This window comes from Urocampus carinirostris, chromosome 5, assembly GCF_059441175.1.
Source record: "Urocampus carinirostris isolate Australia breed hairy pipefish chromosome 5, RoL_Ucar_1.0, whole genome shotgun sequence".
NCBI lineage: Eukaryota > Metazoa > Chordata > Actinopteri > Syngnathiformes > Syngnathidae > Urocampus > Urocampus carinirostris.
The window spans coordinates 43,157,256-43,440,000 of record NC_142353.1 but is presented as its reverse complement, the minus strand read 5'-3'; the positions used below and the strand labels follow the sequence as shown (position 1 = coordinate 43,440,000).

At 39.9% G+C, this 282,745-nt stretch overlaps 4 protein-coding genes across 9 annotated transcripts in view; 2 read left to right on the top strand and 2 right to left on the bottom strand.

Annotated features, from left to right (window-relative positions):
- Positions 1–2,498: 2,498 nt before the first annotated feature.
- On the top strand, positions 2,499–31,398 carry mtmr3 (myotubularin related protein 3). Of its 2 annotated transcripts, XM_088336924.1 has the most exons (21): positions 2,499–2,660; positions 9,282–9,352; positions 10,607–10,666; positions 11,721–11,810; positions 12,092–12,208; positions 17,665–17,747; positions 17,971–18,137; positions 18,206–18,302; positions 18,594–18,707; positions 20,530–20,720; positions 20,961–21,092; positions 22,363–22,474; positions 22,599–22,794; positions 22,875–23,060; positions 23,691–23,861; positions 24,044–24,189; positions 25,443–26,937; positions 27,007–27,114; positions 28,037–28,125; positions 28,488–28,514; positions 31,079–31,398. In XM_088336924.1, exons 3-21 carry the CDS (start codon positions 10,664–10,666, stop codon positions 31,236–31,238), a joined length of 3,684 nt encoding a protein of 1,227 aa, XP_088193050.1. In that variant the 5' UTR covers positions 2,499–2,660; positions 9,282–9,352; positions 10,607–10,663; the 3' UTR covers positions 31,239–31,398. The 2 variants fall into 2 exon arrangements, with proteins under 2 accessions (XP_088193050.1, XP_088193051.1); XM_088336925.1 differs by lacking the exon at positions 28,488–28,514.
- An 8,140-nt stretch (positions 31,399–39,538) lies between these two features.
- On the bottom strand, positions 39,539–211,542 carry citb (citron rho-interacting serine/threonine kinase b). Of its 4 annotated transcripts, XM_088336919.1 has the most exons (41): positions 211,500–211,517; positions 211,217–211,349; positions 196,584–196,678; positions 190,683–190,826; positions 189,492–189,611; positions 174,937–175,107; positions 174,749–174,802; positions 173,327–173,380; positions 169,493–169,633; positions 167,429–167,554; positions 167,248–167,343; positions 163,137–163,253; positions 162,073–162,182; positions 161,780–161,954; positions 160,744–160,941; positions 160,587–160,640; positions 158,122–158,319; positions 148,164–148,357; positions 143,052–143,187; positions 142,859–142,963; positions 140,998–141,138; positions 136,830–136,949; positions 134,632–134,857; positions 128,201–128,350; positions 127,178–127,201; positions 123,441–123,602; positions 119,735–119,900; positions 115,439–115,527; positions 111,967–112,071; positions 111,731–111,900; positions 107,737–107,817; positions 104,802–104,937; positions 104,589–104,728; positions 103,117–103,209; positions 98,632–98,740; positions 90,564–90,692; positions 89,330–89,410; positions 87,370–87,448; positions 84,040–84,213; positions 43,959–44,247; positions 39,539–41,115 (listed from the first exon to the last, which is right to left on the bottom strand). In XM_088336919.1, exons 3-41 carry the CDS (start codon positions 196,590–196,592, stop codon positions 41,092–41,094), a joined length of 4,890 nt encoding a protein of 1,629 aa, XP_088193045.1. In that variant the 5' UTR covers positions 196,593–196,678; positions 211,217–211,349; positions 211,500–211,517; the 3' UTR covers positions 39,539–41,091. The 4 variants fall into 4 exon arrangements, with proteins under 4 accessions (XP_088193045.1, XP_088193048.1, XP_088193044.1 ...); XM_088336922.1 differs by having other exon boundaries at positions 136,830–136,937; positions 211,217–211,542; XM_088336918.1 differs by having other exon boundaries at positions 211,217–211,541.
- Positions 211,543–224,048: 12,506 nt separating this feature from the next.
- Positions 224,049–266,554, top strand: bicdl1 (BICD family like cargo adaptor 1). 2 transcript variants are annotated; one of them, XR_015850584.1, is made up of 11 exons: positions 224,049–224,792; positions 231,585–231,800; positions 246,250–246,366; positions 250,256–250,402; positions 252,785–252,964; positions 253,041–253,259; positions 256,738–256,881; positions 261,063–261,193; positions 261,268–261,388; positions 263,299–263,416; positions 264,771–264,918. XR_015850584.1 is itself a non-coding variant. In XM_088336917.1 (10 exons), the coding sequence occupies exons 1-10, from the start codon at positions 224,421–224,423 to the stop codon at positions 264,945–264,947; spliced, it is 1,824 nt and encodes a 607-aa protein (XP_088193043.1). In that variant the 5' UTR covers positions 224,049–224,420; the 3' UTR covers positions 264,948–266,554. The 2 variants fall into 2 exon arrangements, 1 of the variants encoding a protein (XP_088193043.1); XM_088336917.1 differs by lacking the exon at positions 263,299–263,416 and having other exon boundaries at positions 264,771–266,554.
- Positions 266,555–272,303: 5,749 nt separating this feature from the next.
- The window catches only part of rab35b (RAB35, member RAS oncogene family b), a 16,207-nt gene continuing 5,765 nt past the window's right edge, over positions 272,304–282,745 (bottom strand). Inside the window, exons 3-6 of the mRNA XM_088336915.1 lie at positions 280,697–280,820; positions 276,993–277,117; positions 275,007–275,131; positions 272,304–273,553 (exon numbers count right to left, since the gene is read on the bottom strand). Of these exons, the coding sequence (XP_088193041.1) occupies positions 273,425–273,553; positions 275,007–275,131; positions 276,993–277,117; positions 280,697–280,820 (503 nt within the window). The 3' untranslated portion in view covers positions 272,304–273,424. The remainder of the gene's footprint in view (positions 273,554–275,006; positions 275,132–276,992; positions 277,118–280,696; positions 280,821–282,745) is intronic.

The following is a 282,745-nucleotide window of genomic DNA, read 5'->3' as shown; positions in this document are numbered from 1 at the left end:
ACTTCCAGCAGAATATTTAAATAGAAAACATATAAAATATTTAACTTTCATTTATTTAAGGCGACCTCAAACTCCGCACCCCACCATTAAAGTCAGCATATCTATAATTGAAAAAATCAAAGATGTAAACGCAATGCTGTTTTGATTCTGATAAGTTGAAACTTTCATAGACACTCAGAGTGAAGAGAGAAGACATCGATGGATTTTGAATTGCAAGGTGACAAACCCCCCAAACAACATAGCTCCCCAATATCATTTACATAATTTTCAAGTCATTATGCAAAATTGTATGTACATTGTATAATTATACATCAATATTATTTAAAAAAATAATATATTGAAGTTCCAAAGTCTTCTCCTGTCCCAAATTGGCTACTCTTCTTCCAATATACTGATTATTGAAAATGTATGTTTCAATGTTGGCCTAATTTGTGAGAACATTGAATATAAAAGACAAAAGGTAACAAGATTAGCATGAAAATTAACGTCAAAACTTAGTTCGAGGTAAAATTGTCAGGACCAGAACGGAAACAGGACCCAATTGCATTATGTTTCTCACAAGTTTTATTAAAGGAAAGAGGCAGGGTTGCGCCAGCGATCCGGTGTTCGCTGGACGCGGGAAGCAAGTCGCTCTCGAAGTGGATCTTCCGTGGCGAGCGATGGCGGGGTCAAGGACGGAAAAACAGGTCTGTGACCGGAACAGGAGAGCAAAAACGTGGTCGGGGTCGGAAACGGGTCGTAAGCCGGGACGGGAGAGCAGACGTGGTCAGAATCGAAACGGGTCGTAGCCGGAGACAGGCTGGAGCAAAAACAGGACAGGGGGGAGTCAGGGTCGAAAAAGGCTTGCCTAGTGTACACTGAGGTTCGCAGACGGACTGACCAAAGGGGACACATAGGCATGGGTTTAAATAGGGACAGGGAGCCAATCAGAGTCCTTTGGCGCCAAAGGATTTACATCGGTAATCATGACAAAAATAAGATTTAAAAATTAAAGAAAAAAAGTATAAATGGTAAAGAGGCAAAGTGCTGTCCAGAAATTTACGTTTGCTACAGTAGTAGTAGGTATTAAGTCAAAGTCAGCTTTATTCTGCAGCATTAAATTGTTGTTATTGTGGTGTCATCTGTTTAGAGCACAGGTGTCAAACAGGCGGCCCGCGGGCCAGATCAGGCCCACCAATGGTTTAAATCCGGCCCGCGAGACAACAGCGAGAGAAGCGCAAGAGGAAAATGAGCTGTAGTTTGAAATATTTCCACCGGATGTCACCAAAGCCAGTTAACACTTTCAAAACAATTGTGGTAGTATTTCTCCATTTCTCTCTCACTCACTTCTTTTTTATTTATTCCTCCCTCTTTTTCTTTCTCTTGTTCACTCTCTCTTTCTCTTTTTCTCTATTTCTCTCTCACTCTCTAACTCTTTTTTTCTCTGTCTTGCTCTCTTTCTATTTTTTCTCTCTAATTTGCACTTTGATTCTCTTTCTTTCTATTTGTCCCTTTCTTTCTCTCCCTCTATCTTTCCCTTTATCGACCTCCTCTCTCTCTCTTTCTCTCTTTCTCACTTCACTTTGTCTCTTTTTCTTTCTGTTGTTTCACTTCTCTTATTCTTTTTCTCTTTCTCTTTTTTCACTTTCTTTTTCTCTCAATATTCATTTCCCCCTTCTTCTCCATTCATATCTATTCTGCTCTCTCTTTTTATCTCACTGTTACTTTGTCTCCTTTGTTTTCCCTATCTGTTTATCGCTCTCTCTTTCCCTTCCTCTCTTTCCCCACCTCTCTTTCTCTGTCTTTTTCTCCCTCTCTCTTTTTCTTAAACTTACTATTCCGGCCCCCGTGAGATTTTTTTATAGCATTTGTGGCCCCCAGCTAAAACCAGTTGGACACCCCTGGTTTAGAGGGTCAGTGTGTAATATTTTGTGCCTACTTTTTATTCAGTAAAAAATAAAAAAATGATTTGAATACTAGGCAAAAATACATCAGGAAATACAACTATATTACCACTGTTATTTTTTGTAAAAAAAAAAAATCAAAGGTCGAGTAACGTCCTTTTCTTTTACATACTAAGTCGCTGCCATGTTCGTCCGGCATCTTGCTGCTACACTGTGCTTTTGGCATCAGTTTCCGTTCATATTAAACAATACAATGCCGTCAAGTGGTCAAATATTACACACTGGTGCTTCAACTATATAGAAAATGCTGAGAACATGATGTCAAAATGTGTATAAACCGCAGGGTTGGGTAGGGTTACTTTAACTTGATTACTTTCAATTACTTTTGGATTACTCCAATACCAAATATGCTTTTATTTTATTATTATTATTTTTAGACCCGCGAAGTTCTGAACCCGCGAACGTGGAACCGCAAAGTTGCGAGGTCCCACTGTACAATTTTTTCCGCCTTGTTTACATGTTGCACCACGTGGTTCGGAGAGCTCGCACAGCCCCGCCCCCCCGCCGTCGCTTTGGCGTGGTGACGTCACAAACACGTAAAGTTGGGCTAGGAGAATTCGCGATAATGGCGACGTCGGCTCCGTGCGGGGAAGCGCCAGTCAAGCTAGCTTCGCCTCGGACATGACTCGCCTTCACTCCCCGCAGCAGCTTTCTTTCCTGCTCGTCGGCTTTCGGATGACTCTGCGGCGTCCAACCGTCTCGTCGCTCGTTTGAGTGGTGAGTGTGCCGGTTTGTGGCGCTGTTTTGACGGGAGGCCTCGGCGTCGGGGTCCGCCCTCCATCTCACAACAACAAAAACAGTTGCACGGAGCTGCGTTAGCCCCGGAGAAGCTCCTTCGTCCGGGGGAAGCCCGCCGCCCGTGTCCCTTCGCTGCGTCTAACTTAGACTCAAAGCGCCATTTTGGACGTTTTTGTAAAGTTTTCTTTGCGGTTGAGTCGTTAAATTGAGGCAGCCAAATGGGCGTTAGCATTAGCCTGTTAGCATGAGCAGTTTTACGGTCATATTCTATCAACTGGGAGTTTTCCTTAATAATTGGACGTTAACTTCAGCTAACGAGGGCAAAGACGTGCAGTGATCGTAACCTGGTTGTTAAATTCACATATTTTGTTTTAATTGTACTGTGAGTACAACCTCAAGCACCGTGATCATCTCTTTTGCTAATACAGTAAATACTTTCCTTTTTCTGTGTTACTCTAATGTAACACCAAGGGTTAGTCAAGTCATGTTTATTTGTATAGCCCTTAATCTCAAAAGGTCTTAAAGGGCTGCACAGACCACAGATTATTGCAAACTACCGACTATTATGACACCATCCCCTGATCTAAAACCTACACGAGGGCAAGAAAAAACTCAAAAACCCTAAGTCAAGTCATGTTTATTTGTGACACCCTTAATCACAAGGAGTCTCGAAGGGCTGCAAAGACCACAGACTATGATTATTTGTATAGCCCTTCATCACAAAAGGTCTCAAAGGGCTGCACAGACTATGCAAACCACAGACTATTTTGACACTATCCCCTGATCTAAAACCTACATGAAAAACTCAAAAACCAAGTCATGTTTATTTGTGACACCCTTAATCACAAGCAGTGTCGAAGGGCTGCAAAGACCACAGACTACTGCAAACTACAGACTGTTATTACACCATCCCCTGATCTAAAACCTACATGAGGGCAAGGAAAAACTCAAAAACCTCAAGTCCAGTCATGATTATTTGTACAGCCCTTAATCACAAAAGGTCTCGAAGGGCTGCACAGATTATTGCTAACCACAGACTATTGATCTTTAACATACATGAGGGCAAGGAAAAACTCAAAACCTTAACATGAAAAATAAAGAAACCTTGATAATTAACTATTTTTCAAGTAGTCATGTTTATTTGTGACACCCTTAATCACAAGGAGTCTCAAAGGGCTGCACAGACTATAACAAACTACATACTATTATCACAGCATCCCCTCATCTAAAATCTACATGAGGGCAAGGGAAAACTCAAAAACCTCAACATGAGGAAAATGAAGAAACCTTGAGAAGGGACCGCACATGAGGTCATCCCCCTTCCAGGATGACCAGGCTGCAATGGATGTTGTAATAACAAATAATACACAGATGTTGTCAACATAAAATATAGGTTATTCACATGCTATAGAATAGAAGTGTGTTTTAAGCCTAGATTTAAACAGTTCCACTGAGGTTGCAGATGATCGAATCTCAGGGGGAAGAGCATTACACAGCACCGGGGCCCGAATGGAGAACGCTGTGGATTTTTTCTTGGCTCTTTGGATCTCTAGTAGACCAGCATTTTCAGAGCGAAGGCTCCGGACTGCAACATAGGGCGAAATTAAATCTGAAAGGTATGAGGGAGCAAGTCCATGCATGATTTTGTGTATTATCAACAGAACCTTAAAATCGCATCTTAAGCTAACAGGGAGCCAAGGCAGGTTAGCCAAAATCGGCGTGATGTGATCAGACTTTTTTGTCCTAGTTAAAAGCCTCGTTGCAGCATTTTGTACCAGCTCAAGGCTCTTGATTTCTGACTTGGGAAGACCGGAGAATAGTGCATTACAGTCATCGAAACGGCAAGCAACTATTGGGTTAAAAATGTGGCCGACCCTGGAGACCGATTCATTTTATTCATTCATGAATAAATATACATGTAGACACAGAGACAGGCAATTCACTCGCTCATTCACACCTTAGGACAATTTGGACCAGCCAATTGACCTAGCATGCATGGTTTTGGAATGTGGGAGGAAAACGGAGTGCCTGGAGGAAACCCACGCAAGCATGGGGAGACCATGCAAACTCCACACAGGAGGTTCGATCTCATGACCTGAGAACTGTGACGCACACGCGCTAACTACTGCGCTGTAATGTTTTCTGTAATAATATTTTTGAAGTATTTCTATAGTTGGAATTTAATAGTGCCTTCATTGTAGTATTTTTGTAGTATGTCTGCATATAGCCTTTAATCACAAGGGGCCTCAAAGGTCTGCACAGACCATAAGACTGTTGCAAACTACAAACCATTATTACACCATCCGATTTAATACCTACATAAGGGCAAGGAAAAACTCAAAAACCTCAGCATGAGGAGAATGAAGGAACCTTGAGATTCAGAGGCTGCTCGTCTTACGAACGCGATAGGTTTCGGACGAGCGTTCATAAGTTGAATTTGCTCTTAAGTGGTGTATTTTGTATGTTTAAGGTTTATATAAGTATGTTTTAAGGCTTGTATAAGTAACCTGTATTGTTTTGTACTAAAAAGTAAACATTTCATAAAATAATATGCTCTATAAAGATAAATAAAGTTAAGTGTAACTTACTTTTGGAAGATGTGCTTCGAAAGGCCCACCTCCGTGGTAAAAAGTGGCCCAAAAAAAGCGTTCTGACCATTTTTTCAACCGCATGAAGCTTTCTTATTTTAAAAGAAACCGATGCATGAGATATTAAACTATTATGTCAAAGTTCTTGGCGTGCTGGAGATAGAGTATAGTACTGTATGTTTACACACGAGCTAGGAAGAGGAAGCCAGATTTTTTTTTTACTTCCAGGTGGATGCTGGTGACCTCTCACAGCGCCACACGCCGGTAGCGGCGGAAAGAAGCACTACAATAATGTCCTGTTCTCGGAAAAAGGTTCACACAATAAGAGACCTAACTTACAGCAATATTTTTCGACATCCCTAAATAAAAAAATGTTCGTATCTATAGTTTTACGTAAGTCGAGTGGTCGTAAGTAGGGGAGCGTCTGTATGAGGTAATCCCCCTTCCAGGATCACCAGGGTACAGTCAAAATACAAGAGTCCCAAATATAGCGGTTTTCTGTGAGTTGTAGCACCAGGTCATTTGTTTCATGCGTAATAGATCTGGCGTTGGTGAAATACAGGCTCAGTGTGGCTTAAGAAAGTCGTTAGCCTAGCTGTAACAGTTACCTGGACCTGCAGCCTAGCTCGCACTTTCTCTCCCAACGTTGCCTCAGTTGATTCCGAACACGATTACAATCCATGAAGCAACTGCTGGTGATCTTCATTTCTTTCCGCTCTTTTTCCTCAGAGTCTGATTTCATTGATTAATTTCTTTTCGGGGCGGCAGTAGCTCAGGAGGTAGAGCGATCGTTTTAGGATTAAGGGATCCCAGTTCGAATCCCGGCTTGTCCGTGTTACATGCCGAAGTGTCCTTGGGTAAGACACTGAAACCCCAATACCCTCAATAAGCAGGTTAGCGCCTTACATGGCTGCACAGATCACGGCCGCTATTGGGAAATGTGAAGCACAATGTAAAGCGCTTTGGGAAGTCATTGACTTGAAAAGCGCTATATAAATGCAGATCATTTCATTTTCAATGTAACGAGCCGCTAAGGCGACTAGCTGTTGGGTTGTTTTGGTGGCCATCTGTTTGTATGACAGCATACACCAGCCTATCACGGTCGCGCACAGACACTAGCCACTAATTGGCTGTCACTGTTAAAACCCAAATTGTGGCAATTTTGGTTGTCCAAATACTCAATTAGTCAAATAACAAACTATAAATCCTTGAAAAAAATGCAGTGTCTTGCGATTACACAATTGCACTACGTCCTCTCGCAATATCGATAAGATTTCGGTTAATCGTGCAATTGAAAAGTGACTCTTCTCCAGTAATTGTCTGTCTAAGTCTGTCTGAACTGTACTTATCCGATTTATTTTCACACCAGACCCAGGTGTTTTCATACATATCTGATATTTTGGAACACGACTTCTGTTTGAACGCTCAAGGCGCATTCACGCAACCCGCACGTTATCAAAATGCCACAGATGTCACGATATCAGCTGTTGTGGCTCGATATTTTGTGCCTGTTTGCAGGCAAATGTTCCAGTCTGTGATGCACTGTGGCATGTCACGGGACAGCAAGAGCACCAGTAAGGCTCTAAGGGGCTTAGCCTGTGTGACTCTGAACTCCGGGCCGTTCTGAGCCTCAGCCACGGGTCATGAGCCCATGCTGTAAACAAAGTGCTGTGTGTTGGGACCGACAGATAGGCTTTATCAGGTAACGCCAGCAGCGCTGATCGGCCTGCTTTGGCCAGCTCACAGTACCAGGCCTCAAAGGTTATTGCTCCTCCTTCGCATTTATAAATACTTAGTTTACTTGCTCGTTCAAATAGGGCTGCACAAGTTTGGGGGAAAAAAAAACCTATTTAGGATTTTTAAGACCTATCTATCTACCTTGGTCATATCCCTCAAGAGGGTTGACTGACAGCAAGACGAACACATACAATAACAAAGAAAATAAAGGGGGAAAAAATGGCAAAAAACACACACAAACATTTTGGGACCATGGCCAACCCAAATGCCCAAACATCCACACAAGTTAGGCACCTCGGCATATAAGTTTGTCATGCTTTCGTCCCTCCAGATGAATAAGGACACGAGAAAGCGGCCGTGTCACTCTGGTCAGGGTGAAACAACACACTCTTTTGTTCAACTGCAGGGCAGGTTTACCCCTGCCGCATCATACAGGTGCCCTGCCCATCCCTTAGAACACGTCCAAACACCCCACTATCCATTTAAGACCATTATTGCAATTTTCGATTTTAAAAGAAAAGTGCATTTTCTGTGCTAATTATGTATTTTTTTGTGAGTACTTCACCCTCCTGTTGTCCTCTGGTGAAAATGTTCCGCCACTGTTGTTAAAAACCCAGAAAAATGCCCTTGAATTATATTTAATTTAACTTTAAATGTTATGACTTTTCCTTGACTGGTCCCAACAGTAGCAAAATGAAATGTTTTTTTCATTCACAATTCCATGTGAGCTGTAAAAAAAAAAGTACAAAAATATTTTAAGGAACAAAGACAACACGGGGCAGCACGGCAGCGCAGTGGTTAGCGTGTGTGCGGCACAGTTCTGAGGTCATGAGATCGAACCTCCTGTGTGGAGTTTGCATGTTCTCCCTGTCCTTGCGTGGGTTTTCTCCGGGCACTCCAGTTTCCTCCCACATACCAAAAACATGCATTTCAGTCAATCTCCTTTGAAGGTAATCCAAATTCTTAAAAATGCAAAATGTGGGGATATGAGGGTTTTTGCTTAAAATCTGTATTTCATCTGTATTTTGTTTTTATTATTATCCGAGATCATGCATTTTGAAGTCGGCATGTATTGTCTTTGTCATCCTGAACAGTGATGTCATAGAAGGAACATCTATCAAGCTATTCGCAATATTGTTTTATGTGTTAATTAGTTGAAAAGGTTCAGTGTTTTAGTCGAGATTTTGGGAGTTTCTGTGGAAAATGCTTAAGAGTTGTGTCACAGGTGGAAATGGTACAACAAAGGGCGAGCAGCCATAAAGAAGCTAACTGGGGAAAAAAAAAACATGGAAAGCCGCCAACAAAGGGCTAACCAGGACTGCTCAACAAAAGGCGGCCTCGGCAGAAAAACACGAGGGTAGCCAATCAAAAAACATGTAGTGAGCAACCAATGTAACCGGGAACAAAAATGTACATGTGAACTTCTGATCCTGGTTAATCTGGACTATTGGTTGTCCTTAGTTGATTGTGGTTAGTGCAAACTTTGTTACAACTTTGTATTTAGTTATAAATTGTTTTTTTAAGGGACAGTTTGCAATATTTAGTGACTCCTAGTGGTACAAAAAACCTTATTCAGTAAATTAAACCTTGATTTGGATGTTAGCAACAACCAAAAGCGGGAATGGCTTCAGTAATAAACATGAAGCCAGCTGACCCAGCAAAACTGTCGGTAAAGAACATATGGTGGACAGCCATCGAGCGCCAATCGGGAGCAAAAAAAAACAGGAAATCCCTCGGCAGCGCCAACCCTAAAGGAGAGCTAGCCAGACAAAATTTTACCAACAACAAGCGGTGAAAAACACAAACCAAAAGCTTTGATCACCTACATTCCAGCAGAAATGAGCAGTGGGCAATCGTTGCTCCCTGCAATCGCTGTCTGTTTTGGAGCTGGCCTCACATGTTGTTAATGGGATTCACCTTAGTGAAAATGTTGTGATCCTTTAATGATATTACAGCTCTACAACAAACAAGCCGGATGTGTCAACTTTGAGACTAAATTTCTCAAGTTCCCCAGCACGTTATATTCTGCAACATGTTTGCACAATTGTGGGGAAGAACATCGCATGTTCTGTGCCCAATTGGAAAAAAATATACGTTTCAGGAATTTCTTTAAAGATGTTTCCTTAAGTTAGCATGTCTTGTTGCATGTGTGTCAATCAAAACAGATTTATCCTTTACAAGGGACGTTAAAAAAATTTCGAAGAAAGAAAAGACAGAATTCATTCATCAAGCATTTTGTTATAACTCAATTTCATCTGTCCCTTTACTTCCATAGATTTCCATGTTTCAATTGTAAACCTTTGAACCGGATCATCTGGACTACTTGGGGTTCCTCAGTTGATTGTGGTAAGCGCAAACTTTGTTGCAACATTTTATTTCGTTATAAATTGTTTTTTAAAAGGGACAGTGTTTAATATTTAGTGCCTTTTAGTGGAACTAAAAAATAAAAATCGTTGATTTGAATGTGAAGGAAAAATTACATGAAATACCATTTTTTATAAATATTCATATGTCGAGAAATGTATTTCTTTTAAACTGGAATCCATACCTAGTAATCGCCGCCATGTTTCCCCTGGCATCTTGCTGCTCTGCTGTGCTCATTTGGCACCGTTTTTTTGATTGCATTAGACAATACAGTGCCATCTAGTGGTCAAATGTTACATAATGTACCTTTCAAGGCATCCTGACAAGAGTGGAATCATTTGGTAAAGTATTTGCTTTTGATTTTGTCCTTGATTTTTGTGATTGGAATTTAAAATGTGAATTCAGTGGCCTTCAAGCATTTGTGGACAAGGGTAAAAATAAAAGTTAAATGTCCGTCAATCTTTTAAAGGTCGGCATTACGCATGTTTGTACTTTTTCCGAATATAAGAACAATAGAAATGACAATAACATTTATAATAATAATATTAATTGAATAGAATATAAATAAAAAATAATGTTAATATAATATAAAAATATTTAAAGCCAACATTTTAAAAAAAGGTAAATTGCCACAGTTTGAAATGAGGGTAATAGTATATATGGTATAAAATAGTAAAATATTATAAAATAAGTAATATTAAGAAAAAAATATTAATACGCGTCATCCAACATTGTAATCATGTGCAATATCTTGAGTTTCCTATTAACATCTCCCCCACATCACATGACATGGGCAACTCTGCGCCAACTCACTGCAACACGCCCTGGTTGCTATAGTATCATCTTGTTTGTGAGCTGATTGTCTTTTTTGTGGCACTCATGATTATTAACTGAGCATATTTACCATGCATGTTTACCCCCAAAGTTAACAAACAGTTTTAAGTGACACTGTTTAGTTTGTTTGTTTGAAAGCAAATACTGCAAAATACTTGTCTTAAGCATGAGCTTTTCTCTTTCCATTGTACTGAGTTGTCATGCACCCTGACAATTTGTACTTGTTTTATTGTTGCCATGTTAAAAGTTAATTACTTTACATTTATTGTGTAAACATGCCTTAAATTTTAATACTCAATTCCGAATGAATACAAATCCTCCACTAATGAATTGTACTTGGCCAATGTAGTATTCCTTATTGTTTGTGCCTAATCTCATAATGGAAATGTCTGTTTTACACAGGGTGCTCAAGGTCAGGCTTCCTACAATTTGGCTCAGCCACACTCCTTCACAAGGGCCATGGTATGCATTTTTCCTCTTTGTTGTTTTGTGCTATATCGTGCTTGCAGTGTGTAGAATTGGAAATTCTCTTATCGATTTCAGATACATATCATCTGTTTACCAGGAAGCAGACAATTATGTCAGCCATGACTGTGTCAAAGGTTGCCACGGGCTGTTGTCAAAATAGGGCAGCTTTCAGTTTTGTTCTTGCTAGTATTTACTCTCCTATTCAGGATCGGAATTCTTTTATCAGTCACACACAAAGGTTTTCCTCTAGTAATTTGAGCAATTGTAAAAGCAGATACTAGAACAAAAGCAACACCCAGGATGTCTAATAGTGTGGAATGCGGTTCAAAAACGATAAACCAGATGGCTAAGAGCGTCAAAGCCACAATCATGAATATGGTAACACAATACAGTGATAACATTGATAATCAAATTGGCATTGAATTGCCTCAACTGACTAATGAATCACTGTTGAGGGCAAGCACAATGCAATTATTGGAAAGTTGGATATATTAATCTTCCGCATAGTTGTGTCACATCATTTTCACAAGAACACATCCGTGATCAATTTCGGGTGGCAGGTTCCTGTTTTCTCTGCAGTTACTCTAGTCTGCATGCTTGATCCGCCATCTGCAGTTTGGTTCGAGTTTGGCTGTATTGTTTCCTGAGACAGCAAATCGAGGCAGGAACATATCCCATTATCTGTCTGACTTTCACTACTTTAGTGTTTTTTTGCACACAAGATAAAAGACGCATAATTATTTTCAAATTCGGGAACGATAGGCAACAAAACTCTCATAAGTGGCTGTCTCTGGGAAAAAATTATGTCCTTGTTCTCTGTTTGAAATGAAGCTATAGCCAAAGTAGTTTTGAATAAGCCTTATGTCCGTGCACAAAAACTGTTGATGCAAACCATCTGTGAATGTATAAGGCAGCATGTCTGTCTAGCTTTCAGTGCGAATCCTTTCAAAAAACATTAGAATGCCATAATATTTCTGGAGAAAAAAAGGTTTGTTGCTGTGATCTTGCAGGCTGTTTTGTTAAAGTAACGTGTCATTTTTTTCTGCAGGAGGAGGAGGGGCAGAAGAGCCCTGAGTGTATCCAGGCCAATCAAATCTTCCCAAAGAAATCACCTGTCCTGGAAGAAGAAAACATGCAGGTGAGGTGTTTTCTTTTAAGGTCAGGTGTGCCCAAACTAATCTAACAGCTGGACAGGGAACTCTGTCCGTTTCGTATGTCCCCCTCCTCTAACACAGCTGACTCCAGTAAGCAGCACATCAGCAACCTTTGTCCAACCCTGATAACTGTCATGTTCATCGGATCAGATGTGTTTGCTGAGGGAGGCATAAAAAACAGGCTTCACAGTGGACAGTGTCATAGAGCAAGCAGTTTACCTGATAAATAAGAAATTATCTCAGCTGAACGTGCTTCTGTTTCTAGGTGCCCTTTCCTGAGCTGCATGGGGAGTTCACAGAATATGTGGGGAGGGCAGAGGACGCCATCATTGCAATGTCCAACTACCGCCTTCACATCAAGTTCAAGCAGTCTGTCGTCAATGTGAGTAGCAAGAGAAAAGTCATGAGGTCCATCTGTTAGGTTGATACCACTTCTGGAAAAAATGTTGGCTTTTATATATCGAACATTATCCAAATGCAGCCCCGCCAAACTCTTATGTGACGAGATGGAAGCATTGTGGAGGCATTGGGCTTCATTCAATCTCCTCGCATTCTAATGTGCCCTGAAGGTTCATATTTGACTTTATATACACATTGCATGTGTACAAACAAGTAATGCTGAATCAGTCTTTTAAATGGACGTATTTTTCCAAATAAGTCAGTCCAGGAAGTAACAATTTGTTAGCAATATCTTTTAATCTTTTGAATATGATTCCCATATTTTCTATATAATTACGTCGCATTCTATATCTGAGTGTGCGGTCAATTTTCAGAAATAGTGATAATGAATCCGTTGCAGATTTTTTCTGTAAATTCATGAAAAAGGTGTAATAATGCTGATTGTTTCCCAGGGTAAAATGTTATAAAAGTCTGATCTTGATAATTTTTTCAGATTGCGAGGTTGCCATATCGAGATTTGGGACTTTTTACGTTAAACAAGGTCTCTAAACTAAATGTGCAAACCCAAATAAGTTGAATTTTTCTTAGATTTTTCTTTTAAATTTATGTAATCAACTCGTGTGTTTTTCGAGGATTCCAATAGTACGAAAAATGCAGAAACAATTAGAAACTGTTAACTAATTGACTGTTTATTGTTATATTTTTATGTTTTTTTAAACTATATTTTTATATATAAACATTTTCTTTTTCCACAAGAAGATAAACTTGATGTAATGATCTGTTTTGAATGTATTTTAAAGAAAACATTTTGAAAAACTTGCCTCACAACATCCACTCTTGTTTTGAATTTAGAAATCAGCAACTTATCCAATGCACAGCATTAACAGGAGAATGGGCAGGTTTTCACATGTTAAAATATGTCTGTTATTTTTCCAACTCTACATAGTCAAACTGCAAAGGATTCTGATCATTCTTAATTATCTATAAGTTAACGAGGCCTTTTGTACATCTTTATTAGCCCCGAGTTTGTGCATGCCTGAATCAAAGTAGCAGCCTCACCTTTGTTCTCACTTGTTCATTTATTTTATACACGGCGTGAGCTGTTTCCATGGCTGAAGTCATGCTAGAGGGGATGTGCAACAGCCAGCTTTGTCAATCTCATTTCAACAGTTACATCGGAGGCTTGCTTTGTTAGCAAATCATGGCCACTTCATTACATCCTGTTGTGCCATTGTAAAAATCGATTTCGACATTATGAACAAAACTTTTCACGTTTCTTTGGCAATATGGCAGAAGTTTTCGTTTTAGTTCACTGCTTTTCTGCTGCTCAGATCTGCTTGATCATTATGGTTCAATAATTGGCCTATTATGCATCAGTGATTGTTTGTAATGCCATAATTTGCAAGATTCTTTTAATCATGTCATTGGATCCATGCAATAGTCAAGTCATGTTTATTTGCTCTTAATCACAAGGAGTCTCAAAGGGCTGCACAGATCAGATTATTGCAAACTAACAGACTATTCTTACACCATCCCCTGATCTAAAGCCCACATGCGAGGTATATTTATATATAATTATAGGACATCACTCCGGATTTATTCTATGCTATTCCACATGAGCCCCAAAGCACTTAAAAAATTCCAGTTGTATGCGAAAGTTTCCTCTTATCGCCCTTCAATATCATGTTACAAAGTAATACATTTTGTTGTTTTTTTTTGTTAGGAATGCGGAAAACATTTTATTTAAGCAAAAGATGAAATGAATCTGAAAAATATTTGATATAACTGGTTATTTCAAAATGGGTTACGTAACTTCTTTTAGCCAATCACAAATGCAATCCAGAGACGGGTGGACCTTTTTTAAACTCAAAAACAAAAATATATACCAACAAACCTTTGCTTAACAAGTATACAAGGGTTATTCACATGATAAAATAGTTTAAATAGATACGAAGTAAGGTTAGGTGGTAGTCAATTTATTTTCGCTTTTTTCCTCCAAACACCTGAGTCCACGGTTATACCGCCCCAATTCCCAGCATCCAAATTCCTCATTTTGTAAATGAAGTCTACATTTCCTACAATGCCTGTTGTAGTGCAAAGCAAGAGAACTTGCAAGATAAGCAAACATGAAACTTTCAGATAAGGCTCCTGCCTTCCGCCAACTTGTCACAGCTGGAAAGTTGCATGAGGGCGTCTCTGGTATTCTACTTTCACTTCTCCCTTTCTATTTCATGAAAATGCAACATCTTGAAATGGTGATTGACCTGTGTATTTGCTTCTGATGAAGCATGATAATGTCAACATTTGGATTTTCACATTAGGGTGGAACTTATTGATAGGGGTTCCATTGATATTTCAGACTCTCATTTGAAAACTTTGTTTTTCACATTAAGTTTCTCCTCCGTTGCTTCTATTAGTCAGCCTTAGAGGCAAGATCGGGCTTAGAAAATCTAGCCCGACCTGACGTGAGTCGCGGGTATATAAACCCGAACCCGCCTACACCCGACAAATTCACCTGATGTGATAAACGAGCCCGAAATAAACCTGAAGCTTTAATTTGCTGCCAAAGCTTTACTCCGGCCGTGCGTACTTAAGCAAAGAACTGTGAGTTTCGGCTGAACTGCGCAGCTAGGGGTTTACTTGGGGCAGGGTCAAGTGTGCACTGCAAGTGCAGCGCCTAAATGGACAATTTGGCGTTTAGTGTACATCTCGGCATCGTGCAGCGAATGAAAGTGGACCTCAACAAAATGGCACAGAAAATAATCAAATTATGCAGATTATTAACTGCAAATAGTGAAAGATTTGGCCAAAAAGGAGATATAAAGTTTGTAAAACTTGTAAGCTATTGGCAAGAAGCAGAAATGAGGTTTTACGTGAGAGAGGTGCAAGGAGGAATCCGCGCTACTTTTATCCCAACACAGAGGAGGGACATTTATTTGGATATATTGATTTTGAGCCAAACTGATAGTTTGGTAAGCATTGTCTTTGTCTAAATAATTACTTGAGTAAAATTAAGTGCATGCTGTGAAGGAAAAAAAAGAGAGACCAAAGAAAACCCGACCGGCCCGACTTAATGATTGACATTTCAAGTCCGAATTTTGGGCCAGGTTTGGGTCGGCTCGGGCCTGGGCCCAAGATCTTACCTATAGTCAGCCTGCTTGCACTTATTATTAAAACACACACTTATCTTTCCTGGGTACGGATAAAAGTGGGCTGTATGGCAAAAAATATGTGACCTGATCTATCAAAATCAGTCACAGTGAGGACAAATATCAAATTTATGTTTTTGGTATCAACGGAAAGTATAAGAAAGGAGCTTTAACATGATACAATACTCAAAGCTTTATGAGGAACTATTTTGAAGATATGGCCATTTGAGTTACGGCCTTCCAGCTACACTTTTTTTCTAATTAAAAACCTGAGAAAATCACGTTTAAAGTTGTCTCTGCTTTTTTGTGTGTTGTCATTCAAATGTTTTTACAGTTAGAGGGATCGTCTAATTCAAATGTTTTATTTCCACAAAGGCATTTGTACAGAAATAAAGAATTGGAACGGACTGAAAGATTTTTAGCAATTAAATACATAATTAAATAACTTTAATTCTGTTTTCTAAAATAGGAAATATTGAACTTTAATTGCTGTTTTTGTTACTTTCCCTATTTATGTAGATTGCGAAAGTGTTTTCGAAAGTAAATATTTCAAAGTAGCGAAAAAAGTGAAATTTTTTGAATGATTTTCGCCTGGGGTTTTTTCCAGTTATTGGCCTTTAGTTAAAAAAAAACCTGCTACTTGTGACTGATTTCGGCAGAGCATCTCACATCTCATGTTGCACTATTTCTATTCCTTTTTACATCCGCACTTTAGCACACACAGCTTAACGTAGCATGCCAGCAACACCCTCATGTTTGACTCTTGCTAGCAGTTGTGTCATGAATATCAATTGGGTAAAGTGACGTGTACGTCAACGGTACATTAGGAAAATCTGTTATGGTAAATAGTAAATGGACTACAGTTTACCCATTGACACACACACTCACACATGGATAGCAAGGTCAGTCATGTAAGACGCCTTCCTGCTTTTCGGGGACATTAGGGATTCAGTGTCTTGCCCAAGGACACTTACACAACATTTACTCTTAGAGCCAAAAATTGAACATCCGATTCTTTGGTCCTAAGACAACCGCTCTACATCCTGAGCTATGTTTGACCTCGCGAGCACCTCTGTCATGAATATTAATTAGAGATTGTGAATTGTATTCTGTGGCATTACACTAGGGAAATCTGTGGAATTATTAACCATCCATCAAAGCAAATGGAACTTTTTAGTTTTTTGCTGATTTTCTCAACTGGCATAAGCTGGCCATTTACAATGACCATTTGGGTGTTCTATGCTGTTTATTTTTATTTATCTCAAAGAGTGTTTGGACCATAAAGAGCTTCGGATTGCCGCTGCATCTCAATGTCCATATCAAACCGTGAAGGTTGTCACATATTTAGACTAGTTAAGAACGCACGTGCATAACAGCTGTGTCTTGAAGTGCGGGAAGTGTTGGAAGAGTGCAAGAAGCCAAGGAATCTTGCTGACGTCCGGATTAGCGATTTTAGATTAGAGAGCTGGAATTTTATTGTGGCTTCATGATGCAAGGACATCCGGAATGTGGTGTGATTAGTAGATGGGCAGACTAATGCATATTTGAATCAGTGAAGCCATGCTTATTTTCATTTTTTCTGTCTTTTTTTGGATCAGAGTTGTTGTTGTGAAGTGTCAGTAAGTATCAAACCAAGATGCATGGCGTGGGGTGTTTTTGTCATTTTTTTGTTTGTCTCCTATGAAATCAAGTGGCCACATAGAGGACTTCCAGACCGGCCTTGTTGTGCTCAAAGAGTTCAATTCATGTGTGGGAAGACTAACCATGCGAGTCCCAAACAATGCATTTATAGCCGCATCAGATTGAAAACCTGTCATCATAGAGTAGTGGCCAGAACATGGCCGAATGGTTGCTGCGCATCCATCATGCATGACTACAGACTGCATGAAAACAGCAGCCCGAACAAACCTTATTTCAATGCAGTTAACTATATCTGTTCAGTATGCACTAAAGTCTGTTCAACGATCATGTTTTTGGGTATTCTAATCCACTGTAATGTAGTATAAAACCAAAATCTGAAAGGAAAATCCAAATACAGGGTCGTCACTGTACATTATTTGATTGCCTCCATGTTTAAGTAGATTATGTGTTAACGCCACTTTGATAAATGCTAAATTAAACAAGAATGGAAATGTGTAGTGATGGCTAATCGTTTGGTTTTTATAATGCTCGTGGGTGAATTAGTGGCAGCTGATGGTTCGCATGAAGATGTTGCTCAATTCCAAGCCTTGCCAATGTTACTCATGTTATAGTTGTGAGCTTGTCAGTCTGACTGGACGTGTTTCTACAGGTGCCTCTGCAGCTTATTGAGAGTGTGGAGGTCCGTGATATGTTCCAGCTGCACGTCACCTGTAAGGACTGTAAAGTTGTAAGGTAAGAATGGAGGCGGCACACCCAATCCTAACCTAAAGCCAGTGTGAACTATTTTTTTAAGGTGTTCTTAGTGTCAAAGACTTCTATTTAACCGGTTACTGAAACAAGAGATGTGTTCTGTCTTTCTGTATGCAACTATTAAACACACTATTTACTACAGCGAAATGCTTTTGCAGTGTTTTTTCTAAAATTAAAGAGAATTTCCGAATGTTTTTATTTCCAGGTGTCAGTTCTCCTCTTTCGAGCAATGTCAAGAATGGTTGAAGCGACTTAATGCAGTTGTGCGCCCGCCTGCTCGTTTAGAGGATCTCTTCTCCTTCGCTTTTCACGCCTGGTGCATGGATGTGTACGCTGGTGAGAAGGAGCAGCACGGAGAGCTTTGCAGACCAGGTAGGCCTGAATAGTAAGAGTAACCCCTTTTAACAACTCTGCTCATATCAGATTTCACTGGTACTTAGGTGAACATGTGACTTCCTGGTTCAAAAACGAGATTGAGAGGATGGGCTTCGACACCCAAAACGCCTGGAGGATATCTGACATCAACAGCAAGTTCAGGTGAGTGCGGCTCACTTTCCAGATACCGTTCTGCTCCGATGATGCGCTCGGCATCCTGATTCGAGCCTTTGCTTTCATTGGCAAAAAACTCAGATCAGCCGGCGAGAGAAATGTTGTGCTTGTTGTTTTGTTCTCCACTGGAGCTGCGCCCGGGGCACAAAAATGCCCAACCCAGGATTAGATGTCTCTTGACACTTTTGTTGAGCTTTTACTAATACACTCAGTCAGGTTTGATGCATTATTTTGTATGGTATGCAATAACATCCTCTGTTTGCCGCTCTGTGTTGTCAGGCTTTGCCCCAGCTATCCTCAGCAGCTTTTGGTACCAGCCTGGATCACTGACAAGGAATTGGAAAATGTGGCAGCATTCCGTTCTTGGAAGAGATTTCCTTCCGTGATTTATAGGTTAGTTGGTTTGGTTGTCTATGATGTGAAAAGTCACACTCTATATTTTTGTAAAGTGTGCTGTAATGTACTTTCTTATGATGAGACATTGTCTTTGTGGCTCCCAACAAAAGTGTTTCACTACAAACACAAGTGCACATCTTTGATGTTTTCGCTCAATCTACTTAATTATTATGTTGCTTCCTCTTGTCAAATTAATAAAAAAACAATTAGTCTTTGAATGTCATTAAGCATTGATATTGGAAGCATTAAATTTCAAGGTGACAACATTATTTTATCACCAATGGCATTTGCAGTTAACTACCTTCAGTTCTCAGCAGAGATAATTGACAAGACTTAATTAATTGAAAGCAACATACTTTATCACGATGCCTTTGTTATACAATGTGCGTTCAGCAAAACTAATGTCAATGAATAATGCATTCACGTTGAAGACAGCTGATCCCTAATGCCATTGAAGGCACTTAACAAGTAATTGTCCATCAATGTCCCTTCTGGTATTTACAGCCTGATAAGCATTAAGAGATACTTTTACGACTGCCTTGGAAAAAGGACATGGATTGGCTCTTGCAGGCTGGAAATTCAGTCACTGTTTTAAGTTTTTGCAGTGAATTTGAAAAAATGTAGTTTTGTTATTATACTACACATTCCCTTGTTTTTCTATGAAAATAAGTAACACATATTTAAAATGCGTAAAGTGATCTGGTATGGCTAAGGAATGTAATTTTATCTCATTTTAAGTCTGTTTTCTTATTTTACTAAACATTCTTGTTAAAGTAACCAATCAGAGGGCAATCGTTACATTTAAAAGTGAAATGAAATTTGACTAGATGCGGTCACGAAACGTAAACATTTGATTTTACTGTTGAATTGTTAATCGTTGAATATTTTAAGTAAATATGTCAGCCTTCATTTTTGATCGTTTACACTATTTCGTTTGTTTTGCTCTCGACAACAAGAAAAAAATTGTCCTCCATTAATAATAGATAGAAATAATCCATTAAGGGTGGCCAACTCGGTCCTCAAAAGCCGCATGTCCTGCATGCTTTTGGAGTTTCTCTGCTCAATTACAGGTGAGTCCAATCATCTGGGTCATTATTAAGATCCGAAACCGCTTGCTAACAAGCTTTAAATTTGAATCACCTGAGTTGGGGAAGAGAAACCTTTAAAACATGTAGGACGTGCGGCTCTTGAGGACCAAGTTGGACAGGCTCAGAAACCGTTACCTTCCTGGAGCCATCACCACCCTAAACAAATACACAAAACTGAAGCATACAATATTTTGCCTTTGGTTCGAGAAATATATACTTATCTATTTTATTTATTTACTCTTATTTTTGCACAATATTACTGCTACGTGTCTTTGCATTATTGTTCTGATGCACTGAGAACTCGGGCCAGTCTAGAAGCATTATTTTGCAAGTATCTGTCCTAATATTCTTTTTATTTTATTTTTAACTTTTTTAACCTGGAGTGCCACGTCTAATCTTGTTGTAATCATTGCTCACTAAGTTGTTATCAATAACAGTAAAGACTATTCTTATTCTAAAAAAACAAGTTACAAAACAGTGTTATGTTCAGCTTCATGGTTTGTATCGTCTGAATGTAACATGTATTTAATCTTAATCTTGTTTAAAATCAAGTAATTGGTGGAATAATTACGTTCCAAGTTTTGAATGTGACTTTGAACAGTTGTTTTTAGTCTATTTAACCATGTACCAGTGTACCCCAAATCTTTGACTAAATACATTAAGACTATAGCGATCATGGAACAATATGCAACTTAGCTTATTTCTAAACCGGTCTTTATCCAAACATACAGGCATGTAAGCACAGGAGCTGTGATCGCCCGTTGCGGCCAACCAGAGGTCAGCTGGTGGGGATGGCGCAATGCTGATGATGAGCACTTAGTTCAGTCCATTGCCAAAGCTTGTGCAGTGGATAGCAGTTCTCATAAACACTTGTCCAACGGGACCTACATGAATGGCTCTGAACTGCCTGACACTGATTTTGGTGAGGATTCACTCACTCACTGCAACCTTTCATTGTTTCAATGTACACCAGACCAAAAACACACATCCAGGTTTTTACTACAAAGCCCTCTCAACAAGCTTAGTAATATTCAATTGGAATAAGAAGAATTTGCGTAAACCACTTATTTTAATTCGTATTATTAGTGGCCACCACCTTCTTTATTTTGTTTATCCTGAATTGTCAATTGATGTAACCCTTGTGCCTTTATGACGGTATCAGAGTCCTCAATGACCAACGGCTCCGAGGTGGAGACATTGGCCATCCAGCCTCACAAGTTGCTGATCCTTGACGCCAGGTCCTACGCAGCAGCTGTAGCCAACAGAGCAAAAGGGGGAGGCTGCGAATGTCCCGGTATGATTTTCTTTTTGTGGTATGAATCATGATATTTTCGGGCTGTCTTGTCAGTCAATGGATAAAAAACAGAAATCATGGCCAGGATAGCTTAAACTAGTCAGGTCAAATTTATTTGTATGAACTTGATAAGAAAATGTCTCAATTGCACCATGCTCTGATCTGAAACCGTTATGCAGGCATGGAAAAACTCAAAAACCCTAGCATGAGGGGCCCACGCAAGAGGTAATCCCCCTTCCAGGATGACCAGGCTGCAATGGATGTTGCATTGGGTAACAATACAAGAAACCCGGTCACCATCAATTAAAAACTAAATAAACAAAGGTAATATGTGAAATTATTCAAGAAACTCCAAGATGGCGACTATGCAGCTTCCCATCTCAGCCGGCTGGTCGATGCAGATGATTACATGCTTCAGGTCCAGGTGCTAGTCCTCTGACTCATCCGTTCATCCTTCTCTCTCATTTTGCCGCCAACCAGGCAGCCGATAAGGACAGGAAAATAAAAGTATGAGGTCGGCATCAATCATAAGCTTTAGAATAGAAGTGCCTCTTAATTCTAGATTGAGGTTGCATCTCAGGGGGCAGTACATTTCACAGCACCAGGGCTCGAAAACGCTCTCGGACCTGCAGATTTCTTTTTGGCTATAGGATTCACAGCCCCGCTTGCAGGACTTAAACCCATCTGGAGGGACAAGAACATAGCGGTGACGTCAAAGATCAGAATTAAGCAGGCACTGGTTACTTCCATTTTCTTCTATGCTTGTGAGACATGAACTTTCACAGAAAAGCTAGAAAGAAAAAAACAGATCATGGGAATGCGATGTTACAGGAAACTGCTAGGCATCAGCTACATAGCCCATGCGACAAACAAAACTGCTCAACGCCAAAAGAGCGCACATTTTACTCTAGGAAGATCTGTTGTGAATCGTGCCCGGATGAAAACTACAGTGATATGGTCACATCACAAAATCACCAGGACTGTGCAAGATAATTGTCCAGGTAACAGTCCAAGGGGGAAGATGAAAAGGAAAACAAACTGGGTACACAAAATCAAGGAATGGACTAGTACCAACTTTCCCACGACCCAAAAACAGGCCAAGAATTGTCAGCAGTGGAGAAAGCTGTCCAGAGTTTGGTCCTATGTGGTGCCCTGATGTCCCACACGTTAAGGGTTCCATGAACTATGAATTTAGTGGCTCACCATTAATACCAATTTTTTTTTTAAGTTTTGTATCTGCTTTCTGAATGTTCTTACCCCCTTGTTATAGAATACTATCCCAACTGCGAGGTGGTTTTCATGGGCATGGCCAACATCCACTCCATACGCAAGAGTTTCCAGTCCCTACGTTTCCTCTGCACTCAGATGCCAGATCCTGCAAAGTATGGTTGCCACATAACTCCTTTAAAAACTCGATTTTATTTGTCTATGATTGGAGTGTATGTTGTTGGTATCATCAATGAGCCATCTTGTAAGAGGACTTTGTATTTGTCTGTTTTCCTGCAGCTGGCTGTCTGCACTGGAGAGCACAAAGTGGTTGCAGCACCTTTCCCTGCTACTGAAGGCAGCCCTTTTGGTTGTCAATGCAGTGGACAGGGACAAAAGGCCCGTTTTGGTGCATTGCTCTGACGGCTGGGACCGTACACCTCAAATTGTCGCACTGTCCAAGTTGCTGCTTGACCCTTATTATCGTACCATAGAGGTACAAGTGGAATTTCCCCAGGAGTGACGAAAAAGTGCTTAAACTATGTTTGTATGTGCTAACCTTGTATCTGTGTTTAGGGCTTTCAAGTTTTGGTTGAGACGGATTGGTTGGACTTTGGGCACAAGTTTGCTGACCGATGCGGCCATGGCGAAAACTCAGAGGATGTGAATGAGCGCTGTCCTGTCTTCCTGCAATGGCTGGACTGTGTTCACCAGCTGCAGAGACAGTTCCCATGCTCCTTTGAGTTTAACGAGGCCTTCCTGGTGCGTACTGTAGAAGAATAAGTAGTTTTTAGTCTTTATTCCTCAGTCCGCTGACTCATGTTTGTATAGATTTAGTGAAGCCGTTTCCAAATTGGAGTTGCTTTTAGATACATTTCCATGGCTTTTTAGAATCAACTTGTACATTTGATTAAAATACATCACATTTGCAGTTCTGAGGTCATGAGGTCGAACCTTTCTGTGTGGAGTTCGCATGTTCTCCCCGTGCTTGCGTGGGTTGAGTGAGTCAGTCTCTGTGTGCCCTGCAACTGGCTGGCAACCAGTTCAGGGTGTCCCCTGTCCACTGCCCGAAGATGGCTGAGATGGGCTCCAGCACCCCCGCGACCCTACTAATTATAAGCCGTACAGATAATGGATGGATGGATAGATAACATTTACATCTCTAGTCACTAATCGTTTCAGTACTCATAACATAATTGCAAAATGGCACATTTCTTAGCTATTCAAATCAGTTTCACGTTGTTGTATCCTTAAGGTTTTTTGCAAAGAGTAAAAATGTGTAACCATAACCTCTGATATCTTGGACACTCGTCTGTTACGCCAGCTCTATTTATTCCTATATTATTCAATATGTTCACATGTGTGAATAAACATGTGTATCCGTGCACACAGGTGAAACTTGTGCAACACACATACTCCTGTCTGTTTGGCACCTTCCTGTGCAACAGCGGCAAAGAGAGAGAAGACCGGCATGTTCAGGAAAGGACCTGCTCAGTGTGGTCACTACTCAGACCCGCCAACCGCCCATTAAGGAACATGCTGTACTCGTCACACTCTGAGACTGTACGTATATTACTGCCATACCTCTTAAATATCTTGCTACGGCAAAAGTTTCATAATTGCTACTAAATTACTAGGATATTGACTTGAATAGCAAGCACCCCACTTTCGAATGCACTGTGTTTGTATTTGTTATTGTGGCTTTGTATTCTTTTACATCTCTAATAATTCATCGGTTATCGCAGGTTCTCCACCCGGTGTGTCACGTGCGCAATCTGATGTTGTGGACGGCAGTTTACCTACCCAGCTCCTCCCCTACAACCCCTTCCGATGATTCTTGTGCACCATATCCTTTGCCTGGCAGCAACCCTGAAGAGGCGCCTCTGGGCAGGTGAGCCTGGCGCGCTGGCACAGAATCCCCCCGTACCGCCTCTCTCATGTAAGACAAACTCCGGTCGAGGGCTCTCCAAGCCCAATTTTTCTTTCACCAAAATGCTGTCACATTGCGAGTTAATTTATCTCAGGGAAGAGAAACAGGGATTTATTTGTCGTGCTAAAAGCATGTGATGAAGCCCTCCCCAAACAGCTGTTTCAAAAGTACAATGCTTCACCCTTTACAGCCCTTGATTTTTACATGGGTGTTTCAAGCTGTTCAAAGTGTTAAACTTTATTGGTCTAATAATAGACAGTGCATGTCACCTAAAGCAACAATTTTTTCAATTGAATAATACACTAGTTTGGTTAAATCATTGGGATGCATACCTCATGGGTCTAAGGAAGTAAATGTTAACCCTTTACTGTTAAATCTTATGTACCTGAAGGTGATGATTTATGTTCAAATCCTTTTTTATTATTAGAGTTGTGGATTGCTTCAAACAATGGATGTTTTGTCCTGAGTTGTCACATGTTTAGATGTTAATACCATGAAATACAAGCTGAAATCCTGAGCTTGCTTTTGCGTCATATTTCACATTTATCTGATTTGTTTTGGTTTCTGTTTCAATACTTTGACTAAGTGTTTCATCAACACAAATCTCTATAAATGTTGGGCTTTCATGAAATCAGATATTTTTAGTTTCTTGCTTCCTAATTGTAGCCTGAGTGAGTGCTGAATGACATATTATCAGGCCTAAAAAATCTGACCCTGCACATATTGAAGCCCGATCCAGCCCGTGCCCAATAAATGAACTTTATTTAAGGGACTGAGCCCGAAGCAAGCCCAAATTTTCACATTTTATTCGGTTGGACTTTTTAAAAATGTATTTGTTTAATTAGCCCTGCGTCATTGTTCTTGCGTTTAGCGAGGACATGCGCTTTGCGACCGGGGGACAGACTCCTTTGCACGTGCTGATACTTCTCAAAAATAATTAAATTGAAGAACAATGAGTGATGACTGATTTAAAAAAGTCAGTGAGGGAAGGAAGCTCTCCTCCTCTTCAAAAATTAAAAAAGGCAGTGAGAGAGAATCCTGGCTGGCTGAAACTTGAACAAATGATTTAAATGTGAAGCCCCAAATTTTGCCTTGGGCTCGGGCTTAAGATCATACCTCCCATATTGAATTGTTTAAAACACTTTTGAAAGAAATCTGTCATCATGATATACAGTGATGCTAAAGTAGCTTCTCTTTGCATATTCACATTTTAGATGTACGAAGACACGCTCCTTCGACAATTTGCCTAGCGCTTGTGAGCTGGGAAGCTCTCTGGCTCCTAATCGCCGCTCCAGCGACCCAAGCCTCAATGAGAAGTGGCAGGACCATCGTCGCTCTCTGGACCTCAACATGGCAGTCGGGGCAAACGATGACGGCGGGGACCAGGAGGATCAAGTGGAGTGTAACGGCTTGGGGGTTTATCCAAGCAGTGTGGCTCCTGAGATAGATGCCTGCCTGCGTCCCGTGGACTCGCACTCTGAGATGGCAAAGGGAGCCGTCGAGCAATCTGCGATCACCAGGGAAGAAGCCAGAGAGGTGGAATTGTCTGTGGCAGTTGGGGTGGCTGAGGGCCAGATGGAGAACATTCTTCAAGAAGCCACAAAGGAGGACACAGCAGTTGAAGCACAGAAAGTTGAAAGTGCTGCTGTCAGCCACGTGGTTGACATAGCGGTGGTCGAGGAGACGAGCTCAACAACTGATGGTAACTATGTTGGTGATGAACAGTCTTTTGATAAAAACGAGGAAGAAGTGCTTTCTAATGGTCACCATTTAGAAAACGCTTATGTTGAGGCTGAAGGAACTAGCGAGTCTTCTCTGTCTGCAAAGACCGAAAGAAAGTTGGACCAACAAGGGAACGAGGAAGCACAAAATCCCAGCCAGATCCTGGAGAACTGTTCTAAAGAGCTACAATGCGATCAGGAATTTACTGACTCCAGTTCAAGCCAGCCCAAGCTGCCTGCAGCTCAAAGAATTCTAATGAATGGCTTTGCTCACAGCTCACCTGAGGAAAGTGGTGCAGATGTGAGAATCTCCGCTTGTGACCCTGACAGAGGTATGTCAGAGTCAAAGGAGCCGGCTGATAAGAGGGCATCCCTTTTGGAAAGTTCAACCGAGACCCTAACAGAGGAGGTCTGCAGCCGGCTTGAGCCCTCCGCACAGCTTACTGTCTGCCAGAGGCAGCAGGACTGCAGCAACGGGAAGGATGAAATGCAGGAGGCCGAAGAACACGGCCTAAGCGAGACTTTAAACGGGGGCAGCAAGCAGCCCTCCATCAGTGCCTTTCAGTATGCAAATGCTGACCAGACTCGCGACAAACTTTGTAATGGCGACGGTTCCGACGTGGAACTTTGCGGAGGGCCTCACTGGGCTCAAGCGAACGGCGATCGGGCGCCGCTGAGCCGTCAAGTTTCTCTGGCGAGCTGCAGCTCTTTAATCTTCCACCAGCGGGGAAGCTGCTCGCAACGTTTGTGCCACGCTCAACCGGGCAGGTCCGCCGTTAGCCCCGAGCAGCCGTTGCGCAGCCACCTGGACGACGACGGGCTGATGCTGCACACGGACGCCATCCAGCAAAGGTTGAGGCAGATCGAAGCAGGCCACCAGATGGAAGTGGAGAACCTGAAGAAGCAGGTACAGGAACTGTGGAGCCGGCTGGAAAGTCAGCAGCATGCCGGTTGCCATCACTTCAATGGAAACGGGGGAGATGAAACGGTGAGAAGCCCCCGGATCGGGTATCAACCAATTAATTCCGAACAGTTCATGATTATTTTTTTCTCAAAGACCTTGATGACGGATTCAGAATACATGGATCCCAACTGTTTGTCACGCTGCAGCACAGAGCTTTTCTCTGAAGCCAGCTGGGAACAAGTGGACAAGCAGGACACTGAGGTGGGTCTCATCATATTTTTCAGCGGGCTCACATGCCCGCGAACGTTCTCGAGTTTTATTTTTTATCATAACATTCGGTCAAATTGATGGATTCCCTTCCTAAAGTAGAATGACTTGACCAAACCAGAATGAGATAACAGTCCCCTTTGCTATTACAGATTATTTATTTTGAAGGAACATTTGAAACCGAAATGTGATATCATACCTCCATGTTTAAGTGTAACTTGGTTTTTGATCTCACACGCTGTCAACCACACCAAATCAAACAATACAGTTCTCGCCCTAATACATTCTTTGTGTGCTAAAAAACGATTTTGTATTACCACTGTATTTTTGTACTATAAATGATAAAGCTATAACTCACTACAGGCAAAAACATACATGCTTCATATTGGAAACAATCTTTGAGTATAAGTCAGTTTTTACAGTGATATGTAGCATGAAAAAAACACTTGTACTCAAAATCTAACATCACTTATTCCTGTCTGAAAACTTTGCACATGATGTGTTGGGTGCAGTCTTATTTTTTTGAATTGTAATCGTCCAAACTCACTGATAAAATCAATATTTCTTTTACTGTTGGCACGGATTCCCCATTCCAAGCATAACGTAGCCTGACATGCTAACACTTGTCTGAGTATATTAAATTTTCCTTTTTGAATAAATCATGGATTAAATGGGGCAAGAGCACACATTTTATGAAAAAAGAGTGACTCATTTTTCATATTTCCTTCTTGTCAACACATCCGACAACTCATCAGGTTTCCGTAAAGCTTTCTTGGTGTGTTAAGGGAGTTAACTGGAAATTCAACTGTTGACCATAAAGTGTTCCTGTTTTTGTAGATAAACTGCATCACTCTGTTTGCAATCAGCGGATTCATATTTATATTAATAAAGGCCAATTTGTTGTTGCCTATTTCAGGTTACTCGCTGGTATCCTGACCATTTGGCTGCCCAGTGTTACGGCTGCGAGAGCAGGTTCTGGCTGGCCACCAGGAAGCATCACTGCAGGTAAATAATAATGACAAATCGGCTTCTGCCTTGTTTGGATTATTGCTGCAATTATGGTCGCATCGCTGGATTTCCTTTGCAGCCTCGTCGTGTGTAATCATTGCAATGCGGATCGAAACTTAATTTAGCAGCGGGAGCTTTTAGTAGATGCGAGAATGATTCATTCAACTGGTGTTAGTTGCATATGAGTGTTTTGTAATGTATGGTGTTTTATCGTGTTTCAAAATCATGTCCCAAAACATTCCATGTTGTCTTGCGACGTCCGAGTAGTAAAACGCTGAATCAAGTTGTACTTTTAGTTTGTCTCGATGTCCTCCCTGTTCAGGCCGCTCTTCTCTATTGTCTCCCCTTCTCCTCTACAGTGGCAGGGAGCCCGTCCAGGAGGTCTGGTGAGATCCGGCTCCTCTGCCCCCAAATCCTTCCTCTCCCATCACTTCACCTAACTCTAGCTTGGCATTGCTGCATCTTCCCTTTTACAGTGAACCCTCGTTTATTGCGGGTAATTTATTACCGAGCCAAAAAAGTATATATGTGTATTGTTTAGCACCATTTAGTGGTAAAGGACTTCATTCATCAATAACAAACTTTTATTTTTCTTAAATACTTGAATTATCATATAAACTTGTAGATTTACTCGTAGGTCAAGTAATTGCTATTAATTTGGCACAAACTGAGGCTCAGCTAGAGCTGACATTTTGTAGTTTGTATTCTTTCACAATCCAACTACATTTGGTGGTCAAATATTACACAGTCCCCCTATTAAGGGGAGATTTACTACAGCATCATGGTTACCTTCATCCAGTGCTTCTCATTATTTTCTTTAACCCCCGCCAGTCCATTCAAGAAGTGTGTCGCCTCATCTGGATTAATTTTCATGGGGTTCACATGAGGGTCTGCTCCACTTTGTCTATACACTTTATACTCAATGCATAAGTATGTGATATATGCACGGGATGGAGGTCAAATGTAAAGAAAACACTGCCAAAGATAGTGCCACTGCTTCCTTGTGTAATGGAGGTGCAATTGCACTTAATTCTTTAAAAAGTTTAAAAACAAATATCTGAGGTTAAATACCCCTGTGCCACCCTTGAAGGAGCCTTGCGCACTCCCAGGGGGGTCCAACCCACTAATTGAGAATCACTGCCTTAATCCAACAAAAAAATGAGATTTACCGGCAATACTGCGGGGGTTCACTGTAGTCCCGACCTGTGCCTCACTCTTTTCCCACCACCTCTCCCTGCATCCATTTACCCATTTGTTCTGTCCTTGTGTGCTGTTCCTAAGATCTATTTTAAAGCTTAACTCGAATGTGATTGCCGCCGGGAAATCAAATTTGGTTTTGGTTTATTTCATTGGCTGTTTTACGTAAGGGCTTAAGCTGTCCATCACCTGCGATTGGCTTACCACCGTTCGCATCGCGGATATTCGACAGCATGCCGCCCCTCTCGACTCTCAGCCAGCAAGCAGTGCTGTGTGCCGTGATCACGAGAGCAAGAGAAAAGTTTTCTGTTTTGCCCAGGCTGATCGGTCAATAGACCCCACTGTGGACACTGTTTACCCTTGGGACCTCAGTATCTGAAACTTGTCCAGCGTACTGCTGTGTGTTTGATCAAACTCTATAATAACCTTTGGGAGGTATTTTATGTGAGCGTAGCTAAGGCCCCCTTTAAGTTTTGAGTGGGTTGAAGTGGACAAAAATGACAATTTTATAACACTGCAAAGGCGTGGACAGTGCAGGGTCAAATACCTTCAGTGTAGATAAAGTTACTTTTAACTGCAAGGGGTTAACCCTCATGTTGTGTTAGTAATTGGTACCACTAACCATCCTGACCACCAAAAACAACTCCTTCCTTTGTAAACATTTTAATATCGGTAATATAACATCCTACTAAACATTATATGCATCTAACACTATATATTGCCATTGTAATTTGATTTTATGACACCTGAGACACATTAGTTATTGCATTTTATAACCTTGAATCGGGTCACTGGAGACCTTAACTCAACATAAGGGTTAAATCCCTCAGTCTTATTACAATGATGACAGTCACATACAAATCTTGAATTACATGGCTCATATATAAGAGTTACACTCAAGCAACTAGTTCGAGGTACAGGCTTCAAAAAGGGGCATTTTTTTTTAACAAATATTTCCTATCAGGTATGAAAAATTATCCAATTCTGATTACACTTTCAAAAATGCTTTTGAGGTGAGGTAAAAGAGAGATCAAAAGTTCTTGATAGCTGCGATCTCTGCAGATATATTTATGGGTGCACTTTATATAGGTAGCTGTGTCCCCCCCAAAATTCCATTATTTGGCACAACAGGGCCAGGTTAAAGTTATCCACACAGGCCTAGAGCACCCTCTTGTGGTTTAATGTGAAAGTAACATGTGAAATGGCATACTGGTATGAAAATTTAAAACTTTATGATATAACAATGTGTTGATAATTTCACATAAGTCCCACCAGAGTATAAGTCGCACTCCCGGCCAAACCATGAAAAAAAAACTGTGGTACATTTTCTTCCCTATCCCAAGGGCTCTTTCGGGTGCTTGAAGTTCTTAAAATGATTGAATTTTATTATTGTCTTTCAAGGTTTGAAGAGTGCTTGAATTTTGGGTGAAGTGCATGCAAACGCTTGAAATGGTTGCCATGTTTCTTGATAGACTACGCATTGAATGAAAAAAAATTTAACTTTAGGAGAATTGACATTCTTTGGCTTGCACCCACCTTAAATAGTTAGTGTGGGTGGGATCAATAATGACAAATAATCAATGCTAATTATTATTACCCATATAATAGTGTATTATTTATCATTTCAATGGTACTGGAGAAATGGGAAACGTGTCTTTTTAAAAACCTTAAAAAGTTCTTGAATTTGGCCATGAAAAAGGTGTACTCATCCTGTATTTGAATTCAAGACTGTGCGTTTTTTCCCCCCGAACAGGAACTGCGGTAACGTGTTCTGCGCCAGCTGCTGCGACCAGAAGATCCCTGTGCCGAGCCAGCAGCTTTTCGAGCCCACGCGCGTATGCAAGACTTGCTACGGCAGCCTGCGGCTCGGCCCCGCGCCCCTCGACAAAGCCATCGCGGCGAGCTCCAATTGACCGGGCGGAGTTTGGGCTCCGGGAGGGCCCCACGACCGCAGAGAGTCCGCAGAACGCCCTCTTAGGCTTTGTGTGTGTTGGTGTGGTGGAAAGCGAGGGCCGCACCGAGGAGCCGTGCACAGAGGAGCGAGGATGGTCCCGAGCAAGAGGAAGAACCATGAACGTTTGTGAGAGTAAAAAAACATTTGATCTATTGCTGATTTTGTTGGTTTGCCCACTAATGAAGACATGCCTATTCTATTCTTTTAATGATACATGCATTCCAATAAGGATCGACGAAGAATTAGAAAATAATAATAGATTTTTGTTTATTTGTATATCATTGAGGGAAATAAGTATTTGATCCTGCTAAAAAGCACTTGAAACTTGGTGACAAAGCCTTCTGTTTGCAAGCACAGAAGTCAGACGTTTAAGGTAGTTAACCACAAGGTTGGCACACATGCGAGGGGTTATTTTTGCCTAATCTTCTTTTATTTGATCTTTGTTATTGGATTTACTTGAAGCAATGTCTGAAACTCATGAGAAAAAGTTAGCGGACACCAGGGCAGACAACTCTGAAAAGTTGCCTGCCCAGCCATTAAGTTGCCTGCCTTGTTTTTCACAACTTGAAACACGATAAGACGACTCATCGCAAAAAAAAAAAAAAACGTTGTTGCAAAGTATTAAGGATCAGTATATATGAGAGAACAATGCTTTAAAATTAAGTTTATTATAAATCTACTGATAACATTCACTGCATGTATATGACATCGATGTTTTCCATCTGCCATCAGTATGTACCTGTATTGACTCATCTTCATTCATGCAATGTTTGCGTTCCTCCTCTTTCCACAATGCTTTTAATGTACGTTTACATTTTGTTGCGTCTTTAATTTTGTTAGCTTCTTTTGAATATTTCTGGGGTTGAGGTTTTGGCTTGATTCCGAACCACTTCTCCATTTTTCTTGTGTTCTCCGGGCGTCTACTTTGGAAAAAAATATGCAAATGCGCGACAATATTACGCTGGGGAAAGTCCGGAAGCACGAAGTTGTTCGATGCAGGCTTCTGATTGGCTGCCGAGTATGCAAATTGCCAAACGAACCAAAATTCCAAAATTTCCAAAGCAAACAAAGATTTCGAAAACGGAATAAAGCAAGCATTTAATTTGAAAAGGAAAAAAAAAAGCAGAGACGTTTTGTAAGTTGTACGCCCGACGTAAAAGATGGACGTTATTTCAGACACTGCTTGAGTAAATTATTAAAAATATGGTTGAATAGAATGTCAACCAATAAAAAATAAAATCGTTTTGCTAGAAAACAACAATTACCCAACAACGGTGAGGTAATTTCAGAACAGGTCCACGGGCGCCTCAGCTGTCCTTGGGGGGCACCCTAAGAGATCAAATACTTATTTCCCCAAATGAAATTAGAATGAATTAAACTATATTCTTTAAAAAAAAAAAATCTTAGTTTTTAAATACTTTGTCTCTCGGTCTCAGAATACATCTATAGTTAAAAGTATAGCATCATCATGTCTTTTTTGGTGGGCAAATCAACAAGGGATCAAATACTTTTTACTCTCACTGCAGATGTTCCTTTTGAATCACATCCCCTTTGGTTCTTTGTCCCAGTTGAACTTTATTTTTCTTCCCTGCCAGCGGACGCTTTTTAATGCCTCCCCCCGCCCGAACAAGCACGGGGTTTAGGACAAAGGACGGCGTCCCATTCGGCCTTCCCCAAATCGAGCTGAAGACGCTTTTATTTCACCCAGCCAACGCTCACTCACAAGATCCTCGCTGCCCGTCTCACCGTTCGATGACCTCCCGGTGCACGCAATTATGTAAAATAGAAGAATAAAATAATATATTCAGATACAGCTATAGCATTTAAGTACAAAATGTATAGAATACGAGACTCGTTTCTCGCTTAGTCACCAAAAAGTTTTTGTTTTTTTTCACTTTGATTTCAATTGCGGAAATGTACCTATATTTGATGACTTTTTTTTTTTTCATATAAATTCTAGATGCGATAATATCCTGTTAGGGTGCTGTAGTATTTGATTTTCAGTTTTCTTTCTCCTTTTTTACCAGATGATTTATTTATTTCCTTTTAAAGGAGCGTTTTGGATTCTGACAATTAAGCTGCCACGCGATAATCAGTATTTTTTTGGACGAGCTTGCGGTGGTGGAGTGACGAATCTGCGCACACGTGCACACAAACGCACGACCCAGGTCAGAAACGAACAATACAAACACTACCTCCACTTTTTAGACGCCTGTAACCAGTGTTTAGCGCCTTACTGATTAACAGTAAGTAGTTATAGTTACGTTACTCTAGTCACAGGTAAGCAAATATACTTGCATAGAAACCGACTCCCTAAAACTGCTCTAAAATGGCCACGTAGAAAAAGAAAGAAAAAAGAACGTGTTGACCAACCTGTGTAAGCAATCAGCTGTTCATATTTCTTGGCTCGTGCAATCTTGAGATCATGCAGGCTGAGACGCCCCATATCCAATTTGTCTCCGGGCCTCAAATCACTCAGAGTTCCATTTTAGGATTCTGTCTAAGACTTGCACTTTTTTTCCCCACTAAAACACAAAAATTCAGCACCCTTTTACCATAGATTATGTTCTCCCATATACCTTTAGTTTATTGTTTTGGTATAAGCCACGCCCCCTTCCTCACATGCTGCCTACAATTCGCCACTGGCGACTCATAACAAATAATGTGCATACAATCTGACCCCCTGATTTGAGTATTTTATCATTGTAAATTCGGCTTAGATAAGAGTATATACGTTAGAGAGAATATCAGTAGGGAGAAAATCGGCACCCTCGTACACTGCTCGAGACAGCGCCACTATAATTATATTCAGTTGTACTTTGTAGGTATAGATAAACACTGAGGATTGAGAAATGCATATTACATCTTGAGCAAAGGAGGACCACTTAGCGATCAAAGGACGTTGTAGTTCATGCTGCTTTTAATAAGTAGTGGATTAAGGCGTCACGTTAGTTGAATAACAAAATTTGAATAGTAATGTTCTAGTACTCGAGAATATTGCGATCCAGGAGCGCGTTGCTTTGTAACACATCAGACCCAAGACTGCTCGTAACACACTTTAATATTTGGGCATTTTTCTCTCTTTTTTTTTTTTTTTAATTTTTTTTTTTTGCAGCAACATTGGTGGCATGAGTTTTTATGATTTTATTGGTTGGATCCCTGAACCATGAGGGTCGTCCCTCTCCAGGCCTACATATGTTTCGACCTACTAAAATGGTCAACACTAAGTAATACATAAGAAATATACAGTGTCCCTGAATATTTTCCACCCTGCTGTTTCCTAACAAACATTTTATCCCAAAAACATTATATTTAAATATTATATTTGTTCATAAATCTATACTATCCATTATCTGCACCGCTTATCCTCAGTAGGGTCACGGGGGTGCTGGAGCCCATCCCAGCTACCTGTGGGCAGGGGACACCCTGAACTGGTTGCCAGCCAATTGCAGGGGTAAATCTATACTATATGAAGTTAATATTATTCTAATACTATTGAACATTATTATCACTCCCCAACCTAGTCCCCCCCCTGATTAATCTCCACTCTAACCTGTTCACAGACCTAGCGGGGTGGATTTTTTTTCTAGCCGTAGCACTTTAGCTGATCAACTTTAAGATAACTTTCAACAGATAAACAAGACTAAGAACTAAATCTAATATTTTTTTAAAAAGATGTACTCAATAAACTCCCATAATTCATCACACCAGGATAGAACTTTAAAAGTGACTCCTACAAGTATATTATATACATATATACACACCAGAGTCATATCTCCCACTAGGGGTGGGGGCTAGAGTCAAGAACATATTCATGTGTCTGACTCTGGGAGATTGATACAGAGGAGGGGGTTCCCAGCCCCCTCGCTCAACCCAACTGATGCGTTGGGAGTCATTAGGTGACCAAACCCCCCAATTCCAACCCCTAATGCTGAGCGCCAAGCAGGGAGGCAATGAGAAAGTCTTAAGTATGACCTGGCCGAGGCTTGAACCAGTAACCTCCCAGTCTCGGAGCGGGCGCCCTACCCCCAAGGCCACCGAGCCTCCGGTCACAAGTATAACACATTTAAAATGAAATGTAGGGAGAGTAAAAGTTGAAGCTTACCTCGTTTTCCACAGTTGCACTCCCACCAATATCAAATGATGTCACTTCCTGTCAATGGCTTTTATGGAATTATAGTTCTTTGCGAGGCAATTGGGCACATTCTAATGGGGTGGATATTTACGAGTGGGACTTGTAAAATTTGAAGTAAAAATATCAATTAATTACATGAAGAGGGTTCAAATCCAGCTCCAGACTTCCTGTGCGGAGTTTGTATGTTCTCCCCATGCTTGCGTGGGTTTTCTCCGGGCACTCTGGTTTCCTTCCTCACACATTCCAAAAAACATGCATTTCAGGTGAATTGGCCGGTCCAAATTGTCCCTAGGTATGAATGAGCGAGTGAGTTGTCTGTCCCCGTGTGCCCTGCGATTGGCTGGCAACCAGTTCAGGGTGTCCCCTGCCCACTGCCCGATGATTGCTGGGATGGGCTCCAGCACCCCCGCGACCCTACTGAGGATAAGCGGTGTAGCTAATGAGATGAGAATTACATGAAGAAACTTAAGTTTGGATGCTGGTTCGCGCCTCGGCCGAGTCATACCTAATTGGTAAAATGCCGGCGCCCTCTGTTGGCTGCGGCTGCATCGGCTCGCTACAACGGGTCAGGTGTATCGACATTTCGTTCTGTGTACATTGTTACAAAGAATGACAATACAAAGGAAATTATTATTATTATTATTATTAAAATACTAATATAATACCGAAACGTTATCTAAAATACGAAATTGGAAGTGCATTTTATTGAGGGTTGAATGATTTCAAACATGTTGAATAATTAAAGTACTTTTTATAAACATTGTATAGATTTTAAGAGAAAAATCAGGGTAACAGAAAGATCTGGACATGAAACATTGCTCCAAACAGAGAATCGCCCATATTATATTTGCCTTGAGATTTTGGTTGCAGGTTTTTGTCAACTCTGCCTTTTTCTTATAGCTTCTGATAGAAACGAACGGACAAAACTCAAAACTTTCCCCTCAAGGTTTCTGTTCGCAACCTTTATGGTGTAAGAGTGGAACGTGTTTGATCTGACTTGACTGGCTTGCTCTTCTCTCATGAAATGTAGTTCTCGTTTTCATTCTAATGGATCGGCGAAACACAGCATGTGACACGCGTCTCACGAAGCATCGGTGGAAAGGATTCCAAACGGCGCGAGTCTGTCTCGCCTCCAGGAGGCCGAGATGCACACAATCAATCTTAAAGCTGTTGCCGGTACTCCGGTGGGACCAGTTAGCTTCCCCGTTTGAATCGCGTGTATTTCTCCAGCTCCCTCGGTGAGTTCACGGTAACAGCCCGACCATTGGGTTTTTTTATTTTTAGTTTTTCTGCTCGTTTGTGTGCACGTGTGCAATTTCCCCCCTCCCAGATAGAGATGGGTGCCAAGCTGTTTAATCCCAGCCCTCTCAGAAGGGGCTCTTTTGTTGGGTTTCCCCTTCTGTGGGAAAAGCACTTTGAAGCTGTTTTGTCAGGCAAATTGGTATCTGTACATAAAGCCGTTTCCTCTCGTGATAAATGCTCTTAGTTCGGTCAGATTTGTTTTCTGTTTTGAATTTCAAGAACGTTATGTTGTTGTAGAACCTAAGGAGAAATAAACTAGACAAAGCAGCTGTGTGGTGTAGAAATGCTTGAACGGATATTTCTGCAGATACCTAAAACATAACTCCGTTGCTTTAACATCAGTATTATTCTTTTTCAATACTCTCTTTGGGATGGTTTAGCCAATCAAAATAAAGAACACGGTGCGTGAAACGGTGAGACCTTGGATAGCAAAGGATTGCTGTAGTGTTTTCAGTTCATTTTATTATTTTAAGATTTGATTCATCTTATGACTTCTTGAATCTAAACTTGAACATGTAGTTTACAAGATTTCTACAACATTGACATTTGTAAAGCTTGAAAATTGGTCAGATGTTACACAGGTGAGAACGTACACTACGATTCGACAAAATATTGAGGTCAGTCCACCCGCACCGTGTTTGTGTGAACTACAGAAAGAACCACATAGACTTTGAGGGTTATTGCATGAAACCAACATCGGGAATTAAGCCTGGATATGTTTGTAGTTTTGGCTGGTTTTAATGGATATTTATTTTAAGTAATTAAAAATAACAATTCAGCTAGATCTAAAAGCAGTATTGATAGCTTCACTGCTAAGACAACTGTATTACAATTACAAGGTTCTGGATTTGTTCCCAGGTCAGGACAGTAGGGCAACCAAAATCCTAACCCTATCACCAACAAATAGTTGAGCAATTGAGTTAGTACTGACTTAACTTGTAATCGAACACACAAGCCCGTGAGTATAATTCAGGCATCTTTCCATTTGAGTTACCAGAACTGTTACAGATTCTAACCAAAACTCTAACTGTAATCCTAGCTCAAGTTGCAGCCTAACCCAAGTTCAAACCAAAACCCTAACCCTGTCTCAATGCTAACAGACTAATCATGGTTAAAGCCTAACTCAGACAAAAACCCGAATCCTAGTTCCAAACAAAAACCGAGCTCCAACTAAAACCCCAAATTCATATCAGCAAAACTTAGTTAGAATCCACAATCCTTTGAGTGTAATGCAGGCATTTTACCAGTTGAGCTACTAATGCCATTCCTGGATACTCTCTAATCCCAACCCCAGGTCAAACCAAAACCATACCACCAGCTCCTAATTTCAGACCAACCATGCCTCCAACACCAAGGCCTTAACTCTAAAATTGGGAATCAAACCCACAACACTCCTACAGAAATCATGCAGCTTACCAGTTGAGATACAGGTGATAGTGAAAGACCTATCTACAACAAAAACCATAACCCTCCAAAATGCTGACCTGAGCTCCAACCAAAAACCCTAACCCTAGGATTTGTACTGCCTTGACTGGGGATGAAACCAAGAAACGCTGTGGGTGTCTTAAAGGGATTGTACCGTTTTTGTAACCAGTGCTGTGTCTGATTGCAACTAAAACTCTAACCAATACCCTAACCCTAGCTTCGACACTAATCACGTAAAACTAGTATTGTACTGACTTGTGTGTGGATCAAAAACACAATCTGAACCCAAGCTCCAGCAAAGACCCTAATCTTTAATCCAAAACCTTAACTCGAACTCTCATACTTTTACTGCCTTGACTGAGGATAAACTCCACAACTTTGTGAGTGTCATTCAGGAATCTTACCAGTTGAGCTATCGGTGCCCAACTCTGATCCCATTCCAGACAAAACCCCAACTCTTGCTATAACACTAACCTCACCATGGCTCCAACACGAGATAAAGGATCGCAGAAACATGCGTACTGTTCATTTTAGACATAAAGAACAGGGGGGAACAAAGAGCGACACGCAGGACACAGATTTCCTCTCTCCGCTCCGGCTCTCAGCAATAGTTGACCGCGGATAATGGATCAAGGCCAGAGGGGTGCTGTTCATTTTAGGGTAAAGGAATGGGGAAAAAAAACACCACATATGACACGAATGTTCTCTATTAGCCCCCTGCTCTCTGCCAGGGTAGGGTAGGGTTACTTTAACTTGATTACTTTCAATTACTTTTGGATTACAGTACTCCAATACCAAATATGCTAATAAAAGACAAAAAAACCTAAATATGAATAAAATGACTCCATTTTGTGCAGGCTTGGGGAGTAACGGAATACATGGAACGGCAAAAATGATGTTGGCAAGCTGTTTGGATTTATTTTCATTTTGTCTGTCGCATTTTATGTTAGTTTTGCCGGAGATCAAAGCCAGGAGAGAAAGCTTACCACGTGTTGTGAGTCATCATTTCATTCATATTTAGTTTCTTTTGTCTTTTATTAGCATATTTGGTATTGGAGTAATCCAAAAGTCATTGAAAGTAATCCAGTTAAAGTAACCCTACCCAACCCTGCAATCTCTGCAATGGTCACCTGGAGATAATGGATCGCGGCCACTCGCGTGCTGTTCATTTCAGGCAAAACCCCAACTCTTGTTATAACACTCACCTAACCAACATGAGGCCCCCAACCCCAAAACTGGTACCTGCTCGACTGAGGTACTGGATTCGAGACTGTATCGGTAGCTACAGAAAATATTTTTTCCACTGGCCCTTTAGTCAAAGATTTTGCCCCAAGTTTGCCAACCAGTGATCGTCGTATATGGTATGTAGATGTTAATCAACTTCACACACAGGAGAAAACACTTCAATCATGTTTTAATGATGTGTAGATATCTAAAAATCTGTTGGCGTCAACAATAACATCTATTTATTGAAAAAAAAACAAGCAGGAGAAAGATTCAAGCTGCTCCTAACACATAAAAGGTCATGCTCACGGGACGAGGCGATGAACGGCCACTGGAGAAAACGACATCGACTTTCGATGTGCATCACGTCACCGCACGGACACTAAGATGCTGACGACGAGCTTCACCCGAGCGTGAGAAGAACACCAGGCCGCGTTATCCGTGAGCATCAAAAACAATTTTTACATCCGTTTACAATCCGTAAGAGGTCGACCGATTACCGGGCGGGACGATTATTCGGCACCGATATTTGGGAATTGGACGGATATCGGTATCGGCATTTTTATTCATTCCATGAGCCGAATACATATATTTAAAACTGGGTTATTCAGGCTCAGACACAGCCTTCCTCTCTTCCTCTTCTGATTGGATAAGCTATTGGGGGCGGAGACACTGAAGTAGGAAGAATAACATTAGGGCGGAGTAACCGACAGCAGCTCTGCTAACTCCTGAGTGCCCATGAGGCAAGATCGTGATAATATTAGGGTTTGGAAAAGTCTGTGATTGAAAAGCATGTGTGTGATTAGGAGATAGCGTAAAATGTGTAGTTAACTTGTTTTAAAGAGGCACGATTAGATGGCGACTAATATATTAGCTCTTATCGTAGCATTCGTTCGTCAATCAAGCGTATATGTGATTGAGAGAGAGCATAAAATGCACTCTTAAGTGGAAAGGTGAGCGATTAGCTTATACCATAACATTGGTCAAAATAGGGGTGCCCACACTTTTCAATTTGCAAGCGCCGTTGGAATTTTGATTTAGGTTAATTGAAGTCATGTTGGCTGTTTTGACATTTTTGTTTATGGTCCAAAAAAAAATCAGGAAGGTATTTCAGTTTTCATGTACGAGTTTGTGCTGAGCCTAATTTCTGCAGTTATTTTTGATTTAAGTGAAAGATTAGTCATGTTAGTTGTGTATAAAATTCACATTTATTTACTGTAATAGGTTTCACGGAGCTATTCAAGTTTTATTGGATTTTATAACAAATATTGTTTGTTTCATTTTGCATTATTATAAATTTCTCATGCCCATTTTTAAGCTTTTACAGCAAACGAATTCCGGTTATCGGCCTCCTCTTAACACTATAAATCGGTATCGTGTCGGCCCCAAAAAACCCTGATCGGTCGATCCTTATTTTGCACCCACCCATCCCTCACTTCCGTTACTGAAACGAGATTTGAGGCGCGATTCTCCCTGCGACATTTGTAGAAAGTCATTTTACATAAAAATAGACCTGGCTTTACCGGCCGCCTTTTCCCTTTATAAAAAGTCACTGCTCTATTTACACGGACGTTGCTCACTTATTTCAAAATAAGACTCTTGACGAGCGCTCCCCGGGACCGGTTTCCCCCGAAAAGCGCGACTCTGGTTTTGTCTTGTCGAATGAAGATGTGTGACCGTTGCAGGCAAGATGGCCGTCCGGTAGTCGAGTGAGAATGGCGGCCCCTCACACCGATGACTGATCCCAAACCTGTGAGAAAAAGTCAATGAATTGAGATAGTCTGGTAAGGTAGGTTGAAATCATCATTCCATCCTTAATACTCTTTCATAAAGGCTGTCGATTACTGTAATCTCTGTTTATCACTGTTAATGGGGACCAGAATATGTATAAATTTGCAAAGTAGCCTCCCTCCCATTTTCGATATACGCTCTGCCAGCCTCTGCTCACAGGAATAGTCGACCGGGGATAATGGATCACGGCCACAGGGGTGCTGTTCATTTTAAGGGAAAGAAACGGGAAAAGAATAACAACACGTAAGACTCAAATTCGCTCCATCAGCCCCTCTCTCAGCAACGGTCGACTGGAGATAATAGATCACAGCCATTCCCGTACTGTTAATTTTAGGTAGAAAGAACAGGTAAAAAAAGAGCTGCCACGTATGACACAAATATGCTCTCTTAGCTCAAGCTCTCACCAATAGTTGACCAGGCATAATGGATCACGGCCACAGGGGTGCTGTTCATTTTAAGGGAAAGAAACGGAAAGAAATAACACCACGTAAGACTCAAATTTGCTCCATCAGCCCCTCTCTCAGCAACGGTCGACTGGAGATAATAGATCACAGCCATTCCCGTACTGTTAATTTTAGGTAGAAAGAACAGGTAAAAAAAGAGCTGCCACGTATGACACAAATATGCTCTCTTAGCTCAAGCTCTCACCAATAGTTGACCAGGCATAATGGATCACGGCCACAGGGGTGCTGTTCATTTTAAGGGAAAGAAACGGAAAGAAATAACACCACGTAAGACTCAAATTTGCTCCATCAGCCCCTCTCTCAGCAACGGTCGACTGGAGATAATGGATCACAGCCATTCTCGTACTGTTAATTTTAGGTAGAAAGAACAGGTAAAAAAAGAGCTGCCACGCATGACACAAATATGCTCTCTTAGCTCAAGCTCTCACCAATAGTTGACCAGGCATAATGGATCACGGCCAAAGGGGTGCTGTTCATTTTAAGGGAAAGAAACGGGAAACAAATAACACCACGTAAGACTCAAATTTGCTCCATCAGCCCCTCTCTCAGCAACGGTCGACTGGAGATAATGGATCACAGCCATTCCCTTACTGTTAATTTTAGGTAGAAAGAACAGGTAAAAAGGAGCTGCCACGCATGACACAAATATGCTCTCTTAGCTCAAGCTCTCACCAATAGTTGACCAGGCATAATGGATCACTGCCACAGGGGTGCTGTTCATTTTAAGGGAAAGAAACTGGAAAAAAATAACACCACGTAAGACTCAAATTCACTCCATCAGCCCCTCTCTCATCAACGGTCGACTGGAGATAATGGATCACAGCCATTCCCGTACTGTTAATTTTAGGTAGAAAGTACAGGTAAAAAGGAGCTGCAACATTTTATTGTTGCCGCAGTGACATTTGGTAACTAGTGACATTATGACGTTGAGGGATGGGTATTACGAAGATTAGTGTATAAAATATGTGATTATTATTATTATTAAAATTATTTGTATCTAACCTATGTAATAAGTATATCTATGAGATTTTGTTATAATAGACATAAGAGGAAAGGGGGATTTGTAAAATGTATTTACCGTAAATTCCGGACTATAAGTCGCTACTTGGCCAATTTATGTCAATTTTCTAACGGCCGCATGTGGCGCTCGAGTACAAAAGGTAAGATTTAGACCGGTGGAATATATGCGCCGAGGAAGACTGCAACTTCTTGGCTTGTGCATAAATTAAATTAGCGTAAACATACCCTCATCATGCAAAATGCAAAAAGAAAGGCACATGACGCAGCTTTCAAGCTAAAAGCGATCGAGCAGTCCGATAAAGAAGGAAACAGACCAGACCCGTTTACTTTGTTACGAGCGTGTTGCTAGCGTGTTTTGAAATAAGGGAGCGTGGGACGACGTCTATATGACAAAGTTTCTTTCCGACACTGAGGAAGACGACTTTGATGGCTTCAGTTCTAAGGAGGAAGATGAGGACGGTTTACCGTGATTTTTACAAGTACGGTATGTTTTTTTAACAGACCCGTTTACTGTGTTGCGAGCGTGTTGCTACCATTAACTGCCTTGTCACAGGCACCGTTTGGAATGAAAGTTATATTATTATTATTAAAGCGTTGAAAACTCTCTCGGTGTACCGTCTTTCTTTGTAAATATGTGTAACCCATGTATAATATGTATTTGCGACTGTATATTTTTGTAATGTATTTATTTTAGAGACTTATTCTGATATGTTTTGCACAGGCGAATCAAAAAAGAAGGGGCGAAAAAAACGGGGGCTGACGGGAAGTGGAGTAAAGGTGAGACGTGTTTGTGGACACGGCGGACAATAGTGGATATATATTTTTCCCACCCTTACCTTTTGGAAATATACACGTTTTTCCTTAGATTACTTTCAACGGGACCCGGACTCTGCAGGTCTGCATCAAACCTTAAGTACCGGCATCCTTTTCCGTTCATTTTGCCAGCTGTGATTTTTGGACTGTGTACTTTAATGAAAGACATTTAGTTACAATCACGGGACTTCAAGTCGGGTTTGGGTTAATTTTGTGTTTGTGTTGCATTTTTTTAATATGGGCGCATGCGGCTTATATACAGGTGCGGCTTGTGTAAGTACAAAATCGGTTTTCCTCTTAAAATGTGTTGGGTGCGGCTTATAATCAGGTGCGCTCTATAGTCCGGAATTTACAGTAATAGGGAAGATGAAGGGGTAGGGAAAATAAGCATCTGCTTCTCACTACCCCTTTTCGAACATGTGACGTGACATTATTTTGTTGTTTTTGTCCTGTTTTTATTTTAATGTTCGAAAAAAAAAGTTGTCGTTCATTCATTCAAGCTAACCTTGTTAACGGGAGCCAACTGGGTTCGCACGGAGCCCGCCACCAGTCGGTTGTTGTCTCCGAAGCGTCCCGGAGACCTCTCCCTGCGGCTGTCCAGAACCCTACCGGGGGACTTCTCCCTCTCCAGTGGACGGACAGGAGACTTGTCCCGCCGGAATTCCGTGCGGCCTTCCCGGTAGCGGTGGGGCGTGCTGGGTTCCCGGTGCAGACCCTCGTGACTGCCGGGGCCCGACGTCAAACGCTTGGTGATGTGCTCCGAGTAGGTGGGGGGGCCTCGCTTGCTGGGACTCCTGCGGGGGACGAGGAAATGTCTTTTTCACCTGACAGGTGTACTGTCCCTCATTTGAGGTGTCCTTAGCTCATTCGGGGCTATATGGTACAAATATTGTCACTGAACGCCACAATTGGAATATATGTTTTTTTTGTATAAAAGCCTTGACGCAGCTTATCGATGGGTATCAAGCCTCTTGGAATGTTTTCAGTATGAAAAATCACCATTAGGAAAATGTCAAAAATTTACGTAAGGGGTTAGTATGTCAAATAAGTAAAAAAATGCGTAAGGGGGGTGTATGTCGAAAATGTTGAAAAAAACGTAAGGGGTTAGTTTGTCGAAATGTCCCAAAAATACGTAAGGGGGGTAGTATGTTGAAAAAATGCGTAAGGGGGGTAGTATGTTGAAAATGTTGAAAAAATGCGTAAGGGGGGTGTATGTCGAAAATGTTAAAAAAAAAAAACGTAAGGGGGGTAGTATGTTGAAAATATTGAAAAAAAAACATAAAGGGTTAGTATGTTGAAAATGTTGAAAAAAAACATAAGGGTAATGTCGAAAAAGTAAAAAAAATGCGTAAGGGGGGGTGTATGTTGAAAATGTTGATCAAAATGTAAGGGGTTAGTTTGTCGAAATGTCCCAAAAATACGTAAGGGGGGTAGTATGTCAAAAATTTTAAAAAATTATGTAAGGGGGGTAAGTATGTGGAAAATATTGAAAAAAACCCATAAAGGGTTAGTATGTCGAAAATGTTGAAAAAAACCCAAAGGGTTAGTGTGTCGAAAATGTTGAAAAAAACCCAAAGGGTTAGTGTGTCGAAAATGTAAAAAAAAACAAAAACGTAAGGGGGATAGTATGTCGAAAATGTTGAAAAAAATACGTAAGGGGGTAGTATGTTGAAAATATTGAAAAAAAACATAAAGGGTTAGTATGTCGAAAATGTTGAAAAAAACCCAAAGGGTTAGTGTGTCGAAAATGTAAAAAAAAAAAAAAAAACGTAAGGGGGATAGTATGTCGAAAATGTTGAAAAAAATACGTAAGGGGGTAGTATGTTGAAAATATTGAAAAAAAACATAAAGGGTTAGTATGTCGAAAATGTTGAAAAAAACCCAAAGGGTTAGTGTGTCGAAAATGTAAAAAAAAAAAAAAAAACGTAAGGGGGATAGTATGTCGAAAATGTTGAAAAATAACCAAAGGGTTAGTGTGTCGAAAATGTTGAAAAAAAAATACGTAAGGGGGATAGTATGTCAAAAATTTCAAAAAATTATGTAAGGGGGGTAGTATGTGGAAAATATTGAAAAAAAACCATAAAGGGTTAGTATGTCGAAAATGTTGAAAAAAAAACCAAAGGGTTAGTGTGTCGAAAATGTAAAAAAAAATACGTAAGGGGGGTAAGTATGTTGAAAATATTGAAAAAAAACATAAAGGGTTAGTATGTTGAAAATGTTGAAAAAAACCCATAAAGGGTTAGTATGTCGAAAATGTGGAAAAAAAAACTAAGGGTTAGTGTGTCGAAAATGTAAAAAAAAAAATACGTAAGGGGGATAGTATGTTGAAAATGTTGAAAAAAAAACATAAAGGGTTAGTATGTTGAAAATGTTGAAAAAAACCCATAAAGGGTTAGTATGTCGAAAATGTGGAAAAAAAAACTAAGGGTTAGTGTGTCGAAAATGTAAAAAAAAAAAATACGTAAGGGGGATAGTATGTTGAAAATATTGAAAAAAATACGTAAGGGGGTAGTATGTTGAAAATATTGAAAAAAAACATAAAGGGTTAGTATGTCGAAAATATTGAAAAAAAACATAAAGGGTTAGTTAGTATGTCGAAAATGTAAAAAAAAAAAACGTAAGGGGGATAGTATGTCAAAAATTTCAAAAAATTATGTAAGGGGGGTTGTATGTGGAAAATATTGAAAAAAACCCATAAAGGGTTAGTATGTCGAAAATGTTGAAAAAAAAACAAAGGGTTAGTGTGTCGAAAATGTAAAAAAAAATACGTAAGGGGGGTAAGTATGTTGAAAATATTGAAAAAAACATAAAGGGTTAGTATGTTGAAAATGTTGAAAAAAACCCATAAAGGGTTAGTATGTCGAAAATGTGGAAAAAAAAACTAAGGGTTAGTGTGTCGAAAATGTAAAAAAAAAAATACGTAAGGGGGATAGTATGTCAAAAATTTCAAAAAATTATGTAAGGGGGGTAGTATGTGGAAAATATTGAAAAAAAACCATAAAGGGTTAGTATGTCGAAAATGTTGAAAAAAAAACCAAAGGGTTAGTATGTCGAAAATGTTGAAAAAAAAAATACGTAAGGGGTTAGTATATCGAAAATGTCAAAAAAAAATACGTAAGGGGGGTAGTATGTTGAAAATATTGAAAAAAAACATAAAGGGTTAGTATGTCGAAAATATTGAAAAAAAACATAAAGGGTTAGTATGTCGAAAATGTAAAAAAAAAAAAAACGTAAGGGGGATAGTATGTCAAAAATTTCAAAAAATTATGTAAGGGGGGTTGTATGTGGAAAATATTGAAAAAAACATAAAGGGTTAGTATGTAGAAAATGTTGAAAAAAAACCATAAAGGGTTAGTATGTCGAAAATGTGGAAAAAAAAACTAAGGGTTAGTGTGTCGAAAATGTAAAAAAAAAAATACGTAAGGGGGATAGTATGTTGAAAATGTTGAAAAAAATACGTAAGGGGGTAGTATGTTGAAAATATTGAAAATAATACGTAAGTATGTTGAAAATATTGAAAAAAAACATAAAGGGTTAGTATATCGAAAATGTCAAAAAAAAATACGTAAGGGGGGTAGTATGTTGAAAATATTGAAAAAAAACATAAAGGGTTAGTATGTCGAAAATATTGAAAAAAAACATAAAGGGTTAGTATATCGAAAATGTCAAAAAAAATACGTAAGGGGGATAGTATGTTGAAAATGTTGAAAAAAAACCATAAAGGGTTAGTATGTCGAAAATGTGGAAAAAAAAACTAAGGGTTAGTGTGTCGAAAATGTAAAAAAAAAAATACGTAAGGGGGTAGTATGTTGAAAATATTGAAAAAAATACGTAAGTATGTTGAAAATATTGAAAAAAAACATAAAGGGTTAGTATGTCGAAAATGTAAAAAAAAAAAAAACGTAAGGGGGATAGTATGTCAAAAATTTCAAAAAATTATGTAAGGGGGGTTGTATGTGGAAAATATTGAAAAAAACATAAAGGGTTAGTATGTAGAAAATGTTGAAAAAAAACCATAAAGGGTTAGTATGTCGAAAATGTGGAAAAAAAAACTAAGGGTTAGTGTGTCGAAAATGTAAAAAAAAAAATACGTAAGGGGGTAGTATGTTGAAAATATTGAAAAAAATACGTAAGTATGTTGAAAATATTGAAAAAAAACATAAAGGGTTAGTATGTCGAAAATGTAAAAAAAAAAAAAACGTAAGGGGGATAGTATGTCAAAAATTTCAAAAAATTATGTAAGGGGGGTTGTATGTGGAAAATATTGAAAAAAACCCATAAAGGGTTAGTATGTCGAAAATGTTGAAAAAAAAAACAAAGGGTTAGTGTGTCGAAAATGTAAAAAAAAAATACGTAAGGGGGATAGTATGTTGAAAATGTTGAAAAAAATACGTAAGGGGGTAGTATGTTGAAAATATTGAAAAAAATACGTAAGGGGGTAGTATGTTGAAAATATTGAAAAAAAACATAAAGGGTTAGTATGTCGAAAATATTGAAAAAAAACATAAAGGGTTAGTATGTCGAAAATGTAAAAAAAAAAAAAACGTAAGGGGGATAGTATGTCAAAAATTTCAAAAAATTATGTAAGGGGGGTTGTATGTGGAAAATATTGAAAAAAACCGATAAAGGGTTAGTATGTCGAAAATGTTGAAAAAAAAAACAAAGGGTTAGTGTGTCGAAAATGTTGAAAAAAAAAACAAAGGGTTAGTGTGTCGAAAATGTAAAAAAAAAAAATACGTAAGGGGGATAGTATGTTGAAAATGTTGAAAAAAATACGTAAGGGGGATAGTATGTCGAAAATGTCAAAAAAAATACGTAAGGGGGTAGTATGTTGAAAATGTTGAAAACAACATAAAGGGTTAGTATGTCGAAAATGTAAAAAAAAAATACGTAAGGGGGATAGTATGTCGAAAATGTCAAAAAAAATACGTAAGGGGGGTAGTATGTTGAAAATATTGAAAAAAAACATAAAGGGTTAGTATGTCGAAAATGTTGAAAAAAAAACTAAGGGTTAGTGTGTCGAAAATGTAAAAAAAAAAAAAAATACGTAAGGGGGGTAGTATGTTGAAAATATTGAAAAAAACATAAGGGGATAGTATATCGAAAATGTCAAAAATAATACGTAAGGGGGGTAGTATGTCGAAAATGTCAAAAAAAATACGTAAGGGGGTAGTATGTTGAAAATAATAAAAAAAAACTAAGGGTTAGTATGTCGAAAATGTAAAAAAAAAATACGTAAGGGGGATAGTATGTCGAAAATGTCAAAAAAAATACGTAAGGGGGGTAGTATGTTGAAAATATTGAAAAAAAACAAAGGGTTAGTATGTCGAAAATGTTGAAAAAAAAACTAAGGGTTAGTGTGTCGAAAATGTAAAAAAAAAAAATACGTAAGGGGTTAGTATATCGAAAATGTCAAAAAAAAATACGTAAGGGGGGTAGTATGTTGAAAATATTGAAAAAAACATAAAGGGTTAGTATGTTGAAAATATTGAAAAAAAACATAAAGGGTTAGTATGTCGAAAATGTTGAAAAAAAAACTAAGGGTTAGTGTGTCGAAAATGTAAAAAAAAAAAAACGTAAGGGGGGTAGTATGTTGAAAATATTGAAAAAAAACATAAAGGGTTAGTATGTCGAAAATGTTGAAAAAAAAACAAAGGGTTAGTGTGTCGAAAATGTCAAAAAAAATACGTAAGGGGGATAGTATGTTGAAAATGTTGAAAAAAAACATAAAGGGTTAGTATGTTGAAAATGTTGAAAAAAACCCATAAAGGGTTAGTATGTCGAAAATGTTGAAAAAAAAACAAAGGGTTAGTGTGTCGAAAATGTCAAAAAAAATACGTAAGGGGGGTAAGTATGTTGAAAATGTTGAAAAAAAAACCAAAGGGTTAGTATGTCGAAAATGTTGAAAAAAAAAATACGTAAGGGGTTAGTATATCGAAAATGTCAAAAAAAAATACGTAAGGGGGGTAGTATGTTGAAAATATTGAAAAAAAACATAAAGGGTTAGTATGTCGAAAATATTGAAAAAAAACATAAAGGGTTAGTATGTCGAAAATGTAAAAAAAAAAAAAACGTAAGGGGGATAGTATGTCAAAAATTTCAAAAAATTATGTAAGGGGGGTCGTATGTGGAAAATATTGAAAAAAACATAAAGGGTTAGTATGTAGAAAATGTTGAAAAAAAACCATAAAGGGTTAGTATGTCGAAAATGTGGAAAAAAAAACTAAGGGTTAGTGTGTCGAAAATGTAAAAAAAAAAATACGTAAGGGGGTAGTATGTTGAAAATATTGAAAAAAATACGTAAGTATGTTGAAAATATTGAAAAAAAACATAAAGGGTTAGTATGTCGAAAATGTAAAAAAAAAAAAAACGTAAGGGGGATAGTATGTCAAAAATTTCAAAAAATTATGTAAGGGGGGTTGTATGTGGAAAATATTGAAAAAAACCCATAAAGGGTTAGTATGTCGAAAATGTTGAAAAAAAAAACAAAGGGTTAGTGTGTCGAAAATGTAAAAAAAAAATACGTAAGGGGGATAGTATGTTGAAAATGTTGAAAAAAATACGTAAGGGGGTAGTATGTTGAAAATATTGAAAAAAACATAAAGGGTTAGTATGTTGAAAATGTTGAAAAAAAACCATAAAGGGTTAGTATGTCGAAAATGTGGAAAAAATAACTAAGGGTTAGTGTGTCGAAAATGTAAAAAAAAAAATACGTAAGGGGGATAGTATGTCAAAAATTTCAAAAAATTATGTAAGGGGGGTTGTATGTGGAAAATATTGAAAAAAACCCATAAAGGGTTAGTATGTCGAAAATGTTGAAAAAAAAAACAAAGGGTTAGTGTGTCGAAAATGTAAAAAAAAATACGTAAGGGGGGTAAGTATGTTGAAAATATTGAAAAAAACAAAGGGTTAGTATGTTGAAAATGTTGAAAAAAAACCATAAAGGGTTAGTATGTCGAAAATGTGGAAAAAAAAACTAAGGGTTAGTGTGTCGAAAATGTAAAAAAAAAAAATACGTAAGGGGGATAGTATGTTGAAAATGTTGAAAAAAATACGTAAGGGGGTAGTATGTTGAAAATATTGAAAAAAAACATAAAGGGTTAGTATGTCGAAAATATTGAAAAAAAACATAAAGGGTTAGTATGTCGAAAATATTGAAAAAAAACATAAAGGGTTAGTATGTCGAAAATGTAAAAAAAAAAAAAACGTAAGGGGGATAGTATGTCAAAAATTTCAAAAAATTATGTAAGGGGGGTTGTATGTGGAAAATATTGAAAAAAACATAAAGGGTTAGTATGTAGAAAATGTTGAAAAAAAACCATAAAGGGTTAGTATGTCGGAAATGTGGAAAAAAAAACTAAGGGTTAGTGTGTCGAAAATGTAAAAAAAAAAATACGTAAGGGGGATAGTATGTTGAAAATGTTGAAAAAAATACGTAAGGGGGTAGTATGTTGAAAATATTGAAAAAAATACGTAAGTATGTTGAAAATATTGAAAAAAAACATAAAGGGTTAGTATGTCGAAAATGTAAAAAAAAAAAAACGTAAGGGGGATAGTATGTCAAAAATTTCAAAAAATTATGTAAGGGGGGTTGTATGTGGAAAATATTGAAAAAAACCCATAAAGGGTTAGTATGTCGAAAATGTTGAAAAAAAAAACAAAGGGTTAGTGTGTCGAAAATGTAAAAAAAAAATACGTAAGGGGGGTAAGTATGTTGAAAATATTGAAAAAAAACATAAAGGGTTAGTATGTCGAAAATGTAAAAAAAAAAAAAACGTAAGGGGGATAGTATGTCAAAAATTTCAAAAAATTATGTAAGGGGGGTTGTATGTAGAAAATATTGAAAAAAACCCATAAAGGGTTAGTATGTCGAAAATGTTGAAAAAAAAAACAAAGGGTGTGTCGAAAATGTAAAAAAAAATACGTAAGGGGGGTAAGTATGTTGAAAATATTGAAAAAAACATAAAGGGTTAGTATGTTGAAAATGTTGAAAAAAAACCATAAAGGGTTAGTATGTCGAAAATGTGGAAAAAAAAACTAAGGGTTAGTGTGTCGAAAATGTAAAAAAAAAAAATACGTAAGGGGGATAGTATGTTGAAAATGTTGAAAAAAATACGTAAGGGGGTAGTATGTTGAAAATATTGAAAAAAAACATAAAGGGTTAGTATGTCGAAAATATTGAAAAAAAACATAAAGGGTTAGTATGTCGAAAATGTAAAAAAAAAAAAAACGTAAGGGGGATAGTATGTCAAAAATTTCAAAAAATTATGTAAGGGGGGTTGTATGTGGAAAATATTGAAAAAAACCCATAAAGGGTTAGTATGTCGAAAATGTTGAAAAAAAAAACAAAGGGTTAGTGTGTCGAAAATGTAAAAAAAAATACGTAAGGGGGGTAAGTATGTTGAAAATATTGAAAAAAACATAAAGGGTTAGTATGTCGAAAATGTTGAAAAAAAAACTAAGGGTTAGTGTGTCGAAAATGTAAAAAAAAAAAAACGTAAGGGGGGTAGTATGTTGAAAATATTGAAAAAAAACATAAAGGGTTAGTATGTCGAAAATGTTGAAAAAAAAACAAAGGGTTAGTGTGTTGAAAATGTAAAAAAAAAATACGTAAGGGGGATAGTATGTCAAAAATTTCAAAAAATTATGTAAGGGGGGTTGTATGTGGAAAATATTGAAAAAAACCCATAAAGGGTTAGTATGTCGAAAATGTTGAAAAAAAAAACAAAGGGTTAGTGTGTCGAAAATGTAAAAAAAAAATACGTAAGGGGGATAGTATGTTGAAAATGTTGAAAAAAATACGTAAGGGGGTAGTATGTTGAAAATATTGAAAAAAACATAAAGGGTTAGTATGTTGAAAATGTTGAAAAAAAACCATAAAGGGTTAGTATGTCGAAAATGTGGAAAAAATAACTAAGGGTTAGTGTGTCGAAAATGTAAAAAAAAAAATACGTAAGGGGGATAGTATGTCAAAAATTTCAAAAAATTATGTAAGGGGGGTTGTATGTGGAAAATATTGAAAAAAATACGTAAGTATGTTGAAAATATTGAAAAAAAACATAAAGGGTTAGTATGTCGAAAATGTAAAAAAAAAAAAAACGTAAGGGGGATAGTATGTCAAAAATTTCAAAAAATTATGTAAGGGGGGTTGTATGTGGAAAATATTGAAAAAAACCCATAAAGGGTTAGTATGTCGAAAATGTTGAAAAAAAAAACAAAGGGTTAGTGTGTCGAAAATGTAAAAAAAAAATACGTAAGGGGGATAGTATGTTGAAAATGTTGAAAAAAATACGTAAGGGGGTAGTATGTTGAAAATATTGAAAAAAATACGTAAGGGGGTAGTATGTTGAAAATATTGAAAAAAAACATAAAGGGTTAGTATGTCGAAAATATTGAAAAAAAACATAAAGGGTTAGTATGTCGAAAATGTAAAAAAAAAAAAACGTAAGGGGGATAGTATGTCAAAAATTTCAAAAAATTATGTAAGGGGGGTTGTATGTGGAAAATATTGAAAAAAACCCATAAAGGGTTAGTATGTCGAAAATGTTGAAAAAAAAACAAAGGGTTAGTGTGTCGAAAATGTTGAAAAAAAAAACAAAGGGTTAGTGTGTCGAAAATGTAAAAAAAAATACGTAAGGGGGGTAAGTATGTTGAAAATATTGAAAAAAACATAAAGGGTTAGTATGTCGAAAATGTGGAAAAAAAAACTAAGGGTTAGTGTGTCGAAAATGTAAAAAAAAAAAATACGTAAGGGGGATAGTATGTTGAAAATGTTGAAAAAAATACGTAAGGGGGTAGTATATTGAAAAAAAACATAAAGGGTTAGTATGTCGAAAATATTGAAAAAAAACATAAAGGGTTAGTATGTCGAAAATATTGAAAAAAAACATAAAGGGTTAGTATGTCGAAAATGTAAAAAAAAATACGTAAGGGGGATAGTATGTTGAAAATGTTGAAAAAAATACGTAAGGGGGTAGTATGTTGAAAATATTGAAAAAAAAACAAAGGGTTAGTATGTCGAAAATATTGAAAAAAAACATAAAGGGTTAGTATGTCGAAAATGTAAAAAAAAAAAAAACGTAAGGGGGATAGTATGTCAAAAATTTCAAAAAGTTATGTAAGGGGGGTTGTATGTGGAAAATATTGAAAAAAACCCATAAAGGGTTAGTATGTCGAAAATGTTGAAAAAAAAAACAAAGGGTTAGTGTGTCGAAAATGTAAAAAAAAATACGTAAGGGGGGTAAGTATGTTGAAAATATTGAAAAAAACATAAAGGGTTAGTATGTTGAAAATATTGAAAAAAACCCATAAAGGGTTAGTATGTCGAAAATGTTGAAAAAAAAAACAAAGGGTTAGTGTGTCGAAAATGTAAAAAAAAATACGTAAGGGGGATAGTATGTTGAAAATGTTGAAAAAAATACGTAAGGGGGTAGTATGTTGAAAATATTGAAAAAAAACATAAAGGGTTAGTATGTCGAAAATATTGAAAAACAACATAAAGGGTTAGTATGTCGAAAATGTAAAAAAAAAAAAAACGTAAGGGGGATAGTATGTCAAAAATTTCAAAAAATTATGTAAGGGGGGTTGTATGTGGAAAATATTGAAAAAAACCCATAAAGGGTTAGTATGTCGAAAATGTTGAAAAAAAAAACAAAGGGTGTGTCGAAAATGTAAAAAAAAATACGTAAGGGGGGTAAGTATGTTGAAAATATTGAAAAAAACATAAAGGGTTAGTATGTTGAAAATGTTGAAAAAAAACCATAAAGGGTTAGTATGTCGAAAATGTGGAAAAAAAAACTAAGGGTTAGTGTGTCGAAAATGTAAAAAAAAAAATACGTAAGGGGGATAGTATGTTGAAAATGTTGAAAAAAATACGTAAGGGGGTAGTATGTTGAAAATATTGAAAAAAATACGTAAGTATGTTGAAAATATTGAAAAAAAACATAAAGGGTTAGTATGTCGAAAATATTGAAAAACAACATAAAGGGTTAGTATGTCGAAAATGTAAAAAAAAAAAAACGTAAGGGGGATAGTATGTCAAAAATTTCAAAAAATTATGTAAGGGGGGTTGTATGTGGAAAATATTGAAAAAAACCCATAAAGGGTTAGTATGTCGAAAATGTTGAAGAAAAAAAAACAAAGGGTTAGTGTGTCGAAAATGTAAAAAAAAAATACGTAAGGGGGATAGTATGTCAAAAATTTCAAAAAATTATGTAAGGGGGGTTGTATGTGGAAAATATTGAAAAAAACCCATAAAGGGTTAGTATGTCGAAAATGTTGAAAAAAAAAACAAAGGGTTAGTGTGTCGAAAATGTAAAAAAAAAATACGTAAGGGGGATAGTATGTTGAAAATGTTGAAAAAAATACGTAAGGGGGTAGTATGTTGAAAATATTGAAAAAAACATAAAGGGTTAGTATGTTGAAAATGTTGAAAAAAAACCATAAAGGGTTAGTATGTCGAAAATGTGGAAAAAATAACTAAGGGTTAGTGTGTCGAAAATGTAAAAAAAAAAATACGTAAGGGGGATAGTATGTCAAAAATTTCAAAAAATTATGTAAGGGGGGTTGTATGTGGAAAATATTGAAAAAAACCCATAAAGGGTTAGTATGTCGAAAATGTTGAAAAAAAAAACAAAGGGTTAGTGTGTCGAAAATGTAAAAAAAAATACGTAAGGGGGGTAAGTATGTTGAAAATATTGAAAAAAACAAAGGGTTAGTATGTTGAAAATGTTGAAAAAAAACCATAAAGGGTTAGTATGTCGAAAATGTGGAAAAAAAAACTAAGGGTTAGTGTGTCGAAAATGTAAAAAAAAAAAATACGTAAGGGGGATAGTATGTTGAAAATGTTGAAAAAAATACGTAAGGGGGTAGTATGTTGAAAATATTGAAAAAAAACATAAAGGGTTAGTATGTCGAAAATATTGAAAAAAAACATAAAGGGTTAGTATGTCGAAAATATTGAAAAAAAACATAAAGGGTTAGTATGTAGAAAATGTTGAAAAAAAACCATAAAGGGTTAGTATGTCGGAAATGTGGAAAAAAAAACTAAGGGTTAGTGTGTCGAAAATGTAAAAAAAAAAATACGTAAGGGGGATAGTATGTTGAAAATGTTGAAAAAAATACGTAAGGGGGTAGTATGTTGAAAATATTGAAAAAAATACGTAAGGGGGTAGTATGTTGAAAATATTGAAAAAAAACATAAAGGGTTAGTATGTCGAAAATATTGAAAAAAAACAAAGGGTTAGTATGTCGAAAATATTGAAAAAAAACATAAAGGGTTAGTATGTCGAAAATGTAAAAAAAAAAAAAACGTAAGGGGGATAGTATGTCAAAAATTTCAAAAAATTATGTAAGGGGGGTTGTATGTGGAAAATATTGAAAAAAACATAAAGGGTTAGTATGTAGAAAATGTTGAAAAAAAACCATAAAGGGTTAGTATGTCGGAAATGTGGAAAAAAAAACTAAGGGTTAGTGTGTCGAAAATGTAAAAAAAAAAATACGTAAGGGGGATAGTATGTTGAAAATGTTGAAAAAAATACGTAAGGGGGTAGTATGTTGAAAATATTGAAAAAAATACGTAAGTATGTTGAAAATATTGAAAAAAAACATAAAGGGTTAGTATGTCGAAAATGTAAAAAAAAAAAAACGTAAGGGGGATAGTATGTCAAAAATTTCAAAAAATTATGTAAGGGGGGTTGTATGTGGAAAATATTGAAAAAAAACCCATAAAGGGTTAGTATGTCGAAAATGTTGAAAAAAAAAACAAAGGGTTAGTGTGTCGAAAATGTAAAAAAAAAATACGTAAGGGGGATAGTATGTTGAAAATGTTGAAAAAAATACGTAAGGGGGTAGTATGTTGAAAATATTGAAAAAAATACGTAAGGGGGTAGTATGTTGAAAATATTGAAAAAAAACATAAAGGGTTAGTATGTCGAAAATATTGAAAAAAAACATAAAGGGTTAGTATGTCGAAAATGTAAAAAAAAAAAAAACGTAAGGGGGATAGTATGTCAAAAATTTCAAAAAATTATGTAAGGGGGGTTGTATGTGGAAAATATTGAAAAAAACCCATAAAGGGTTAGTATGTCGAAAATGTTGAAAAAAAAAACAAAGGGTTAGTGTGTCGAAAATGTAAAAAAAAATACGTAAGGGGGGTAAGTATGTTGAAAATATTGAAAAAAACATAAAGGGTTAGTATGTAGAAAATGTTGAAAAAAAACCATAAAGGGTTAGTATGTCGAAAATGTGGAAAAAAAAACTAAGGGTTAGTGTGTCGAAAATGTGGAAAAAAATACGTAAGGGGGTAGTATGTTGAAAATATTGAAAAAAATACGTAAGGGGGTAGTATGTTGAAATAAACCATAAAGGGTTAGTATGTCGAAAATATTGAAAAAAACATAAAGGGTTAGTATGTGGAAAATATTGAAAAAAACCCATAAAGGGTTAGTATGTCGAAAATGTTGAAAAAAAAAACAAAGGGTTAGTGTGTCGAAAATGTAAAAAAAAATACGTAAGGGGGGTAAGTATGTTGAAAATATTGAAAAAAACATAAAGGGTTAGTATGTAGAAAATGTTGAAAAAAAACCATAAAGGGTTAGTATGTCGAAAATGTGGAAAAAAAAACTAAGGGTTAGTGTGTCGAGAATGTAAAAAAAAAAATACGTAAGGGGGATAGTATGTTGAAAATGTTGAAAAAAATACGTAAGGGGGTAGTATGTTGAAAATATTGAAAAAAAACATAAAGGGTTAGTATGTCGAAAATATTGAAAAAAAACATAAAGGGTTAGTATGTCGAAAATGTAAAAAAAAAAAAAAACGTAAGGGGGATAGTATGTCAAAAATTTCAAAAAATTATGTAAGGGGGGTTGTATGTGGAAAATATTGAAAAAAACCCATAAAGGGTTAGTATGTCGAAAATGTTGAAAAAAAAAACAAAGGGTTAGTGTGTCGAAAATGTAAAAAAAAATACGTAAGGGGGGTAAGTATGTTGAAAATATTGAAAAAAACATAAAGGGTTAGTATGTAGAAAATGTAAAAAAAAAATACGTAAGGGGGATAGTATGTCAAAAATTTCAAAAAATTATGTAAGGGGGGTTGTATGTGGAAAATATTGAAAAAAACATAAAGGGTTAGTATGTTGAAAATGTTGAAAAAAAACCATAAAGGGTTAGTATGTCGAAAATGTGGAAAAAATAACTAAGGGTTAGTGTGTCGAAAATGTAAAAAAAAAAATACGTAAGGGGGATAGTATGTCAAAAATTTCAAAAAATTATGTAAGGGGGGTTGTATGTGGAAAATATTGAAAAAAACCCATAAAGGGTTAGTATGTCGAAAATGTTGAAAAAAAAAACAAAGGGTTAGTGTGTCGAAAATGTAAAAAAAAATACGTAAGGGGGGTAAGTATGTTGAAAATATTGAAAAAAACAAAGGGTTAGTATGTTGAAAATGTTGAAAAAAACCCATAAAGGGTTAGTATGTCGAAAATGTTGAAAAAAAAAACAAAGGGTTAGTGTGTCGAAAATGTAAAAAAAAAAAATACGTAAGGGGGATAGTATGTTGAAAATGTTGAAAAAAATACGTAAGGGGGTAGTATGTTGAAAATATTGAAAAAAAACATAAAGGGTTAGTATGTCGAAAATATTGAAAAAAAACATAAAGGGTTAGTATGTCGAAAATGTAAAAAAAAAAAAAACGTAAGGGGGATAGTATGTCAAAAATTTCAAAAAATTATGTAAGGGGGGTTGTATGTGGAAAATATTGAAAAAAACATAAAGGGTTAGTATGTAGAAAATGTTGAAAAAAAACCATAAAGGGTTAGTATGTCGAAAATGTGGAAAAAAAAACTAAGGGTTAGTGTGTCGAAAATGTAAAAAAAAAAATACGTAAGGGGGATAGTATGTTGAAAATGTTGAAAAAAATACGTAAGGGGGTAGTATGTTGAAAATATTGAAAAAAATACGTAAGTATGTTGAAAATATTGAAAAAAAACATAAAGGGTTAGTATGTCGAAAATGTAAAAAAAAAAAAAACGTAAGGGGGATAGTATGTCAAAAATTTCAAAAAATTATGTAAGGGGGGTTGTATGTGGAAAATATTGAAAAAAACCCATAAAGGGTTAGTATGTCGAAAATGTTGAAAAAAAAACAAAGGGTTAGTGTGTCGAAAATGTAAAAAAAAAATACGTAAGGGGGATAGTATGTTGAAAATGTTGAAAAAAATACGTAAGGGGGTAGTATGTTGAAAATATTGAAAAAAATACGTAAGGGGGTAGTATGTTGAAAATATTGAAAAAAAACATAAAGGGTTAGTATGTCGAAAATATTGAAAAAAAACATAAAGGGTTAGTATGTCGAAAATGTAAAAAAAAAAAAAACGTAAGGGGGATAGTATGTCAAAAATTTCAAAAAATTATGTAAGGGGGGTTGTATGTGGAAAATATTGAAAAAAACATAAAGGGTTAGTATGTAGAAAATGTTGAAAAAAAACCATAAAGGGTTAGTATGTCGAAAATGTGGAAAAAAAAACTAAGGGTTAGTGTGTCGAAAATGTAAAAAAAAAAATACGTAAGGGGGTAGTATGTTGAAAATATTGAAAATAATACGTAAGTATGTTGAAAATATTGAAAAAAAACATAAAGGGTTAGTATATCGAAAATGTCAAAAAAAAATACGTAAGGGGGGTAGTATGTTGAAAATATTGAAAAAAAACATAAAGGGTTAGTATGTTGAAAATATTGAAAAAAAACATAAAGGGTTAGTATATCGAAAATGTCAAAAATAATACGTAAGGGGGGTAGTATGTTGAAAATATTGAAAAAAAACATAAAGGGTTAGTATGTCGAAAATGTTGAAAAAAAAAACTAAGGGTTAGTGTGTCGAAAATGTAAAAAAAAAAAAACGTAAGGGGGGTAGTATGTTGAAAATATTGAAAAAAAACATAAAGGGTTAGTATGTCGAAAATGTTGAAAAAAAAACAAAGGGTTAGTGTGTCGAAAATGTAAAAAAAAAATACGTAAGGGGGATAGTATGTTGAAAATGTTGAAAAAAAACATAAAGGGTTAGTATGTCGAAAATGTTGAAAAAAAAACAAAGGGTTAGTGTGTCGAAAATGTCAAAAAAAATACGTAAGGGGGGTAAGTATGTTGAAAATATTGAAAAAAAAACAAAGGGTTAGTGTGTCGAAAATGTAAAAAAAAAAATACGTAAGGGTATGTCGAAAATGTCAAAAAAAATACGTAAGGGGGGTAGTATGTTGAAAATATTGAAAAAAAAAATAAAGGGTTAGTATGTTGAAAATGTTGAAAAAAAACCCATAAAGGGTTAGTGTGTCGAAAATGTAAAAAAAAAAAATACGTAAGGGGGATAGTATGTTGAAAATGTTGAAAAAAATACGTAAGGGGGGTAGTATGTTGAAAATATTGAAAAAAAACATAAGGGGTTAGTATATCGAAAATGTCAAAAAAAATACGTAAGGGGGGTAGTATGTTGAAAATATTGAAAAAAAACATAAGGGGTTAGTATATCGAAAATGTAAAAAAAAATACGTAAGGGGCGTAGTATGTTGAAAATATTGAAAACAAAACAAAGGGTTAGTATGTCGAAAATGTTGAAAAAAAACCATAAAGGGTTAGTATGTCGAAAATGTGGAAAAAAAAACTAAGGGTTAGTGTGTCGAAAATGTAAAAAAAAAAAATACGTAAGGGGGATAGTATGTTGAAAATGTTGAAAAAAATACGTAAGGGGGTAGTATGTTGAAAATATTGAAAAAAAACATAAAGGGTTAGTATGTCGAAAATATTGAAAAAAAACATAAAGGGTTAGTATGTCGAAAATGTAAAAAAAAAAAAAAACGTAAGGGGGATAGTATGTCAAAAATTTCAAAAAATTATGTAAGGGGGGTTGTATGTGGAAAATATTGAAAAAAACATAAAGGGTTAGTATGTAGAAAATGTTGAAAAAAAACCATAAAGGGTTAGTATGTCGAAAATGTGGAAAAAAAAACTAAGGGTTAGTGTGTCGAAAATGTAAAAAAAAAAATACGTAAGGGGGATAGTATGTTGAAAATGTTGAAAAAAATACGTAAGGGGGTAGTATGTTGAAAATATTGAAAATAATACGTAAGTATGTTGAAAATATTGAAAAAAAACATAAAGGGTTAGTATATCGAAAATGTCAAAAAAAAATACGTAAGGGGGGTAGTATGTTGAAAATATTGAAAAAAAACATAAAGGGTTAGTATGTCGAAAATATTGAAAAAAAACATAAAGGGTTAGTATATCGAAAATGTCAAAAAAAATACGTAAGGGGGATAGTATGTTGAAAATGTTGAAAAAAAACCATAAAGGGTTAGTATGTCGAAAATGTGGAAAAAAAATACGTAAGGGGGGTAGTATGTTGAAAATATTGAAAAAAAACATAAAGGGTTAGTATGTTGAAAATATTGAAAAAAAACATAAAGGGTTAGTATATCGAAAATGTCAAAAATAATACGTAAGGGGGGTAGTATGTTGAAAATATTGAAAAAAAACATAAAGGGTTAGTATGTCGAAAATGTTGAAAAAAAAACTAAGGGTTAGTGTGTCGAAAATGTAAAAAAAAAAAAACGTAAGGGGGGTAGTATGTTGAAAATATTGAAAAAAAACATAAAGGGTTAGTATGTCGAAAATGTTGAAAAAAAAACAAAGGGTTAGTGTGTCGAAAATGTAAAAAAAAAATACGTAAGGGGGATAGTATGTTGAAAATGTTGAAAAAAAACATAAAGGGTTAGTATGTTGAAAATGTTGAAAAAAACCCATAAAGGGTTAGTATGTCGAAAATGTTGAAAAAAAAACAAAGGGTTAGTGTGTCGAAAATGTCAAAAAAAATACGTAAGGGGGGTAAGTATGTTGAAAATATTGAAAAAAAAACAAAGGGTTAGTGTGTCGAAAATGTAAAAAAAAAAATACGTAAGGGTATGTCGAAAATGTCAAAAAAAATACGTAAGGGGGGTAGTATGTTGAAAATATTGAAAAAAAAAATAAAGGGTTAGTATGTTGAAAATGTTGAAAAAAAACCCATAAAGGGTTAGTGTGTCGAAAATGTAAAAAAAAAAAATACGTAAGGGGGATAGTATGTTGAAAATGTTGAAAAAAATACGTAAGGGGGTAGTATGTTGAAAATATTGAAAAAAAACATAAGGGGTTAGTATATCGAAAATGTCAAAAAAAATACGTAAGGGGGGTAGTATGTTGAAAATATTGAAAAAAAACATAAGGGGTTAGTATATCGAAAATGTAAAAAAAAATACGTAAGGGGCGTAGTATGTTGAAAATATTGAAAACAAAACAAAGGGTTAGTATGTCGAAAATGTTGAAAAAAAAATACGTAAGGGGGATAGTATGTTGAAAATGTTGAAAAAAAGCATAAGGGGTTAGTATGTCGAAAATGTCAAAAAAAAATACGTAAGGGGGGTAGTATGTTGAAAATATTGAAAAAAAACATAAAGGGTTAGTATGTCGAAAATGTAAAAAAAAAAAATACGTAAGGGGGATAGTATGTTGAAAATGTTGAAAAAAATACGTAAGGGGGTAGTATGTTGAAAATATTGAAAAAAAACATAAAGGGTTAGTATGTCGAAAATATTGAAAAAAAACATAAAGGGTTAGTATGTCGAAAATATTGAAAAAAAACATAAAGGGTTAGTATGTCGAAAATGTAAAAAAAAAAAAAAACGTAAGGGGGATAGTATGTCAAAAATTTCAAAAAATTATGTAAGGGGGGTTGTATGTGGAAAATATTGAAAAAAACATAAAGGGTTAGTATGTAGAAAATGTTGAAAAAAAACCATAAAGGGTTAGTATGTCGAAAATGTGGAAAAAAAAACTAAGGGTTAGTGTGTCGAAAATGTAAAAAAAAAAATACGTAAGGGGGATAGTATGTTGAAAATGTTGAAAAAAATACGTAAGGGGGATAGTATGTTGAAAATATTGAAAATAATACGTAAGTATGTTGAAAATATTGAAAAAAAACATAAAGGGTTAGTATATCGAAAATGTCAAAAAAAAATACGTAAGGGGGGTAGTATGTTGAAAATATTGAAAAAAAACATAAAGGGTTAGTATGTTGAAAATATTGAAAAAAAACATAAAGGGTTAGTATATCGAAAATGTCAAAAATAATACGTAAGGGGGGTAGTATGTTGAAAATATTGAAAAAAAACATAAAGGGTTAGTATGTCGAAAATGTTGAAAAAAAAACTAAGGGTTAGTGTGTCGAAAATGTAAAAAAAAAAAAACGTAAGGGGGGTAGTATGTTGAAAATATTGAAAAAAAACATAAAGGGTTAGTATGTCGAAAATGTTGAAAAAAAAACAAAGGGTTAGTGTGTCGAAAATGTAAAAAAAAATACGTAAGGGGGGTAAGTATGTTGAAAATATTGAAAAAAACAAAGGGTTAGTATGTTGAAAATGTTGAAAAAAATACGTAAGGGGGTAGTATGTTGAAAATATTGAAAAAAAACATAAGGGGTTAGTATATCGAAAATGTCAAAAAAAATACGTAAGGGGGGTAGTATGTTGAAAATATTGAAAAAAAACATAAGGGGTTAGTATATCGAAAATGTAAAAAAAAATACGTAAGGGGCGTAGTATGTTGAAAATATTGAAAACAAAACAAAGGGTTAGTATGTCGAAAATGTTGAAAAAAAAATACGTAAGGGGGATAGTATGTTGAAAATGTTGAAAAAAAGCATAAGGGGTTAGTATGTCGAAAATGTCAAAAAAAAATACGTAAGGGGGGTAGTATGTTGAAAATATTGAAAAAAAACATAAAGGGTTAGTATGTCGAAAATGTAAAAAAAAAAAATACGTAAGGGGGATAGTATGTTGAAAATGTTGAAAAAAATACGTAAGGGGGTAGTATGTTGAAAATATTGAAAAAAAACATAAAGGGTTAGTATGTCGAAAATATTGAAAAAAAACATAAAGGGTTAGTATGTCGAAAATATTGAAAAAAAACATAAAGGGTTAGTATGTCGAAAATGTAAAAAAAAAAAAAAACGTAAGGGGGATAGTATGTCAAAAATTTCAAAAAATTATGTAAGGGGGGTTGTATGTGGAAAATATTGAAAAAAACATAAAGGGTTAGTATGTAGAAAATGTTGAAAAAAAACCATAAAGGGTTAGTATGTCGAAAATGTGGAAAAAAAAACTAAGGGTTAGTGTGTCGAAAATGTAAAAAAAAAAATACGTAAGGGGGATAGTATGTTGAAAATGTTGAAAAAAATACGTAAGGGGGATAGTATGTTGAAAATATTGAAAATAATACGTAAGTATGTTGAAAATATTGAAAAAAAACATAAAGGGTTAGTATATCGAAAATGTCAAAAAAAAATACGTAAGGGGGGTAGTATGTTGAAAATATTGAAAAAAAACATAAAGGGTTAGTATGTTGAAAATATTGAAAAAAAACATAAAGGGTTAGTATATCGAAAATGTCAAAAATAATACGTAAGGGGGGTAGTATGTTGAAAATATTGAAAAAAAACATAAAGGGTTAGTATGTCGAAAATGTTGAAAAAAAAACTAAGGGTTAGTGTGTCGAAAATGTAAAAAAAAAAAAACGTAAGGGGGGTAGTATGTTGAAAATATTGAAAAAAAACATAAAGGGTTAGTATGTCGAAAATGTTGAAAAAAAAACAAAGGGTTAGTGTGTCGAAAATGTAAAAAAAAATACGTAAGGGGGGTAAGTATGTTGAAAATATTGAAAAAAACAAAGGGTTAGTATGTTGAAAATGTTGAAAAAAAACCATAAAGGGTTAGTATGTCGAAAATGTGGAAAAAAAAACTAAGGGTTAGTGTGTCGAAAATGTAAAAAAAAAAAATACGTAAGGGGGATAGTATGTTGAAAATGTTGAAAAAAATACGTAAGGGGGTAGTATGTTGAAAATATTGAAAAAAAACATAAAGGGTTAGTATGTCGAAAATATTGAAAAAAAACATAAAGGGTTAGTATGTCGAAAATATTGAAAAAAAACATAAAGGGTTAGTATGTCGAAAATGTCAAAAAAAAATACGTAAGGGGGGTAGTATGTTGAAAATATTGAAAAAAAACATAAAGGGTTAGTATGTTGAAAATATTGAAAAAAAACATAAAGGGTTAGTATATCGAAAATGTCAAAAAAAATACGTAAGGGGGATAGTATGTTGAAAATGTTGAAAAAAATACGTAAGGGGGTAGTATGTTGAAAATATTGAAAAAAATACGTAAGTATGTCGAAAATATTGAAAAAAAACATAAAGGGTTAGTATGTCGAAAATGTAAAAAAAAAAAAAACGTAAGGGGGATAGTATGTCAAAAATTTCAAAAAATTATGTAAGGGGGGTTGTATGTGGAAAATATTGAAAAAAACCCATAAAGGGTTAGTATGTCGAAAATGTTGAAAAAAAAAACAAAGGGTTAGTGTGTCGAAAATGTAAAAAAAAATACGTAAGGGGGGTAAGTATGTTGAAAATATTGAAAAAAACAAAGGGTTAGTATGTTGAAAATGTTGAAAAAAAACCATAAAGGGTTAGTATGTCGAAAATGTGGAAAAAAAAACTAAGGGTTAGTGTGTCGAAAATGTAAAAAAAAAAAATACGTAAGGGGGATAGTATGTTGAAAATGTTGAAAAAAATACGTAAGGGGGTAGTATGTTGAAAATATTGAAAAAAATACGTAAGGGGGTAGTATGTTGAAAATATTGAAAAAAAACATAAAGGGTTAGTATGTCGAAAATATTGAAAAAAAACATAAAGGGTTAGTATGTCGAAAATGTAAAAAAAAAAAAAAACGTAAGGGGGATAGTATGTCAAAAATTTCAAAAAATTATGTAAGGGGGGTTGTATGTGGAAAATATTGAAAAAAACATAAAGGGTTAGTATGTAGAAAATGTTGAAAAAAAACCATAAAGGGTTAGTATGTCGAAAATGTGGAAAAAAAAACTAAGGGTTAGTGTGTCGAAAATGTAAAAAAAAAAATACGTAAGGGGGATAGTATGTTGAAAATGTTGAAAAAAATACGTAAGGGGGTAGTATGTTGAAAATATTGAAAAAAATACGTAAGTATGTTGAAAATATTGAAAAAAAACATAAAGGGTTAGTATATCGAAAATGTCAAAAAAAAATACGTAAGGGGGGTAGTATGTTGAAAATATTGAAAAAAAACATAAAGGGTTAGTATGTTGAAAATATTGAAAAAAAACATAAAGGGTTAGTATATCGAAAATGTCAAAAATAATACGTAAGGGGGATAGTATGTTGAAAATGTTGAAAAAAATACGTAAGGGGATAGTATGTTGAAAATGTTGAAAAAAATACGTAAGGGGGTAGTATGTTGAAAATATTGAAAAAAATACGTAAGTATGTTGAAAATATTGAAAAAAAACATAAAGGGTTAGTATGTCGAAAATGTAAAAAAAAAAAAAACGTAAGGGGGATAGTATGTCAAAAATTTCAAAAAATTATGTAAGGGGGGTTGTATGTGGAAAATATTGAAAAAAACCCATAAAGGGTTAGTATGTCGAAAATGTTGAAAAAAAAACAAAGGGTTAGTGTGTCGAAAATGTAAAAAAAAAATACGTAAGGGGGATAGTATGTTGAAAATGTTGAAAAAAATACGTAAGGGGGTAGTATGTTGAAAATATTGAAAAAAATACGTAAGGGGGTAGTATGTTGAAAATATTGAAAAAAAACATAAAGGGTTAGTATGTCGAAAATATTGAAAAAAAACATAAAGGGTTAGTATGTCGAAAATGTAAAAAAAAAAAAAACGTAAGGGGGATAGTATGTCAAAAATTTCAAAAAATTATGTAAGGGGGGTTGTATGTGGAAAATATTGAAAAAAACCCATAAAGGGTTAGTATGTCGAAAATGTTGAAAAAAAAAACAAAGGGTTAGTGTGTCGAAAATGTAAAAAAAAATACGTAAGGGGGGTAAGTATGTTGAAAATATTGAAAAAAACAAAGGGTTAGTATGTTGAAAATGTTGAAAAAAAACCATAAAGGGTTAGTATGTCGAAAATGTGGAAAAAAAAACTAAGGGTTAGTGTGTCGAAAATGTAAAAAAAAAAAATACGTAAGGGGGATAGTATGTTGAAAATGTTGAAAAAAATACGTAAGGGGGTAGTATGTTGAAAATATTGAAAAAAAACATAAAGGGTTAGTATGTCGAAAATATTGAAAAAAAACATAAAGGGTTAGTATGTCGAAAATGTAAAAAAAAAAAAAAACGTAAGGGGGATAGTATGTCAAAAATTTCAAAAAATTATGTAAGGGGGGTTGTATGTGGAAAATATTGAAAAAAACATAAAGGGTTAGTATGTAGAAAATGTTGAAAAAAAACCATAAAGGGTTAGTATGTCGAAAATGTGGAAAAAAAAACTAAGGGTTAGTGTGTCGAAAATGTAAAAAAAAAAATACGTAAGGGGGATAGTATGTTGAAAATGTTGAAAAAAATACGTAAGGGGGTAGTATGTTGAAAATATTGAAAATAATACGTAAGTATGTTGAAAATATTGAAAAAAAACATAAAGGGTTAGTATGTTGAAAATATTGAAAAAAAACATAAAGGGTTAGTATATCGAAAATGTCAAAAATAATACGTAAGGGGGGTAGTATGTTGAAAATATTGAAAAAAAACATAAAGGGTTAGTATGTCGAAAATGTTGAAAAAAAAACTAAGGGTTAGTGTGTCGAAAATGTAAAAAAAAAAAAACGTAAGGGGGGTAGTATGTTGAAAATATTGAAAAAAAACATAAAGGGTTAGTATGTCGAAAATGTTGAAAAAAAAACAAAGGGTTAGTGTGTCGAAAATGTAAAAAAAAATACGTAAGGGGGGTAAGTATGTTGAAAATATTGAAAAAAACAAAGGGTTAGTATGTTGAAAATGTTGAAAAAAAACCATAAAGGGTTAGTATGTCGAAAATGTGGAAAAAAAAACTAAGGGTTAGTGTGTCGAAAATGTAAAAAAAAAAAATACGTAAGGGGGATAGTATGTTGAAAATGTTGAAAAAAATACGTAAGGGGGTAGTATGTTGAAAATATTGAAAAAAAACATAAAGGGTTAGTATGTCGAAAATATTGAAAAAAAACATAAAGGGTTAGTATGTCGAAAATATTGAAAAAAAACATAAAGGGTTAGTATGTCGAAAATGTCAAAAAAAAATACGTAAGGGGGGTAGTATGTTGAAAATATTGAAAAAAAACATAAAGGGTTAGTATGTTGAAAATATTGAAAAAAAACATAAAGGGTTAGTATATCGAAAATGTCAAAAAAAATACGTAAGGGGGATAGTATGTTGAAAATGTTGAAAAAAATACGTAAGGGGGTAGTATGTTGAAAATATTGAAAAAAATACGTAAGTATGTCGAAAATATTGAAAAAAAACATAAAGGGTTAGTATGTCGAAAATGTAAAAAAAAAAAAAACGTAAGGGGGATAGTATGTCAAAAATTTCAAAAAATTATGTAAGGGGGGTTGTATGTGGAAAATATTGAAAAAAACCCATAAAGGGTTAGTATGTCGAAAATGTTGAAAAAAAAAACAAAGGGTTAGTGTGTCGAAAATGTAAAAAAAAATACGTAAGGGGGGTAAGTATGTTGAAAATATTGAAAAAAACAAAGGGTTAGTATGTTGAAAATGTTGAAAAAAAACCATAAAGGGTTAGTATGTCGAAAATGTGGAAAAAAAAACTAAGGGTTAGTGTGTCGAAAATGTAAAAAAAAAAAATACGTAAGGGGGATAGTATGTTGAAAATGTTGAAAAAAATACGTAAGGGGGTAGTATGTTGAAAATATTGAAAAAAATACGTAAGGGGGTAGTATGTTGAAAATATTGAAAAAAAACATAAAGGGTTAGTATGTCGAAAATATTGAAAAAAAACATAAAGGGTTAGTATGTCGAAAATATTGAAAAAAAACATAAAGGGTTAGTATGTCGAAAATGTAAAAAAAAAAAAAAACGTAAGGGGGATAGTATGTCAAAAATTTCAAAAAATTATGTAAGGGGGGTTGTATGTGGAAAATATTGAAAAAAACATAAAGGGTTAGTATGTAGAAAATGTTGAAAAAAAACCATAAAGGGTTAGTATGTCGAAAATGTGGAAAAAAAAACTAAGGGTTAGTGTGTCGAAAATGTAAAAAAAAAAATACGTAAGGGGGATAGTATGTTGAAAATGTTGAAAAAAATACGTAAGGGGGTAGTATGTTGAAAATATTGAAAAAAAACATAAAGGGTTAGTATGTTGAAAATATTGAAAAAAAACATAAAGGGTTAGTATATCGAAAATGTCAAAAAAAAATACGTAAGGGGGGTAGTATGTTGAAAATATTGAAAAAAAACATAAAGGGTTAGTATGTTGAAAATATTGAAAAAAAACATAAAGGGTTAGTATATCGAAAATGTCAAAAAAAATACGTAAGGGGGATAGTATGTTGAAAATGTTGAAAAAAATACGTAAGGGGGTAGTATGTTGAAAATATTGAAAAAAATACGTAAGTATGTCGAAAATATTGAAAAAAAACATAAAGGGTTAGTATGTCGAAAATGTAAAAAAAAAAAAAACGTAAGGGGGATAGTATGTCAAAAATTTCAAAAAATTATGTAAGGGGGGTTGTATGTGGAAAATATTGAAAAAAACCCATAAAGGGTTAGTATGTCGAAAATGTTGAAAAAAAAAACAAAGGGTTAGTGTGTCGAAAATGTAAAAAAAAAATACGTAAGGGGGATAGTATGTTGAAAATGTTGAAAAAAATACGTAAGGGGATAGTATGTTGAAAATGTTGAAAAAAATACGTAAGGGGGTAGTATGTTGAAAATATTGAAAAAAATACGTAAGTATGTTGAAAATATTGAAAAAAAACATAAAGGGTTAGTATGTCGAAAATGTAAAAAAAAAAAAAACGTAAGGGGGATAGTATGTCAAAAATTTCAAAAAATTATGTAAGGGGGGTTGTATGTGGAAAATATTGAAAAAAACCCATAAAGGGTTAGTATGTCGAAAATGTTGAAAAAAAAAACAAAGGGTTAGTGTGTCGAAAATGTAAAAAAAAATACGTAAGGGGGGTAAGTATGTTGAAAATATTGAAAAAAACAAAGGGTTAGTATGTTGAAAATGTTGAAAAAAAACCATAAAGGGTTAGTATGTCGAAAATGTGGAAAAAAAAACTAAGGGTTAGTGTGTCGAAAATGTAAAAAAAAAAAATACGTAAGGGGGTAGTATGTTGAAAATATTGAAAAAAATACGTAAGTATGTCGAAAATATTGAAAAAAAACATAAAGGGTTAGTATGTCGAAAATGTAAAAAAAAAAAAAACGTAAGGGGGATAGTATGTCAAAAATTTCAAAAAATTATGTAAGGGGGGTTGTATGTGGAAAATATTGAAAAAAACCCATAAAGGGTTAGTATGTCGAAAATGTTGAAAAAAAAAACAAAGGGTTAGTGTGTCGAAAATGTAAAAAAAAAATACGTAAGGGGGATAGTATGTTGAAAATGTTGAAAAAAATACGTAAGGGGGTAGTATGTTGAAAATATTGAAAAAAAACATAAAGGGTTAGTATGTCGAAAATATTGAAAAAAAACATAAAGGGTTAGTATGTCGAAAATGTAAAAAAAAAAAAAAACGTAAGGGGGATAGTATGTCAAAAATTTCAAAAAATTATGTAAGGGGGGTTGTATGTGGAAAATATTGAAAAAAACCCATAAAGGGTTAGTATGTCGAAAATGTTGAAAAAAAAAACAAAGGGTTAGTGTGTCGAAAATGTAAAAAAAAAAATACGTAAGGGTATGTCGAAAATGTCAAAAAAAATACGTAAGGGGGGTAGTATGTTGAAAATATTGAAAAAAAAAATAAAGGGTTAGTATGTTGAAAATGTTGAAAAAAAACCCATAAAGGGTTAGTGTGTCGAAAATGTAAAAAAAAAAAATACGTAAGGGGGATAGTATGTTGAAAATGTTGAAAAAAATACGTAAGGGGGTAGTATGTTGAAAATATTGAAAAAAAACATAAGGGGTTAGTATATCGAAAATGTCAAAAAAAATACGTAAGGGGGGTAGTATGTTGAAAATATTGAAAAAAAACATAAGGGGTTAGTATATCGAAAATGTAAAAAAAAATACGTAAGGGGCGTAGTATGTTGAAAATATTGAAAACAAAACAAAGGGTTAGTATGTCGAAAATGTTGAAAAAAAAATACGTAAGGGGGATAGTATGTTGAAAATGTTGAAAAAAAGCATAAGGGGTTAGTATGTCGAAAATGTCAAAAAAAATACGTAACGGTGTATGTAGTATGTCGAAAATGTTGAAAAAAAGCATAAGGGGTTAGTATGTCGAAAATGTCAAAAAAAAATACGTAAGGGGGGTAGTATGTTGAAAATATTGAAAAAAAACATAAAGGGTTAGTATGTCGAAAATGTAAAAAAAAAAAAAACGTAAGGGGGATAGTATGTCAAAAATTTCAAAAAATTATGTAAGGGGGGTTGTATGTGGAAAATATTGAAAAAAACATAAAGGGTTAGTATGTAGAAAATGTTGAAAAAAAACCATAAAGGGTTAGTATGTCGAAAATGTGGAAAAAAAAACTAAGGGTTAGTGTGTCGAAAATGTAAAAAAAAAAATACGTAAGGGGGATAGTATGTTGAAAATGTTGAAAAAAATACGTAAGGGGGTAGTATGTTGAAAATATTGAAAATAATACGTAAGTATGTTGAAAATATTGAAAAAAAACATAAAGGGTTAGTATATCGAAAATGTCAAAAAAAAATACGTAAGGGGGGTAGTATGTTGAAAATATTGAAAAAAAACATAAAGGGTTAGTATGTTGAAAATATTGAAAAAAAACATAAAGGGTTAGTATATCGAAAATGTCAAAAATAATACGTAAGGGGGGTAGTATGTTGAAAATATTGAAAAAAAACATAAAGGGTTAGTATGTCGAAAATGTTGAAAAAAAAACTAAGGGTTAGTGTGTCGAAAATGTAAAAAAAAAAAAACGTAAGGGGGGTAGTATGTTGAAAATATTGAAAAAAAACATAAAGGGTTAGTATGTCGAAAATGTTGAAAAAAAAACAAAGGGTTAGTGTGTCGAAAATGTAAAAAAAAATACGTAAGGGGGATAGTATGTTGAAAATGTTGAAAAAAAACATAAAGGGTTAGTATGTTGAAAATGTTGAAAAAAACCCATAAAGGGTTAGTATGTCGAAAATGTTGAAAAAAAAACAAAGGGTTAGTGTGTCGAAAATGTCAAAAAAAATACGTAAGGGGGGTAAGTATGTTGAAAATATTGAAAAAAAAACAAAGGGTTAGTGTGTCGAAAATGTAAAAAAAAAAATACGTAAGGGTATGTCGAAAATGTCAAAAAAAATACGTAAGGGGGGTAGTATGTTGAAAATATTGAAAAAAAAAATAAAGGGTTAGTATGTTGAAAATGTTGAAAAAAAACCCATAAAGGGTTAGTGTGTCGAAAATGTAAAAAAAAAAAATACGTAAGGGGGATAGTATGTTGAAAATGTTGAAAAAAATACGTAAGGGGGTAGTATGTTGAAAATATTGAAAAAAAACATAAGGGGTTAGTATATCGAAAATGTCAAAAAAAATACGTAAGGGGGGTAGTATGTTGAAAATATTGAAAAAAAACATAAGGGGTTAGTATATCGAAAATGTAAAAAAAAATACGTAAGGGGCGTAGTATGTTGAAAATATTGAAAACAAAACAAAGGGTTAGTATGTCGAAAATGTTGAAAAAAAAATACGTAAGGGGGATAGTATGTTGAAAATGTTGAAAAAAAGCATAAGGGGTTAGTATGTCGAAAATGTCAAAAAAAATACGTAACGGTGTATGTAGTATGTCGAAAATGTTGAAAAAAAGCATAAGGGGTTAGTATGTCGAAAATGTCAAAAAAAAATACGTAAGGGGGGTAGTATGTTGAAAATATTGAAAAAAAACATAAAGGGTTAGTATGTCGAAAATGTAAAAAAAAAAAATACGTAAGGGGGATAGTATGTTGAAAATGTTGAAAAAAATACGTAAGGGGGGTAGTATGTTGAAAATATTGAAAAAAAACATAAGGGGTTAGTATATCGAAAATGTCAAAAAAAATACGTAAGGGGGGTAGTATGTTGAAAATATTGAAAAAAAACATAAAGGGTTAGTATGTCGAAAATGTTGAAAAAAAAACTAAGGGTTAGTGTGTCGAAAATGTAAAAAAAAAAAAACGTAAGGGGGGTAGTATGTTGAAAATATTGAAAAAAAACATAAAGGGTTAGTATGTCGAAAATGTTGAAAAAAAAACAAAGGGTTAGTGTGTCGAAAATGTAAAAAAAAATACGTAAGGGGGATAGTATGCTGAAAATGTTGAAAAAAAACATAAAGGGTTAGTATGTTGAAAATGTTGAAAAAAACCCATAAAGGGTTAGTATGTCGAAAATGTTGAAAAAAAAACAAAGGGTTAGTGTGTCGAAAATGTCAAAAAAAATACGTAAGGGGGGTAAGTATGTTGAAAATATTGAAAAAAAAACAAAGGGTTAGTGTGTCGAAAATGTAAAAAAAAAAATACGTAAGGGTATGTCGAAAATGTCAAAAAAAATACGTAAGGGGGGTAGTATGTTGAAAATATTGAAAAAAAAAATAAAGGGTTAGTATGTTGAAAATGTTGAAAAAAAACCCATAAAGGGTTAGTGTGTCGAAAATGTAAAAAAAAAAAATACGTAAGGGGGATAGTATGTTGAAAATGTTGAAAAAAATACGTAAGGGGGGTAGTATGTTGAAAATATTGAAAAAAAACATAAGGGGTTAGTATATCGAAAATGTCAAAAAAAATACGTAAGGGGGGTAGTATGTTGAAAATATTGAAAAAAAACATAAGGGGTTAGTATATCGAAAATGTAAAAAAAAATACGTAAGGGGCGTAGTATGTTGAAAATATTGAAAACAAAACAAAGGGTTAGTATGTCGAAAATGTTGAAAAAAAAATACGTAAGGGGGATAGTATGTTGAAAATGTTGAAAAAAAGCATAAGGGGTTAGTATGTCGAAAATGTCAAAAAAAATACGTAACGGTGTATGTAGTATGTCGAAAATGTTGAAAAAAAGCATAAGGGGTTAGTATGTCGAAAATGTCAAAAAAAAATACGTAAGGGGGGTAGTATGTTGAAAATATTGAAAAAAAACATAAAGGGTTAGTATGTCGAAAATGTAAAAAAAAAAAATACGTAAGGGGGATAGTATGTTGAAAATGTTGAAAAAAATACGTAAGGGGGGTAGTATGTTGAAAATATTGAAAAAAAACATAAGGGGTTAGTATATCGAAAATGTCAAAAAAAATACGTAAGGGGGGTAGTATGTTGAAAATATTGAAAAAAAACATAAAGGGTTAGTATGTCGAAAATGTTGAAAAAAAAACTAAGGGTTAGTGTGTCGAAAATGTAAAAAAAAAAAAACGTAAGGGGGGTAGTATGTTGAAAATATTGAAAAAAAACATAAAGGGTTAGTATGTCGAAAATGTTGAAAAAAAAACAAAGGGTTAGTGTGTCGAAAATGTAAAAAAAAATACGTAAGGGGGATAGTATGCTGAAAATGTTGAAAAAAAACATAAAGGGTTAGTATGTTGAAAATGTTGAAAAAAACCCATAAAGGGTTAGTATGTCGAAAATGTTGAAAAAAAAACAAAGGGTTAGTGTGTCGAAAATGTCAAAAAAAATACGTAAGGGGGGTAAGTATGTTGAAAATATTGAAAAAAAAACAAAGGGTTAGTGTGTCGAAAATGTAAAAAAAAAAATACGTAAGGGTATGTCGAAAATGTCAAAAAAAATACGTAAGGGGGGTAGTATGTTGAAAATATTGAAAAAAAAAATAAAGGGTTAGTATGTTGAAAATGTTGAAAAAAAACCCATAAAGGGTTAGTGTGTCGAAAATGTAAAAAAAAAAAATACGTAAGGGGGATAGTATGTTGAAAATGTTGAAAAAAATACGTAAGGGGGGTAGTATGTTGAAAATATTGAAAAAAAACATAAGGGGTTAGTATATCGAAAATGTAAAAAAAAATACGTAAGGGGCGTAGTATGTTGAAAATATTGAAAACAAAACAAAGGGTTAGTATGTCGAAAATGTTGAAAAAAAAATACGTAAGGGGGATAGTATGTTGAAAATGTTGAAAAAAAGCATAAGGGGTTAGTATGTCGAAAATGTCAAAAAAAATACGTAACGGTGTATGTAGTATGTCGAAAATGTTGAAAAAAAGCATAAGGGGTTAGTATGTCGAAAATGTCAAAAAAAAATACGTAAGGGGGGTAGTATGTTGAAAATATTGAAAAAAAACATAAAGGGTTAGTATGTCGAAAATGTAAAAAAAAAAAAAACGTAAGGGGGATAGTATGTCAAAAATTTCAAAAAATTATGTAAGGGGGGTTGTATGTGGAAAATATTGAAAAAAACATAAAGGGTTAGTATGTAGAAAATGTTGAAAAAAAACCATAAAGGGTTAGTATGTCGAAAATGTGGAAAAAAAAACTAAGGGTTAGTGTGTCGAAAATGTAAAAAAAAAAATACGTAAGGGGGATAGTATGTTGAAAATGTTGAAAAAAATACGTAAGGGGGTAGTATGTTGAAAATATTGAAAATAATACGTAAGTATGTTGAAAATATTGAAAAAAAACATAAGGGGTTAGTATATCGAAAATGTCAAAAAAAATACGTAAGGGGGGTAGTATGTTGAAAATATTGAAAAAAAACATAAAGGGTTAGTATGTCGAAAATGTTGAAAAAAAAACTAAGGGTTAGTGTGTCGAAAATGTAAAAAAAAAAAAACGTAAGGGGGGTAGTATGTTGAAAATATTGAAAAAAAACATAAAGGGTTAGTATGTCGAAAATGTTGAAAAAAAAACAAAGGGTTAGTGTGTCGAAAATGTAAAAAAAAATACGTAAGGGGGATAGTATGCTGAAAATGTTGAAAAAAAACATAAAGGGTTAGTATGTTGAAAATGTTGAAAAAAACCCATAAAGGGTTAGTATGTCGAAAATGTTGAAAAAAAAACAAAGGGTTAGTGTGTCGAAAATGTCAAAAAAAATACGTAAGGGGGGTAAGTATGTTGAAAATATTGAAAAAAAAACAAAGGGTTAGTGTGTCGAAAATGTAAAAAAAAAAATACGTAAGGGTATGTCGAAAATGTCAAAAAAAATACGTAAGGGGGGTAGTATGTTGAAAATATTGAAAAAAAAAATAAAGGGTTAGTATGTTGAAAATGTTGAAAAAAAACCCATAAAGGGTTAGTGTGTCGAAAATGTAAAAAAAAAAAATACGTAAGGGGGATAGTATGTTGAAAATGTTGAAAAAAATACGTAAGGGGGGTAGTATGTTGAAAATATTGAAAAAAAACATAAGGGGTTAGTATATCGAAAATGTAAAAAAAAATACGTAAGGGGCGTAGTATGTTGAAAATATTGAAAACAAAACAAAGGGTTAGTATGTCGAAAATGTTGAAAAAAAAATACGTAAGGGGGATAGTATGTTGAAAATGTTGAAAAAAAGCATAAGGGGTTAGTATGTCGAAAATGTCAAAAAAAATACGTAACGGTGTATGTAGTATGTCGAAAATGTTGAAAAAAAGCATAAGGGGTTAGTATGTCGAAAATGTCAAAAAAAAATACGTAAGGGGGGTAGTATGTTGAAAATATTGAAAAAAAACATAAAGGGTTAGGATTAGAGGGTTAGAGTTAAAGGGTTAGGGTTAGATGGTTAGGGTGAGAGGTTTAGGGTTAGAGTTAGGGTTAGAGGGTTAGGGTGAGAGGTTTAGGGTTAGAGTTAGGGTTAGTGGGTTTGGGGTTCGGGTTTAGGGTTAGGGCAGGAGTGGATTTGATCTTTGTCCACACATCGAGGGAGCTACTACCTAGTTTTGCTTCGAGTAGCCAGCAAGTGTCCATAGTAGGTACTCTATCTCCCCCCTCTCTCTCTCTCCCATCTTTCTGTATTTTTCTTTCTCCTTTTTCTATTTTCTCTCTCTCTCTTTCTCTCTCTCTCTCCCTCCCTCCCCACCTGTCTTTCTGTATTTTTCTTTCTCTCTTTTTATCTATTTTCTCACTCTTTCTTTATCTATTTCCCTCACTCTCTTTATCAATTTCTCTCTCTCTTACTCTATCTTTATCCATTTCCCTATCTCTCTCATAATACCTCCCTCTCTCTTTCGTTATTACTTTCCTTTCTCTCTCTCTTTCTCTCTCTCTCTCTGTATTTTTATTCCTCTTTTTTCTATTTATCTATTTTGTAATATGCTGTGCAGCCCTTTGAGACTTTTTGTGATAAAGGGCTATAAAAATAAGCATGACTTGACTTTAAAAATGATCGAGATCCCTTATCATTTTGTTCCCTGAAACGGCTTCGAAGATCTAATGTGTCAATTTGACCACTAGGTGGCACTGTTTTGTTTGGTGCGATTTCGGGCCAGTACGTGGCGATATCATGCCAGACAAACATGGCGCCTAATAAATGTAGATTCCGTTGTTTGAAAAAAACTACAAATTTCTCGATCTAAAACTTTTTTAGGGGATAAGAGTTCATGTATGAAAGTTTATGCATTGTTGCTTGGTTTTCAAATCAATTATTTTTTTAACTAAACGAGTTTCTCGTACCAATAGGAGGCACGACATATTACACACTGTCCCTTTAATAATAAAACAGAAAACTTAACATCAGAGAGCTGGACGGTGATTTTTATGTTCCTGATCAAGATCTAAATAATCTACACTAAAATGCATCCCACACAAGAACTTTGCGAGTACTTTAAGTTCAAAAACTTCCCTTTTTTGTTTGTTTTTGGTCCAAAATGCCGCTTACGAAATGTGAAATCTGGACACCGGAAACTTACATTTTGTAGGTTGCGCATAAAACCAGCAGGGGGCGGTGTTAGTCCGTCAGAAGCTCTCCAGAATTGATATACAGTACTTTCATTTTTTAATAGTTTTATCTCTTGATCTTACGCAGCAGGGCTTTTCCATTTTTCCAATTTTTCATCACAAACTATCGCAAAGGCCACCCTGTTTGATATACATTTCTCCAAATAACAACTGATCATGTTATTACTATGTTCTTATTATTGTTATTACCGGTTTATTATTGGTAGTAAGCAGGGTTGGGTAGGGTTACTTGAACTGGATTACTTTCAATGACTTTTGGATGACTCCAATACCAAATACGCTAATAAAAGAGTGTCTATCTCACTATATCTATCTATCTATCTCACTCTATCTATCTCACTCCATCTATCTCACTCCATCTATCTATTTATCTATCTATCTATCTATCTCACTCCATCTATCTATCTATCTCACTCCATCTAGCTATCTATCTATCACTCTCACTATATCTGTTTATCTATCTATCCATCTATCTATCTATCTCACTATATCTATCTCCAGGGTTGGGTAGGGTTACTTTAACTGGATTACTTTCAATGACTTTTGGATTACTCCAATACCAAATATGCTAATAAGAGACAAAAGAAACTAAATATGAATAACATGATGACTCACAACACGTGGTAAGCTTTCTCTCCTGGCTTTGATCTCCGGGAAAACTAACATAAAATGCGACAGAAACAAAATGAAAATAAATCCAAACATCTTATATTCCGTTACTCCCAAAGCCTGCACAAAATTGAGTCATTTTATTCATATTTAGTTTCTTTAGTCTTTTATTAGCATATTTGGTATTGGAGTCATCCAAAAGTAATCGAAAGTAATCAAGTTAAAGTAACCCTACCCAACCCTAGTAGTAAGGTAATATAGATTGTCAACCACGAAAAATGATTTTAACTAGAAGCTATTTTGAAAACAAGTCCGTGGGCACCTCAGCTGTCCTTAGGGGGAACCCTCGAGCACCACGTTGAAGACCCCTGGTACACGGTCTACATCAGGGGTGTCCAAACTACGACCAAGGGGACTTTTCTGGATCATTTTTTGACCCACAACTAAAATCCAATCCTTCCATTTTCTGCACCGCAGATCCTCAGTAGGGACGCGGGGGCGCTGGAGCCAATCCCAGCTGACTTCGGCCAATGGGCAGGGGGACAGCTTCAACTGTTTGCCAGCCAACCACAGTGACTTACAACCATTCACACGCTCATTCATACTTAGGGACAATTTCGAGTCACCCATCACATATGTTAGGAATGTGTGACGAAACCAGAGTGCTCAGAAGAAACCCACACAGGCATGGGGAGAATATGCAAACCCCGCACAAGGAGGCCGGAACCAGAAAGGAAACAGGACCCACTCGCGTAACGTTTACCAAAAAGTTTTTTTGAAGGAACGAGGGAGGGGTGCGCCCACGATCAGAAGCAGGTCGCTCTCGTACTCGGCTTGTGATCTGAACACGGAAGTTGATCCTGCAAAGGGGATTGGCTACCCTCCTATTTAAGCTCAGTGCTCTCACTCACCCTTTGTCAGTCCGTCAACGAACCTCTGCACCCATGAGACGTGGGGTTTGACTCTGTTCGGTATCCTGTTTGTGTATCCTGTCCTGTATCGTTTCCGTCTATCTCGTCCTGATTGATATCGGACTCCAGTCTCCAGTGTCTGGTATCGATCCCGTCTGTCTTGCCCTGTCTGATACCTTGCTACAATCTCCAGTATCAGGTATCGTCCCCGTCTTTCTCGTCCTGTCTGATATCTATCTCCAGTCTCCTTATCTGATATCAATCCTGTCTGTCCCGTCCTGTCCGGTATCGACCCCATCTGTCCAGTAACTGGTATCGAGCTCGTCGGTCTCTGGCTTCCTGTTGTTCCACGCCAGACTTCTGCATTACTCTGCCCACCGATCGCCGAATCACTGTTTGTGTTAACATGCATGACTGCCCCATTTCCCGTAAAATGACGCTTGTGTGAGAAACGTTACGCATTTGGGTCCTCCTCCTCTTCTGGTTCTGACACTTAACAGTTTTCAATATGATTTTTAGCAGATCAGAAGATTACTGTTTTGAATTGCTGGTTAATCGCAATAAGAGCAACTTTTTATCGATTGGTAAAAAAGATGGTATCATTTCGCCAAAATAAATCATTTTAGCTTGCTCACAAGTAATTTCTACACAAAGTGGAAAATGAAGTCATTTTGTGCCGTTTGCCCTAGTGACTTATGTTAAGGGGGGCATTTTTTGCAGGGGGGTATTTTTTGGCACACCACCGGCTGTCATGATTGCCTAAGTGAAGTCACCTGCGGCAATCGTTTGGCGCGCTGGAGCGCGCTCTCTGATTGGCTGACATTCTCTTCTTAAGTGTCCAGAGGAGGATGTCAGACCGTACTTCTGTATCCCTGTGTGTTTCGTACCCAAGTACCTAAGACTACTCTCGCTTGATTCCTGCCCGCCTTCTGTTTTTGACCCGTTTCCGTTCCTTGTTTTCCACCTGCTCTCCCGCCCTGGCCATCGACCTGCCCGCTAAGCTGTAGCGATCCCACCTATCTGTCACGGAATTCCGTCCAAAGCCAGCTCCGACAACTCTGTCTAATAAAGATTCATTTGAAACAAACGCGATTGGGGTCCCCGATTCCGTCCTGTTTCATGACACCGGCAATGTTAAAATCATCATCACAGATCTAGAGCACCCTCTTGTGGTTTAGTGTGAATATAACATGTGAAGTGATATATCCGGTACAAAGGTGTTCATAATATCACACCTAAGAGTAAAACCAGAGTTTTTTTTATAGTCCTGAACGATTTAATGTCCAAAAAATGGACAGGACAGGACAGACGAGTTCGATAAATAGAAAGTTAAATGTTATTTATTCTCTTACATCTTAGTTGTGGATTGCACGGTGGTTGGGTGGTTAGCGCACAGCCCCACTGTGCGAAAGTCCATTGTTCAATTCCAACTCCCCGTGCGGAGTTTGCGTGGTCTCCCTGGGGGGATTTTTCTCCAAGCACTCTGGTTTCCCCCCACATTTTCAAAAACGGGCATAGCAGGTTAAACGGTGACTCCAATTTGTCCCTAGCAAGGTTCTTGAAAAGTCTTGAAAAGTCTTAAAAGGCATTGAATTCATTCTTCCAAAAATAAGGCCTTGATTGTCCATAAAATGTTCAATCATTGGGTAGCACGGCAGCGCAGTGGTTAGCGCGTGTGCGGCACAGTTCTAAGGTCTTGGGAACCTCCTGTGTGAGTTCAAATCCAGCTACCGGACTGTGCGGAGTTTGTATGTTCTCCCCGTGCTTGCGTGGGTTTCCTCCAGGCACTCCGGTTTCCTCCCCACATTCCAAAGACATGCATTTCAGGTGGATTGGCCGGTCCAAATTGTCCCTAGGTGTGAATGAGCGAATGAGTTGTCTGTCCCCGTGTGCCCTGCGATTGGCTGGCAACCGGTTCAGGGTGTCCCCTGCCCACTGCCCGGAGATGGCTGGGACGGGCTCCAGCCCCCCGGCGACCCTAATGAGGATAAGCGGTGCAGCTAATGAGATGAGATGAGAGATGTTCAATCATCAATAAGATTCTTTTTTTTTTTTTTTTTTTTAACCGAAAAAGATTTCGTAACATTGATCTATCAAAACGGTGATGTGGTTTCAGTCGGGCCTTTTAGAGCAGACGCATATTTTAGATGTATCTGCAGATTTCTTATTCTATAAATCACACCGCCGGGCAAACTATGAAAAAAAACACGACTTATAATCTGAAAATAGAGTATTTTGTTTGGAGAAGAGAGACGCTAAACGTTAGCATTAGCATTTGATGAGCGTAGGGGTATCTTCATGCTTCGAGGCCGATATCTCCCACGCTATATTCACACACTGCAGCAGTTGGCAAGTGCGCCAAATTTCAAATCTTTACCCTACGAGTTCCTTTCCTTCTTTTTTTATAAACCCCGCACTCCGTGTGCAGCCGCTCTACGGTCTGCTGGTAGTTGTCATGGTAACGAAATCCATGCTGCCATTGCTAAACGGAGAACCGGCTTACTCCTCCGATGCTCGAATTTGAGGAAAACAAAAAACTGTCCATTTGTGGATTTGTCTGGTTTGAACCTTTGGATGCACGGCTTACCTGTAACAAAAAACGCATCAACTCATTTAAAATGCGCACTGGGTTTCAATTTTCTCTCTTTCTTTCTCTCTCTCTTTAATGGTCTCTTACCATCTCTCTCTCTCCTACTCTATCTCTCCCTCTCTCTCTTTAATGGTTTCTTACCATTTCTTTTTTCTCTCTTTCTCTCTTTAATGGTCTCTTACCATATCCCCTCTCTCTCTCTCTCTCTCTCTCTCTCTTTAATGGTCTCTTACCATCTCTCTCTCTTCTTTTCTCTCGCTCTCTCTCTTTAATGGTCTCTTACCATCTCTCTCTCCTTCTCTCTCGCTCTGTCTCTTTAATGGTCTCTTACCATCTCTCTCTCTCCTACTCTATCTCTCTCTCTCTCTCTTTAATGGTTTCTTACCATTTCTTTTTTCTCTCTCTCTCTCTCTTTAATGGTCTCTTACCATCTCCCTCTCCTTCTCTCCCTCTCTCTCTTTTTAATGGTCTCTTACCATCTCTCTCTCTCCTACTCTATCTCTCTCTCTCTCTCTTTAATGGTTTCTTACCATTTCTTTTTTCTCTCTCTCTCTCTCTTTAATGGTCTCTTACCATCTCCCTCTCCTTCTCTCCCTCTCTCTCTTTTTAATGGTCTCTTACCATCTCTCTCTCCTTCTCTCTCGCTCTCTCTCTTTAATGGTCTCTTACCATCTCTCTCTCGTACTCTATCCCTCTCTCTCTCTTTTATGGTTTCTTACCATTTCTCTCTCTCTCTCTCTCTTTAATGGTCTCTTACCATCTCCCTCTCTCTCTCTTTTATGGTTTCTTACCATTTCTCTCTCACTCTCTCTCTTTAATGGTCTCTTACCATCTCCCTCTCTCTCTATTGCTCTCTCTCTCTAATGGTCTCTTACCATCTCTCTCACCTTCTCTCTCGCTCTCTCTCTTTAATGGTCTCTTACCAGCTCTCTCCTACTCTATCCCTCTCTCTCTCTTTAATGGTTTCTTACCTTTTCTTTTTTTCTCTCTCTCTCTTTAATGGCCTCTTACCATATCCCTCTCTCGCTCTCTCTTTAATGGTCTCTCACCATTTATTTCTCCCACTCTCTCTCTCTCTCTCTCTCTCTCTTTAATGGTCTCTTACCCTCTCTCTCTCCCTTAAATGGCGTTTTACCATCTCCCTCTCTCTCTCTCTCTCTCTCTCTCTCTCTCTTTAATGGTCTCTTACATCTCCCTCTCCCTCTGTCTCCCTCTGTCCCCCCCTGTCTCCCTCCATCTCCCCCGTCTCCCTCTGTCTCTCCCTCCATCTCTCTCTCTCTCTCACTCTCTCTTTAATGGCCTCTTACCATCTCTCTCTCTCTCTCTCTCTCTCTTTCTCTCTCTCTCTCTACTGATCTATTACCATCTCCCTCTCCCTCTGTCTCCCTCTGTCCCCCCCTGTCTCCCTCCATCTCCCCCCGTCTCCCTCTGTCTCTCCCTCCATCTCTCTCTCTCTCACTCTCTCTTTAATGGCCTCTTACCATCTCCCTCTCTCTCTCTCTCTCTTTAATGGTCTCTTACCATCTCTCTCTCCTACTCTATCTCTCTCTCTCTCTTTAATGGTTTCTTACCATCTCTCTCTTCTTCTCCTTGGGCAAGACACTGAATCCCTAAGGCAACTAATAAGCAGGTCGGCGCCTTGCATGGCTGTATGGCCGCTATTTGATGTGTGAGTGTGTGTGTGTGAATGGGTAAGTGTGAAGCACATTGTAAAGCGCTTTGGGAGGTCTTCATTGACTTGAAAAGCGCCATAGAAATGCAGACCATTTACCACTTAGCATCTTGATTATCCTCAAAACGTTTAGAGGCTGACTCCCTATTGGTGTGTGGGTGTGTGTGTGAATGGGTAAGTGTGAAGCACATTGTAAAGCGCTTTGGGAGGTCTTCATTGACTTGAAAAGCGCTATAGAAAGGCAGACCATTTACCACTTAGCATCTTGATTATCCTCAAAATGTTTAGAGGCTGACTCCCTGTTGGTGTGTGGGTGTGTGTGTGAATGGGTAAGTGTGAAGCACATTGTAAAGCGCTTTGGGAGGTCTTCATTGACTTGAAAAGCGCTATAGAAATGCAGACCATTTACCATTTACCATCTTGATTATCCTCAAAATGTTTAGAGGCTGACTCCCTATTGGTGTGTGGGTGTGAGTGTGAATGGGTAAGTGTGAAGCACATTGTAAAGCGCTTTGGGAGGTCTTCATTGACTTGAAAAGCGCCATAGAAATGCAGACCATTTACCACTTAGCATCTTGATTATCCTCAAAGCGTTTAGAGGCTGACTCCCTATTGGTGTGTGGGTGTGGGTGTGAATGGGTAAGTGTGAAGCACATTGTAAAGCGCTTTGGGAGCTCTTCATTTACCATTTAAACAATGAATTCAATGCCTTTTAAGACTTTTGAAGGATTCGGGGGAACCTGCATGTACTCTACATAGTATTCCATGAATGTGGTAAAAAAATGATTGTGAAAAATATTGAAGGATAAAAACCCATGGCGTCATTTTTTGACCCCACTTGCGCATCTGAGGGTAAAGCAAAACTTGAAGAGGAGAAAAAAACTGACCCTCTGCTGGAGCCGGTCCTCTGAAGTTCTCCCGACTCTCGGATCAGGCTGCCCTTGCAGCAGATGACCCGCAGTTTGTTCTGGTAGGACGAAGCCAGGTAGATGGCTCCTGAGGAGATGGCTGGGCCCAGGTAGCGGGGGCTGGGGATGTCCAGGTGGGCCAGCACGCAAGCTCTGTTAACACCGGAAAAGAAGAAAAGGCAGCTCAAACATCGACTTTTACTGGCCAGTAATGCCAAGAGCCAAGAAGAAATCTGAAGATTGATTTGGTCCCCAGCGCTTTGGAATGCTACAATCTGCAACCTCAGTGTTTCAATCTCGTTAAATTAACCCAAATATTGCTTCATTAGAGGAACATTTTGCTAATTTTAAGTGTATTTTCTCTAGTTTTTAGATAATTGAATCTATTTTTCAAATACAATTTGTCATGGTCGCCGTGGCGACCGGTCTGCCCCGCCCCCTGGGCACCAGCTGAAGCAGATCAGCTAATTGCGTGGCTGCTATTTAAGGTTGGGTGGTGGGTATTGCGGGGGTTGGCTCATTATACCTTTTCTGTTCTGTTATGCCTTGTCCTGTTTAGTTTAAGTCGGAGGAAACCTGGACCTGACCATTCTGAGTGTAAGAATGTTTTTGTTTTGTTTTGTCCCGGAGTTTTTGGACAACTTTTATTTTGGTAAATAAAAGCTTTGATCGTAAGCAATTGAGTTCTCCCTTCCTGCCTCCTGCCTCCGTTCTGGTCCGGTCACCCCTTCCCACCTCGTGACACAATTTGAAAATCGACACTGTACTTTAATGAAGTACATACAAAAATATTTCTCAGAATAAGACGAATTTTCTACCATCAACAATAGTTTTTTTTAAAAGTACGATTATTCATTCACTTCATTCATTTATTTAAGAAACAAAATAACTTGAAATGAGAAAAATATACTTACCGTATTTTCCGCACTATAAGGCGCACCTAAAAGCCTTTATTTTTTTCAAAAGCTGACCATGCGCCTTATAATACAGTGCGCCTTATATAATATTATATGCAACTAAGGCGAGAAAACGCAGACTAGATTCATTTCCTAACCAATGTGTCAATCATCATTTGAATCAGTCACTATTGGCTAAAGTTATTCGGAGGTAAAGGGGGCGGATCCTTTTTATCATTTACAGGCTCGCATAGGCTAAAGGGGCGAAACAAAGCCCGCAATTGGCCGAAAAAGATGAATGTGAATCACACCTTGGGTTGCACTACGGCATAGAGAAAACATTTTTTACTATTCTGTATTTGTAAATATTTGACTCTCCTGGATTTACTACACTCACGGTTGTAGGAAGACCATGGTTACGTATCATTATTGAACGTGATGGCTGCAAGAGAACTTAGGTGAGCTTTGCGGCTTTATATTTTCGTGGTATCTTGTTTTAGAAAGTGTTTATTTTCATATGCACGGTAAAGAACCTCGTTTCCCTGCACAATAAAATTCTTACTTTGCTGTCCACACAGTTGCCAGCAAAAAATAAAATGGAAACTAAGGAATGGTTGGCATTTCTTAAATTCCAAGACTTTAACCTTCCGAATGATAATTGGAACGATGCATTTGAGTGACATCGTACAGACACCGCTTCCGTACAAGTCTGAGACACGTATTTGCTTCTTTGCAAGCTTTGGGAATGTTAAGGGGGTAATCAGTTGGACTGAACCATCTGACTGTTTTGTCCACGTTCCCATTGTAGCGCCTTATAATCCGGTGCGCCTTATGTATGGAAAATACAGGACCAAAAACGATTTTTTGGGGGTGCGCCCTATAACCCGGTGCGCCTTATAGTGCGGAAAATACGGTAATTATTTATTACGTGTGGAACAAGGTAAAATATCTTTAAATAAGAAAAAATATACTTAAATGGACAGTGTGTTATATTTAGCGCATCCTAGTGGTGAAAAAAAAATTTCATTCAAGTCGAGAAATTCGTTTTTCTCGATCTAAGGTTGCCGCCATGATTGTCGGCCATCTTGCGGCTTGCTGCGGCACTCGTTTTCCTTTGCATTACATAAGAGTGGCCTCTAGTGGTCAAATATTAAACAACAGGGCTTTAAAATGAGTATAATGCCATTTGGCTAGCAAAATACACACAGAATGGATATAATGAAAACAAAATGAATCATGAAACAAATGTAGTTATAAAATGAATACACTAATGGCAAGGCACAGGTTAACCATGTGAGGAAAGGTACCTGAGGGAGGCTCATCCACACTGATCGGGACGGCTGCAAAAGGCCTCAGGAAAACATTTCCAGCCATCATAGTACCGTATTTTCCGCACTATAAGGCGCACATAAAACCTGATTTTTTTTTTAAAAATGCTGACTATGCGCCTTATAATCCGGTGCGCCTTATATATGCATCAATATTGAATTACAAGGTCTCGCAACTCAGAGAAGCATCCACCGACTCCATTTTTCGGGTAGAAGAAGAAGTACGCTGTGCATACTGGGAAATATTAACGATTCTCTTTTATTTGTGCGTTTGTATAAAAACCCTGAAATGGTTCCTATTAAGAGACACGCTTACAACGCAGAGTTTCAACTCAAGGCGATCAGTCACGCAGTAGAACACGGGAATAGAGCAGCAGCGTGAGAGTCTAACATTAATGAATCGATGGTGCGGAAGTGGAGGAAGCATGAGGATGAGCTGTTTACCTTTTACAGTTATTATGTTATTGTTTTGTTATTGTTTTTGCACATTACAAGTGTCACTATATTGCGATTGCACGTTTCATTTACCATAACAGTATCAGACGTTTTTTTGCGTGTTGACTAAATGGAGGAAAAGTAAAATGTTATGCCTTGCTGTTGTTCAAAGATGTTAAAGATGTGTCACGAAAATGCTTTACCTCAGAGAAAATAATAAAACGGCTGTTTATTCATTTTGGGAGTGAATGAAGATTGTGGAAAGCTTGTTTGTTATCTATTAATAAAGTTTGACATTCCCTTTAGCGCGGCACCATCTAATGGTTACATAACGTAACTACGTCCTCTACTGTAGCCAAGTCAGGTCACATTTATTTATGACGCCCTTAATCACAAAAATGTCTCGAAGGACTGCACAAGATTACACTTACAAAATTGCACGATTACCTTATCTTAAACCAGCATGCACTTATAGCGCCTTATAATGCGGTGCGCCTTATGTATGGAAAAAGTTCAATCATCGAAGGTGCGCCTTATAACACGGTGCGCCTTATAGTGCGGAAAATACGGTATTCGGGGCATTTTCTTCCCTTGAAAGTGATTTCAGGTGAAATAGAATGAAATGCTGTTGACTATTCAGTCAGGCTCACCCCAAAGCGGCGTGACCCTGGACCTCGATGACGTCCAGTGAGTTGAAGTAGGTGACAAATAGGTAGGGCTCCCTGTAGGCTGCATCACAAAGCACAAACAAATAGAAACTCCTTCATGGGAAAAAAAAAATTAAATAAAAAAAAAAAGAATTGGAGATTTAAGTCGATTGGCCGGCCAAAATTCACCCCGATCAGGCAGCACCCCTTTGATTTGAGATCTCCGATTCCGATTGGCCAATTCATATCGTAAGATCTTTTATACTGTCTTGTGACTGGAAACCTGCTCTGCGCTCTTCTAAATCTCGCTGAGAAGAGTTTGTGTCCCGCTTTTTCGTCATTCCACCAAAGCGATACATCTGCTGAAATCTTTGTGCTCTCTCTCTCTCTCTCTCTCTCTACTTCTATTTGGATTTCGCTCTCTCTCTTTATTTCTCTTTGGATTTCTCTCTCTTTCTCTCTCCATCATGCTGTCTCTCTCTCTCTCTCCATCTTGCTGTCCCTCTCTCTCTCTGTCTCTCCCTCTCTATTTCTCTTTGGATTTCTCTCTCTCTCTCTGTCTTTCCCTCTCTCTCCCTCTCTCTCTCTCTCCATCTTGCTTGTTCTTTCCCTCTCTCTTTTTCTCTCTCTCTCCATCTTGCTTGCTCTCTCTCTCTCCATCATGCTGTCTCTCTCTCTCCATCATGCTGTCCCTCTCTCTCTCTGTCTCTGTCTTAAATTACGGGTTTATTTTCTCTCTCTCACTCTCTCTCATTGTCTCTTTCTATTTCTCTTTGGATTTCTCTCTCTCTCTATTTCTCTTTGGATTTCTCTCTCTCTATATATATTTCTCTTTGGAATTCTCTCTCTCTCTCCCTCTCTCCATCATGCTGTCTCTCTCTCTTTCTCTCTTTCTCTCTCTATCTCTCTCTCCATCATGCTCTCTCTCCATCATGCTGTCTCTCTCTCTCCATCATGCTCTCTCTCCATCATGCTGTCTCTCTCTCTCCATCATGCTGACCCTCTCTCTGTCTTTCCCTCTCTTTCTCTCTCTCTCTCTCTCCATCTTGCTTGTTCTTTCCCTCTCTTTTTCTCTCTCTCTCTCCATCTTGCTTGCTCTCTCTCTCTCCATCATGCTGTCTCTCTCTCTCTCCATCATGCTGTCCCTCTCTCTCTCTGTCTCTCCCTCTCTATCCCTCCCTCTCTCTCCATCTTGCTTGTTCTTCCCCTCTCTCTTTCGCTCTCTCTCTCTCTCCGACGGCAGGGTTTTGATCAAGGCGCACGCCCCAAAAAACATCAACTCATTTAAATTACGAGTTTATTTTCTCTCTCTCACTCTCTCTCATTCTCTCTTTTTATTTCTCTTTGGATTTCTCTCTCTCTATATTTCTCTTTGGATTTTTCTCTCTCTCTCTCTATTTATCTTTAGATTTCTCTCTCTCTCTCTCTATTTCTCTTTGGATTACTCTCTCTCTCTCTCTCTCCCTCCATCATGCTGTCTCTCTCTCTCTATTTCTCTTTAGATTTCTCTCTCTCTCTCTCTATTTCTCTTTGGATTACTCTCTCTCTCTCTCTCTCCCTCCATCATGCTGTCTCTCTCTCTCTCTCTGTGTCTCTTTCTCTCTTTCTCTCTCCATCATGCTCTCTCTCTCTCCATCATGCTGTCCCTCTCTCTCTCTCTCTCTCTGTCTCTCCCTCCCTCCCTCTCCCTCTCTCCATCTTGCTTGCTCTCTCTCTCTCTCTCTCCCTCTCTCTCCCCATCTCTCTCTCTCCCTCCATCTTTCTTGCTCTCTCTGTCTCTCTCTCTCTCCATCTTGCTCTCTCTTTCCATCTTGCTCTCTCTCTCTCTCTCCCCCTTTCTCCCTCTCTTTTTCTCGACTCGTCCGCTCTGTACTCTGTGGATTCTGCCCTTTCGCAGGTCCCCTTCATCCGCAAAAAGCGAGGGATGTCCGTAATAATGATGTGTCTGCAAAAGCATAGTCACCAAAGGACAAAGGCAGGCGACTCCACTTGATGTCCTCCGTGCGACTCTTTCTTCCGTAGGTGTCCACAAACACACCAAATTCTGCCAGACATAAGAAGACGATGCCAGAGCATCCACTCAGAGATCAATAAAGCCAGAGAAAATAAAAAAAGAATTTTACGACACAACATTTCACACTTTTGTTAGCTTACTTATTATACAGTTATTACCGTAAATTCCGGACTATAGAGCGCACCTGATTATAAGCCGCACCCACCACATTTTAAGAGGAAAACCGATTTTGTACGTACACAAGCCGCACCTGTATACAAGCCGCATGCGCCCACATTAAAACATGTAACACAATCACAAAATTAGCCCAAACCCGGTTTTGAGTCCCGCGATTGTAACTGAATATAAAGTACACAGTCCAAAAACCACAGCCGGCAAAATGAACAGAAAATAATACCGGTACTTAAGGTTTGATGCAGACCTGCAGAGTCCAGGTGCCCGTTGAAACTAATCCAAGGAAAAAAAGTCTATATTTCCAAAGATAAGGGTGGGAAAAATATATCAGGTGAACACATTTACTCACGCAACTCCTTTTTCTTTAACGTTGAAGTGTCCTTGGGTAAGACACTGAACCCCTAATGCCCCCAATAAGCAGGTTAGCGCCTTACATGGCTGCACGGTCGCTATTAAAACTTTTTTTGGGGCGGCAGTGGCTCAGGAGGTAGAGAGCTTGTCTTTGGATCAAGAGATCGCAGTTCGAATCCTGGCTCCTCCATGTTACATGACGAAGTGTCCTTGGGTAAGACACTGAACCCCTAATAAGCAGGTTAGCGCCTTACATGGCTGCACGGTCGCTATTAAAACTTTTTTGGGGGCGGCAGTGGCTCAGGAGGTAGAGAGCTTGTCTTGGGATCAAGAGATCGCAGTTCGAATCCCGGCTCCTCCGTGTTACATGACGAAGTGTCCTTGGGTAAGACACTGAACCCCTAATGCCCCCAATAAGCAGGTTAGCGCCTTACATGGCTGCACGGCCGCTATTGGGAAATGTGAAGCACATTGTAAAGCGCTTTGGGAAGTCTTGACTTGAAAAGCGCTATAGAAATGAAAGACTTTTTTAGGTTTTTAGGGGGAACCCTGAATTATTTTCGCTTGGGAAAGGAGTCAGTCATCATCAACCAGAAGCAAGAGAAGCAATACATGCTGAAATTGAAAAAAAATAAAGGTGTTTGCATCGTGTACCCACCGTGAAAACACAGCAGGTATTCCTCCTTCTGCATGCTGCCGGCCACTTGCATGATAGCGATTGGGAAGCTATGCGACGAGGCGGCAAACACCGCCGAAGCCAGTGACATGTCGTTCTTGTCCAGGAACTCTACAGGGGACACAAAAGCATTAGCTTCCTTAAGAAATTCCACATTTCTGTCTTATAATGCCGCTATTATGTAATCTGGTCCTTGAAATTCTCAGCGCACAAGAAAATCTAGCCAGCGCACAAAAATCAGGGCTCGAAATGACTCATTAAGAAGCAAATTCAGTCAAAGTTACAGTGCATGAAGGTCAAAATACACGGGTTCCCCTGAGGTTGTGTCCTAATTGCGGTATTTTGAAGTCGAGTCGAAGTCGAACGAAGTTGAGTAAAGTTAGTAGAGTTTGTCGAGAACCGGCTTCTTCGGCTCGGCTCACTAAAAGGCTCTTTCGGGTCCTAAACGGCTCTTCGGGTTGTTTTTGCTTCTTTAATCCCAACATGACCAAATATGATGTAAAATGATGCACAACATGACTTAAAGGAAGGAAGGAATAGAACAAAAAAGAAAAAATAATACCAAAATGAAAAAGTAGTGAAAAGCTGAGAAAAAAAGAAGAAACATTTTAGAAAAAAGCCAGAAAAAAAGAAAAGAAAGAAATGTGGGAAAAAAGTAAATAGAGAACAAAAAGAAAAAAGTAAAAAAAAAAAAAAAACACAATGAGATTTTTTTTAAAGGAATTTAAAAAAAAGTAGAAAAAAACACGTAAAAAAGAAGAAAAAGTTTGTGTTGCATTCAAATAATTTCCAATGATATCAAGTGAAACAAAAGGAAGAGAAAAACAGAAGGAAAAATTTAGAAAAAAGACAGAACAAAAGAAAAGAAAGAAATGTAGGAAAAAAGTAAATAGAGAACAAAAAGAAAAAAATAACAGCTTGGAAAAAATAAACACCATGAGATTATTTTTATAGGAATTTTAAAAAAAGTAGAAAAAAACACAGAAAAAAGAAGAAAAAGTTTGTGTTGGATTCAAATAATTTTAATACTTAATATTAACGTAGTTGTATTTTTATCGTATTTCTGTTGTAATATTTCTGTGGTAGTATTTTCCGATTTAGCACTGTACTAATGTAGTAATAGTTCTTTTGTAATATTTCTATGGTGATTTTTTTACTTTTCAGAATAAAAGTGAAAAAATGTTCTTAAAAGTACTAAATTTGATATTTAGTTTTGTAAGAATTTTGTAGTAGTAACGTTGTTAGAGACACACAAATGAAGAATAGGGACAAAGTCTGCACTAAAAACATTTTTTTATTATTCTATGTATTGACATTATGTTTTGATCTTTTTCGTTTGGCAAGCCTGATAAAAAAAAAAGAAAACCCCTCACATCACAAAAATACTACAAAAATACTACAATGGGTTTAATACTAATATACTACAGAAAAGGTCATATGGAAATACTTCAAAACTACTTTACACAAATACTGCAAAAATACCAGGACTATAAAAGTATTATAAAAAATAACATGACAAAAATATTGGGATATAGTTTTCCCACCTTTGCCCTAAACCAGGGGTGTCAAACTCATTTTACCTCGGGGGCCACACGATAGAACAAACATTCTCTCGGGGGCCGGACTAGTAGATTAGAGAGAAAGAAAAAGAGAGAAAGAAATAAGACAAAGCGAAGGAGAGAAAAGAGAGAGGGTGGGACAATGAAAGAGAGGGAGGGAGAAAGAGAGAGAGAGAGAAGAGAGAGGGAGAGAGAATGTGAGAAACAAAAAAGATATAAAGACAAATAGTGAGAGAGGGGGAAAGAAATAGAGAGAAAGAATGATATCCAAAGAGAAATAGAAAGAAAGGGGGAAGGAGAGAAAAGAGAAGGAGAGGAGAGAAGGAGAGAAGGGGAAAGCAGGAGAGAGCGAAAGAGAGAAAAGGAAAAATGGAAGAGAGAGCAAAAGAAGGTAAAAAGACACAGAGAGAGAAAGAGACAAAGAGAAACAAAGAAAGAGAGAGAGACACAGAAAGTGAAAGAGAGAGACACGGAGAGTGAGAGAAAAAGGGAGGAAGAGAGAGAGAGAGAGAGAGAGAGAGAGAGAGAGAGAGAGAGAAGAAATACAAGTACACCGTCTTTGTGAGAGGCACCTGGCTTTGGCAACATCAAGTGGACATATTTAGACCTGCAGCTCGTTTTTCTCTTGCGCTTCTCTGAGCGTTGTCTCGCGGGCCGGATTCAATCCCTTAGCGGGCCTGATCTGGCCCGCGGGCCGCATGTTTGACACCCCTGCCCTAAACCAATAAAGTTGATTTTCTCTGCCATCAACTTTGCTTCCATAGGAACGGAAAGGACCAAGCTATGGGAGTAGGATGAGTACATTTCAAAACAAAGTTCTTTTGTATTCATCAAAACAAAACACAAATTACCAGACATTACCAGTGGCCAGAGGTGGGCAGAGTAGCCAAAAGTTTTACTCGAGTAAACGTACCGTTACTTCAGAATAATATGACTCAAGTACGAGTAAAAATTATTCATCCAAATAATTATTTGAGTAAAAGAAAAAAAGTCAATTTAATCAACCATAAATTACAAGTCTGTGTACTCAGTAAGTAACGGCTTCAATGTAGCCTAATGTATTAAAGTAAGAGTACAGTTTCTTCTTCACGAATTGACTCAAGTAAAAGTAAAACGTATAAAAAAGTGATTTAAAAATACTCCTAGAGGTACAAAATGTCCAAAAACGTATTGAAGTAAATGTACTGTTACTTCAGAATAATATGACTCAAGTAGGAGTAAAAATTATTCATCCAAATAATTACTTGAGTAAAAGAAAAAAAGTCAATTTAATCAACCATAAATTACAAGTCCGTGTACTCAGTAAGTAACGGCTTCAATGTAGCCTAATGTATCAAAGTAAGAGTACAGTTTCTTCTTCACAAATTGACTCAAGTAAAAGCAAAACGTATAAAAAAGTGATTGAAAAATACTCCTAGAGGTACAAAATGTCCAAAAACGTATTGAAGTAAATGTACTGTTACTTCAGAATAATATGACTCAAGTAGGAGTAAAAATTATTCATCCAAATAATTACTTGAGTAAAAGAAAAAAAGTCCATTTAATCAACCATAAATTACAAGTCCGTGTACTCAGTAAGTAACGGCTTCAATGTAGCCTAATGTATTAAAGTAAGAGTACAGTTTCTTCTTCACAAATTGACTCAAGTAAAAGTAAAACGTATAAAAAAGTGATTTAAAAATATTCCTAGAGGTACAAAATGTCCAAAAACGTATTGAAGTAAATGTACTGTTACTTCAGAATAATGTGACTCAAGTAGGAGTAAAAATTATTCATCCAAATAATTACTTGAGTAAAAGAAAAAAAGTCCATTTAATCAACCATAAATTACAAGTCTGTGTACTCAGTAAGTAACGGCTTCAATGTAGCCTAATGTATTAAAGTAAGAGTACAGTTTCTTCTTCACAAATTGACTCAAGTAAAAGCAAAACGTATAAAAAAGTGATTTAAAAATACTCCTAGAGGTACAAAATGTCCAAAAACGTATTGAAGTAAATGTACTGTCACTTCAGAATAATATGACTCAAGTAGGAGTAAAAATTATTCATCCAAATAATTACTTGAGTAAAAGTAAAAAAAAACATCATCAACTCATCTAAGTCCATATAATCAACCATAAATTACAAGTCTGTGTACTCAGTAAGTAACGGTTTCAATGTAGCCTAATGTATTAAAGTAAGAGTACAGTTTCTTCTTCATAAATTGACTCAAGTAAAAGTAAAACGTATAAAAAAAGTGATTTAAAAATACTCCTTGAGGTACAAAATGTCCAAAAACGTATTGGAGTAAATGTACTGTTACTTCAGAATAATATGACTCAAGTAGGAGTAAAAATTATTCATCCAAATAATTACTTGAGTAAAAGAAAAAAAGTCCATTTAATCAACCATAAATTACAAGTCCGTGTACTCAGTAAGTAACGGCTTCAATGTAGCCTAATGTATTAAAGTAAGAGTACAGTTTCTTCTTCACAAATTGACTCAAGTAAAAGTAAAACGTATAAAAAAGTGATTTAAAAATATTCCTAGAGGTACAAAATGTCCAAAAACGTATTGAAGTAAATGTACTGTTACTTCAGAATAATGTGACTCAAGTAGGAGTAAAAATTATTCATCCAAATAATTACTTGAGTAAAAGAAAAAAAGTCCATTTAATCAACCATAAATTACAAGTCTGTGTACTCAGTAAGTAACGGCTTCAATGTAGCCTAATGTATTAAAGTAAGAGTACAGTTTCTTCTTCACAAATTGACTCAAGTAAAAGCAAAACGTATAAAAAAGTGATTTAAAAATACTCCTAGAGGTACAAAATGTCCAAAAACGTATTGAAGTAAATGTACTGTCACTTCAGAATAATATGACTCAAGTAGGAGTAAAAATTATTCATCCAAATAATTACTTGAGTAAAAGTAAAAAAAAACATCATCAACTCATCTAAGTCCATATAATCAACCATAAATTACAAGTCTGTGTACTCAGTAAGTAACGGTTTCAATGTAGCCTAATGTATTAAAGTAAGAGTACAGTTTCTTCTTCATAAATTGACTCAAGTAAAAGTAAAACGTATAAAAAAAGTGATTTAAAAATACTCCTTGAGGTACAAAATGTCCAAAAACGTATTGGAGTAAATGTACTGTTACTTCAGAATAATATGACTCAAGTAGGAGTAAAAATTATTCATCCAAATAATTACTTGAGTAAAAGAAAAAAAGTCCATTTAATCAACCATAAATTACAAGTCTGTGTACTCAGTAAGTAACGGCTTCAATGTAGCCTAATGTATTAAAGTAAGAGTACAGTTTCTTCTTCACGAATTGACTCAAGTAAAAGTAAAACGTATAAAAAAGTGATTTAAAAATACTCCTAGAGGTACAAAATGTCCAAAAACGTATTGAAGTAAATGTACTGTTACTTCAGAATAATATGACTCAAGTAGGAGTAAAAATTATTCATCCAAATAATTACTTGAGTAAAAGAAAAAAAGTCAATTTAATCAACCATAAATTACAAGTCCGTGTACTCAGTAAGTAACGGCTTCAATGTAGCCTAATGTATCAAAGTAAGAGTACAGTTTCTTCTTCACAAATTGACTCAAGTAAAAGCAAAACGTATAAAAAAGTGATTGAAAAATACTCCTAGAGGTACAAAATGTCCAAAAACGTATTGAAGTAAATGTACTGTTACTTCAGAATAATATGACTCAAGTAGGAGTAAAAATTATTCATCCAAATAATTACTTGAGTAAAAGAAAAAAAGTCCATTTAATCAACCATAAATTACAAGTCCGTGTACTCAGTAAGTAACGGCTTCAATGTAGCCTAATGTATTAAAGTAAGAGTACAGTTTCTTCTTCACAAATTGACTCAAGTAAAAGTAAAACGTATAAAAAAGTGATTTAAAAATATTCCTAGAGGTACAAAATGTCCAAAAACGTATTGAAGTAAATGTACTGTTACTTCAGAATAATGTGACTCAAGTAGGAGTAAAAATTATTCATCCAAATAATTACTTGAGTAAAAGAAAAAAAGTCCATTTAATCAACCATAAATTACAAGTCTGTGTACTCAGTAAGTAACGGCTTCAATGTAGCCTAATGTATTAAAGTAAGAGTACAGTTTCTTCTTCACAAATTGACTCAAGTAAAAGCAAAACGTATAAAAAAGTGATTTAAAAATACTCCTAGAGGTACAAAATGTCCAAAAACGTATTGAAGTAAATGTACTGTCACTTCAGAATAATATGACTCAAGTAGGAGTAAAAATTATTCATCCAAATAATTACTTGAGTAAAAGTAAAAAAAAACATCATCAACTCATCTAAGTCCATATAATCAACCATAAATTACAAGTCTGTGTACTCAGTAAGTAACGGTTTCAATGTAGCCTAATGTATTAAAGTAAGAGTACAGTTTCTTCTTCATAAATTGACTCAAGTAAAAGTAAAACGTATAAAAAAAGTGATTTAAAAATACTCCTTGAGGTACAAAATGTCCAAAAACGTATTGGAGTAAATGTACTGTTACTTCAGAATAATATGACTCAAGTAGGAGTAAAAATTATTCATCCAAATAATTACTTGAGTAAAAGTAAAAAAAACATCATCAACTCATCTAAGTCCATTTAATCAACCATAAATGACAAGTCTGTGTACTCAGTAAGTAACGGCTTCAATGTAGCCTAATGTATTAAAGTAAGAGTACAGTTTCTTCTTCACAAATCGACTCAAGTAAAAGCAAAACGTATAAAAAAGTGATTTAAAAATACTCCTAGAGGTACAAAATGTCCAAAAACGTATTGAAGTAAATGTACTGTTACTTCAGAATAATATGACTCAAGTAGGAGTAAACAATATTCATCCAAATAATTACTTGAGTAAAAGAAAAAAGTCAATTTAATCAACCATAAATTACAAGTCTGTTTACTCAGTAAGTAACGGCTTCAATGTAGCCTAATGTATTAAAGTAAGAGTACAGTTTCTTCTTCACGAATTGACTCAAGTAAAAGTAAAACGTTTAAAAAATTGATTGAAAAATACTCCTAGAGGTACAAAATGTCCAAAAACGTATGGAAGTAGCTCTTCCCCCTGAGATCCGATCTGCAACCTCAGTGGAAATGTTTAAATCTAAACTTAAAACTCACCTCTACTCTATTGCATACGAATAACCTATTCCTCTTGTCGGTTGACAATAGTCTGTGTAATATAGTGTAACAATCTGTGAAGCCCTTTGAGACTCTTCGTGATTTAGGGCTATACAAAAATAAATGACTTGACTTGACTTGACTACTGTTACTTCAGAATAATATGACTCAAGTAGGAGTAAAAATTATTCATCCAAATAATTACTTGAGTAAAAGAAAAAAAGTCCATTGAATCAACCATAAATTACAAGTCTGTGTACTCAGTAAGTAACGGCTTCAATGTAGCCTAATGTATTAAAGTAAGAGTACAGTTTCTTCTTCACAAATTGACTCAAGTAAAAATAAAACGTATAAAAAAGGGATTTAAAAATACTCCTAGAGGTCCAAAATGTCCAAAAACGTATTGAAGTAAATGTACTGTTACTTCAGAATAATATAACTCAAGTAGGAGTAAAAATTATTCATCCAAATAATTACTTGAGTAAAAGGTAAAAAAAAAAATCATCAACTCATCTAAGTCCATATAATCAACCATAAATTACAAGTCTGTGTACTCAGTAAGTAACGGCTTCAATGTAGCCTAATGTATTAAAGTAAGAGTACAGTTTCTTCTTCACAAATTGACTCAAGTAAAAGTAAAACGTATAAAAAAGTGATTTAAAAATACTCCTAGAGGTCCAAAATGTCCAAAAACGTATTGAAGTAAATGTACTGTTACTTCAGAATAATATGACTCAAGTAGGAGTAAAAATTATTCATCCAAATAATTACTTGAGTAAAAGAAAAAAAGTCCATTTAATCAACCATAAATTACAAGTCCGTGTACTCAGTAAGTAACGGCTTCAATGTAGCCTAATGTATTAAAGTAAGAGTACAGTTTCTTCTTCACAAATTGACTCAAGTAAAAGTAAAACGTATAAAAAAGTGATTTAAAAATACTCCTAGAGGTCCAAAATGTCCAAAAACGTATTGAAGTAAATGTACTGTTACTTCAGAATAATATGACTCAAGTAGGAGTAAAAATTATTCATTCAAATAATTACTTGAGTAAAAGAAAAAAAAGTCCATTTAATCAACCATAAATTACAAGTCTGTTTACTCAGTAAGTAACGGCTTCAATGTAGCCTAATGTATTAAAGTAAGAGTACAGTTTCTTCTTCACAAATTGACTCAAGTAAAAGTAAAACGTATAAAAAAGTGATTGAAAAATACTCCTAGAGGTACAAAATGTCCAAAAACGTATTGAAGTAAATGTCACGGAGCAAATATAACCCATTACTACCCACCTCTGCCAGTGGCATACTGTAATTGTAAAAGTGATTGATAATATAAGCATTTTTTTAAGATTCCACACCTTCAAGTACAAATTGCTTCATCTCGATCTCGTAGAACTTGTTGGTTCCGAGGATGATGCTGTAGCTCGTCAGGTGGATGCAGCTACAAGGCTCCAAGGTTTCAATTTCCTGTGAAATGATGACATTTGGGCTTTCAACTTTGTTGTTTTACTCTACTCATGAGATCTCTTCACTTCACAAATATTTATATATTACAAAAGCAAAAGGTACCGTATTTTCCGCACTATAAGGCGCACCGTGTTATAAGGCGCACCTTCGATGATTGAACTTTTTCCATACATAAGGCGCACCGCATCATAAGGCGCTACAGTAGAGGCTGTAGTTACGTTATGCAACCATTAGATGGTGCCGCGCTAAAGGGAATGTCAACAAAAAAGTCAGATAGATCAGTCAAACTTTATTAAGAGATAACAAACAAGCTTTCCACAACTCCATTCACTCCCAAAATGAATAAACAGCCGTTTTATTATTTTCTCTGAGGTAAAGCATTTTCGTGACCCATCTTTAACATCTTTGAACAACAGCAAGGCATAACATTTTACTTTTCCTCCATTTAGTCAACACGCAAAAAAACGTCTGCTACTGTTATGGTAAATTAGTGCAATCGCAATATAGTGACACTCGTAATGTGCAAAAACAATAACAATAAAGCAATAACATAATAAATGTAAAATGTAAAACTTAAACAGCTCATCCTCATGCTTCCTCCACTTCCGCACCATCGATTCGTGAATGTTAGACTCTCTCGCTGCTGCTCTATTCCTGTGTTCTACTGCGTGACTGATCGCCTTGAGTTGAAACTCTGCGTTGTAAGCGTGTCTCTTAATAGGAGCCATTTCAGGATCTTTATACAAACGCACAAATAAAAGACGATCGTTTAATATTTCCCAGTATGCACAGCGCACTTCTTCTTCTACGCGAAAAATGGAGTCGGTGGCTGCTTACCGTAAGTTGCGAGACCTGTCCCGGCTCAATATTGATCCATATATAAGGCGCACCGGATTATAAGGCGCATAGTCAGCTTTTTAAAAAAAAAACTGATTCTAGGTGTGCCTTATAGTGCGGAAAATACGGTAATTAAGAAATGAGAACGTGCAACTGAGGGCACAATCATTCATTTACGTTGAGATATCCATCCATCCATTATCTGCAACGCTTATCATCAGTAGGGTCGCGGGGGTTCTGGAGCCCATCCCAGCTAACTTCGGGCAGTGGGCAGGGGACACCCTGAACTGGTTGCCAGCCAGTAGAGATAGTTTTGATAAAACTGCTAAAGTAGTTAGGGGTTATTTAAAATATATGATCAAAATGTAGAATCAATTCGAAATTCGAATTAGATAAGTCATTTTGAAGTAAATTATATTTATTGTCATTTATATGCAGGGTTGGGTAGGGTTACTTTAACTGGATTACTTTCAATGACTTTTGGATTACTCCAATACCAAATATGCTAATAAAAGACAAAAATAACTAAATGTGAATAACATGATGACTCACAACACGTGGTAAGCTTTCTCTCCTGGCTTTGATCTCTTTGATCTCCGGCAAAACTAACATCAAATGCCCAGGGTTAGGTAGGGTTACTTGAACTGGATTACTTTCAATGACTTTTGGATTACTCCAATACCAAATATGCTAATAAAAGACAAAAATAACTAAATGTGAATAAAATGATGACTCACAACACGTGGTAAGCTTTCTCTCCTGGCTTTGATCTCTTTGATCTCCGGCAAAACGAACATCAAATGACCAGGGTTAGGTAGGGTTACTTTAACTGGATTACTTTCAATGACTTTTGGATTACTCCAATACCAAATATGCTAATAAAAGACAAGAGAAACTAAATATGAATCAAATGATGACTCACAACACGTGGTAAGCTTTCTCTCCTGGCTTTGAGCTCTTTGATCTCCGGCAAAACGAACATCAAATGCGACAGAAACAAAATGAAAATAAATCCAAACAGCTTGCCAACATCATTTTTGCCATTCAATGTATTCCGTTACTCCCCAAGCCTGCACAAAATGTAGTCATTTTTATTCATATTGAGTTTCTTTTGTCTTTTATTAGCATATTTGGTATTGGAGTAATCTAAAAGTCATTGAAAGTAATCCAGTTCAAGTAATCCTACCCAACCTTGTTTATATGTCAAGTCAAGTCACATTAATTTGTATAGCCCTTAATCACAAAATGTCTCAAAGGACTTTACAGGTCACTATTATATATATATATATATATAAATATATATAAAAAAAAAAAAAGCTGTTCATTTTGTTTCTGTTTTATGTTAGTTTTCCCAGAGATCAAAGAGATCAAAGCCAGGAGAGAAAGCTTACCACGTGTTGTGAGTCATCATTGGATTCCTATTTAGTTTATTTTGTCTTTTATTAGCATATTTGGTATTGGAGTCATCCAAAAGTAATGAAGTTAAAGCACAGGTGTCAAACGGGCGGCCCGCGGGCCGGATCAGGCCCGCTAAGGGATTGAATCCGGCCCGCGAGACAACACTCAGAGAAGCGCAAGAGAAAAACGAGCTGCAGGTTGAAATATGTCAACTTGATGTTGCCAAAGCCAGGTGCCTCGAACAAAGATACTGTACTTGTATTTCTTTCTCTCTCTCTCTCTCTCTCTCTCTCTCTCTCTCTCTCTCTCTCTCTCTCTCTCTCTCTCTCTCTCTCTCTCTCTCTCTCTTCCACCCCTTTTCTCCCACTGTCTGTGTCTCTTTCACTCTCCGTGTCTCTCTTTTTTTCTTCCTTTGTTGGTTTTTGTCTCTTTCTCTCTCTTTTAACCTATTTTGCTCTAACTTCCTTTTTTCCTTTTCTCTCTTTTCTTTTTCTCTCTCCATACCCTTCGTGCTTTCTTTTCTCTTTTCTCTCCTTCTATCTTTCTATTTCACTTTGGATTTATATCTTCCTCTCCTTTTCTTTTCCCCCTCTCTCACAACTTTTTATCTTTTGTTTCTTGTGCTCTCTCTCTCTCTCTCTCTCTTTCTTTTCCACCCCTTTTCTCCCACTCTGTCTGTGTCTCTTTCACTCTCTGTGTCTCTTTTTCTCTTCCTTTGTTGCTTTTTGTCTCTTTCTCTGTCTTTTAACCTCTTTTGCTCTTACTTCCTTTTTTCCTTTTCTCTCTTTTCTCCTTCTCTCTTCATACCCTTCGTGCTTCCTTTTCTCTTTTCTCTCCTTCTGTCTTTCTATTTCTCTTTGGATTTCTTTCTTCCTCTCCCTTTCTTTTCCCCCTCTCTCACGACTTTTTATCTTTTGTTTCTCGTGCTCTCTTCCTCGCTCTCTTTTTCTTTCTTTGTCCCGCCCTCTCTCCTTTTCCCTCCCTCTTTCTCTTATTTCTTTATCTCTTTTTCTTTCTCTTTAATCTACTAGTCCGGCCCCCGACAGAATGTTTGTTCTATCGTGTGGCCCCCCGAGTTCAAATGACTTTGACAACCCTGAGTTAAAGTAACCCTACCCAACCCTGAATTTATTTCACTACGGACTAGTTGGATTTTGAATAAACAAGGGGAAAAAAGAGTATTTTTGAGGATTGCTGTTCATTTACAGTGGAACCTGGGTTTTCAAACGCCTCTCAGTTCGAACAAATCGGAGTCCGACCAAAAATTTCGAGAAATTCTCGCTTCGCTGTTCGGTCAAAAAATCGGAGTTCGAACGCCGGTAATGCGTGAGTGCGTACACTAGGGTGCGATGCTGAGCGGCGTACGGGTGTTTTAGCCCCTTATTATGCCTCCGAAGAAAATCAGTGCAAGCGGCAAAGTTGCTACAGGTGAAAAAAGAAAAGTAGTGCGTACAACTATTGTATTTAAGAAAGAAATAATAGCAAAATATGTTGGAGGTGTGCGAGCGCCTTCTGCTGACCACCACAAAGGTAAGAAATCCTATTCATAATTCTTTTCTTGATCCTTTTTTTTATTTTTACACGTTCATGTTAGCGTAATCTTTCATACGGAAGATTACGATAACGCGAACGTACGATTATCCTTGGTTAGCTTTATGTTTACGTTAAACATTCAAGGTAAACATTCAGGGTGTTGGAACGGAGCCCAACATTGAGGGTGTTGGAACGGAGCCCCCTTTCCAATGAACCGCTCACCACTTGTTGTGGAGACCCGGGTGCTAAATGACTTGTAAACGACCTGATTATTTTATTTTTACACGTTCATGTTAGCGTAATCTTTCGTAGGGAAGATTACGATAACGCGAACGTACGATTAGCCTTGGTTAGCTTTATGTTTACGTTAAACATTCGAGGTAAACATTCAGGGTGTTGGAACGGATTAAAAGGATTTACATTATTTTTAATGGGAAAAATGATTTCGGCGATCGAACAAATCGGTTTTCGAACAGGGTTCTGGAACCGATTATGGTCGAGAACCGAGGTTCCCCTGTATTTATGAATGACAGTCATTCAAGCTCACGAATACGATGCATCAGAGTCATGTAAGGATATAATTGTACAGTTTGGTAATCATGTATCACCTTACGAATGCAGTATTTGCTGAGGTTGTCATTGTAACGTAGAATGGTGATCTTGTTGGGCATCGCAGCACAAATGCAGGAGCCGTTGTCTATCTGCAAAAAGCAATCAAAGGCCCGCGTCACAATCAATGTTCCCTGTCATTTTCCTTACGGGTCTGAGCGTTCACACAAAGTCGGTGAGCAACGCTTGAAACAACAGTGAGCAACGGCAATCCCAAGTGTGGCAACTGAGTCCAAAACTTGACATCAAGTTACATTTTGCTGAGTTTCCGGCAATGCAAAATCATTTTTCTCTTTTGAATGAATTGACTCATGTACGATTGCAAAGGCTGCAGGCTCACAAACGTCATTTGTTCTTACAATTCTTTTACAAGATATCAATTTCTTTTTTTTCCTGATATATTTTGTCGCATAATATTCACATTTTTGGGGGCTTATTTAGTCGGTTGCAAGATACAGAAATGTACTTAGTCACATTTTTTAGTGGAAGTACAATGTTGGCAACAAGATTCACTTAATATAAATGTCAGGATCAAAACAGGTTGTAGCGGGAGACAAACAGGAGCAAAAAACAGGACAGGTGTGAGTCAAAGTCGAAAAAGGGCTTGCCGTGTCAAAACAGAGATTCGCACACGGACTGACAAAAAGGGATTGACAGGACTGGGTTTAAATAGTGAGGAGGCCAATCCTCTTTAGTCACATAATGCTCACATTTTTGGGGGCTTATTTAGTCGGTTGCACGATACAGAACTGTACTTAATCACATTTTTGAGTGGAAGTACAATGTTGGCAACAAGATTCACTTGATATCATTGGAAATTATTTGAATGCAACGCAAACGTTTTCTTCTTTTTCCTTTTTTCTCCTTTTTTTTAATTCCTTTAAAAAAAATCTCATGGTGTTTATTTTTTCCGAGCTGTTCCTTTTTTTTTCTTTTTGTTCTCTATTTCCTTTTTTTCCTACATTTCTTTTTTTTCTGGCTTTTTTCTAAATGTTTCCTTCTTTTTTCCTCTTCCTTTTGTTTCTCAGCTTTTCACTACTTTTTCATTTTGGTATTTTTTTTCTTTTTTGTTCTAATTCCCCCCTTCCTTCAAGTCATTTTGTGCATAATTTTACATAATATTTGGTCATGTTGGGATTAAAGAAGCAAAAACCACCCGAAGAGCCGTTTAGGACCCGAAAGAGCCGGTTCCTTTTAGTGAGCCGAGCCGAAGAAGCCGGTTCTCGACAAACTCTACTAACTTGACTCAACTTCGACTCGACTTCAAAATACCGCATGTAGGACACAACGTCAGGGGAACCCGTGTATTTTAACCTTCATGCACTGCAACTTTGACTTAAGTCACTTCTTAATTAGTAATTTTGAGCCCTGATTTTTGTGCGCTGGCTAAATCTTCTTGTGCACTGAGACGCACGCAGCTTAGAGGGAACACTGGTCACAATAGTACAAATTTTTCCCAAAAAAGACTTACTCTGCCGGCTGCAAAGAGATGGCACCCCTTGACCGTCTCAAAGATGTACGGGGCCAGCTCGGACTGGCCGGGCAGGTGGCACTGGCTCAAAGACTGCTTCACCCTCTTGATCTCCACCAGGCACAAGGCCCTCTCGTCCCCTGCATCGCACATCTCCGGATGACGCGACGATCGATGAATTCATACAGCTGTCACCATAAACACGATTCTCACCGACAATCATGAGTAATTTTTCCATCTCCTTTATGATGTGGATCTGAAATACCGATCCCAGGCCGGGAATGTGAGTCAGCGAGTTCTTGATGACATTGAGCGCGTACAGACCCTCCTCAGAGCCCACCAGGACTATCTGTAAGTCATGAAATTGTGTGTTAAATTGCTGTTAAAAATGTCAGAAAAAAATTGTTAAAACGTCATATAACGAAATTGTGAATATGCTTAATTGCTGTTAAGATTGTCGAGAAAAATTGTTCAAACCTCACATTGTTTATTTGCTAAAAACCGAAAAAAAAAACAAACGAAGAGGTATTTAATTGCTGTTAAAAGTGTCGATAAAAACTCATATTGTTGGGATATGATATCATGAAATTGTGTGTTTAATTGCTGTTAAAAATGTCAGAAAAAATTGTTAAAACGTCACGAAATTGTGAATATGCTTAATTGCTGTCGAGATTGTCGAGAAAAATTGTTCAAACCTCACATTGTTTATTTGCTAAAAACCGAAAAAAACAAACAAAGAAGTATTTAATTGCTGTTAAAAGTGTCGATAAAAACTCATATTGTTGCGATAATGATATAATGAAATTGTGTGTTTAATTGCTGTTAAAAATGTCGGAAAAAAATTGTGAACATGCTTAATTGCTGTTGAGATTGTTGAAAAAAATTATTCAAACCTCACATTGTTTATTTGCTAAAAACAGAAAAAAACAAAAAAAGATGTATTTAGTTGCTGTTAAAAAAATTGTTAAAACGTCATATAAAGAAACTGTGAACATGCTTAGTTGCTGTTAAGATTGTCGAGAAAAATTGTTCAAACCTCACATTGTTTATTTGCTAAAAAACGAAAAACACAAACAAAGAAGTATTTAATTGCTGTTAAAAGTGTCGATAAAAACTCATATTTTTGGGATATGATATAATGAAATTGTGTGTTTAATTGCTGTTAAAAATGTCGGAAAAATTGTTAAAACTTCACAAAATTGTGAATATGCTTAATTGCTGTTGAGATTGTGGAGAAAAATTGTTCAAAACTCACATTGTTTATTTGCTAAAAACCGAAAAAAACAAACAAAGAAGTATTTAATTGCTGTTAAAAGTCGATAAAAACTCATGTTGTTGGGATATGATATAATGAAATTGTGTGTTTAATTGCTGTTAAAAATGTCAAAAAAATTGTTAAAACGTCACGAAATTGTGAATATGCTTAATTGCTGTTGAGATTGTCGAGAAAAATTGTTCAAACCTCACATTGTTTATTTGCTAAAAACCGAAAAAAACAAACAAAGAAGTATTTAATTGCTGTTAAAAGTGTCGATAAAAACTCATATTGTTGGGATATGATATAATGAAATTGTGTGTTCAATTGCTGTTAAAAATGTCGAAATTGTTAAAACGTCATATTGTCAGATATAACGTAATTGTTCAAACCTCACATTGTTTATTTGCTAAAAACCGAAAAACACAAACAAAGAAGTATTTAATTGCTGTTAAAAGTGTCGATAAAAACTCATATTTTTGGGATATGATATTATGAAATTGTGTGTTTAATTGCTGTTAAAAATGTCGGAAAAATTGTTAAAACTTCACGAAATTGTGAATATGTTTAATTGCTGTTGAGATTGTTGAAAAAAATAGTTCAAACCTCACATTGTTTTTTTGCTAAAAACCGAAAAAAAACAAACGAAGAAGTATTTAATTGCTGTTAAAAGTGTCGATAAAAACTCATATTGTTGGGATATGATATAATTAAATTGTGTGTTTAATTGCTGTTAAAAATGTCGGAAAACATTGTTAAAACGTCACGAAATTGTGAACACACTTAATTGCTGTCGAGATTGTGGAGAAAAATTGTTCAAACCTCACATTGTTTATTTGCTAAAAACCGAAAAAAACAAACGAAGAAGTATTTAATTGCTGTTAAAAAAAATTGTTAAAACGTCATATAAAGAAATTGTGAACATGCTTAATTGCTGTTAAGATTGTCGAGAAAAATTGTTCAAACCTCACATTGTTTATTTGCTAAAAAACGGAAAAAAGACAAACGAAGAAGTATTTAATTACTGTTAAAAGTGTCGATAAAAACTCATATTGTTGCGATAATGATATAATGAAATTGTGTGTTTAATTGCTGTTAAAAATGTCGGAAAACATTGTTAAAACGTCACGAAATTGTGAACACACTTAATTGCTGTCGAGATTGTGGAGAAAAATTGTTCAAACCTCACATTGTTTATTTGCTAAAAACCGAAAAAAACAAACGAAGAAGTATTTAATTGCTGTTAAAAAAAATTGTTAAAACGTCATATAAAGAAATTGTGAACATGCTTAATTGCTGTTAAGATTGTCGAGAAAAATTGTTCAAACCTCACATTGTTTATTTGCTAAAAAACGGAAAAAAGACAAACGAAGAAGTATTTAATTACTGTTAAAAGTGTCGATAAAAACTCATATTGTTGCGATAATGATATAATGAAATTGTGTGTTTAATTGCTGTTAAAAATGTCGGAAAACATTGTTAAAACGTCACGAAATTGTGAACACACTTAATTGCTGTTGAGATTGTCGAGAAAAATTGTTCAAACCTCACATTGTTTATTTGCTAAAAAACGGAAAAAAGACAAACGAAGAAGTATTTAATTACTGTTAAAAGTGTCGATAAAGATCATATTGTTGCGATAATGATATAATGAAATTGTGTGTTTAATTGCTGTTAAAAATGTCAGAAAAAAATTGTTAAAACGTCATATAACGAAATTGTGAACATGCTTAATTGCTGTTAAGATTGTCGAGAAAAATATTCAAACTTCATATTGTTTATTTGATGTTACTAGTGTCAATAAAATTGTTCAAACCAAAAAATCTGTAAGTACAGCCAGAGTTTTTTGGTTTTACCACACAACCTGTAACCACAAAATGGCTTGGAAGATACCTGATCTGTAAGTGGAAGGGTGCAGTTGATATCAAGCCTGTCGTCTCCTTCCAGCTTCAGTAGGGAGTTTCCCAGGAGCTTCTAGAGGAGCATTGAATGTCAACAGGCTTACTCAACAAGAGTGAGTGCAGCTTAGGAGACACATGAAATTTAACTTGGCTTTGTGGTAAAATATTGGCAGGAAACAACAATCCTAAACACATCTGAAAATCAGAAATCAAAAGTGCCATTTTCGTTCTTCCCCTCCCATGGTTCAAAGATCGAGGTAAAACTTAACTAACTCAATGAGAAACACAACAAGGTTCTCATTAAATTATGCCAGTATGAATGAATTACCGTAAATTCCGGACTATAAGCCGCTACTTTTCCCCCTAACTTTCAACCCTGCGGCTTATTCGGTGATGCGGCCAATTTATGTCATTTTTCTAACTGCCGCCAGCGGCGCTCGGGTGTTGCTACCGTTAACTGCCCTGTCAAAGCTATATTATGATTATTAAAGCTTTGAAAACTCTCTCGGTGTACCGTCTTTCTTTGTAAAAATGTGTAACCCATGTATAATATGTATTTGCAACTGTATATTTTTGTAATGTATTTATTTGTATTTATTTTAGACACTTATTCTAATATGTTTTGCACGGGTGAACGAAAAATGAGGGGCGGAACAAACGCGGGGTGCCGAGTTTAAGTGCGGACCGCTAAAGGTGAGGGAGAGACAAAAAAAGTGAAGAGGGCGTAAAAAGTTGGTTAAAGAAAAAGGAGTTGCGTGAGTAAATATGTTCATCTGATATATTTTTCTCACCCTTACCTTTGGAAATATACACTTTTTTCCTTGGATTACTTTCAACAGGACCTGGACTCTGCAGGTCTGCATCAAACCTTAAGTACCGGTATCATTTTCCGTTTATTTTGCCGGCTGTGATTTTTGGACTGTGGACTTTAATGAAGGACATTTAGTTTCAATCGCGGGACTTGAAGTCGGGTTTGGATTAATTTTGTGTTTGTGTTTCATGTTTAAATGTGGGCGCATGCGGCTTGTATGCAGGTGCGGCTTGTGTATGTACAAAATCGGTTTTCCTCTGTGGTGGGTGCGGCTTATAATCAGGTGCGCGCTATAGTCCGGAATTTACGGTACTTAAGTTCAAACTAATTCAAGTATGACCACCAATGAAAACTTTTGAGTAACCAATGCGAGCATCTGAACTATATTTAAGGAACTTGTCATGATTACTGATGTGAGTCACCTATGCCCACTTTTTTGGCGCCAAATGCCTCAGACTCTGATTGGCTCCCTGTCACTATTTAAATCCACTCCTATCTGTCCCCTGGTGCCAGTCCGTTTGCGAACCTCAGTTTACTCTAAGCAAGCTTTTCGACCCTGACTCACTCCTGTTTTTGCTCCCATCTGTTTCCCGGCTTCGACCAGTTTTTTTTATCTTGACCACGTCTCCTCTCCTCTCCTGGCTTTTGACTTGTTGCTGATCCTGACCACGTTTTTTGCTCTCCTGTCCCGGCTACTGACCCGTTTTTTCCGTTCCCGACACCGCCATCGCTTGCCACGGAAGGGCCACTTCCGCGTTCAGAGCGACCTGCTTCCCGCGACCAGCGATCACCGGATTGTGTGTGCAATCCTTTCCAATAAAACTGAGCGAAACATAACGCAAATGGGTCTTGTCTCCGTTCTGGTCCTGACAGAACTAACAGGATGAACCTGAAGTAAGAGCCCGCAACTATCCTTGAGCGGGGACCAATATAATTACTACAAGGTTCTCCAGTTGAACTAGCACACTGCAGAAAACTTTTGTCTTTCTCCATTGCCAGGAAATTGTCAATTAAAATTGTCACGGTTGCCATGGCGCCCAATTGGCCCCGCCCGTGTGGCGCCAGCTGCAGCTTGTTGACAGATTGGCTCCCCGTCATTATTTAAACTCTGTCCTGTCAGTCCCCTTTTGTCGGTCCGTCTGCGAATCTCCGTTTTTACACGGCAAGCCCTTTTTTGCCTGCCCGGTGTTTTTGCTCCTGTTTTTCTCCCATTACGATTTGTATTATGCTAGACCACGTCTGCTCTCCCGCCCCGAATAACGATCCGTTTTTTGATCTCGAACATGTCTACTCTCCTCTCTTGGCTTTCAACTTTTTTCCTTTCCTGACACTGCCATCGCTCGCCATGGAAGTCCCACGACTAGCGATCTCCGGATCGTGTGTGCGCGCTCCTTTCCCTTATAAAACGGTGAGTAACGTAACGCGAGTGGGTCCTGCCCCCGTTCGGGTCCTAACAAAAATAGCACAAATTATTCTCAAAATAAGCAAGATTATCATACCAAAGAGATTGAGAATACTTTTGTGAATTTTCAACAAAACTAGCATAGACATTGTGAAAATGATCAAATCAAAACACCATCTTCTAGATAATTTAAGTTTCATTATTTTATGTGAAAACGTTTTTATTTGACTGAATAAACAAATTCGAAAATAAAACTGGCAACCAGTTCAGGGTGTCCCCTGCCCACTGCCTGATGATTGCTGGGATGGGCTCCAGCACCCCCGCAACCCTACTGAGGATAAGCGGTGCAGATAATGAGATGAGAGAAGAAAAATAAAACTGAAAAGATTGCATGTATAATCAAAATCATCTCATCTCATCTCATCTCATTAGCCGTACCGCTTATCCTCATTAGGGTCGCGGTGGGCAAAATCATCATTATGATAAATCTGATGCCGCAAAGGGCATGATAGCATTTCTCACTGAAACTGTGATCAACAACATGCATCAGGAGTGTAAAAATGTGAAAATCAGGTACTCAAATTGGGATTTCATTCTTTTCTGAATAAAAATCACAATAGAGGTGTTTTAAAAGGATAGTGGGATGTTTGGACGCGTTCTAAGGGATGAGCAGGGCACCTGTATGATGTGGCAGGGGTAAACCAGCAAAAGCGGTCGGGCCCTGGCCCTGCTCTTGAACAAAAGAGTGAGTTGTGTCACCCTGACTGATGTCAGCAGTGATGCGGTAGGGGTAAACCAGTGTAAGCTGTCGGGCTCTGCTGTTGAACAGAAGAGTGTGTTGATTCCCGTTTCATCTGGAGGGACGAAAGCATGACCAACTTGGGTGCCGAGGTGCTTAACTTGTTTGGGTATTTGGGCATTCGGGTTGGCCATGGTCAATTTTTTCCAGTTTTTTTGCTACTTTTTCCATTTTTCTTTTCCTTTTTTTCTTTTCCTTGTTTTCGTATACGTGTTTGTCTTGCTGTCGGTCAGGCCTCTTGAGAAATATGACCAAGGTAGATAGATAGATAGATTTGTAGATTCTACTTGAGGTTGTTGCTCTGTTAAAATGTGAAACTGTGCCCCATTTTAAAGTCAGGAAAATTTGCCCGTTACACGAGCAACTCGGACTACAAACATGATCCTGGAATGAATTAAGATCAAATGAAAAGGTACCACTGTAGGCAGGGAAAGAAAAAATATCTAGGAAAAGATAGATATAAGGAAAAGAACAGGGTTGGGTAGGCTTACTTTAACTTGATTACTTTCAATTACTTTTGGATTACTCCAATACCAAATATGCTAATAAAAGACAAAAGAAACTAAATAGGAATAAAATGACTCCATTTTGTGCAGGCTTGGGGAGTAACGGAATACATTGAATGGCAAAAATGATGTTGGCAAGCTGTTTGGATTGATTTTCATTTTGTTTCTGTCGCATTTGATGTTCGTTTTGCCGGAGATCAAAGAGATCAAAGCCAGGAGAGAAAGCTTACCACGTGTTGTGAGTCATCATTTTACTCATATTTAGTTTCTTTTGTCTTTCATTAGCATCTTTGGTATTGGAGTCATCCAAAAGTCATTGAAAGTAATCAAGTTAAAGTAACCCTACCCAACCCTGGAAAAGAAGGTGACAATAATGAGTCATAGGAATAGACACAACATTAAAAACTACAGCAGGAAAACCCTGTTTTTTTTTTCCTTTTTTTTTCAGCATAAAGCCAAGATACTCACCGCATCCGCCTCCGCCTTCTCCCGAGAGACTCTCCCCCCAGCGACGACAGACTCCATCACCGCCACCCACCGCTGCTTGTCCGGGAAACTAGGAGCCATGAAGTAAACGGACTGGCCGGGCCAGCAAGGAGCGTGGCAACGAGACTCCAGCTTCAGCACGTACGGAACATCTGACGATAATCACAGTTTCAGTCCACTCCTCGCCGGTGTTAGTTCGGTCCTAGATGACATCACACCTGATTTGGCCGTGTTGGGCAACTCCGTGGCTCCGACCGCGCCGTGAACTTCCACCTCGCCCTCCGACGAGCACAAGTCGAACTCCTCCGACGGCTTCATTGATTCTGATTCAAAACAAGTTGGGCTCGATGAAAGAAAGATATCAGCTCTCAAAAGATTTTTCATTAAAAAAATCATTTTCTGGCACCAGTTTCCTGTTTTGTTTGCTTTTTTAGCCCCAGTGTGTAATATTTGACCACCAGATAGCGCTGTGTTGTCATGGGCGAGCGAGGGCCATTACCATAGTGACCAGCGTGGTGGCTGAATACCGGACAAACACGGTGGCGACCTAAGTAGGGATTGCACTGTGTAGAGCAGGGGTCAGCAACCGTTTCGGTATGGAGTGCCACTTTTAAATGTCCTTGTAAATCTGTGAGACACCAAGATTACTGACTTGCACAACAATTTTTTTTCTTATTTCAGAAACTATCAAAACTTGAAACACAAACACACTAATATATTCACCATCAGTAAATGGTTTTCCGTGCTTTGCCACGCAGTGAGCAATGTGATAGCTTGCTTCAGTGGTGGCTTTTGTAGCAGTGACAAATGTTTTCAGGGTCTGTGTTTGTTGGCCGTACCTGGACACAATGCGTTTTAATGTCTCCGCCTTTCCAGAATCGTCCTTGAATGTTCATGTTTCGTCTCGTAATGACGCTTAACACTTGACATGCGAGGTACAATGCTCTCGAGGCATCATGCACAAACAGCACAGTCATTTTTTGCACAAAGCCTCAGTCATCTGTCCACGCTGACTGAAAAGAACGAGATTTTTTGAGAGCTGTTGTGATTCGTTCATTTATCACGCACCGATGTTTCTGTGGGTGGGTTACACGCTCACACATGGAGCAGAGAAGGAGTGGCGCTACTGTAAATCCTCTAAATAACTCAAGGCGCAACTTAAAATATCTCAATTTCAGCTAAAAATGCACATGAAAAAAAATCATTATTATTTTGCTGTGCGCTCGCGTGCCACTGGTTAACCCCTCGCGTGCCGCTGTTGGCACGCGTGCCATAGGTTGCCGACCCCTGGTGCAAAGGAAATACAAATTTCTCGACCTATGATTTTTTTTATATCATAGTTCAGGTATTTTTGCGTTTTTTTTTTGGTTTTTTTTTACTGAATTCAAGTTGTTTTACCACTAGGAGGCACAAAATATTACACATTGTCCCTTTAAATTATTGAGTCGTCTAATTTACAGTATAACAATTTGGTGATCACCGTGGGTCAGGACTCAGGAGGTACTCCATTAAAAAAAAATATATTAAATTAAATATAGTTGGTAATTTTGGTGGATTTTGGGCTTTTACGACAAATTAAACCTCTTTTATGACTTACACTCTAGTTTCATCTGGTCTCATTTTAGAAAAGTAGCAAAAAATACTTACAAAGTTTAAACTTCTATCTGTTGGTTCTTTTAGTAAAAGAGAAAATAAATACTACAGGAAAACTATGTGCAAGATTCTTATTTTATCTGATTTAATCTAATATTTTTAGAGATAGTTTTGAGTTATCTGATATTTACTGTACAGTATTTTTTTTTCTGATCATTTTGGGTCAAAGTGGCTCTGGAGGTAAGACAGGTTATTTATTCTGGTCATAATTTTACTGGAATTTTGGATCTTATCAATTAAACTGAGCAAAAAATATTTGCGAGTAGAACAACATTTTATTGTACCACATTATAACTTGTTTTTTGGTAATATAAGAAAATATTTCTTAAAATGGGCAGCACGGCGCCGCAGTGGTTAGCGCTTGTGCGGCACAGTTCATGTCATGGGAACCTGTCGTGGGTTCAAATCCAGCTCCAGACATCCTGTGCGGAGTTTGTATGTTCTCCCCGTGCTTGCGTGGGTTTACTCCGGGCACTCCGGTTTCCTCCCACATTCCAAAAACATGCATGTCAGGTTGATTGGCCGGTCCAAATTGTCCCTAGGTGTGGATGATGAGCGAGTTGTCTGTCCCTGTGTCCCCTGCGATTGGCTGGCAACCAGTTCAGGGTGTCCCCTGCCCACTGCCCGGAGATGGCTGGGATGGGCTCCAGCCCCCCCCCGCGACCCTAATGAGGATAAGCGGTACGGCTGATGAGAGATTTCTTAAAATGAGAAATTATGAGCAATACTTTAACTTATTTTGATTTTTCATGTAGTGCCATAGTCAACACCATCATCAAACGAGATAGATTAAATAATCTATTTCCTTGTCCGTAGTGCAGTGGCTAGCACGTTTGCCTACCACACGAAAGGTCCCCGGTTAGAGACCGGGTGGAAATATATGTTGGCCTGGAGAGGGATGAGCGCCACCAGGCTGTACTTGCCCAAGACACACCACAGAAAATGGTGCCCCTACGATCCGTGTGGTTATAAGCGGAACAGAAAATGGATGGATGGACTATAAGTATAGTGTATAGAAATGGGGCGGCATTGGCTCAGGAGGTAGAGCACTTGTCTTGGGATCAAGAGGTCACAGGTTCAATTCCCAGCTCCTCCAAGTTATATGTCAAAGTGTCCTTGGGCAAGACACTGAATCCCTAATGTCCCCGATAGCAGGTAGTTGCCTTGCTATCGCTGCTATCGGCGAGTTAGTGTGTGTAAAAAGGGAAAGTGTGAAGCACATTGTAAAGCGCTTTGGGAGGTCTTCTTTGACTTGAAAAGCGCTATAGAAATGCAGACCAAATGCAGACCACTCACTGATATATGTCGATGAATGTTTCAGTAACTCGCTGATCTCTAGAGAAATCCAATATAATGCTTTTTTTCATGCAGTGAGCAATGTGATAGCTTGCTTCAGTGGTGGCATTTGTAGCAGTGACAAATGTTTTCAGGGTCTGCGTTTGTTGGCCGTACCTGGACACAATGCGTTTTAATGTCTCCGCCTTTCCAGAATCGTCCTTGAATGATCATGTTTCGTCTTGTAATGACGCTTAACACTTGACATGCGAGGTACAACGCTCTCGAGGCATCATGCACAAACAGCACAGTCATTTTTTGCACAAAGCATCAGTCATCTGTCCACGCTGACTGAAAAGAACGAGATTTTTTTCGCTGGAGGAGCTGTTGTGATTCGTCCATTTATCGCGCACCGGTGTTTCTGTGGGTGGGTTAAAACACAGATCTTTCCTCCTCTGCGAGGCGCGGTGCAGACACGCTCACACATGGAGCAGAGAAGGAGTGGCGCTACTGTAAAGCCTCTGAATAACACAAGGCACAACTTAAAATATCTAAATTTCAGCTAAAAATGCACATGAAAAAAAAATCATTATTATTTTTCGAGGCGACATCGGCTCAGGAGGTAGAGCACTTGTCTACAAAGATAAATGTGCGCAATTCCCTGTGCCATACTAGAACTAAGTCTCAAGACTCAATAGTGTGTCTATCCCTGCACACTAGTGTGTCCCGGCATATTGGTTTAAAAAAACAGTTTGAAGTAACCTTCTCTCGGTTCGATCTCGTAGATGGACACTTTAGTGCCGTCAAGCACCACGTATTTCCTCTCCCAGCCTTGCCCTCGCTTTCCATTTCTGCAAAAAAATCAGAAAAAGCAGCGCAAACCTGTTAAAGCGGGATTTAAACAATTTGCTCGATTTACCGTAAAATCAGGACTATTGAGCGCACATGATTATAAGCCGCACGCACTACATTTCGCGGACATTATTGGTTTTGTCCTTACACAAGCCGCACTCATATATAGGCCGCATGCGCCAACATTTAAACATGTAACACAGTCACAAGTTTATCCCAAACCTGACCTTAGGTGCCGCAATCGTAACTGCAAATATAGTACGCAATCCATCCACCACAGTCGGCAACATGAACGGAAAATGATACCGGTAGTTAGAATTTAATGCAAACCTTTAAAGTCCGGGTCCCGTTGAAAGTAATCCAACGAAAAAAATGTATATTTCCAAAGTTAAGGGTGGGAAAAATATATATCCACTATTGTCCGCTACGACAACAGACGGATCTACCGGTAACTCAGCTTTACCCCAATTCCCGTCAGCCCGTGTTTGCTCCGCCCCTTCTTTTTGATTCGCTCGTAGAAAACATATCACAATAAGTTTTTTAAATAAATACATTTCAAAAATATACAGTTGCAAGTACATATTATACATGGTTACACATATTTACAAAGAAAGACGGTACACCGAGAGAGTTTTCAAAGCTTTAAATTTTACCTTTTGTACTCGAGTGCCGCTGGCGGCCGTTAGAAAAATTACATAAATTGGCCGCTTCACTGAATAAGCCGCAGGGCTACACATTTGGGAAAAAAGTAGCGGCTTATAGTCGGGAATTTACGGTTGGCACCTTCCAGAAATGATTACAAGGAGGTCAGCGTGTGACTGTGTCATGAGTGATAGCACCAAATACTTAAAAGATAAATAGCATATTTTTTAACTTTAAGTAATAGTTTGCCAGGGGGTGCGACTTATACTCTGGTGCAATTTATGAGTGAAATTATTTAAATGAAATTTAAATAAAATTAAAATTATAAAAATTATGATATCATTTCACATGTTATTTAAAGACCTTACATGTGAAACTTTTAACACTTTATTATAATTATTTCACATGTTATTCTCATGCTAAACTGCAAGAAGGCGCTCTAGGTCACATTTTAAATTTTCAATGTCTTTTCTTCTCTGTTTTAACTGTAATTGTGTATTTTTCTCCTTGCCATTTCTGTAAAGCGCTTTGAATCTCCTTGTGTATGAATTGTGCTATACAAATAAACCTGCCTTGCCTTGCCTTGCCTAGGTCTATGTTAATAATTTCAACGTTGCTGGTAATTTATAAAAACAAATAAGAAAGGCTGAACAAAAAAGGAAATTATATTCTGCAGATTTAAAGCTGCAAATGGTGGAATATACAGCCAAAAACGGTAATCGAGCAACAAAAAGAAAGTTGAGTTAGCGAGAAGGGGAGGTGACGATGAATCTGACTCTAGCAACAAAGAAGAGGAAGCGGCGCATAGTCCCCCTCTCGAGTTGTGGGAGTTTAGCGGTGAAAGTGACACAGAGGATAAAGATTTGATTGGATTTAGATGTTTGGAGTTAAACTGTTTGGTTAGCATGATCTTTATGCGAGGGTTATGTGAATAACTCTTAATATGACATAGTTACTGACATAACCAGGCATATCAGTTGTATAACATATACAGTGGAACCTCGGTTTTCGAACGCATCTCAGTTCGAACAAATCGGAATCCGACCCAAAATTTCGAGAAATTCTTGCTTCGCTGTTCGGTCAAAAAAACGGAGTTCGAACGCGTGAGTGCGTACGCTAGGGTGCGATGCTGAACGGCGTACGGGTGTAGATGTCTCTTTTCGTGACCAACTGTTATCGCGTATTCGTTTTGCTTTCGCTTTTAATATAGGTGTACCAAGTGTTTTAGACCCTAATTATGCCTCCGAAGAAAGTCAGTGCAAGCAGCAAAGTTGCTACAAGTGAAAAAAGAAAAGTAGTGCTTACAACTATTGCATTTAAGAAAGAAATAATAGCTCCACCGTCCACCTGCGCCTTCTGCTGACCACCACAAAGGGTAAGAAATCCTATTCATAATTCCTATATTTATCCTTTTTTTTTTTTTTACACGTTCATGTTAGCGTAATCTTTCGTACGGAAGATTACGATAACGCGACGTACGATTAGCCTGGGTTAGCTTTATGTTTACATTAAACATTCGAGGTAAACATTCAGGGTGTTGGAACGGATTAAAACGATTTACATTATTTTTAATGGGAAAAATGATTTCGGTGATCGAACAAATCGGTTTTCGAACAGGGTTCCGGAACGGATTATGGTCGAGAACCGAGGTTCCACTGTACTTATTCAGCCGGCTGTTTACCATTTTATTTTTACCCCGAATTGCCATTCAAGAGGACATGTTTGTTTTTGGTGTTGGACCATACCCTCCAAAAAAAATCCCCCCACATTATGCGACTTATACACCAGGTGTGACCTATATATGTTTTTTCCTTCTTAATTTTGCATTTTTGGCCGGTGCGATGTGATGTTGGCGCCGTCGCGAGCGGCAGCCTTTCCAGCAGCTCCGTGTTATTTTGCTCTTTTTGTGATTTATTGTTTTTATTGTAGAGGAGATCAATTCTTCCTCATGCCATGAGGCTCTTTAACTCCACCCAGGGGAGTAAAAGCCCACATTAAACCTACCCCTACATTTGCATATTAACCTATATTTATTACAGAGTGTATTTTCCGTAGCGCTATTTAAATACTCTAAAGCAAAACGTTAGAGATAGATAGATAGATAGATAGATAGATAGATAGATAGATAGATAGATAGATAGATAGATAGATAGATAGATAGATAGATAGATAGATAGATAGATAGATAGATAGATAGATAGATAGATAGATAGATAGATAGATAGAGAAAGAGAGAGCGAGAGCGAGAGAGAAAGAGAGAGAGAAAGAGAGAGAGAGAGACAGAGAGAGAGACAGACAGACAGACAGACAGACAGACAGACAGACAGACAGACAGACAGACAGACAGACAGACAGACAGACAGACAGACAGATAGATAGATAGATAGATAGATAGATAGATAGAGGGAGAGCGAGAGAGATAGATAGATAGATAGATAGATAGATAGATAGATAGATAGATAGATAGATAGATAGATAGATAGATAGATAGATAGATAGATAGATAGATAGATAGATAGATAGAAAGAGACAGACAGACAGACAGACAGACAGACAGACAGACAGACAGACAGATAGATAGATAGATAGATAGATAGATAGATAGATAGATAGATAGACAGATAGACAGATAGATAGATAGATAGATAGATAGATAGATAGATAGACAGATAGATAGATAGATAGATAGATAGATAGATAGATAGACAGACAGACAGACAGACAGACAGACAGATAGATAGATGAGAGCGAGAGAGATAGATAGATAGATAGATAGATAGATAGATAGATAGAGGGAGAGCGAGAGAGATAGATAGATAGATAGATAGATAGATAGATAGATAGATAGATAGATAGATAGATAGATAGATAGATAGATAGATAGAGAAAGAGAGAGCGAGAGCGAGAGAGAAAGAGAGAGAGAGAGACAGAGAGAGAGAGAGAGACAGACAGACAGACAGACAGACAGACAGACAGACAGATAGATAGAGGGAGAGCGAGAGAGATAGATAGATAGATAGATAGATAGATAGATAGATAGATAGATAGATAGATAGATAGATAGATAGATAGATAGATAGATAGATAGATAGATAGATAGATAGATAGACAGACAGACAGACAGACAGACAGACAGACAGATAGATAGATGAGAGCGAGAGAGATAGATAGATAGATAGATAGATAGATAGATAGATAGATAGATAGAGGGAGAGCGAGAGAGATAGATAGATAGATAGATAGATAGATAGATAGATAGATAGATAGATAGATAGATAGATAGATAGATAGATAGATAGATAGATAGATAGATAGAGGGAGAGCGAGAGAGATAGATAGATAGATAGATAGATAGATAGATACTTCCACAGGGAAATTAACCTTTTTTTTTTTTTAGTTATATTGGGTATTTTTGTATATTCTATATCTTTTATTTTATTATTTAATTTTTCAACACAAGGATACCGCTGGAAGTGCGAATTTCCCTATGGGGGTGAATAAAGTATCTATCTATCTATCTGAATAATCCATAGTCAATCCAAAAACGATAGTTGTTTCATGAACCTGGGTTGCTTCATCCATCCCTCTAAGTGCATGTGGCCGCCGGCGTCTTTGAGCTGCTGGCCCGAGGAGCTTCCTTTCTCGGAGAGATGCAGAGAGCAGTCGCTCGACATGCCGCACGTCGCCGGGAGGCAAGGGGAGCATTTGGGGTGACACAGAGCGTGACATTCTGAGGTAGGGAAAACGGCACAAAAAACAGCAATGGAGTAGTATTGTCAAGTCAAAGCACAAGGAAGGATACTGACTTATACCAAATCATGCATGGACTTGCTCCCTCATATCTTTCAGATTTAATTTCCCCCTATGTTCCGGTCCGGAGCCTTCGCTCTAAAAATGCTGGTCTACTAGAGATCCCAAGAGCCAAGAAGAAATCCGCAGGTTCGAGAGCGTTCTCCATTCGGGCCCCGGTGCTGTGGAATGCTCTTACCCCTGAGATTCGATCCGCAACCTCAGTGGAACTGTTTAAATCTAGGTTTCAAACACACTTCTATTCCATAGCTTATGAATAACCTATATTTTATATTGACAATATCTGTGTATTATTTGTTATTGCAACATCCATTGCAGCCTGGTCATCCTGAAAGGGGATTATCTCATGTGCTGTCCCTTCTCAAGGTTTCTTCGTTTTCCTCATGTTGAGGTTTTGAGTTTTTCCTTGCCCTCATGTAGGTTTCGGATCAGGGGATGGTGTCATAATAGTCTGTAGTTTGCTATAGTCTGTGGTGTGTGCAGCCCTTTGAGACTGTCCCTTCTCAGGGTTTCTTCATTTTCCTTATGTTGAGGTTTTTGAGTTTTTCCTTACCCTCATGTAGGTTTCAGATCAGGGGATGGTGTCATAATAGTCTGTAGTTTGCTATAGTCTGTGGTGTGTGCAGCCCTTTGAGACTGTCCCTTCTCAGGGTTTCTTCATTTTCCTCATGTTGAGGTTTTGAGTTTTTCCTTAACCTCATGTAGGTTTCGGATCAGGGGATGGTGTCATAATAGTCTGTAGTTTGCTATAGTCTGTGGTGTGTGCAGCCCTTTGAGACTGTCCCTTCTCAGGGTTTCTTCATTTTCCTTATGTTGAGGTTTTTGAGTTTTTCCTTACCCTCATGTAGGTTTCAGATCAGGGGATGGTGTCATAATAGTCTGTAGTTTGCTATAGTCTGTGGTGTGTGCAGCCCTTTGAGACTGTCCCTTCTCAGGGTTTCTTCATTTTCCTCATGTTGAGGTTTTGAGTTTTTCCTTACCCTCATGTAGGTTTCGGATCAGGGGATGGTGTCATAATAGTCTGTAGTTTGCTATAGTCTGTGGTGTGTACAGCCCTTTGAGACTGTCCCTTCTCAGGGTTTCTTCATTTTCCTCATGTTGAGGTTTTGAGTTTTTCCTTGCCCTCATGTAGGTTGTAGATCAGGGGATGAAGTTACAATAGTCTGTAGTTTGCAATAGTCTTTGATCTGTGATCTCTTTGATCTTTGAGACTCCTTGTGATAAAGGGCGTCACAAATAAACATGACTTGAATTGAGTTATTTGAGTTTTTCCTTGCCCTCATGTCGGTTTTAGATTAGGGGGTCATAATAGTCTGTGGTTTGCATAGTTTGTGGTCTGTGCAGCCCTTTGAGACTCTTTGTGATTAAGGGCGTCACAAATAAACATGACTTGACTAATAATTTACGATGCACCGTATTCTTGATGATTCGACTTTTGTGTAAGTCAACACATGAAATCATGACAAAGCACACTATAAGAATAAATTATGAACAAATGGAATGATAGCTTTGGATCAAATGTATCTGAATTACCAAGCAAACAAAAAAATATCTGTGCTTTTGTCTTTCCAACAGGATCTCAATCATCATTTATTAGGATGGATATAGAATTTTACAAGATGTATTTCTTAATATGTTAAATGTCTCATCTCATCTCATTAGCTGCACCGCTTATCCTCAGTAGGGTCGCAGGGGTGCGGGAGCCCGTCCAAGCAATCATCGGGCAGTGGGCAGGGGACACCCTGAACTGGTTGCCAGCCAATCGCAGGGCACACGGGGACAGACAACTCGCTCGCTCATTCACACCTAGGGACAATTTGGACCGGCCAATCCACCTGAAATGCATGTCTTTGTTTTTTTATTTAGGAATATAAAAAAAAACACCATCACACACATACACATGGTCACGTTTCAAAGATCAGTCTACCGTATTTTCCAAACTATAAGGCGCACCTAAAAGCCTTTATTTTTTTCAAGAGCTGACCATGCGCCTTATAATACAGTGAACCTTATATATGGATCAACATTAAGTCGCAAAGTCTTCCAACTAATTTGCAGCGCCGACTAGATTTTCCCCCGAACGCCGAGTAGTCCGCGGTGTTTGCTGGGATTTATTTACCGGCGTTTCATTGGCTAACCAATGTGTCAATCATCAGTTGAATCGATCACTATTGGCTAAAATTATTCGGAGGTCAAGGGGCGGATCCTTTTTATCATTTACAGGCTGGCATAGGCTGAAGCGGCAAAACAAAGCCTGCAATTGGCCGAAAAAGATGAATGTGTATAGCACGTGGTTGACGGCATACAGAAAGCATTTTTTACTATACTGTATTTGTAAATATTTTATTCTCCTGGATTTACTACACTTACGGATATAAGAGGACATTGGCTGCACATTATTATGAACACAACGACTTCGGTGAGCTACTCCGGGTTTTATATTGTCCCTGTATCTTGTTTCAGACTGAACTCGATGTTTCTGTGATAAGCGGTGCAGATAATGGATGGAATGGAGTGTCTATTTTTAAATTAAACTCAATTGCAAGTGTTTATAGTCATATATACAGTAAAGTAGCGAGCGAAAAAGAAAATAGAAACTAAGGAATGGTTGGCATTTCTTGAATCCCAAGACTTTAACCATCTGAATGATGGAACGATGCATTTGAGTGACATCGTACGGACACCGCTTCCGCACGTGTTCTCGAGACGTATTTGCGTCTTTGCAAGCTTTCGGAATGTTAAGGGGATAATAAGTTGGACTGAACTATCTGACTGTTTTGTCCACGTTCCCATTGTAGCGCCTTATAATCCGGCGCGTCTTATGTATGTCAAAAATAGGACCAAAAACTATTTTTTTGGGGTGCGCCCTATAACCCGGTGCGCCTTATAGTGTGGAAAATACGGTAATATTGTTTTTAGTTGCAAAATACTGCAAAAAAAACAATCACCCAAACACGTGTAGATTTGTACTTAATGAGCACATACTGTGTGGAGAACATAATAGGGATTTTCAACCTCTAAAGGGATAGTGGGATGTTTCTATGCGTTCTAAGGGATGGGCAGGGCACCCGTATGATGCAGCAGGGGTAAACCAGCGAAAGCTGTCTGGCCCTGCTTTTGAACAGAAGAGTGTGTTGTGTCACCCTGACCCGAGTGACATGGCCGCTTTCTCGTGTCCCGTTTCATCTGGAGGGACAAAAGCATGACCAACTTAGGTGCCGAGGGACCTAACTTGTTTGGGTGTTTGGGCATTTGGGTTAGTCATGGTCCAAAATTGTGTGTGTGTTGTTTTTGCTATTTTTTTTCCCCTTTTTTCTTTTCTTTTTCTTTTCTTTTTATTTTATTATCTTTGTTATTGTTTGTCTTGCTGTTGGTCACCCCTCTTGAGCAAGATAGATGGATAAAACCTCTTATATGGAGGACAAACAGTTACCATTCACAGTCCACAAGTGGCACTCACCGAGACAAGTGGCGGCTTGCCGACCGAAGTGCACGGTATCCAGGCAAACGGTGCACTTGGCAGCGCGCATGTTGAGCCCGACTGTGAATCGGTGAGCGGTGTGGTGGTGCACTCGCTCCCTCTCTCTTTCCCTCTGGCTGTCTTTCATTCTCCGACTATATTCTGGAAAAGGGAAAGTTCACAGTGGGAGCAGGTTAGCTGACGTCCTTACATGCGGTTGTGTCAAAATGTCATGCCGTATGAAGTCGATTCAACAAAAAAGTGATGTCGAGGACATGAGGAGCTAAAAATTGCAATTAAATTGTGAAAAGGCTTAGCCTGTGAGCTTTGCTTTTAAAGGTATTACGCAGTCTAGAGTATAATTTCTACATTGGCAAAGCTTGGCGAGAACACGACTCCAACTAGTTTTCTGTACTTGCATCGATATTGCGTAAGAACGTTTTACACTACAGTAATAATAATAATAATAATAATTTCCTTGTATTGTCATTCTGTGTAACAATGTACACAGAACGAAATGTCGATTGCACCTGACCCGATTGTAGCGAGCCGATGCAGCCGCAGCCAACAGAGGGCGCCGCCGACCACTTTTTAAGTCTTAGGAATGACTCGGCCGGGGCGCGAACCACCGACCTCCCAGTCTCAAAGCGGGCGCCTTACCATCTAGGCTACTGAGCTGGTATCCTCCTATAGTCGAAATCCGCAGAGTAGAAAGCTTTATTCATTTATTAAATACTTATACAGTGTGTAAGGTTTTATCATTTAATAACTTAAATCTGACTCCGAAGACACTGCACGTGTCTGAACCCTTACAGTTGGAGCATATTCAAAAGTCAGGGAAATTTAATTGGACGAACGACGAGTATAGTCCACATATCAATTTATTTAGCCGAATCAAAGAGTTGAACAAATCCAATGCCAATATTCCAATCGTGTGCAGGAAAGACAACAGGGCCTTCCGGGTTGCCCCTTTTATGACACATGGGATGAACTGTCCACGCCCCATGATCAAGCCTCTGGCTGATTAGTCCGCGCCGTGTTGATGCAATTTCCCCAATCGTCCTTTGAAGCATTGGGAGAAGGGTGATAGGTCATCACCCTTGCCCCCAGGCGAGGTGATTAAGTCATTGTTATCTACACATACAGAAACCAAAGACACGTTCCAAAGGAAATGTGGTTTCGACACCCTTCTAAAGAAATGTACTCAAGGCTGAGGTGACACAAAGGATAAGTAATTTTGAGTATAAGTGGAATAAAACAGCAAATAAAATAGTATATAACTTCAAGTGAAACCAAAGAAAAAACCTTTTAATAATAATAATAATAATAATAATAATTTCCTTGTATTGTCATTCTGTGTAACAATGTACACAGAACGAAATGTCGATTGCACCTGACCCGTTGTAGCGAGCCGATGCAGCCGCAGCCAACAGAGGGCGCCGCCGACCACTTTTTAAGTCTTATGAATGACTCGGACGGGGCGCGAACCACCGACCTCCCAGTCTCAAAGCGGGCGCCTTACCATCTAGGCTTTTGTTCTTTGTACAGTTTTTACTTCTCCCCTGTCGAATTATAATATAAAAAAAATAAGTCTAGCTGAATGTATAGTACTAAGAGGCGGAAATAATTTCCAAACACTACATTTTGACCCCGTGAAAATATACTTATACTTTTGAAAACTGCTTTTCCTTTTCTTTAAGCAAGGGTCTGCCACTCAAAATGTTTAAAGAGTCATATTGGACCCCCTGAAAAAATGTATGGAACAGCAAACAATTAAAAGCCTTATATAAGCCTTATAAGGAAGGCAACAAATACTGTATCTTTCTATATTCATTGGAAAACATGAACCTCCTAAAACCTGGCATCAACATGCTAGGCATAAATGCACATCAAACAAGAAGCTCGGGTTTTAGGAGGTGAGGAATCTTCGTGACTTGTATAATTTTACATTATCAAACATTTTTGAAAAACATCAGGGAGCCACCAGGGTGCGCCAAAGTGCCACATGCAGTTCCAGAGCAAGCTTAGAGGGCCGATAAGTCCAATTTTGTTGGCGATAGAACGCATCTTCCACTGCAAATAAAAAAGGATTTGCGCAACGTCATTGATGGAGAGGCAGAAAAGGGGCGGAGCGACTGTTGCACCGTAAAAATCCGCAAAGTAGCCAAAACGAGATAAGTAAACCGGAATACAGCGAGGGGTTACTGTACTTTGATCCCGTAATTTCGCTAAAAATACGACTGAATAATACCTTTAGACAGTATTCCATGATGTCAAACAACTTCTAGTGCCTTACAGTGTGTATCCCTCCTGTGAAGTGTGATTACCGTAAATTCCGGACTATAAGCAACTACTTTTTTCCCAAACTTTCAACCCTGCGGCTTATTCAGTGATGCAGCCAATTTATGTCATTTTTCTAACGGCCGCCAGCAGCGCTTGAGTACAAAAGGTAAGATTTAGACCAGTGGAATGTATGCGCCGAGGAAGACTGCAACTTCTTGGCTTGTACATAAATAAAATTAACATAAACATACCCTTATCATGCAAAATGCAAAAAGAAAAGCACATGACGCAGCTTTCAAGCTAAAAGCAATCGAGCAGTCCGGACAGTTTACCGTGATTTTTACAAGGATGGTATGTTTTTCTTACCAGACCTGTTTACTGTGTTGCGAGCGTGTTGCTAGCGTGTTTTGGAATAAGGGAGCGTGGGGCGACGTCCATATGACAAAGTTTTTTCCGACACTGAGGAAGACAACTTTGATGGCTTCAGTTCTAAGGAGGAAGATGAGGACGGTTTACCGTGATTTTTACAAGTATGGTATGATTCTTTTTTACCAGACCCGTTTACTGTGTTGCGAGCATGTTGCTAGCATGTTGCTACCATTAACTGCCCTGTCACAGGCACCGTTTGGGATAAAAGTTATATTATTATTAGGAAAGCTTTGAAAACTCTCTCGGTGTACCGTCTTTCTTTGTGAATATGTGTAACCCATGTATAATATGTATTTGCAACTGTATATTTTTGTAATGTATTTATTTGTATTTATTTTAGACACTTATTCTGATATGTTTTGCACGGGCGAATGAAAAAGGAGGGGCGGAACAAACGGGGGGTGACGGGAAGTGGGGTAAAGGCGAGGAACAGACATACCTGTTTGTGGATGCGGCGGACAATAGTGGATATATCTTTTTCCCACCCTTACCTTTGGAAATATACAGTTTTTTCCTTGGATTACTTTCAACGGGACCCGGACTCTGCCGGTCTGCATCAAACCTTAAGTACCGGTATCATTTTCCGTTCATTTTGCCGGATGTGATTTTTGGACTGTGTACTTTAATGAAGGACATTTAGTTTCAATCGCGGGACTTAAAGTCGGGTTTGGGTTCGCATGCGGTTTATATACAGATTACGTACAAAATTGGTTTTCCTCTTAAAATGTGGTGGGTGCGGCTTATAATCAGGTGCGCTCTATAGTCCGGAATTTACTGTATAATGGATAAAGATGACAGAGCTCCAAAAAAATCACAAGGGAGAAGAAGCTTGAGCAACCAAGATAACGATGCTTCAGATTTCAAAAGCTGTGCACTGCAAAAACTGCAAAAAATGTTGGCTTGAGCCGCTGAGAAGGTGCCATTCGGAAGACATGCACAACTTTGAAAAATCTGGCCTTTGGAGGAATGAGTGAAGCGAGGGAGAAGAGACCAAACTGCAAGAGATGCCAGTTTGGAAAACTTACTTTCAAAAGTCACCCTCCTTCTTTCTGAAAGTTGTGCGAAAGAAAAAAGGATCAAAACAGAGAATCCTTTTCAGAAGGGCTTTCTTTATATTTGTGTGCCGGTATAATTTGAAAACAGCGTCACTATCCATTTACTGGATGGCGGAAGATGATGTCCAGGGTTGGGTTACTTTAACTGGATTACTTTCAATGACTACATTTTGTTTCTGTCGCATTTTATGTTAGTTTTGCCGGAGATCAAAGCCAGGAGAGAAAGCTTACCACGTGTTGTGAGTCATAATTGTATTCATATTTAGCTTCTTTTGTCTTTTATTGGCATATTTGGTATTGGAGTCATCCAAAAGTAGTTGAAAGTAATCCAGTTAAAGTAACCCTACCCAACCCTGCACAAACTTGATTACTTTATCTGTCCGTCTGTCCGTCCGTCTATCTATCTAGACATCCATCCATCTATCTATCTATCAATCTAGACATCTATCCATCTATCCATCCATCCATCCATCCATCCATCCATCCATCCATCCATCCATCCATCCATCCATCCATCCATCCATCCATCCATCCATCTATCTATCTATCTATCTATCTATCTATCTGCACAGGGTTGGGTAGGGTTACTTTAACTTGATTACTTTAACTTGATTACTTTAACTTGATTACTTTCAATGACTTTTGGATGACTCCAATACCAAATATGCTAATAAAAGACAAAAGAAACCAAATATGAATAAAATGATGACTCACAACACGTGGTAAGCTTTCTCTCCTGGCTTTGATCTCTGGCAAAACGAACATAAAATGCGACAGAAACAAAATGAAAATAAATCCAAGCAGCTTGCCAACAACATTTTTGCCGTTCCATGTATTTCGTTACTGCAGAAAATTTTGTAATTGTATTCATATTTAGTTTCTTTTGTCTTTTATTAGCATATTTTGGTATTGGAGTCATCCAAAAGTATTTGAAAGTAATCCAGTTAAAGTAACCCTACCCAACCCTGATGATGTCACATTGTCATGACTCACCCTCGGGTGTAGCGACCTCCTTCCTGCGGCCCGAGTTAGATGGTCCTAGGCTGGGTGCAACTTGCTGGTGGTCGGGAGATTTCACCATGGCAGACATCATCATCTGTTGTCGTGCTGTTGCCGTGCTGCTGTGATCTTTATATTGAAGTGCTGGATTGGAAATTGGAAAGAAGACCAAGAGGAAGGCCGCGATTGACGTGGATGGATAGGATGTTCTAAGGCAGGGGTGTCAAACTCGTTTTAACTCGGGGGCCACACGACGGAACAAACATTCTGTCGGGGGCCGGACTAGTAGATTAAAGAGAAAGAGGGAAGGAAAAGGAAAGACGGCAGGACAAAGAAAGAGAAAGAGAGAGGGAAAGAGCGTGAGAAACAAAATAAAGGTAAGATAAAAAGTCAGGAGAGAGGGGGAAAAGAAAGGTAGCGGAAGAAAGAAATCCAAAGAGAAATAGAAAGACAGAAGGAGAGAAAAGAGAAAAGAAAGCGCAAAGGGTAGGAAGAGAGAAAAGGAAAAAGTAAGTTAGAGCAAAAGAGCTTAAAAGACACAGAGAGTGAAATAGACAGAGTGGGAGAAAAGGGGTGGAGAAGAGAAAGAGAGAGAGAAAGAGAAAGAGAAAGAGAAAGAGAAAGAGAGAGAGAGAAAGAGAAAAAGAGAGAGAGAGAAATACAAGTGTCTTTGTTCGAGGCACCTGGCTTTGGCAACATCAAGTTGACATATTTCAACCTGCTGCTTGTTTTTCTGTGTTTTTGTTTTTTTGTTTTTCTCTTGCGCTTCTCTATATTTTCTATACTATACGTCTATACTTTTCCTGGACAATATCTCGGTATTATTTGTGATTGCAACATCCTTTGCTGTCTGGTCATCCTGAAAGGGGGATGCCACATGTGCGTTCTCTTTACAAGGTATCTTCATTTTCCTCATGTTGAGGTTTTTGAGTTTTTCCTTGCCCCCATGTTGGTTCCAGATCCGGGGATGGTGTCATAATAGTCTGAAAAAATTGTCTGTGTAATAACTTGTGAAGCCCTTTGAGACTCTTTGTGATTAAGGCCTATACAAACAAAAAAGACTCGACTTGACGTCTCTGGTTGTTGTCTCGCGGGCCGGATTCAATCCCTTAGCGGGCCTGATCTGGCCCGCCGGTCGCCTGTTTGACACCTGTGTTCTAAGGGATGGGCAGGGCACCCGTATGATACGGCAGGGGTAAACCAGTGAAAGCTGTCGCGCCCTGCTGTTGAACAGTGTGTTGTGACATGGCCACTTTCTTGTGTCCCGTTTCATCTGGAGAGACAAAAGCATGACCGACTTGGGTGCCGAGGTGCTTCACTTGTGGGTGTTCGGGCATTTGGGTTGGCCATGGTCCCCAAAAATTTTGTGTGTGATTTTTTTGCTACTTTTTCCCCTTTTTATTTTCTTTGGGTGGGTAGGTAGGTAGGTGGATAGGTAGGTAGGTAGGTAGGTAGGTAGTTGGGTAGGTGGGTGGGTTTATGGGTTCAAGACTTCCCAAAAGCGCTTTACAATGTGCTTCACATTTCCCAATAGCGGCCGTGCAGCCATATAAGGCGCTGACCTGCTCATTGGGGGCATTAGGGGTTCAGTGTCTCACCCAAGGACACTTCAACATGTAACACGGAGGAGCCGGGATTCGAACTGCGATCTCTTGATCCCAAGACGAGCGCTCTACCTCCTGAGCCACTACCGGGTAGGTAGGTAGGTAGGTAAGAACGATTGGAAATTCTGTATTTTGGAACAACGATTAAAAATGGCTTCTATTATTGCTAGGGCTGCAACGATTGGTCGACATTCTCAACAAAAATCGATAATAGGTCGGACTAGTGAATTCCATTGACGACTTTTGTCGCCAGGCCAATTCTAATACAGTAAGACATCTTTATATGAGGGCAGCACGGCGGCGCAGTGGTTAGCACTTGTGCGGCACAGTTCATGTCATGGGAACCTGTCGTGGGTTCAAATCCAGCCCCAGACTTCCTGTGCGGAGTTTGTATGTTCTCCCCGTGCTTGCGTGGGTTTCCTCCGGGCACTCCGGTTTCCTCCCACGTTCCAAAAACATGCATTTCAGGTGAATTGGCCGGTCCAAATTGTCCCTAGGTGTGAATGAGCGAATGAGTTGTCTGTCCCTGTGTGGCCTGCGATTGGCTGGCAACCAGTTCAGGGTGTCCTCTGCCCACTGCCCGGAGATGGCTGGGATGGGCTCCAGCTCCCCCGCGACCCTAATGAGGATAAGCGGTACGGCTGATGAGATGAGATGACATCTTTATATGAATACAATCTCTGCTGAAAGTCACTCATTCACAAATGTGTCTCTGTCCTGAACGCTAACATACAGAAATGACAGCATCAATATAAAGTATGCGTACCAAAACTCTTGAAGTGTGGGAGCTTTTTAGCCTGTCAACAGTGAATAAAAAGGCGACTTGCAAAGCAGACTTTGCGGATCATGGCAGTAGCATGGTGATGCATGAACTTGAACTAAAAAATACGTCAGGCGCTTGAACGAGTCTGACTCGCCTCTGTAATATTCAAGAAATATTTGTTGTGGAATAAACGTGGATAACTTAAACAAGGGTCATCTGCGGGCCAACAGAGCTTGCCAACAGAATTGAGGAGGGAATTCCAAAGTTGCTGAGAAAGCCGAGTCGTGAAAATAACACTGGGCTTGATTTGGAACCGCTGGGCGATTGCTAAACGGACAGAAAGTTGGCTGGGTCAAGACAACTCCACGTGATATTTCTGAACAAAGGGTATAAAAAGCTGATGTCTCCGAGAGATGAACGTGAAACACTGTGTCAACTCTTGAAATGAAATACCGTAAATTCTGGACTATAAGCCGCTACTTTTTTCCCAAATGTTCAGCCCTGCGGCTTATTCAGTGAAGCGGCCAATTTATGTCATTTTTCTAACGGCCACCAGAGGTGCTCGAGTACAAAAGGTAAGATTTAGACCGGTGGAATATATGCGCCGAGGAAGACTGCAACTTCTTAGTTTAGGTTCGAATTGTCCGTTTGACAGAGGACAGAGGTTCGTTCCGATTATGAGGAAAACGCCCTTGATGGCGACAGATATGAGGAGAAAGACGAAGACGGTTTACCGTGAATTTCGCAATTGCGGTACGGCTTTTTTTTAATAGCTACGCTTTGTGCGTTGCGAGCGTGTTAGGAGTAGCGTGGTGGTACCATTCACAGGCACGGTTTGGGATGAAAGTTATATTATTATTATTAAAGCTTTGAAAACTCTCTCGGTGTACCGTCTTTCTTTGTAAATATGTGTAACCATGTATAATATGTACTTGCAACTGTATATTTTTGTAAAGTATTTATTTTAGAGACTTATGTTTTCTACGAGCGAATCAAAAAGAAGGGGCGGAGCACACGTGGGCTGACGGGAATTAGGGTAAAGCTGAGTCAAATCTCTTTGTTGTTGCAGCGGACAATAGTGGATATATATTTTTCCCACCCTTAACTTTGGAAATATACTTTTTTTTCGTTGGATTACTTTCAACGGGACCTGGACTTTAAAGGTTTGCATTAAATTCTAACTACCGGTATCATTTTCCGTTCATGTTGCCGACTGTGGTGGATGGATTGTGTACTATATTTGCAGTTACGATTCGTGGCACCTAAGGTCAGGTTTGGGATAAACTTGTGACTGTGTTACATGTTTAAATGTTGGCGCATGCGGCTTATATACAGGTGCGGCTTGTGTAAGGACAAAACCAATAATGTCTGCAAAATGTAGTGCATGCGGCTTATAATCAGGTGCGCTCTATAGTCCGGATTTTACGGTAAATGGTTTCTCCCTTTCTGCCATATCGTCTGTGTAGGTTTTCGGGCGCCCAACGTGGGACTTTGGAATTCCCTCCTCAATTCTGTTGCCAATCTCTGTTGGCCCCCAGCTGGCCCCCAGCTGACACACGTTTATTCCACTACACATTCAAGCCCATACGGTTTTTATGACATGCATTGTAACTTCACGCGTATATTTCGCTATAAAAGAGAGCTTGAGCGTTTTGCCGGACTGTGCCGAACAAAAGCAATGGAAATTAAACGCATGCGGTCCGAAAAACAAACGTCAGTTGTTGAAATAGTTTGAGAATTGTTGAATTTTTTAGTTACAAACTTTGGAGTTGAGCACGGAATCTACTTCACAAAATTCACAAATTATTTGTCTTATTTAATGTTCTACTGCATCTAATCCATTCAATATGTGGACTGAGCAATTCGGGAAAAACACTGGACTATGTGTAATGTAAGATCAAATATTCCGGTTGTATCCACCAACTCTGTTTGTCCTTCACCCCCCTCATCACCCCCCCCCGAAGGAAAACAAAGACAACAAAGACAGTTAGTTCTTTGTTCCTTTATCTCTTTGTTTCCTTATCCTCACTGTAAATGTGGAACTGGAGTCGTCCAATTTCGTTGTCACAGCATATCCCATGTTGTAACAATGACAATAAAGGCATATTCTATTCTATTCTATTCTATTCTAATGAACCTGTTTTGAATTACAGGCACAGAAAAAATGTTTACTTGATTTCAATTAATCAATCATTTGTCTGTAAAAAAACAGAAAGAGGTTTATGAATGGATTTGTTCCTCCTGACCAAGCACTGTGTTTAATGGGTTTTACATAAGGCATTCTTATTTAATTTTTTTACAATTCCGCAGAATTTTCAATAAAAGATGTATTTTTCATCATACTATTTTATTTCTTGTGTTGATTATTATTTGCCAAACAAATCAACTTCATTCTAAATTTTAGAAAAAAAATCTGATTATTCGACTGTAGTTCGAAACAGTCGTTATGTAATGGTTTGGTGCCTGCAGTCCCTCTTCTTCTCCAAAGATGGCAGCAATACCCCATTTTTCCATTTTCCCAGGTGATTCCAATCAAACAATTAGCCATCCTTACCGTAAATATTCCGTGCTCCCACTTCACGCTCCCGAGTCGTTTTGTTTCCTGTAGACATTCACCCGCCAAAATTACGAGTTTCTCCTTCCACGACTTCCTTCTCCAGTTCCCTCCTTGTTCCAAGTTTACCCACTCCAAGACCTGCCACTCTAACCAACTTTTTAAAGGTTCTTTTCAAGATTTGATACTTCGACAGCCTGATCTCATTCTTCGGTTCCCTCTTCGTCTAGGATCTTCCACTCCAGCCATATTTTTAAAGGTACTCCCAAATCTCCTTTTCAAGATATTCACCACCCTAAGACTCCCTCTCAAGTTTCCTTCCTCCGCGGTTCCGGTCTCACACTCCGTTCTCCCTAGTAAAGTATTTTTGGGGTGAAATAAACACCCCCCTGTTGGGGTCTAATCACGTCCCTTGTAATCCGTCTCCTTGTTGTCCTGCATTTGGGTCCAACACCTTGTGACACCTTAGTCCATGGGTGTCAAACTCATTTTAACTCGGGGGCCACACGATAGAATAAACATTCTGTCGGGGGCCGGACTAATAGGTTAAAGAGAAGGAAAAAGAGAGATGAAGAAATAAGAGAAAGAGGGAGGGAAAAGGAGAGAGGGCGGGACAAAGAAAGAAAAAGAGAGAAAAAGAGAGCGCGTGAGAAACAAAAGGTAAAAAGTCGTGAGAGAGGGGGAAAAGAAAGGGAGCGGAAGAAAGAAATCCAAAGAGAAATAGAAAGACAGAAGGAGAGAAAAGAGAAAAGAAAGGGCGACGGGTATCAAGAGAGAAAGAGAAAAGAGTGAAAAGGAAAAAAGGAAGTTAGAGCAAAAGAGGTTAAAAGACACAGAGAGAGAAAGAGACAAAGAGCAACAAAGGAAGAGAAAAAGAGAGACACAGAGAGTGAAAGAGACGGAGACAGAGTGGGAGAAAAGGGGTGGAAAAGAAAGAGAGAGAGAGAGAGAGAGGGAGAGAGAGAGAGAGAGAGAGAGATAAGGAAAAAAGGAAGAGAGAGCAAAAGAAGGTAAAAAGACACACAGAAAGAGACAAAGAGGAACAAAGAAAGAGTAAAAGCAACAGAGAGAGTGAAAGAGAGAGATAGAGTGAGAGAATAAGGGAGGAAGAGAGACAGAGAGAGACTGAGAGAAAGAAAGAGCGAGAGTGAGAGAGAGAGACAGAGAGAGAGAGACAGAGAGAGAGAGAGAGAGAGAGAGAGAGAGAGAAAGAAAGAGAGAGAAATAAATACATGTACAGAGTCTTTGTTCAAGGCACCTGGCTTTGGCAACATCAGGTTGACATATTTCAACCTGCAGCTTGTTTTTCTCTTGCGCTTCTCTGAGTGTTGTCTCGCGGGCCGGATTCAATCCCTCAGCGGGCCTGATCTGGCCCGCGGGCCGCCTGTTTGACACCCGTGCCCCAGTCCATAGCCCTCTTTATTGCACGTTTGCCCGCCTCTTTACAGAAAAACTCTTCTTTCAATTTCTGTTGCCATAGCAACAAAAAGACAACTTTTTGTACCTTCCTCTCTTAAAGACCGCAGTTCGGCTCTCATCTTCTGAAGGGCGTCCTCCAGCTCAGAGCAACGAGTTCGCTCTTTGTCCAGCGCTACCTTCATGTCACTGTACTGCAGAGGAACGGCCGGGATGGGGGGCACCGGGGAGACCGGGCCTGGATTTTGGCCTTGGGCCTGCGCCTGAGCAGCCATGGCAACCAGCAGATCCTCGCGTCGACGGCCAAAAAGACCCTAGAGGGAAACCGGAGAAAAGAAGTAAAGGTTACGCTACAAAAGAAAGAAAAGAGAGAGAAAGAGAGAGAGAGAAAGAGAGAGAGAGAAAGAGAGAGAAAGAGAGAGAGAGAGAAAGAGAGAGAGAAAGAGAGAGAGAGAAAGAGAGAGAAAGAGAGAGAAAGAGAGAGAGAGAGAAAGAGAGAGAGAAAGAGAGATAGATAGATAGATAGATAGATAGATAGATAGATAGATAGAGAGAGGGAGATAGATAGATAGATAGAGAGAGAGAGGGAGATAGATAGATAGATAGATAGATAGATAGATAGAGAGAGGGAGATAGATAGATAGATAGATAGATAGATAGATAGATAGATAGAGAGAGAGAGAGAGAGAGAGAGAGAGAGAGAGATAGATAGAGAGAGAGAGAAAGCAAGAGGGAGATAGATAGAGAGAGAGAGAGAGAGAGAGAGAGAGAGAGAGAGGGAGATAGATAGATATTGAGAGAGAGAGGTTTGGAGAAGTGCATCTGCATTTTTGATGTGGATAATTTATGCAAGAACTGTAGATTACCGTAAATTCTGGACTATAAGCCGCTACTTTTTCCCCAAACTTTCAACCCTGCGGCTTATTCAGTGATGCGGCCAATTTATGTCATTCTTCTAACGGCCGCCAGCGGCGCTCGAGTACAAAAGGTAAGATTTAGACCGGTGGAATATATGCACAGAGGAAGACTGCAACTTCTTGGCTTGACTAGCTGTGAGAAATCTTTCACTCAAACTGTCCGCAGCGTGGGGCAGCATAAAAAAAAATCTACCATCACCAACGGGTCTATATGATAAAGTTTCTTTCTGACACTGAGGAAGACGACTTTGAAGGCTTCAGTTCTAAGGAAGAAGATGAGGACGGTTTACCGTGATTTTTACAAGTACGGTATGTTTTTTTAACAGACCCGTTTACTGTGTTGCGAGCGTGTTGCTAGCGTGTTGCTACCTGTCACAGGCACCGTTTGGGATGAAAGTTATATTATTATTATTAAAGCTTTGAAAACTCTCTCGGTGTACCGTCTTTCTTTGTAAATATGTGTGACCATGTATAATATGTATTTGCAACTGTATATTTTTGTAATATATTCATTTTAGAAAAAACAAAAAACAAAAAAACATGCATTTCAGGTGAATTGGCCGGTCCAAATTGTTCATAGGTGTGAATGAGCGTATGAGTTGTCTGTCCCTGTGTGCCCTGTGATTGGCTGGCAACCAGTTCAGGGTGTCCCCTGCCCACTGCCCGGAGATGGCTGGGATGGGCTCCAGCCCCCGCGACCCTAATGAGGATATGCGGTACGGCTGATGAGATGAGAGATGAGATTCATTTTAGAGACTTATTCTGATATGTTTTGTACGGGCGAATTAAAAAGAAGCGACGAAAACCACGGGGACTGACGGGAAGTGGAGTAAACGTGAGACGTGTTTGTGGACGCGGCGGACAATAGTGGATATATATTTTTCCCACCCTTACCTTTGGAAATATACACTTTTTTCCTTGGATTACTTTCAACAGGACCCGGACTCTGCAGGTCTGCATCAAACCTTAAGTACCGGTATCATTTTCCGTTCATTTTGTCGGATGTGTACTTTAATGAAGGGCATTCGGTTTCAATCGCGGGACTTGAAGTCGGGTTTGGGTTAATTTTGTGTTTGTGTTACATTTTTTAATGTGGGCGCATGCGGCTTATATACAGGTGCGGCTTGTGTAAGTGCAAAATCGGTTTTCCTCTTAAAATGTGGTGGGTGCGGCTTATAATCAGGTGCGCTCTATAGTCCGGAATTTACGGTACTTGTTTTCAACATTCATCCGTGATGCATGTGCACGCCGATGCAGACCTATTCTCTTGGCAAACCTAAATATCTTCTGACAATTTCAAGATTTTTCAAATGGGTCATAAACTTTTAATTGCTGTGATGGTAGCTGCCAATAAGCAAAGTCCTTTCACCTTTTTCTTCTTAGATCCGCCGTGAGCCTGGGCTTGGAGGAAGTCTATAAGCTTGGTCTGCTGCGTGATCGTCCCCTCCATTTTCACCTTCTCATGGGAGAACACAGCCTGCAGGTGGAGCTAAGTGAACATCATTCACTACAATCGTGATTTTCTGCTCAAATAACTGGATTCATATCATGCAACATGAGCGAAGACAAACAATAAAGTGAGTGCACGTTTGTGACAACATGCTCTTGAGTTTCAAATAGAATTAGAAATTCCGGACTATAAGCCGCTACTTTTTTCCCAAACTTTCAACAGTTATCTCATTAGCTGCACCGCTTATCCTCAGTAGGGTCGCGGGGGTGCTGGAGCCCATCCCAGCAATCATCGGGCAGTGGGCAGGGGACACCCTGAACTGGTTGCCAGCCAATCGCAGGGCACACGGGGACAGACAACTCATTCGCTCATTCACACCTAGGGACAATTTGGACCGGCCAATTCACCTGAAATGCATGTTTTTGGAACGTGGGAGGAAACCGGAGTGCCCGGAGGAAACCCACGCAAGCACGGGGAGAACATACAAACTCCCCACACAGGAGGTTCCCAAGACCTTATAGAACTGTGCCGCACACGCGCTAACCACTGCGCCGCCGTGCTGCCCCCAAAATAGCATATTGTTTCCAAATGATCGTATTATAATTATTATTTTGGTTTATATTTTACTTTTATCTTATTGTTTTTTCTATTAATATATTTTATTTTTATTTCATTGTTTCAAAATTATTTTATGAGTATTTTTTTATTTTGTTACTGTTTTCCTTGAATGTCATTATTATTGTTATTATTATTTAAAGGTTATTATTTTACTATTTTGTTAAAATCAATTCTATATTCTACTTTATTCTACTTTCTACAACATTGTGCGTCCCACCCTGCATATGTAAATCAGCACAGTAATGCGTTGCATACTAATTGTATTAATAATGTAAAAATGCCGACTTTTATTGTGTAAATATTGTGTAAATTATAACTATAACCTTATCCTCCTTGTTTTATAACCTTATCTTCTCTGTTCCTTTATATTTTTGGTTTTTTACCTCACTGTGAATGTGTGAAACTGGAGTGTCATGCCCAATTTCGTTGTCACAATATGTTAACCCATTTTGTAACAATGACAATAAAGGTATATTCTATTCTATATTCTAATATACCGTAAATTCCGGACTATAAGACGCTACTTTTTTTCCTAACTTTCAACCCTGCGGCTTATTCAGTGATGCAGCCAATTTATGTCATTTTTCTAACGGCTGCTAGCGGCGCTCGAGTGTTGCTACCATTAACTGCCCTGTCAAAGCTACATTATTATTATCAAAGCTTTGAAAACTCTCTCGGTGTACCGTCTTTCTTTGTAAAAATGTGTAACCCATGTATAATATGTATTTGCAACTGTATATTTTTGTAATGTATTTATTTGTATTTATTTTAGACATTTATTCTGATATGTTTTGCACGGGTGAACGAAAAATGAGGGGCGGAACAAACGCGGGGTGTCGAGTTTAAGTGGGGACCGCTAAAGGTGAGGGACAGACAAGGAAAGAAGAGGGGGTAAAAAGTTGGTTAAATAAAAAGGAGTTGAGTGAGTAAATGTGTTCATCTGATATATTTTTCCCACCCTTACCTTTGGAAATACACACTTTTTTCCTTGGATTACTTTCAACGGGACCCGGAGTCTGCAGGTCTGCATCAAACTTTAAGTACCGGTATCATTTTCCGTTCATTTTGCCGGCTGTGATTTTTGGACTGTGGACTTTGATGAAGGACTTTTAGTTTGCAGGCAGATCCCCCCCGTGGCTGTGCTCCAAATGGCTGCAGATACCATACAATCTGCGAGCGGCGGGCCTAGGACGCAGCCATAAAGAAGACTCGTCTGCACCCACCCGGAGGGGGGAGCCGGAGCTACACTGTGGGAGTCCCGGCAGCAACGGCCTCGGGTTGTGGAACCCAGAAGGGAGAGGACCCACGCAGAAGGGAGAGGACCCACACAGAGGACTGGAAGAATGCTGCTTGGGAGGGTGGGATGGCAGAGCTATGCCCTTGCACAATAGTATTGCCTTTTACACGCTGGTTAACTACTGTTAAAAGAAAATAACTCTGAAATTGTTTAATTGATGTTGAAAATGTCAGGAAAAAATGTTAAAACGTCATATCGTCACGTCATATTGTCAGATATAAAAAAATTGTGAATATGCTTGATGGCTGTGTTTTGCTACTGTTGGTGTCGGTGGATTTGTTCAGACCGAGGACAATCGACTTTGGCCTGGACGGATCTATTGACACTAACAAAGATGTTATATAATGAAATTGTGAATATGTTTGATTGCTAATAAGATTTTCGAGAAGGTTTGTTCAAACCTCACTTTGTGTTTGCTGTTAAAAACGTAATATTGGAATATAATATTGTGAATGTGCTTAATTGCTGTTGAGATTGTCATGATTGTTTTCTGTTTTTAGTGTCAATAAATTTGTTCAAACCAAAAAAACTTTTAGTTTCAATCGCGGGACTTGAAGTCGGGTTTGGGATAATTTTGTGTTTGTGTTACATGTTTAAATGTGGGCGCATGCGGCTTATATACAGGTGCGGCTTGTGTATGTACAAAAATCAGTTTTCCTCTCAAAACGTGGTGGGTGCGGCTTATAATCAGGTGCGCCCTATAGTCCAGAATTTACGGTAATGTGAAAATTCAGCAATTTGAAATAGAAATAATATCCCCGAATTTTGAAGTTAAATGAGAAGGACTTTTAACAGTGAATGGTTAGAACCATTAAATATATTTTAAAATTTGTATTTCCAAGATGACACGTGAGGCACAGCCTCAGCTGCCTCCCCTGACTACGTGTCACTGTTTCAGTGCCTATTTTATAGACAAATCAGACAATAATACCGTATTTTCCGCACTATAAGGCGCACCGGGTTATAGGGCGCACCCCGAAAAAATAGTTTTTGGTCCTATTTTTGACATACATAAGACGCACCGGATTATAAGGCGCTACAATGGGAACGTGGACAAAACAGTCAGATAGTTCAGTCCAACTTACCCCCTTAACATTCCGAAAGCTTGCAAAGACGCAAATACGTGTCGAGAACACGTGCAGAAGCGGTGTCCGTACGATGTCACTCAAATGCATCGTTCCAATTATCATTCGGAAGGTTAAAGTTTGGGGATTCAAGAAATGCCAACCATTCTTTAGTTTCTATTTTCTTTTTCGCTCACAACTTTACTGTATATATGACAATAAACACTTGGAATTGAGTTGAATTTAAAAATAGACACTCCATTCCATCCATTATCTGCACCGCTTATCACAGAAACATCAAGTTCAGTCTGAAACAAGATACAGGGATAATGTATAGCCGGAGAAGCTCACCGAAGTCGTTGTGTTCATAATAATGTGCAGCCGTGGTCCTCTTATATCCGTGAGTTTAGTAAATCCAGGAGAATAAAATATTTACAAATACAAAATAGTAAAAAAATGCTTTCTGTATGCCGTCAGCCACGTGCTATACCCTTTCATCTTTTTCGGCCAATTGCAGGCTTTGTTTCGCCGCTTTAGCCTATGCCAGCCTGTAAATGATAAAAAGGATCCGCTCCTTGACCTCCGAATAACTTTAGCCAATAGTGATCCATTCAAATGATGATTGACACATTGGTTAGCCAGTGAAACACCGGTAAATAAAACCCAGCATACACCGCGGACTACTTGGCGTTCTAGTCGGTGGCTGCAAGTTAGTTGCAAGACTTTGCGAATTAATTTTGTTCCATTAAAAAGGCGCACTGTATTATAAGGCGCGCGGTCAGCTTTTGAAAAAAATAAAGGCTTTTAGGTGCGCCTTATAGTGCGGAAAATACGGTAATATGATGAAATCCTATTTTTCATGTTTTTATCGCAACACTCATATATTTAACACTAAGAAATATGAAAAAATAGCGCCCTATAGTGCGGAAAATACGGTAATATGGAAAAAAAGCTCAGTGAATATGTGAATGAATTGGACAGACAAGACAACACGAAATAGTGGATTTGTTTTGAAATGTTGGAATTCTAAAAATTTTTGCACAATTTGAGATAACCATACAAGATTGGCAGTATGGCGTCTAGTACATGACTGTATTTGTAGCAGTACCTGGATGTTTTCCAGCTGATATTCCAGGTCATTTCTCTCAGTTTTTAGCTGGTCAGTCTGGTCCAGGGCATCTTGCAGGCCCTGGGTCAGACGAAATATGTGGGCCTTTTGAGCATCCATTTGCTGCTGAAGCTTCTCTTGCTGCAAAAGAACAACAGATGCCGCTGTGTGATTCGGATTCCTTGAACACATTTGGATTTTAAGTAGATCTCAAAGTGTGAAAGGATAGTGGGATGATTGGACGCGTTCTAAGGGATGGGCAGGGCACCCGTATGATGCGGCAGGGGTAAACCAGTGAAAGCTGTCGGGCTCTGCTGTTGAACAGAAGAGTGTGTGTTGAGTCCCGTTTCATCTGGAGGGACGAAAGCATGACCAGCTTGGATGCCGAGGGGCTTAACTTGTTTGGGTGTTTGGGCATTTGGGTTGGCTATGGTCCCAAAAAATTTTGTGTGTGTTTTTTTTTTGCTACTTTTACCGTTTTTTATTTTTTTATTTTCTTTTATTTTATTTATTTTTGTATGTGTTGTCTTGCTGTCGGTCACCCCTCTCGAGGGATATGACCAGGGTAGATAGCTAGATAGCTAGATAGCAGGGTTGGGTAGGGTTACTTGAACTGGATTACTTTCAATGACTTGTGGATTACTCCAATACCAAATATGCTAAAAAAAAACAAAAGAAACTAAATATGAATAAAATGACTCCATTTTGTGCAGGCTTGGGGAGTAACGGAATACATGGAACAGCAAAAATGAGATCAAAGAGATCAAAGCCAGGAGAGAAAGCTTACCACGTGTTGTGAGTCATCATTTTATTCATATTTTGTTTCTTTTGTCTTTTATTAGCATATTTGGTATTGGAGTCATCCAAAAGTCATTGAAAGTAATCCAGTTAAAGTAACCCTACCCAACCCTGATAGATAGATAGATAGACAGATGTCTAGAAAGATAGATAGATGTCTAGATGTCTAGATAGATAGATAGATAGATAGATAGATAGATAGATAGATAGATAGATAGATAGATAGATAGATAGATAGATAGATAGATAGATAGATAGATAGATAGATAGATAGATAGATAGATAGATAGATAGATAGATAGATAGATAGATAGATAGATAGATAGATAGATAGATAGATAGATAGATAGATAGATAGATGTCTAGATAGATAGATAGATAGATAGATAGATAATTGGATAGATGTCTAGATAGATAGATGTCTAGATAGATAGATAGATAGATAGATAGATAGATAGATAGATAGATAGATGTCTAGATAGATAGATAGATAGATAGATAGATAGATAGATAGATAGATAGATAGATAGATAGATAGATAGATAGATAGATAGATGTCTAGATAGATGTCTAGATAGATAGATAGATAGATAGATAGATAGATGTCTAGATGTCTAGATAGATAGATAGATAGATAGATAGATAGATAGATAGATAGATAGATAGATAGATAGATAGATAGATAGATGTCTAGAAAAATAGATAGATAGATAGATGTCTAGAAAAATAGATAGATAGATAGATAGATAGATAGATAGATAGATAGATAGATAGATAGGTGTCTAGATAGATAGATAGATAGATAGAGAGAGAGAAAGAGAGATAGATAGATAGATAGATAGATAGATAGATAGATAGATAGATAGATAGATAGATAGATAGATAGATAGATAGATGTCTAGATAGATAGATAGATAGATCTCAAAATGTGCTCTTCATCTCCTCATGAATTGAAAAGATATGTACCAGGCCTACGGGCATGCAGTTAAAATATGTTATGTTAATCACGTAATCATTTCATCCGAGAGCTGTGATGATAACGTGTGAAAGACATTCAACGGACCTCGTCCAACAGCCGCTGCTTAACATCTCTCTCGCTCTCCAGCTTTTGCTGCAGACTACGAGCGTTCATCTCCAACACGGCGTGCTTCTTCTCCAAATCATTCAACTGAGGGATGGAAAGCAAGATGTGCTCACTGCCACGTATGTTAACAAGCGAGGGTGTTAGATAAATACTCCGGCGAACAAACACTCACGGTCTCCGTGAGGCTCTCGGCTTTGAGTTTCTGGTCTTTGAGAATCTGCTGTAGCGCCAACATCTCAGCTTTGTGCTCCTTGACGGCCTGCTCCACAGCCTGACGAGAGTCGGAGCTGCGCTGCTCAGCCCGGAGTCTGAAAAACACAAATTGTTTTGGGATGTTGCAAACGCATTCCTCCAGAGAAGCTTCACAATGCTATGTTTCTAAAGACTTTTTTGTCATTTTTTTACTTGGTTCTGTGGACTCCGGCCCCCCACACCCCCCCGGTCCTGGCAAGTTTATTTGAGATGGGCCCACAACCGATCGCAACAAGGATATGCCTTGTGGAGGTCTAAAAAACACATTCATGGTAATAACGTAGTAATAATACTGTTATTACACGTTAGCATCACTTTCTAGCATGTATCCGTTAGCATGACTCATCAACATGAGTCCATTAGCATTATTTGAAAATATGAAGTAGTTAAAATATAGCCATTACCAAAAATTTTTAGCATGAAGAAGTTAGCATTTAGCCGTTAGCATCACTTTTCAGCATGTATATGTTGGCATATCTCATCAACAAGAGTCTATTCGCGTAATTTGTAAATATGAATTTGTTAAAATATAGCCATTACCAAAATTTTTTAGCATGAAGAAGTTAGCATTTAGCCGTTAGCATCACTTTTCAGCATGTATATGTTGGCATATCTCATCAACAAGAGTCTATTCGCGTAATTTGTAAATATGAATTTGTTAAAATATAGCCATTACCAAAATTTTTTAGCATGAGGCAGTTAGCATTTAGCCGTTAGCATCATTTTTTAGCATTTACCCATTACCATAACTCATCAACATGTCCCCATTAGCATAGTTTGCAAATATGAAGTTGTTAAAATATAGCCATTACCAAAAATGTTTAGCATGAAGAAGTTAGCATTAAGCTTTTAGCATCACTTTTTAGCATGTATCCATTAGCATAACTCATCAACATGTACTCATTTGCATAATTTGTAAATATGAAGTCGATAAAATATTGCCATTACCAAAATGTTTTCGCTTGAAGAAGTTAGCATTTAGCTGTTAGCATCACTTTTTAGAACGTATCTGTTAGCATCACACCAATAACATGAGGCCATTAGTATGATTTGTAAATATGAAGTCGTTGAAATATAGCCAGATGGGCCAATTTTTTTACTATGAAGAAGTTAGCATTGCTGACAGTGTTACAGCTAGCTTGCGCGAAAACTTGGGGAGAACCAAGTAAAAAAATGACAGAAACATCACTCTGGGTTAAAAAATGTTATGCTAACTCATAATGCTAACAACCGGGGTTGTATATACATGACGGGACCATCTTCCACATCAATCACAACTCCTACAATTGCCGCGGGAATTGTCTAGTTGTCTTTTATGACCCCTTAAAACTCGATTTCTGATACAGTGTCTATTTCTAATTCTCATAAACATTCTAAAGTCTCGAGCAAACTGGGCTTACCTCGACAAGACCACAATTTTATATATTCATACAGTTGAAATCCACGACATCAAGTGAGCGGAATAGCATTTTGCAACTTGTGAGTGAGTGGAGGTGGAGGCAAACAAAAACACTAAACACTACCTAGCAATGTGGAAAAGGTCAATTATTGTACTCTCTGAATATGTAACAGGTTTTTCGAACACATCAGATCACGGCCTATTGAGGCTATGACTAATTCAAAGTATTTTCAAATCATGGATGCCGTGAAAAACATTTACAGTGGAACCTGGGTTTTCGAACGCCTCTCAGTTCGAACACATCGGAATCCGACCAAAAATTTCGAGAAATTCTCGCTTCGCTGTTCGGTCAAAAAATCGGAGTTCGAACGCCGGTAATGCGTGAGTGCGTACGCTAGGGTGCCATGTTATCGCGGCGGACGTGATTTGTTTTTCTTTCGCTTTTAATATAGGTGTACCAAGTCTTTTAGCCCCTAATTATGCCTGTTATGAGTCACTTTAGAAAAGTGCTAAAAAGAAGGCAGAAGCAAGTGTCATTAGATCGGTATTTTAAGAGAAAAGAACATCCTTCCAAACAATAATTTTCCTCCCCACCGTCCACCTGCGCCTTCTGCTGACCACCACAAAGGTAAGAAATCCTATTCATAATTCTTTTCTTTATCCTTATTTTTTATTTTTACACGTTCATGTTAGTGTAATCTTTCGTACGGAAGATTACGATAACGCGAACGTACGATTAGCCTGGGTTAGCTTTAGTTTACGTTAAACATTTAAGCTAAACATTCAGGGTGTTGGAACGGAGCCCAACATTGAGGGTGTTGGAACGGAGCCCCCATTCCAATGAACCGCTCACCACTTGTTGTGGAGACCCGGGTGCTAAATGACTTGTAAATGACATGATTTTTTTTTTTTCACACGTTCATGTTGGGGAATCTTTCGTACGGAAGATTACGACAACGCGAACGTACGATTAGCCTGGGTGAAGCTATTACGTTCATGGTAAACATTCAGGGTGTTGGAACGGATTAAAACGATTTACACTATTTCTAATAGGAAAAATGATTTCGGTGATCGAACAAATCGGTTTTCGAACAGGGTTCTGGAACGGATTATGGTCAGGAACCGAGGTTCCACTGTACGTTGCTTTCCGCTTCTTTCTGAAGAAAACGAGGATTTGCATGTATTCATCCAGTGTCTGAAATGATGTCTGCCCGGACGCCCGGGGCGTGTATCTTTTATGTCGGGCTTACAACTTACAAAACGTCTCCGCCCGTGTGGCCGACAACTTTTTCCAAAAAAGATTAAAAAAAAGAAGAAAAAAAAAAAAGATTTTTTTTTTTCAATCAAACTTTTGTATTACAGTAATCCCTCGGTTATCGCGGTTAGTGGGGACCAAAACCACCCACGAAAAGTGAAAAAAGTAGCGACGCGCATTCAAAAATGCTTACAAATTTAATATTATTTTTTTTTTATTATTTTATGTTATTATTGTTATTTTTTAGACCTGTGAAGTTCTGAACCCGCGAACGTGGAACCACAAAGTAGCGACGCTCCTTCAAAAATACTTAAAAAATAAATAAATAAATAGATAAAATAAATATCTCATCTCATTAGCCGTACCGCTTATCCTCATTAGGGTCGCGGGGGGGCTGGAGCCCATCCCAGCCATCTCCGGGCAGTGGGCAGGGGACACCCTTAACTGGTTGCCAGCCAATCGCAGGGCACACAGGGACAGACAACTCATTCGCTCATTCACACCTAGGGACAATTTGGACCGACCAATTCACCTGAAATGCATGTTTTTGGAACGTGGGAGGAAACCGGAGTGCCCGGAGGAAACCCACGCAAGCACGGGGAGAACATACAAACTCCGCACAGGAAGTCTGGAGCTGGATTTGAACCCACGACGGTTAGACGGTTGTATAACCGGCAATAGAAGGAATTTTCACAGGACTGACGTAGCGGACCACGTTATAATATTATTATTATTTTTTAGACCCGCGAAGCTCTGAACCCGCGAACGTGGAACCGCGAAGTAGCGATGTCCCACTGTATTACGATTTCGAAATCTTTGTTCGGTTTGGGAATTTCGGTTCGTTTGGCAATTTGCATACTCGGCAGCCAATCAGAAGCCTGCATCGAATAACTCCGTGCTTCCGGACTTTCCCGAGTGTTATAAGGTTGCGCCAAGTAGACGCACAAAGAACACAAGAAAAATGGAGAAGTGAATAGGAATCAAGCCAAAACCTCAGCCCCAGAAAAAAAGATTCAAAAGAAGCTAACAAAATTGATGACGCTACAAAACGTAAATGTACACTAAAAGCGTTGAGGAAAGAGGAGTTCACGTGGCTTGCAAACATTGCATGAATGGAGATGAGTAAATACAGGTACATACTGATGGCAGATGGAAAACAGCGTGGTCATATACATGCAATGAATGTTATAAGTAAATTTATAATAAACTTAATTTTAAAGTGTTGTTCTGTTATATATTCTGATGATCAATCCTTAATACTTTGCAGAGTTGTCTGCCCTGGTGTCCGGTAACTTTTTCTCATGAGCTTCAGATTCATCATCAATTTAGAGTACCGTATTTTCCGCACTATAAGGCGCACCTAAAAGTATTAATTTTTTTCAAAAGCTGACCATGCGCCTTTTAATACAGTGCGCCTTATATATGGATCAATATTAAGTCGCAAAGTCTTGCAACTAATGAAAGCAGCCGCCGACGAGATTTTCCCCCGAACGCGAAATAGTCCGCGGTGTATGCTGGGATATATATACCGGCGTTTCATTGGCTAACCAATGTGTCAATCATCATTTGAATCCATCAGTATTGGCTAAAGTTATTCGGAGGTAAAGGCTAAAGGGGCAAAACAAAGCCTGCAATTGGCCGAAAAAGATGTGTCAATCATCAGTTGAATCGATCACTATTGGCTAAAGTTATTCGGAGGTAAAGGAGGCGGATCCTTTTTATCATTTACAGGCTGGCATAGGCTAAAGGGGCAAAACAAAGCCTGCAATTGGCCGAAAAAGATGAATGTTAATAGCAAGTTGGGTTGACGGCAGAGAGAAAACAGTATTTTACTTTTCTGTACTGTATTTGTGAATATTTTACTCTCCTGGATTTTCTACACTCACGGACCATGGTTGGACATTAATATTGAACACATCGACTTCAGTGAGCTACTCCGGCTATATATTTTCCCAGTATCTTGTTTCAGACTGATCTCGATGTGTTCTATTTTTAAATTCAACTCAATTCCAAGTGTTTACTGTCATATGCACAGTAAAGCTGCGAGCGAAAAAGAAAATAGAAACTAGGGAATGGTTGGCATTTCTTGAATCCCAAGGCATTAATCTTCCGAATGATATTTGGAACGATGCATTTGAGTGACATCGTCTACGACACGTATTTGCTTCTTTGCAAGCTTTCGGAATGTTAAGGGGGTAAGAAGTTGGACTGAACTACCTGACTGTTTTGTCGACGTTCCCATTGCAGCGCCTTATAATCCGGTGCGCCTTATGCATGGAAAATATAGAACCAAAAACTATTTTTTGGGGGTGCGCCCTGTAACCCGGTGCGCCTTATAGTGCGGAAAATACGGTATCTCGAATAGATTACCGCCTCACCTATTTTGTTTCTCAGTATCCAGCATTCTTTGGACCTCCCTTGTCCTCCTCTCGGCTTGGCTCTTTTCATCTTCTAGTGTCGACCTCCAGGCATCCCATTGTCTCTCCTTTTCCAGAAGTTCGTCATTTAAAGTCTCTAGTTCCAGCACTTGCTCCTCCAACATGGTGCAGGTGGTCTTCAGGGTTTCAAGGTTCTGGACAAAAAGGAAAGAATCAGGTCATGCAGGGGATTGTAACTGTCATATTACTTCAGATTAGTAGGTGGCAGCAGATCACAGTTTGTGTTTTAATTTGACAGAAGTTAAAAGGGAAATCTGGAAATTCTCAAAAGGACCTTGGGCAGAATCCGGACCCAGAAAACTGCCACAGTGTTGCATACCTAGCCACTCCTTTGCACATCTGTTCTCCTCTGCACTATCGTACTCCCGTGTTATTGTTATTGTATAGTGACTTGTTTACCTGACTGCCCATTTTGCACATCTGGTTAGCTGCTCCTCTTGCGCTCTTTGCACTACTGTAAAATACTATACATAGCTATAATGATTTAGTATATTATTAGTACTTCAGGGCAGCACGGCGGCGCAGTGGTTAGCGCGTGTGCGGCACAGTTCTGAGGTCGTGGGAACCTCCTGCGTGGGTGGGTTCAAATCCAGCTACTGGCCATACTGTGCGGAGTTTGTATGTTCTCCCCGTGCTTGCGCGGGTTTCCTCCCACATTCCAAAAGACATGCATTTCAGGTGGTCCAAATTGTCCCTAGGTGTGACTGAGCGAGTGAGTTGTCTGTCGCCGTGTGCCCTACGATTGGCTGGCAACCAGTTCAGGGTGTCCCCTGCCCACTGCCCGGAGATGGCTGGGATGGGCTCCTAATAAGGATCCAGCTAATGACATGAGATGAGATGAGATGAGATGAGATGAGATAAGATGAGATGAATCTGAATCTGAATCTGAATTTAAAAGCACTGAATTAAAGAAATACAGTAAATTGTATTTTTCCATTCAGGATGCAATGAAACCTACTTTGTTGTGTTTGATTTGTGGTGCGAAATTCGCCAACAGTGTTATAGTCTGAAGTAAAAAGGAAAAAGAGGAGTTAAAAAATGTAGTTGAATAAAAAAATGTCAAGACCAGAACGGAAACAGGACCCACTTGTGTGACGTTTACCACATAGCATAGCAAGGTCATAGCGGGAGACAAACAGGAGCAAAAAACGGGACAGGCGTGAGTTGTTGAAGATAAGACCAATTTGTTGAATCGTCTCGTACGTGTTCAAAGAAATGCAGGAATCAAAATGACATAAGAGGGAGTTCTTTTTATTGATACACAATTTCAACAAGAGACTCAGCGAATCAAAGATATGCGTGTGTCTTTATAGTTTTCAACATAGCACGTGTACCCGGTTTGGCCCCGTCCCTTTTCACGCCTGAAGGCGTAGATGCCCAGGGTTCCGTCCTTATTTGGAAGTGTTTTTAAGTTTATGCCAGTTTATGTCACCTTGCCCTTTGCCGTTATCTGTTGTCCTCCGTTAAGGAGGATTGTTTATACTAATTCGTCCGCTGAGACCTTCCCGAGATGTAAACAACATTTCTCCCAACTGTAAGCAAGTCTTTCTACATTTCTTTCTAAATGTATGCAAATCTTTTCTACAAATGCAAGTTTATTTTCTACAACAGAGTCAGGGTCGAAAAAGGCTTGCCTAGTATAAACAGAGTTTCGCAGACGGACTGTCAACAGGGGATTGACAGGACTGGGTTTAAATACTGACAGGGAGCCAATCAGAACCCGCGGCAGTTGGCGCCAAAGGAGCGGGCACAGCTGAGTCACATCAGTAATCATGACAGAAAACAAAATAATTAAGTACAATTTTTAGTAGAACAAAGAAATAATACTAAAAATAAGGTTAATTCTGCTTTATTAAATCATTTTACTTTCCATTTTACCACAATAAACACTTTGAAAATATATACTTTGTATTTCTTGTAAATTTCATTTAATCTTTGACTACAAATTGTCTCTTGAAAAGTTTTTAGTTGAAAAAGGAAAATAATACTTAAAATTGGGTAAAATATCTGCCATATTAGTAAATTCTGCTTTTCTCACATATTGTATTTTCTATTTTACACAAAAAATAGATAGATAGATAATTTGTATTGATCATTTTTTGTATCACCATATTTGGCTATATATCCTGTCTTGACAATTTTAATGTTAAATATAAACCACATTGGAACTGAGAATAGATATATGTTTTACCATTTTGCATCATTTGAATCAGTCACTATTGGCTAAAGTTATTCGGAGGTAAAAGAGGCGGATCCTTTTTATCATTTACAGGCTGGCATAGGCTAAAGGGGCGAAACAAAGCCCGTAATTGGCCGAAAAAGATGAATGTGAATCACACGTTGGGTTGCACTACGGCATGGAAAAAACATTTTTTACTATTCTGTATTTGTAAATATTTTACTCTCCTGGATTTACTACACTCACGGTTGTAAGAAGACCATGGTTACGTATCATTATTGAACGTGATGGCTGCAAGAGAACTTAGGTGAGCTATGCGGCTTTATATTTTCCCGGTATCTTGTTTTAGAACGATCTAGATGTTTCTGTGATGAGTCTATTTTTAAACTCAATTCAATTCAAAGTGTTTATTGTCATATGCACGGTAAAGAACCCCGTTTCCCTGCAGAATAAAATTCTTACTTTGCTGTCCACACAGTGGCCAGCAAAAAATAAAATGGAAACTAAGAAATGTTTGGCATTTCTTGAATCCCAATTTGAGTGATTGGTGACATGGTACAGACACTGTTTCCGTACATGTCTGAGACACATATTTGCTTCTTTGCAAGCTTTCGGAATGTTAAGGGGGTAAGAAGTTTGACTGAACTATCTGACTATTTTGTCGACGTTCCCATTGTAGCTCCTTATAATCCGGTGCGCCTTATGTATGGAAAAAATAGGACCAAAAACTCTTTTTTGGGGGTGCGCCCTATAACCCGGTGCGCCTTATAGTGCGGAAAATAGGGTAATTTTCCATGGTTCTGAGCATTCACACAAAGTCTTTAAGCATTGCTCGAATCCGTGGTCTGCTACGTCAGTGTGATCATATCAAGTTATATAATACTGTTCTGGGTTTCCATCAAAACTAATTTATCTTTTCCAATTTTAATAAATTGGCTCATGCTGTGTTTTTAAATCAGTTTGCTGGGGCACACCAGGGTGCTGTGATACCTTGCCTAGTGTTCTCAGTTCTATCTTTAGAGAAAAGCATGCCATTGTTTAGAATCTTTGCTTTCATCCATTGATCTAATGAGTATCTGTAACATTCATCCAGTGACTTCATCTTGTCAAAATCCCAGTACCTTGGGGGGAACACATAGAGCAGGCTCATATATCACGCTTCTGGTGGTCAGTGACGTCACGAGATGGTTAAAAGCATGCAGCAACGTCCGCCTCGCTGTTTTTTCTCGGATTCAGAGACACAAGTCGGGGCGGCAGTGGCTCAGGAGGTAGAGCGCTCGTCTTGGGATCAAGAGATCGCAGTTCGAATCCCGGCTCGTCCGTGTTACATGTCGAAGTGTCCTTGGGTAGGACACTGAACCCCTAATACCCCCAATAAGCAGGTTAGCGCCTTACATGGCTGCACGGCCGCTATTGGGAAATGTGAAGCACACTGTAAAGCGCTTTGGGAAAGTCTTGACTTGAAAAGCGCTAGATAAATGCAGATCATTTCATTTCATTTAAACGTCTCTTGCGTCCCTCTCTTTCTCCTCCGAGCGTGAAAACCTCGTGGGAGAGAGTGTCATGATTACTGATTAGGGGCACCGAACAGCCACGGGTCCTGATTGGCTGCTGGACTCCGTTTAAACTCCCGTCTTCCAAAAGGAACCCGTCAGACCGTCTGCGAACCTATGCTCTCAACTAGGCAAGCTTTTGTACTCTCCGACACTATCCTGTCCTGTTTCCTGCCTGATACCTGTTTCCGACCTCTTTTCTGGTCCTGTTTCTGTTTTTGCTCCTCCGTCCCGGCCATCGACCTGTTTTCTCGCTGCCAACGACTACCCTCGCTCGACACGGAAGTGCCACATCCACGTTCCTGCTATATCATCGGATCATGGATGCAAGCACTGTTCTCTTTCTTAATAAAAACTGAGTAAAACCAACGCTATTGGGTTCCGTCTCTGTTCCTGGTCTGTGACAGAGAGGGCCTCAGCTTGCCTGCATCCAGTGGTGTTTTCTCAACGAATAACAGGAAAAATTGCCCAACTGTGATTTTTGGTGCCAGGTCATTTTGATTCAAACATGCTATGATAGATCTCTGCTCATTCGTGTTTTTGAAGACCTTAACTCCTATAGTTTACCCACCATTTTTTTTCCAATCATTGCAGAAAAATCCCTTTCCCTTCACACATGTTACCACTTTTTTTATTAGGAACATTCCAAGTTTATCTTTTTGCAATGTTTTTCATTTATTGATTTCGTAAATAAATCCTTTAGTTAGCTCAAGCATTGTGGTCAGGTTTTCCTTCGGATCAATAATTCTTATCAAAATCATTGAAATTAATGGTCTGCATTTGGTCTGCATTTATATAGCGCTTTTCGAGTCAATGAAGACCCCCCAAAACGCTTTACAATGTGCTTTACACTTTTCCCTTTTACACACTTACTAACCGACAGCAGCGTCAGCCATGCAAACCAACTACCTGCTATCAGGGGCATTATGGATTCAGTGTCTTGCCCAAGGACACTTCGATATATAGCAGCCGGGAATTGAACCTGCGACATCTTCATCCCAAGGCGAGCGCTTTACCTCCTGAGCCTATGCCGCCCAATTAACTTAAAGGTAAAATAACATTTATGTACCGAGTGTTTGCCCTTCAGAAAGACCAAGGGAATAAATTAGACTGATAAAACTAAGGGCAGCACGGCGGCGCAGTGGTTAGCGAGTTCTGAGGTCATGGATTCAAATCCAGCTACCAGCCTTCCTGTGTGGCGTTTGCACGTTGCATGTTCTCCCCGTGCTTGCGTGGGTTTCCTCCGGGCACTCCAGTTTCCTCCCACATTCCAAAAACATGCATTATCAGCTTAATTGACCGGTCCAAATTGTCCCTAGCTGTGAATGAGCGAGCGAATTGTCTGTCCCTGTGTGCCCTGCGACTGGCTGGCAACCAGTTCAGGGTGTCCCCTGCCCACTGCCCGAAGATAGCTGGGATGGGCTCCAGAACCCCTGCGACCCTACTGAGGATAAGCGGTGCAGATAATGGATGGATGGATGATGAAACTAACTCTTTTGGTAGACCTCTGCCGCACTCTGTTGGTTAAATCGATAACAGCCAATAAGGGCCTTTGGCCACGAGTTCGATTCAAAACTAAAAAAAATAAAATCAAGTGTTGGAATAATGTACATAAGTTATTCAACTTTACTATAATTTATGTGTGTTATAAGTTTTCTTGTGAGATATTGTGTTTACAAAATAGCAAAAGTCTTCAACTACACCCTGGCAAGAGAGAATAAAATGGTGTGAATCAGTTACAGATTTGACCTGAAGATCAAGGATCCTTTCCTGAAGTATAGCATAAAGAGAGTTAATCAGTCACATTTTAAATAACAAGTTGTTGTGCAAGAACTGGTTTCAATGGAAAAATTCAACCTTCAACCAACCCCTAACCCTTAGTGTTGAAACCACCTTGTAACTAGGGTGTTCCTTTTCTGAATAAAAGGCAAGGTGAGGGAAGGCTGCTTTGGAGTGAGTTGGAGGAACTGTAACCAAAAGCAGTTTTCCGTTCGCTTCCCTTGCAAGTAAACTACCGTAAATTCCAGACTATAGAGAACACCTGATTATAAGCCGCACCCACCACTTTTTGAGTGACACATATTTATGAAGAAAGACGGTGCACCGAGAGAGTTTTCAAAGCTTTAATAATAATAATATAACTTTCATCCCAAACCGTGCCTTTGAAAGGTACCAACACGCTAGTAGCATCACGCTCGTAAGGTATCAAACATGCCTGTGAAGAAAAAGCTTCCCGTAATTGTGAAATTCTTGGTGTGTCGTAATCAACTTCCTTCTCTTAATTATCGTTATCAGGGGCATCTTCCCCAATATAGGAACTTACTTTGATTCTACAGAAATTTTATGCTAAAACTTATAGATTGCAGTCTTTCTTGGCGCACATATTCTACTGGTCTTAAGCTTACCTTTTAAACTCCTGCGTCGCTGGTGGCCGTTACAAAAATTCCATAAATTAGCCGCTTCACTGAATAAGCCGCAGGGCCGAACATTTGGGAAAAAAGTAGCGGCCCTATAGTCCGGGATTTGCGGTATACACAATTCTCTGTGTCCTTTTTGTATACAGGTTTTTGTTACAAGTGTTGGGTTGAACCTGACATCAAGCAACACCCTACAACCGTGTCAAGTGTTTTTACAGTGCACATTTTTGGCAGATGCCTTCTTTTCAATGCCCACAAAAGCTTCTTTTAAATGTTGGGAGATAAATATAGCCTTTGCTGGTCATGCAGCATCACCACAGCTCTCTGAAGTCCAACGCTTCCACAGCTGACACGACCTGGGAGTGATGGGGATGACACATTCCTCCCTCCCACACGCCACCACATCCCTTGTATATTCCTTCTATTGCCGGTTACACAACCGTCAAGGCTGAGAGCGCTACCGGACACCCACGTAGCCCCCTCCCACAGGAGCGGTTGCGCACAAGCGCAGCCTCGTCGCGCTCTCCCGATGCTCGGCTCTAACCTGAATATTACGCATTAGTATTGGGAATCATTTCAAGAGTTACCGCTGCCTGGTTTTTGCTTTGCACTGTCAGGGCTGGGAGAGAGATGACTTGTATTCTGTCACAGGTTGTGGAGATATCACATAATGTATGTAAGAATGAAAAAAAAAACAGCGTCTGGTTGGCTGTGCGTAGGAGGTGAAATAGGAAAGCAGACTGTACTGAAAAAAATCTGTGTGGCTGGTATAAATACAGACATTTTTAAAGCACAATTTGGTGCAGAATATATAAAACCGACCAACAAAAATGCATCTTAACAACATAATAGTTTTGGACTCCAGCAGGGTATCAGACTATGTATGCAATTATCAGGGTTGGGTAGGGTTACTTTAACTTGATTACTTTCAATTACTTTTGGATTACTCCAATACCAAAATATCTGCACCGCTTATCCTCAGTAGGGTCTCGGGGTGCTGGAGCCCATCGCAGCAGTCTTCGGGCAGTGGGCAGGGGACACCCTGAACTGGTTGCCAGCCAGTCGCAGAGCACACAGGGACAGACAATTTGCCCGCTCATTCGCACCTAGGGAGCACCTAGGCAAGCACGGGGAGAACATGCAAACTCCACACACGCGCTAACCACTGGCCGCCGTGCTGCCCCCTTGCATTACCATGAAATCCTTAAATAATTCAAATATTGATATATATATTTTTTATTTTAAATATGTTCTCTTTTTAGTAAATAATAAACAAAAGTTAGAACCCAGTTCAACACATTTTTATTCCACCGGCAGGGTTGGGTAGGGTTACTTTAACTTGATTACTTTCAATTACTTTTGGATTACTCCAATACCAAATATGCTAATAAAATACAAAAGAAACTAAATATGAATAAAATGACTCAATTTTGTGCAGGTTTGGGGAGAAACGGAACACATGGAACGGCAAAAATTATGTTGGCAAGCTGTTTGGATTTATTTTCATTTTGTTTCTGTTGCATTTTAGGTTTTGCCGGAGATCAAAGAGATCAAAGCCAGGAGAGAAAGCTTACCACGTGTTGTGGGTCATCATTTTATTCATATTAGTTTCCTTTTTCTCATCTCATCTCATTAGCCGTACCGCTTATCCTCATTAGGGTCGCGGGGGGGCTAGAGCCCATCCCAGCCATCATCGGGCAGTGGGCAGGGGACACCCCGAACTGGTTGCCAGCCAATCGCAGGGCACACGGGGACAGACAACTCACTCGCTCATTCACACCTAGGGACAATTTGGACCGGCCAATTCACCTGAAATGCATGTTTTTGGCCACTTTTATGTACGAGGATGAAATAACTCCTCCGAATTTATTTTTTTTTCTCTACGAGTGGATGCTAACAAATACATGCTAATAGATTCCAGCTAACGACTTTCTAAAGGTTTCTTTATTTTCCTCATGTTGAGGTTTTGAGTTTTTCCTTGCTCTCATGTAGGTTCCAGATCAGGGGATGGTGTCATAATAGTCTGTGGTTTGCAATAATCCATGGTCTGTGAAGCCGTTCGAGACTCCAAGTGATTAAGGGCGTTACAAATAATCATGACTTGACTTGATTTGAGGTTTTTGACTTTTTCTTGGCCTCATGTAGGTTTTAGATCAGGGGATGGTGTAGTCTGTAGTTTGAATAGTATGTGGTCTGTGCAGCCCCTGAGACTCCTTGTGATAAAGGGCTATACAAAAAACAAGACTTGACTTGGCTTGACCTTGATATTTTTCTATTTTAATGAAAAAAAACTCACATTTGATGATGACAGATTTAGAAAGTAATGGAAATAACCTTTTAATGAACCATTGATCCAACAATAATGGATTTCTAAATTATTTCTTTCTACACACGGGAACAATGATATGCAAGTTTGGGCCAGAAATAAACTTTCAAATAGTGACTTTTCAATTTTTTCGTTCACAAAAACTTGGTAAATTCCCATTCCATCCTACTCTCTGGTCTCCCGAAGTCCAAAATCAAGAGTCTTCAGCTGGTACAAAATGCTGCAGCGAGGCTTTTAACTAAGACAAGAAGGTTTGATCACATTTACCCGATTTTAGCTAACCTGCATTGGCTCCCTGTTAGCTTATGATGTGATTTTAAGGTTCTGTTGGTATTATACAAAATCATGCATGGACTTGCTCTTTCATATCTTTCGGATTTAATTTCCCCCTATGTTCCGGTCCGGAGCCTTTGCTCAGAAAATGCTGGTCTACTAGTGATCCCAAGAGCCAAGAAGAAATCCGATAGTGTTTTCCATTGGGAGCCTTGGTGCTGTGGAATGCTCTTCCCCCTGAGATTCGATCTGCAACCTCAGTGGAAATGTTTAAATCTAAGCTTAAAACTCACTTCTATTCTGTAGCATATGAAACCTATATTTTATGTTGACAATATCTGTGTATTATTTGCCCACATGTAGGTTTTAGATCAGGGGATGGTGTCATAATAGTCTGTGGTTTGCAATATTCTGTGGTCTGTGCAGCCCTCTGAGACTCTTTGTGATTAAGGGCGTCACAAATAAACATGACTTGACTTGACTTGATATTTACGTTCGCTGTCTCAAAGCTTTAATTAGAATTAAAACAAAAATAGGTAAGATAAATTACAGTATTCTTACAGAAATGCAAAAGCCGTGGATCCAAAAGGCACTTAATTTTTACACATTATGCTAATACCTTGCTGAGGTCTAAATATAATGGAAGCTAGAGCTCTTGTTGGTGATAGGAAGGAGTGGGGAGGTGTTGTGAAAGGATAGTGGGATTCTGGACGCGTTCATAAGGATGGGCTGGGCACCCGTATGATGCAGCAGGGGTAAACCAGTGAAAGCTGTCGGGCCCTGCTGTTGAACAAAGAGTGTGTTGTGTCACCCTGACCCGAGTGACATGGTCGCTTTCTGGTGTCCCAGTTAATCTGGAGGGACGAAAGCATGACCAATTTAGGTGCCTAACTTGTTTGGGTGTTTGGGCAATTGGGTTGGCCATGGTCCCAAAAATTTTGTGTGTGTTTTTTGCTTTTTTTTCCCCTTTTATTTTCTTTGTTATTGTATGTGTTTCTCTTGCTGTCGGTCACCCCTCTTGAGGGATATGAACCAGGTAATATGCAGACAAGATCCTAATTAATCTCATCAACTGGTTGGTGGGGAAGATTAGTAAACTTTACTAATTGGACTCCGAGAAACCAACACTACAAGACAAGTATGACTTTACCTGTTTTTGGTTGTTAAGGTGCATCTCACGGTCGGCCACCTCTCGACGAAGCTGGTCCACATCCTGGCTCAGCTGCAGTCGGTCCTCTCTCTCGTCGGACGCATCATCCAGTTGCTTGGACAGGTAGAAGTTTTGGCGGTTCAGCTCAGCATTCTCCTGGGTCAGTGAGGTAAGCTGTTCCTCCAGGTCAGTGATCACCTGTAGGATGTGAGGTAGAAAACAGGGAAATTACCAAGAATGTGCTGAGTAGCCACTTGTAACCAGTCCCAAGGTTTAAGAAGGCTTATTGAGCCTAATATTATCCGTTATCATTTCCAAAGGGGCAGCACGGCGGCGCAGTGGTTAGCGCATGTGCGGCACAGTTCTGAGGTCGTGGGAACCTCCTGCGTGGGTTCAAATCCAGCTCCAGACTTCCTGTGCGGAGTTTGTATGTTCTCCCCGTGCTTGCGTGGGTTTCCTCCGGGCACTCCGGTTTCCTCCCACATTCCAAAGACATGCATTTCAGGTGAATTGGCCGGTCCAAATCGTCCCTAGGTGTGACTGAGCGAGTGAGTTGTCTGTCCCAATGTGCCCTGCGACCAACCAGTTCAGGGTGTCCTCTGCCCACTGCCCGATGATTGCTGGGACCCTACTGAGGATAAGCGGTGCAGCTGATGAGATGAGATGAGATCATTTCCAAATTTCACAGGCTAATGGATAATTACTAATGCCTCACTCTGGAGACATTCTAAAAGTCTAATGGGTGTATGCATATCTTCAAGGGGGCGACAGAAGGGCTTAAGAAGCAAATCTATTATGTGCAAAAATGAGTTGTTTTGACTAAGAATATTTTTTCCTCCTAAATGACTGACAGCATATGAATACTACAGTTTGCAGAAGTGGATTTCAGGCGTTGCTGATCAGATGTGTGTGCTCGTGATTCAAACTAGGCCGGATATTAGATAAAAGATCTGACTATGGAATAGTTTTTTGCTTTTGGACTCTAAAACAGTAGCTGGGGTGTTGTTTTTTTCTTCATTTTTTAATTGTGCATTCATCCTTGCACTACCATCCATCCATCCATCCATTATCTGGACCGCTTATCCTCAGTAGGGTCGCGGGGGTGCTGGAGCCAACCGCAGCAGTCTTCGGGCAGTGGGCAGGGGACACCCTGAACTGGTTGCCGGCCAGTCGCAGGGCACACAGGGACAGACAATTTGCTCGCTCATTCGCACCTAAGGGAGCACCTAGGCAAGCACGGGGAGAACATGCAAACTCCACACACGCGCTAACCACTGCGCCGCCGTGCTGCCCCCTTGCACTACCATGACCAGTGTTCCTTCTGAGATGCGCGCGTGCGCAATTGCGCACTGCTCGCACATTCTCAGCGCACAAGAAAATCTCGCCAGCGCACAGAAACGAGGGCTCAAAATTACTAATTAAGAAGCCACTTAAGTCAAAGTTACAGTGCATGAAGGTCAAAATACACGGGTTCCCTTGACGTTGTGTCCTAAATGCGGTATTTTGAAGTCGAGTCGAAGGAAAACGAAGTTGAGTAAAGTTAGTAGAGTTTGTCGGAGAACCGGCTTCTTTGGCTCGGCTCACTAAAAGGAACCGGCTCTTTCGGGTCCTAAACGGCTCTTCGGGTTGTTTTTGCTTCTTTAATCCCAACATTTTTCTTTAAGTCTAAGTCATAATTTTACATAATATTTGGCCATGTTGTGAAATGAGGTTCAAAATACCGCATTTCGGACACAACGTCAGGGGAACCCGTGTATTTTTACCTTCATGCACTGTAACTTTGACTTAAGTCGCTTCTTAATTAGTAACTTTGAGCCCTGATTTTTGTGCGCTGGCTAGATTTTCTTGAGCGCAGAGAATGTGCGAGCAGTGCGCAATTGCGCACGTGCGCAGCTTAGAGGGAACACTGGTTCTAACTCTAAAGTACTTCAAGAGTCGTACCTGTAGGTCCTTTTCGTGACACTGCTTCTCCCACGGTATTCTTAAGCACTTCGTTCTCCTCCAGATTTTTTGATTTTGGTATTTTTTTCTTTTTTGTTCTATTCCCACCTTCTTCTAAGTAATTTTGTGCATAGTTTTACATAATATTTGGTCATGTTGGGATTAAAGAAGCAAAAACAACCTGAATAGCCGGTTAGGACCCGGAATAGCCGGTTCCTTTTAGTGAGCCGAGCCGAAGAAGCCGGCTCTCCACTAACTTTACTCAACTTCGTTCTACTTCGACTCACTGTAACTTTGACTTAAGTCGCTTCTTAATGAGTAATTTCGAGCCCTGATTTTTGTGCGCTGGCTAGATTTCCTTGAGCGCAGAGAATGTGCGAGCAGTGCGCAATTGCGCACGTGCGCAGCTTAGAGGTCTCACTGTTCCTGACAGTGAGACTATCGCAAAACCTGGCATTCGAGCAACTTTTTATATTGACGGCATCCATAGATTCATGGAAAGACCAAAATATGTTGCTGCTTACCGCACAGCTGTCTCTCAAAGCATCATACTTCCTTTGTATCTCATCTCTGTGTGCCTGAGAGATTTGACAAGAGAGAGGGTCATATATCAGCACCTCAGTAACACGATATTGAAAAACACTTCATAATTCGGTTCCTCCCTTTCCGTCCCTGTCTCACTCTGAGCACAGTGATCTCCTCTTCGGCCTCAGCAGTGGTCTCTTCTAGCTCGGTCTTGGCATGCTGCAGTTGACTCTCCAAAGCACGGCGAGTCGCCTGGATGTTGGTGATCTGAGCTTCCCGCTCCTGCAAGGACAGTGTCACCTCTGTCACCTGCCGCTTTATCTCCAGTTTCTGTTCCTCGTGCTCCAGTCCAATCTAGGAAGATAAATGCATATGTTTATGCAGGGCCTATTTATTTATGCAACCACCATCCCATCCAATGTTCCCTCTAAGTTGCATGTGTGTGCTATTGCGCACTACCCAGAGCTTTTCCGCGCACAAGAAAATCTTGCCGGCTCACAAAAATCAGGGCTCGAAATTGCTAATCAAGAAGCGAATTAAGTCAAAGTTACGGTGCACGTAAGTGCAAATACACGGGTTGCCCTGACGGTGTGTCCTAAATGCGGTATTTTGAAGTCAATGTCGAAGTAGAACGAAGTTGAGCAAAGTCAGTAGAGTTTTTCGAGAACCGGCTTCTTCGGCTCGGCTCACTAAAAAGGACCGGCTCTTTCGGGTCCCAAACGGCTCTTCAGGTTGTTTTTGCTTCTTTAATCCCTACACGACCAAATATGATGTAAAATTGTGCACAAAATGACGTAATGGAAGGGGGGAAATAGAACAAAAAAGAGAAAAAAAATACCAAAATGAAAAAGTGGTTAAAACCTGAGAAGAAAAAAAAAGAGAGAAAAAGAGAAAAAAAAGAGCAGGGAAAATTCTGAAAAAGCCAGAAAAAAGAAAGAAACAAATAAATGAAAAAATGTAATAGAGAACAAAAAAGCAAGAAAAAAGTAACAGTTAGGAAAAAATAAACACAATGAGATTTTTTTTAAAATGATTTTTTTAAAAAGGAGAAAAAAACAGGTAAAAAACGACTAAATAAGCCCCCAAAAATGTTAGTATTATGCGACAAAAGATATCAGGAAAAGTGTTAAAAATATTTAACATTCGCTTAATCACGGAAAAAAAATACAGTCAGGAACAATCCAATATGAACCTCTCTGAGCCTTGTTTCCAGTTCCAAAACCCGAGTCTTGTGAGTGTGCTCTTGGTGACTTGTCTTCTCTAGATGCTCCTCAAGTTTGGCATTCTGGGCTTCCAGCTTCCCAGCCTGAGACTCCAAATAGAACTTCTGCTGGCGTAGCTCTGATATCATTTCTTCCTGGGCTTTCCTGCCAGGACCAAACATCACAATAGTTCACTAAAAGTAGATGTCTTTGATTTTTCACCCTCATATTCTGTGAAAATAAAATCCCGAATAGAGATGAAAGACAGGCAATCACAACTTACATATTTTTCTGAGTGTAAATGCTGCTGTTGGCTGCTAGCTTATTGGCCTCGGACAGCTCGGCAATTCTTTGCTCCAAACTGTTCATCTTGGATTCCATTGCATTTATGGTCTACACAAAAAGTATGAATAGAATAGAATAGAATAGAATATACCTTTATTGTCATTGTTACAAAATGGGTTAACATATTGTGACAACGAAATTGGGCATGACACTCCAGTCTCACACATTCACAGTGAGGGGTGAGGTGGGAGGAGTTGAAGGAGAGGGGGGGGTGAGCGAAGCAGTAACTCACCATGACTAAGCATTGTGTCAGGGCCTCCCCCTCCCCTTTACAATAAGAGTGTCTACACCGTGTCCTCAGTTGACATAAGTGAGTTAAGCACCCAAGTCGGTCATGCTTTCGTCCCTCCAAATGAAAACGGGACACGAGAAAGCGGCCATGTCACTCGGGTCAGGGTGACACAACACACTCTTCTGTTCAACAGCAGGGCCCGACAGCTTTCGCTGGTTTACCCCTGCCGCATCATATGCCCATCCCTTAGATCGCGTCCAAACATCCCACTATCCTTTTACAACACCTCTCCACTCATTGCAATCACCAACAAGAGCTCTAGCTTCGACTAGATTTCGATATCTTTCCTGCAGTGCACTCATAACACCATCCATCCACGTCAATCGCGTTCTTCCTCTTAGTCTCCTTTTATTTACTTCTGCTTTCTAGATCCTCTTCAACATCCGCTCCTCATCCATCCTCTCCATGTGTCCAAACCAACCGAGTACTCTCTTATCAACACGCTTGCTCAGTTCCACTACTACTCCAGTTCTGTCTCTCACAATTTCATTTCTTAATCTATCCAATCTTGTCACTCCTAACATACTCCTCAAACACTTCTTAAATCTGCGTTCAGGCTTCAAGTCTCTGCACCATACAACACAGTCGGCACAATCACACTCTCATACAGTCCCCTCTTAACATCCATACTCTTGTTGCTCAAATCCAGGTGATCTAAACAAGAAGTCTATGCCCGGAATAGTGTCAGTTCCGCGCTAGTCAGTACTTACCGCCTTCTGTTCACTGATGATACTGCACTTTTCCCGCACCTCCTCCTCATATTTGCTCTGACTGGACTCCAACATTTCTTTATCGGCCATGTCCGCCTTCATCTGAGACTCTAATACCTAGCAGACATTGCACAAAACAGTTTATTACTTAACAGGACAAATAACGGTGAGAATTTGTGCACCTTCAAAACTATTTGTCATGTCCAGCATGGTCGCCGTGGCGACCGGCTGGCCCCGACCCCTGGGTACCGGCTGGAGCAGATCGTCTAATTTGCGTGTGGGCTTCCTAAGGGTGGGTTGTGGGTATTGCGGGTTGCTGGTTCATTGCATTTTCTGTTCTGTTTTGCTCTGTCCTGTTTTGTTTGATTCGGAGGAAACCTGTGTTTGCACGTTTTGAGTAAAAGCCTGTTTTGTGAGTATTCCTAGTCTGAGTTCCTCTTTGCCTGTAAGCCTGTTTTTGTTTTGCTTTGTCCCTGAGTGTTGGACGACTTACAGTATCTGATCATTAACGCGAATGAGTTCTCCCTTCCTGCCTCCTGCCTCCGATCTAGTCCGACCCCCTGACACTATTAAAATTAGTAATATTTGCATTTTCTATTCAAATGATAACTATATTGATTTGGAAACCTGCATTAATCGTGAATTAATTAACCTAAAAGTATGGATGGATATAAATTATCTTTAAATTTAAATAAAACCAAAGTAATTTTCTTTGGTAATCGCAAGGCAAATCAAAATTTAGAAGTAAAAATAGATGGTGCTGCAATAGACACTGTATCAGAAATTGAGTTTTTAGGAGTCATAATAGACAATAAATTAAGCTGGAAAGCACACATCAAACACATACAAACTCAGGTATCTAAAAGCATTTCAATATTTAATAAAGCCAAATTCATTTTAAACTGTAATGCATTGTATTTATCACTACAGACCCTTTTTATCCTCCAAAAACGAGCAATTTGAACCATACACAGGATAGGATATCGAGATCATACTCATATTTTATTCCTGCAGTCCAAATTATTAAAATTGGACGATTTAGTAATTTTTTTCACTGCACAACTGCTATTTAAGGTCAACAAAAACACAGTGCCAGAAAACATCCAAAAATAATTCATTCGGAAAGAGAGAAGTTATAACTTAAGGGGCTGTCGTAAATTCAAAATCCCAAAGGTGAGAACCACCAGGAAAAGTATGTGTGTGTCTGTGTGTGGAGTCAAACTTTGGAACAATACGAGATCAAACAATGTCCAAATGTTCACCTGTTCAAATCCAGATACTGGCAGAAAAAAGGGATGATACTAGAGATTGGAAATACTGTGTTTACAACTACAGTGGAACCTGGGTTTTCGAACGCCTCTCAGTTCGAACAAATCGGAGTTCGACCCAAAATTTCGAGAAATTCTTGCTTCGCTGTTCGGTCAAAAATTCGGGGTTCGAACGCCGGTAATGCGTACGCTAGAGTGCGATGCTGAGCGGTGTACGGGTGTAGATCGTGTAGATGGCCCCCACCCCTCGTGACCAACTGCTATCACGTGCGCACTTGCCTCTTTTTGCTTTCGCTTTTTATATCGGTGAACGGAGTGTTTTAGCCCCTAACTATGCCCCCAAAGAAGGTCGGTGCAAGCAGTACAGGTGAAAAAAGAAAAGTTGTTCGTACAACTATTGCCTTTAAGAAAGACATAACAGCCAAATTTGAAAGAGGTGTTGCGAGTGTCTGATCTTGCCTGCGCCTTCTGCTGACCACCACAAAGGTAAGAAATCCTATTCATAATTCTTTTCTTTTTCCTTTTTTTTTTTATTTTTCCACGTTCATGTTAGTGTAATCTTTCGTTCGGAAGATTACGATAACCCAAACGTACAATTAGCCTGGGTTAGCTTTATGATCACGTTGAACATTCAGGTAAACATTCAGGGTGTTGGAACGGAGCCCAAAATTCAGGGTGTTGGAACGGAGCCCCCTTTCCAACGAAGCGCCAGCCACTTGTTGTAGAGACAAGTAGTGCTAAATGACTTGTAAACGACCTGATTATTTTATTTTTACACGTTCATGTTAGCGTAATCTTTCGTACGGAAGATTACGATAACGCGAACGTACGATTAGCCTGGGTTAGCTTCATGTTTACGTTCATGGTAAACATTCAGGGTGTTGGAACGGATTAAAACGATTTACATTATTTTTAATGGGAAAATTGATTTCGGTGATTGAACAAATCGGTTCTCCAACAGGGTTCTGGAACGGATTATGGTCGAGAACCGAGGTTCCACTGTATAGTTAACCTTGTTGTTATTGTTACTATTATTATTATATCATAACTGTTATTGTTGCTATTGTTGTTATTATCATTGGTTTCAGAATGATATTTAATGACTAGTAGGATTATAACGTTAATAGATGGGTACAACAATGATTAGGGTATAAAATATCTGCCTATTCTTATTATAATAATTATTGATATCTGACCTATGTAATATGTATATCCGTGAGACGTTTTAATATTGGACACAAGAGGAGCTATCTGTAGAATATTTTTAATAGGGAAGATGAAGGGGTAGGGAAAATAAGCGTCTGCTTCTTACTACCTTTTTTCAAACATGTTACGTAACATTATTTTTGTTGTTGAGTCATTGTTTTTGTCCTGTTTTTATTTTATTATGTTCGAAATAAAGTTTTCATTCATTCATTCATACAGCTTAACTAACGAAAGCAAAACTTGCTTAAATTAGCCCTGCTTTTCAGTCATTAGTTCTTGGGTTGGGTAGGGTTACTTTAACTGGATTACTTTCAATGACTTTTGGATTACTCCAATACCAAATATGCTAATAAAAGACAAAAGAAACTAAATATGAATAAAATGACTCAATTTTGTGCAGGTTTGGGGAGTAAGGGAATGCATGGAACGGCAAAAATGATGTTGGCAAGCTGTTTGGATTTATTTTCATTTCGTTTCTGTCGCATTTTAGGTTAGGTTTTGCCGGAGATCAAAGAGATCAAAGCCAGGAGAGAAAGCTTACCACGTGTTGTGAGTCATCATTTTATTCATATTTAGTTTCTTTTGTCTTTTATTAGCATATTTGGTATTGGAGTATCGTATTTTCCGCACTATAAGGCGCACTTAAAAGTCTTAATTTTTTTCAAAAGCTGACCATGCGCCTTATAATACAGTGCGCCTTATATATGGCTCAATATTAAGTCGCAAGGTCTACCAACTAAGGCAAGCAGCCGCCGACTCGATTTTTCCCCGAACGTGGAGTAGTCCGCGGTGTATGCTGGGATTTATATACCGGCGTTTCATTGGCTAACCAATGTGTCAATCATCATTTGAATCGATCGCTATTGGCTGAAGTTATACGGAGCCTCGGATAGGCTAGAGGGCCAAAACAAACCCTGCAATTGGCCGAAAAAGATGTCTGTGAATAGCAAGCTTGCTAAAGTACGCCATAAAGAAACATGGTTCATTAGTCTGTATTTGTAAATATTTTACTCTCCTGGATTTACTTCACTCACGGTTGTAAGAAGACCATGGTTGCGTATCATTATTGAACGTGAGAACTTAGGTGAGCTATGCGGCTTTATATTTTCCCGGTGTCTTGTTTTAGAACGATCTTGATGTTGCTGTCAGGAGTTGAGTGAATTAAACTCAATTCCAAGTGTTTATTGTCATATGCACAGTAAAGTTGCGAGCGAAAAAGAAAATAGAAACTAAGGAATGGTTGGCATTTCTTGAATCCCAAGACTTTAACCTTCCAAATGATATTTGAAACGATGCATTTGAGTGACATCGTACGGACACCGCATCCGCACGTGTCTATGACACGTATTTTCTTCTTTGCAAGCTTTGGGAATGTTAAGGGGGTAATCAGTTGGACTGAATCATCTGACTGTTTTGTCCACGTTCCCATTGTAGCGCCTTATAATCCGGTGCGCCTTATGTATGGGAAATATAGGACTAAAAACTATTTTTGGGGGGTGCGCCCTATAACCCGGTGCGCCCTATAGTGCGGAAAATACGGTAATCCAAAAGTCATTGAAAGTAATCCAGTTAAAGCAACCCTACCCAACCCTGGATCTTTTTTTAAATTCGAACACTGAGCACACATCTTATCTAACCTTAATCTTATCTTCATAGAGCTTCTCCTTCTGTTTCAAATGGGTTTCCAACCGTTGGGCTGCAGCTTGGGAATCTCGTAGACTTTCTTCAAGCTCCTGCACAAAATAGAAAAATTATCTATTAGACTGCACAGACCATCATAAAGCGCATAACACGGATATATGCAGGAAAGGTGATTACGAGAATTTTTTCTGCCATTTGTTGAATTTGTTGGCCTTTGCTTTGGATTTCGTCCTTCATTTTGGTTTCACGTCGCTCGACAATTTCCAGCCTTTTTACGTGGTTCTCAAGTGTTTTTCTACCGTCCTGTACACAGACACACAAATGCAATCATCAAGAAAAAAGAAGAAGAAAATAAAAGAAACTTGGGCAGATTTTCATATACAGTGGAACCTCGGTTTTCGAAGGCCTCTCAGTTCGAACACATCGGAGTCCGACCAAAAATTTCCAGAAATTCTTGCTTCGCTGTCTGGTCAAAAAATCGGAGTTCGAACGCCGGTAATGCGTGAGTGCGTACGCTAGGGTGCCATGCTGAGCGGCGTACGGGTGTTTTAGCCCCTTATTATGCCTCCGAAAAAAGTCAGTGCAAGCAGCAAAGTTGCTACGGGTGAAAAAGGAAAAGTAGTGCGTACAACTATTGCATTTAAGAAAGAAATAATAGCAAAATATGAAAGAGGTGTGCAAGTGTCTGATCTTGCTAGGGAATACCCCACTGTCCACCTGCGCCTTCTGCTGACCACCACAAAGGTGAGAAATCCTAGTCATAATTCTTTTCTTTATCCTTTTTTAAATTTTTACACGTTCATGTTAGCGGAAGATTACGATAACGCAAACGTAAGATTAGCCTGGGTTAGCTTCACGCTTACGTTAAACATTCCAGGTAAACATTCAGGATGTTGGAACGGAGCTCCCTTTCCAATGAACCGCTCACCACTTGTTGTGGAGACCCGGGTGCTAAATGACTTGTAAACGACCTGATTTTTTTAGTTTTACACCTTCATGTTAGCGGAATCTTTCGTACGGAAGATGACAATAACGCGAACGTACGATTAGCCTGGGTTAGCTTTATGATTACGTTAACCATTCAAGGTAAACATTCAGGGTGTTGGAACGGATTAAAACGATTTACCTTATTTGTAATGGGAAAAATGATTTCGGTGATCGAACAAATCGGTTTTCGAACAGGGTTCTGGAACGGATTATGGTCGAGAACCGAGGTTCCACTGTATGTTCTCACCAAAAATTTTTATAAGAACCAGTTGCAAACATATTGGTAAAAATGACTGATTGCCGATCATCTCAAACAAGACACTTTTAATGAACCAGACTTTTTTGTTTTAATCCAGTCATGAAAAGTAATCAGACTTCATAGAAATCATTTTTAAAATAGTCATTACAAATAAAGGTCAATACCAAAATGTATGCTACAGGCAAGGTTGGGTAGGTTACTTTACTGGATTAACTGGATTACTTTCAATTACTTTTGGATTACTCCAATACCAAATATGCTAATAAAAGACAAAAAAAAAACTAAATATGTGTCACTGGACCAGACCAGAACGGAGGCAGGAGGCAGGAAGGGTGAACTCATTCGCGTTAACGATCAAATACTTTTATTAAGGAAATAAAAGTCGTCCAACACTCAGGGACAAAACAAAACAAAAACAGGCTTGCAGGCAAACAGGAACTAAGACTAGGGATACTCACAAAACAGGTTTTTACTCAAAACGTGCAAACACAGGTTTCCTCCAAATCAAACAAAACAGGACAGAGCAAAACAGAACAGAAAACGCAATGAACCAACAACCGGCAAAACCCACAACCCTCCCTTAAAAAGCACACGCGCAGATTAGATGATCTACTACAGCCGGTGCCCAAGGGGCGGGGCCAGCTGGTCGCCACGGCGACCATGCTGGACATGACAATATGAATAGAATGATGACTCACAACTCGTGGTAAGCTTTCTCTCCTGGCTTTGATCTCTTTGATCTCCGGCAAAACGAACATCAAATGCGACAGAAACAAAATGAAAATAAATCCAAACAGCTTGCAAACATCATTTTTGCCCTTCCATGTATTCCGTTACTCCCCAAGCCTGCACAAAATTGAGTCATTTTATTCATATTTAGTTTCTTTTGTCTTTTGTTAGCATATTTGGTATTGGAGTAATCCAAAAGTAATTGAAAGTATTCCAGTTAAAGTAACCCTACCCAACCCTGGCTACAGGTTTGTTTGTATACGGACCTCGGTCTCACGGAGTCGTCTTCGCAGACTGTCACTGGAGTCCTCTTTGTTCTGTAGCCTCTCGAGATCTCTCTCCATACGCTCTTTGGCTAACTTCATGGTGTGAAGATGGTCTGTTGCTTCAGAACTGGACTTTAGTGCCTAAAGATTTTCAAAGCCAATTAATAAAGTCACTGAAAAACAATTGTAGCCCAAAAAAAAGATAATTTCGCCATTTCTGCATGGCGTGCTTCTGAACTGCCAATATTGGACATACAGTGGAACCGGTAGTTCGCGGTTCCACTTTCGCGGGTTCAGAGCTTCGCGGCTCTGAAAAATTTACCTTACCTTCTCAATAAAAGCATTTATTGCCTTGAGCAAGCGCAAACTTATGTCAACTGAGGACACGGTGTAGACACTCTTATTGTAAAGGGGAGGGGGAGGCCCTAACACAATGCTTAGTCATGGTGAGTTACCGCTTCGCTCACCCCACCCCTCCTTCAACTCCTCCCACCTCACCCCCTTCTTCTGTGGCGCTGTTTATCATGGAGGAACTCTGCGACTCGACGTAAGTATATTCTCTTCTGTCACATTTCATCTCAAGTTCGAATTAATTATACCAAAAGCGAGCGGTTGTTTGTACTACCTAAACACGGCTAATTGTGTGTGGTTTCGTGTATTTGTTGTAAAAGCCGTTCGATGCCGCTAGCTAAAGTATGTTGTTATTGTCAGAAGGTAGCTCTTTCACTTTCATTAAAATGAACACAGAGCATTTTTTTAACTGTTGTTTCCCAACAAGCTTCACAAACACTCTTCAAATATCACATTTTCACTGTTGTTATTTTTAATATGTAACCGGTAGTGTTAACAAGCGAAATAAACTGCGATGGCTGCATGTGGTTGAGAGCGGTTAATACAATCATACTGAATGGTTCGTAGTGGTTTCTCTGTGTCTTTTAACCTCTTTTACTCTAACTTCCTTTTTTCCTTTTCTCTCTTTTCTCTTGCTCTCTTCCTAACCTTCGCGCTTTCTTTTCTCTTTTCTCTCCTTCTGTCTTTCTATTTCTCTTTGGATTTCTTTCTTCCTCTCCCTTTCTTTTCCACCTCTCTCACGACTTTTTATCTTTTGTTTCTCACGCTCTCTCCCTCTCTCTCTTTTTCTTTCTTTGTCTCGCCCGTTCTCCTTTTCCCTCCCTTTTTCTCTTATTTCTATATCTCTTTTTATTTCTCTTTAATCTACTCGTCCGGCCCCCGACAGAATGTTTGTTCTATGGTGTGGCCCCCGGGTTAAAACGAGTTTGACACCCCTGGTCTAGGCTCTGCTTCCATCTCAAATAAATAAAATGGGGGAAAATACAGAAATGCTAAAATATCTATAAACATAAATTGTAACTGAGTCCTAAGATGAAAACAGAATGATTTCAAATATAGTAGAGTAAAAACTCCTCACACCCCGATAGTATAGCTGTCAACCAGACATTCTGTTACTATCTTTTTCATGTTGATGATGTCTGTGAACTGCCTGTTCATTCTCCTCATGCCGAGAATTTTGTTTTTTTCTTTGCCCTCATGTAGGTTTTAGATCAGAGGATGGTGTCATAGTAAATAATACAGTTAAAACCAACTCCACATTAATTATTGCAACGAGGTCAGACAATACTGTATTTAAGATCAGTGTAAGTGGATGGTAAAGTTAATGTAAAACAGATATAGTTGTTTTAGTTTATCTGTCACATATATCTATAAATCCTAAAGTATATCAAGCCACTATCATCAAGTAAAGTGACACAAGTTGTCATGATTACCGATTGGAATTACCTGTGCCTGCTCATTTGATTGGCTCCCTGTCCCTTTCTAAACCCAGTCCTGTCAATGCCCTGTTGTCAGTCCGTCTGGGAACCTCAGTGTATACTAGCCTTTTTCGACCCTGACTCCCACCTGTCCCGTTTCTGCTCCCGTCTGTCTCCGGCTACCACCTGTTTTGATCCCGACCACGTCTGCTCTCCCGTCCCGGCTTACGGCCCATTTTTGATCCCGACTATGTCTACTCTCCCGTCCTGGCTTACGACTCGTTTCCAACCCTGACCACGCTTTGCTCCGTCTGCGAACCTCAGTGAATACTAGGCAAGCCTTTTTCGACCCTGACTCCGACTTGTCCCGTTTGTGCTGCCGTCTCTCTCCGGCTACCACCTGTTTTGATCCTGACCACGTCTGCTCTCCCGTCCCGGCTTACGACCTGTTTTGATCCTGACTACGTATGCTCTCCCGTCCTGGCTTACGACTCGTTTCCGATCCTGACCACGCTTTGCTCCGTCTGCAAACCTCCTTTTTCGACCCTGACACCCACCTGTCCCGTTTTTGCGCCCGTCTGTCTCCGGCTACGACCTGTTTTGATCCTGACCACGTCTGCGCTTCCGTCCCGGCTTACGACCTGTTTTAATCCTGTTGTCAGTCAGTCTGCGAACCTCAGTGTATACTAGGCAAGCCTTTTTCGACCCTGACTCCCACTTGTCCCGTTTGTGCTGCCGTCTGTCTCCGGCTACCACCTGTTTTGATCCTGACCACGTCTGCTCTCCCGTCCCGGCTTACGACCTGTTTTGATCCTGACTACGTATGCTCTCCCGTCCTGGCTTACGACTCGTTTCCGATCCTGACCACGCTTTGCTCCGTCTGCAAACCTCCTTTTTCGACCCTGACTCCCACTTGTCCCGTTTTTGCTCCCGTCTGTCTCCGGCTACGACCTGTTTTGATCCTGACCACGTCTGCTCTCCCGTCCCGGCTTACGACCTGTTTTGATCCTGTTGTCTGTCTGTCTGCGAACCTCAGTGTATACTAGGCAAGCCTTTTTCGACCCTGACTCCCACCTGTCCCGTTCTTGCTCCCGTCTGTCTCCGGCTACGACCTGTTTTGATCCTGACCACGTCTGCTCTCCCGTCCCGGCTTACGACCTGTTTTGATCCTGTTGTCTGTCCGTCTGCAAACCTCAGTGTATACTAGGCAAGCCTTTTTCGACCCTGACTCCCACCTGTCCCGTTTTTGCTCCCGACTGTCTCCGGCTACGACCTGTTTTGATCCTGACCACGTCTGCTCTCCCGTCCCGGCTCACGACCCGTTTTGATCCGGTTGTCAGTCCGTCTGCAAACCTCAGTGTATACTAGGCAAGCCTTTTTCGACCCTGACTCCCACCTGTCCCGTTTTTGCTCCCGTCTGTCTACGACCTGTTTTGATCCTGACCACGTCTGCGCTTCCGTCCCGGCTTACAACCTGTTTTAATCCTGTTGTCAGTCAGTCTGCGAACCTCAGTGTATACTAGGCAAGCCTTTTTCGACCCTGACTCCCACCTGTCCCGTTTTGATCCCGACTACGTCTATTCCCTCGTTCTGGCTTACAACTCATTTCCAACCCCGACCACGTCTTGCTCTCTCAGTCCCGGCTACCAACCAGTTGCCATCGCTCGCTACGGAAGATCCACTTAGTGTTCGGATCACAATCCGAGTACGAGAGCGACTTGCTTCCCGCGCCCAGCAAACACCAGATTGTGGGCGCAGCTCTTCCTCTTTCTTTCAATAAAATTGTGAGAAAATGTTACGCAAGTGGGTTCTGTCTCTGTTCCGGTCTTGACACAAGTAGGCAAAAAGCTGATCTCAGTTGACTTTGAAAAGGGACATTCCTGAATAAATGTCTTTCACTAATGAAGGGAACATTTTGATTTCAAAAATGTACAAAATCAACCTTATTAGATGTGCAATTACATGATATAAATATGTTTTTTTTTTTTTGAATGGTAATGGTAAGACGAGCGCTCTACCTCCTGAGCAAATGCCGCCTTATTTTTCCCAAAAGAAGGTGTTTTACCTTGGCGAGTTTCTCCTGAAGCTCATGAAGCTTTGCCTGCTGCTCCGAGTTCGTCTAAAAGCAAAATCACAGTTTGCAAGATGACCTAACTTCTGATACTATAATCTCGTAAACAGGGATGGGTAGGGTTACTTTAACTTGATTACTTTCAATTACTTTTGGATTACTCCAATACCAAATATGCTAATAAAAGACAAAAGAAACTAAATATGAATAAAATGACTACATTTTTTGCAGGCTTGGGGAGTAACGGAATACATGGAACGGCAAAAATGATGTTTGGATTTATTTTCATTTTGTTTCTGTCGCATTTGATTTTCGTTTTGCCGGAGATCAAAGAGATCAAAGCCAGGAGAGAAAGCTTACCACGTGTTGTGAGTCATCATTTTATTCATATTTAGTTTCTTTTGTCTTTTATTAGCATATTTGGTATTGGAGTAATCCAAAAGTAATTGAATGTAATCGAGTTAAAGTAACCCTACCCAACCCTGATTATTAAGCATGTTTACGAGCAGAGTTTGGTTGGGTTACTTTAAATGGATTACTTTCAATGACTTTTGGATTATTCCAATACCAAATATGCTAATAAAAGACAAAAGAAACTAAATATGAATCAAATGATGACTCACAACACGTGGTAAGCTTTCTCTCCTGGCTTTGATCTCTTTGATCTCCGGGAAAACGAACATCAAATGCGACAGAAACAAAATGAAAATAAATCCAAACAGCTTGCCAACTGTCTGTCCGTCCGTCCGTCCGTCCGTCCGTCTGTCTATCTATCTAACATCATTTTTGCCGTTCCATGTATTCCGTTACTCCCCAAGCCTGCACAAAATTGAGTCATTTTATTCATATTTAGTTTCTTTTGTATTTTATTAGCATATTTGGTATTGGAGTAATCCAAAAGTAATGGAAAGTAATCCAGTTAAAGTAACCCTACCCAACCCTGGTGCTTTATCAGGTATGCCTTATGTGTGTGTAACTGAGACTGCGCACATCAGTATGGTGTGCCGTTGTTTTAAAAATACAGTTGAGACAAAAACGTTAAGTAAGCATCGTCTCTTATAGGGTTGCGTAGGGTTACTTTAAATTACTTTTGGATTACCCCAAAACCAAATATGCTAATAAAAGACAAAATAAACTAAATATGACGGAGTAACAGAATACATGGAACGGCAAAAATGATGTTGGCAAGCTGTTTGGATTGATTTTCATTTTGTTTCTGTCGCATTTATGTTAGTTTTGCCGGAGATCAAAGAGATCAAAGCCAGGAGAGAAAGCTTACCACGTGTTGTGAGTCATCATTTGATTCATATTGAGTTTCTTTTGTCTTTTATTAGCATATTTGCTATTGGAGTCATCCAAAAGTCATTGAAAGTAATCCAGTTAAAGTAAACCTACCCAACTCTGTTAATAATGTACCTTTTCAAGCTTCGTGATGTGATCATCTGCCTCTGCTTTTCCTTGTTCTTTGGCCTACAAAAAAAGAAAGTGAGCTTCACTTCAAATAATGACGACCACGCAGAAGAAAAAAATAATGGAAGTCATTACAGTGTTCTTTTCCGAACTCTACAGAAAGAAATTTGAGGTCCAAATTGAAAAGGAAACACCTTCTGCAAGCGATGCTGATAGTCTCCAGCCTTCCTCTTCAATTCTTCGCTGCTCTGACGCGATTCCTTCAACTCTGCTTCGTACAGGTCGCTACGACGACGAGCGGCCGAGAGGTCCTCTTCGAGTTGTCGGATAGAAACTCGCATCTCCTCCAACTGGGCATGATATTCCTGGAGAGAGAACAAAATCAACCGGTGGTGTAAAAGTATAAAATGTAGACGTGTAAGACGGGGGTCGGGAACATATGGCTCTTTTCATGACATCATTATAACATCATAGGCGCCGCCGCGAGTGGCAGCCTTTCCAGCAGCTCTGTGTTACTTCGCCCTTTTTGTGATTTATTGTTTTAAGTGTCTGCTTCTATCTTCTGTGTTTTTCGTCCTGTTTTACAACTACACTTTGGATTACTTTCCATCCTATGGTTATGGGTTTTAACGCACAAAAATGCGTTTATTCAAGGAATCAACTCCTGCCCTGAAGAATTCTAGTGCCGGTGTGATGAGGGGGCCTATCTTGGCTGCATAACCGAAGCTAGCTAAGCAGCTAGCGGCATTATAAGCCTTCGGTACCGTCCGTAATCATGGTAAATGTGAACTCTCTACCAAATAAGACCGACAAACTGGCTGTGCTGTTGAAAAACATCAAAGCGTACAGGGAGTGCAGTTTGCGGTGTTTTACGGAAACGTGGCTCACGTCTAGCATCCCGGACGCTAACTACCAGGAGCTACCCGGTTTCAGCGCTGTTAGGGACAGAGACACAAAGTCTGCGGGAAGCGGGGAGGAGGCGGACTCGCTATCGACGTGAACACGAGGTGGTGTAACCCTGGGCATAAAGATTTCCATCTGCTGCAGGGACGTCGAACTTTTGGACTAGTGTGTGACGTCATCCACTCTGCTGTTGCTAACTCCAACACGGCACCCAGAGGCCATCCTTTTAATCTGTTAATAAACAACAACAAAATACTGCTGGAAGTGTGAATTTCCCTACAGGGATGAATAAAGTGTCTATCTATCTATCTAACTATCTATGACTACATCTGTTTCAGTGATAGAACAGAGCTTGCCTAATTATTCACTGTTGACACATGCAATGCCGATTTAAGCATGTGCTAAGCCGGGACGACACAGAATGTGCAGTGGGTTCGGTCCAGTATCTATGAGGCTAAGTCCCAACTACAGTTTAAGTCAAGGTTTCACACCAACAGACCCCGTTTTGGCTGTACATCGCTTCATCCCACAAGTCCCCAAACACAAGCTGGGTAACCATCCACCAGTGGCAGGCACAAGTCCCCAAACACAAGCCCGGAAACCACCCACTAAAGGCGGCCACAAGTCGCAAAACACAAGCCCGGAATAAGGACCACAAGTCCCCAAACACAAGTCTGGTTTTCGGCCACAGGTGGCAGCCACAAGTCCCCGAACACAAGCCGAGAAAACATCCACTAGTGGCATCCACAAGACCCAGCTGCACCGCAAAACAGGGTTAGGGTTAGGTTTAGGGGGTTAGAGTTAGGCCGAGTTAGCCCGGTTAGGGTTAGGGGTTAGGGTTAGGCTGGGTTAGCACGGTCAGGGTTGGGGGGGTTAGAGTTAGGGTTAGGGGGTTAAGGTTAGCATTAGGCCGGTTGGGCTTAGAGGGTTACTGTTAGGGTTAGCTTTGTTAGGTTAGTTTGCTGTTAAAAGTGTCAATTAAAAATGTTCAAACTAAAAAACTACTGTTAGAGTTAGGGTTAGGCCGGATTAGCCCAGTTAGGGTTAGGGGGTTAGGGTTAGGGTTAGGCTGGTTAGCCCGGTTAGGGGGTTAGGGTCAGGCCGGGTTAGCCCAGCTAGGGTTAGTGTTAGGGGGTTAGGGTTAGGCCGGTTAGGGTTAGGCTGGTTAGGGTTAGGGTTGGGGTTAGGGTTAGAGTTAGGCTGGGTTAGCCCGGTTAGGGTTGGGGGGGGTTAGAATTAGGGTTAGGGGGTTAAGGTTAGCGTTAGGCCGGGTTAGCCCGGTTAGGGTCAGGGGGTTAGGGTTACTGTTAGGGTTATCTCGGTTAGGTTAGTTTGCTGTTAAAAGTGTCAATAAAAAATGTTCAAACTAAAAAACTACTGTTAGGGTTAGGCCGGGTTAGCCCGGTTAGGGTTAGGGTTAGGGGGTTAGGGTTAGGGGGTTAGGGTTAGGGGCTTAGGGTTAGGGGCTTAGGGTTAGGCCGGGTAGGGTTAGACTGGTTAGGGTTAGGGTTAGGCCGGGTTAGGCTGGTTAGGGTTAGGCTAAAGCATCCTTTACATGGAAGCTCATTAAACAATCTATGTTCGCTAATGAGACACCTTATAATGAAAAACCTACAGAACAAACCGTAAACACACAAAAACTCCCACAAAGCACCCAGAGCAATTTCATCGGGTGAGCGGTAGGAATTGGTGCACTTCTTCTCCCCCTTTCCCAGCACCATCTGCATCAAAGGTAAACACATTGGTATCCTCGTTTGCATTATTTTGTGACATTCTTACAAGAGAACTTTGCTCGCATCTTGTTTCGAAAACATGATTTAGGACGAAAGGACAACATGAGTCTTAACACTCTTAACTGCAGGACTGAGACAAATTTTAAGTGGTATATCTATATTGTATCTTTGTTTCACTCAAGGCCAACACATAAATCTTCCTTTTAGTCATCATCCTTCCAATCTCCTCTTTCTTCCACTCACTCGCTTTACTTCCACATCCTCTCACATTTAGTGACCCTATAACGAGGGTTTGCGAGACCATTCGGTCCCTCGCGCCCCTTTCTTTGCCTTGCTGTCTGTTAGGGAGTAGAGATAGAGAGGAGAGGGTCCCCAGTCCCCTCGCTACCTCCACAGTGGGAGAATTCTCACACCTCCCAGGGGAGAGGGGTCCTCACCACAGGATTCAATGTATGATGCAGCAGGGGTAAACCAGCGAAAGCTGTTGAACAGAAGAGTGTGTTGTGTCACCCTGACCCGGGTTACACGGCCGCTTTCTTGTGTCCCGTTTCATCTAGAGGGACGAAAGCATGACCTACTTGGTTTAAAAAATGTTTTCGACCCCTGATATAAAGAAAAAAGAGCAATGCCCGAATATCATGTAATACATACAATGGAAAAACGGGGTTACGCTTTCTCTCAGTGTTTTTTGACCTAAATCCAAATAGGAAGAAAAGTCCTTGCTAGATGCGCTGCATCATTCATGCCAGCAGATACATACATAAGTGATGATGCGACGAAGGCTCAAACTGGAGCTTATGAAATGTTTAAATTAAAAGTTTTTCCCGGGCAATTTGGCAGAAAGTACGCAGTAAATATGGAGCGCCATAGCCACTTAATTCAAATGTCTTTCAAAAAGTGATTGGTCACGGCCTTGTTCTAATTATGAGTACAGAACATCCGCCTGATCGGGTTACATGGCACAACCACTAATAAAAAGTAGCATCCCTTGACTGTGAGACTCAAAACGGAGTCGGGAAAATGAAGTTGGCAGCCGCCGATGGTAAAAATGCTAATGTCGCTACACTTAAGGAAACAAATATTAATACAGGAATATATAATTGGACTGAGTTTGTGCGGGTGCTTGAAAATGCCTTGAAATGTCGTGTTTTCAAGGTTTGAAATGAATTTTAGGTGAAGTGCTTGTAAATGTTTGAAATTGTAGCCATGTTTCTTAGGTTAAGTGTTGGAATTGGGTTAGGATCTGTTGTGGAGCTTCCAACACAGCTGACTCTGTATTATTTTTATTTTATTTTATTTTTTGGTTGTTTTTGTTCATCTGTGTGGGAGATTAACTCCCAAGTGGAGAATTGTTGTGGATTGACTGTAAGTCAGCTTCGAGCTGACAACAGACATCTGGCAGGATGTTATGAAACAATGTTGATACAAGAAATCACAAGTTGCTGACTAAGCGAGTTGATTCCGAGAAAAAACACTTTGGAATCCGAGAAAAACATCATGTGATCACGAGAACACAGTATAAAAACCCCAGCGTCTCCTGGACGAATTTGAACGTGGATGAATGATGCTGAGGAAAGAGAGTTCCCTCTCTGCCATATTTCATCTCTGCGTATATTTTGGGGCGACACCCAACGACGTCCTCTCCAAAAGATCTAGGGCAGGGGCTGGCAACCTCTTTGACCCTCAATAAAAATTAGTACATGCAAAATAAAAAGCAAAAGATCAGCAGTCTCTACTGATGATTGAATGGACTCTGCTTTGGAGCCATCAATATCATTAAAAAGAATTCAAATTCAGCTTATTTACCTACTTTTTATTCTTTCCTTCTTGTCCTACGTATTGAACTTGATTTTTACCCCAAAACCCTTTTTGTGTTTGTAAACATGTTATGATTACCGATGTGCCTCAGCTGTGCCCGCTCCTTTGGCGCCAACTGCCTTGCGTTCTGATTGGCTCCCGATCAGTATTTGTACCCAGTCCAGTCTGTCCCCTTTTGTCAGTCCGTCTGCAAACCTCAGTTAACACTAGGCAAGCCTTTTTCGACCCTGACTCCCACCTGTCCTGTTTTTTGCTCCCGTCTGTCCCCGGCTTCGACCCGTTTTTTAATCCTGACCACGTCTGCTCTCCTGTCCCGGTTTTCGACCTATTTGTCCCCGACTACGTCTTCTCTCCAATTTTGGCTTCCGACCCGAGCACGTTTTTGCTCTCCTGTCCCGGCTACCGACCCGTTTTTCCGTCCCCGACACCGCCATCGTTCGCCGCGGAAAATCCACTTCCACGTTCGGGGCACAATCGGAGTATCAGAGCGACCTGAATCCAGCGTCCAGCGAACACCGGATCGTGGGCGCAGCCCTTTCTTTTTCTTCCAATAAAACTTGTGAGAAACGCAAGTGGGTCCTGTCTCCGTTCTGGTCCCGACAAAACAAGTGTGACGTAGCATTGTTGAGAGTCCTTGAAAAGTGCTTGAATTTGGTCATGAAAAAGGTGGACGAACCCTGAATTAGAGTATTGTTGTTTAATCATAACTAGTAGTTTTGTCAGGACCAGAACAGAAACAGGACACACTTGCGTAACGTTTACCACAAGTTTTATTGAAGGAACGAGGAAGGGCTGCGCCCACGATTCGGTGTTCACTCTCGTACTCGGCTTGTGATCCGAACACGGAAGTGGATCTTCCGTGGCGAGCGATGGCGGTGTCGGGGACGGGGAAAAACGGGTCGGTAACCGGGAAAGAGAGCAAAAAAAGTGGTCGGGGTCAGAAGCGAGTCATAAGCAGAACGGGAGAGCAGACATGATCGGGGTCGGAAACGAGTCGTAAGCCAAGACGGGAGAGCAGACGTGATCGGGATCAAAACGGGTAGCAAAACGGCACAGGCGGGAGTCAGGGTCGAAAAAGGCTTGCCTTGTATACACGGAGATTCGCAGACGGACTGACAACAGGGGATTGACAGGACTGGGTTCAAATACTGACAGGGAACCAATCAGAACACGCGGCAGTTGGTGCCAAATGAGCGGGCAGAGTTGAGTCACATCAGTAATTATGACAAGTTTGTGTAACAAAGAGGTCCAAAAATCAGCCAAGAATGAAAGTAATGGTTTTGCTAAGTAGTATGGGTTATTTTTAAACCACAGATCCATTCTCTCTGTTTACTATTTTGTTGTTCCAGTCTTGAATGGCATCTGCGAGAAATGCAAAACAGTACCGTCAAATGACAAGCGTGGGAGACTGATGCTTTTCACGTTGAAATGCTGAATTTTGGCTGGTGTGAAGTTTCAGTCTTAAAAGGGTACACGGAGGAATGGAGCACTCACATTCCTTCACAAATTCACAAAAGAATAATCCTTTTTTTTTTTATATATTTTCACAATTTTATGATTGAAGAGAAAATTAGCATCGCCCAGAACCAATGTTCCCTGTAATTTTCCTTACGGGTCTGAGCGTTCACACAAGGTCGGTGAGCAACGCTTGAAACAACAGTGAGCAACCATAATCCCAAGTGTGGCAACTGAGTCATTATAAAACATGTCCAAAACATCAAGTTATATTTTGCTGAGTTTCCGGCAATGCAAAATGATTTTTCTCTTTTGAATGAATTGACTCGTGTACTATTGCAAAGGTTGTACGGCCTACAAACGTCGTTTATTCTTACAATTCTTTCACAAGATATCCATTTCTTTTTATTTCCTGATATATTTTGTCGCAGAATATTAACATTTTTGGGGGCTTATTTACCGTAGTCGGTTGTAAGATACAGAACTGTACTTAATAAAAATAATTTGTGGAAGTACAATGTTGGCAACAAAAATCACTTGATATAATTGGAAATTATTTGAATGCAACACAAAAATTTTCTTCTTTTCTCCGTGTTTTTTTTTTTACTTTTTTGTTACTTTTTTCTTTTTGTTCTCTATTTACTTTTTTCCTACATTTTTTCCTTTTCTTTTTTCTGGATTTTTTTCTAAATTTTTCCTTCTTTTTTCTTTTCCTTTTGTTTCTTCAGCTTTTCACTCCTTTTTCGTTTTGGTATTTTTTTCTTTTTTGTTCTATTCCCTCCTTTAAGTCATGTTGTGCATAATTTTACATCATATTTGGTCATGTTGGGATGAAAGAAGCAAAAACAACCCGAAGAGACGTTTAGGACCCGAAAGAGCCGGTTCCTTTGAGTGAGCCGAACCGAAGAAGCCGGTTCTCGACAAACTCTACTAACTTTACTCAACTTCGTTCTACTTCAACTCGACTTCAAAATACAGCATTTAGGACACAACGTCGGGGGAACCCGTGTATTTCTACCTTCATGCACTGTAACTTTGACTTAAGTGGCTTCTTAATGAGTAATTTGGAGCCCTGATTTTTGTGCGCCGGCTAGATTTTCTTGAGCGCAGAGAATGTGCGACCAGTGCGCAATTGCGCACGCGTGCAGCTTAGAGGGAACACTGCCCAGAACCTAGATTTGGAAGTGCAAGTTGACTCAGTGACAGAAACTAGTCAGATTTATGGCTTTAAATCACAATCCATGTTGAGGATCTTCTCTTTGGGGCATATTATGTGGAAAAGTGATTTATTTCAGATAACACTTAGGAACACTTTAAAATTAAGTCCCATTGTGGAATATAACTGAAAAGCAAGACAAATACGGGTCAAATCAGCTTGATTTTATGCCTATGGCCCTTTAAAACAACTTTATGAATTGAATAAAAAAGTAATAGCTATAGTTTATGCAGGTCCAAAAGTACCAGAGAAATAGAGAATGCATGTATTTTTTCCTTCTACAGTGAACGTCCAAGCGACTTCATTTTTGAACTTTTTTTAATAATTCATGTCGAGCAACTCAGTGTCTCACAACAAAATGTTCAATAACAATATATATGATATAAGGAAACACATGTACAATATAACATGTTAAACTACATAAATAAACATGTTTGGAATAAAATATTTTTTTTGTATTTTGTAAGGGAAAATACGACAGTTTGTAAGGGCATGGAGTACACTAAATTTTGGGGAGCCATAGATCTCTGTTGGGACCCATAGATTTTTGACCCATCATTTTTCAGAGGTAAAATGAACACTGCCTTATTTTTCCTTCCCAGGGAGAAATTGGGTGCCCGGGTTTAAAGGTGGGTGGCCTTTGAATTTTACCATCAAATGGTTCCTTCCGGATATATCTTGCACACCACCAGAATAATCTGAATTATATTACTAAATTTAGTATGAAACTTAAGCAAGTGAGTGAGTTTTTAGTCGCCATAATGACCTAGGAAATATGAAATTGTTATGAATGTAATGGCCATTGAAAATGAATATGTCGGGAAAAAACAGCTCATTTAATATATATATATATATATATATATATATATATATATATATATATATATATATATATATATATATATATATATATATATATTTATTTATTCAAATTAAAATAATCTATTATTTTAATTAATTAAAATAATCTATTACGAAAGTATTTAGTATTTCATCCACCCTAACACTATACATGTTTTCAACTCAATAATAACCATTAAAACGGCCAAATGCATCCAATATGGTATATTTCTAATTTTTCTTTTAATTTATTATTTTTTTTCTAAATTAAGAAAAATAATACATCAATAGAGAAATATTATTCGCCATACGCTATCCACTAAAATGGCTCACTTGATTCATTTTATTATTTAACTATATTGTATTTTGTTCAGTATATTTTTCAGTACATTGTACTATGTACTTACTATTTTTCATTTAATCTAGTAACCGTAATACTTGAAAGTAAAATACCGTATTTTCCGCACTATATGGCGCACCTAAAAGTCTTATTTTTTTTCAAAAGCTGACCATGCGCCTTATAATACAGTGCGCCTTATATATGGCTCAATATTAAATTCGCAAGGTCTCGCAACTTACGCAACAGCCGCCGACACGATTTTCCCCCGAACGTGGAGTAGTCCGCGGTGTATGCTGGGATTTATATACCGGCGTTTCATTGGCTAACCAATGCGTCAATCATATTTTGAATCGAGCGCTATTGGCTAAAGTTATTCGGAGCCTCGGATTGGCTAGAGGGCAAAACAAACCCTGCAATTGGCCGAAAAAGATGTGTCAATCATCCGTTAAATCGATCGCTATTGGCTGAAGTTATTCGGAGCCTCGGATACGCTAGAGGACCAAAACAAACCCTGCAATTGGCCCAAAAAGATGACTGAATAGCAAGCTTGCTAAACTACGCCATAAAGAAACATGTTTCATTAGTCTGTATTTGTAAATATTTGACTCTCCTGGATTTACTTCACTCACGGTTGTAAGAAGACCATGATTGCGTATAATTATTGAACATGAGAACTTAGGTGAGTTATGCGGCTTTATATTTTCCCGGTATCTTGTTTTAGACTGATCTTGATGTTGCTGTGATGAGTTGAGTGAATTCAACTCAATTCCAAGTGTTTATTGTCATATGCACGGTCAAGTTGCGAGCGAAAAAGAAAATAGAAACTAAGGAATGGTTGGCATTTCTTGAATTCCAAGACTTTAACCTTCCGAATGATATTTGAAATGACGCATTTAAGTGACATCGTACGGATACCGCATCCGCACGTGTCTACGACACGTATTTGCTTCTTTGCAAGCTTTGGGAATGTTAAGGGGGTAATCAGTTGGACTGAATCATCCGACTGTTTTGTCCACGTTCCCATTGTAGCGCCTTATAATCCGGTGAGTCTTATCTATGTCAAAAATAGGACCAAAAACTATTTTTTGGGGGTGCGCCCTATAACCCGGTGCGCCCTATAGTGCGGAAAATACGGTAATCCTCAGAAGGATCACTGGTAATTGATATGAAATATAGCAGATGTTTTTTTTAACTGTTATGATTTTTTTTTTACTAAAATAAGATAAATATTTGATAAACAGGACACAGTAGATCATATTGATTTTGGGAACATTTCTTTTCTTTTAAGATTCATGAATAAAATGAAGTCAATGACCTGTTTCAGTTTATCGGTATCCACATTCTTACAATGAGATTCTCATGGGTCCATTTGAAAAGAATTTGATACTCAACATCTGGTTGGGATAATAAAAGTGCTTAAAAGCAGTTGTTCAATCAAATCGGAGAAGGTCTCGTCTGATTGCGGGATGAAGAAGTGGTGGAAATTAATGTTTCTGAAAGAGTATGATCTAAGACCCAGCATCTCATCACGAGCAGCCTGCCCACTGCATCAGAGCTCGCTACAGTCCTAGGTATCTCATCGCCATAGCAACCGTTGCACAATGTATTCCGTGCTTGGGAACTAGCACTAGAGTTGGATTTTTTTAAAAAAATGCTTTTTTTGATGATCAAAAATGACTAACTTGTGAGGGATTTTTTTTCAATCATCCTCATTCGTCAACTATAAAAACTTGATTTTTAATGTTAAAAATGCAGGATCCATTGATGTTTTCATGATATGCACAGTGAGAGCAGCAAGCATAAATACTTGATGCAGTGTGTGACATCACTTGCAAAACCCGTTGGAACTAGTGCTGCAGTCGATTAGGTTTCATGGACAATGTTCCCTCTAAACTGCGCGCACACTCTCAGCGCACAAGAAAATCTAGCCAGCTCACAAAAATCAGGGCTCGAAATTGCTAATTAAGAAGCGAATTAAGTCAAAGTTACAGTGCATGAAGGTCAAAATACACGGGTTCCACTGATGTTGTGTTCTAAATGCGCTATTTTGAAGTCAAGGTCGAAGTAGAACGAAGTTGAGTAAAGTCAGTTTTTCGAGAACCGGCTTCTTCGGCTCGGCTCACTAAAAGGAAGCGGCTCTTTCGGGTCCTAAACGGCTCTTCAGGTTGTTTTTGCTACTTTCATCCCAACATGACTAAATATTATATAAAATTATGCACAAAAAGACCTAAAAGAAAGGGGGAATAAAACAAAAAAGAAAAAAAACGAAAATGAAAAAGTAGTGAAAAGCTGAGAAAAAAAGAAACAAAAGGAAGAGAAAAAATTCAGGAAAAAAGCCAGAAAAAAAGGCAAGAAAGAAACGAAGGAAAAGAAGTAAGTAGAGAACACAAAGAAAAAAAGGAACAGCTAGGAAAAAATAAACACAGTGTGATTTTTTTAAATGAATTTAATAAAAAATAGAAAAAAAACAGAAAAAGAAAAAGTTCATGTTGCATTCAAATAATTTCCAATGATATCAAGTGAATCTTGTTGCCAACATTGTACTTCCACTAAAAAATGTAATTAAATACAGTTCTGTATCGTGCAACCGATTAAATAAGTCCCCAAAAATGTTAGTATTATGCGACAAAAGACACCAGGAAAAAAAAAGAAATGGATATCTTGTGAAAGAATTGTTGTAAAAACAAACGACGTTTGTATGCTGTACAACCTTTGCAATCGTACATGAGTCAATTCATTCAAAAGTGAAAAAAAAAATTGCATTGCTGCAAACTCAGCAAAATGTAGCGTGATGTCAAGTTTTGGACGTTTGATAATGACTTAGTCGCCACACTTGGGATTGCCGTTGCTCACTGTTGTTTCAAGCATTGCTCACCGACTTTGTGTGAACCCGTGGAAAATTACAGGGAACATTGTTCATGGATTAATATTCCATTTGAATTTTCCAAAAACCAATCAGTGCCTTGAACTCATCTCCTAAGTAGTTTGAATCCTCTGCATTTGTCACAATCACCCGGATCGGGAACACCTGTGTTCAGGATTTGGCGCCAACAGCCAGGACAGCTGATTGGCGCACCCTGTACATTTAAATCCCCAGCTTCCGGTAACACTTTGTCCGATTGTACTATGCGATCTGTTGCCATCTGCTCAGAAAGCCCGTACCTCCGACTTTTTGCCCGCCTCCTGTTTTTTTACCTGATCTCCGTTGCCGACCCGTTTCCGAATTTGCCTACGACCTGCCCTGCCCGCCTGACTCCTGATCTCTCTTCCGAACACGACGACGCCCTTCTTCTCCAGCCCCGACCAACAGCACGACGACTACGCCTGTCCACGACCATTCCCGCCAAGCCTTCACCCGCCTGTCAAGTCTCGACAACCCGACAAACAACGGATCGAAGATTCACGTCTTGTCATTCCTTCCTTCCAATAAAAACCAAGAAACGAGTGCAAGTGATCTCAGTTTTCCTTCCGTCCCGCCTGACAGCATTACTGTTGTTAGTTGGGATTTTTAACTGAAACTCTCAAAATGTATACTTTGAAAGTGTTGATTCAAGTTTAACTGATTATATTATGGTAATGTCAAGTCAAGTCATGTTTATTTGGGACGCCCTTAATCACAAAGTGTCACGAAACGGACCGTGAAGTAGGAACTCATTTGCATAGACCAGGGGTGTCAAACATGCGGCCCGGGGGCCAGATCAGGCCCGCTAAGGGATTGAATCCGGCCCGCGAGACAACGCTCAGTGAAGCGCAAGAGAAAAACGAGCTGTAGGTTGAAATATGTCCTCTTGATGTTGCCAAAGCCAGGTGCCTCTCACAAAGACGGTGGACTTGTATTTCTCTCTCTCTCTCGCTCTTTTTTTCCCTTCCCTTTGTCTCTCTCTCGCTGTCTCTCTCTTTCGCTTTCTGTGTCTCTCTTTGTCTCTTTCTTTGTTTCTCTTTGTCTCTTTCTCTCTCTCTTTGTCTTTTTACCTTATTTTGCTCTCTCTTCCATTCTTCTTTCTCTCTCTCTCTCTTGTCTCTCTTTCTCTCTCTCTTGCTTTCCCATTCTCTCCTTCTCCCATTGTCTCTTTCTCTCCTTTTTTCTCTCCTCTCTTTCTATTTCTCTTTGGATATTTTTCTTTCTCTTTCTTTCCCCCTCTCTCATTATTTGTCTTTATCTCTTGTTTCTCACGTTTCACGTTCTCTCTCTCTCTTTTTTCTCTTTTTCTCTCTCTCTCCCTTTCTCTCTTTCTTTGTCCCACCCTCTTTTTCTCTCCTTCGCTTTGTCTTATTTCTTTCTCTCTTTCTTTTTCTCTAATCTACTAGTCCGGCCCCCGAGAGAATGTTTGTTCTATCCTGTGGCCCCCGAGGTAAATTGAGTTTGACACCCCTGGCGTAGACGATCTGTCACTTTAATTGAGAAAGAAAAGTGGTCCAACACACAAACGGACCAAAAACAAAACAAAGCAAGTTCAAATGCAGGCAAAACTACAGACTAAGCATTTAACGGGATTAAACAGAACTTGCAGGAATCTCTCAGAATGTTACACCGGAGTGCAACAAAGTCCAACAAGCAAAACAAGAAACAGGCATGAACAGGTTTTCAACAAGGGTAAACAACGAACTGGCAAAGGGCACTTCCAAAAGGCTCGTTTAAGTACCCATAGGAGTAATCAGGAAAATGCAGGGGTGGCGCCAGCTGGGCGCCATGACAACCGTGCAGGACATGACACGAAGTGTCTCAAAGGGCTGCACAAACCACAGATTATTGCAAACCCCAGACTATTATGACACCATCCCCTGATCTAAAACCTACATGAGGGCAAATGATACACAGATATTGTCAACATAAAATATAGGTTATTCATATGTTATAGAATAGAAGTGTGTTTTAAGTTTGGATTTAAACATTTCCACTGAGGTTGCAGGCCCCCAAAATTGAGTGTTATCGAGGTTGAAATTGTAAATCGGCTACAAAATATATGAATAAATCTATAAATCTATATCTGAAGTCTATATATATATTTTGTGTATTTCTCTGAACATTCCCCTAATATTCACAGTCTATATATCTTTTGCTGTTTTAGTCTCATGTCCACCCAATGATGTGTCAGTCTAATGTCCACCCAATGACGTGTCAGTCTAATGTCCACCCAATGATGTGTCAGTCTAAAGTCCACCATACTTGTACTAAATAAAGCCAGCTGTGGAGGGGAAGAACCAGGAGGACGATTGTGGAGCCGAGAACACATCCCCTGTGTTTCTCTCCGATTCTCCCCCGCTGCAGCGGAACGAAAATGTATATTGTCGTTACCTGAATTCCTTTTTAGATCTGATGAACGGCCACACGGGGTTTACCCACATTTGGTCCCCACACTATATATTCACTCAGTTTTAATCATCACACTTAATTGGTAATACAAAGCAGTTATCACTTCAGATTTTTCAGTTCACAAAAATATTGTACATTATACAAAATAATTTTGCTGAAATATTAGTCGATATATTCATGCAGTTGGCAGCACGGCGGCGCAGTGGTTAGCGCTTGTGCGGCACAGTTCATGTCATGGGAACCTGTCGTGGGTTCAAATCCAGTTCCAGACATCCTGTGCGGAGTTTGTATGTTCTCCCCGTGCTTGCGTGGGTTTCCTCCAAGCACGCCGGTTTCCTCCCACATTCCAAAGACATGCATTTCAGGAGAATTGGCCGGTCCAAATTGTCCCTAGGTGTGACTGAGCGAGTGAGTTGTCTGTCCCTGTGTGCCCTGCGATTGGCTGGCAACCAGTTCAGGGTGTCCCCTGCCCACTGCCCGATGATGGCTGGGATGGGCTCCAGCACCCCCGCGACCCTACTGAGGATAAGCGGTGCAGCTAATGAGATGAGATGGGAAACAAATATGGGCAGCACGGGGGAGCAGTGGTTAGCGCGTGTGCGGCACAGTTCTGAGGTCATGGGTTCAAATCCAGCTACCGGACTTCCTGTGTGGAGTTTGTATGTTCTCCCCGTGCTTGCGTGGGTTTCCTCCGGGCACTCCGGTGTCCTCCCACATTCCAAAAACATGCATTTCAGGTGAATTGGCCGGTCCAAATTGTCCCTAGGTGTGACTGAGCGAGCGAGTTGTCTGTCCCTGTGTGCCCTGCGATTGGCTGGCAACCAGTTCAGGGTGTCCCCTGCCCACTGCCCGATGATGGCTGGGATGGGCTCCAGCCCCCCTGCGACCCTACTGAGGATAAGCGGTGCAGCTGATGAGATGAGATGAGATTCATGCAGTTTTAATCACTTCAGATTTTTCAGTTCATATATTCTTGGTGGTTTGCTGTCCCGCCACAGTTGTAAGGCCTTCTCAAGGTCCAATTGCAGCAACGGAATTTTCATAGCTAATTAACAACAACTCAGACCAGATACCCCCCGAGGGTCAACGAGTAAATATTGACAAAACGAGAGGTCTCTACATCACATCACCTGTTCCTTGATTTCCTGAAGCTTATTACTCTGCTCGCGGATGTCGTGCAGGAGCTGCAAGGCCTTATCATCCTCCTGCGTCACCTCGGTCCGAGCTTGCTCCAAACTGCGCTTCAGACTCTGAAAGAAAGACCGTCATTAAGATCGATGGATGGATTAGGAAAGCCGAGTCATTGCACAAATCCCAAAAAACTGTACAGTATTTTCCGCACTATAAGGCGCACCGGGTTATAGAGCGCACCCCGAAAAAATAGTTTTTGTTCCTATTTTTGACATACATAAGACGCACCGGATTATAAGGCGCCATAATGGAAACGTCGACAAAAGAGTCAGATGATTCAGTCCAACTGATTACCCCCTTAACATTCCCAAAGCTTGCAAAGACGCAAATACGTGTCGAGAACATGTGCGAATGCGGTGTCCGTAAGATGTCACTCAAATGCATCGTTCCATCATTCGGAAGGTTAAAGTCTTGGGATTCAAGAAATGCCAACCATTCATTAGTTTCTATTTTCTTTTTCGCTCGCAACTTTACTGTGCATGTGACAATAAACACTTGGAATTGAGTGGAATTTAAAAATAGACACTCCATTCCATCCATTATCTGCACCACTTATCACAGAAACATCGAGTTCAGTCTGAAACAAGATACAGGGAAAATATATAGCCGGAGTAGCTCACCGAAGTCGTAATAATGTGCAACCATGGTCCTCTTATATCCGTGAGTGTAGTAAATCCAGGAGAGTCAAATATTGACAAAAAAAGAATGCTGTAGACAACCAGACTTGCTATTCACATTCATCTTTTTCGGCCAATTGCAGGCTTTGTTTGCCGTTTGAGCCAATGGCAGTCTGTAAATGATAAGAAGGATCCACCTCTTGACCTCCGAATAACTTTAGCCAATAGTGATCGATTCAACTGATGATTGACACATTGGTTAGCCAATGAAACGCCGGTAAATAAATCCCAGCATCCACCGCGTACTACTTGGCGTTCGGGGGAAAATCTAGTCGGCGGCTGCAAGTTAGTTGGAAAACTTAATGTTGATCCATATATAAGGCGCACTGTATTATAAGGCGCATGGTCAGCTTTTGAAAAAAATAAAGGCTTTTAGGTGCGCCTTATAGTGCGGAAAATACGGTAATTTGTTTGGATACAAACACAAGTGGTTACGTCCATGTTTCTACTTACGCTGCATTCTGTCACGTAAGTGGCCAGGTCCTGTTCTAAGATAGTCCTTTGTGTCTCTGAGGCCTTCAACTCCATGTCTTTTTGCTGCAGTACTGACTCGAGGTCAGACATCTTTCTTTGCACAAGTAATATCTCCTGCTCGACCTGAAAAAGGGAAAACAGCACTGAAATTAACAAGTTTTGCTGTATTTAATGATTTGAGGTCTTGCAGGTTCTCGAGGATGTATTTCAGGGTTGTCAAACTCATTTGAACTCGGGGGCCACACCATAGAACGAAAATTCTGTCGGGGGCCGGACTAGTAGATTAAAGAGAAAGAAAAAGAGATAAAGAAATAAGAGAAAGAAGGAGGGGAAATGAGAGAGGACGGGACAAAGAAAGAAAGAGAGAGAGAGAGGGAGAGAGCGTGAGAAACAAAAGAGATAAAAAGTCGTGAGAGAGGGGGAAAAGAAAGGGAGAGGAAGAAAGAAATCCAAAGAGAAATAGAAAGACAGAAGGAGAGAAAAGAAAAGAAAAAGAAAGCACAGAGGGTATGAAGAGAGAAAGAGAAAAGAGAGAAACGAAAAAGGGAAGTTAGAGCAAAAGAGGTTAAAAGAGAGAGAAAGAGACAAAAAGCAACAAAGGAAGAGAAAAAGAGAGACACAGAGAGTGAGAGAGACACAGACAGAGGGGGAGAAAAGGGGTGGAAAAGAAAGAGAGAGAGAGAGCACGAGAAACAAAAGATAAAAAGTCGTGAGAGAGGGGGAAAAGAAAGGGAAGGGAAGATAGAAATCCAAAGTGAAATAGAAAGACAGAAGGAGAGAAAAGAGAAAAGAAAGCACGAAGGGTATGAAGAGAAAAAGAGAAAAGAGAGAAAAGGAAAAAAGGAAGTTAGAGCAAAAGAGGTTAAAAGAGAGAGAAAGAGACAAAAAGCAACAAAGGAAGAGAAAAAGAGAGACACAGAGAGTGAGAGAGACACAGACAGAGGGGGAGAAAAAGGGGTGGAAAAGAAAGAGAGAGAGAGAGCACGAGAAACAAAAGATAAAAAGTCGTGAGAGAGGGGGAAAAGAAAGGGAGCGGAAGAAAGAAATCCAAAGAGAAATAGAAAGACAGAAGGAGAGAAAAGAGAAAAGGAAGCACGAAGGGTATGAAGAGAGAAAGAGAAAAGAGAGAAACGAAAAAGGGAAGTTAGAGCAAAAGAGGTTAAAAGAGAGAGAAAGAGACAAAAAGCAACAAAGGAAGAGAAAAAGAGAGACACAGAGAGTGAGAGAGACACAGACAGAGGGGGAGAAAAGGGGTGGAAAAGAAAGAGAGAGAGAGAGCACGAGAAACAAAAGATAAAAAGTCGTGAGAGAGGGGGAAAAGAAAGGGAGAGGAAGATAGAAATCCAAAGTGAAATAGAAAGATAGAAGGAGAGAAAAGAGAAAAGAAAGCACGAAGGGTATGAAGAGAAAAAGAGAAAAGAGAGAAAAGGAAAAAAGGAAGTTAGAGCAAAAGAGGTTAAAAGAGAGAGAAAGAGACAAAAAGCAACAAAGGAAGAGAAAAAGAGAGACACAGAGAGTGAGAGAGACACAGACAGAGGGGGAGAAAAAGGGGTGGAAAAGAAAGAGAGAGAGAGAGCACGAGAAACAAAAGATAAAAAGTCGTGAGAGAGGGGGAAAAGAAAGGGAGCGGAGGAAAGAAATCCAAAGAGAAATAGAAAGACAGAATGAGAGAAAAGAAAGCACGAAGGGTATGAAAAGAGAAAGAGAAAAGAGAGAAAAGGAAAAAAGGAAGTTAGAGCAAAAGAGGTTAAAAGAGAGAGAAAGAGACAAAAAGCAACAAAGGAAGAGAAAAAGAGAGACACAGAGAGTGAAAAAGACACAGACAGAGTGGGAGAAAAGGGGTGGAAAACAAAGAGAGAGAGAGAGAGAGAGCACGAGAAACAAAAGATAAAAAGTCGTGAGAGAGGGGGAAAAGAAAGGGAGAGGAAGAAAGAAATCCAAAGAGAAATAGAAAGACAGAAGGAGAGAAAAGAGAAAAGAAAGCACAAAGGGTATGAAGAGAGAAAGAGAAAAGAGAGAAAAGGAAAAAAGGAAGTTAAAGCAAAAGAGGTGGGAGAAAAGGGGTGGAAAAGAAGAGAGAGAGAGAGAGAGAGAGAGAGAGAGAGAGAGAGAGAGAGAGAGAGAGAGAGAGAGAGAGAGAGAGAGAAATACAAGTACAGTATCTTTGTTCGAGGCACCTGGCTTTGGCAACATCTAGTTGACATATTTCAACCTGCAGCTCATTTTTCTCTTGCGCTTCTTTGAGTGTTGTCTCGCGGGCCGGATTCAATCCCTTAGCGGGCCGGATCTGGCCCGCGGGCCGCCTGTTTGACACCTGTGATGTATTTTTAACATTAAAGCATCCATCGATCCATCCATTGTCTGCACCGCTTATCATCAGTAGGGTCGCGGGGGTGCTGGAGCCCATCCCAGCTATCTTCGGGCAGTGGGCAGGGGACACCCTGAACCGGTGGCCAGCCAATCACAGGGCACACAGAGACTGACAATTCACTCGCTTATTCACACCTAGGGACAATTTGGACATGCATGTTTTTGGCTAAAACAGCGCTGTTGGATATACGTGTATTAACTGTTACTTTAATACAGACATAAAGAATATGCATCAATAGATCTTTGAAAATAATGGTTAAGCAATTTAAATACGTTCATGCAAATTGTTATAAATCTTTTGTTATCAAAGCCTTTTGTTTATCTTTGATTACGATAATATAGTGTTGCCTTTCCAGCAGCAGCTCCCCTGTTATCTCTCACTTTTTATGATTCTTTGTTTTATTGTCTGCTTCTATCTCCGGGGTTTTTCTTCCCGTTTTGACAACGACACTATGGATTACTTCTATCCTATGGACATGGGTTTTAGCGCACAAAAATGCGTTTATTCAAGGAATCAACTCCTTGCCCTGAAGAATTCTCGTGCCGGCGTGATGAGGCGGCCCTATCGTGGATGGAAAGCCGGAGCTAGCTAAGCGGCTAGCGGCGTTATAAGTCTTCGGTACCATCCGTAATCATGGTAAATGCAAACTCACTACCACGAGTGCTGGTGGAAAACATCGAAGCGCACAGGGAGCGCAGTTGCTGTGTTTTGCGGAAACGTGGCTCACGTTTAGCATTCCGGACGCTAACGTGTAGCCACCCGGAGCTACCCGGAGCAATCCGGCTTCAGCGCCGCTATACAGAGACACGAAAACCGGGGGGAATCGGAAAGGAAGCGGACTTGCTAACACGAGGTGGTGTATCCCTGGACACAAGGAAAAGATTTCCATCTGCCGCAGGGATGTCGAACTTTTGGACTAGCGTGACGTCATAAACAATGGGGTAGACTGCTGGAAGTGTGAATTTCCCTACGGGGATGAATAAAGTATCTATCTATCTCTCTCTATCTAGTCACTGAACGTGGATAAGGGAGTTTCTTTCTGAGAAATCGTGTCCTAATTAATGTGATATTTGGATGTCAATATGAATAACTGTAATTTAAATATATTTTTTCAACGAACAGAATTTTTTTTTCATGACCTGAAAAACAGAAAGAAAGAAAAATAACAAAATAATTATTATCTCATCTCATCTCATTAGCTGCACCGCTTATACTCAGTAGGGTCGCGGGGGTGCTGGAGCCCATCCCAGCAATCATCGGGCAGTGGGCAGGGGGACACCCTGAACTGGTTGCCAGCCAATCGCCTGGCACACAGGGACAGACAACTCACTCTACGGACAATTTGGACCGGCAAATTAACCTGACATGCATGTTTTTGGAATGTGGGAGGAAACCCACGCTTGGGGAGAACATGCAAACTCCACACAAGAGGTTCGATCTCATGACCTAAGAACTGTGCCGCACGCGCGCTAACCACTGTGTCGCCGTGCTGCCCCTAACATTAAAGCAGTATATAAAAATGCAAATACAGTATATTATTATGGGATCCCTGTATAACGTTTCACAGTGTTCCATCAATGTGTTCATTAGGTTTTAGATCAAATGCTTAAAGTCCCAGTGTGTAAGATTTGAACACTGGATGGCACTGTGTTGTCTGGTGCCATTTTTGTAGTTACAGGGTCCTTAGACTGTCACTGAATCTGCACCTAGGAAATGTTTTTCTCTGAGGTAAAATGAACATCTAAAGCAGGGGTGTCAAAGTCATTTCAACTCGGGGGCCACACGATAGAACAAACATTCTGTCGGGGGCCTGACGAGTAGATTCAAGAGAAAGAAAAAGAGAGATGAAGAAATAAGAGAAAGAGGGAGGGGAAAAGAGACAGGGCGGGACAAAGAAAGAAAAAGAGAGAGAGGGAGAGAGCGTGAGAAACAAAAGAGATAATAAGTCGTGAGAGAGGGGGAAAGAAAGGGAGCGGAAGAAAGAAATCCAAAGAGAAATAGAAAGACAGAAGGAGAGAAAAGAGAAAAGAAAGCGCAAAGGGTAGGGAGAAAGAGAAAAGAGAGAAAAGGAAAAAAGGAAGTTAGAGCAAAAGAGGTTAAAAGAGAGAGAAAAAGACAAAAAGCAACAAAGGAAGAGAAAAAGAGAGACACAGAGAGTGAGAGAGACACAGACAGAGGGGGAGAAAAGGGGTGGAAAAGAAAGAGAGAGATAGAGCACGAGAAACAAAAGATAAAAAGTCGTGAGAGAGGGGGGAAAGAAAGGGAGAGGAAGAAAGAAATCCAAAGAGAAATAGAAAGACAGAAGGAGAGAAAAGAGAAAAGAAAGCACAAAGGGTATGAAGAGAGAAAGAGAAAAGAGAGAAAAGAAAAAAAGGAAGTTAAAGCAAAAAAGGTTAAAAGAGAGAGAAAGAGACAAAAACAACAAAGGAAGAGAAAAAGAGAGACACAGAGAGTGAGAGAGACACAGACAGAGGGGGAGAAAAGGGGTGGAAAACAAAGAGAGAGAGAGAGAGAGCACGAGAAACAAAAGATAAAAAGTCGTGAGAGAGGGGGAAAAGAAAGGGAGAGGAAGAAAGAAATCCAAAGAGAAATAGAAAGACAGAAGGAGAGAAAAGAGAAAAGAAAGCACAAAGGGTATGAAGAGAGAAAGAGAAAAGAGAGAAAAGGAAAAAAGGAAGTTAAAGCAAAAGAGGTTAAAAGAGAGAGAAAGAGACAAAAAGCAACAAAGGAAGAGAAAAAGAGAGACACAGAGAGTGAAAAAGACACAGACAGAGTGGGAGAAAAGGGGTGGAAAAGAAAGAGAGAGAGAGAGAGAGAGAGAGAGAGAGAGAGAGAGAGAGAGAGAGAGAGAGAGAGAGAGAGAGAGAGAGAGAGAGAGAGAGAGAGAGAGAGAGAGAGAGAGAAATACAAGTACAGTATCTTTGTTCGAGGCACCTGGCTTTGGCAACATCAAGTTGACATATTTCAACCTGCAGCTCATTTTTCTCTTGCGCTTCTTTGAGTGTTGTCTCGCGGGCCGGATTCAATCCCTTAGCGGGCCGGATCTGGCCCGCGGGCCGCCTGTTTGACACCTGTGATGTATTTTTAACATTAAAGCATCCATCCATCCATCCATTGTCTGCACCGCTTATCATCAGTAGGGTCGCGGGGGTGCTGGAGCCCATCCCTGCTATCTTTGGGCAGTGGGCAGGGGACACCCAGAACCGGTGGCCAGCCAATCACAGGGCACACAGAGACAAGTTGACCTATTTCAACCTGCAGCTCGTTTTTCTCTTGCGCTTCTCTGAGTGTTGTCTCGCGGGCCGGATTCAATCCCTTAGCGGGCCCGATCTGGCCCGCGGGCCGCCCGTTTGACACCCGTGATCTAAAGTTACGAACTATTAAAGTTTTCTTTTTTAACCACTCGACATTTTTTTAACTTTTATTTCATCTGTTTCATTCTACATAGCAGCACTTTTAATATACATTTTAATTTGGTTCTACTAAGAAATTCCACAAAGAAACGATACCTGTGACATGTGTCCAGCAAGTCCGATTTTGTTTCGTTCAGAGACTGTCCCGACGGGGGTGCTGTTATCAAGAAATGGCGGTTGTGGTCACGGTTCTAAAAGAGAAGAAGAAAAAAACGTTATAAGAAAAGAGAAACATGGGGACAGACTACAAAAGGTCTGGATACTGAAATTTGCTATTTGCTGGAAATTTCAGATTACAACGTAAATCCCACTCAAATTCCAACAGTTGACATAAATCATTGATCGGGGCTGTCAAGAACCGGAACAGGAGGAGAACCCAAATGCGTGACGTTTCTCACACAAGCTTTTATTTTACGGGAAATGGGGAAGTCAGGCACGTTAGGCAGTGGTCCGGTGTGGAAAGACAGGAAGCCAGAGGCTGAGGAGATCGATACCAATTGCACGAGCAGATATCGGAGATAGAAATTAAACAGGACAAACTAGACGGGAAAGAAACTGGAGATCGATACTAAACACGACAATATAGAACAAAACAGGACAGGAAACACAAGGAGGAAACCGGACAGAGTCAAAAACCCACGTCTTGCGGGTGCAGAGGTTCGCTGACGGACTGAAAAAGGGAGAGTAAGAGCACTGAGCTTAAACAGAAGGGGAAGCCAATCTGTCAATGGGTTGCAGCTGGCGCCACACGGGCGGGGCCAATTGGGCGCCACGGCAACCATGACAGGGGCTCTAGATTCTTCCAACAAGAGACATTTCATTATTTACAGATAATTTTATATTGGAAAAAGACTATACTCTTTAAAAATATTCAAAACAGTTGAGAGTGCTTGTTGTACCTTCCGAATGAAACCTATCAGCGAAAAACTCCTTTACATACTGAATATTTTCTTTTCCTTATATTGTTTTTATTCTTATTTTAATCTTTTGTATTTCCTTGCCTTCATGTGGGTCTGGAACCAGGAGATGTTGTAACTACCCGTCAGGACCAGAACGGAAACAGGACCCAAATTGCATAGTGTTTACCACAAGTTTTATTGAAGGAAAGAGGAAGGGCGCAGGCCCACGATCTGGTGTTCGCTGGACGCGGGAAGCATGTCGCTCTCGTGCTCGGATTGTGATCCGAACACGGAAAGTGGATCTTCTGTAGCGAGGGACGGAAAAACTGGTCGGTAGCCGGGACTCGGAGAGCAAGGCGTGGTCGGGGTCAGAAACGAGTCGCAAGCCCGAACGGCTAGTCGGGGACAAAAAGAGGTCGTAAGCCGGGAAGGGAGATCAGACGTGGTCAGGAGGAAAACAGGTTGTAGCCGGAGACAGACGGGAGCAAAAACAGGACAGTTTGGGGTCGAAAAAGGCTTGCCTAATATACACTGAGGTTCGCAGATGGACTGACAACAGGGGACAGAGAGGACTGGGTTCAAATACTCATAGGGAGCCAATCAGAACCCGCGGCAGTTGGCGTCAAAAGAGCGGGCACAGCTGAGTCAACATCAGTAGTCATGACACTGAGAGGGTCGCTCTGAACGCAGAAGTAGATCTTCCGTGACGAGCCATGGCGTTGTCGGAAATGGAAAAACAGGTCAGTAGCCGGGACAGGAGAGCAAAAACCTGGTCGGAGTCGGAAGTGAGTCGTAAGCTAGGAAGGAGAGTAAACCTGGTCGGGGACAAAAAGAGGTCAAAATCCGGGACGGGAGAGTAGACGTGGTCAGGATCAATAACAGGTCGAAGCCGGGGGACAGACGGGAACAAAAACAGGTGGGAGTCAGGGTAGTAAAAGACTTGCCTATTGTTAACTGAGGTTCGCAGACGGACTGACAAAAGGGGACGGACAGGAGTGTGTTTAAATAGAGACAGGGAGCCAATCAGAGTCCGAGGCAGTTGGCACCAAAGGAGTGAGTCAAATCAGTAATCATGACATAAACCTGACATTGTGTGGAGGTCCAAACCATTCTTTAAGGTCTTTGGGCGCTATTTACGGTCCCAGGCTAATGGGTAAAAACATCTCGTCCTTTCTAATGACCGAAAGGACACACATTTTTACTGCTGCTCGACCCAATGATGTAATCCAATAAGGGTTGAGGAGAGTGGACATCAAGTTTGAGAGATTTGATTTTCAGGGAAAGCTCAATACTTCCCCTTAGCTGTTCAAGTGGTCCACCCTTATCTGTTTATTAATGTGTCTTATTAAACAAGTTAAATTGTATTTCTTTGTTTGCAGTGTTATAGTTTCTTTTGTCTTTTATTAGCATATTTGGTATTGGAGTAATCCAAAAGTCATTGAAAGTAATCCAGTTAAAGTAACCCTACCCAACCCTGATAGTGTTTACATTGCTAGTCAACGAAACGGTTGTTTGTCGTTGCTCGACGTTTTGGAGAGGACGTTGTTGGGCGTCGCCCCAAAACATAAACAGAGCCAAGATATGACGGTATTCTTTTTTGGAATCGACAGTGTTTTTTCCCGCCCCGACTTGGCTCAGTCAACATCTTTCTTGTATCAACATTGTTTCATAACATCCAGATGTTTTCTATCAAGCTGACTTGCAGTTAATCCACAACAGACGGAGAGTCAAAATACACGTGTGTTAGTAATGGCCTCGTTCATGATAATTACGGTGAGGTAGAGGTAAGATCTTGGGCCCGGAGCCTGAACCTGACCTGACCAGGCCTAAAATGTCTATCAGCAAATTCGGTATCAGGCTGTGCCGGGTTCCTATCTCGATCTCCCTGTCCATACTTAAACCCCCTGCCTATCCCCTTTTGTCAGTCCGTCTGCGAACCTCTGTTTTTCAAGGCAAGCCTTTTTCGATCTTGACTCACGCCTGTCCTGTTTTTTTGCCCCTGTTTGTCTCCCGCTACAACACAGGTGTCAAACAGGCGTCCCGCGGGCCAGATCAGGCCCGCTTAGGGATTGAATCCGGCCCGCAAGACACTCAGAGAAGCGCAAGAGAAAAACAAGCTGCAGGTTGAAATATGTCAACTTGATGTTGCCAAAGAAAGGTGCCTCAAACAAGAACACTGTACTTGTATTTCTCTCTTTCTCACTCTCTCTCTCTCTCTCTCTCTCCCTCTTTTCCACCCCTTTTCTCCCACTCTCTGTCTCTGTCTCTTTCACTTTCTGTATCTCTTCTCTTTCTTTATTGCTCTTTGTCTCTCTCTCTCTCTCTCTCTGTGTCTTTTTAACTTCTTTTGCTCTAACTTCCTTTTTTTCATTTTCTCTCTTTTCTCTTTCTCTCTTCCTACCCTCCGCGCTTTCTTTTCTCTTTTCTCTCCTTCTGTCTTTCTATTTCTCTTTGGATTTCTTTCTTCCGCTCCCTTTCTTTCCCCCTCTCTCACGACTTCTCTTTTCATCTTTTTTGTTTCTAACGCTCTCTCCCTCTCTCTCTTTCTTTGTCCCGCCCTCTCTCCTTTCCCCCTCCCTCTTTCTCTTATTTCTTTATCTCTCTTTTTCTTTCTCTTTAATCTACTAGTCTGGCCCCCGACAGAATGTTTGTTCTATCGTGTGGCCCCCGAGTTAAAATGAGTTTGACACCCCTGCGCTACAACCTGTTCTGATTCCAACCACGTCCGAATCACAATCTGTTTTTGATCCTGACCATATCCGTCTACCAGTCCCGGCTACGGACTATTTTCCGCCCCTGACATCGCCATCGTTCAGTACAGAAGATCCACTTCCATGTTCGGATCACAAGCCGAGTACGAGAGCGAACACACGATCGTGGGCGCACCCTTCCTCGTTCCTTCAATAAAACTGTTACGCAAGTGGGTCCTGTTTCCGTTCTGGTCCTGACACTCGATGCAATTATCGCTTGAGAAATTAGCGCCACTGCTTGTTTATTGCAGTTACAAATGTTATAATAATCCGGTCGTGGGCAACGCCATGAAGGTTGTTCCTTGTGTTCCAAAATAATCTTCCATGAATCCATGAATACATAACACGCTTATCATTAGTCTGTTTCTTGCTTCGGGCTTGGTCCCTCAAAACAAGTTGTTGGCCCCGGGCTTTAATACCCGTGTTGTGGATTAACTGTAAGTCAGCGGCCTTCGAGCTGGCAGTGGCCTGTTGTGTGCAGACTTCTGGCAGGATGTTATGAGATAATGTTGATACAAGAAATTACAAGATGTTGACTGAGCAAAGTCGGGGCCGGAAAAAACATTATAGATTCAGAGAAAAACATTACGTGATGTTTTAGAACACAGTATAAAAGCCAGCGTCTCTCGGACGAATTTCGAACGTGGCTTGGATGAATGAACGAATGCATTAAAGAGCGTTCCCTCTCTGCCATATTTCCTCTCTGCGTATATTTTGGGGCGACACTCAATGACGTCCTCTCCAAAATAAGTGGCGCCCAACGTGGGGCCGTTTTAGGCTGGATTTTTTAGGCCCCATCTTTCCTCTAGGTCAAGGTAAAGAAATAAATGTAATTTAGACACATCCCGTTATTGAAGCGAAATGATCTCCATTTATATAGCGCTTTTCAAGTCAATGAAGACTTCCCAAAGCGCTTTACAATGATCCATGGTCACTGCTACGCCATAAATGGGCCCAACACCAGAGTAGGAGAAAGATGCCCAGACTATGATACTTGCACCACCATGCTTCACAGTCTTCATTGTGAATTGAGGTTTGAATTTAGAATTTGGGGGTCGCCCCTGCACCATTCACACACACTCACACACCAATAGCGGTCGTGCAGCCATGCAAGGCGCCAACCTGCTTATTGGGGGCATTAGGGGTTCAGTGTCTTACCCAAGGACACTTCGACATGTAACACGGAGGAAGCGGGATTCAAACCTGCGATCTCTTGATCCCAAGACAAGCGCTCTACATCCTGAGCTAATGCCGCCCCGTTATTCTAATGCACAGGTGTCAAACAGGCAGCCCGCGGGCCAGATCAGGCCCGCTAAGGGATTGAATCAGGCCCACGAGACAACACTCAAAGAAGCGCAAGAGAAAAATGAGCTGCAGGTTGAAATATGTCCACTTGATGTTGCCAAAGCCAGGTGCCTCGAACAAAGACACTGTACTTGAATTTCTTTCTCTCTCTCTTTCTCTCTCTCTTACTCTCTCTCTCTCTTTTCCATCCCTTTTCTCCCACTCTCTGTCTCTGTCTCTTTCACTCTCTGTGTCTCTCTTTTTCTCTTCCTTTGTTGCTCTTGGTCTCTTTCTCGCTCTGCGTCTTTTTAACTTCTTTTGCTCTAACTTCCTTTTTTCCTTTTCTCTCTTTCTCTCTTCCTACCCTTCGTGCTATCTTTTCTCTTTTCTCTTCCTCTGTCTTTCTATTTCTCTTTGGATTTCTTTCTTCCTCTCCCTTTCTTTTCCCCCTCTCTCGCGACTTTTTATCTCTTTTGTTTCTCACGCTCTCTCCCTCTTTCTCTTTTTCTTTCTTTGTCCCACCCTCTCTCCTTTTCCCTCCCTCTTTCTCTTATTTCTTATCTCTTTTTCTTTCTCTTTAATCTACTAGTCCGGCCCCCTAGAGAATGTTTGTTCTGTGGTGTTCTGAGTTTGACACCCCTGTCATTTGCTAATCGCCAAGAAAACAGGAATCCATCCTTGATTGATTGACACTATGTTCTACTAACAGTGAAGGAATGGCACTCCTTATTGTCTGCTGTAAGAGATACTTACTCTGCTGGCACAACAAACGCGCTTCTATTTTTAGCTCAGGGTTGCTCGAAATAGGTTGCTCATGTTGACATAGCAGCATTTTACACCACCGCTGGATATATTTAGCGGGGGGGCTGGAGCCCATCCCAGCCATCTTCGGGCAGTGGGCAGGGGACACCCTGAACTGGTTGCCAGCCAATCGCAGGGCACACAGGGACAGACAACTCATTCGCTCATTCACACCTAGGGACAATTTGGACCGGCCAATTCACCTGAAATGCATGTCTTTGGAATGTGGGAGGAAACCGGAGTGCCCGGAGGAAACCCACGCAAGCACGGGGAGAACATACAAACTCCGCACAGGAAGTCTGGAGCTGGATTTGAACCCACGACAGGTTCCCATGACATGAACTGTGCCGCACAAGCGCTAACCACTGCGCCGCCGTGCTGCCCCGGTGCAATCCTCATCTCAATCTTATAAGTACAAGGACAGAGTCGACACTTTTGAAACGAGTTGTAAGCCGGGACGGGAGAGCAGATGTGGTCAGGATTCAAAAACAGATCGTAATTCGGACGTGGTTGAGATCAGAACAGGTTGTAGCGCAGGGGTGTCAAACTCATTTTAACTTGGGGGCCACACGATAGAAAAAAACATTCTGTCGGGGGCCGGACTAGTAGATTCGAGAGAAAGAAAAAGAGAGATAAAGAAGTAAGAGAAGAAGAGAGGGCGGGACAAAGAAAGAAAAAGAGAGAGAGGGAGAGAGCGTGAGAAACAAAAGATAAAAAGTCGTGAGAGAGGGGGAAAAGAAAGGGAGAGGAAGAAAGAAATCCAAAGAGAAATAGAAAGACAGAAGGAGAGAAAAGAGAAAAGAAAGCGCAGAGGGTAGGACGAGAAAAAGAGAAAAGGAAAAAAGGAAGTTAGAGCAAAACACAGAGAGAGAAAGAGACAGAGACAGAGAGTGGGAGAAAAGGGGTGGAAAAGAGGGTGAGAGAGAGAGAGAGAGAGAGAGAGAGAGAGAGAGAGAGAGAGAGCGTAAAAAACAAAAGATAAAAAGTCGTGAGAGAGGGGGAAAAGAAAGGGAGAGGAAGAAAGAATTCCAAAGAGAAATAGAAAGACAAAAGGAGAGAAAAGAGAAAAGGAAGCGCAGAGGGTAGGACGTGAAAAAGAGAAAAGAGAGAAAAGGAAAAAAGGAAGTTAGAGCAAAACACAGAGAGTGAAAGAGACAGAGAGTGGGAGAAAAGGGGTGGAAAAGAGGGTGAGAGAGAGAGAGAGAGAGAGAGAGAGAGAGAGAGAGAGAGAGAGAGAGAGAGAGAGAGAGAGATACAAGTACAATGTCCTTGTTTGGGGCACGTTTCTTTGGCAACATCAAGTTATATTTCACCCTACAGCTTGTTTTTCTCTTGCGCTTCTCTGAGTGTTGTCTCGCGGGCCGGATTCAATCCCTAAGCGGGCCTGATCTGCCCCGTGGGCCGCCTGTTTGACACCTGTGTTGTAGCGGGAGACAAACAGGAGCAAAAAAACAGGACAGGCGTGAGTCAGGATCGAAAAAGGCTCGCCATGAAAAACAGAGGTTCGCAGACGGACTGACAAAAGGGGATAGGCAGGAGTGGGTTTAAGTAGGGACAGGGAGCCAATCAGAGTCCGAGGCAGTTGGCGGCCCAGGAGTAGGCAAAGGTGATTCCACTCGGCAATCGTGACATCTAATGGTGGTTACAGTACTTACATTCAATCATAACAAAGTCATCAAGATAGGAACCCGGCCCCGGCCTGATACCGAATTTAATGATAGACATTTTAGGCCCGGTCAGGTCGGGTTCAGGCTCCGGGCCTAAGATCTTACCTCTACCTTACCGTAATTATCATGAACATTACTAACACACATTCTCAGCCTGTTGTGGATTAACTGCAAGTCAGCTTGATAAAAAACATCTGGCTGTTATGAAACAATGTTGATACAAGAAAGATGTTGACTGAGCCAAGTCGGGGCGGGAAAAAAACACTGTCGATTCCAAAAAAGAATACTTTCGGTCAGAGAAAAACATTACGTAACCACGAGGACACAGTATAAAAAGCTGACCGTCTTGCAGACGGACTTTGAACGTGGTTCGAACGTGGATGAATGTATGGATGAAATAAACAATGTTCCCTTTCTGTCATATCTCGGCTTTATTTATGTTTTGGGGCGACGCCCAACGACGTCCTCTCCAAAACGTCGAGCAACGACAAACAACCGTTTCGTTGACTAGAGGGTTGACGGCATAGAGAAAGCATTTTTTACTGTTCTGTTTCTGTAAATATTTTATTCTCCTGGATTTACTACACTCACGGATATAAGAGGACCATGGTTGCACATTATTATTGAACACAACGACTTCGGTGAGCTACTCCGGCTATATATTTTCCCTGTATCTTGTTTCAGACTGAACTCGATGTTTCTGTGATAAGTGGTGCAGATAATGGATGGAATGGAGTGTCTATTTTTAACTTCAACTCAATTCCAAGTGTTCATTGTCATATGCACAGTAAAGTTGCGAGCGAAAAAGAAAATAGAAACTAAGAAATGGTTGGCATTTCTTGAATCCCAAGACTTTAACCTTCCGAATGATGGAACGATGCATTTGAGTGACATCGTACGGACATCGCATCCGCACGTGGCTACGACACGTATTTGCTTCTTTGCAAGCTTTGGGAATGTTAAGGGTGTAATACGTTGGACTGAACTATCTGACTGTTTTGTCCACGTTCCCATTGTAGCGCCTTATAATCCGGTGTGTCTTATGTATGTCAAATACAGGACCAAAAACTGTTTTTTCGGGGTGCGCCCTATAACCCGGTGCGCCTTATAGTGCGGAAAATACGGTAATTTTTTTTTAAGCATTTTTGAAGGGGCGTCGCTGCTTCGCAGATTTTCACTTTTTGCGGGAGGTTTTGGTCCCCATTAACCGCGATAACCGAGGTCCCACTGTACATTATTTTTAATGGGAATGGTGATCAAACAAATCGGTTTTCGAACAGGGTTCTGGAACGGATTATGGTCGAGAACCGAGGTTCCACTGTATTAGAAGCGCGCTCTATCCACCCACTTTCACCAAAGGTCCAATCCTCATCTCAATTTTATAAGTACAGGGACAGAGTCAACACCGTTGTATTTTTTGGTATTGCTTGATGCTCTGAAGGATTCTATCTGTGTTTGTCTTTTGCTCTTTCAGCGCATGTGTTCTGTCTTCTGTGCACCATCTGCAGCCAGCAGGAGATAAACAACATGCGGTCCGAGAGATCACAGGCAGTGGCCTCTGCTAAGTTTTGAGGGTGATGGACCCATGTGGGGGTAGCAGGAAGTTAGCAGGGGGTGCTCAAAACATTTATTTACAACACTGAGACCAAAGTGGCCAACAAGTGGGCACAAAACAACTAATACCAAGCCAAACAAGAAACCAGAAACCGAAATAAAACGGATAAGGTTTAAACTAGAACACAATGACCAAAACTGGAAATGGAAATTTGCAAGGAGCAAAGTAACAAACACCAGAAATAAACACAAACAAAAAGAAAGAAACCTGGTACAGTGGTGGAATGAAATGACAGTGACCTAACCTAGTGTGATGTTCAAAATATCCTTTAAAAGGTTTGTGGATAACTGGGCACAGGTGTGTACTCATTGGACACAACTGTGCCCAGTTCGAACCCCAGTTGGGGCCCTCTGCTTGTAAGAGGTATGTCAGACCCTAACAGACTCCGTGTCACAACAAAAGGCGAGATGTCGGGATCAGAATCACGTTTATTATCCTTGTATTGCCGCAGCGAAATTACGGTTGCACTCCATTTGGGAAAATAGACAAAAAAAGGACGAATAAATAGAAAAATAGAAATGATTCACCTCTAGTATAAAGTAGTCACATCTAAAATAAAAACTTTACATAAGCAGGATATTGCACTTCAACTGGAAAATTGTGACTCAGCTGTGCCTGCTATTTTGGCGCCAACTGCCGCAGGTTCTGATTGGCTCCCTGTCAATATTTGAACCCGGTCCTGTCAATCCCCTGTGGTCAGTCCGTCTGCAAACCTCAGTGAACACTAGGCAAGCCTTTTTCGACCCTGACTCCCAACTGGCCTGTTTTTGCTCCCGGCTATGACCTGTTTTGATCCCGACAACGTCTGCTCTCCCGTCCTGGCTTATGACTCGTTTCCAACCCCGACCACGTCTGGCTCTCCCAGTCCCGGCTACCGACCAGTTTTCCTCCCCTGACACCGTCATGGCTTGCTACGGAGTACGAGAGGGACTTGCTTCCCGCGCCCAGCAAACACCTCTCTCTTTCAAAACTTGTGGTAAACGTCACGCAAGTGGGTCCTGTTTCTGTTCTGGTCCTGACACTTAGAACCAGGGGATTGCACTTTGAAATTGTGTTTCATGACCGTGTACTATGTGGATTAAAATAGACATATACAAATTCATAAATATGCTGTGAAATTACCTAAATAAAATGAATTTAATTGGATTTGAAATAGATGAATAGATGAATCATTTTTTGTAACATTGCTTTAAATATATATAAGTAAAATTAATTTAATTTGAAACAAATAGGGGCAGCATGACTGCGCAGTGGTTAGCGTGTGTGCGGCATAGTTCTGAGGTCATGAGATTGAACCTCCTGTGTGGAGTTTGCATGCTCTCCCCGTGCTTGCGTGGGTTTTCCTCCCGGTACTCCGGTTTCCTCCCACATTCCAAAAACATGCATGTCAGGTTGATTGGCCGGTCCAAATTGTCCCTAGGTGTGGATGATGAGCGAGTTGTCTGTCCCTGTGTCCCCTGCGATTGGCTGGCAACCAGTTGAGGGTGTCCCCTGCCACTGCCCGAAGATAGCTGGGATGGGCTCCAGCACCCCCGTGACCCTACTGAGGATAATCGGTGCAGATCTTGGATGGATGGATAGATGGATGGATGGATGGATATATCGGACTTGACATTATGTTGCAAAAATCTTAACTCTATATTAATTAAGTGAATCCAGTGCGCCTCAGCTAATCATATATTTATGGAGCTAACGTTTTGCGCTGGGGACCCGCAGGCCGGAACTAAAAGAACTGTCCTGGTAAATTAGGGAAAGATCTAAACCCCTCTTTGAATATTTGATAAAGATGTGTTTTTTGTTGTCTGAAATTTTAAGGAGGAGTGACTTTTTGAGGACGGTTTTAATCAACATGACATTGTAGGTATGTGGATTAAAATAGAGGTCGGAAACGAGTCGTAAACCAGAACGGGAGAGTCGGGGACAATAAGAGGTCGAGAGTAGACGCGGTCATGACCAAAAACGGGTCGTAGCCGGAGACAGACGGGAGCAAAACACGGGACAGGTGGGAGTCAGGGTTGAAAAAGGCTTGCCTAGTATTCACTGAGGTACAGTTCTCATTTTGTCCATTGATGATTTTGCTATAGCTTGGCTTTATGTAACATACTGTATATGCCAGTGATGTAACCGCGATGCATAAACGGCTACTCAGCCACAGTTTTTTTTTTTATGAGCTGCTATTAAAAACAGACAAAAACATGCACCGTAGCCACTGCTGAGGAGGTTATTTTAGTGGGTTGAATAATGTGTTGGCGTGTGAGTCAGAGATGGCGAGGAGGAGGCAAGTAGAACAGGATTGCATCCCAGTCTGCTGTGTTGCCCAAGTTTTGCGTTGCCGCTTGGGTCAAAAAGGCAATCGAGCCCTCTGTTGGATACACAAGGTGGAATTTTCCCTTTAACTTCTTCACCTGTGATTTAGTTGGGACAAACTGGAAATAGACTACACCCAGTGTCATGGTTCAGTGCCTGCAGTCTCTCCCCTTCTCCGAGAGATGGCAGCATCACCCTGTTTTTCAATCACCCTCTCAGTGTCATGACTACTGATGTTGACTCAGCTGTGCCCGCTCTTTTGACGCCAACTGCCGCGGGTTCTGATTGGCTCCCTATCAGTATTTGAACCTGGTCCTGTCTGTCCCCTGTTGTCAGTCCGTCCGTGAACCTCAGTGAATACTAGGCAAGCCTTTTTCGACCCTGGCTCCCACTTGTCCCGTTTTTTCTCCCGTCTGTCTCCGGCTATGACCTGTTTTGCTCCCGACTACGTCTACTCTCCCGTTCTGGCTTACGACTCATTTCCGACCCCGACCACGCCTTGCTCTCCCAGTCCCGGCTACCGACCCGTTTTTCCGTCCCTGACACCGCCATTGCTCGCTACGGAAGATCCACAATCCAAATACGAGAGCGACTTGGCTCCGCGTCCAGCGAACACCGGATCGTGGGCGCAGGCCTTTCTCTTCCTTCCAATTAAAACTTGTGAGAAACGCTACACAAGTGGGTCCTGTCTCCGTTCTGGTCCTAACCCAGTGCACCCTATGTATAAAAAATATATGACAAAAGACACATTTTGGAGGGTGTGTCTTACAGTGCAGAAAATAGGGTACATATATGTTTTGCTCCTGACCACGTCTGTTCACCCGTCCTGGCTTACGACCTCTTATTGTCCCCAACTACGTCTACTCTCCCGTTCTGGCTTACGACTCGCTCCCGACCCCGACCACGCCTTGCTCTCGCAGTCCCGGCTACAGACCCGTTTTTTCCGTCCCTGACACCGCCATCGCTCGCTACGGAAGATCCACTTCCGAGTACGAGAGCGACTTGCTTCCTGCGTCCAGCGAACACCGGATGGTGGGCGCGGCCTCCCCTCTTTCCTTCAATAAAACTTGTGAGAAACCTAACGCAATTGGGTCCTGTTTCTGTTCTGGTCCTGAAACTCAGCTTTTCTGTCCAAGTGCTCCCTGTCAGATAATTAGCCAACCTCTACCATAAATACTCCGAGCTCCCACCTTATGTTGCTGTTCGTTTTGAATGCTGCCGAATTTATTAACTTGCATCTCTTCCGAGACCTTCTTCAGTTCCCTCCTCGCCCCAAGATCTTCGTTTCCAACCATCTTTTTAAAGGTATTGCCAAACCTCCCTTTCAAGATTTTTCCCACCCCAAGACCAGATCTCTAAACTGTACTCCCTTTCACCAAAGTCAAAAGAACAAAATCGAATAAATGTAAAGATTATTTTTCTTAAAATAAAAACAATAACAATAAACATTTTGGCATTCTTACTATTGATATGGATGTGTAGATCAGGTGTTTGCAGTACGACAGGTGTGTGAGAAATATTTTGCAAAAGGTAAGGGTGTTTATTTGGATTTCATGGACTTGGAAAAGGCGTATGACAGAGTTGATAGAGAGGCGTTGTGGCAAGTGATGGTAATATATGGAGTGGGTGGAAAGTTGTTGGAAGCATTGAAGTGTTTTAGATGAACAGCAGAGCATGTGTAAGAGTAAGGAGTGAGACAAGTGAGTGGTTCCCTGTGTTGACTGGTGTGAGACAGGGGTGATTTCACCATGGCTGTTTAATGTGTGCACGGATGTGTGAGTAGAAAGGTGAATGCAAGAGTATTTGGCAGAGGTGTAGAGATGATGGACAACAGTGGAACAGTTGTTGTTTGCAGATGACACAGCTCTTGTGGCTGGTTCTGAGGAAACATTGAGAAGGTTGGTAATGGAGTTTGGAAGAGTGTGTGATAGGCGTAAGTTATGTGTGAATGTTGGGAAGAGTAATTGTCAAAGCAGTAAGTTGGCATGGCGTTAGAAATAAGGTTGAATGGACAGGTGCTGGAAGAAGTTGAAAGCTTTAGGGACTTGGGTTGTGATGTGGCTGCAGTTGTTGGAGTGCGAGGTATTGCACAGAGTCAATCAAGGAAGCAAGGTTTTGGGTGCTCTGAGGAGAGTAATGAGCAACAAGAGTATGAGTATGGATGTTAAGAGGGGACTGTATGAGAGTGTGATTGTGCCGACTGTGTTGTATGGTGCAGAGACTGGAGCCTGAACGCAGATTTGAGAAGGAAATTAAATGTTTTTGAGATGAAGTGTTTGAGGACTATGTTAGCAGTGACAAGATTAAATAGATTGAGAAATGAAATTGTGAGAGACAGAACTGGAGTAGTCGTGGAACTGAGCAAGCGTGTGGATACGAGAGTACTGGGTCTGTTTGGACACATGGAGAGGATGGATGAGGAGCAAATGTTGAAGAGGATCTACGGAGCAGAAGTCAATGGAAGGAGACCAAGAGGACATGGATGGATGGTGTTATAAGTGCTCTGCAGGAAAGAAGTCGAAATTATAGTGGAAGCTAGAGCTCTTGTTGGTGATAGGAATGAGTGGAGAGGTGTTGTGAAAGGATAGTGGGATGTTTGGACGCGTTCTAAGGGATGGGCAGGGCACCTGTATGATGCGGCAGGGGTAAACCAGCGAAAGCTGTCGGGCCCTGCTGTTGAACAGATGAGTGTGTTGTTTTTATTTTCTTTGTAATTGTATATGTTTGTCTTGCTGTCGGTCACCCCTCTTGAGGGATATGACCAAGGTAGATAGATAACAGTATCATCTAAGACAACTTCCTGTCCTATTTTCCCTCACTTCCAATCAAAAATGAGTTCTGAATGAAAAGGGAACCCACTGTATTCTGTGATTCAGCTGAATAAGCGCCAGAGAAGCCGCAAGCTATCTCTCCTCTACCTTTGCCATCCCGCTGTTACCATAGCGATACTTTCCTCCAGCAACAGTCTGCATCTTGTCACTTTTTTAAGCCTAACTAAATGAATAAACACAACTTATTTGCGATCTCCTTCAGCCATACCCTGGGTCCATATACCCATCCTATCAAAACTTCTACAAATTGATGAGCATCATTTGAAATCGAACTGGCGACAAAGTGGAAGCAGTTTAAATGCCACCCCCGAGAGTAATGGTTATCTCAATCTGTAAGCTGAGCTGTGAGGCGAGAAGCAAAACCAAGACAAAGCCATTTCTTGTCGTGACCAAAGAGAGAGCTCGGGGCTGCAGCAGAAAAACTGCAACAACACGAAAAGATCAGTACACAGTGGTGACAGCCGATCCATCCGTCATGCGACACGAACAGCATGCTGGGTTAGTCCCCGAGACACTTTCCCGCGTCCGAATTCAACGAGCCGATTCATTTATTTTAAGTAAAACTGCACACTTACTCAAACCGCTGCAGCTGAAACCTTGCTGAATCTTAAACGCGGAACCTCCTCGTGCGGCATGCCCGCTCGTGCGGGGTCTCCAACCTCGATGGAGAGCTTCGCTGGTTCATCAAATTTGCGGATGACATCCTCACTGAAGAGAGAGAAGAGAGCAGGACGAGAGGAGTGGAGAAGAGAGGGAGTGATGGAGATGAGGAAAGGGGGATTGCGTTGTGAAGAAATGCAGCAGATGCATGATCATGCGCCGCTTTTCTCTCCTGTCACCGGCAAACCCTTTATTTACCGTATGCAAACGCCAACCCTGTCAAACTATTTGGTTGCTCTCCACGCTGGACCAGCTGTCACTTGGCACATTTTTGGATGCGGCTTGAAACTCTGAGGGGGCTGCATGCTACCACGTCATCGAAAATAGGTCTTTTCTCATTACAGATTCACTCTACCGTTCAAAAGTTCTGGGGTCGTTTGGAAATGTCTTTATTTTTCTTTTTTGCAATGAAGATGAGATTAATTTATCTCATCTCATCTCATTAGCTACACCGCTTATCCTCAGTAGGGTCGCGGGGGTGCTGGAGCCCATCCCAGCAATCATCGGGCAGTGGGCAGGGGACACCCTGAACTGGTTGCCAGCCAATCGCAGCGCACACGGGGACAGACAACTCACTCGCTCATTTACACCTAGGGACAATTTGGACCGACCAATTCACCTGAAATGCATGTTTTTGGAATGTGGGAGGACACCGGAGTGCCCGGAGGAAACCCACGCAAGCACGGGGAGAACATACAAACTCCACACAGGAAGTCCGGTAGCTGGATTTGAACCCATGACCTCAGAACTGTGCCGCACACGCGCTAACCACTGCGCCACCGTGCTGCCCATATTTGTTTCCCATCTCATCTCATTAGCTACACCGCTTATCCTCAGTAGGGTCGCGGGGGTGCTGGAGCCCATCCCAGCAATCATCGGGCAGTGGGCAGGGGACACCCTGAACTGGTTGCCAGCCAATCGCAGCGCACATGGGGACAGACAACTCACTCGCTCATTTACACCTAAGGACAATTTGGACCGACCAATTCACCTGAAATGCATGTTTTTGGAATGTGGGAGGAAACCGGAGTGCCCGGAGGAAACCCACGCAAGCACGGGGAGAACATACAAACTCCACACAGGAAGTCCGGTAGCTGGATTTGAACCCATGACCTCAGAACTGTGCCGCACACGCGCTAACCACTGCTCCACCGTGCTGCCCATATTTGTTTCCCATCTCATCTCATTAGCTACACCGCTTATCCTCAGTAGGGTCGCGGGGGTGCTGGAGCCTATCCCAGCAATCATCGGGCAGTGGGCAGGGGACACCCTGAACTGGTTGCCAGCCAATCGCAGGGCACACGGGGACAGACCACTCATTTGCTCATTCTCACCTAGGGACAATTTGGACCGACCAATTCACCTGAAATGCATGTTTTTGGAACGTGGGAGGACACCGGAGTGCCCGGAGGAAACCCATGCAAGCACGGGGAGAACATACAAACTCCGCACAGGAAGTCTGGAGCTGGATTTGAACCCACGCCCGAGATTAATCTATCTATCTATCTATCTACCCTGGTCATATCCCTCGAGAGGGGTGACCGACAGCAAGACAAACACATCCAAAAACAAAGAAAATTAAAAAAGGGGAAAAAAATAGCAAAAAACACTCAAAATGTTGTGGACCATGGCACCTCGGCACCCAAGTTGGTCATGCTTTCGTCCCTCCAGATGAAATAGGACACAAGAAAACGGCCGTGTCACTCGGGTCTGGGTGACAAAACGCACTCTTCTGTTCAAAAGCAGGGCCCGACAGCTTTCACTGGTTTACCCCTGCCGCATCATATGAATGCCCTGCCCATCCCTTAGAACGCGTCCAAACATCCCACTATCCTTTTACAACACCTCTCCACTCATTCCTATCACCAACAAGAGCTCTGGCTTCCACAATATTTTGACCTCTTTCCTACAGTGCACTCATGACACCATCCATCCATGTCAATCGCGGCCTTCCTCTTGGTCTCCTTCCATTGACTTCTACTCTGTAGATTCTCAACATTCGCTCCTCATCCAAACCAACCGAGTACTCTCTTATCCACACGCTTGCTCAGTTCCACTACTACTCCAGTTATGACTCTCACAATTTCATTTCTCAATCTACCCAATCTTGTCACTCCTAACATACTCCACGAACACTTCATCTCAAGAACATTTACTTTATTGGGTCGCTAAATGTGAGAGGATGTGGAAGTAAAGCGACCGAGTGGATGAAAGAGGAGATCGGAAGGATGATGACTAAAAGGAAGGTTGATGTGTTAGATTACATTAAACTAATCAGAAATACAGTGCTTTGACAAAGTATTTGCCCCCGTCCAAATTTCTGTGATTTTTGAATATTTATCACTCACAAAGGATTCAAATCATCGAACCAATTTTAATGTCAAACAGACAACCCCCAAAAATACAAAATGTAGTTCTGACATGTTGATTCCATTTATTAGGGCACAAAAAAAAATCAAAACCTATCTGGCTCTTTGTGAAAAGATAATTGCCCTAAAGAAGAACTACACTGCCACAAATCCATCTCCCATAACTTTATTCCAACCAATGACTCTGCTAACACCTCAAAAGACAAACATTGTATCCATTCACAGGAAGGGACCGGACACCCCAGCTGTATAATAAAGTTTTGAACCCCCAGACTGTTCATTCGTTATAATCAACCAATAGAACTTTGGTTTGAAAAGCATCCACGAAACTCTGGTTTCAGGACCCGCCTCCGATGACCATGACAGCATCACTTTAAAAAGGGAAGCGCAAACAGCTTTTTCCCTCTCTTCTACAAATGCTCCAACTGCCTAGAAGCTGCCCTCCAATGGGGTGGGACTAAAATGTCCGACCAAGGTCCCCAGGCTTGGGGCGTTGCCACTCCAGAGCCACGAGGCTTGGAGAACACGTGTTTCTCTCCGTCCCTGTTGTCTGGATGTGAACAGCCTCAAGTTCAACCGCCAAAAGGACAAGAACCTGGTTTTCTTCAGCTTCCTGTGAGGCCACTAGCTACCCAACACACCCCACTCCTCCACTTTGTTCTCAGGGGTACATAAGAAGAGATAACGCAACAACCTCTCTTTGGTGTTTTGTGCAAATAATGTCATTATGACACACTATGAAATAATTCATGATAATTTAATTGAGTTGATTATCTTAAAACCAGGTTTATTGATCAGGACTGGTAAATGTTACATATTTCTTGCGCGTTCCGCCTTGCTATCTCCGCAAGTGCTTGTGTCAAAAATGTTCATTGTTTTTTTCATTTGATTTATTTTTCTTTGTCATGTAAATAAAACGTAGTTTGTTCCGATTCAACCACATGCGTTATGTCTATATTATTCTCCTTTTGACTGATCATTGTCCACATCAAAAAACTGCAAAATCGATCTTTTAAAGCTAGAAATACAATCTGTTGGGGTATTGCTTCCTTCATTATAAATGCTAGACATTTTATGAGGGTATTTTGAATAATTTGTGGGGGAAAGTGTGAACACCACCTGCCTGCCGAATCGGAACCACCAAATTAGATTCTGAACATCTGGCTCAGGAGGTAGATCGCTCGTCTTGGGATCAAGGGATCCCAGTTCGAATCCTTGGGTAAGACACTGAACCCCTAATACCTCCAATAAGCAGGTTAGCGTCTTACATGGCTGCATTACAAGGCTGCTATTGGGAAACACTGGCCAAAAATGGCATCCATGAGAGAGTTCCCAGGCGAAAAAGAACTGCTGTCACAAAAGAACACAAAGAGTGGTTTCATATTTGCCAAAAAGCATCTTGATTATCCTCAATACTTTTTTAGAAGCATTCTGTGAACCATTGAGTCAAAGCTTTTCGGCGTAAGAATGGCAGGGCATTTGTCAAAGACAACATGATGCCAGCTTTAAAGCATGGTGGTGGCAGTATCATGGTCTGAAGAAGATCCTTAAGGAAAACGTCCGGCCATCAGTTCATGCCCTCAAACTCAAGCGCTCTTGGATCATGCATATGGAAACCGATCTAAAACACAAGTCCAACTCTGAATGGCTCAAAAAAACCAAAGTGAAGATTCCAGAGTGGGCAAGTCAAGGTCTGGATTTGAATTCAACAGGCTCTTCATGCTAGAAAACCCTCCAATTTTGCAAAGAAGAGTGGGCCAAAATTCCTTCAAAGTGATGTGAAACACCAAAAATCGTAATAATCGATTTCTGTTATCATTGCTAAATGTGGCCCAACTCACTATTAGGTTTAGCAGACTAGTACTTTTTCACATTGGGCCAGATAGGTTTGGATTTTTTTTTTAGCCTTAAATGGAATCAACATTTTAAAACTGTATTTGAGTCACGGTTGCCATGGCGCCCAATCGGCCCCGCCCATGTGGCGCCAGCTGCGGCTCATTGACAGATTGGCTTTCCGTCTTTTTAAGCTCAGTGCTCTCATTTTTCCTTTGTCAGTCCGTCAACGAAACCTCTGCCTCGCAAGACGTGGGTTCTGACTGTTGGTATTTCCTGTCCGGTATTGTTGCCGTCTATTTTGTCCTGTTTAATATCGTTTTCCAGTTTCGTTCCAGTCTATTTTAGTCCTGTTTATTATTCTCTCCAGTTTTTGTTCCCGTCTCGTTTGTCCAGTTTAATTTCGATATCCTGTCTCATTATCAATCCTGTTTGTCCCGTCCTGTCCGGTATCAACCCCATCTGGCCCACGATCCGATGGTTGCTGGACGCTCTAAACTTGGAAGTGGATCTTCCGTGACGAGCGATGACGGTATCGGGAACGGAAAAACGGGTCAGTAGCCGGGACAGGAGAGCAAAAACGTGGTCAGGGGTCGGAAGCGGGTCGGAAGCCAGGAAAGGAGAGGAGACCATTTCTTCCTCATGCCATGAGGCTCTTAAACTCCACCCGGGGGAGTAAAAGCCCACGATAAACCCCACCCCCACATTTGCATATTACCCTATTTTTATTACAGTGTGTATTTTCCGTAGAATTATTTAAATACTCTATATCAACATGTTATATTGGGTATTTTTGTATTCTATATCTTTATTTTAGTATTTTATTTTTCAACACAAGGATACGGCTGGAAGTGTGAATTTCCCTACGGGATGAATAAAGTATCTATCTATCTATCTATCTAGACGTGGTCGGGGACAAAAAAGGTTGAAAGCCGGGACTGGAGAGTAGACGTGTTCAGGATCAAAAACGGATCGAAGCAAAAAACAGGTGGGAGTCAGGGGCGAAAAAGGCTTGCCTAGAGTTAACTGAGGTTCGCAGACGGACTGACAAAAGGGGACAGATAGGAGTGGGCTTAAATAGGGACAGGGAGCCTGTCTTGCCCAAGAACACTTCGACATATAACATGGAAGAGCTGGGATGAATTAATCACATTTTTTTCTTCAATAAATTGTATTTACTTGATCTTTCCCCGTTGTTTGTGTTATTCAAAGAAATTCCCATACGTCTCATCTCATTTCAATTGCATCCTTGCCCTTTCTCAAACAAATTAGTCGTTTTTTTTCCTGAAACCCCGAGAGGATTATGTAATCTACCGAAAAGTATTATTGTGAAAACACTGCCACCTTGTGGTATCTTGTGTTTTGCCAACGTGTATCCTCTATGCCAGGGGTGTCAAACTCATTTGAACTCGGGGGCCACACGATAGAACAAACATTCTGTCGGGGGCCGGACTTGTAGATTCAAGAGAAAGAAAAAGAGATAAAGAAATAAGAGAAAAGGAGAGAGGGTGGGACAAAGAAAGAAAAAGAGAGAGAGGGAGAGAGCATGAGAAACAAAAGAGATAAAAAGTCGTGAGAGAGGGGGAAAAGAAAGGGAGAGGAAGAAAGAAATCCAAAGAAAGATAGAAGGAGAGAAAAGAGAAAAGAAAGTACGAAGGGTATGAAGAGAGAAAGAGAAAAGAGAGAAAAAAAAGGAAGTTAGAGCAAAAGAGGTTAAAAGAGAGAGAAAGAGACAAAAAGCAACAAAGGAAGAGAAAAAGAGAGACACAGAGAGTGAAAGAGACACAGACAGTGGGAGAAAAGGGGTGGAAAAGAAAGAGAGAGAGAGAGAGAGAGCACGAGAAACAAAAGATAAAAAGTCGTAAAAGAGGGGGAAAAGAAAGGGAGAGGAAGATAGAAATCCAAAGTGAAATAGAAAGATAGAAGGAGAGAAAAAAAAGAAAGCACGAAGGGTATGAAGAGAGAAAGAGAAAAGAGAGAAAAAGAAAAAAGGAAGTTAAAGCAAAAGAGGTTAAAAGAGAGAGAAAGAGACCAAAAGCAACAAAGGAAGAGAAAAAGAGAGACACAGAGAGTGAAAGAGACACAGACAGAGTGGGAGAAAAGGGGTGGAAAAGAAAGAGAGAGAGAGAGAGAGAGAGAGAGAGAGAGAGAGAGAGAGAGAGAGAGAGAGAGAGAGAGAGAGAGAGAGAGAAGAGAGAGAGAGAGAGAGAGAGAGACATAAATACAAGTACAGTGTCTTTGTGTGAGGCACCTCTCTTTGACAACATCAAGTTGACATATTTCAACCTGCAGCTTGTTTTTCTCTTGCACTTCTCTGAGTGTTGTCTCGCGGGCCGGATTAAATCCATTAGCGGGCCTGATCTGGCCCGCGGGCCGCCTGAGCTCTATGCCATTTAAACAAAATAAGTTAATTCTATCGCCTTTTCAGTTCAACAAACTAGTTTTGTCAAGAAGATTACCGAGGAAATGAATAACTCACTTTAACTTTCAATAACTAACTAATAACCAACTTTAATCACTTAAAACCAAGAACATAATTGGAATTCTCGGACACAAGACGAAAACGTTTGTTTTTCTTCCATTTTATTATTTAGCCTGCAGAGGGCGCTGTCGGATCAGGTTTTTGAATTACTGCGAATTCATGCCTTTACTGGTAAAGCGCTTACCTAACATCAATCTCGTGGGTTAGTGTTTAGATCCTTACCTTGTGCACACAAGGTTGTGGGCAGTGTTCCCTCTAAGCTTCGCGCGTGCGCAATTGCACACTGCTCGCACATTCTCAGCGCACAAGAAAATCTAGCCAGCGCACAAAAATCAGGGCTCAAAATTACTAATTAAGAAGCGACTTAAGTCAAAGTTACAGTGCATGAAGGTAAAAATACACGGGTTCCCCTGACGTTGTGTCCTAAATGCAGTATTTTGAAGTCGAGTCGAAGTAGAACGAAGTTGAGTTAAGTTAGTAGAGTTTGTAGAGAACCGGCTTCTTTGGCTCGGCTCACTAAAAGGAAGCGGCTCTTTCGGGTCCTAAACGGCTCTTCAGGTTGTTTTTGCTTCTTTCATCCCAACATAACCAAATATTATGTAAAATTATGACTTAGACTCAAAGAAAGGGGGAATAGAACAAAAAAAGAAAAATATACCAAAATGAAAAAGTAGTGAAAAGCTGAGAAAAAAGAAACAAAAGGAAGAGAAAAAAAGAAGGAACATTTTAGAAAAAAGCCGGAAAAAAAGAAAAGAAAGAAATGTATGAAAAAAAGTGGGAGAATGGATATCTTGTGAAAGAATTGTAAAAACAAACGACGTTTGTAGGCCGTACAACCTTTGCAATCGTACACTAGTCAATTCATTCAAAAGAGAAAAATCATTTTGCATTGCCGGAAACTCAGCAAACTGTAACTTGATGTCAAGTTTTGGACATGTTTGATAATGATTTAGTTGCCACACTTGGGATTGCTGTTGCTCACTGTTGTTTCAAGCGTTGCTCACCGACTTTGTGTGAATGCTCAGACCCGTAAGGAAAATGACAGGGAACATTGGTTGTGGGTTCAATTATTAGTTAAGTCTGTGAAATTTCTATGGTTGGGGTGAGGGTTCTGGTTAAAGTGAGGGTGAGGGTATGGGGTGATGGTGTTTTAAAGCGTATGATGCTTGCCTTACTGGTAAGATGCTTGCTTTACACATATGGGGTCTTGGTTCCAGATCCATTCGTGCCATTAAGATGTCAGGGGTTGGAGTTAGGGTTAGTATTATTGGTTGACCTTTGGGGATGTGTAGGGTTTTGGTTGGAGCGAGGCTTAGGGTTAAGGTTTTGGATCGAGCTAGGGTTAGGGTTTTGGTTGGAATTAAGATTTTGGTTATAGTTAGGGTTATGGTTTTGGTCTGAGCTCAGCACTGGCTAAGGGTTTTGGTTGGAATTAGGATTTTGGTTATAGTTAGGGTTGGGGTTTTCATCTGAGCTCAGCCCTGGCTTGGGGTTTTGGTTGGAACCAGGTTTGAGATTTTGGTTCGAGCAAGGGTTAGGGTTTTGGTTGGAATTGGGATTTTGGTTATAGTTAGGGTTATGGTTATGGTCCGAGCTCAGCACTGGCTAAGGGTTTTGGTTGGAATTATGATTTTGGTTATAGTTAGGGTTTTGGTTGGAGCAAGGGTTAAGGTTAAGGTTTTGGATGGAGCTAGGGTTAGGGTTTGGTTGGAATTGGGATTTTGGTTATAGTTAGGGTTATGGTTATGGTCTGAGCTCAGCTAAGGGTTTTGGTTGGAATTAGGATTTTGGTTATAGTTAGGGTGATGGTTTTGGTCTGAGCTCAGCCCTGGTTTATGGTTTTGGTTGGAACCAGGTTTGGGGTTTTGGTTGGAGCAAGGGTTAGGGTTTTGGTTGGAATTAGGATTTTGGTTATAGTTAGGGTTATGTTTTTGGTCTGAGCTCAGGCCTGGCTTAGGGTTTTGGTTGGAACCAGGTTTGGGGTTTTGGTTGGAACAAGGGTTAGGGTTTTGGTTGGAATTAGGATTTTGGTTATAGTTAGGGTTAGGGTTTTGGTTGGAGCAAGGGTTAGGGTTAAGGTTTTGGATGGAGCTAAGGTTAGGGTTAGGTTGGAATTGGGATTTTGGTTATAGTTAGGGTTATGGTTTTGGTCTGAGCTCAGCACTGGCTTAAGGTTTTTGGTTGGAACCAGGTTTGGGGTTTTGGTTGGAGCAAGGGTTTGGGTTTTGATTGGAATTAGGATTTTAGTTATAGTAAGGGTGATGGTTTTGGTCTGAGCTGAGCCCTGGCTTAGGGTTTTGGTTGGAACCAGGTTTGGGGTTTTGGTCAGAGCAAGGGTTAGGGTTAAGGTTTTGGATGGAGCTAGGGTTAGGGTTCTGGTTGGAATTAGGATTTTGGTTATAGTTAGGGTTATGGTTTTGGTCTGAGCTCAGCCCTGGCTTAAGGTTTTGGTTGGAACCAGGTTTGGGGTTTTGGTTGGAGCAAGGGTTAGGGTTAAGGTTTTGGATGGAGCTATGGATAGGGTTTTGGTTGGAATTAGGATTTTGGTTATAGTTAGGGTTATGGTTTTGGTCTGAGCTCAGCCCTGGCTTAGGGTTTGGGTTGGAAGCAGGTTTGGGGTTTTGGTTGGAACAAGGGTTAGGTTTAAGGTTTTGGATGGAGCTAGGGTGAGGGTTTTGGTTGGAATTAGGATTTTGGTTATGGTTAGGGTTATGGTTTTGGTCTGAGCTCAGCCCTGGCTTAGGGTTTGGGTTGGAAGCAGGTTTGGGGTTTTGGTTGGAACAAGGGTTAGGTTTAAGGTTTTGGATGGAGCTAGGGTGAGGGTTTTGGTTGGAATTAGGATTTTGGTTATAGTTAGGGTTAGGGTTTTGGTCTGAGCTCAGCCCAAGCTTAGGGTCTTGGTTGGAACCAGGTTTGGGGTTTTGGTTGGAGCAAGGGTTAGGGTTAAGGTTTTTGGTTGGAACCAGGTTTGGGGTTTTGGTTGGAGCTAGGGTTAGGGTTGGATTAGGGATTAGCGTTAGGCTTTCGGTCCTAAACCAGCATATTAAAGTGTTTTAAGAGTTTTAAATTACCTACTAAATGAAGCCAATATTTACCTTTTGTGAAGCCACCTTGGCTAGCTCAACGGCTAAGATGCTTGCCTTATACTGTATACTGAGGGTTGTGGTTTCAATCCATAGTCAAGATAGTAAAATATCTTGACTATCAAGGGGTTAAAGTTGGACCTAAGCTTCAGGTTGGATTTACGGTTAGGGTTTTCTTAACTATGGTTTGGGTTTTGGTTTGAGCCTGGGTTAGGGATTTGGTTGGAGCTACGGTTACGTTTGGAGTAGGGGGTAGGGTTAGGGTTCCGGCCCTTAAGTAGAGTTTTGAAGCATTTCTAGGTTTTCCAATTACCTGTCAATTGAAGCAATTTTTACTTTTGTTTTATCAAATATTGTGACTTAAATGATCAGATCAGATCATGTCAAAGATGTCTAAAACTTTAAAACGATTCTATTCAGTTTGAAAGCTATTCGCCTTGCTTATGTCATGGCTGCCATGGCGCCCAATTGGCCCCGCCTGTGTGTAGCCAGCTGCGGGTCGTTGACAGATTGGCTTTCCGTTTAATTGAGCACAGTGCTCTCACTCTTCCTTTGTCAGTCCATCAACGAACCTTTGCCCCGCAAGACGTGGGTTCTGACTCAGTCCTGTTTCCTGTTGGCATTTTCTGTCATGCATTGTCCCTGTTTATTTTTGTCCTGTTTAAATTCGGTTTCTAGTCGTTCCCGTCTATGTGGTCCTGTTTTATTTCGATATCCTGTTTCCTTATCATTCCTGTCCGTCCCGTGCTGTCCGGTATGGACCCCACGTGTCCGATATCTACTCGGGCAATTGGTATCGATCTCGTCGGTCTCTGGCTTCCTGTCTTTCCACGCCAGACCGCTGCCTGACACGCACGACTCCCCATTTCCCGTCAAATAAAAGGCTTGTGTGAGAATGTCACGCGTTTGGGTCCTGTTGCGGTTCTTGACAGTTTACCGTTAAATCTCTTCAGGGTAAGATCCCCACAGAGTGTTTTTGTTGACATATTTCTATTTTAATCTACATAGCACATACAGCATTAAACTAATGAGGATAATGTGCGCTTGGGATGAGCTCAGAGGAAATCAGCCATTATGAGTGGATCCCTCCCACTGGAGACCAGCAGCACTGACCCACTTCTTTTGTGGGATCTTCATCAGCTCAAGAGGCTTTGTTTGTAATCATTCATCAGTGACCACCCCCCACATTCTGACCTCCTCTCTACCCCTTCATCTTTTCATGCATTCACAGAGAAAAAGGGATAAAAACATTACCGGTGTAAATTTTGCCTTTATGAGTTGTCTTTCAATGGATTTAGAAGCATGTATGTGGACTAAAATGTACTCTTTTGTTTTCAGTTTTTGTCTATGACTGTGTCATGTTAACAGCTGAAATTTAACATTTCATTCTAACCAGGGGTGGGTAGGGTTACTTTAACTGGATTACTTTCAATGACTTTTGGATGACTCCAATACCAAATATGCTAATAAAAGACAAAAGAAACTAAATATGAATAAAATGATGACTCACAACACGTTGTAAGCTTTCTCTCCTGGCTTTGATCTCTTTGATCTCCGGCAAAACTAACATAAAATGCCCAAGGTTAGGTAGGGTTACTTTAACTGGATTACTTTCAATTACTTTTGGATTACTCCAATACCAAATATGCTAATAAAAGACAAAAGAAACTAAATATGAATAACATGATGACTCACAACACGTGGTAAGCTTTCTCTCCTGGCTTTGATCTCTTTGATCTCCGGCAAAACGAACATCAAATGCGACAGAAACAAAATGAAAATAAATCCAAAAAGCTTGCCAACATCATTTTTGCCGTTCCATGTATTCCTGCACAAAATTTAGAAATTTTATTCATATTTAGTTTATTTTGTCTTTTATCAGCATAATGTGTATTGGAGTAATCCAAAAGTAATTGAAAGTAATCCAGTTAAAGTAATCCTACCCAACCCTGATTCTAACCAGATACTAGTTGAGGAAAAAACATTTCAAATCCAGAATTGAGTTGTGTTCAAGCAAGTTTCATGATGATTGTCTCTGTAATCCAAAAACGATGAAAGACTATTGGAATAAATAGGCTAAAATTAATTACCGTATTTTCCGCACTACAAGGCGCACCTAAAAGCCTTTATTTTTTTCAAAAGCTGACCATCCGCCTTATAATAGATAGATAGATGTCTAGATAGATAGATAGATAGACAGACAGATGGATAGAAAGACAGACAGACAGAGAGATAGAGAGATAGAGAGATAGAGAGATAGATAGATAGATAGATAGATAGATAGATAGATAGATAGATAGATAGATAGATAGATAGATAGATAGATAGATAGATAGATAGATAGATAGATAGATAGATAGATAGATAGATAGATAGATAGATAGATAGATAGATAGATAGATAGATAGATAGATAGACAGACAGAGAGACAGAGAGACAGAGAGATAGAGAGATAGATAGATAGATAGATAGATAGATAGATAGATAGATAGATAGATAGATAGATAGATAGATAGATAGATAGATAGATAGATAGATAGATAGGTGTCTAGATAGATAGATAGATAGACAGACAGAGAGACAGAGAGACAGAGAGACAGAGAGATAGAGAGATAGATAGATAGATAGATAGATAGATAGATAGATAGATAGATAGATAGATAGATAGGAGACAGGAGGTTCCCAAGACCTTAGAACTGTGCCGCACACACGCTAACCACTGCGCCGCCGTGCTGCCCACAATAAAGGTATATTCTATTCTATTCTATTCTATATTTGGTATTGGAGTAATCCAAAAAGTAATTGAAAGTAATCAAGTTAAAGTAACTCTGTGTCTACTTCTATCGGATCGATCCCAACATCTCCAGTATCACCCACCCCTCGTGAGAAGCCCCCAAAATATGGCGCTATCATTATCAGCCAATGAGAAAGCTCTTTGTGACAGGTTGCATCTGACGTCACTAGCGCGACGGGAGCGCGCATTGAAGAAGTGCACGAGACGAGCTTCAGGAGGCGACCGATTTTTCTTTTCGCTAAGACTTGCTGACGTTAAAATGAAGCACCGGGAGTCCTGCGGCGGGATGGCCGCGCACAGACACGCCGCAGAGGCGAACATATTCATGCGGATGATACCCTAAAACCACATTTGATCTCCAGGAAGCCGCAAAAGAGAGAGATAGGCGCCCGTGGCTGTGATTCATCGCAAAGTAGACGGAGCTGCGAAAAAGAATGGATGAATTTTCCATGACTGGGCAGTGCGGTCAGCCACACCCGGTCCTAGCAGGTCGGGTTCCCTGCTAAAAAGGCAAAAAAAAGTCCAAATATTCGGGTTCTATCTGGCGGTTCGTCCTCCATGTCTGCCCTCTTCCTCGACCTAAACACGTCCGGCGTGGCTTCAGCACCCCTGGAGCTGGACAGCGACTCCGTAGAGCTCAGTCACAAAGGTGCGGCTCGCGAGCCGGGAGGATGCCCGGCACACCCGCTAGGACGTCACGCCGGTTCTGGAGGCCTCGGCCTGGCTTTGGAGGAGGAACTGGCCATGCTCAGCGAGGATCGAGCGGGAGAGCTGGCGGTGGAACATCACGCCGACTTGTTGTCTCTCTTCCGCCAGAAGGAGAAGGATTTGGTTTTGGCTGCTAAACTGGGGAAAGCTTTACTGGAAAGGAATCAAGATTTGACCAAGCAATATGAGAGAATGCACAAAGACCTCAACGACAAATTAGAGGTAATGGAGCGATGAGGGCTTTACGATGCACTTCACCCATTCACACACATGCTCACGCACCGATAGCGTAATTGACCACACAAGGCCTGCATAGCTTAGGTTTCAAAAGTTCAGTGTCTTGCTCAAATCGTCTGCATTTATATAGTGCTTTTCAAGTCAACGAAGACTTCCCAAAGCGCTTTACAATGTGCTTCACACTTACCCATTCACACACACACCAATATCGGGCCATGCAGCCATGCAAGGCGCCGACCTGCTTATTCGGGGCATTAGGGATTCAGTGTCCTACCCAGGGACACTTCGACATTAAACACGGAGGAGCCGGGAATCGAACCTGCGATCTCTTAATCCCAAGGACACTTTGATATTTATCTCGGAGGAGCTGGGAATCAAACCTGCAACCTCTTAGGTCCCAAGATGACCACTTGACTGCCTTGTGTCCTTCAAGTGTTTAAGATGAAATATATTCTCAATATTAAGTGTGTGTTAACAATTTTCAACTGAGTTCAAAGAGCCTTTATATTTTTCCCCCCACCACACCTATCTGCTATCATCTTACTTTTACCCTAGGTATTCCGGGCACTGAGTTCATTACGCTGTAAGAAGGAAAGGCAGGGAATGAGGGGGGGAGATTCATCTCATGCACATGGTTTATTTTATTCCAGGATGAAAATGGTGAAAGTGAAAAAAGGCCTGTTTCAAATACAGTCCAAATGCCAGCCTAAACAAGATGAAAAAGAAGAGTTTATACGAGCGCTTCTAACAAATTCACATACTTGCACGCGCTACAAAAGGAGCTTGACAGAGACTGTAATGACAATTTCACCCAGAAGATGGTGTCAGAGAGTAGAATATTTTGGAGTAACGAACACCACCTTTAAGCACTAGTTAATGCTGTGCGGGATTTGTAACTTTTTGACTTGCTGACGCTATCTTCTGTCTTATGTTGCAAGATTCCGTCTGCTGCCCCCTAATGGACTCAACACGCAATTTCTTCTATTTTCGCGTCTTTGGCTCATATAAGTCGCAAACAATATCTAAAATAATAATATTTATGATGTCATCCTATGCACCAAATATGACTTTATTTACACTCTAGAAATTGTACACAATATACCATTGAGATAACTTTCTTAAAGGGCCAGTGTGTATTATTTGACCACTAGATGCTGCCGTGTTGTCAAAGTGTCCTTGGGCAAGACACTGAATCCGTAATGCCCCCGTTAAGCAGGTAGTTGCCTTGCATGGCTGACTCCCTATTGGTGTGCGAGTGTGTGTGTGAATAAGAAAGTGTGAAGCACATTGTAAAGCGCTTTGGGAGGTCTTCATTGACTTGAAAAGCGCTATAGAAATGCAGACCATTTACTCATTTATGTCATCTTTATACGTGCATGTTCTCACTTTCACCATTTTTTGTCACACTAATATAAAAACTGCAACAAAGAGTATTAAGTCATTCTCCACCCCCCTCCACTCATTACTCCTACCAAATGGTTTCCGCTGCCCGAGCAGCTTTGCTAAAAGTAAGACAAAAGCAGATTGGCGGACTGGAAAAAAACTAAAAGGGCTCTATGAACTCAGTCGGGCAATGTTAACACATACTTAATAGAAAAAAAATATCATTCTCTAAAGATTTTAGGGACACCTCAAATGACGCACGCCACCTTTAACACGTTATATTATAACACAGTGGGTTGCGACCTCTGGGCCTCGGACCTGTACTAGGCCTTGAGTTGTTCGGTACTGGGCTACAAAGAAAGATAAAAAAATGACTACTACTATAAAACACATTTGTGAGCTTTTCGTTTGCAGTTTTTTGTGACATTCTCACAAAAGAAATCTGCTTGCACCTTGTTTTAAAACTATTATTTACAAAACAGAAAAAAGGTTCAAATTAGCTTTAAAGAAGTAACTGTGAATAGGAGACCAGTTTAAAGTGTTAAAATTGTATTTTATGCTTTAACTGTAATTATCCATGTATAATGCACATATTTTTATTTTTTAATCCACAAAAGAACTCAAAATTTGTGTGCATACTAAACATGAGGTTTTGCTGTAGTATATTACCATATTGAGCAATGACTGATCTGTCAACTGACCACATTTACACAACATTGGATGCAACAGGAATCGAATCCGGATCACGGCGGTGAGAGCGCCGAATCTTAACCACTAGACCACTAGGAATGTAGATGGCACGGGGGAAAGGCTTTAGATCTTATCTCATCATTTGTGGAAATTACAAACATAATACCAAAATAAAATTGACAATTTTTAAATTCAATGTCCTTCAAAGTCTTCATCAGATACACCAGTTTGTTGAGCGTTTTGGCGTTTATACCTTTCAGGACAGTACCGTGACTGAAAATACTGTGATAATGAGATAAAACCTAATACCTTTTCTTATGTCAACTACATCCCTAGATGTCTAGTGATTACACAATGGATTTAGGCTTGGTGTTGTTCTTGTTATTCTCACATATTATATTATTGGGCTGGTACGCAAGAATATTGTCAGACATTAGACCAGTCCGTGGTACAAAACATTTCGGGGATTACTGCTATAGCAGACATGATCTCAGTTGCCAAATGGATGTTTTCTATCCGGGTAACCCTTTATGTCAAATAAAATCACATTTATTTGTAAAAAAAAAAACATACAGCATACAACAAGACAATTAAATCCTCTCCTCTATCCTGGCCCAACAACCTAAAACACTGACAAACAGTCAAGTCAAGTTTATTTGTGACGCCCTCATCACAAAGAGTCTCAAAGAGCTGCACAGATTAACCACAGACTATTATTATAGAATATTATGACACCATCCCCTGATCTAAAACCTACATGAGGGCAAGGAAAAACTCAAAAACCTCAACATGAGGAAAATGAAGATAGCTTGAGAAGGGACCGCACATGAGGTCATCCCCCTTCCAGGATGACCAGGCTGCAATGGATGTTGCAATAACAAATAGTACACAGATATTGTCGACATAAAATATAGGTTATTCTATAAATAGAAGTGTGTTTTAAGCCTAGATTTAAACAGTTCCACTGAGGTTACAGATCGAATCTCAGGGGGAAGAGCATTCCACAGGACTGCGGCCCGAATGGAGAACGCTCTCGAACCTGCGGATCTCTTCTTGGCTCTTGGTGGTTAAAATACAATGAAAACAAAAGAAATACTGATAGAAATAGGCTATGTTTATGGCAAGGCACAGACAAACCATGCGCGGAAGTGGGCCTGAGTGAGACTTATCCACACTGATAGGGATGGCAGCAGATGGCCTCTGGATTTTCAGTCATTACACCACACCCTACCAGAGTGCCCCCCCCCCAAATGAAGAAACATCCATCCATCCATTATCTGCACCGCTTATCCTCAGTAGGGTCGCGGGGGTGCTGGAGCCCATCCCAGCTATCTTCGGACACCCTGAACTGCTTGCCAGCCAGTCGCAGGGCACACAGGGACAGACAATTCGCTCGCTCATTCACACCTAGGGACAATTTGGACCGGCCAATTCACCTGACATGCATGTTTTTGGAATGTGGGAGGAAACCCACGCAAGCACGGGGAGAACATGCAAACTCCACACAGGAGGTTCGATCTCATAACCTCAGAACTGTGCCGCACACGCGCTAACCGCTGCACAGCCGTGCTGCCCGTGAAGAAACATTGATATATCTCATCTCATCAGCCGTACCGCTTATCCTCATTAGGGTCGCGGGGGGGCTGGAGCCCATCCCAGCCATCTCCGGGCACTGGGCAGGGGACAAATAAAAACAACTGCAGTACAAAAATAAAATGTGAAATACAGTAAAAGATTAGAAGGTAAACAGATCAAAACCAAATAAAATGATCGATTAAAAGCTATATCAAAAAAGTGCTTCCCTTAAAAAATAAATGTGTAGTGAGTGGTCAAAGCAAAATGGAGTGTAGGTCAATAAATGATTATCAATTATAAACTATAATTACTACAGTATTATCAAACTTTTTGGGACAGAGACTTCCGCAGCAGCATGTCGGCAACAGACAACGCTTTGTTCTTTTGTTCTTTTACGGAATCCTTCACATAAGCCAACACGTGGACTGAGAAAAAAACAGGAGACTAATCTCATCGTAGTCAGATTGCTTGAATCTACTGTACATCTGTTCAGCTCTTTGATCCATATTCATCCTCGTGAGCTGCTCAGAATTAAGCGGCTTCCCAATATCGGACTCATTGATGTTGTTTTGCCTTTAAACTTGTTTTGGAGAACGATTTGTTTACCAGGGCAGCACGGCGGCGCAGTGGTTAGCGCGTGTGCGGCACAGTTCTGAGGTCATGAGATCGAACCATCCTGTGCGGAGTTTGCATGTTCTCCTCGTGCTTGCGTGGGTTTCCTCCCACATTCCAAAAACATGCATGTCAGGTTCATTGGCTGGTCCAAATTGTCCATAGGTGTGAATGAGCAAGTGAGTTGTCTGTCTTGGCTGGCAACCAGTTCAGGTTGTCCCCTGCCCACTGCCCGAAAATAGCTGGGATGGGCTCCAGCACCTCCGCGACCCTACTGAGGATAAGCGGTGCAGATAATGGATGGATGGATTTGTTTACCATCTACTCCATTTGATCGGAGCAACAATGTAGGCGTATTTAGTTTGTTTTCGTTTGCTACAAATTGAGTTTCACTTCACGTTAGCACTTTCAGGAGGGGCAGAATAAATAAAATGCTTGTCTTTTCCTATCTTCCTTACAATCCAAAGCATTACCCTAAAAACATGTTCATGAAATGGAAGTTAAGTGCTTAAGAACTTCTTCGCATATTCAACTGGTGATGAACCTTCCTCACCTCAAGCACTACCAACTGCGTTCTTCCATTTATAATATACAGCAAGGGTCGGGAATCTATGGCTTGCATGATACGGCTCTTTTTGTGATTTCAAATGGCTTGGAGATAAAATGCTACTCTTGTAAATTTTATTTCGTAGCATTCCATTTCTAATGAGCTCAGAGTCCAGTTTGGTGTGTGCATAGCCGAAGCAACACTGATAATGCAAGCTGTTCGGTCCAGTATATAAAGGGCACTGTCTCAAGTACAGTTTGCAGTCAAAGTTTCATACCAACAGACCCTGTTTCGGTTGTACGTCCCTTAGGAGTTCTTTATACGGAAGCTCATTAAAGAAATCATGTTCACTGCTGAGACACTTAACGATAAAAACCTACAGAACAAACTGTAAACACCTCCAAAGCGCCAGCCAAGTCAAGTCCTGTTTATTTGTGACGCCCCTAATACCAAAGAGTCTCAAAGGGCTGCACAGACCACAGATTATTGCAAACCACAGACCATTATGACACTATCCCCCGATCTAAGACCTGCATGAGGGCAAATAATACACAGATATTAAGCAAACAAAGCAATTTGATTGGGCGGGCAATAGGGATGGCTGGATCTCTGCAAACATAGCACGCTCCCCGCTCTCTCACGCCCCTACTATAAAACACATTTGTAAGCTTTTCATTTGCAGTTTTTTGTGACATTCTCACAGAAGAAATCTGCTTGCACCTTGTTTTAAAACCATTATTTACGAAACAGAAAAAAAGGTTAAAATTAGCTTTAAAGAAGTAACTGTGAATAGGAGACAAGTTTAAAGTGTTATATTTGTTGATATGGGACACAGGCTCTGGCATTATTATTTCATAAATATACACAATGAAATAAAAAGCGCTGAAAAAATAGCTTTCGTCTGGAGAGCAGGTTAAGTGGTTTTCTGGACTTTTGGTTTAAAATATATGATCTAGCGCTCTCTAAACAATTTTTTGCTTTCCTTTCAAACACAAGTTAAGAATATTACTAGAACAGCTTTTTTCCATCTTCGTAACATTGCTAAAATTCGCCCAATGCTCTCTCAGTCGGATGCGGAGATTACAATTCACGCTTTTGTTACCTCCCGTCTCGATTAGTGTAATGCCCCACTCTCCGGTCTCCCGAAGTCCAAAATCAAGAGCCTTCAGCTGGTACAAAATGCTGCAGCGAGGCTTTTAACTAAGACAAGAAAGTTTGATCACAAGCCCCCGATTTTAGCTAACCTGCATTGGCTCCCTGTTAGCTTAAGATGTGATTTTAAGGTTCTGTTGGTAATATACAAAATCATGCGTGGACTTGCTCCCTCATATCTTTCAGATTTAATTTCCCCCTATGTTCCGGTCCGTAGCCTTTGCTCTGAAAATGCTGGTCTACTAGTGACCCCAAGAGCCAAGAAGAGATCCGCAGGTTGGAGAGCGTTCTCCATTCGGGCCCCGGTGCTGTGGAATGCTCTTCCCCCTGAGATTCGATCTGCAACCTCAGTGGAACTGTTTAAATCCAGGCTTAAAACACACTTCTATTTATAGAATAACCTATATTTTATGTTGACAATATTATATTATTTGTTATTGCAACATTTGTTGCAGCCTGGTGGTCATCCTGGAAGGGGGATGACGTCATGTGCGGTCCCTCGTCCAGGTTTCTTCATTTTCCTAATGCTGATGTTTTTGAGTTTTTCCTTGCCCTCATGTAGGTTTTAGATCAGGGGATGGTGTCCTAATAGTCTGTGGTTTGCAACAGTCTTTGATCTGTGCAGCCCTTTGAGTCTCTTTGTGATTATATAAACTATATAAATGCGGATCATTTCATTTCATTTCATTAAGGGTGTCACAAATAAACATGACTTGACTTGACTTGACTATCCCGGCTCCTTTTCATCTGATATACAGACTTTCACATCCATGTGGCTTGACACCAAATCTAATTCCGTAACGCTTCTCTTTCGACAGCACTTGGAGCAAGAGAAGCACGAGTTGCGTTGGCGTCTGGAAAATCGAGAGGGGGAGTGGGAGGGCCGCGTGGCCGAACTGGAAACCGACATCCAGCAGCTGCAGGGAGAGCTGGAGCAGCACCGGGTCCAGCTGAGAGAGACCGACAGGGACAAAACCAAGGCCATCGGCGAGCTATCCGAACAAAACCACAGATTGCTGGAACAACTTGGAAGGGTGAGAAACGATGAGTGTCTCGGTGCGTGCGTTCGTGTGCTTCGGATGTAAATCTCCGAGAAGCACGGGGGATTGAATTAGTCCGCCTTTACGTCACTGGGCATTAAGTGTTCTCTTTGACATGAGAGAAAACGCCAGGTAAAGGAAGTACATGTCTTGATTTCTTCCTGGGTTTCTCACCTGAAACTTTAGTCTGATACAGTGGAACCTGGGTTTTTGAACGCCTCTCAGTTCGAACACATCGGAGTCCGACCAAAAATTTCGAGAAATTCTTGCTTCGTTGTTCGGTCAAAAAATCGGAGTTCGAACGCCCGTAATGCGTGAGTGCGTACGCTAGGGTGCGATGCTGAGCGGCATACGGGTGTTTTAGCCCCTTATTATGCCTCAGAAGAAAGTCAGTGCAAGCGGCAAAGTTGCTACAAGTGAAAAAAGAAAAGTAGTGCGTACAACTATTGCATTTAAGAAAGAAATAATAGCAAAATATGAAGGTGGTGTGCGAGTGTCTGATCTTGCTAGGGAATACCCCACTATCTGCCTGCGCCTTCTGCTGACCACCACAAAGGTAAGAATCCTCATCTCATCTCATCTCATTAGCTGCACCGCTTATCCTCAGTAGGGTCGCGGGGGTGCTGGAGCCCATCCCAGCAATCATCAGGCAGTGGGCAGGGGACACCCTGAACTGGTTGCCAGCCAATCGCAGGGCACATGGGGACAGACAACTCACTCGCTCAGTCACACCTAGGGACAATTTGGACCGGCCAATTCACCTGAAATGCATGTCTTTGGAATGTGGGAGGAAACCGGAGTGCCCGGAGGAAACCCACGCAAGCACGGGGAGAACATACAAACTCCGCACAGTAAGGCCGGTAGCTGGATTTGAACCCACGCAGGAGGTTCCCACGACCTCAGAACTGTGCCGCACACGCGCTAACCACTGCGCCGCCATGCTGCCCGGTAAGAAATCCTATTCATAATTGTTTTCTTTATCCTTTACGATAACGCGAACGTACGATTAGCCCGGGTTAGCTTTGTTTACGTTAAACATTCAAGTTAAACATTCAGGGTGTTGGAACTGAGCCCAACATTCAGGGTGTTGGAACGGAGCCCCTTTCCAGTGAACCGCTCACCACTTGTTGTGGAGACCAGGGTGCTAAATGACTTGTAAAAGACCTGATTTTTTTTATTTTTACACGTTCATGTTAGCGTAATCTTTCGTACGGAAGATGACGATAACGCGGACGTACGATTAGCCTGGGTTAGCTTTAGTTTACGTTAAACATTCAAGGTAAACATTCAGGGTGTTGGAACGGATTAAAACGATTTACATTATTCTTAATAGGGAAAATGATTTCGGTGATCGAACAAATCGGTTTTCGAACAGGGTTCTGGAACGGGTTATGGTCGAGAACCGAGGTTCGACTGTATTCGATGTCCAGACAGATACACAGTGGAACGATTTGACCTGTCAGTCAGACGTTCACCAAAGTCAGCAGTGTGAAAGGTGTGCTTTTGAAGCTTCCCATGCTGAATAATTTAGAGTGATTGCCCTGCACACAGCCAATCCACTTTGCATATTGCCAGCTATTTTAAGGTCTTATAAATTGCATTTGTCTGAAGTGGACCAGAAGGCGAGGCCAAAAAACACTTACGGTACAGTATTTAGCATGACGCGATGACGTAATATAACCAGCTTCTTAAATCATAATGTTATTTATTTGATCCTAAGAAAAGAAAGGTTTTGTCCGTGTAATGCAGCAGCATTGAGACATAAGGTGATTAAACGTCACTGAGAATCGAGCAAAGTTTTTATCTATTAGTTTTTAATTATGGAGGATCGCAGTCACCCTGCTCCCAGGTACTTGGATTACCTGCCGTCAGGTCGCCGTTTTTGCTCCATTATGAGGAAGACTACACGTCTTAAAGAGAGTTTTTACCCTTCCGCTATTCGCATGTTCAACGAGAAATGATTACCGTAAATTCCGGACTATAGAGCGCACCTGATTATGAGCCGCACCCACCACATTTTAAGAGGAAAACCGATTTTGTACATACACAAGCCGCACCTGTATATAAGCCGCATGCGCCCACATTTAAACGTGTAGCACAGACACAAAATTAACCCAAACCCGACTTCAAGTCCCGCGATTGAAACTAAATGTCCTTCATTAAAGTCCACAGTCCAAAAATCACAGCCGGCAAAATGAACGGAAAATGATACCGGTACTTGAGGTTTAATGCAGACCTGCAGTGTCCGGGTCCCGTTGAAAGTAATCTAAGGAAAAAAGTGTATATTTCCAATAGTAAGGGTGGGAAAATATATCAGATGAACACATTTACTCACGCAACTCCTTTTTCTTTAACCAACTTTTTACCCCCTCTTCTTTCCTTGTCTGCCCCTCACCTTTAGCGGTCCCCACTTAAACTCGGCACCCCGCGTTTGTTCCGCCCCTCATTTTTCGTTCACCCGTGCAAAACAGAATAAGTGTCTAAAATAAATACAAATAAATACATTACAAAAATATACAGTTGCAAATACATATTATACATGGGTTACACATATTTACAAAGAAAGACGGTACACCGAGAGAGTTTTCAAAGCTTTAATAATAATAATATATCTTTGACAGGGCAGTTAATGGTAGCAACACCTTTTTTTTAAACTATTCTATATAATTACCTTGTATTATACACTACAATATATTTTTTACTCTATTCATATTTATTCTTTTACATCTATTATATTATCATTATTGAGAGTTCGTGTGTCAAATGATTTCTTGTGTATATCATGTTTATGGTTTATACTGGCTGAATGAATAAATATAATAAGTTGAAAAAGTCAGAAATAGAATTCGATTCGAGAATCAAGCTGTGAGCTTTGTATATTACGAGTGTCTGAAAATCATGAGAAAAAGGTAGCGAACACTAGGGCAGACAACTCTGAAAAGCCATAAAGTAGCCCGCCCCATTTTTCACAACTTGAAACACAATAAGACAACTCGTCGCAAAAAAAACCATTGTTGCAAAGTATTAAGGATAGAATATAGAACAGAACAAGACTTTAAAATTAAGTTTATTATAAATCTACTTATAACATTCATCGCATGTATATGACATCACTGTTTTCCATCTGCCATCAGTATGTACCTGTATTTATTTACTCATCTTCATTCATGCAATGTTTGCGTTGCGTCGTCTGCTAAAAACCACGTGAACTCCTCTTTCCACGATGCTTTTAATGTACATTTACGTTTTGTAGCGTCATCAATTTTAGTAGCTTCTTTTGAATCTTTCTTCTGGGGCTGAGGTTTTGGCTCGAGTCCTAACCCCTTCTCCATTTTTCTTATGTTCTCTGTGCATCTACTATGGAAAATGATATGCAAATGCACGACCTTATAACGCTTGGGAAAGTCCGGAAGCACGGAGTTAATGAAATGAAATGAAATGATCTGCATTTATATAGCGCTTTTCAAGTCAATGACTTCCCAAAGCGCTTTACATTGTGCTTCACATTTCCCAATAGCGGCCGTGATCTGTGCAGCCATGTAAGGCGCTAACTTGCTTATTCGGGGTTCAGTGTCTTACCCAAGGACATTTCGGCATGTAACACGGACAAGCCGGGATTCGAACTGGGATCCCTTAATCCTAAAACCGTCGCTCTACCTCCTAAGCTACTGCCGCCCAAGTGATTCGATGCAGGCTTCTGATTGGCTGGCGAGTATGCATATTGCCAAACGAACCGGAATTTTCAAACCGAACGAAGATTTCGAAATCGGCATAAAGCAAACGTTTGATTTGAAAAAAATATTTCGTTTTTTAATTCTTTTTTCTCCTTGAAAAAGTTGTCGGCCACCCGTAAAAGATGCACGCCCCGGGCGTCCGGGCAGACTTTATTTCGGACATTGATATTACAGTAAAATAGTCTTTTTGGTTATTTGTTACCGTGTATTATCATTATAGTGTAAATTATAGTGAGGTACATTGATTGTAGCGAGATTAGACATGGCACTCCAGGATAAACATATCATAAAAGACATAATTGATAAAAAGAAGTTTAAAAAAGAACATTAGGTTAGATAGGTAATATTTACGAGGAAGTGGTTGTCGACAGGCCTGATTTGCAGCTCAAAAACAGTGCAATTACATTAACGACACAATTGTAAAAAAAGAATGAAATAAAATATAAACATATTATTACTTTCTTTTCTATATTCATTGTATGAAGAGTGTTTACAGTTTTGTGTGCTTAATTAAACGCTAATATGAAAAGTTTTGATTTCCCTTTGGCATCACGTTGCACATTGCCTTCCTAAGGAAATGTGGTTCTGCTTCTTCACACATACTGATAAGACATGACCGACCGGCATGGGTTTTAAAAGACGTGTTTTGAAGTACCGTATTTTCACAACTATAAGGCGCACCCCCCCAAAAATATTTGTTGTCCTATATTTTCCATACGTAAGGCGCACCGGACTATAAGGCGCTACAGTGGGAACGTAAACAAAGCAGTCAGTCAAACTTATTAACCCCTTAACATTCCGACGGCTCGCAAAGAAACAAATACATGTCTTAGACACGCACGTACACCGTGTCTGTACGATGTCACCAATCACTCAAATGCGTCATTCCAAACATCATTCGGAAGATTAAACTCTTGGGATTCAAGAAATGCCAACCATTTCTTAATTTCTATTTTCTTTTTCGCGGAAACATTAAGATCAGTCTGAAACAAATACTGGAAAAATATAAACCCGGGGTAGCTCACCAAAGTCGTCTTGCAGCCATCACGTTCAATAATAATACGCAACCATGGTCCTCTTACATCCGTGAGTGTAGTAAATCCAACCATGTGAAATATTGACACTCCAAACACGCAACAATGCCGAGAAATAAAAGAAAAACACAGCTGAGAAGCATCTGCATGGATGACGTTGCTTGTAGCTAGCTGTCTGTTTACCCCCATAACTCCTGTTACAAATACAGACTAGTACAAAATATTTTCTCCAGGCTGGTAGAACAACCTAACTTGTGATTCACATCTTTTTCTGCCAATCGCAGGCTTTGTTTTGCCCCGCTTTAGCCTATGTGAGCCTGTAAATGCTAAAAAGGACCCGCCTCCTTTACCTCCTAACTTTAGCCAATAGTGACCGATTGAAATGATGATTAGGAAATGAAACTCCGGTATATATATCCTAGCATACACCGCGGACTTCTTCGCCTATGGGGGAAAATCGAGTCGGCGGCTGCTTGCCTTAGTTGCGAGACCTTGTGACTCACTATTGATCCATATATAAGGCGCACTGTATTATAAGGCGCATGGTCAGCTTTCGAAAAAAAATAAAGGCTTTTAGGTGCGCCTTATAGTCGTGAAAATACGGTACTTTTGACTAGATTATTCTTATAATCGGTGTATGCCTCGATGGTATGGTCCAATTTGATGAAATAAGAGTGCAGGACCCATCCGCTGCATGTGCATAGATCCATAAAAACCTTTCCCTGATTGTTTTGGGGAAACAGATGTTATTATTGTTGCTGACGTTCCCACGAGTTGAGTCGACTGCACCGACTCGGATCTCTGGATTCCCTTCCTTTGTGGAAGAGGAAGGCAAGCTTGTGTAAGCCCACAAATGAGGTCAATCGCAGTGCTGGCTCGTTCCGCCCCCTTTTCTACTATTCTAATTGGCTCGAACGCCCCCCTAAGACACCCTCCCTCGCTCCTCGTTACTAAAAAAATGGGGCTATCAAGACTAAATGATGTCAGTTGTTTACGAGTCGGACTTGATGGTGATCACATAAACTCCCCCATGCGGAACTGAGGAGAGTTATTTTTTTTTTTAGTCGAACATCCGGTTGTAATTGTTAACGCTTTAATTAAAAACATTCGATCCGTATCTAATGAGATTCGGCTGGGAAACAATTGGATCAAACTTTCCTTTTTTTCTCACACTCTAAGCGAATAGGAACTTCTTATTGGTCATTTATTTACACCCAGGACAACAAGATACGTGAAGATGATAACTCAATGGCCAGGGTTGGGTTACTTTAACTGGATTACTTTCAATGACTTTTGGATTACTCCAATACCAAATATGCTAATAAAAGACAAACTAAATATGAATAAAATGATGACTCACAACACGTGGTAAGCTTTCTCTTCTGGCTTTGATCTCTTTGATCTCCGGCAAAACGAACATCAAATGCGACAGAAACCAGGGTTGGGTAGGGTTACTTTAACTGGATTACTTTCAATTACTTTTGGATTTCTCCAATACCAAATATGCTAATAAAAGACAAACTAAATATGAATAAAATGATGACTCACAACACGTGGTAAGCTTTCTCTTCTGGCTTTGATCTCTTTGATCTCCGGCAAAACGAACATCAAATGCGACAGAAACCAGGGTTGGGTAGGGTTACTTTAACTGGATTACTTTCAATTACTTTTGGATTTCTCCAATACCAAATATGCTAATAAAAGACAAAAGAAAGTAAATATGAATAAAATGATGACTCACAACACGTGGTAAGCTTTCTCTCCTGGCTTTGATCTCTTTGATCTCCGGCAAAACTAACATAAAATGCGCAAGGTTGGGTAGGGTTTCTTTAACTGGATTACTTTCAATTACTTTTGGATTACTCCATTACCAAATATGCTCATAAAAGACAAAAGAAACTAAATATGAATAAAATGATGACTCACAACACGTGGTAAGCTTTCTCTCCTGGCTTTGATCTCTTTGATCTCCAGCAAAACGAACATAAAATGCGCAAGGTTGGGTAGGGTTACTTTAACTGGATTACTTTCAATGACTTTTGGATTACTCCAATACCAAATATGCTAATAAAAGACAAACTAAATATGAATAAAATGATGACTCACAACACGTGGTAAGCTTTCTCTTCTGGCTTTGATCTCTTTGATCTCCGGCAAAACGAACATCAAATGCGACAGAAACAAAATGAAAATAAATCCAAACAGCTTGCCAACATCATTTTTGCCGTTCCATGTGTTCTGTTACTCCCCAAGCCTGCACAAAATGTAATAATTTCGAGATTTCGGTTCGTTTGGCAATTTGCATACTCGGCAGCCAATCAGAAGCCTGCATCGGATAACTTCGCGCTTCCGGACTCTCCCGAGCGTTATAAGGTCGTGCTTTTGCCTATCGTTTTCCAAAGTAGACGCAAAGAGAACACAAGAAAACTGGATAAGTGGTTAGGAATCAAGCCAAAACCTCAGCCCCAGAAGAAAGATTCAAAAGAAGCTAACAAAATTGATGACGCTACAAAAAGTACATACATTTACCCTCGTAGAAAACCTGTTCATGCCTGTTTGATCTGAGTAATGCCTAGGTTGTAATTGTGCCTGCCTTTGAGCCCGCTTTGTTTTGTTTTTGGTCCGTTTGTGTGTTGGACAACTTTTCTTTGTCAATTAAAGTGACAGATCGTCAACGCAAATGAGTTCCAACTTCCTGCTTCCCGGTCCGTTTCGTGACAGTTATAAGGTCGCGCATTTGCTTATCGTTTTCCAAAATAGACGCAAATAGAACACAAGAAAAATGGATAAGTGGTTAGGAATCAAGCCAAAACCTCAGCCCCAGAAGAAATATTCAAAAGAAGCTAACAAAATTGATGACGCTACAAAACGTACATTAAAAGCATCGTGGAATGAGGAGTTCACGTGGCTTGTAGCAGACGAAGCAACGCAAACATTGCATGAATGAAGATGAGTAAATACAGGTACATATTGATGGCAGATGGAAAGCATGCAATGAATGTTCTAAGTACCGTATTTTCCGCACTATAAGGCGCACCTAAAAGTCTTAATTTTTTTCAAAAGCTGACCATGCGCCTTATAATACAGTGCGCCTTATATATGGATCAATATTAAATCACAAGGTCTCGCAACTTACGCAACAGCCGCTGACTCGATTTTCCCCCGAACGTGGAGTAGTCCGCGGTGTATGCTGGGATTTATATACCGGCGTTTTATTAGCTAACCAATGTGTCAATCATCATTTGAACCGATCGCTATTGGCTAAAGTTATTTGGAGCCTCGGATTGGCTAGAGGGCCGAAACAAACCCTGCAATTGGCCGAAAAAGATGTGTCAATCATCAGTCGAATCGATCGCTATTGGCTGAAGTTATTCGGAGCCTCGGATTGGCTAGAGGGCCAAAACAAACCCTGCAATTGGCCGAAAAAGATGACTGAATAGCAAGCTTGCTAAACTACGCCATAAAGAAACATGTGACATTAGTCTGTATTTGTAAACATTTTACTCTCCTGGATTTACTTCACTAACGGTTGTAAGAAGACCATGATTGCGTATCATTATTGAACGTGAGAACTTAGGTGAGCTATGCGGCTTTATATTTTCCCGGTGTCTTGTTTTAGAACGATCTTGATGTCGCTGTGATGAGTTGAGTGAATTCAACTCAATTCCAAGTGTTTATTGTCATATGCACAGTAAAGTTGCGAGCGAAAAAGAAAATAGAAACTAAGGAATGGTTGGCATTTCTTGAATTCCAAGACTTTAACCTTCCGAATGATATTTGAAATGACGCATTTAAGTGACATCGTACGGATACCGCATCCGCAGGTGTCTACGACACGTATTTGCTTCTTTGCAAGCTTTGGCAATGTGAAGGGGGTAATCAGTTGGACTGAATCATCTGACTGTTTTGTCCACGTTCCCATTGTAGCGCCTTATAACCCGGTGCGCCTTATCTATGGAAGTTATAGGACCAAAAACTATTTTTTGGGGGTGTGCCCTATAACCCGGTGCGCCCTATAGTGCGGAAAATACGGTAGATTTATAATAAACGTAATTTTAAAGTGTTGTTCTGTTATATATTCTGATTATCTATCCTTACCAGCTCAGTAGCCTAGATGGTAAGGCGCCCGCTTAGAGACTGGGAGGTCGGTGGTTCGCGCCCCGGCCGAGTCATTCCTAAGACTTAAAAAGTGGTCGGCGGCGCCCTCTGTTGGCTGCGGCTGCATCGGCTCGCTACAACGGGTCAGGTGCAATCGACATTTCGTTCTGTGTACATTGTTACACAGAATGACAATACAAGGAAATTATTATTATTATTATTATTATTAATACTTTGCAACAGTGGAGTTTTTTCGCGATGAGTCGTCTTATTGTGTTTCAAGTTGTGAAAAATGGGGCAGGGCAACTGAGTTGTCTGCCCTGGTGTCCGCTAACTTTTTCTCACGAGTTTCAGACACTTTCACTTTTTAATCATCACTTTTTTGATCCTGTCTCAATTTGGTGTTGGATTTAGTCCTACAAGAACCACAATTTCACGTTATATTTCAACTTTAAACTCAAATGAACACACAATCTCCATGTAGAACACTTCCTAATGAATTTACATCCGTTTTTAGCCTTGTATTGCATTTTAAACACAGTATTTTACTAATTAAACGAAAACAGTTGTCGTAAGGAGAATACAATGTATAAACAGAGATGTCAAATGGTAACAAAAAACAGGGCGCTCCGAAGGAAGAGATGTGAATCGCAGGGTAAGATGCAACGCAGCAGGGATTAGGCGATAATCCATGCTAATAGCCTTGCCATATGCAGTGAGTCAAGGACCAAAACAGATTTAGCCACTCACTCAAGTTAATTACTCGCAACAGGTGGAATATCGATTGAGGACAAGATCTCACTTGGTTTTATTATTTCCCCGGATTGTCATAAATCACACTCCTGTCCAGTGTTCCTTCTAAACTGCGCAATTGCGCACTGCTCGCACATTCTCAGCGCACAAGAAAATCTAGCCGGCGCACAAAAATCAGGGCTCAAAATGACTAATTAAGAAGCGACTTAAGTCAAAGTTACAGTGCATGAAGGTAAAAATACACGGGTTACCCTGACGTTGTGTCCTAAATGCGGTATCTTGAAGTCGAGTCGAAGTAGAACGAAGTTGAGTAAAGTTAGTAGAATTTGTCGAGAACCGGCTTCTTCGGCTCGGCTCACTAAAAGGAACCGGCTCTTTCGGGTCCTAAACGGCTCTTCGGGTTGTTTTTGCTTCTTTCATCCCAACATGACCAAATATGATGTAAAATTATGCACAAAATGACTTAAAGGAAGGGGGGGGGGGGGGGGGATATAACAAAAAAATAAAAAAATACCAAAATGAAAAAGTTGTGAAAAGCTGAAAAAAAAGAAACAAAAGGAAGAGAAAAAATGAAGGAAAAATGTAGAAAAAAAGCCAGAAAAAAAAAGAAAAGAAAGAAACGGAGGAAAAAAGTAAATAGAGAACAAAAAGAAAAAAGTAACAGCTCGGAAAAAATAAACACAATGAGATTTTTTTTAAAAGGAATTTAAAAAAAAGAAGAAAAAAACACAGAAAAAAAGACGAAAAAGTTGGTGTTGCATTCAAATAATTTCCAATTATATCAAGTGAATCTTGTTGCCAACATTGCACTTCCAAGTACAGTTCTGTATCTTACAAACGACGAAATAAGCCCCCCAAAATGTTAATATTATGCGACAAAATACATCAGGAAATAAAAAGAAATGGATATCTTGAGAAAGAATTGTACGAACCAGTGACTTTTGTAGGCCGTACAACCTTTGCAATAGTACATGAGTCAATTCATTCAAAAGCAAAAAATAATTTTGCATTGCCGGAAACTCAGCAAAATGTAACTTGATGTCAAGTTTTGGACATGTTTGATAAGTATTTAGTTGCCACACTTGGGATTTTGGTTGCTCACTGTTGTTTCAAGCGTTGCTCACCGACTTTGTGTGAACGCTCAGACCCCTGGAAAAATTAGAGAGAACATTGCTCCTGTCATTTTTTGCTTCTTGTGGTGTGTAGATGTGTGTTCATGAATCAATGCTTATCCTTCAATCCACAACGGTGTCATGAACCGGAACAGGAGGAGAACCCAGATGCGTGACGTTTCTCACACAAGCATTTATTTTACGGGAAGTGGGGCACTCATGCACATTAACACGAACGCCAGTGATTCAGCGATCGTTGGGCGGAAGACGTAAGGCAGCAGTCTGGCGTGGAATGACAGGAAGCCAGAGGCTGACGAGATCGATACCAATTGCACGAGCAGATATCGAACAGATGGGGTCGATACCGGACAGGACAGACAGTATTGATATCAAACACTGGAGATCGAAATTAAACAGGACAAACTAGACGGGAACGAAGCTGGAGACCGATATAAAAAGGGCAAAATAACAGGAACAATACCTGACAGGAAACACCAACAGGAAACCAGACAGAGTCAAAACCCACGTCTAACTGGCACATGTTCGTTGACGGACTGACAAAGGGTGAGTGAGAGCACTGAGCTTAAATAGAAGGGAAGCCAATCTGTCAACGAGCTGCAGCTGGTGCCACACGGGCGGGGCTAATTGCGCGCCATGGCAACCATGACAGTTCCAGCCACGGGTTAGGGTTAGCACATTACGCTGGAGGAAAGTAGACATGAGGTACAGTGTTATTGTTACTGTTTACCTGACTTGTTTACCTGACTGCCCTTTTTGCACATCTGGTTAGCTGCTCCTCTTGCACTCTTTGCACTACTGTAAAATACTATACATAGCCATAATTATTTAGTATATTATTAGTATTCAAGGAAACTGTGCGGGTCAGATGTATCGACATTTCGTTCTGTATACACGTGTACTAGAATGACAATAAAGTAGATCTGAATTAGAATCTGTCAAATGAATTTGCACGTATTTGAGGTTTTCTTCACTTCTTGAAACTGGTGAAAGTAAGAAAAGGACTGTTTCAAATACAGTCAAAATGTCAACCCGAGCCCCTAAAAAAATTAAAAAGAAAGTGTTTATTGGAGTATAACTAAGAATTTCACATTACTGCACGCACAACAAAAGAAGCTGCAGTGAAGATTTCAGCCAGAAGAGGGGGTCCGCAAGTAGAATAGAAGATTAGTACTCCGACCCTAAAGTGGCTGATCATCTGGTTGCTCCACAAATAGGAAAAGGGCCATGCAGCTGTCACAGACACTTCCTCCACTGCCAATGTAGCTGTTTTTTACTTATTAAGAATCAAGATGTCAGTATAAACCACTACTGTATTATATTAAAACCAGTTCATACATTTAGATACTATTTCAATACACCAGTGCAAAAAAAAAAATAACCATAAAAAGCAAAACTGCAAACACCCTGGCTACTTTGAAGAGTGCTGCTTTTAAACAGCTTGGTACAGGAAGCTGTTCTTTGCCCTTGCATAAAACAAAACTGCACCTAAATTCACTAAATGCCCTAAAGGCAGACTTTTTCTATCCATTTTTTCCTGTAATCTATTTGTAAGCATTTATTTTTACAGTCAATGCCTGAACCAGTAAAACAACATTCTTCTTGCATGATGTTGATCTACTTTCTTCTTTTATTATCTTCAATCTTAAATTAAAAAGATAATGAGGGTTATGATAATGAGATGTATAGTATATGTTTTAGTGTGCTTTGATTTGATTGATAAATACAATATTGATCAAAAAATAGATTTAAAAAAACAGTGTTACGACAGTCTTACTGTTTAGAGCAGGCATATCCAGTTACGACCTGTGATCCAATTTTTACTGGCCCGCGGCCTCTGTCATAAAATCGCTGGCCCCCCAGTAATGTTGACCGGATCAAATAAAGGTTGTACAAAACAAATAATCATTTTTTCACCTGATAATTTTAGCCCACGCCAAAAAAACGATAGTTGACTGTGAGGGACGTCCTGAGTCTTTTTTTAACCGTAATCCTTATCAACTGCGTCTGCCTATTTTGCCAAACGACTGTGGCTGTTGACAAATAATATAATATCAAGAGGAGGAAACAAAAAGCTTATTGGAAACGCTCTGAAAAGTAAAAGCAACTGGAAGCTGTTTTAACGGTAAAGCAGCGCTTTCTCACGAGACCCTGCCAGTCAAATGAAAATGCTACAAAGGTGAGCTTCGAGGTCTCGATGTTGATCCCTAAGAACTGCAAACCTTTCGCGTGGATGAATTTATTTAGGACCGTTAAAAGATTGCCGGGCTGAATAGTCGACCCTCGCACATTTTCAGTTGACCAAATCTGGCCCGCTTTCTCAAAAGTTTGTACACCCTGCTTAAAGGTAACGTTTTTTTATAATCTAATAAGTGAATACTTTTAAAACCCTTGTTATTATGCCACTGGTCATCATATGGTTCGCATCCTCCTTTTCATAATGAAGGCCACTGAGTAAACACATTAAGATGGCTGATTCTCTGGAATCCCGTTGCACAACTAATTTCGCAGGAAAGAACTGTACCGTATTTCCCGCACGATAAGGCGCACCTAAAAGCCTTCATTTTTTTCAAAAGCTGACCATGCGCCTTATAATACAGTGCGCCTTATATATGGATCAATATTAAGTCGCAAATTCTTGCAACTAAGGCAAGCAGCCGGCGACTCAATTTTCCCCCGAAGGCGAAGTCGTCCGCGGTGTATGCTGGGATTTATATACCGGCGTTTCTATTCCAAACCAATGTGTCAATCATCATTTGAATCGGTCACTATTGGCTATTCGGAGGTAAAGGGGCGGATCCTTTTTATCATTTACAGGCTCGCATAGGCTAAAGGGGCGAAACAAAGCCTGTAATTGGTCTAAAAAGATGAATGTGAATCACGCGATGGGTTGCACTACGGCATAGAGAAAACATGTTTTACTATTCTGTATTTGTAAATATTCGACTTTCCTGGATTTACTACACTCACGGTTGTAAGATCATTATTGAACGTGATGGCTGCAAGAGAACTTAGGTGAGCTACGCGGCTTTATATTTTCCCGGTATCTTGTTTTAGAACGATCTTGATGTTGCTGTGATGAGTTGAGTGAATTCAACTCAATTCCAAGTGTTGTCATATGCACAGTAAAGTCACGAGCGAAAAAGAAAATAGAAACTAAGGAATGGTTGGCATTTCTTGAATCCCAAGACTTTAACCTTCCGAATGATATTTGGAACGATGCATTCATCATACAGACACTGTTTCCGTACATGTCTGAGACACGTATTTGCTTCTTTGCAAGCTTTCGGAATGTTTAGCGGGTAATAAGTTGGACTGAACTATCTGACTGTTTTGTCCACGTTCCCATTGTAGCACCTTATAATCCGGTGCACCTTATGTATGGAAAATATAGGACCAAAAATTATTTTTTTAGGGGTGCGCCCTATAACCCGGTGCGCCTTATAGTGCGGAAAATACGGTACATGTATTTAGGGATTCTGGAAGAAGGCTAGGCATTTTGGGAATTTTTGCTTCCGTTTAAACGGTTACTGGAAGAAAATGAGTTGGGAGGATTGATACACTGTAGACGGTGCAGCTGAGCTTCCCGTCAGGGGGGAAAAGTTCAAGCCTCTTTCGGCCCTCGTCTACGTCACAATCTGCATCGAGTATGATATCCATGTGCTTGTGTTCATGTTCATCTCTGTCCTTTCAGGCTTCGGAGGTGGAGAGGCAGCTATCCACTCAGGTCCATTCGCTACGGGATGACTTCAGGGAGAAGAGTACGTCTACAAACCAGCACATGACTCGACTAGAGACGCTACAAGCAGAAGTAAGCAGAATATATAATAAGGAAGCCATTCTATCTGCAACTCTTCAATGAAAATGACACTTCTCATGTATGGCTCTAAAAGCTCTATTAATAATCTTTTGGACATTTATTCCCTGGAATAAATTCTGCTAGACGAGGGGCTTGAAGTGTGCTTGATGAACCTCATCCATTTTAACGCTCGTTGAGTACATGTTTGCTTTCTCACTCGTAGAAGCATCTAGCTGAAAGACTTAGGATATAGGGCTGTGTTCAGTTTTTGATTCATGCCCGGTGCCAGAGTCTGGTCCGCATTGCCGGCAGTAAGTCGTATTCGTTCCCGGTGAGGGTTGGGCTCCGCCAGGGCTGCCCTTTGTCACCGATTCTGTTCATAATTTTTATGGACAGAGTTTCTGGGCGCAGCCTTGGCGGGGATGGAGTCCGGTTTGGGGGCCTCAGCATTGCGTCACTGCTTTTTGCAGATGACGTGGTGCTGTTGGCTTCCTCAGGCCGTGGTCTTCAGCTCTCGCTGGAGCGATTCGCAGCCGAGTGTGAAGCGGCCGGGATGAGGATCAGCACCTCCAAGTCCGAGGCCATGGTTCTCAGTCGGAAAAGGGTGGTATGCTCCCTCCGGGTCGGGGAGGAGGTCTTGCCCCAAGTGGAGGAGTTCAAGTATCTTGGGGTCTTGTTCACGAGTGAGGGTAGGATGGAACGGGAGATCGACATGACATCTGCCGTCATTCGGACCCTGTACCGGTCCGTCGTGGTGAAGAGGGAGCTGAGCCGAAAGGCAAAGCTCTCGATCTACCGGTCGATCTACGTTCCTACCCTCACCTATGGTCATGAACTTTGGGTCATGACCAAAAGAACACCATCCCATGGCCGAAATGAGTTTCCTCCGCAGGGTGGCTGGGTTCTCCCTTAGAGATAAGGTGAGAAACTCAGTCATCCGAGAGGGACTCGGTGTGGAGCCACTGCTCCTCCGCGTTGAGAGGAGCCAGTTGAGGTGGCTCGGGCATCTAATAAGGATGCCTCCTGGACGCCTCCCTCGGGAGGTGTTTCAGGCATGTCCCACCGGCAGGAGGCCCCGGGGGCGACCCAGGACACGTTGGAGAGACTATGTCTCTCGGCTGGCTTGGGAACGCCTCGGGGTCCCATCGGATGAGCTGGAGGAGGTGGCTGGGGATAGGGACATCTGGGCTTCCCTTTTAACGCTGCTGCCCCCGCGGCCCGACCTTGAATAAGCGGAAGACGATGGATGGATGGATTTAGATTTAGTATTATTTATTATCATTATCAGTTATTATTATATTTAGTATATTTATATTAAGGCAGAGACTTGGAGCCTGAACGCAGATTTGAGAAGAAAGTTAATGTTTTTGAGATGAAGTGTTTGGGGAGTATGTTGGGAGTGACAAGATTGGGTGGATTGAGAAATGAAATTGTGAGAGACAGAACTGGAGTAGTAGTGGAACTGAGCAAGCATGTGGATAAGAGAGTACTCGGTTGGTTTGGACAAATGGAGAGGATGGATGAGGAGCGAATGTTGAAGAGGATCTACAGAGCAGAAGTAAATGGAAGGAGGCCAAGAGGAAGGCCGTGATTGACGTGGATGGATGGTGTTATGAGTGCACTGCAGGAAAGAGGTCTAAATCTAGTGGAAGCTAGAGCTCTTGTTGGTGATAGGAATGAGTGGAGAGGTGTTGTGAAAGGATAGTGGGATGTTTAGACGTGATCTAAGGGATGGGCAGGGCACCTGTATGATGCGGCAGGGGTAAACCAGCGAAAGCTGTCGGGCCCTGCTGTTGGACAGAAGAGTGTGTTGTGTCACCCTGACCCGAGTGGCCGCTTTCTTGTGTCCCGTTTCATCTGGAGGGTTGAAAGCATGACCAACTTAGGTGCTGAGGTGCTTAACTTGTTTGGATGTTTGGGCATTTGGGTTGGCCATGGTCCAAAAATGTTTGTGTGTGTTTTTTGCTACTTTTCCCCTTTTTTTATTTTCTTTGATTTTGTATGTGTCTTGCTGTCGGTCACCCCTCTCGAGGGATATGACCAGGGTAGATAGATAGACAGTTTATATATTAAAATAAAAAGGTTATTAGAGTTGCCAAAAGTGTTAGGGTTATGGATCAACATTGTTTCAGGCCCACTCTTTAACTATTTATCAGTTGCCAGCTTGGCTGTTTCAAAACAAATGTAACCACATAACTATTATGTTTTCTTTTCTAAGTTTGCAAATCTAGAGTAAAATTGGAAGCTGCCATAACAGCAATGGTTTTTTTTCAGCGTAACTTGGCTTATTCTGCCTCTGATTGGCTCGTCGTAACATAACTGTGTTCATCAGTGCTGACATTGTGCTGCTCTCAGTACAATTGAACCAGATATTTTACGCAAAGATGAAATGGCACAAACCGTTTTCTGTCATTCTCTTGAGGGAAATCGTACCACAGGAAACACAATGTTGCATTTAAAAAAAAGAGCAAATATGAGGATGTTCTCATCTTATCTCTCTTTTTCTATCTTCCTCATTTCCTCCCTACTTTTTGATCGGAGCAGCAAGGACTCGAAGTGAGTGGTTAGTTGCTGTTGCTTGGCGTCGCTTGCATGATGCATGGAGATTCCTATGAATAAAGCAGTTACGTTTGAGTTGTGTCGATGTACCACGCTGCAAACGGAAAATGAAAGTGGAAAAATCTAAACACCACGTGCGTGACATTACAGGTTCTTATCGAGATGGTCGTCCCTCAGGCGTTAAAATAACAAGTGCATGAGCTGTGTTGTGCCCAGGGTTGGGTAGGGTTACTTTAACTGGATTACTTTCAATGACTTTTGGATTACTCCAATACCAAATATGCTAATAAAAGACAAAAGAAACTAAATATGAATCAAATGATGACTCACAACACGTGGTAAGCTTTCTCTCCTGGCTTTGATCTCTTTGATCTCTGGCAAAACGAACATAAAATGTGACGGAAACAAAATGAAAATAAATCCAAACAGCTTGCCAACATCATTTTTGCCGTTCCATGTATTCCGTTACTCCCCAAGCCTGCACAAAATTTAGTCATTGTATTCATATTTAGTTTCTTTTGTCTTTTATTAGCGTATTTGTTATTGGAGTAATCCAAAAGTCATTGAAAGTAATCCAGTTAAAGTAACCCTACCCAACCCTGGTTGTGCCGTCAGTGATTTCTGTGTTCAATTGCAGCCCGCTTATTGAAATGATCTGTTATTCTCGCGTTTGAACTTCCTTTTTATTCTTTAATCTGTGATGTGACAGCAAGAAGAACACCCCTACTGTCACTATAATTGAGAAAAAAAAAGAGCACCATCTATTTTTAGCCGCGATGCTGCAATGTCTGGGTTCTCCCACTTTCAATATGCATTGTTTTTGTTTTTCACCAGGATGACTCGATTTGTTTAATGGGAGGGGAAACAATCCGTAGCTCCGAACGCCCAGAAAGTTCCACATAAGGAAAGCGAGTGAAAGAAATTCAAGTTGCAGCAGTGTAAACTAGGTTATCACATGTAGGTCAAATCTAGAAGGGATAAAATGATCAGCAAATATAGCTCTGCTTAGGCCAAAACAATCCAAGTCCCACTGTGAAGAATATGCTGAAGGTCGTCACTTGCTGAGTAAGCTGATAGTACGCTTTGTGTAGGCACGACCGTATCACCAAGACATTCCTAAGACGAGGACCGCCCACGCTCCTGCTAGGCAACCAACATTCTTAAAACCAGTGGGAGTACTTTTTTTAATCTCGCCTAAAAGCTCCGTTGGCCTGGGCACCGGACAGCACAATATTTAGACTTTCGTCAAGTCTGCTACCCACCGGAATATCCAGCCCGACCCCGACGTGTAATCGTAATCTGTTTTAACAGGATTACTAATCGTCGATGCCTCGTATTTTAGATTAAGATGCTGTCGGAGAGGAAGATGGAGCTGGAGAGGCGGGTACATGCCATGCTGGAGGAGAACGAAGTGCTTAAGAATACCGTGGAAGACCTCAGAGATCGGACGCTGGTGCTGGAGAAGCAGTGTCACGAAAAGGACCTACAGGTACGACTCTTGAAGTACTTTAGAGTTAGAACCAGTGTTCCCTCTAAGCTGCGCGCGTGCGCAATCGCGCACTGCTCGCACATTCTCAGCGCACAAGAAAATCTAGCCGGCGCACAAAAATCAGGGCTCAAAATTACTCATTAAGAAGCGACTTAAGTCAAAGTTACAGTGCATGAAGGTCAAAATACACGGGTTCCCCTGACGTTGTGTCCTAAATGCGGTATTTTGAAGTGGAGTCAAAGTAGAACGAAGTTGAGTAAAGTTAGTACAGTTTGTCGGGAACCGGCTTCTTCGGCTCGGCTCACTAAAAGGAACCGGCTCCTTCGGGTCCTAAACGGCTCTTCAGGTTGTTTTTGCTTCTTTCATCCCAACATGACCAAATATGATGTAAAATTATGCACAAAATGACTTAAAGGAAGGGGGGAATTGAACAAAAAAGAAAAAAATACCAAAATGAAAAAGTAGTGAAAAGCTAAGAAAAAATTAACAAAAGGAAGAGAAAAAAAGAAGGAAAAATTTAGAAAAAAGCCAGAAAAAAAGAAATGAAAGAAATGTAGGAAAAAAGTAAATACAGAACAAAAAGAAAAAAGTAACAGCTCGGAAAAAATAAACACAATGACATTTTTTTAAAGGAATTTAAAAAATAGTAGGAAAAAAACACGGGAAAAAGAAGAGAAAGTTTGTGTTGCATTCAAATAATTTCCAATGATATCAAGTGAATCTTGTTGCCAACATTGTACTTCCACTAAAAATGTGATTAAGTACAACCTTTGAAATAGTACATGAGTCATTTCATTCAAAAGAGAAAAATAATTTTCCATTACCGGAAACTCAGCAAAATGTAACTTGATGTCAAGTTCTGGACATGTTTGATAATGAATTATCTTGCCACACTTGGGATTATGGTTGCTCACTGTTGTTTCAAGCGTTGCTCACCGACTTTGTGTGAACGCTCAGACGTGTGGAAAATTACAGGGAACACTGTTCACAACGAGGTTAGACGTAGCGCTCCAGGATAAACACGTAATCAAGGCTTAAAAGAGAAAGAATAAGGTTCTGTATTTTCACTACCATAGGGCGCATAGTGTTAAAACGCGGAGTCTTCGAAGCCAGCTCTATTTCTGTATTCCACACATAAACAAGGCGCACTGCAGGATAGGGGACGGGTTCCCTCTGTTGCGGCCACTATGTGCCTAAATCCAACTCCACTTCAAAATCTAACTGTCCTTTGCGTGAACTATACTTTTCAACGCCGCGGTGTTGGTCATGTTTGCATATATCTTAATAAACTACGATCACTTTTTGATTTTAATCACGGCCATCAATATTCCTTAGTAAACCAGTATACAGACTACGATCGCGACGCGGGTTCAGGGTTCACGCGAAGAGGAGTCAGATTTTGCAGGGGGAGTGGAATTTAGACCAACACCGACTTACATCAACACAAACAAGCATTGAAGTGTACGTATTTAAGACTACAGCGGGAGCAAAACTAAGTTTGGTTTTGGTTTATTTAATTATTAGCTACAAAGTTAACACAACGATCAAAACTTTTTGATTTTTAGTTTCCTCCATTTGCGAATCATTAATCTTGAATTATCCCGCAGCCGCTCTGTTTTCATGTTCATTTACGTAGCGTAGATATCAAAACACCATGGCAGACGAAAACATGGAAAGCATTTAATGGAGGGAAAGTGAGGTTTTGGATTAAATTAATACTCGGTGGCACAGTAACTTTTGAATTGCTAGATACGCTACAGCGTTTGAATCCATGAGTACTTCCGCAAACGGTGGACACATCACGTGTGATGTCACATGTCCTCTTCTGCCCATGCGAGACACTTGTCTCGTTCTCACAGGAGACCCATAGAAGTTACAGGAGATCGAAAGATCGTTGAGGCTCATTTTGATCTTCATTTTTTTATAAATAATGCTTTCAAAACAATGTGCAAGTAGTTATTTTTTTAAAACTGTCACAAAGTTCTGCAAAAGAGGATCCCGACTTGTTTACTTTCGGCGCAGACGGCGCAGGGCAAGAGACAGGAGGGAGTGCTTGCGCTCTTTGCATAGCTCAACCCATCCCCACCACTCAGCTCTCTGTCTTTTGGTGGTTTTTGCCAGCCCAGAGCGTTTTGGTGACATCATGACTCGCAGTTGAAAAAGAAATGCGCGTACGTAATAAAGGTTTGTCGAGCTGATTTACGTATATGACGCACGGGAAGACACAGGCAGAAAAGGGGGAGGCGACTGTCAATAGGAATGCAGGACACTATGCATGATGACAATCGGTAAAACTGCAAAATTGTGAAAAGTAAACCGTGATACGGCGAGGGATTACTGTAATTTGTTTTGTTATCTTATATTTTTTACTTTCTTGTTCAGTTGCGACAGAATCAGGTGGAGCTTCAGGAAGTGCAGTTGTCCCACAGGCAGCTAACGGCGCGTCTAGAAGAGCTAACGGAGGAGAGCAGCCTGCATAGTCTCACCCCACACCAGTCCAGCCTGATGTGTGAGATTGAGCAAAGCATGGAGCAGGAGGAGCAGGAGCAGGAGAGGGAGCAGGTAAAGCGCTGCCCAATCGCACCACAGACAGTCAAAGTCTTATTTCGGCGTTTTCTTTTTCTCTGTTCGTCCGCAGTTGCGGCTCCAGCTGTGGGAAGCTTACTGTGAAATGCGCTCGCTGTGCTCCCATCTGCGAGGGAACGACGTCACAGACTCTGCGCTGTCCACAGACTCCTCTATGGACGAGTCTTCGGAGACGTCCTCTGCTAAGGACGTACCCACAGGGAGCCTTCATGCCAGCTTGCTAGAACTGCGCAGGCTAACGCAAAACCTACTGGATTGCAACGAATCAACGGTACCAACAGGGAATTGACCAGTTGGCTTAGTATGTGGATGGAAAGGTTTTAGGATCAAACCAGTGTTCTCGTTTGCCCGCGTCCCTGCGTCCTAGACGCATCATTTTTGCTGGGGACGCATAGCCTCAAATCAAGGTGCGTCCCCGGGACGCAACTTTTTGGACACCAAATTGTCATTATTACCAGATTACATTTTTTTTTTTTAAACAAAGATTTACCGCACTCCAAACTTTTCGTCAGGTAGATCCGGCAGATGTTGTTTTGGTCTCGCGGTTCGAGTTTTCGTCTGCACGCTGATCTCGAGTTGTGTGGTGAAAAGTCCGTCTCTTTTTAGAGAACCGGCTTTTTCGGCTCAACTCATTGAAGAGAGCCGGCTCTCAAACGGCTCACTCGCTTTGATGCATTATATTACGAATGATGATGTTGTATAAAGAAGTTAAGAAAATAAGGAAGTATAAAAGGAGAAAATGAAAAAAAGACAGGTTTGTGGTTATCCCTTTCATCGGTATATTACCAACAATAATTTGATGCAGAAAAGGAATTCATAATTTGATTATTCAAACTGAATGAATATATAGATTTATATTACTGTAAATAATAATAATAATAATAATTCCGGACTATAGAGCGCACCTGATTATAAGCCGCACCCACCACATTTCGGGAGGATAACCGATTTTGTATATACACAAGCCACACCTGTATATTAGCCGCATGCGCCCACATTGAAAAAACGCAATACAAACACGAAATAAACCCATACCTGATACAGTCCAAAAAACACAGCCGGCTAAATAAACGAAAAATAAAACCGGTACTTAAGATTTAATGCAGACCTGCAGAGTCCGGGTGCTCGTTGAAAGTAATCCAAGGAAAAAAGTGTATATTTCCAAAGGTAAGGGTGGGAAAAATATATATCCACTATTGTCGGCCGCGTCCACAAACACGTCTCACCTTTACTCTACTTCCCGTCAGCCCGCGTTTGCCCCGCCCCTTCTTTCTCATTTGCTCGTACAAAACATATCAGAATAAGTTTCTAAAATAAATACATTACAAAAATATACAGTTGCAAATATATATTATACATGGTTACACATATTTACAAAGAAAGACGGTACACCGAAAGAAAGCTTTAACAATAATATTATAACTTTCATCCCAAACTGTGCCTGTGAAGGGTAGCAAAACGCTACTACCAACACGCTCGCAACACTATAAACAGCACTTTTAAAAAAACATTTCGTACTTGTAGTAAGCACCGTAAACCGTTCTCATCTTCCTCCTTACAACTGACGTCATCAAAGTCGTCTTCCTTCAGTATGGGAAAGAGACTATCATATAGACGTTGTCCCACGCTCCCTTTTTCAGAAATACGCTAGCATCACGCTCGCCAAGTAAAGCTTGCGTGCGGTAGCTCTGTTTCCTTCTATATCGGACTGCTCGATTGCGATTAGCTTGAAAGTTGCGTCATGTGTCGTTCTTTTTGCAATTTGCATGATGAGGATATGTCTACGCTAATTTAATTTGTGCACAAGCTAAGAAGTTGCAGTCTTCCTTGGCGCATACATTCCAGCGGTCTAAATCTTACCTTTTGTACTCGAGCGCCGCTGGCGGCCGTTAGAAAAATGACCTAAATCGGCCGCATCACTGAATAAGCCGCAGGGTTGAACGTTTGGGAAAAAAGTAGCGGCTTATAGTCCGGAATTTACGGTACATGTTTGTCGCCGATTTACAGTTTCAACCTCGATAACACTACATTTTGGGGACCCATAGATTTTTGAGCATGCGAGTCCCGGGGACCCATCACTTTTCACAGGTAAAATGAACACTGCAAACTGAAATTGAAGTCTAAGCTTTTGCCTTGTTCGTCTTATTATAATCAATGTTGGGCACGTTACTTTAAAAAAAGTAATTATTCATAGTTACTCACTACTTCTTCCGAGTTAGTGAAAGTCACTACTTACCAGGGAAAGTAACTATTTCAGATACTGTTAAAATAACTTGTTGTATGTCAAAGAATTTAAAATTTTCTGAGAAGTATTCGAGTCACATCTACTACACAGCATTATATCCAGACAGAAGAGCAGCTTCAGCGACAGACTGCTGTCACTGTCTTGTTCCACGGACAGACTGAAGAGATCTTTTCTTCCTCATGCCATGAGGCTCTTTAACTTCACCCGGCGGAGTAATGGCCCACATTAAACCACACCCCCTACATTGCATATTACCGTATTTTATTGCAATGTTTATTCTGTGTAGCACTATCTAGATACTCTATATAGCACACTACATTGGGTATTTGTATATTGTATCCTTTTTGCTTTATATTTGTATTGTTCTCAGCGCAGGGATGCTGCCGGAAATGTGAATTTCCCTGCGGGGATGAATAAAGTATCTATCTATCTATCTATCTAGAGAAGAGCAGACTTATACGATATGTCACAAAAGTGAGTAGACCACTCATATTTCCGTTAAATATATTTTCTATGTAAACTTCCATGCTGACAGGTGAGGCACAACCTCACCTGCCTCCCCTGACTGCGCATCACTAGTTGTTTCCTTTTTTGATTTTTGGATTTGTTGTTCACTCCATATGAAGCCTCTTGAGCAGGGGTGTCATACTCGTTTTAGCCGGGGGCCACAAATGCTATAACAAAATCTCCCGGGGGCCGGACTAGTAAGTCTAAGAGAAAGAGAGAGGGAGAAAAAGACAAAGAAAGAGAGGAAGGGAAAGAGAGAGTGATAAACAGAAAGGGAGAACAAGGGAGACAGAGTAACAGTGAGAGAAAAAGAGAGAGCAGAATAGAGATATGAATGGAGAAGAAGGGGGAAATGAATATAGAGAGAAAAAGAAAGTGAAAAAAGAGAAAGATAAAAAGAATAAGAGAAGTGAAACGACAGAAAGAGAAAGAGTCAGCAGGAGAAAAAGAGACAAAGTGAGGTGAGAGAGAGGTCGAAAAAGGGAAAGAAAGAGGGTGAGAAAGAAAAAGAGAATTAAAGTGTAAATTAGAGAGAGAAAATAGAAAGAGAGCAAGACAGAGAAAAAGAAAGAGTTAGAGAGTGAGAGTGAAATAGAGAAAAAGAGAGTGAACAGGAGAAAGAAAAAGAGGGAGAAATAAATAAAAAAAAGAAGTGAGTCAGAGAGAAATGGAGAAATACTACCACAATTCTTTCGCAAGTGTTAAACGGCTTTGTTGACATCCGGTGGAAATATTTAAAACCACAGCTCATTTTCCTCTTGCACTTCTCTCACTGTTGTCTTACGGGCCGGATTTAAACCATTGGCGGGCCTGATCTGGCCCGCGGGCCGCCTGTTTGACACCTGTGCTCTTGATTAATACTGCAACTGATTTGTATGATTATTATATTAATTTTGTGCATTTGTTCAATAAGATCTTCACATTTGTCACATGATTTCCTCCTGAACGCTGCGAAATGGTGACACACAGTTAAGTGTTGTGGTATTACTTTTCAAAGGGTTCTCGGCGGAGTGATGAAGAAGCTTTGGAGGAACAAGTGAAGAAGATGGGAGAAGAGCTGAGGGAAGTCAGAGAATTGTATGAAGCAGAGCAGGACAAGTCGCTCAACAGCAAAGAGGAGTTGCTCCAGATGCACAATCAGGTATGCCGAGAAAGTTACTTCTGTACAGTTTTGTGTAGACATCCACATGTCATGCAGAATTTTGGCTTCAGCAACACCTGAAGTCGTTTTTAGCTATTGAACCTTTGCACTCACAACCAATGCTCCCTCTAATTTTCCACGGTTCTGAGTGTTCACACAAAGTCGGTGAGCAACGCTTGAAACAACAGTGAGCAACAGCAATCCCAAGTGTGGCAAGATAATTAATGATCAAACATGTCCGAAACTTGACATCAAGTTACATTTTGCTGAGTTTCCGGCAATGCAAAATTAGTTTTCTCTTTTGAATGAATTGACTCATGTACTATTGCAAAAGTTGTACGGCCTACAAACGTCGTTTGTTCTTACAATTCTTTCACAAGATATCCATTTCTTTTTTTTTCCCTGATATATTTTGTCGCATAATATTAACATTTTGGGGGGCTTATTTAGTCGGTTGCAAGATACAGAACTTTCCTTAATCACATTTTTAGTGGAAGTACAATGTTGGCAACAAGATTCACTTGATATAATTGGAAATTTGAATCCAACACAAACTTTTTCTTCTTTTTTTCTGTTTTTTTCTACTTTTTTAAAAATTCCTTTAAAAAAAGTCTCATTGTGTTTATTTTTTCCAAGCTGTTACTTTTTCTTTTTGTTCTCCATTTACTTTTTTCCTACGTTTCTTTTTCTTTTTTTCAAAATTTTTCCTTCATTTTTTCTCTTCCTTTTGTTTCTTTTTTTCTCAGCTTTTCACTACTTTTTCATTTTGGTATTTTTTTCTTTTTTGTTCTATTCCCCCCTTCTTTTAAGTCATGTTGTGCATAGTTTTACATAATATTTGGTCATGTTGGGATGAAAGAAGCAAAAACAACCAGAAGAGCCATTTAGGACCCGAAAGAGCCGGTTCCTTTTAGTGAGCCGAGGCGAAGAAGCCGGTTCTCGGCAAACTGTACTAACTATGCTCAACTTCGTTCTACTTTGATTCGACTTCAAAATTCCGCATTTAGGACACAACGTCAGGGGAACCCGTGTATTTTTACCTTCATGCACTGTAACTTTGACTTAATTCGCTTCTTAATTAGCAATTTCAAGCCCTTATTTTTGTGCGCTGGCTAGATTTTCTTGTGCGCTGAGAATGTGCGAGCAGTGCGCAATTGCGCACGCGCGCAACTTAGAGGGAACACTGCTCACAACCTAACCACCCGACAACACCATGACGGACGGCAGTAAACTGTAGTAAACAGTGGGCGAGGCTAGTAAACAGACAACAACAACAACAAAAAAGCTATACCATTCAACACCATTGGCGATGATGAGTCAAACGAATAATCTGCAGCTGTTGGATGACCCCTTTGGAAACCATAAAGCGGGCTATTTAAAGAAACCGAGGATAGCATTCGGAGGGCTAGCTACCGACCTATACTGTCAGGACCAGAACGAAGACAGGACCCACTTGCGTACGTTTCTCTGGTTTTATTGGGAAGAAGGTAAAGGATTGTACACATGATCCGGAGATCGCTGGTCGCAGGGAGCAGGTTACTCAGATGCGGAAGTGGTATTTCCGTGGCGAGCGAAGGCAGTGTCAAGAGCGGGGAAAAACAGATCGATGGCCGGGACGGGGGAGCAAAAACGTAGTCAAGTTCAGAAAAGGGGTCGGAGCCGGGAATCAAACAGGAATCAGGACAGGAGAAAGTCAGGGTCGAAAGGGCTTGCCTAGCGTGAGCTGAGGTTCGCAGACGGACTGACAACGGGTGACAGGAAGACGGGGGTTTAAAAAGAGACAAGCAGCCAATCAGCGTCCGAGGCAGTTGGCGCCAAAGGAGCGGACTCAGGTGCCTTGCATCAGTAATATTCACTCTTCCTCCTGAGATATTCACACATCTAAACAAATTGTCCAGTATACCCGACTTTAGTCAACGCGATCTGTAACACTATATTGTAAAAGGAGTATCCCCATACACCCGTGCCGTTCTAAAAACGTATAAAAGCCTGGATGCTTACAAGTTCTCGGTAGCTGGTTGTGTTACCGGTACGCGTTGCTCACTGACGAGGGGGGGCATCGCAGTATGGCAAAGGTAAGACACTAACGTTTGCGGTGTATGCTAATATGTTTCATCCAGGGTTCCATCAAATCTCAAAACTGACCTGTCACAGAAAGCTGCTCAAATTGTTGTCAAATTTCCACTACATTGCAGAATCTCACCCCCCTTCTGGCAAACTTGTTTTTTTTGTTTTTATAACGCAATCAATATTCATAATAACCACATTTTACAGACTACGTTCGTGACATTCATTCTGTTGGAAACACACGCTAAGAAACATAGGAAAAACCAAGTGTGTGTTCACGTTAAGGAGTTAGATTTTGAAGGAGAGTCAAAGTTAGCCACAACCCTTGTACCTACTTAACATAAAATCACTCAGATTCATCAAACGTACTTTGTAAAAGATATTTGCTGCCAATCCTGGAACCACCTGAGGGCTACGAGTCCCTCCGTGTGATTTGCTGATAAATATTGCCGTCTTCTGTATTTATCAAACGGGATACAATTCCAAATCGGGCTTTGAACCTTGCCTACCGCGCATCAATAAATTACCGTTGTAAAAAGTGGTGGTGGTTATTGATATTTGTATACTCATTCAAGTGCAGTCTGCTAAGGCGCTTCCTGCCATCCGTCGTGGCTCTCATTCGGCCAGGAAAGACAATGTGATGTTACGTGCAAAGGGTCAATACTCCAAATGATCCTGGTCACGTTTTCTGATCGCCTGACCATGACGACCACAAAATCGGATAGCGATTAAAAAAAAACGAGCGCTTTTGTACTGCTGTGGTGGAAAAAAAGAGAAATGAGGGCTGTATAAGCTGTATAAATCTAGACAACAGCCACAGGGCACTTAAATCATTCAGTGCCATAACGTATAAATAAATCAAAAAATATTCTAAGGGCTTTGGCACAGCTGATCAGTAAGTGTCAAGTGTCATCAGGAGACTTCTGCTTCTACTAACCACGGAAACTTGTTTCACGTGGGAGAGCAAACCCCTACCCCAAAAATATGGCCTAGAGAAGGATGGGTGCCGACAGGGTGTACTTGCCCAAGACATACCCAGGGTTGGGTAGGTTTACTTTAACTTGATTACTTTCAATTACTTTTGGATTACTCCAATACCAAATATGCAATAAAAGACAAAATAAACTAAATATGAAAAAAATGATGACTCGCAACACGTGGTAAGCTTTCTCTCCTGGCTGTGATCTCTTTGATCGCCGGCAAAACTAACATCAAATGCGACAGAAACAAAATGAAAATAAATCCAAACATCATTTTTTGCTGTTCCATGTGTTCCGTTACTCCCCAAGCCTGCACAAAATGGAGTCATTTTATTCATATTTAGTTTATTTTGTCTTTTATTAGCATATTTGGTATTGGAGTAATCCAAAAGTAATTGAAAGTAATCCAGTTAAAGTAACCCTACCCAACCCTGGACATACCACAGGAAGTGGTGTCCCTATGACACAGTTGGTTAAAGGAACCGTTCTAAGTGGTACAAATAACTTTATTTCAGTAAAAAGATTTAAAAAAAACATTGGTTTGAATAATAGGCAAAAATACCTGAAATATCATTCGAATGTTATTATTTTAAAAAAAAAATCATAGGTCGAGAAATTTGTGTTTCTTTTACATAGTGGAATACCTATTTTAGAAGTCACTGCCACGTTTGTCTGGCAACTTACTGCTATGCCGTGTTCTGTGGCACTGGTTTTCATTTGAATTTGACAATACACTGCCATCTAGTGAGTCAAGTCATGTTTATTTGTGACGCCCTTAATCACAAAGAGACTCAAAGGGCTGCACAGATCAAAGACTATTGCAAACCACAGACTATTAGGACACCATCCCCTGATCTAAAACCTACATGAGGGCAAGGAAAAACGCCAAAACCTCAACATGAGGAAAATAAAGAAACCTTGAGAAGGGACCGCACATGAGGTCATCCCCCTTCCAGGATGACCAGGCTGCAGTGGATGTTGTTGAAGTGTGTTTTGAGCCTCGATTTCAACAGTTCCACTGAGGTTGCAGATCGAATCTCAGGGGAAAGACACACTGGGGCTTTAAAGGATTCGTGAACACGACACATAATTTGTAGACCATTAACACTATATCCTTCCCGATCCAACCTGCAGATGGCGCTGCTGTCAGTAGAAATGTGTTCCCTCCAAGAAGAGACGGAGCGAATGAGGAACATGGCGGCGGTCCGAGAACCCAGCGAGCAGCTCCAGAGTGCCATTAAAGACAGAGACGACGCTATAGCCAAGTAAGCTCTCCAGATAAAACGCTCAAAAACGCTACATTAGAAGACCATCGACGTCCTACGACTGTTTCTTCCAGGAAGAAGGCGGTGGAGATGGAGCTGGCCAAGTGTAAAATCGACATCATGTCTTTAAATAGTCAACTTCTGGATGCCATCCAGCAGAAGCTCAATCTGTCACAGCAACTGGAGGCCTGGCAGGTCAGTTGTCCTGCTTTCACCGAACGCTTTCGCGTCTAACTTTTTGGCACTTGGCACCCCTCACCACAACAAAAAGATTTCCCAACAATATAATGTTGCATGGGATTTTGCTAGTCTGAAAGCAGTGTTACTAGAATTCAAATTTAGAAAAATTATCTGACCATTTTGAGATGGCCATACCTGTCAACGAGCCCTCATTGCAACACACATACACAGTCTGCAATCAGTTATATATTAGAGACTATATACAGTTAGGCCTGAAAATATTTGGAAAGTGGTTCCATCCATCCTCAGTAAGGTCGCTGGAAACCTGGAGCTCATTCATCTTCAGGGAATAGGCAGGGGACACCCTGAATTGGTTGCCAGGCAGTTGCAGGGCACACAGAGACACCTCACTTGCTCATTCCCACCTAGGGACAATTTGGACCAGCTAATTAACCTGACATGCATGTTTTTGGGAATGTGAGAGGAAACCGGAGTGCCTGGAGGAAACCCACGCAGGCACAGTGAGAACCCTGGACCTCTGCAACCTGGGGCTGTGCGCTAACCACCCACCTGCCTGAACGTGACTCAAGTTTTGTTATCTTATCTGTTCTCATAAACATATTCCAAGTACCATAATATAATAAGGGCTTAAAGTGCACAGTCTCAGCTACAATTCGAAACTTTATTTGTCTTAATCGGGATAAGTGTTAAGGAATTTTAGCCCCTTACACTCTTTATACCCCTTTTCAAGGGACCAAAAGTAATTGGACAATTGACTCAGAGAGCTGTGAATGACTCAGAAGGCTCCCTTGACAATTAAGTAGTGAAAATGTCTGGAGTTGGTTATAGGAGTGCGGTTTTTCAGTTGGAAGCTGTTGTTGCGTTCAAAGGAGCTCTCAATGGAGAAAAAGCAAGGCACGGGTGAAGTTGGAAATTCAAAAAGGCCTGATCATCTACGGAAGACATCAATGATCACAGAATACCTTCCACGGTAAAGAAAAATCCATTTACAACATCTACTGAAGTGAAGAACACTCTCCAGGAAGTGGGTGGAAGACTCAATGAAAGAAAATACAGAGGGTTCACAACTAGGTTTAACCATTCACCAGTCCCAAAAGTAGACCAGACTTAACTTTGCTTCCCCTAAACAAGCCGTCGCAGTTTTGGAAAAGTGTTCTATGAACTAATGAGACAATGACAAACCTGTACCAGAATGATGGGAAGAAGACATTTTGGAGAAAGAAGGGAACAGCACATGATCCAATGCGCACCAAATAATCTGTGAAACATGGTGGCGGCAGTATGATGGCATAGGCATGCATGGCTTCCAAGGGCACTGGGTCACTTGTGTTCATTGCAACAAATACAAGTAGCTTGATGAGTTTTGAAATAGACATGGATAAGAATACAGCAAAAGCAAGAAGTTCATTAGGGCATAGAAGTGGAATACTCTGCAATCTCCAGATCTCAACCCAGTCGAGCACGCATTTCACTTGTTTAAGACAAGGCCTGAGGTGAAAAGAACCACAGACAGGCAAACACTCAAGGCTACTGCTGTAAGGCCAGGCATCAAGGAGGAAGAAACCAGTGTTTCGTGTTGTCCGTGGGTTCCAGACTTCAGGCAGTGATTGCCTCAAAAGGATATTGACAAAAAAGCTTTTGAGCAACCTAAAATGTGGGGTGTTTTGGGAAAAAAAATACAATTCCTCCATTTTCTGTAAATGTTGTTGTCCAACCACCTGAATTATCCACAACAATTCGGGCCAACATGCCACTTCAGGTCAAATGTGGTTGCACATAGTGCCCGACTTTAAAATTGTCCATCCAAATATTTTTGGGCCCACCTGTATCACCAAGTATAAGTCCCCCTTCCCTTTCCTCCTCGTAACTAGCGGCTCTTTCCTGTTTCCTTTTCCCACCTGCAGTTTGCATCCTCAGGGCTCTTTACAGTTTGGCTCTTGTGGTTTCTGATCTAGTGGCCTTTCTCAGGCTCTGTTCCATCCTCTCCCTCCCTATGATGCACTCCCCCCTCCTGCCTTAGAGGTGAGCCCATCTGCACCATCCCATCCTGCATGAACCCTTTCACGCCACGCTGAGCCATTCCATGCATTTGAAAAAAATAAATAAAATGCTCATCCTGGCAGAAAGCATTTACCTTCATGAAGGACCATCCAACTCAATGTTTTGTCTTGGTCTATTTTCAGTGTCCGTAATGATTGACAAGATCTGGTGATTGTCAAATCGAGTCATGTTTCTTTGTATAGCCCAGGGGTGGCGAACAAGTTTGACATAAAGAGCCGAAATTTTTAACTGCGAGAGTCAAAGAGCCTCACCGCGTACTGACCTGCCATGACAGACAGACACACACACAATTAAAAACATATTATTTTCCCATAACACACTCATATCCTTACAATGCAACAAGTATTGTTCTTGTGTTGATTTCAAGGAAAGTGTCCACCCTCAATACTCAAAAAAAAATAAACATGAAACAAGGCAAAGAGCCACAGTATATTAAATAGTAAATATAATGAGGCAAAGAGCCGCATTCTTATTGGCTAAGAGCCACGTGTTCGCCACCCCAGGTAGCCCTTAACACAAGACACCATCCCCTGATCTAAAACCTTCGTGAGGGCAAGGAAAAATTCAAAGGCCTCATTATAAGGAGAATGAACAGACAGTACACCGACATCATCAACATAAAATATAACAGAATGACCAGTTGACAGTTTCCTGAGGTCAACATTATTCATAAGCTATTGAAATAAGGTGTGTTTTAAGCCTAGATTTGAACAGGGCAAGGGCTCCCGTCAAAGTCATGTTTATTTGTATAGCCCTTAACACAAGAAGTTTCAAAGGGCTGCACAGACTCCTGTTACACCGTCCCCTGATCTAAAACCTTCGTGAGGGCAAGGAAAAATTCAAAGGCCTCATTATAAGGAGAATGAACAGGCAGTACACCGACATCATCAACATAAAATATAACAACAGAATGACCAGTTGAGTTTCCTGAGGTCAACATTATTCATAAGCTATTGAATTAAGGTGTGTTTTAAGCCTAGATTTAAAGAGGGCAAGGGCTCCCGTTAAAGTCATGTTTATTTGTAACACCCTTAATCAAAAGAAGTCTCAAAGGGCTAACTACCATGACACCATCTACAAAACTTCGACTGCACGAAAGTCTACATGATGCCTACAAATGGCGAGCGCCTTGTTTTGTGCCTACGTAGTCTTATATGAATGAGGTCCCTGGAGTCTTTGTATTCATCGCCACAAGATGGTGCCGCTCGTTCATTTGTGTCTCAGACATCTTTGGACACTACATTTTTACGGTCAGCAATGAAGCGTGAAAAGATGCCAGGAATTTCAGACACAAACCTTCCGTCTTTTCTTACAGGACGACATGCACCGAGTGATCGACCAGCAGTTGACGGACAAGCACCAGGACGAATGGCGCTCGGTGCCATCCTCCGCGTCGCGCTCCTCTCGGGCTCACGGCGCTCCGTCCTCCAGGCGAGCTCTGCGCCTCTCTGACCGAGACCGCAAACTTTTCTCTTTTTTCAAAAAGAACTGAGCGGCGTGGTTAGTAAAGACAGACAGTGGACACACAAAGTCTAATGACCTTTGGGTGGGGTTTTTTTTCGTAGCCTTGATATCCACGTGCTAGCACACACTAGTACAATGATTGAAGCGCTATGTGTTAACTACTTTTGCGATGTCACAGGTAGAACAACCTGACTCATGTTTGTTAACTCGTAGTTAACTCGTACTGGCCAAAACCAAGAGCTCACTAGCAGTTGCACATCAAGGAAACTGGATATTTCTGGGCCTCGGCTTGTACTTTGCACTTTATCTTTCCCGACGATGCTCCGTGATCAATTCAGTCCATTGTCTCACAAGAAACGAGACCATCGGGGTCCAAACGACTTCCGCTAAAGGTTTCCGAGCAGTGCCTCCGACCTGTCGCTTCTCGCCACTGCCGAGCCCGTTAGCGTCACGGTTAGCGTCCTTCTGTCACGCTAAGCACACTCGTGTGGGGAGGGCCTTACCGACAGCGGCAAATCAGTCCAATTCTTACTTGATTGCGTTGGCACGTTGATTCATTCGTTTGGGAGAGTACGAAGAAAATGACTAGCAAACCTGGCAAAAGTCATGTTTATTTGTATAGCCCTTAATCACAAGAAGTCTCAAAGGGCTCTACAGACTATTTTACTACTGATCTAAAACCCAGATGAGGGAAAGGGAATTAAGAAACCGTGAAAAGATATTGCGAAAAGCCATGACTTGTGTCGAATAGATCACTTTGTGGCATGAAAAGGCAATTTTCAGTTACAGTAGCCCCACGGTTATGTCACCTCAGGCTTATGAGAAGAACTTGGATGCGAATGCCGAGTTGATGAGAAGTGCTTATACTTTATTACACAGAGACCTCACATTCCAAGCAAGAATCCTCGAACAATAAAGGTCTTAAACGTTTATAGACTGGGACACAAAAGGTAGGGTATTTTCTTGGTAAACTCAGTGATCATGGAGTCTGCTGGTAGACCATACTAGGGCGATACCTGATACAATCATCTGACGCAGACTGCCTGTTCAAAACAACCCCGTACGCCAAGTTTCTAGTTTCTCTGAACTGTTTGGTATGCACTTGAGAACCCAAACTGATCTACCCTTATCTGGAACTAGATGTTTCCTAAATCTAGAGCAGTGTTTCTTAACTGGTGGGTCAGGACCCAAAAGTCGGTCATGGGACTTTGCCCTGGAAAAATACCGAATTACACAGTAGATAATGCCTTGCTTGATTTTTTTTTCAACCTGTTCAGTCAACGGCGCCTTCCCAATGGTGTTTGAGAGGGACCACATCTCATTTTACTATGATTTTGTTTGTTTTTTTAATTTCCTTTTTAATACCATTACAATGGGTCCTGGGAAAGTTAGTGTTAAGGGGAAGGAAAACTGGAAAACAATGAAAACAAGGATCGAATTAAAATGATTGCGAAATACGAAACTTTTGTACTGACATTGAAGCACTGCTTGGAGGTACAGCAAATGGTTTGAAATGTTAAAGTTCTGTCTTATTTACTAGTATATTGATCTTTATTATCTACTCACTCTTTAATTATCCTTGTTAAGGTACACAATTTTTATATTCTGGGTACAAATTTCTTTGGGTATGTGGCTATTTTAGGGGTCGCTTATATGGGAGTATATACGGTACTTTAAGTCGTTTTGGTAATGCTGGTCATTTTGTTTTTTGACGAAAAAGTGAATAGATCTGCAATCTCTGCTTTTAAACCGCACAATCCTTTCATTCAATACATTTGAGAAGGTTTTTTTTTCTTGATTCTGGCCATAGCTTGTCATTAGGGTCCAATATTGCGTCCTTAAGTCAGACCAGTTGAGAACCACTGCTCTAGAACATGAAACACACTTCATAACAAACAAAAGAATATATTTTCATACAATTTTTCTCAACATTGTAATAACATGGTAAGGGGATCAATTACATATATGGTGTAACTGGTGGCCCTTACCGCTAATTGGTCACAAAAGTAGCTCTCTTTTTCCAAAAGATTGGTAACCCGGGCACTAGAGCGACACTAAAGCGTAACCTTAGCCTTAAGTTACCAAGAAACAACCCAGAACTGCCTTGGTCGGAGATCATCATCATGAACAAGTCCCTCTCAGTGCTTGAGCTTCCATTTTTCTGGTGAATCAACGTGCCACGCAAACGGACGTCTTGTACTACACCTTCTCCTCTATCATTTGAAACTTTTTCCAAGCGTACCAAATTACTGCAATGTTTACATGAGAGGACGAGAAAAATGTTACATTTCATATCATGATGAAAAGATGCTTGAAAAAAGATCTTAGAAGGGCACTATTTTTTTAGCGGGAGGAGGCGTGTCTACCTCCGTTCTCACTTGCTTCAAGATTTCATGAGCACTTTGAGTTCTTACTAAGCTTGTCGGGCTTCCTTTGAGGTGGCGCCATTGATTATTTGTGTGCGCGAAAACCGAAAACCTATGCAGATGTCATCTCAGACGGTTGCTCGAAATGAGAAACCCAAAGAAGGATTAAACAGTGTATGAAAGAAGTCAGATTAGGGTGAGGTGACTACGGTGGGGCAAATAAGAAGTCAGTCAACCAAGAAATTGTGCAAGTTCTCCAACTTGAAAAGATTAGAAAGGCCTGTCGTTGTCCACATGGGTAATCCTCAACCACGAGAGACAGAATGTGTAACAAAAACAGAAAATCACATATTTTTCCAAATTAAGAGTCACCTAAAAACAACCTATCAAGGAGGTCTAACTTCTTCTAACATGGTTCCTCTCGTTACCTGTATTAATGACACCAGTTTTAACTCATTATCGGCGTAAAAGACACATGTCCACGACCTCAGTCAGTCACACTCCAAAAGTCTACTATGGCCAAGTTTAAAGAGCTGTCGAATGACACTAGTGACAAAACGGAAGACCTGCACCAGGCTGGGAAGACTGAATATGCAATAAGTAAGTAAATGTGAAGCATGCGGGTGGAAATATCTTTCTTTGGGTCCGTTTTCTGCAAAGGGACCAGGACGACTAATCCGTGTAAATAAATGAATGGGGCCATGTATCGAGATATTTTGAGTCAATATCTCATCAGCAAGGGCATTGAAGAGGAGACGTGGCTGGATCTTTCAGCATGGCAGTGATCCCAAACACACAGCCATGGCAACAAAGGAGTGGCTTTGGTCCTGGAGTGGCCTAGCTACTTTCCAGATCTCAACCCCATAGATCTGCAGAGAGAGTTTAAGATCTGTTCTCCCGGGGTACATGCTCAAAACATCACTAAAGGAAATCTGCATGGAGGAATGGGCCAAAATACTAGCAACCGTGTGTGGAAAGCTTGTGAAGCGTAACAGAAAACGTTTGGCCTCCTTTATCGCCAACAAAGGGTACATAACAAAATAATGAGATGGACTTTTGGTATTGACCAAATACTTTGTCACCATGGTTTGCAAAAAAAATTATACAATGTGATTTGTTTTCTTACCCACATTCTGTCTCTCATGGTGGAGGTTTACAATTACAGGCATCTGTAATATTTTCAAAAGGGAGAACTTGCACAATTAGTGGTTGACTAAATACAAATTTTTCCCACTGTATATCTAAAAAAGAACATTCACATATTTTGAATATTCTTCTTTTTTAGTTATTGTTTCGTACTTTTGTATATGTTACGGGAACTGAAGAAATGTGGCAAGATGCCATTTTGTAAAATTGATCCAAAATGGTCGCAGTTGTCAATCCAGAACATGTGTGTCAAACTCATTTTGAGCGTCTAAAATGTTTGAGCCTCTAAAAATAAACATGCCAGAAGATCTTTGACCAAAAACTACATTTCCCACAATGCCCGTTGAGTAAGATATCTTTGAAGCGATGGCTCAGCACCACTGCACGCGGGTATATCTGTGTCAACAAGTGGAATTGAGAAATAAATGATCTTAGAAATGCCAAACGGCATTCTGTCATTATGCTATACAAGCGATACCTCTAGATAGGACATTAATTAAATCCCGGATAATGTTTGTATATAGCAATACTTCAGCGACAGACTTCTGTCAGTCTTGTTCCACGGACAGACTGAGGAGATCATTTCTTCCTCATGCCATAAGGCTCTTTAACTCCACCCGGGGGAGTAAAAGCCCACATTAAACCCCAACCCACACATTTGCATATTACCCTATTTTTATTACAGTGTGTATTTTACGTAGCACTATTTGAATACTCTATATCAACACATTATATTGGGTATTTTGTATTCCATAACTTTTATTTTATTTTTCAACACAAGGATAGTGCTGGAAGTGTGAATTTCCCTACGGGGATGAATAAAGTGTCTATCGATCTACTTGTATCTCGAGCGAAATTTCCCAATACGAAATAATTGAAAACCAATTATTTCGTTCCTAGCCTCCAAAAAGTAATCAAATTAACCCCAAATAGCTACAAAACACATCTTCCTGATAATTAAAACAGAATCAAATAGAAGTAGAATATAAAAAATAAGTAATGATATGATAAGAAAATAACTTTAGAGCTCCGAGTTTTGAGTGGTAATGTCTGGAAATTCTTGTGACTTGGATTTTCTCATGTCGGGCACAATTTTTGATAGAAAGACATCTCGTATCTCGATTAGCTCTTATGTAGAGGTATCACTGTATTTGGTTTTAACAGATTAAATATGTGTGGTGAAATTTTTCAATGCAACTGTAATGTTTGTGACTTGACTATCCAATACATTCAGCGTTACTTTACATAATTACATTAAGTTGCATCAGGACCTTTGAAGACTTGATGTGGTCCTCAGTGAAAATGAGTTTGACACCTCTGATCCAAAAAAATCAAAATAAACAAATAGACGTTTGGTTAAAAATCATAACAAGCCCTGTTTTGATTTACTGAGCACAGAAACGCGAAGGAATCAACCCTAAAATCAATTTGTACTTCCTGCTGCAATCATTTGATTTTCATTTCTCTTTTTTTATGTTATAAGTTGTAGCCTTTAGTTAGTTCTGTTAACAGCGTGACGTCATGTTAGTGGTTGTGAATGACAATGGTAGCATCCTTCAACTGGAATACTTGTGTCTGTCTGCTTTGTTTATATTGATGAAGCCATTCATGACTCTTTATGAAGAGTGCCTTATTAAAAAAAAATAAAAATACATTTTTTCCAAGTACTTGTTTGGCATGTGTCGTAAAACATCATACATCCGACATCGATTTGGCAAATGCGAGTCACCTTTGTTTTGGGTTTCTTTTCATGAAACATAGCAGCTAATTATTTGAGTTTTTCATTCAACACAAAAGAACAACTGGGTATCTTTGTAGTTGTTTTTCTTGAATTTCAGAAGCTGTTTACAGATTTAGTTACGATTAATAACCGCTAGTGGAATTGTGACTGCATTATGTTGGGTGACACAGAAAAACACATTTTTGTTGTTGTTTTGGTGTGTTCATTGTGCTGAGTGAAGCTTTGCATTCCTCGCTTACGTAACTGCATTGAATGCAATTGGAAAACACTCCCAACTATTCCAGATATTTCTCGTGCACTTTTCAGAGAATTGTTTCTCTAAACACACACAAGTAAGCTAATAACACATTGTGTTTTCAGCTGCTAATTGTTTGTACAGTAATCCCTCGGTTATCGCAGTTGATGGGGACCAAAACCACCCGCGAAAAGTGAAAATCCGTGAAGTAGCGGCGCCCCTTCAAAAATGCTTACATTTTTTTTTTTAAATTCTTTTATTTTATTATTATTTTTTAGACCCAGTTTATGGGGGGGACCAAAACCACCCGCGAAAGGTGAAAATCTGCGAAGTAGCGACGCCCCTTCAATAATGCTAAAATAAATATATATATATTTTATTATTATAATTTTTTTAGACCCGGTTAATGGGGACCAAAACCACCCGCGAAAAGTGAAAATCTGCGAAGTAGCGACGCCCCTTCAAAAATGCTTAAAAAAAAAAAAAAAAATTAAAAAATATTATTATTATTATTTTTTAGACCCAGTTAATGGGGACCAAAACAACCGCGAAGTAGCGAGGTCCCACTGTACTTTGGGACTCGTCCAAAGATTATTTGACTTACTTTAAAATCCTTAAACAGGAACCCACCTTAATTTAACCTAAAACCCTTAACCATAAGCACCCCTAAGCCCTACCCTAAACCAACCCCTTTCACTCAAACTGCCAACCCAACACTAATCGCCTAACCCTAATTCAACCCAATCCCGCTGACCATAAACCCAATCCGAAACTCCCCAAACCTACCCGCCTTAAACCATACCCTAAAACAACACCCAAACTCTAACCATAACCCCAACTTTAAATCCTTCAAAACCCTAACTCCCTAATTTAACCCTAGCTCTTAACCCAATTCTACCCAACCTTGCCCTTTCCTAACTCCAACCCTAAACCAACTCTTCCAACCTAAGTCACTTCTAAACCCAGACTCCTAGCCTTACCCCACCCACTCCGTGACCCCAAAGCCCCTAATCATAATTTAGCCCTTAGAAACCCCAACCCTAAACCCCTAACCGTTACTATAAACCCGACTAACTCCTCCTAACCTGCCCCCCACTACAACCCGAATTCCCTCCATAACCCTATACTCTAACCCAGTGTTTTCCAACCTTTTTAGAGCCAGGGCACGTTGTTTTTTTTACATTGGAAAAATTTCGCGGCACACTACTAGCAGAAAATCTAGTAAAATGACACTGAGCAGTATCTTTAATTACAATATAATTTATAATAGCCCCTGTTTTTACAGCACAGACACTTGACAATGACATAATATTTGCAGAAAATGATTCATAAAAAGTGACATTGGATCATTTCTCACGGCACAGTAGTGTGCCGCGACACAGTGGTTGAAAATCACTGATCTAACCCCTCATATCCAAACTTTGGTCATCAGGAATTTGGGATCCAAAACTTATAGTTTAGCCTTAAATCTGTTGTTTTTTTAACACACTAACAAACCAGCCTGCTTTTCAAAATTTCTAATAATTGAGGAGATTTCTTCCTCATGCCATTAGGCTCTTTAACTCCACCCGGGGGAGTAAACGCCCACATTATACCCAACCCCCACATTTGCATACAACCCTATTTTTATTACAGTGTGTATTTTCCATACTCTATAGCAAAATGTTATATTGGGTATTTTTGTATTCTATATCTTTATTATTTTATTTTTCAACACAAGGATACTGCTGGAAGTGTGAATTTCCCTACGGGGATGAAGAAAGTATCTATCTATCTATCTAATTTTAAACATTTATTTGTGTTCACTCAAAAGATACAAAGTAGTGGATTGTTACACACAATTTAGTGTGTTCAAGTAACAGAACATGTGCAAAAAAACAACAAAATAGACCAGTATACATTTCCTTTCACACTTTATTCACAGAATCCAAAAATAGACACAGGTTGAAAATGAAGTCAGGCCACAAGTCACTGACAAATGAGCTCATCGTTTATTCCTCGTCAAAGAGTAGATGTGGATTCAACTTGATACGGGCAAAACTTTCGTTTTCTTTCTCCAGTGTACAGCAGACCACAGATGAGTGTTTTCGAAAACACGTTGCGGTCTCGTTTTGGCGTGTGGTTGTAATGTGTTGAATATAAACACACATATCTATACATACATACACGTAATGGTTTTATAAGCCAGATCAGATCAGTTCAAGTGATGATTAAACTTTTGTTTATCTCCCAAAAAACAAAAAGTGGAAGCCCGAGTAGCACTGGCCAACCCCCCTAATAGCAACGCTAAGCAGGGCATAGGGGAGTGTTGGAGGCCCCTGGAAAACCAACAGGAGGCGCCCAGCCAAAATGTCTCAACTTGAATAAGGTGTACTAGTATAAGGATAATTGCTATAGGACCCTTAACCACGGTGTTACTACGGCAACAATGTGGCATAATTCAAAGTAAGTAAAAGACACCGGAAAGCATAATAAGATTGAAGTAGTTGACTCCTCTTCTGCGCAGTCCGTCGAGTGTGAAGTCAAATCCAAAAGGATCTCGACTCCGCACCACTCACCAGGAAGATTGGCAAATTAGAAAAAATACATTTCGTCCTAACGGATTCGATTATCGATTCGTTTTAACGGCACCGCATACGTGCTCGGATTGCATTTTGATTTCTTGCTGTGAGACGAGTCTCCATCCACACAACTCGGAGGGGATAAAACGAACATTTCATGATGAGAAAGTTCTTCTCCTCTCCTGCGCGGTGAGGAAGGTGAGACACGACTACATTTGTAACGAAGAATGGAAACGGGTGGCAGTCAATTGTCATCTTGCAGATCCTTTCAGAAAGGAAACCCCCAAAAAACTGCCCTTCGATTCCAGATAAGACTCCTGACGCGACTTTTGCAATAATAAAATCTGTACATATATTTCTTCATGATTATTTTGTCCGAAAAGGACACATATTTTGTCTTTTAATCTTTAGCATATATTTCTTAAATCTTGAATTTGGATCGAGCGAGTCCGTTGGCTAGCAGCACTTTTTCTTGCGTTTACTGTTGCGAGTGAGTTTGACGACGTCGTTCTGTTGCTGCTGCTGCTGCTTGGCCAGCACTTCTTTTTTGGCGCGAAGCACGAGCTCCGTGATGCAGTTGAACATCTAAAGGATCAATCCAGAAGTCAACCCAAATACAGAGGGATCAGTTCAATGAATACCGTAGATTCCGGACCACAGAGCGCATCTGATTAAAAGCCGCGCGCTCAAGTTTAAGAACAAAACTCCATTTTCTCTTGATTTAACGTATTTTCCAGACTATACATTGCTCCGGATTATAAATCGCATTAGCCAAAAAAAATGCATTATAAAGAAGGAAAAACATGTGACTGGCTCAGCCAAAAGTCGCAAAGTTCTATTTTTAGCTACAGCCTGTGTTGAGTGAAAAAAAATTGTAAAATAATGAAGATTTTTTTTTTCACAATTTTGAAAGATATGACATTCAAAAAAAATGTCCCCAAGTTTCATAATCCACATAAATGAGGAACGTAACAAACACAGCAATTAAAATTCAATATTTCTGATTTTAGAAAACTCCATTTAAGTTCTTTTAATGTGTATTTAAATAAATATATGCTAAAAAAATGACTTTCCATTTTTATTGGTGTACAAAAGCCTTGGTATTACACCCAAGGGAGCATTTTTCAGCACATGACGGCCAAGGTTGAACCTACTGTATGAACACAGGCCGAGAGCGCCCTCTTGTTGTTTAGAGTGGTACTAACATTTTAAATGATACACCGGTAATAAATATTTGAAACCTATTTATATAATAATGTGTAAATAATTTCACAAATAAGTCGCAACACACTCACTTTGCATTATTTACAACACACTGTTTTTTCCATATTTAAATTACGCTGCAGGAGTTTGGGGCAACACTTTAAAATGTACACTATAATCTATATAAATATGGCGAAAGAGAGCTTTAAGGATAATTCATCATGCCGGTTCCAAAGAGCACACAATTAAATAAAATCAACTGATCTGGTTCACATTAAAACGCCACAAACCTGGAAACCTCCAAAAATTGTTTTTAACAGAGGGAGGGATTATTGTTTCAAGGCCGGAAATAATTAACACATATTTGTGTCTTCACAATATTAAAACAGTTTTCAATTTCTATATATAGTGTAAAGCTGTGGGGCGGGTCAATGCGGAGCTCGAGCGATGTCCGAGCATGACCGAGTTCAAAAAATTGCATGATTTTCACAGGGTACAGGGAAAATGAAAGGCTTAAGTTATTATCTACATATGTTTTTTAAATACACTTTTTAATTATTAATAATAATTCTCTTGTGTCTGGCAATCTGAACCTATGCAAATAAGTATATTCATGAGGGCATTGGTATATGTAAACACAGGAGATCTAGCTGTGAGAAACCATCAGCAAGTTGAAGGGGTAAGATTAAATAAACATATGCTTCTTCCTACTTCTTTTTGAAAATGTTACATTGATTTTGTTGTTTGAATTTTTCCTCATGTTCGAAATAATTGATTGAATAATCAAAAACCGAGTGGAGGACCCAGTTCGGGATACGTGTTGTGTTGGCTTTACCTCTTCCACGTTGATGTTTTCTTTGGCGCTGGTCTCAAACAGGTTGATGCCCATCTGCTCGGCAAATTTCTGTGCGTCCGTGGTCTCCACCACCTTGGAATTGGGGTCGTCGTTTTTGTTGCCCACTGAAAACAAAAGGCAACAAAACCTTCCATAAAAACGTTCCGACCAATGCATTATTGCGCCTGCGCACCATTGTTGGTTTCCCATAACATCAGATATTGGTTTAATATCAGTTGAAAAAAAAGAAGAAAAAAGAAATAAATAAACAGTGAAGTGATATGCGGTTAACATTTGATGGTTTCGCTACGTGCATTGTGTTCTGCATTATGATTGGCTAAACAGTCCCGGATATGTAAATCTTCTCCATTTATATAGTGCTTTTCAAGTCAATGAAGACCTCTCCAAAGCGCTTTAAAATGTGCTTCACACTTTTCCCTTTTTTTACACACTACCTGCTGTCGGGGGCATTAGGGTTTCAGTGACTTGCCCAAGGACATTTCGACATATAACACGGAGGACCTGGAAATCAAACCTGTGACCTGTTGATCCCAAAACGAGCGCTCTACCTCCTTATTATCGATCATAAATAAATTAATGTTTTAAGTATACAGTACTTTTATTCATTAAAGGAATGCTTTACCCCATATTAACATCTTGTTCTTTGATATATATATATATATATATATATATATATATATATGCATTGAAGACGTTTTAATCCTATAATAATTATAAAAAGACACATGTTTCTACTTTGCAGATTTTGCCAATCACGATGGCTTCATTGTGGAACCTAACCCCCACGATAAACGAGGGATTACTGAATTGGATTTTTTAAAATTTCAACCAAATCCTCCAATAATGGTGTTCAAATACAAGGAGTTCATTCACTTCCTAATCAATACTTAGCATGTTTTTTTTGATAATGTAATTTAGAATCAAATCGTGGCAGGAACTTCAAAAGTCTAAATTTAAATTTCGGCAATCTTAAATTTGATATAACAAACTTGCATGATTCCTACTGGCATAGAAGCGGATAATATAGCTATGAGGCAATAATTTGGGATGAAATATGGCATTGTATTGAAAGTGATAAAGTTACATCAGGACACTCATACCCAATACAAAAGAAATCTCATTATTGCCAGAGAAATAACTGGAATCCGACAAAATCTGATGCTGTGAAATAACAATTTAGCCCACAGAATTTATGGGGGAAATATCCTCATACTGCATTAACCACTTTTTAACCAATTGTTCATTATTGATCAGGAAAAAAAGAAGGTAAATACAGTATATAGGTTTATTATGTGTTAATATCTTGTTACTATCCTAAACTGATGTGGTCAGACCATTTTCTTGTCTACTAAGAAAAATAACTTAATCCCAGCATGTGGTCTCACTAAAGCAATTTACGTTTATGGGTGGCGTCAATTATTTTTGAGCTTTTGCAATTTCTCCCCTCATAATTGATGCATGGAAACGCATTTTAAAAGACCACCCACAAATCTCAACTACAGCATAAATATCAACCAAAGGTGGTTTATTTATAGAGCACATCAACTCAATATTTTAAAAGGCCACTCAAGAAAAACAAAGATTAAATAATAATTTTCTTTTCAAGAGTGCAGTTTTATCTAAAAGTAAAGACATAAAAAATAAAGGAATGGCAGCTAAACCTTTTTAAAAGTAGAATAATTACAGTGAGTTAAAGTCAAACCAAGCGAAACCAACTTGAGTGATCCCTTGGTGTAGGGGTGGGTAACTAGGTCCTAGAGGGCTGCATGTCCTGCATGTTTTTGGAGGGGCCTGTTCTTCAACTCAGGCAATGCAAATGATCAGCTCGTTGGCAAGCCTGCAATAGCTTGTAATTGATCTTGATGATTGGAATTACCAGAAATGAAGAAAAGAATCCTCCAACAACATGCATGAGGACCAGGTTGCCCACCTCTGCCTTAGTGCCTTGGCCATGCCGCCACTCACCTAATATTCGGCACACGTCGTCACAATTCTGGTTGATTTCATGTAACCATCGCTTGACGTTGACAAACGACTCCGCGCTCGTGACGTCATACACCACGATGACCCCGTGCGTTCCCCTGTAATACCTGAACACAAAGGGAAAACAGTTGCCGTTAGCACTCGACTCAACACAGGGGAACTAAAACCAACAATGAAAAATAACTATTCATGAGTAAATATCTAAATGTGACTGTGTATACAATTTAAACCAGAGCAGGGGTCTCGAAAGCCATTATTGACTCTGTTGATAAAATGTGATCGCAATACATTTCTCAGTGGCTTTGCAAAGTCCAGGGATTGGATCCTGATTTTGGTACATCCGAAACCAAGGCAACACTGAGGAAAGGATGGTTAAGTCCAGTGCACTTTTCGAATACATTTTACAGTCAGTGTGTCACACCAACTTACTCCAATTTGGCAATACTGTATATCGCTGAGAAATCCTTTAAATGGAAGCTCATTAAACTATATATGTTCACTGTTGGGATACTTTATGATGAAAACAAAACCAACTGTAAATAGGTGAAAATGCCAGACAAACTACTCAAAGCAATTGGATTGAGTGAGCTGTAGAGGTGGGAGGATCTTTGGACACAGCACAAGGCACACCCCTTCCATCTCTCACTGCGCTGAAGGTAAACATGACTATATCCTTCTAGTTTGCAGTATTTGGTGGTATATTTGCAAAATAACTTTGCTTGCACCTCGTTTTGAAACCATTATTTAGGACAAAATGACGGTCAAAATGAGCTTCCACACCTTAACTGAGGAAGGGAGACAGATTTTAAGTGGAATATTATTGATATGGGACATAGGCATTATTATTTCATAGATTTGATTAAATCATCAGAGGACACATAGTGAAATAAAATGTGCTTCTGTCTGGAGAGCGTTTTTGGCAGTTTATTAAAAATTGTGTCTTAAAATATAAGGTGTGGCTCTCTTTTTAAAAATAATATATTTTAGGTTTTATGGCTCTTGGGGTCAAAACAATTCCCAACCGCTGGACTAGAGGCATCTCAGCAACAGTGGAAAGTGTTTCGCAGGGGAGTACAGCTAAGGGAAACAACGTCTGAACTGTATCAGCGATAAACAAATGATTACAGTGGTGGCCGGTTGAAAGTCAACCTGCAGCTGGAGCTGGAGCTTCAAACGGCAAGCCGGCCAACCAGCCCCGATTTGGTCGCGCAGTGCCAAACAAACACAAAGACCCTTTTGTTTGCCTCAGCATGTACGTTTCGTGTGGTGTGTCAGCGGCAACGGGTACACGCAGTTGTCTGAACATGCCCAAAGTGTACGATAGCGTCCAAGGACAACTGCAGCTTCAGAACATCAGCAGAAAGAACGGTTTCTTGTCAAATTACCCAAATAAATCTACGAGTGCCGGTATGATTTCTGGATAACACAATGTTGACCTAAATAAGTGATAAGGACAAAGTCACCCTGCCCCGTGTGATATCAAACCTAATTTATGCACCTGCTATTGGATATTTTCAAAGGCTTGTTTCGCTCATAGATTGCATTAAGGAGAACAAGTGGCATACCAGCTAGCTCCAAAATACAGGGTAAAAAAGTTTAAAACCGAAACAATATATATTTAAAAAAAGAGTGCACATCATCCAATTCTACAGAAAAGCAATAATCAAAGATGCAGCCAAGAAGCCTATAGAATAGAATAGAATAGAATAGAATAGAATATACCTTTATTGTCATTGCTACAAATGGGCTAACATATTGTGACAACGAAATTGGGCATGACACTCCAGTTTTACACATTCATAGTGAGGTATGAGCAAGAAGATAAAGGGACAGAGAAGATAATGTTATAAGACAAGGGGGATAAGGCTATAGTTATAATTTACATGGTATTTACACAAGAAATGTCGGCATGTGGGATGTTACATACAGGGTTGTCGTGATAACGTTGGTATCGTAACGGTTGTGCAATATTGCATTTGGTGCAAAGTCATCATAGTGCAAGAATAGTCAGCATATGCATTGGTGCAAACATAGACATCATAGTGCAGAAACAGGAAATGGTCAGACATTGTGCAATTTGAGCATTAAACGTAGTGCAGTCGGCATGTGCAAGAACAAGACATGAGTAACATTATATTCGTATGAGGTAGTGTTGGCATGAGTTTTCAGTTGTTTTTTTTTTTTTTTTTTTTGTGCGGTGTCTGTTTGAGCAGTGAACAAGCATAGTGCAGGTGACTCTGGAGGAGCTGTAGGGATCCACAGCTGAGGTGGACAAATCGGTCCTGAGCAGACGAATCAATCAGCAGTTGCACATGGCATTTCTTTGGCCTCAATAAATGAAAAGAAAATTCTAAAAAGGTTTGCCGAAACCACCTCGGTCTCAACAAATGTAACACGTGAAAATGCTCTGGTGTACTAAGATTAAATGGTACTTTTTGGCTGAAAGCCATGAAATGTTTTTGACAAAATTTGCTATGCAAGCTAAGCATAGCCTGCTGATACAATAACCAAACTTATTTGTATACCTCCCATTTCTTCAGTATTAAATCTCACATGAATTGTGTCTCACTAGTTATTTATTCTTCACAAAACATGTACAATTTGGACAACTGGAAATGTGGCAAAAAGTAATTTCAACGGGTATTGAATAGGCTTCAAGTCAAAAAAAGATAAACATATTTTAACTGCCTACCAAAACATGACATATAGTAGTTGATTTTTTGATTTGGAATACTTTAATTATATTATATTTTATTTTTATTGTTTACGCAACATCCATTGCAGCCCGGTCATCCTGGAAGGGGGATTACTTCACGTGTGATTCCTTCTCAAGGTTTCTTCATTTTCCTCATGTTGAGGTTTTGGAGTTTTCCCTTGCCCTCGTGTAGGTTTTAGATCGGGGAATGGTGTCATAACAGTCTGTGGTTTGCAATAATCGGTGGTCTGTGCAGCCCTTTGAGACTCCTTGTGAATAAGGGCGTCATAAATAAAAATGACTTGACTTTTTAAATATTGCCTTTTACAAGATTATGTTAAGGCTTTAATAGAGTACTCCAATATTAACTACCACTATTTAAGTACGCCAACTAAAATTTAACCACCACATAAAATTCATGTTCTGTTTCTTCTTGTTTTTTTATAAATGTAGCAACAAAAGCCAGAAATCTCATGAAACGGTTGTTAACAATCTGGATAGCAATTTAATTCTATTAGGTTGTGTGAGAATGAGTATTATATTAGGAGAATAATGTGTTTTCCTACACCCAGTCATTTTTAGATAATTAAATCTTACAAACGATTGTTTAAAGCGCTGTATGGGAATTAGATGTACTACTGGAAGAAAATAAGACAATAATCATTTCAGCGGTTTTGGTTAGAAAGGGAACTTTTAAACATTTGAATTAAATGTTATAAAAAAAGGCACTTCTGGTGCCAGAGTGTTGTTTTATATTTTTACAATAATGTATACATTATGTAAAAGGAGCCAATTTGTCAGAGCCCAACATGTGACAGAGACATATTGTACTAGAACTGACAGCGACGTTTTAGTGGGGAATTCCACCCTGCGGGTACAGAGGCTTCACGGCGATGCTTGCTTCATGTAATTAGCCAGAGCACATTTACGGACTTAGTTTTCAAAACAAGAGCCTCACGAAAAAATATGTTTTGGTGTCATATCAACTCACGTGGATGTGATGGTGCGAAATCGCTCCTGTCCCGCTGTATCCCAGATCTGTAATTTCACCTTCTCTCCATTGATCTCCACCGTCCGGATCTTAAAGTCCACTCCGATTGTGGTGATATAGCTACCTGCAAAAAAAATGAATGCATCTTGGCATCAGAATTTGAGCGTCAGGTCCCAAAACGATGGGACTTAACGAAGTTCTTGAGCATGGTAAGTTAAAACTGAAAGACACAGCAGGCTTTATTCATTTATTTACATGCAGCAGCTAACGATAACAACAGCGACTAGCAATCACCCACAGGTCACAGAAAATTGGCTAACGCGAGTGACTAGCAAGGAAAACTAGTGACATAATCGCTCGTAAAAGCTTGTGAGAGCAAAGTAGCGGATGCCTGAATCATATGACTCAACAACAATCTCATGCATGACATAGCTGTAGTAGGTAAGTAGTGGATAAACCAGCCTTAAAGCACCATTAAGAAAATGCTAAGTCTGCAAAATTGGCATTGTAACATCCATATTAGTAGGATGGCAGCGAAACGTGTCAGCCTCTGAAAAGCAGCTTTTTGTTTGAATCAAGTATTTCTTTTTAAGTGAACGAAATACCGTAAAATCCGGACTATAGAGCGCACCTGATTATAAGCCGCACCCACCACATTTTAAGAGGATAACCGCTTTTGTACTTGCACAAGCCGCACCTGTATATAAGTCGCATGCGCCCACATTAAAACATGTAACACAATCACAAAATTAACCCTAACCCTACTTTGAGTCCCGCGATTTTAACTGAACATAAAGTACACAGGGGCAGCACGGCGGCGCAGTGGTTAGCGCTTGTGCGGCACAGTTCATGTCATGGGAACCTGTCGTGGGTTCAAATCCAGCTCCAGACTTTCTGTGTGGAGTTTGTATGTTCTCCCCGTGCTTGCGTGGGTTTCCTCCGGGCACTCCGGTTTCCTCCCACATTCCAAAAACATGCATTTCAGGTGAATTGGCCGGTCCAAATTGTCCCTAGGTGTGAATGAGCGAATGAGTTGTCTGTCCCTGTGTGCCCTGCGATTGGCTGGCAACCAGTTCAGGGTGTCCCCTGCCCATTGCCCGATGATTGCTGGGATGGGCTCCAGCCCCCCCGTGACCCTACTGAGGATAAGCGGTACGGCTAATGAGATGAGATGAGATGAGATAAAGTACACAGTTTAAAAACCACAGCCGGCAAAGTGAACGGAAAATGATACCGGTAGTTAAAATTTGATGCAGACCTGCACAGTCCGGGTCCCGTTAAAAGTAATCCAAGGAAAAAAAAGTGTATATTTCCAAAAGTAAGGGTGGGAAAAATATATATCCACCTTTGTCTGCCGTGTCCACAAACACTCACCTTTACCGGTCCCCACTTCCCGTCATCCCCAGCGTCTGTTACGCCCCTTCTTTTTAATTGGTCAGTGCAAGACTTATCAGAATAAGTGTCCAAAATAAATACAAATAAATACATGACAAAAATATACAGTTGCAAATACATGGTTACACATATTTACAAAGAAAGACGGTACACTGAGAGAGTTTTCAAAGCTTTAATAATAATATTATAACTTTCATCCCAAACCGTGCCTGTGAAGGGTAGCAAAACGCTACTAACAAGACGCTCGCAATACGGTTAAAGTGTCTGTTAAAAAGAACATACCGTACGTATAGAAATCACGGTAAAACGTTCTCATCTTTCTCCCTATAACTGTCGTCGTCAAAGCTGCCCTCCTTTAGTACGGGAAAGAAACTTTGTCATATAAACGTCGCCCCACGCTCCCTTATTCCAAAACACGCTAGCAACACGCTCGCAAGGTAAAGTTTGCGTGCAGTAGCTCTGTTTCCTCCTTTATCCGACTGTTCGATTGCGTTTAGCTTGTAAGCTGCGTCATGTGCCTTGAACTCGAGCGCCGCTGGCAGCTGTTAGAAAAATGACATAAATTGGCCGCATCACTGAATAAGCCGCAGGGTTGAACGTTTGGGAAAAAAGTAGCGGCTTATAGTCCGGAATTTACGGTATTTGACACCATAG

Coding starts and splice junctions, on each gene's coding strand:
- mtmr3 (XM_088336924.1), top strand. Junction 21,093..22,362: donor GGGAGGCTGCGAATGTCCCG/GTATGATTTTCT, acceptor CCCTTGTTATAG/AATACTATCCCAACTGCGAG. Junction 24,190..25,442: donor GAAGAGGCGCCTCTGGGCAG/GTGAGCCTGGCG, acceptor TTCACATTTTAG/ATGTACGAAGACACGCTCCT.
- citb (XM_088336918.1), bottom strand. Junction 89,411..90,563: donor ATACCTGCTGTGTTTTCACG/GTGGGTACACGA, acceptor TATGTCTGGCAG/AATTTGGTGTGTTTGTGGAC. Junction 44,248..84,039: donor AGGACCGGCTCCAGCAGAGG/GTCAGTTTTTTT, acceptor CGTCCCCCGCAG/GAGTCCCAGCAAGCGAGGCC.
- bicdl1 (XM_088336917.1), top strand. CDS start 224,421: ATGTCTGCCCTCTTCCTCGACCTAAACACGTCCGGCGTGGCTTCAGCA. Junction 250,403..252,784: donor GTCACGAAAAGGACCTACAG/GTACGACTCTTG, acceptor TTTCTTGTTCAG/TTGCGACAGAATCAGGTGGA. Junction 261,389..264,770: donor AGCAACTGGAGGCCTGGCAG/GTCAGTTGTCCT, acceptor CTTTTCTTACAG/GACGACATGCACCGAGTGAT.